Source organism: Ochlerotatus camptorhynchus, unplaced genomic scaffold (assembly GCF_037179485.1).
Source record: "Ochlerotatus camptorhynchus isolate MF236.1 unplaced genomic scaffold, CSIRO-AGI_Acam_v1.1 ptg000023l, whole genome shotgun sequence".
NCBI classification, from domain to species: Eukaryota; Metazoa; Arthropoda; class Insecta; order Diptera; family Culicidae; genus Ochlerotatus; species Ochlerotatus camptorhynchus.
The window spans coordinates 1-244,514 of record NW_027040515.1 but is presented as its reverse complement, the minus strand read 5'-3'; the positions used below and the strand labels follow the sequence as shown (position 1 = coordinate 244,514).

The following is a 244,514-nucleotide window of genomic DNA, read 5'->3' as shown; positions in this document are numbered from 1 at the left end:
AAGTAACTATGCAATCTATAATTAAATGGGATTCACTCGTACAAATAGACTAAAAAAATAACGTAAAGTTTAAATTAAATAACATATATCACACGCACTTTTAGTTCATTTCAACATACACCGATTCTCGATTCTCATTTCCCACGCGCTTTTTTGTTTTGTTTTATTTTCCTTACCTCCAATTACAACAACTGATTTAAACCGAATGTCCTAAAATTCCTTTTCCTTCAGAAGTGAACCTGTTTTGCTTGCACTGCGCATCCTTTCGCAGTTATGCGTATGAAGCGACACCATTTTGTGTTAATACTGATTTCGTTCTGAAATTTTCGTTTTTTTTTTTTCGTTTTCACTCGCTACAAATTTTACCCTACGACACTTCTTCCGTCTTCTCTCTAAAACTTAAAAACTAAATAAAACAATCTGAACCGTCGTTTAGTCGTTTCCGTACATTCTTCCAGGGCATAGACAAAAAAATATATATGCAGTTCTTCTCTCAATATGTTTAAGAGTGCGATATAAAGTGCGAAAATATCACTGGTACACCGGTAGTTGTAGTTGTATTAATATGTAATAGGTAGTAGTAGATGATCTTTTTTTTTTTTTCTTTTTCCTTTTGCTCTCGTAATAATATTAGCATTCGATTAGTCTTCAAATGCAAGTAGACTGATTGTTCATATTGCTGTAAAACATGGCACTACTTCTCGTCTTCGTCGCTGTGGAAGCATTTATTCTCATGGTGAGTATTTCCTTGCATATAGCAGGAGAGTAATATTTGTTTTATTTTCATTATTATACGGTTTGGGATCGATGGGTCACTGATTTAGATGTTTTTTATGAGCCTAATTTGTGTTAATCTAGCCAAATAGTCGGACATAAAATGCCTATCAAGCACCATCTGCCAATGTAGGGCTGAAATCATTCAAAAAAGATGCCAGCCCAAAGCAAGCACTGCTAATGGCAACTTTGGGCCATTGTACAACGTCAAATATGTTTGACTTATCCAAAAGGCAAAATAACTTAAGTATATTAGAAAATATCGTCAAATATTTCTAAATATCATCGAAAAGATTTGAGTAAAAAAAAAAATGAATATCAAAACATATTTTGATATATTCAGCCAGGCATTTATCAGGCATTTTTTGTCGGTGTGACTAGTAAAGAACGGTGGTATGACTGATCATTTGAGACAAAATGCTGTACTGGTGAAACGTCTGGTGAGCTTTGAAGAAAAGATGGCAGGTCGCTGAGTTTAAAAGGTTCGAAAAGTTCGATTTAAATTAGCCTACTTGTCGGGTACAAAACTAGTAAGAACTAGAGAGGGTCTAGTATAAGAGAGGAGCGGACTGGCTGGTTTTGAGCCAAACGATCTGTCAAATCCAGAGCCCATCGAGCAGCGCCTATTTTGATTGCATTGCAGGTGTTGCTAGAAATCACCTAGGCATATGTTGCCAAGGCAGTTTGTTTTGAATCCGCTCTTCTCTTATACTAGACCCTCTCTAGTAAGAACCACTTTGGTTAGACATCTTGAAGTCGTTAGTGACAACTGTCAAGCCGTTCCACTTCCGCTTTCACCCACATTGCGAGTGGGTCTTTACTGTTCAGACCGACTCAATTTCGGCAAAAGCGGATTCACTCAAAAGTGAGATAAATTTTCCGGGCAAAACCCGTGGAAAACCAGGAAAAACTTCTCAAATAAGAGGAAAAACCATGAAAATTTTACTCAGTTTACTAATAGACTGAGTGAAACCACTATCGATTTTCCTCATATTCGAGAAGTTTTTCCTGGAAAAGCCCGCAAAATTCAACTAACTTTTGAGTAAATCCCAAGGGGTAAGTCACTCAGTACATTGTGCCAAAATTAGATTCAGCACAACTTGGGCACATCCATCGGCACACCTTCGGCATAATCTCGTAGGCATTGTATTGTTGTAAATAAAATGCACTGCTGGAAAACTGGCATTGAAGTTGTTCACAACATTACGAGCTGTTTAACTGTACAGGGTGCGTGACGAATTTTTGCAGTAAATTTCAAATAGTAATTTCTCATGCTTGTGCATCATGATTTAGATATATTTGGCAGCACTGGATAGCCTATACTGTTAGGTGTAAGATTTAAACCAACAATGTTGAGTAAACGTAAAGATGTCGAAACAAGAGAGCAATCTGTCAGCCGTTGTCGCTTTGTTGCGCGCCGGAGTATGCATGAAAGAAATAATTCGGTCGGTAAATGTGTCTGAAAGAACAGTGTATAATATTAAAAAAGGCTTGGGAAAGTGATAAGACGCCTGCTCATACTGCTAACAAAACACAGAAATGGCTTACGGAAAATATTTCGTAAATTTGGGAGGAAGAGATTTGGCCCCCAAGCAGTCCCGATATCAATCCGTTGGATTATTTTGTATAGGGCGTCGTCCAACGGGATACCAATAGAACCCCTCACACCACACTTAAGTCGCTAAAAGCTAAAATCAAGGCAGTGATGACATCTATGGATCGAAACATTTTAAAACGTGCATACTGCAGTTTCCGGAAGCGTCTAACTACAGTCGTCGAAAGGGAAGGCATTTTTTTTTTGAATAAATTTACTTACAACTTCCATATGTTGCGAAAGAAAATAAATCGCACAAAATTCATTGCTAGAATAACTAACTGGTGTATTTTTTCTCAAATATGCCATTTACTGCAAAAATTCGTCACGCACCCTGTATATTCAGGAACATCCTCTTATTGAATATACCAGAGGAACTCAGACCAACAGTTCACTTATAGATCTAAATACGAAAGGTAGGTTCTAGAGTGGGCTCAAGAGAAAGATGCAGTTAATCAGACCCCATTATTATCTTTAATTCAAATAATTCTGCAACTCACACAAAACAAACAACAGAAGTCTATTCATCATCCTCTATAGTCGGTCTCCAACAATATTCCCCAACTCTTTCCGGCCGCTGATAGACCGTTGCTTTCATATCACGAAAGGCTAGGTTTCTGGTCTGCCTTTGAGGGCATTATAAAACCCTAAAACACAAGGCTTTTATTATCCTATGAACACAAAACACCAAAATTTCGCACACCCGCCACTTCCCACAATTCGATCTATCCTTGCGATTTCAAACCAAAACATTAAAGCTATCAGAAATACCGGGTTGCCGGGATTGGTATTTTACAAACAATCGCAGCTTGCTCTATGTCCGGCACAATCGACATACCTGCGGCACACTGACAAAAAAGATGACCCAAGATTGGTGTGCGGAGTGACCTACCCCTTGGTAAATCAACTTTTGCCTAAATTACGTCGCCTCTCCTCAATTTTGAACGGTCTGAACGACCGTGTGTTGAAGTAGATAACCGCAGTGCATAAATGCGCCAAACAACGCGAGCAATGTGAAGAAAACTCGTACAAATAGTCAAACCTTACGGCCAATGAGAGTAACTCAAAACGGAGTCGACTTGGTTTCAACCTTGCAAAAAGTGTAGTACTCAGTTAATGAGTCAAATTTTCCTCGATTTTCCAGCAAAAATGGAGGAAAATCGAGATATATCTCACTCAGTATATTAGTATGCTTCTAGACTGAGTAAAATTTCGGTTGATTTTCTTCATATTCGAGCAGTGTTTCCCGGAAAAGTGGGCAAACATTTCACTCACTCACTGTCTCTCATCGGCCGTGTTTCTTATCTGATTTTGTAAACAATTCAAGCTGAACATTGCATTAGGTCCTAAGTAACATTGATCGATTCTCTTCGTCGACTTTCTCATTCGTTAATAACTTGAGCACATAACCGTTTCTTGACGTGTTTGTCGTATTAAATGCTAGATAAAAGCTTCTTTTATCGATCTGTGCGCTGAAAATACCTGGGAATGTCTTTTCATGGCCGTGGGAATACAAAGAGAAAGTCGACGAAGAGAATCTGTCAATGTTACTTAGGACCAGTGTTGGGAAAATATCAAAATATCAAATCGCACCAATGCCCAAGATCGCGCCTGATTTTCGTAGACAAAAATCAACAAGCATACAGCTGCGGTTGATTTTGCAAGCTGTGATATCGCAGCTCGGAATTTCAAGCTAACAAAACTCACCAGCTGCAAATCTCAACAAACTGTAGTGAGATTGAGTTTAATGATTTTTGCTTTACACCCGAACGCAACCGAAGATTCCATAACGGCTGGCAGCAGTCACTTCGTGTCTGCCATCGGTGAACAGTAAAAAGAGATATCAAACTATACTTTCTCTTTCTAAGAAAACGATGTGCAACGGAATCATGTTTGTGTCAAGTCAACTCTCCGCTTGAGTTTTGCACGTTTTGAATAGTCTCGCAATATCAAAGGAGTTTGTTAAATCAATATCAAGCATGATATTTTGTTCCAATATCACGCGTGATATTGAGACCGTATGAGAGCGGAAAAATATAATTTGATTGATGATTTTGCCAACACTGCTTAGGACCTTAGGGGCTTCCATTAGCTCAGTCGGTAAAGGCGCAGCTACAAAGCAAGACCATGCTGGAGGCGGCTGGGTTCGATTCCCGGTCCGGTCTAGGAATTTTTCGGGTTGGAAAATTTCTCGACTTCCCTGGGCATAGAAGTATGATTGGACTTGCCACACAATCATATCAATGCAAAAATGGTACAGGCATCGAAAGCTCTCAATTAATAACTGTGGAAGTGCATCTAGAACACTAAGTTGAGAGCACGCAATAAGCTAATATGCGATATGCAATAAGCTTGAAATGCGAAGAAGAAGAAGAAGAAGAAGAAGAAGAAGAAGAAGCTTAGGACCTAATGCAATGTTCAGCTAAAATTATTTCAAATGAGGGGCTTAGAAGGAAAGGGGTGTAAGTGACTTCGATCGATTCTCTTCATCGACTTTCTCTTTTGATAGCCACAGCTTTATAAACAGATTTTGCGCTATTTCTGCCACATAGTTTGATAAATGAGGTTCTCATCTAGCATCTGCAGCTGAATTATTAGTGAATTAGAAAGTCGATGAAGAGAATCGATCAAAGTCACTTATACCCCTTTCCTTCTAACCCCCTCAAATGTAAATTTATCCCAGCTGGCGAGTTACAACGTTTTGACTATTTGCTCGAGAAAAACAAACAAGTGCCAGAGCAGTCGTATAAGACACAAATATAATAAGTTCAATTTCAATGGCTTTGGACAGGTTAACCACAAAGGGCTTACAAGGCCTGACACGTTTTACGAGTTTTGCGTTGAGATCGTATGAACCTGTTTCAGTGGCTTTATGGGTTGATTCTTGGATCTTAGATTCAGATATCATTTTAGGATAACATTGAGAGCTCCTATGGGTTATCTTCAAAGAGTTTCTAAGTCAATGTTGCAGGTCCTATGGGTTGATGTCAATAGCCTTAACAGTCAACGTCACATACTTTTTGGGACATAATTAAACGGCGTAGCATATTTCTGACCAATTGACCACTTTGTCAAGCAGTTTTGGCGTGACTTTCTACCCGCGATTTCACAAAACTGGACCAACTAATTTTTATTTTTTTATGAAACGCACAAATTTTGGCTACTTTTCTCGAGGTTCTAAAGAAAAAATCTCAAAAAAATGTTTTATTTCAAAGTTTGAGTGGTAGTAAACATCATTTTAAGCGCTCGCATGAAGTGGTTAATTTAAGAACTCCCCACTGACCAACTGTTGTAGACCCTCCATGGCCCTTATTGGTTCCTATAGAATTATTTGACGTTTGCCATATGACGTCATTGTGTCGAAGGAGCAGACCACATTCTTGCACATTTCATACACTCAAAATACCTCATGGTGTCCAAGAACCTTACTTACCAATCAGGCTAAGGCCTGGTTGTCCTCTGCTGTCCGAAGAAGTTGTCTTCACTCGACTCGATCCACGGCAACATTTCACCAGCCTCGCAGTCTGCGAAGGGGCCTCTTCTACTTGGTCGATCCACCTTGCCCACTGCGTGCCTCTTTTTCTTGTTCCTGTTGGGTCGCTTTCGAGAGCCATTTTCAGCTGCTCAGCCCACCGTAGTCGCCCAATTTTTGCAATGTGGACGATGGATGGCTCTCCCAGCAGCTGGTGCAATTCGTGGTTCATTCGCCTCCTCTTTCCGTCATCCATCTGCACTCCACAGTCGGTGGTACGCAACACTTTCCGTTCGAAAACACCAAGGGCGCATAGTCCACCGTGTGTAATCAGCGCACCACCGTTCTAATCAGCGTCTTGTAGATAGTCAGCTTCGTGCGGCGGCGAATTTTATTCGACCCGAGTGTCCTCCGGAGACCAAAGTAGGCATGTAGGTGTCCATAGAGTTTACCCCATTATCACGGACGAATCGACGTGATAGCTGATACAAGCAACATTCAAATTCTTTCCCAAGACGCCATATTTAAAAAACGTTAAACACTACCGCCATCTACTCATCCGATCGCGTCATATCATGAGCAGGGGTTGAAACAGTCGACGTGTTTTACTACACTCGCTTCGTTGTCGTGCGCGACAGTCTGTTTGTATTCGTACACTCATGCTCTACCGTCGTCTCTCTCACACAACACAACCGGTAGAATAACATTCAAGCGAAAAGAAAATTATCAAATAACTATCATATGACATGAGTAATTTCGTTCTAATTCCTCAATTTGGTGTGAATTAAACCATTTCTGATCAGAAATGTTATTCCTAGGACATAATTGCTTGCTATTTTCAGAATTCACACAAGCACAACATCAGCAGCTCTTATTATGAGAAAAACTAAAATACATACATTCGTGACGGTCTTCGGCGACAGTGTCATATGACAGAGCCTGTCGTATGACATTTGAGTTTGGTACTGTACTATGATAGCTTGTTTTCCAAGTGTCAGAGGCAAAAGCAGTCGATTATCACAGAAAATGTGTCGACTACCGTGACCGCTTACAAGACTGATCATGAGCAAGGACACGAACCCAGGTAAAAATTATGTTGCCATGATTTGCGTCTCACCTCGTTTGACCATCGGTACCATTATTGCACTCACACTTAAGCATTTTGCAAACGTCAGAAAAGTCTTTAGTATAAACCAAGATAGACTTTATGGATCTACATTAGAGACCTTATGAAGTAATATTTGAAATTCTTAAAGTTAACTTCTGGGATCTTAACTTCATCATCCAGACTACAGACTTCGAAGGGCTTACGCGATAGCTACAGAGACCTCGTGAATCAGCTTCGGGGGTCTTACAAATCTGCTTCAGAGGCTCACAAGTTGAGCGTTCAATACTAGTAAGTAGAAGGCATTACAGATAAACTTTATTGAGCGCATTAGAAAACTTCATTGGTCAATTCCAGATATCTCGTAGAGGGTTGATAGATCGGGCTCAGGCACCTTGAGGCAGGGAATCAAAATCAACGATCCCAGATAAAGATCCAGATTTATGATCAGTACAAATCCAAAAATCACAACAGTGTTCACTCGGCTGTCGACAAAAGCAGGCCACTCTCGATGTGTGCTACGCGATCGTCTGTTTTCTCGGCAGCAACCATTGTGTGGTTCTCCTCATTGTTCTTCATCAGCAGTTCTTTCGATCGATGCGTCGTCGACTTTGGAAAGCAACCGTTTCGTGATGAGTGTGTGAGTGCTGACCACGTTTTGCGTCCATTTTTGCAATGGACGCGCTCTGACCCTCGTTGGCGTACAACAATTTGCCATACAATGAAACTACTGGAACCGGCTCCAGTTCTGATGGAGGAGGCTTTTTGGATAGCGGAAGATTGGATGTTTATTGTGTTGTACCTTTTGACTATAGTTTTAAGATGTATTGTATAGTGACCAAGAATCCTCGGCTCTGTAAAGTTAATTCGGTTGAGCCTTATCAAATAAATTAAAAAAACAAAAATCACAAAGGACAATTCTAGAAACGATAATGCGATTATCATTTATGTTACAGATCATGATCATATGAAATAGCGATAATCTCCGATCAACTGTCGTCAATGTGAATTCCCAAGAAAAATAATATGGGTATTTTTAGAATGGGGGTGACGCATAGAGATCGAAAATCGGTGTCCACCGCCATTTTTAAATCCAAAATGGCAGCCCTCAATTTCAGAAAAAAATAAACTGTGAAATATTCTACAATATTGGTATTTTAGGAACTGGGATGACGTATAGATGTCGAAAATAGATGTCCACTACCGTTTTGGAATCCAAGATGGCGGTCATTGGTTTTATAAAAACTGTAACCGACAATGTAGGTATTTTTGGAACCGGGTTGACGTGTAGATGCACCGCCATTTTTCTAGTATATTTAAGTTTTTTTTTTCTAAAACCAATGGCCGCCATCTTGGATTCTCAAATGGCGACGGACATCGATTTTCGACATCTACACGTCATTCCAGCTCCTAAAATACCGATATTGTAGGTTATTTGACAGTTTTTATGAAACTACGGCCGCCATATTGGATTACAAAATGGCGGCGGACATCGATTTTCTTCCACTACATGTCATCCCGGTTCCAAATACATTCATATTGTATAAACAGAGAGAGAAGGATTAGTAATTTCCATTTAACTCCACTACCTTATTTGCTTATCCTTCACAGCTACGCGTATTTCGTCTACAATGTGCAGACGAAATACGCGTATCGGTCAAGGATAAGCAAATTATATGAAAATTACTAATCCTTCTCTCTATCTCTCACTCTCTTTATACAGGTATTTCACTTAGACGTCCACATTCATCAGGATCCATATTGTAGCCTATTTGACCTTCAGAACAACTATGCCGAAGACAGCAGGTTCCTAGATTTCGAGATACATTACACAGTGATTGTTATCATATTAGTGAACTATCGTTTTTGTTGCTGATGATGATGTGTAACGGGTCAACTGCAGATACCGTTAAGAGTCTAGATGGATCAGCTTATAGTTAAATTTCAGACCCCTTCCGCGACAAGCTTACGGAAAAGTTTACATAGCTTGTGGATTATTTTCCGAGGTGTTAGCCAGCTGTTGAGGTCCTATGGGTTAACTTTGTAAGTCCCTACTACAGGAATTTATTATATCAACATCGGATGTCTTTACGGAATAAGTCTGCAAATCTTATGAGTTCATTTGAATCATGAGCCTCAATATTTTGTATTAACTCCGAAGGCCTTGTAACCCAACTTTAGAGGTCTTGTGAGTCGCACTTCACCTCTGGCTTAGTAATACCATACCTTGACTGACTGGGTTAAGGTCTCAGCTATCCTAGTCAGGAAAACACGGTACTACCAAGCCAGAGGCGGCGCTTTTGATTCCTGTTCCGGTGTAGAACATGTTTCGGGTTGGAAAAGTTCCCGACTTCCCTGGGCATATTTATTATATTGACTGTGCTTGCCGCATAATACACAAATTCTTGCTTTGATTAACATAGTAAGCTTCTAATTAATAACTGTAGAAGTGCTTCAAACAATACTAAGTTAGTTGAAAGTAAGCGTAAGCTCTTATAAGAGCGTCAAAGCCAGGAAGAAGAATAACTAACTAGGCTATACAAGGCCCAAAAACTCTCTGGATACTTCGGAATCTGCAAGAAGTTCCAGGAACTTCCAAAACTCTGCGTGTCTTCTAAGTTATAAGCTCCAGAAGTTGCTTTTGTTTTGTAAATTATGTTCTGAGGTACTTAAAGTTTCCGGAGTTCCAGATATTTTCAAAGTTCCGTGAATTCTTGAAGGTTCTGAGTTTATTGGAATTTCGAGTGTTTTTTAATACCCCGGAATTCTAAATCCTCATGAAGTACTGACATATTTCTCTAAATTTCTGAAACGCTGAGAATTCTTAGAGCTCCGGGGTGTGTTTCCTACCCGGGACATCCCGGGACCAAATACCACGTTTCCCGATTCTCGGGAAACAATTTTAGAAGTATTTTTGCCTGAAAAATACACGATTTTTTCCAGAAGAGTCATAAGAAACATCTAAGAAGAAAGTTAACATAAACGTCCAGAGGAAGTCTAAAGATCTTCTAAAGGAAAATCGGAAGAATTCTCAAGGCAAAGTCAGATGAATTTTCTAAGGAAAGCCAGAAGAAATTTCTGGGGGAGTCCAGGGAAAATTTGCGAGGAAATCATAAGACATTTCATTAAAATGTCAATTTGTTACATGTGACCTATTTAAAATGAATTCTGGAAATGTAGACAAATTATTTTCTCGGTTCAAATACCTTTCATTCAATTCATTATGTAATTCAAATTTCAGCCAAAAACAGTTAAAAATAAAAATCTCAAAAGTAACACAACTGCTGAAATAAACAAGTTATTTCGATCTTTCAAATTATCAATCTCGATCCTAGCTCAAGAAATCAATGATCCATCGTCCATTTCGTACGATAACAATAAATAAAAACCCTACGCTGGATCCGAAAATCCTCGTTCCAGCACCCTCTCGACAGAATTCTTATTAAGTCTCATTCGTAAATATGTATGTATGTGTGTGTATGGGTTTGTGTGTTCTTGTTCATGTTTGAGAGTATGTCAGTGGTGGTACTGCCTTGTCATTCAATCACTTTTCAGAACCGATTCCAACGGATTGGGACCACGGAACTTCGAGGTAGACGAAGCGGACAGCGAAGGCTTCCAACCTCCTTCCGATAGCCCAACGCCGCCGCCATTACCAACTCCGCCAACACCACCGCCGCCACCACCTCCAGCAACACTGGAGGAAATCAGGGTGGAAGATTTGGCCGCTGATCCGCCTTCCACATAGGCCGTCCGTTGGGTTTGCAGACAGTTGAGCCACTCGGAGAGAGTGATCTTCCGGTCGTTATTTACGTCGCAGTACCGGGGCATCTTTTTGCCGCACTTGCGCAGTTGTCTTTTTGGGAAAGTGTACACATTGTAGCATACTGGTACCATTGAAGGTGAACTCGTCAAAAAGGACTATGAACCACTTACCTTGTTTCCGTGACAAGCTCCCGGAAGGTTTTCCACTCTTTCCTCTCCCAAACCTTGTTCTTGTTCTTATCCAGAAGCACAAAGCTGAGAGTCGCAATCTTTTCGTCTTCGCTTCCCCACTTCGTGTTGTCCGCTCTGGAATAATTGAAAAATTTACATTTCCAAACCAATCCAAATCATAACCGAGTCCTAAAAAAAAAACTTACGCCGTCACCGAATTACTCGCAATCTGTTGCTTCAAAAAGTCTTTCAAATCTCGCAAAAAATCCAACTTCTTATCATCCGGACAGCCACGCATCTGTCGACCTCCGACGCCCGGATAGACGTCACACTGCGGTCGTTTGTCCTTGGTTGACGTTCCGGGAATGTTCTTTCCCGTATCCTCGTGGACGCACCAGCAATAACCGGTGGAAAGATAGCACTGCACCCGTTGGTACCGACCATCTGCGGTACACTCCGGAACGTACAACGCGGTGGCTCCACTCTGGAAAGCGAAATCCATTCTCATTAAAACCGGCATCCAATAATGGGGCATCCGGACGGAACTCACCCTTTGCTCTTCCAAAGCGGCCGTCCGGTCACTCAAGCAGTCCGATTCGGCTTCGCTGTCCTTGAAGATGGGATCCTGGTCACCCTTCAGCTCCAGCGTTGTTTTGCCTTGTAGCACTGAGCTCAAGAGGGGGAAGAGAGGAAAAGAGATTAGCTCTAATGTGTGTTGGCATTGAAAGATTAGCATTTTTGAAGATCTGAAGCGTGTCCTAGATGTTGCCTAGCAGCAGCACATTTGAACGTAAAATTGGTGCGGTTTTGACGTAGGATTACGTCTTTCGGCAACATTTTGGGGTGCAATTTAAAAAAAAAACCGCGTTTAGTTCACCGATTTAGAAATCGAATTCCAACCGGTCTCGCCCAACGGTGCTTATTCAATCACCGTGTGTGGCGGTGTCCGGTCGTCATCATCAGCAGCAGCAGCAGTGCTTTCGGCGCGTGGCGTTGTACACTTTTCTCCAGTACACATCGAAAGCCTCCCCGCAAGCAGCCAGCTATCAAGGCTGCCCTCAAGAGCCCTCGATTTACCGAAGAAGGAGGAAGAAGCTGCACCGCTACTGATCGGATTCAGTTGCTCGTCGTGAGCCACTGTGGGCCAAGATTGATGAGGCCATGATTTAGACTTGCAGAATGCTTTAAAACCTTGATAAAACTTGCCATGTTACTTGGGTAACATGATATTTGGCAACCGCTCAAGAATTTTTGGAACAATGAACAAGGAAAAGACGCTTGAAATCACCTTCGTCTGCAACACGCGCACCCAAGTTTACGTTCAAATGATGTTGTTCGACCTAGAAGAATAAATAGATGACTCCATTCACCAAGAAGAGTAAAAAACAATCATCTAGTTTCTTCTTACTCAGTTGCTGTAACAGGAAACGGAAAATAAAATCAAAAACACTAGAAAAAGAAACAGAAAACAATCGAATGACAGATGTTAAGGATGAGAATACAGATAGAGTTTTTAATTTTGCCAAAAACCGAAAAATGAAAGGAGCTTTGAATATCTCGTTTGTTTTTTTTTTCTTTTTTGAAAATGAAGACAATTCGTCCAAAAGTGATTGATTTCACATTTAGTTCTTGATGTCTTAGCATCCGTCATCGGAGGGAAATATGCACTACACAAACAACCAAATTGGATCTACTACAATCTAATAATCGCTAGGCAGAGGGAAGGATCTCATCTACTGTACTGGATTGCTAGAAGAAGGACTTTCTGAGAACACGTAAACAATCACACAGAAGGAGACAGGGTTGTGTGGGTGTGCGTGTGTGAGTGTTGTGGGATTTGTGGATTTGGTATGGCGGGAGGAAGGGGGGTGGATCTCTGTAACAATCGACTCGAATTAGATACATACACAGATTGGGCTGCAGCCGCTTGCCGGCAAAGCTAAAGTGCAGTCCGTTTAGTAGCGTATTATCACTATCGGGCAATTCGTCCGAATCGTCGTCATTTTCTGAGTAATCATCTTCATCGTCAAAATCAGTGTAATCATTGGAGCTATTCTGCTGTGTCTCATCGTACCGGAGGAAGCTAGTGCTAGAGCTAGAGGAAGAATGTGAGGAGCCGACACCGACACCGATTAATGTGCCACCACCGTTTCCACCGCCGCCGCCGACGCCAACGCCACCCAGATGATGATGCTGGTGGTGCTGGTGGGGGTGTAGCTGTTGCTGATTCGCCTGTTGATGGTGGTGTTGATGCGCCGCAGCGACGGATGATGGTGATGATTGTGATGATTGTGGGTGGTGGTACCGGTGATCCATCTCGGCTGGATGGTCACGCGATTGAGAGTGGGGGGAGGGTTGTTTTGATTTGTTTGAAGTTTCGTTGTTGATTTGTTGTTGTAGGTGGTGGTGTTGATTTTATTTTTATTTTTTTGTTATTACAGTTACCAAATTGAAATTGAACAATAGAGAAGAGTGAGGAAGAAAATGAAGTCACAATTAATTACAAAACATTTAATCACATTTTGTACTTAATACTAAGACTAAGTGAGATGGAGGATGTGTGTTAGTCACCAAAGTTATTCGATTAAATTTTGATGGGTTGGAGTTCTACAAGTGTTGCAAACTGTACATTATTCGTCCTACGAGCTTCAATTTCGTCCTAACGCATTTAAACGGCAAAAATAGAATGGAAAAATGGGTTCGCTTGAAGTGCTAGAGAAATAAGGGTGTAAACTAAGCTTTCGAACTAAAGGATCGTACCAACAATGGCGCAGCCAGGAATTCGGTCTGAGCAATAACTTTTTTTTTGTTCTACGATTTTTGTCCATTTGTGTCCATGGTTTTGAACATGCCATGCATTTTTCATGAACTATTAAAAAAAAATATTTATATAAAGACCATTTCCAGGTCAAAACGCAAACCTGTTGCATCTTTCATTTAAATATGATTTTTCTCCAGAGTAACTTTGAAAAAGTTTTTTTCAAAAATATAATAACTTGATCATAATAACATTTGAGAAAATTTGTAGATAATTAAATGCTCTTTGAGAATAAAAATACACTGGCAGAAAAAAACTCAGTGAATTCAAAGTAAAAACATAAAACGTTGATTTTCTCAAAACATCCCCCTTCGATTTTTATTAATTTGTTTACTAAAGAAAGCTGAAGTAGTGCTCTAAAATTTGGTGAAGAATGTAAGCTGGTAATTTGCTTTAATTTTTTTTTTCAAAATATAACGAAATTGTATATTTCTTAGTCAAAAAATAATTTACTTGGAGTCTACGCATAATTTAAGTCTTTACATTTCCAGTCCAGAATTGGAAACATTTTATTATACCCTTTTCAACTGTTAGTCTCGATTTACAGCAACAAAATGTATTTTCCATGTTTGTATATTAAATAACACACAATTAATCCTCAGATATGGTAGCTGCCAGACTTACCCGCTTATATCTGGGGGCAGCGGAAGAAACAGGATAAGAAACAGTATTTTTTACCACTCATTAGTTGAATACATTAAATATTTTGGGTGAATCATTAGGATTAGAGAATATTTTTACTGCAATTTGTTTGAAACTGGAATATAACAATGATTTTTTCAAGTTCCACGAATTCGAAGGGGGTGTTTTGAGAAAATCAACGTTTTATGTTTGTTACTATGAGAACCTACTGAGTATTTTCTTTTAGTGTATTTTTTTTTCTCAAAAGCATTTAATTACCAACAACTTCTTCTCAAATGTCATTTTGATCAGATCAATCATTTTCATGTTATTATTTTTTGAAAAAATATAATATTTTTTTGAATACGCCCTTTTAAAAAGTTACTCTTGAGAAGAAAAAAAAAACATTTAGATGATAAATGAAGTCATTGGTAGCAGCAAAGATGTGAGCAATGTTTAATTCCATTCGGAAGGGGTCGAGACAAAAATTACATTTTTTAATGTTTTGGGCTGGAAATGCTCTATACTTTTTGAAATATTTCTGTTTCTATCACTTTTTTTTTTTTTTAATTTTTACTGAATATCATAAAAAATACCGTGTAGGTAATTTTTCTCTACAACTTTGTCGCAGACGTCATTTCGATCAGAACTGACGTTTACATGTTACAGTTTGTTGAAAAATGAACACGCCATTTTGTTAAAAATTAGCAAGATCCAAATCCGTCTGTTAAATTTCAAACTGTTCAATTGTTAACTTGTTAACTTTGAATTGTTCAGCTTTCAACAAATAAATATCAATCTGTTTGTTTCCCTACTGTCCAATTTCAAACTGTTCAATTTCCAGCTGTTCAATTTCTAAATGATCAATTTTCTATTGCCCAATTTTCAAATACCAATATTCAACTGCTAAATTTAAAACTAAGCAATTTTCAATTGTGCAACTTCATACTTTCCAATATCAAACCGTTCAATTTCTAAATAATCTAATTTCATTTTTCCAATTTCCAAATGCCCATTTTTCAATTGTTCAATATTCAACTACAAAATTTAAAACTGTTAAATTCCCAACTTTGAGATTTCCAACCGTTCAATTTCATACTGTTCAAATTCCAATTGATCTTCCAGCTGTTCAATTTCCAACTGTGCAAGTTCATACATTCCAATTTCTAAATGATCAATTTTAAATTGGTCAATTTCCAAATGACCATTTTCCAATTGTTCAATATTCAACTACTAAATTTAAAACTGTTGAATTCCCAATTTTACGATGTCGTACCGTTCAATTTCATACTGTTCAAATTGCAATTGACCAATTTCCAACTGTTCAATTTCCAAATGATCAATTTTTAATTGTTCAATTCCAACTGTTCAATTTCCAAATGATCAATTTTTAACTGTCCAATTTACAAATGCCCATTTTCCAACTGTTCAATATCCAAGTAATTAATTTAAAACTGTTGAATTCCCAACTTTACGATGTCCAACCGTTCAATTTAATACTGTTCAAATTCCAATTGATCAATTTCCAACTGTGCAATTTCAAACTTTCCAATCTCAAACTTTTCAATTTCTTAATGATCAATTTTCAATTGTCCAATTTACAAATGCCCATTTTCCAATTGTTCAATATCCAAGTACTAAATGTAAAACTGTTGAATTCCCAACTTTGCGATGTTCAACCGTTCAATTTCATACTGTTCAAATTCCAATTGATCAATTTCCAGCTGTTCAATTTCTAACTGTGCAATTTCATACTTTCCAATTTCAAACTTTTCTAATTTCTAAATGATCAATTTTCAAATGCCCATTTTCCAATTGTTCAATATCCAACTACTAAATTTAAAACTGTTGAATTCCCAACTTTGCGATGTCCAACCGTTCAATTTCCAATTGATCAATTTCCAACTGTTCAATTTCCAACTGTGCAAGTTCATACATTACAATTTCTAAATGATAAATTTTCAATTGTTCAATTTCCAAATGCCCATTTTCCAATTGTTCAATTTCCAACTACTTGTTCAATTTCCAACTGTTCAAATTCCAATTGACCAATTTCCAACTGTTCAATTTCCAACTGTTCAATTTCCAACTGTTCAATTTCCAAATGATCAATTTACAAATGCCCATTTTCCAATTGTTAAATATCCAACTACTAAATTTAAAATAGTTGAATTCCTAACTTTGCGATTTCCAACCGTTCAATTTCATACTGTTCAAATTCCAATTGATCAATTTTCAACTGTTCAATTTCCAGTTGTTCAATTTCCAACTGTGCCAAACTAAAGTGCGGTCTAATTGACCAATTTTCAACTGTGCAATTTCAAACTTTTCAATTTCTAAATGATCAATTTTCAATTGTCCAATTTTCAAATGCCCATTTTCCAATTGTTCAATATCCAACTACTAAATTTAAAACTGTTGGATTTCTAACTTTTCGATGTCCAACCGTTCAATTTAATACTGTTCAAATTCCAATTGACTAATTTCCAACTGTTCAATTTCCAACTGTGCAAGTTCATACTTTCCAATTTCGAACTGTTCAAATGATCAATTTTCAATTGTCCAATTTTGAAGTGCACATTTTCCAATTGTTCAATATCCAACTACTAAATTTGAAACTATTGAATTTCCAACTTTTCGATGTCCAACCGTTCAATTTCATACTGTTCAAATTCCAATTGATCAATTTCCAACTGTTCAATTTCCAACTGTGCAATTTCAAACTTTTCAATTTCTAAATGATCAATTTTCAATTGTCCAATTTTGAAGTGCACATTTTCCAATTGTTCAATATCCAACTACTAAATTTAAAACTGTTGGATTTCTAATTTTTCGATGTCCAACCGTTCAATTTAATACTGTTCAAATTCCAATTGACCAATTTCCAACTGTTCAATTTCCTATTGTGCAATTTCATACTTGCAAGTTTCAAACTGATCAATTTCCAAATGATCAATTTAAAATTGTTCAATTTCTCAATGCCCATTTTCAAATTGTTCAATATTAAACTACTAAATTTAAAACTGTTCAATTTACAACTTTGCGATGTCCAACCGTTCATTTTCATAATGTTCAAATTACAATTGATCAATTTTCAATTTTGCAATTTCATACTTGCCCATTTCAAACTGTTCAATTTCCAAATGATCAATTTTCAATTGTCCTATTTCCAAATACCCATTTTCAAATTGTTCAATAACCAACTACTAAATTTAAAGCTGTTGACGTTTCAGTACTTGGAATTAATTATATGATTTGAGTAGTAGCTATACTGAAGATCCGAGAGATGTCGCCCCTTCAGTGGTAGGAAAATCATGTTTGCAGTATGGAGAATATCAGAAAATCCACGATTTGTGACTAAACATGCTTTCACAGAGGGAAACAAATAAACGAGTGTTTACCTTATCACCATAGTAATGTACTCGTGCAATTTTTGTGCATCTAAAACTGCCCATAAAGACGATAATGAATAAAAACTGAAAATTTTCATGCATTTCCAAATGGTTTCCTACCATTCCCATACATTCGAAAGTGACTGGCCCTCTGGATGTGGATGATGTCAAAAACAACAAAACATGATTAATTGACCTTCTTTATGGGATATAAATTTGCACCGTATTTCGTAGAGTGCAAAAAGCTTTACGATCTTAAATTAAAACAAGCTCTGATGAAGATCCCAACCCCTGGACTCTGAACCCAAACGAAATAATTAATTCTTCGAGATCCTTCAGAGTATATAGACTTTTCAGATGTTTCCGGTGCATCTCTGAAGTTTTTGCTACTGTCTTATATACACACTTAGAAATAACTAATTTTACACGTGACGTAATCCATCTTTGACATAAAGGATGAGACGTAAACAAACATGTCATGTAAAATTAAGTGCTTCGAGACTGAAAAGTTCGTTACTCGACGAAAAGTACGTTTGATTGAGCTGAATTTCTCGTCTATTATGACTCAATTTTATGTCAAAATTGACGCTCGTATATGTCAGTCTCAGTGCACCTAAATTTACATGACTTTTTTAAGTGTGTAGATCTCTGAAATTCAGTAAAGTTCTCAAGAGTTTCCTAAATTTCTCAGAACTTTTTAAAAGTTCCCGCAATTTTCCTGACATTAGTTGATGTGCCCTGACATTATTTGATCTATTAGATGTTCCTGCATTGCAAACCTTTCCTTCCAAGGAAGGTTTTTCAATGTTTTGAGATGTAAATATGTGTTTTTTTTTTTCAAAAAAGTGCTAGAACAAAAGATGTTCCACACAACCTTAAATTATCGAATCTGTAACAACAAGTTTTTGTTTAAAATTAATAGTATTTTAATTGTTTTTTCAATAGTTACTTAATTGAATTCGTTCATAAAGGGTGATACGGTCAAAATTTGGTCAATATCAACTTGACGTATTTCTTTCAATTTTGCATTTAAAAAACCTGAACACCCCTCATTTTGAAGGTGTGTGTGTAGAATGTTGCTCCTATTTTGATTTTGGAATTCACTCTTCAGTTGTCAAAATGCCGTCCAAGCGAGAAGAGCAGCGTATCAAAATTTTGCTCGCGCATCGCGAAAATCCGAGCTACTCGCACGCAAAGTTGGCAAAATCGCTAAAAGTTGCCAAATCAACCGTTACAAATGTAATTAAAGTGTTTGGGGAACGTTTGTCGACAGCCAGGAAGTCTGGATCGGGGGGAAATCGAAAACCGGAAGCCGCTGAGACGACAAAGAGAGTTGCCGGTAGTTTCAAGCGAAACCCTAACCTCTCTCTCCGAGATGCCGCAAATAAGCTGGGTGTATCGTCTACAACCGTGCATCGAGCCAAAAAACGAGCCGGACTATCGACTTACAAGAAGGTAGTGACTCCAAATCGCGATGATAAACAAAATACGACGGCCAAAGTGCGATCCCGGAGGCTGTACACGACGATGCTGACGAAGTTTGACTGCGTGGTAATGGACGACGAAACCTACGTCAAAGCCGACTACAAGCAGCTTCCGGGACAGGAGTTTTATACGGCAAAAGGAAGGGGAAAGGTAGCAGATGTTTTCAAGCACATGAAACTGTCAAAGTTCGCAAAGAAATATCTGGTTTGGCAAGCCATCTGTACCTGTGGCTTGAAAAGCAGCATTTTCATAGCTTCCGGGACTGTCAACCAAGAAATTTACGTGAAAGAGTGTTTGAATAAACGTCTGCTGCCTTTCCTGAAGAAACACGGTTGTTCCGTACTGTTTTGGCCGGATTTGGCATCTTGCCATTACGGTAAAAAGGCCATGGAGTGGTACGCCGCCAACAACGTGCAGGTGGTTCCCAAGGACAAGAACCCTCCCAACACGCCAGAGCTCCGCCCAATTGAGAAATACTGGGCTATTGTCAAGCGGAACCTAAAGAAGACCAAAAAAACTGCTAAGGGCGAGCAGCAGTTCAAGGCAAACTGGCTTTCTGCGGCGAAGAAGGTGGACAAGGTGGCTGTACAAAATCTGATGGCAGGGGTCAAGCGTAAGGCCCGGCAATTCGGATTTGGAAAAGCGGAAGCCTAACTGAATATTTTTCCTGAATTTTATACTAATTGAACTTGAAAAAGAAATTTAATTTGATTTTTTAAATAAACGATTTCACCGATTTACACGCGTTTTCCTTTGACCAAATTTTGACCGTATCACCCTTTATGTATGAGAATAATGGACACACGGAGAAGTAATACTACATTTATACCAGACACGAACAAAAGATAACTCTGTCGTTCATGTCCGGTATTTGTTTATTTGTTTATTTGTATATTGAAAATTCAACAGTAAATATGTTTTTTTTTGTTTTTGTTCTTTATTAAGGAGATTTTTAGCCTATGGCTAGTTCATCTCCGAAGAAAGGAGAGGGCTCAGAGTGAGTAACCTCTAGATACATGGTATATTAACATTTAGTTAATAACTTTGGTTGCTGGCTCTTCAACTTATATGAAAAAATAACAATATATAAAATAATGAAACAGAAGAACAACAGAAAACAAAATGATTTAAGACAAGCTACAAACGATTAATCCAAACAAAACAGAGCTCAGCTGGCATGGGTCCAATAGGGGAAATCCATCCAGCTGAGATGTCCCGACGGCCGAAATAAATTCCTGCTATACCAAGTGGTAGATTTTGGCTTCTTTTAAGAAGGTTACTAGTGCTGCCGAGGCCGAAGTATCATTCCCGAGCAGATCGATGATGCTGGAAGTTAGGCAGAGTGACTCCCGAAGATTTTGGAACTCCGGGCAGTTGCACAGGATGTGTTCGACGGTGTAGGATACCTCACAGATGATGCAGCTTCTGCGGAACGGCAGGCCACTATAGTTATAGTAGAGTTTAGTGTGCCCGGTTCGAAGCCGCGAAATCACGCAACAGTAAATATGTAGTATTTATGCACTATTTCGAAAGAGTAATAGAACTTACGAAAAAAAACACGGTGAATGGAGTACCGAAGGTGACTGGCTACATGACAGTACGATACTATAGCATCATCATAAAATTTACGTGTTATTCAAATCATATTTGGCCTTAATTATCAACTTTCAAAAAACCGGAGACGAACCAGCCCAGGACTGAAAAGTCTCCTTAATAAAGATATAAAAAAAAAACTTTCAAAAATATCTGGATTTACGGACTACGTGTCTGGATTTCGGTGCATTACGGTATGTGTTCAAATATTTGGTACTTGGGAAGCTACAAGAGGTGAACGAAATGCGTATATCTGCAAAAGGGAAAGGACCTAACACGGTAGTCAACAAATCACTAGTACCACCCACCTCAAACTACATTAAGGTAAGTTTTAGGTCATCATGATCAAATTGAAAAAAAAAATTGCTACTCGATAGCACTATTTGCAACATTTGTTAGAACTTTCAAACACCATTCGGGGGATGGATTGGAATTTTCATGATGCATGAATTAGTATGATGCTTTCGAGTGATGGAAACTTACGACCTCAAACGGAATCAACCATCTTCAACTTACGTGTTAGATTGTCTTTGGAGAAACAGTTGGCCCACTCCAGTCGCGACAGTCGTTCATCCTGGTCGGCGTCACAGCTCTTCCCAAAAGACCTACCACAGCGTTTGGGTTTCACAACCTACCGTAGATTAAAACATTAAACTTCTTCCCACCAAACAAACGTCACTCAGAAACCTCACTTTCTTGATCAGTCGCTTCAGCTCCCGGTACTCGGTCTTGTCCAGCATGCCATTCCGGTTGCCATCGATCGAGGCAAACTTCCAATCCAGGACGGTTTTCTCGCTGACGCCACCGCTGCCACCGGAGGAAGCCGTTAATCCGCCTTTCACGTTCTGCTGCACCCGAATGTGCTCGTTCTCGAACAGTTTCAGCAAATTACGGTTGAACACGGCCCGGTCCATGCGGGAACAGCCTGTCGATGGAGAAAAGGCCGTGAGTCGTAAGAAGTTGACAAGTGTTGAGAGCTGAACCGGTTTCCCGCGTGGCTTATTTTTAATCCCTGTGAGTGTGCAGTATTCCCCCAACATGGCCAGAAGCCCGATTTTTGGTCAGATGGCAGAGCGCGATAAGAAAGTGTTAAAAAGCCACTCACTTAAGGCGAAAATTATCAAGCTCGTAAAAAACCAATCGAATCGAACCGCGAGCGCGTGCTAAACAAAAAATGCAGAGAGCGCCATAAATTATCGGATCGATAAATATTTTGAACCTGCGAACTGCCGGAATGCCGTCGTGTTATCAATCTGGTAGGATTAGGCCACGGGGTATAAACAAATGATACTTACTGCGTTTGTTTCTAACCGGATTTCTCGGCGAGGATCGCCGCTGGTTCGATTTGCCCTTCTTCACGCAAACCGGTTTCCCGTGCTGGACCGTCGTGTTGGGCAGTGGTTTGCCTTGGCTATTGACGCACCAGCAGCCGACGCTTTCCAAGCACTGGACCGGGGCGTAGGTTCCGTCCTCCCGGCAGCGGGGCACAAATTTCACCCCGTACGGAGAGTTGGACCGATGCTGGAGGGCGTACGTTCGGGATGCGAGGCAGACGTCTGGAATTATTAAAAAAAAATTGGGATTTTTAAAAAGTTAATCAAAAATGGCATTGCGACAACATCTGTACGATCCTTGTTGGATTGATTTTGCCCTCAATCGTTCACTGCCAAAATCCGCTTTTGCACGGGATAGATCTAAGGAGCGTTGTACAAACGATGTTAGAATAAATTGATAAAACAACCTGTGAAACGCGGGAAATTATCAAGCGGAAGTTGAAGAAGACTAGCAAGGTGACTCGGAATGCTGCAAAGATAGCCAGATCACAGACATAACACTCGTAAGTTGCTAATCGAACACGCATTTAAAGGTCAATTTGAATGTATCGTAGTTGGTAGTACCATTTGCCTTGCGTTTGTCGTTTATACACTATCGCCATCTGTTCAGCGTACTGCCCATCACAGTGTACTCAACAGATGGCGGTAGTGTTGTAGCGACGATGTTTTACAGTGAGAAATATTCAATGTGTTATGTCTGTTTGTCTGTGGCCAGATGATGGCTGTAGTTAATTTGTTTCGTACTTGATAGAAATCATTATTGAAATTCGATGAAATTACATAGCCCCGTTAATGTTTTACGTATGTGAATGCCAAATTGATATTTTTCAGCTCTCATACGCTCTCACTATCACGCGTGATATTGGAGCAAAATATCATGCTTGACATTGGTTTTACAAGCTCCTTTGATATTGCGAGACTATTCACAACGTGTAAAGTTGAAGCTGAGAGTAGACTCGACGAAAAAAAGATCCCGTTGCACCTCGTCGTCTTAGCAAGAGAAGGTATTATAATTAAAGCCCTCTAGTTAAAGTATGGACGACTGTCACCACAAAACTGAAAAAAGCTGTTCCAATCGAGCAAAGCGGTGCATTTTGACGGTTCGATTGGAGCTACTTTTGACAGATGTCCATATGCTTTCTCTGTTTTTCTCTTCACCGATGGCAGACACGAAGCGACTGTTGTCAGCCGTTATGGAAGCTTCGATTGCGTTCGGGTGTGAAGCAAAAATCATGAAACTCAATCTCACCACAGTTTGGTGAGACTTGCAGCCAGCGTTGCCAGTATTCCAGATTTATCTGGATTTTCCAGACTTTTAGTCGTCTTGCCAGATACACAGACAGACCACGTATATTTCCAGATTTTTTAAATATGTTCCAGATTTTCCCAGATTTTTTAAACATGTTGCATTAAAAATATCATTGCAATTGATTTTACCCTCTAATAAAAAAATAAAAAGCCAAACTTGCTACTTTAATTTTCAAAGGCGATCAATTGGGATTTTAAGGTAATTCTGAAAATAGTTCACAGTTAAGTGTGGGGTGAATTCTTTGTGAAATCAATGGAGAATTTCAAGCTCCATATTTTTGGGCTTCGTGGTCGTGCGACGTCACCCGTCGTTCAGGCGTATTGTGAGTTCCACGAAGTGAGGGTTCGATTCCCGCTCCAGCCGGTGCAAATTTTACCAACCAGAAAATTTCCCTACTGGTCTAATGGGTGTGGTGTGTTGTCCGTTGTCTAGTGTTAAATATTCAGTCTGTGCAACCTCTGCTTGAACACGGTGTCAATTGTCTTGTCAACACTGATGACAATTGCATGGAGATTTTGTCAATAAAGGAAATACAATCCGGAAGAGAAATCATAGAAAATTCTTATGATGAATCTTAAGGAGTATGCTGATACGAATCGTGAGAATAATTTCAATGGAATTCTGTCTGTGAGAATAATTTGAATGGAAATCCATGGAGATTAATTTTAATAGAATTTTAAACGCAATTTCTGGGAGACTTTCAACATCATTTTGGCAAAGTACTTGAGTACTTAGATAATACTGAAAAGGATTTCAAAACAATTCTGACCTTACCTACAAAGCATTTTAAAGGGAATTATCGGATAAGTCTGAGAAGAGTGTGACGGTCATTCTGAAAACATATTTTATGAATTTCATAGAGAAAAATGGACACAAAATTGAGCCACTTCTTGAGAATAATTACCAATTTGAGGGAGTTGTGGAAATGGAGAGTGATTTATAAGAGATTACAAGAGGTAATGCTAAGAACTCTTAGAATGTTATTGGAAAAGTTTAGATATTTTCAAGATTATTTTAGGGGAATATAGAAAAGAAATATGATGGAATTCTAGGATGATTTGAATTGAACTTCCAAGAACTTGAACTTAGAGAGTTCCAAGTAAATTCAGACTAACAAAAAAATTCATGATCTGGGACGCAGGAAAAATATAAATCCGGAATTTAGAATCATTGCAAGATCCTGAGACTTCAAAAATGAAGCTATCAGACTTTCATTTTAGTAATATAGTAACATTATTCTTTGGCATAATGGTCATGTGAATAGTGGAGTTACCCGTAGTTTAGGAAAATTGTGTGTGAGTTCCACGATGTTAGACTTTGATTCCCACTTCAGCCCGGTGAATTTTGCTTCAAAATAAAATTGCCTACTGGTCTGCTGGATGCTGTGTGTTGTACATTTAACACAATTTTTTAAATAGTGCGTAATGGATATTTGAACTTTTTGGGCATACCACTTCAATACTTTTCAACTTTTGGATGATTTTAGCAATGCTAACAAGTTATTTGCTTTATTTAATTTATTTAAACATGTAATGTATAACCATTCTAGCACTTTAAATGAATGCCAGATGATCATACTGACCTATTTTTACGGGAGATTGGCACATCACTTTGATTTCAATAGCATTATGTTAAAAATAGGATTTTTTGGAGCATTCCAGATTTTTCCAGATTTTATATTTTAGCTGGTCCAGATTTTTCTGAAAATGACCTGGCAACGCTGCTTGCAGCTGGTGAGTTTTGTTAGCTTGTTATTTCGAGCTGCGATATCACAGCTTGCAATATCAACCGCATTTGTTTGATATTCTTCGAGTTGTTCCGAGTTCCAGGCCGAAAATCTTCCGGTGCTGGTAAACTCGGTATTTGGCTGGGTACTGTAAGGAAAATCCACCGTTGCTACCATCATCTCATGGAAAGGTTTTAGAAAATCGAGGAGGACAGTTCACCTTCCACTAGGGTTACCATAACTTGAAAAGGAGGACATTTCATTTGAGGTTTGGAGACTAAAGAGGACAATGATTCCTTTTCTTAACATTAAATGAGGACAATGAGTTTTTATCAAGCGTTTTAATAATATGTGCGCTATCACAAAATTCTCGCCTAACATTTGAAAAGGGCCTATCCTCGTTAGTCAATTCTCTTTATCGACTTTTTCATTGGTTTATCAAGGCAACATAAACGAATTTCTCGCTAAGCTCGCAGCGCAGTTCGACAGAAGATGATGATAGCTTGCGCCTGAAACAACACACTGAATGGGAAATTCATTTGAAGTCGGGTTATTCTTGAAAGCGAAAATCTATGAAGAGAATCGATCAACAGTGATAGGCCCTTTTATTGTGTTGCGCGAGAATTCATGATTTGCAAAGGTTCAATTGAGATTATTCATAACTTGTAGTCGTTACCAATTCAATTCATCTTCTAGTTGTACTTCTGAAAAATGCATCAAGCTAGCCTTCATAATTCATTTTTGATACTTGGAAATGATCTAGTCTAGCTGATTTGCATGACAATTACTACTTTACAGCCTTAAAACCATCCCAACTTTTATCATTTACAAAAATCAGAATACATGTCATCGCTGATAGGAATCAACATGTAACATCTAAGCAACCTGGTAATTTTACCATTGATTCAGCATAGGACTCTAAGGCCGCTGCCATGGTGGGAGCGAAAAGGCGTGATTAGCGTTCTATACAAAAGAATTCTTATTATTGATATTATTGCTTACATTCGATTTCAGTATGCCTCTTCGGTCTCAGTATGGCAGCGGCCTAAACAAAATACCTAAAATCCCATACAACTAGAACGTCAAAATCGAACACATAGTGCCGTCAATCACATTCAATGTGTGTGGTGTGGTGGTGTTCCATTTGGTGAATTTTAACTTAAATTTGACAGATAGAAAATTTTCAAATAAACCTGCTATTGTACCAAATTTATTTCTGGCAAACCAAGAAGCAATTTTGACAAACACCTTTTCGAAAATCACACGATCAACAACAGAGAGATTTTCGAACATTATAATTTATTTTCGAAATATCAAATTTTAGTGAAATAAATTATAATGTTCGAAAATCCCTCTGTTGTTGTCTGATTTTCGAGAAATTGTTTGTCGAAATTGATTCCTGGTTTTTCTGAAATAAGTCTGGTAGAATAGCAGGTTTATTTGAGAATTTTCCATCTGTCAAATATAATTTAAAATTCGCCAAATGAATCCCAGCCTATAAATGTAGGGGATTGACAGCTGTAGTATACTCCTAGTACCACCATCGAATGGAATTTGCTAGATAATATGAGGTTGAGACATAATTAAACAAACAAGCTCTGCAAACAACGCTCTTTGAAAACAATTTTATGAATATGTTACTGGAAAAAAATGAAAAGATAAAAAGGATGACATTTTCGTGCAAAAGGAGGATGTAGAAAAATAATTGAAAAAGGAGGACATGTCCTCCTTTGGGATACCATATGGTAACCCTACCTTCCACCTACTCTGTTGAAGAGCAAGCCTACGAGCAGCATTTTTATCAAACCGTGTCGCGTACCCCGGAGGGCCGATACGTAGTTCACTTACCTTTCAAGGAAGCCGTCCTTGAGCAACTTACGGATAACCGTCGGACTGCTGTCCGTAGGTTTCATCTGCTACAAAGTCGTCTAGTCCGGAATCCTGATCCACGCCAGCAGTATAAGGCATTTATAGAAGAGTATATCGGCCTTGATCATGTGGAGCGGATACACGACTACGAAGAGCCAAACGTCAAACGCTTTTATCTTCCACATCATGCGGTGCTTCGCGAAGACAGCACAACCACGAGACTACGGATCGTCTTCTAGGCCTCGTGCAAGACTCCTACAGGGCATCATTGAACGATGCACTAATGGTTGGGCCAACCGTTCAAGTAGACATACGGTCAATCACAATGCGTTCGTGGAAGCACCAGGTCATGATAGTCGCAGACGTTAAAATTATGTATCGCCAAGCTCTTGTCGATCCTCGAGACACGTCAGTCCAGCTCATCGTCTGGAAGCCTTCTAAATACAGACCTAATTTCCCTTTAGCAGCTACAGTTCTGAAGAAAGATTTCTACGTGGACTATCCCTTTTCCGACGGCAAAACCGCAGCGGAAGTAATCGAGCCGCGAAACCAGCTAGAAGGACTCCTATCAAAGGGTGGTTTCCAGCTACGTAAGTGGGCCTCAAATGATGAAGCTGTTCTCGACGGAATTCCACCCGAAAACCGTGCCGTGCCGACCTTCACCGTGACCATGTAATCAATACACTCGACCTCTGCTAGGAGATATCAACTGACTGACCACGCTTCCAAATTGAATTGCCATCGGACTCTCTTCGAGATAGCAGATAGTGATTTTCTCGACTGAAAGTTTATATCCGCTACAAATCCGCGAAAATCACGAAATCCGCGCCTGTTGTAACAGCCCTGTATAATAATTTCCCCCGGGGGTGCTTACCCCAGAAGCCCGTAATAGAAAAAGAAGTGTAAAGGACATCAAACAAAACCACTCACCTTTACAAGTCCCCCGATGTTTCAGGCTAACCTGATGCCCACTGCACTGCGCCCGGATCAGATGGCACCTGGTCGGGTAGGTTTGATTGTCAGTACCGCACACCGGACGACCCTTGCTCTCATCACACTCGCCACCCTTGGCCGTACATTCCGAGATCTGCAAGTTAAGATTAGAACAATAAAATCCAAATTAACACTTGCCTGTCATCGGCGGCATTTGAATCGCTGCAACATTCTAACAACCGAGCGCAATCAATCGAAGATTGCATATAAAAATAAAATGGCTTCATTAGAGGCAAATAACGCATTCATTTAACTCGATCGATAACGATCGGTCGGTAAAAAAAAAGTCTCTTCCATCATCGCCGTCGTCGTCGCATTTGTCGTTCTCAGCTAGCGTCTCCAGACCGAAGGGGAACCTGCTATACAGGCAAACGATGATTTACCAATAAAGACAACTCGTCAAGCACCATCGCAGTTATTAATGGCCAGCAGCGGCGGAGGAAAGCCGATACGAGCGAAAACAAATCGTTAGAAGTAGGTATTGGAGGAATTAATCGTCCGCGATCGTCGTCCGGGAGAGGAATTATGAGCGAAACGATAATGATGGCGCCAATTTTCATTAGTGTTTGCAAATTGTTCGACCCCTTGCGTATCACCCCTTGCCCCATTCTGTGCGTTTGCTTCGAACCGTTTTCCTATACGGGATACGGGAATAGGAAAATCGTAAACAGTAAATACAGTCAACTCTGTACAACGCGATATTGAACGGACCATCGACTTGACGATTCATATCAAGTTAGCTAGTTACAACACAACTAATGGAGAATCACTAGATGGGACCCCGGAATTGGTCAGAAATAGTTCAGTTACTCGAAACCGATTTACGGAATATCGGATTGTGAAGAGTTGACTGTATTGTTTTTCTACTAAAATATAAGTCCACCTATGCTGAAAGGAATTCCAACGTGGCTCTTCTAGATGATCCGAGGGGTCATTCATCGTGGGAATAGTTGGAAAACAACTGAAGGAAAATCCTACTTCGAAGAGGTTTGAATTGGTGGAAGATCTTTGATCTTTTACTTGAAGTCGCCTGCATATCCACTTGAACTTCCCAAAAAATTGCGTTGCCAGTTAAAATTATGGAAAAGATTAAATTTATCAGGGATTTAAATTTTTCGAATTTCTAAGTGCCAATCAACTGTCACAATCGAGCTGTGCTAATTTCCGACTGCCATGCGCCCCGGCGATAAAATACACGCGCAGGATGCCACAGACAAACACACCTACCCACGTATGGCCACCAATGGGAATACGGGAAGACGATCGATGAGACGGGATCGTCATTTCGCGTGCACGTTTGAGAGCCTGTGTGTTTGTTTACCGTTTTTGTTATTACATTGTTTATTGATAATATTAAATAATAATCCCATTAAAGTAAGCTGCCACCGCCGTCATCGATGCATGAAGCGGCTTCACCCGGTTGGGTGCACGTCGGATTGCTGGCATGTGTCTAATAGTGGGACTGTGCAAATTTGACGAGCTAAGCAATCCGCGCGAGTTGTCAAACAAAGTTGACACACAATTCCAGTGGTGACGTCACTCGGTTCAATCACCGACAAATTGACACGACGCGGGCGTAATCACTTGTCAAAATAGGAGGGCGAACACGTGCCTACTTATCCATCAGCAAAGATCGCGGTCGATCGAACGACAAATGTCACACAAACGAAAGACGTCACCGGTAAACTAAAGACACATGGAAGGAATAAAAGTTCAACGGAACCCGGGCCTCGTGAGCTATCAAATTGAGTCTGATTGAGTGGAATTGTGGTTTATGTCTTTGCGGATGGTGTATAAACTTGTCCACGACCGAGGGCGCTCTAATCAGGCGCACGTATCATTTGGGATTAGTGCGAAATTCTAAACTACTTTCGTAGTAAACCCATCATTGATAAAAGCGAGGGCCAACGGTATTTTATTCTCGGAAGAGTTCGCTGATACCAAAGAGTGGTGACACATTGAGTTAATTTGATGTAAGGAGTTAAGTTTTTACGATGAATCATTTGCATGCACTGTTTGGACTGAGGAATGTTGACTACTTCCGAGTACATGACATGACATTTCTTTAAAAAAAAACACGTTTTCCATTATGTGATATCAGTAGAATAATTGAAAATACTCTTAGTCATTTCTCACTGCTAGTTCGATTCATTTTATAAAATGTTCTTCATGGAAACTTGCCAACACTGAGAAATTAAAAAAAAAAAAAACTGACAAAAACTTAAATTACTCAAAATATCCTTGTTCAATGTTTTTGAAATATTTTTATAATAAAGCTTTTGAAAAATGCATATTTTTGAAATGTTAAAATCTTTGGATACTTAAAAATCTACAAAAGTTGTAGAACAACAACTTTTGATAATACACTCAAAATAATCGACACATTATTGTTACGTGAAAAATCACGTGGAGTCTCTCTTTTCACTTGTATGTCAAATTGATGACACAAGTAGAGTCTACGTGATACCACATACGTATCAACAGGAAGTCCCTTTAAAGTCAATGGGGTTTTTAATGAAACGCACGTGATTTGCACATACACAAATTATATGTGCATTTCACGTAAACCCTAAGTGATTTTCACATATGAAAAAATAAATGAGTGCCTCACTCATAATGGTACACAATATGGTGGAATTGCAATGTGCATGTTTACACGCCAGTTAAAATCGTGGGGCCTATTTTCGTGAGACTATTTCGTGTTGTAAGTATAATGGCTGAACATTTTATCATAGGCAAATTTTATGGCGAGAATAATTTGTAATATGTTTCTTTATTTTAGTCTGACGACAAGGAGTACCATGGATTGAACTGCTAGTTAAATGGCTCTTTATCATATGTGTTCTATATCCTCCCCGAGTCCAGTTTCGCTCGAATTAATTTCTACTTCTGTGTGTAGGTATATTTGCCACAATAAAGATACAATGGTCAAGGAATACTGTAGGATCTTTTTTCATCTGAAATCAAGAATACATTTGATTTAAACCGGAATAAAAATCATTGAAAACCACCATGAATTCCATCGAAAAAATCACATAACATCTACGTGATCACCCCGTGACCATCTCGCTCACTGAAATGAGTGCTTTCATACGGTAATCACGTAACACTTACGTGAAAAGTGCGATGGAAAAAATCTATGTGTGTTTTCACGTAGCATGGACGTGAAAATTATTATGAGTGTATATTAGAACTGTTTTTATATAGGGTAAATTATGGCTTCGGCACCCATGGGCTGTTTTCGACAACTAAAATTTAAACGTTAATTTCGCCAAAACACCAAAACACTGAATGTATTTAACCGATTCTTTAGTCTTTCAGCTTCAGTCTGCTTACATTTTTACGAAGGATCAAACCTGTTAAGTCAGGTTTTCTTCAAATGAAACATACGCACTACAAAATACGACTGATTTCGATAATTGAACCGAAGAAAATGAGGCGACCGACAATAGTCACAATCACCTGAGAAGTTTGAAGCGTTGTTAAAAGGTTTTCGAACCGTTTTGAACAATTCTGTCGAATGGAATGTATAGAATAGCAACCAGTAGATAAATGTGAACAAACAAACACGTCATATGTGAGCGTGACGCTGAGAAATTGTTTTTGACTGAGTACCAATGCTACCGACGTCAGGGAAGTGGTAACTGCCCGAGCAAAGTTGGAGATCAAATTGAAATCAAAATTTGTTGTTATGATGTAACTTATTTTGAATACTCCAGTTGATCTCATTTTGGTTGACTTAACGGTTAACACAGCAGAAATGAGAGCAAAATTTTACATTGTTGAATCAAACGGAAAACTAATCTTGCTTTCAAAGAAATCACTTTGATTTCTGATTTTGCATTCATAATGTTTAACTGAATACGGACTTGGCGTAAATCGTTAGCATCCATGCTTCTCACGTTGAAAGGCTTAAGCTCAAATCTAACCACGGGCAAGTAAGGAATGTTCTAAAATATGTTAAACAAAACAAATAAACAATAATCGTTAGTTCAACGACAGATGAGCTTACATTAAATTTTAAACAAGACGTTAACAGCAGAACTTCAGTTGCTTTCATTTAAAAAGTCTTGACTGCATAATGGAAGCACAATATGATATCAGACTAATGTCGTGACAATTGAAATCAAAATAAGTTTTCATTGTGATAGGAACTGCAAACTATAATATCGATTTGCTTTCAGTTTGTTAACCGACTTTGGAACATCAGCTGCAGAGGTTTCAATCAAAATGAAAGAATTGCGCGGAGCGAATTGATGACAACGACAAGTATGTGCTCTGCAGCGGAACCTGCAACAGACTGCTTCACGTAAATTGTGCTGGTTACAAACGTTACAAACTTCAAGGCTTGGTCGTCAAACGATGGACTTCTTAGGTTCTGTGATGCATGTAGGGTTAATTTTAATCCAATAGTCATGGATCGTGAATCTCACAGACTAAACGCATTTCGTGGTCTCATGATCAGAGTGGACATGCAGGATCTTCGAATTGGACATCCACATGAGAAAGGAATCGAACGTGGATGCAAGACTACATCAGCTGTCGTCCAGAACATCAATGAATGCTCCTACAGACTCTATCCTCGGCATAGACCGGATGAATCTTGATAGTTCACTGCGTTATAACATTTTCGGTAATCATGATGAGCCAACGACCTCGGTAACCACTCCTGTTGCCAGTCGAGCTGCAGCCTTAACTACCACCACAACGGCCATCGCTAATGTTATTACAGCCAGTACCGCCAGTAGACCCAACGTTAGCACCACATCCGTTGCAATGGCATCAGGTGCATCATCCACCTGTTCCGTTGCCATGTCTACAGCTACGATCAACACCGCGTAGTGTTGGGAAAATATCAAAAAATCAAATCTCACCAACGCCCAAGATCACGATTGATTTTCGTAGACAAAAATCAACAAGCAAACTACTACGGTTGATTTTGCAAGCTGTGATATCACAGCTCAGAATATCAAGCTAACAAAACTCACCAACTGCAAATCTCACCAAACTGTGGTGAGATTGAGTTTAATGATTTTCGCTTTACACCCGAATGCAACCGAAACTTCCAAAACGGCTTGCAGCAGTCCTTTCGCGTCTGCCATCGGTGAAGATTAAAAAGAGATAGCAAACTATGCTTTCTCTTTCTAAGAAAACGATGTGCAATAGTATCATTTTTGTGTCGAGCCAACTCTCAGTTTGATTTTTGCACATTGTGAATAGTCTCGCGATATCAAAGGAGCTTGTAAAATCAATATCAAGCATGATATTTTGTTCCAATATCACGCGTGATATTGCGAGCGCATGAGAGCGGAAAAATATCAATTGATTTCTGGTTTGCCAACACTGCCACCACCAGTAACGACATCGCTACCATCGCGGCTGGAGCTGCGCAGGCGAGTGGCTCTGGAGCATCAGTCATCCCAACGACATCGCACATCGGGCCACCTAAGGGTCGTGAATAGAAACGAACGTTGCCATCAACAGAACAACACCGATCCTCCGGAAGAACTGTATTCGGTCTACATGACCCCTTTCCACGTTGAGCAAACCGAAGAAGATGTTCTGGAATACCTTCGTGACACCTTCAACGTACAAAACTCCATAGTTAAATGCGCCAAGCTGGTATCGAAGGGAAAACAACTCAGCGAGCTAACCTTTGTTGCCTTCAAAGTGTCAGTGTCACCGGACTTGGATTCAGTTGGAGGTGATTCACTCTACTAGCATGATGGAGTAAACGTTCGTAGATTCCAGCCAAAAAACGACGCATCTCCGATAAATCTTCGTCTTACAATATCATCGCAATAAGTCCTGTGGAACGAATCAACGCAACAGTTAGCTGCTCTGGGACGCTAGATGTTCGCACTATGCAAGGCACTGATTCTCTCACCACAGTCGTGCCATTCCTGTTTTCGTTCAACAGTCGTGCCGGCCCTGGAGAAGTGATCTTCCAGCCCGATGCTATAGGCAAGTACCATTCATTTCCGACAGGATCAACTCCTGATTCACTCCACGGTTTCAGATCTTTGGCGTTCAACTCACTTTTTCCGAGCATATCAACTCAGTGTACTTCAACTCTAAGACGCAACGATGTTGGCATCATGGAAGCCCCTAATCTCCCCACCACAGTCGAGCTTTTCCCGTCGCCGTGCATCAGTCGTCCTGGCCCTGTGTGTGGGGTGCGAGATCGATGCTTCCAACTCCTGATCAGTTTTCCGGTTCTAGCGCTGTATTCAATCACCAACAATAGCAACAACGGCACAGCTGAACCAGGACATCGTCTGCGGTCAATCTTCTACCAGAATTCGAGGGACCTTCGTACTAAGACCACTGCTTTGAACTTAAGTTTTTCAAGCTGTGATTATGATATTGTAGTTTTTACATAAACGTGGCTCCGATCCGATATAAGTAGCGCGGAACTGACCTCGGACTATTCTACATTCCGATGTGATCGTAGTAAAACTACTAGCAACAACACGAGAGGTGGTCGGGTCCTAGTAGCTGTGAATAATAGGCTGCAATGTACGTTCCTGTAGGTTTCGTTGGTCGATTGTAGGCAACTCGAACAAATTGCTGTTCGTGTGATATTTCCCGAACGATCGCTGAACATCTTTGGCATTTATCTTTGCCCGAATTCTGATGCAGGGTTGTACTTGGCTCACGCTTCAGCTGTCTAAAATGTGCCTGACTGCTAATCGGATAATGACGTCATTCTTCTTTTCGGTGACTACAACCTCTCTCAACTTCAGTGGTGTTTCGACGAAGAAGTAAATGGATATCTAATATCGAATACTTCTAGCTTAGTGCAAATGAATTCCTATGCAAACTCGAACGGTGGACTACTCGATCTAGCATTCACAAATGTTCCAGATGAAATTGAAACATCGCAACCACCGGTCCCGATCATGCCCATCGGTGATCATCATCCATCGTTTATATTGCACAGTCGCGCATCGTCATCCGGATGCTATCGACTTGGATTTCAGGTGCTGCAATTTTGCAGCACTTGGCGACGCTTTTTCATCTGTCGATTGGGAGTCATTCTTGAGCGAACACTCTGTTGATGCAAATGTTATCCTGTTCTATGACAAGCTTAACGAAATACGTCATGCAAATGTTCATCGTCGTCGTCACGTCTCAAACATTGTTAACAGGATACCTTGTTGGACAGCTGAGCTGCGTGCCCTGCGCAACAAACTGAGAAAAGCACGCTGGTTTTTCGCTGAAATATCCAACGAGCTCCGAGACTCGCATCGCATCATCGAATTAGCCTACAACAAGCAACTTACTTCACGCTACCAACTGTACCAAATCTGAAGCAAATCCCATCCATGTTCTGGCACGTTAATGGGGTGTTTACATCTGTGTGGATTTGCTAGCGCTAGTGTACTAGCCCACTAGCACACATTTCAGTTGCTCCTGAAATCTCATGCTGGTAGACGCTGAAGCCATGTTTACATTATGCTGGTGAGCTTTTTAGCTAGCAGCTGGCTCATTAGCGCTAGTGAAATAGCATAAGTGTAAACATCCCATAGGGCTGAAAGAACTAACAACCGTTTGCCAAACAACGTCTTCTACGGTGATTCTATGGCGAACACACCTGACGAGGTTGCTAATCTTTATTCGGATCCGATTAGCAAGTCGACTTTCTTCAGAGCGTGTTCTGTTCAACTTCACCTGAACCTCGCTCGGGATGCTTCCAAAAGGTGCCATCCTATGACATTCACCTACCACTCTTCAAAATTTCCTATGATGAAGTCCTTAATGCGCTGGTACAGAGTCAATGTTATAATAAGAGTCCCGCCAAGAGTGAAGCCAGAAGTAGGCCAATCGAACTGTTAAGCGGAGTACCAAACAAGCAAAGTAAATAAACATTATTATTCCCACAGATGACAATATTTAAGTAATTTTAGATGAAAAACGCATTATTTAGTACATTGTGGTAGGTATTTATAAGTTATACCAAGCACTTGCGTGAACATTTTTCAGGATCTATAATGGTTTTTGTCACCCAGAAGCTGCTCCGTTATCGACATGAAATTTTTCACTTCTGAATCAAAGTCATCCGATGCTAGCGCAAAAAATCTGCTTGCCGTTTGCTCCGACAAAAAATAAATCACAAACTTGTTCGTGACTTTTTCTCTTGGCGGGACTCTTATTATAACATCGACTCTGCACTGGTAAAGTTGGATTCTTCGAAAGAAGCAGGAATAGATGGTTTGTCGCCATTATTGGTAAAGAATTGCGTTGTGTCACTGGCTGTGCCTTTGACACTTTTGTTCAATCGTTCGCTGCAGGAGAAAACGTTTCCAAGTTGGTGGAAAACAGCGTCAATGGTGCACATTCACCAATCTGGCCATTCGAACAACGTAGAAAATTATTGTGGAATCTGAATTCTTTGCTGTCTGGGAAAAGTCCTGGAATAGCTTGTACATAGTGTCATACTGGATGCTGCAAGACCGATAATCCCCGATTATCAGCATGGATTCATACCTCGCCGGTCCACGACAACCAACTTGATGTGCTTCACCAACGTGCTGTTCCGGGAGATCTTGATGAACAAGTTACACTCAGCGCGCCTCATCGTCAACTACGGTATCCCACTCTCATCGTCATTCCCGGACACAGCAAAAGTTATGGGTTCAATAGTCCTTTAATTTCCTGCCTTAGAGCTTTTAGTTCTGTCTGTGAACAATTTGAATTTAATATCACTAAAGACTGTTTTAAAACGCATCTCATGCGCTTAACGAATACTTTTTCCTTGGTCTATCCAAAGCTAAGTTTGCAGTCATCTATCGGAAGCATAAGTCAACCATTTCCAAATGGATTTCCACGTTTCAGAACGCGACGTGACAAAATTTGGTGCAGGTAAACATAGCTGGTTGAATTGTATCGCTGCACACCGACTCTTTATCTATCGAAGCTAAGCGGTTGTTTGAAGACACGTTCCGGATCGCCATTTCTGCATCATCAATTTGTCGAATCCTTCGCCAGGAAGGGCTTAGGCTGGAAAGCACTCGAGGGACGAGCTATTCAAATACGTAGCGAAGACGTCGTCCGGTTTGCCTAAAAATGAGTGAAATCAAATGGGATTATCAAAATTTAATCTTCCTGGATGAAGTTAGTTTTGATAATAGGTCAATGCTTAGATCTAGAGGATAGAACCCTGCCTGAGTTGTTGTTATTCACATCGTCGTGATTGTGCGCTGCTAAATTTGTCGATTTTTTATCACACGGGCTATCGTTATTCGTTTTTTTCCGTTCAGTATACCTGTAATATTGTACTGGTTGTTAGTGGAAAGTGCAGTTCGTTGCGATAATCGTCTAATTAGAGCATATTTTGTGTTGTGAAAACAGTGAAAAAGTTATCCAATCAGACATATTGTAGTATATACTGTCTAGCATTGGGCGCTCTTGAGAATCCAATTCCTCCTTGCGTATTAGAGCATCTCCACCGCTGTTTCTAAATCACTTTTGGAAACTGAGTTAGCATGACTTCCGCCTGTGACCAATGCGCTAAACCAGTTAAAGGCGATGAAGAATCCGTCTCCTGCATGGCTTTTTTGCGACAGGATGATTCACCTAAAGTGCGGGTGCAGTTTCGAACGCCTTTGGATACGGTTGTGTTTTAAGTTTGTTCTCTGTTTTGTGCGTGCGTTCGCTCTCATAGTTTTCGGCTGCAATTGCAGCGCTCTGCCTCCCGGACGTTTATACGTGTGTGATTGGTAGTTTTCTCGCTTTCCGGGAATTTTAGAATAGAGAAAGAAAACGTGATTCAACAAGCATCAGAAGAGATGTCGCGATCTGCGTTGTTTGATTTTCTTCCGGACCAGAAATTAGTGGTATCGCGAGTGATAATTTTTAATTTTAGATTATTTGCGCGCTGCAAGGTGCGTGGCACAATCGGTGTTGATGTTGGCTCGCTTATAACTTTTTTTTGTTGTGTTTTCGAAAGAAATTGATCGAAATTGTACCAAAAGTGCTTCTGAACGTGTTTCGCAGTTGGGTGTGGTGAAATTCCTGAATTCGCGGTTTATGTTCAGTGAAAATTCCGTGTCACAAAATTGCTCACCGAGTTTCCTTTTTTTGCCGTTCGACGACACGGGTATGCGAGAGAAAAATAAGCATCGGGAATTTGCTCTGGGATGTATTGATTTGGTGAGTACGTTCCAGTTGAAGATTGTTCTTATACATATCTCGATTGCATTTTCGAGGGGACGTTCGGAGAGCTTTGAGATTTAGGCGTTGTTGCATTTGCGGGCAGATGAGTTGGTCGCCGGTAAGGGCCAGTAAGTGCTGCCAGCAGATGAATCAAGAGGTATTCGAAACAAAATTGATAAGAAATGTCCATTCAAATCGATTTAATACAGTTGAACAAATTTCAAAACTATATACGTGCCATATTTGGAAATAATATTTTTTGAATCTGGAAGTGTGTTTATGATACCATTATCCATTTGATGAAGGTAGAGTGAACATGCGGGGCTTATTGTAAGTAAAAGTGACCTCGGAGTGGTCGTGAATTACCAGGCATTCTGAAATGGAGCTGCAATAGAGCTAACACCTTCTAACTCCCGTACCAAACCTGCTTTAATTTAAGGGTAATCACACGCACACACACACACACACACACACACACACACACACACACACACACACACACACACACACACACACACACACACACACACACACACACACACACACACACACACACACACACACACACACACCGACACACACACACACACACACACACACACACACACACACACACACACTCACACACACACACTCACACTCACACACACACACACACACACACACACACACACACACACACACACACACACACACACACACACACACACACACACAGGAGTGCCAACCGGCACATTAGGATCGACGCCAGTAAGATCCTTATTATGGCATACTGGATACGGCATGGAACTATGGACACGACACGGTACAATGGATTGGATACCACGCTACAGGGCTGACAGTCGTGCTATTCTGCTCCCTAAGTAAAGAAGGGTGACACCTTCTTGAAATGGCGAGTGGGCTAATAGTGCGGCTGCCCCCGTCCCGGTAAAACCTTGGCAGGCCTCCGGATACGTTCAAAACTCGTCACCAATTGGTGATTGGTGAGTAGTAGACTCAGATGTAACATTCCTGACTTACGCCGATCTGGCTCTGAACACGGCCCCCATGAAGGACCGTGTCAACCCTAGCATGGCCTCCCTGCTTGCATAGATAACCATGGGATCACGATAGGCGACTACATACAACGAGTGGAGATAGCGGCCCGGAGGGGGGACCCAACAGAATGGAGAAAAACGGAGAAAAAAACAAAAAAGAAGAAAATGAGAAAACCCAAAAAAATATGAAGGACGACGGCAAGACGCCAGAAATTGAAAACGGAGGAGCGAACGTGTTCGCAAGGAGCGGGATATTGCAGAGATCACCAGTGTTGAACCTGGAGGCAACAGCGAGTTCCAACAGCAGCAGTAAGCCCCAAGGTGAGCAGCAAGGACACCAAGGAGAGCTAGGTCTTATGCTAAGCCAGGTGTTCACACCGAAATCCAGCAGTAGCACACCCCAAGAAGGATTGCAGCTTGGGAAGACCAAATTGATGGAGGTCAGGAGGAGGATCAATGAACTCCATGACTTCATCAAGGATAAGAGCAACGTCCACAAGGCAATAAAGGAAATGGTGACGGGCATCAAATCCGCCATTATTGCTGCCGAACGTGAACAGGATGCGCTGAGGACGAGGTCCGTAACTGCCGAAAGGGCACTGATCGAGGCCAAGGAGAAAGCAGCAGCTGAAATACAGGAGACGCCAAAGGGACCTCGAAATCCACGCTCGGAGAAGAGGAAAAGGGAAACTCCAGGAGAGGAAGAGGAGTTGAAAAAAGTCAAGAACGACAAAGAAGACAACAAGGAGGAAGGCTGGCGTACCGTCGAGAAGCCAAAGGAGAAGTGGAAAAAACGGAAGGAAAAAGACATGAAGAAGAAAGCTGAACAGAAGAAGGTGATACCCAGGACTCGTCGGGAGCGAAGTAAGGGCGATGCTCTGATCGTCGAAGCTAAGGACAAAACGTCGTATGCAGCACTCCTCCGGAAGGTACGAGAGGATCCGGAGTTGAAGCAACTAGGAGAGAACGTGGTGAAAACCAGGCGAACCCAGAAAGGCGAGATCCTCTTTGAGCTGAAGAAGGATCCTGCTATCAAGAGCTCAGCCTTCAAGGAGCTCGTCGAAAAGTCTCTTGGCGAAGGGGCGAGCGTAAGAGCTCTATCCCAGGAGACAGTGGTCGAGTGCAGGGACCTGGACGAGATCACCACAGAAGAGGAGCTAAGAAGTGCGTTGAGAGTGCACTGCGATCTGGGAGATGTCCCGATGTCAATCCGCATGAGGAAGGCGTACGGCGGCATGCAAACGGCGGTTATACGGCTTTCGACAGCTGCAGCGAATAAGCTGTTGGAGACGGGCAAGGTCAAGGTTGGCTGGTCATTGTGCTCGCTGAAAGCCACTCCTCGGGTTACCAAGCAATTGGAGCGATGCTTCAAGTGCATGGGATTCGGTCACCAGGCGAGGAACTGCAATGGCCCTGACAGATCTGATCTGTGCAGGAAATGCGGAGAGAAAGGCCATATTGCAAGAGGCTGCACGAAGCATCCGAGGTGTATGCTCTGCAAAAAAGAGGACGGTAACGATCATACGACGGGAGGCTTCAAATGCCTAGCATACAAAAAGGCGATGGCAGGCCAACAGTAATGGAGGTAACCCAAATAAACCTCAATCATTGCGACATTGCTCAGCAACTGTTGTGGCAGTCGACAACAGAAACAAAGTGCGACGTTGCAATCATTGCGGAACCGTATCGAGTCCCTCCCGATAACGGTAACTGGGTTGCGGATAGAGCTGGGATGGCAGCTATACAAGTTATGGGCAGATACCCCATTCAAGAAGTGGTTGCGAGCTCATACGAAGGCTTCGTCATCGCCAAAATCAACGGAATCTTCATGTGTAGTTGTTACGCACCCCCCAGATGGACGATTGAGAAGTTCTACGAGATGCTTGATGGACTTACCGAAGAGCTGGTCGGACGACGACCGGTAGTCATCGGAGGAGACTTCAATGCTTGGGCAGTGGAGTGGGGAAGCAGGTGTTCCAATGCAAGAGGGCACAGTCTGCTGGAAGCTCTGGCAAAACTGGAAGTTATGCTGGCCAATAAAGGCACCAGCAGCACTTTTCGCAGAGATGGCCGAGAATCCATTATCGACGTTACTTTCTGCAGTCCGTCGCTGATGGCAAACATGGATTGGAGAGTGTGCGAAGGATATACCCATAGCGACCATCAGGCGATACGATATGGCATCGGTCAACGGAATACTGTGGCAGTACGGAGGACGAGAACTTGTGACCGAAAGTGGAAGACGAAAGCTTTCGACAAGGATTTGTTCGTTGAGGCACTTCGTGTGGACGGGAGTCCCGTAGATCTAAATGCGGACGAGCTGACAGAAACGTTAGTGAGAGCATGTGACACGACCATGCCGAGGAAACTGGAGCCAAATAACAGACGGCGTCCAGTCTACTGGTGGAACGAGGCACTTAGTACTCTCCGCGCTAGTTGTCTCAGAGCCAGAAGACGTGTTCAGAGAGCAAGAACGGAAGCATACAGAGAGGAACGAAGAGAAGTGTTTCGAGCGGCCAGGGCCGCTTTTAAACGAGTGATTAAGCAGAGCAAGTCGAACTGTTTTAAGGAGCTGTGTCAAGACGCTGATGCCAACCCCTGGGGCGACGCATACCGAGTCGTGATGGCGAAGATCAGAGGTCCAACGATGCCCGCTGAAATGTGCCCAGAGAAGCTGAAAGTCATCGTGGAAGGACTTTTCCCGAAGCACGACCCAACAACCTGGCCACCTACACCGTACGGAGAAAGAGAGGGAGATAACGTCGAAATCACCAACGAGGAGCTCGTAGTAGTGGCGAAAGGATTGAAGGTGAAGAAAGCTCCCGGTCCGGATGGAATCCCCAACGTAGCGTTGAAAGCGGCGATCCAGTCATCCCCGGACATGTTCAGGATGGTGCTGCAGAAATGCCTGAACGAGGGTCACTTCCCTGACAGGTGGAAGATACAGAAGCTAGTGTTGCTGCCGAAACCAGGAAAACCGCCGGGGGATCCAGCATCGTACAGGCCTATATGCCTGCTGGATACACTCGGAAAACTCTTGGAGAGGATCATCCTAAACAGGCTGACGAAATACACGGAGAGTGAGCACGGATTGTCGGAGAGGCAGTTCGGATTCCGGAAAGGGAGATCGACGGTGGATGCAATTCGGACAGTGGTCGAGAGAGCTGAAAAGGCGTCCAAACAGAAGCGGAGAGGAGATCGATATTGCGCCGTCATAACGATCGACGTCAAGAATGCGTTCAACAGCGCCAGCTGGGAGGCCATCGCCGAAGCACTGCATAGAATGAGGGTCCCTGACTACCTGTGCAGGATCCTGAGGAGTTATTTCCAGAACCGGGTTCTGGTCTACGAGACAGACATGGGACAGAGATCGATTAGGATCACAGCGGGAGTTCCACAAGGCTCCATCCTTGGTCCAACGCTCTGGAACGGGATGTACAACGGCGTGCTAACGCTGAAACTGCCCAAAGGAGTTGAGATCGTTGGCTTTGCGGACGACGTCGTCTTGACGGTAACAGGCGAGACGCTGGAAGAGGTAGAAGTGTTGTCAACCGAGGCAATCGACATGATTGGTAACTGGATGAAAGGAGCGAAGCTGCAAATAGCCCACCACAAAACGGAAGTGTTATTGGTCAGTAACTGTAAAGCGGTACAGCGGGCGGAAATCACCGTCGGGGAGCACACCATAGCCTCGAAGCGTGTGTTAAAATACCTGGGAGTGATGATCGATGACCGGCTAAACTTCAACAGCCACGTCGAATATGCCTGTGAGAAGGCCTCGAAGGCCATCAACGCGATAGCTAGAATCATGCCGAACAACGCTGGTCCCAGCAGTAGCAAGAGGCGTCTTCTGGCCAGCGTGTCATCATCGATACTGAGATATGGAGGTCCAGCCTGGGTTCCAGCGCTGGAAACGAAGCAGAACCAAAGGAAACTGAGCAGTACGTTCCGGCTCATGGCCATGCGAGTCGTGAGTGCGTACAGAACCATCTCTTCGGAAGCAGTATGCGTTATCGCTGGTATGATCCCTATCGGCATCACCCTGGCGGAGGACAGTGAGTGCTACAGGCAGAGAGAAGCCGGAAGAGTACGGAAAGTTGTGAGAGTGGAGTCATTGGCTAAGTGGCAACAGGAGTGGAACACGACGGAGAACGGTAGATGGACACATAGACTAATACCGATTCTTTCGACCTGGGTGAACAGAAAACACGGAGAAGTCAATTTCCACCTAACGCAGTTCCTGTCTGGCCACGGCTGCTTCAGGAAATACCTGCATCGGTTCGGACACGCAGCGTCACCCCTCTGTCCGGAGTGTGGCAACGTCGATGAAACGCCGGAGCATGTGGTCTTTGACTGTCCAAGGTTCGAGGCAGTGCGAACGGAGATGCTCGTCCTTAACGTGGAGAATGTCGTTGATGAAATGTGTCGAGAGGAGGACTCTTGGAATGCCGTCAGCAGGGCAGTCACACAGATTATGTCAGAGCTGCAGCGTAAATGGAGAGAAGCGCAGCGATCTAGCAACGCCAGCTAGCGCTGAGAGTACGACAAGTGCATGAGCACAGCCACCCCCCGAAGTAGTCGCTTCACAGTGGTCCCGGGGGGATCCAGGCAGAGGAGAGAGTAAGGAATGGGTTTTAGTGGAGCTGCACTAGGCAACTAGTGGATACCACACCGTGCCACCTTCACTACAGGCCAGGCTTCTTGAAGCTTTCCTAAACCTTACTATAAAAAAAAAAAAAAAAAAAAAAAAACACACACACACACACACACACACACACACACACACACACACACACACACACACACACACACTGTAGAAAACTTTCTTTGGAATCCGGAACGGTTCAGTGTTAACCTTGGGTTATTCTTCCGTGTTAGGTATTCTGATCACTGCGACCAGTAGTTAGATCTATTGTGATATATCCCCGTTTTAATATTGCTTTATCAGCATGTCGTATCACCATTCTATGTAGCGACCGACATAGGCTGAATGAAAGTATATCGTTATACATTTCGAATGGATTGCACTACTTGGCTGGGAACTGAATTCCAAATATCAAAGGGTTCTGTCAGCCCCTTATCCAGAAATATCCACGTGTTATTGAAGATTGCTGTACAAGAGCATAGCAGGTGTTCAGAGTCTTCTTTTTCTATGCCATATAATCGACACATGTCCTCTTGAAGTTTTCCTGTTATTAAACCAGTGTACATACTGAGATCTTTCTTTGATAGTTAAAAGAATTTTGCTAGTCATTGAAATGCTCGGATTAATAAACCGTTTCGACTGCCTAGCAATGAGAGTGTTGTTAAAATTGGTCTCCACTTTCATTTTTTCCCATTTCTTGAACTCCATTCTAAGAGAGCAAGTAGAAACTCCACAGAATGGTTCTGGTCCTATAAATTGTTGAGATGATCTAAGCCTAGCTAGTGTGTCGGCTTTCTCATTCCCTTGAATACCGCAGTGACCAGGAACCCAAAATAGGTTCACTTGGTATTGCCAGGCCAATTTTTGGAGTGACATTGCACATTCCCATACAAGTTTAGAATTACATGTGGCTGATTTCAAAGCATTTAGTGCTGCTTGGCTATGAGATATAATGCAGATATTCGAGTGTCTATAATTTCTACGCAAGCAAATTTAAGAACATTCAAGAATTGCTTGAACTTCTGCTTGGAACACGGTAGACCAGTAGCCTATAGATATTGAGATAATTATTCCTGGACCTGTTACCCCTGCTCGTACACGATTATCCAATCTAGAGCGGTCTGTATAAAAGACAATTGATCCTGGACGAATGTTTGGTCCCCCATTGTCCCACAAATCGCGATCCGCATCTGTTACATTGTAAAGACGATCGAAGTGATATTTTTTCTTCATGCAATCTTCATTTTGTATTGCAAGAGAATCAATATTGAACATTTTAAGATGCTCATATGTCCTCTAAGATCACCTTCAAGGAAATTCTGTTACCGTCAGATCCTTAATGCACTCCTTTCGGCTTCTAATTGAATAAATTGATGCGACGGAAGCAGACAAAGTAGAGCATCTAGTGCCATACTTGGTGTACTGATCATTGCACCAATTATTGAGAGAGTGGCTAGTCTTTGCAGCCTCCCCAGCTTCTTCTGAGCTGATTATTCATTGGTTTTAGGCCACGAAACCAATGATGCATAGGTTATTCTGAGTCTTACAATCGTCAAATAAATCCAGTGGATAATTTTAGGTTTTAGTCCCCATTTCCTACCAAAAGTTTTATTTTTACTTATCCAAAGAGCATTCCTGGGTTCCATTCTGTTTGGATTCTTGATGGTGCTAGAATTCATTGCGACGCTGCGAATTTGCCTCAATCGCGGCAGCTCTTTGGCTGTGAAAAGCTTCACCAAGTGCGCTGGAGGTCTTTCGTTTACCAGGCTTTGGTGGAGACAAGGGTCTGAAGCAAAAATGACATTAGCCCACATCATCCATGCAACATCCACTACCAGCTCTATTCCGTTCCTCGGGTTCTAAAAGAGTGTCCTTCACCACCTTATGGACTGCCTTGTTATTTACGGAAAGAGAGTACACGTGCAAGAGAAGAGTTTTGCAAAATTGTTGCTGTGATTTTGTGAACGGTATGTGACCTGTGACAAGATTTATCGTTAAATAATGTGGAACGACTGAAATCTTCTTCATCCGGTTGCATTTGTGTGCACCATGACGGCTGGGCAACACCATTTCCATCGCAGACGAAGACAATCTCACGTTTGAGAAACTGTTGGGACAACAACCAACAGTTTTTCACAAACTCCGCGGGAGAGTCTCTCGAAACTCCCAATTTACCTGCATTTTTTCCTGAACTCCTATCCTTAAACTCACGAACCGATACCAGCAGCCAACAACCATACAAGCCACTCGGCGGCATAGATTGAGCGCAGCCACGATTTTCACTGGGTAAATTCAACTGATAATCTACAATCACGGCCGGGTCATCAATCAGAGATCAAGCGTTCTTCTCCTCCTTGGCCATCTTAGGGATATTCCATCTCGTCATCGGGGTTGGAAAGATGCGACAGATTTTCTGTTTCCGGATTTTCCGAAGCTTCCAAGCGACGGCTTTTCTCCATAGTCTTGCAATCTTTGCAATTGAGGAAATCGTTTGATTAATTATTCCACAACTGATATTTGAAAATACCCACCTATCGATGAATGTACACGGAATGAAGGCGATAGGAAAGCAGTGGAACAGAACAATTCGACAGTGAGCATGCATAAGGGCCTATACGCGATGATCGATTCTCTTCGTCGATTTTCTCTTTTGTTAATAACTCGCTAAATTTAACGTTTCTCGGTGCGTTTGCTATTGCTTTTGATAGCTAATACAACCTGTTACTACTCTGCATTGAAAAAATTCTTGAAAATTGTTTCGCTTAGCTGTAGCAATGCAAAGAGAAAATCGATGAAGAGAATCGATCATCGCGTATTCGCCCTTATGAATGCTCACTGTCGAATTGAATACAATCTGACAAGCGTGAAAGCAATCAAAACAAATCAAGAAAAACGATCAAAGCATGCACGCCTGTGGGTGAGGTGAGGGATCGTGACTGAGGAAATAATTTCAGCTCAGGAGTCTACGAAGGTGCAAAATGTGCAATAGATCAACTGCTTTCATCGTGAAATACGTCGACGTCGATTTTAACTGTTATCCAAATTATCTGTTTCAGATAAATTGACCGAAAATGCCCATTGCCGTCCAATATCAGTGGTACCAACGATCTTACCTCATAATCGGTAAAACTACAGATAGAACCGGCAGTGTCTATAGTTCCCAGAAGAATTCCAATCCGATGAATCATCACCCCGTAGGTCAATAATCCGGTTCGATTACGCAAAACTACCCAAATTTGCCATGCTAATCAAATTCATCCGAATCCGCAAGCCCCACGCCCAGGATGGCAAGCGGACGGCGACGAAAGAAGCCAGAAACCTTACTTCCCAATAAGTCATCGAAACCAGGCGCCACTTCACTATGTGTGTTTTGATGTGCATTGTTTACTTTTACCCTTCGCCCTCGATGTCCCCGCCTTTCCTCGAGCTAATTCACCCAACAGTGTTGCGTTTCGACTGCCAAAAATAAACCACCATGGACATCAGTCCATACCAAAATCCAAATATGCGGAATTGATAGTCGTTGTCGAATAGCTGACTGCGAGACTCCAGGAAACTGGTGGCCGGTCGTCGCCGTCCGTCGTCTCCGTCGCGCTAATGGGCGATGGCATTTCTCATGGTTAGGTTGGGCCGTCTGCGCGACTGACGGGCGGCGCTTATGCAAATTTCCTCTTAAATCAAAACAAATCGATGGAATTCGCTAATAAACCAACCAAAGGCGGCCAGGAGGCCACGGAGGAAGCGAGAGGGGGCGATTAGCTGAAATTTACATTTTACCAATTTTTTGTTTATCAATATGAAAAGACATCGGCACTAAGCTTTACACTTCTGGCAGTGACGCTACGAGCGGGAGTAAATCGTCATCGTAATCATAATAGGAAAAACATTACCGAGCTCAAATTAAATATTACAATCAGCGTTTCTGTTTTCTCTCATACTTTTTTTTTTTATTTGTTCTGTTCGCTGAACGACCGGCGCTAACTCGTTATAATACAGAGAAGTGGAATCGGACGCCAAAACCCCTCACACCCAACTTCCCTGTGCAACCACCTTCGCATTCGCCCGGTCTGGGGAGGAAAGATTGCTGAGAATGCGCCGCCGCCGCCACTGCTGCGAACGCAGATGCTGAATATAAAACAAGCAAATTGATTATTATTATTATTAATACCAGTAATTAAAACATTATCTGTATTTTGTAAAACAAACATATTCGCAGCTCTCAGTCCTCCTTTGGTCGGTCTGGCGCTAGAGTGCTAATTGAGAGACCCGTGCGCCGCTCGCATGGGGGAGATTATTTCGATGCCAGACCAGCCCCAGTCCAGCAGAGCAGCTGGGCAGCAGCCGTGTGTGTGAGAGAGGGAGAGTGAAATGTGATTTGCATTTGCTCCACCGAAGTCGGCCTCGTCGGCGACCGGGTACAAAGGGACTGATTGTTGCATTCGAACTGGTGCAATCATCATTGGGTGAACATGGTAATGATCGTAAAAAAGAGCATCGAAAGAAAGTAGCCGATTCCAGGAAAAGCGATCGACATCAGCGGTGAGAGGATTAAATGAACAATGCTAGACCAACAATTGAAATAGGCGGAACAACCAAACGTGAACAATGGCTTTAAACGTAAATTCCTCATCTGATAGAGCAAACTTGCTTTATCGAATGGCATTGTTAGTTTGCGTGGGAGTGTTTTGATTCTCGAGAATTTTGTGTTTAAAGCCAATGTTTACGTTTGGCTGTTCCGCCTATTTCAATTGTTGGTCTAGAATGTATACGACGTGAATCTTAACGGAAAATCTGCAAGTCGTGGGAGATGTCGTCTTTGTAGGGCACTGAACTGAGTTGAATCTTAAGCCAGGCTTACCGTATCGGGTTAAAACTGTTTTAAGGCTTAAAAGTGTAAGTGAATTTTAATGTGAATCTTAAAAAATTCTAAGGTCAGGGGCAGGTCAGAATGTCAGAATGCTGTTTAACATCCACCACAATTTTAGTTGCGTAGAAGTTTTTGTTTGAACGAAATGATTGGTTTTGAATATTTTTCGTTTTTAAATATGTGTCAATATCACTTATGTGACATTCATAAACTGTTAAAATCATTGAAACAAGATTATTGTTCTGATGGATTTTTAAAATTCCCGACTTTTTCCCGGTTTTCAAGGTTTTCACACTACACTGTACATAATATCGAAGAGGATGGGTCGTTCGATAGAACGCCATTTGACCGAAAATTTATGAAATTAAAAGTCGTCTGAGAGAATTTTAATCTAGAATTTAATTTGTTAAATGCAATCTTTATTGGCTGTACAACAGATACTTAGGCATATAATGTGTAATGCAACGAAGCAAGTAAGCAAGTTAATCTCCCTCTATCTCTACTCACAGATTTTACATAATTTATCGGTTGTTGGAAATCTCTTTCCCGACAATTAGTTGCATCGCTAACTGATGAATTTATTACGGCATGTCAATCAAGCAATGCATTTTAATCACTTCCATACAATCGAATCCATATCTAGCCGTTCCTGTGCTCGTCATCGTCGCGGCTGCTAATTGACAAATTAACAGCAAGACAGTCGAAGTAATTTAAAAGTCAAAGCAATTAATGGCTCACTTCAACCATATGTACTCGAACCTCGAACGCATACGACACCGACGGCCAATAAGATCACGCTCAACCAGTGTTGACAAATTGTTTGATGACGTGCTCGGTTTTGTCGTTTTCACCTGTCGTGAGCTTTCAAATCATTTGTCAAAGCACTCATGCCATTGATTCTAGACGATTTTGACGAAAAAGTTTTCCGATAGAATCGCATTAAATCATTCGTTGAAAACGACATTTGGCAACCCTGCTCTTAACTCGTTTCATACGAGTTACTGTCACGCCGCCACCACCGGTGACGAGAGGAGTGCCAAATCAATAATGTTCACCGCTGCGTCGGTAGAAATGTCATCGTCTCTCGTCTCTCGTTGATCAATGCATTGTTGATGCAGTAAATTAATTAACAATGCAAAACGGAGGTGTCATGCATGGTTGTAATGCTTGATGAAACCGGCTGGCGGCTAGCTTCGGGCGATAATCGATCATTTCGAAACACCGTGTCCAATCGGTAGCGGAGGTGTTGAACCGATGAAAACTGGCATGCTGAATAACACAGATGAAATGCACTGTTGGACGATTAATGAATTCTGGATGAACATTTCAAACGGACCTTTTTGATAACCACGGCCACGCAAACATATTTCCTGCTATTTTTGCCATATATGTAGTTTGATAAAGGAGGTTCTAGTCTACAAAGCTTCAATTTCAAAAGGAAATGTTTTTGCAACTGAGTTATTAAGGAAAGAGAAAGTTGATGATGAGTCAATGCTGATAAGACCTTTTGAAATGTTCATCTAAAATTGATAGTCATCAAGTTTTCCAGTCATGAATACATGAATAGCGCACGTGTTATATTCTAAAACTAAATCGCACAAAATCAGAACAGATACATTTGAATGGGAAAACCATCACTTATCGATTTTTATGTGAACAGGTGTCGTTTTGTGTCTTGGTTTATTCCAACTCAGTCAAAGTGGAATATTTTTTCCCAAAAGCAGGTGATACCTGCAGAACTGGAAGTTTAACAGTTGGTTCAACCCGCTCTCAAACGTACGAATTGCGAAGCTTCATGTGTTTGTGTGTGTGTGCCTATGATTACTTATTGGATGCTCCCCATTCGAAATCATCCCACCAGGGCAAAGGCACGATCCCCGGTGTTCGTTTTCTGGAAGTCGCGTTAATCCAGTTAAGTCATGCTTCCTAATTGAGTCCAAGCCGTTCGAAGTCTCGTTCACATGGCAGTGTCCGTGGGGGTAGAGAACAGGCAGAGTTAAAATCAATTAATTTTTATGCGCTTGTTAGAGGTCCGAAAATTATGGACCTTTGTTCACGCATGCCCCATCAAAACGAAACTCGCGGGCAGCTCGGATGGATGAACCATCGAGTCATCGTAATATGGGACTTGCGCATGTGTGTTTCGATCAGACACTTGTTTTGCGAGAACGGAGTAAGGTTTAGACCAGAACAAAAGTGCGATTGTTTGTGACTGACTGAATAACTTTGGAGAGTGCAGCGAATGGAAACAAACTCACGATCCGATAAATGGATCATTTCCTTTCGCCATAACAAAAAAAAAAAATAAACCAATCAGACGCGTATCAAATGGCGACAGCGTTTATGTTTGACGAACTGTTTTTTTTTTAAATGCTTGCGAATATTGTTCAATTCATCTCATGAAGTTCTTCAACACGACTGCTCAACTACATTACTTATTTTCCATGTTGTTATTACTTTAAATTTAGGGTTACTTTCAAATCATATGAGAATTAAAAATCATAATCATTGGCAGTTTTATTGAGTGCCTAAGACCATATTGGCTTCATCTCGTACCATATGACTTGAACACATCAAATTACATGAGAATTCAAATGTAAAATCATTGGCCACACCAGGACTTGTTTTTAATGCCCAGAGGAACTGGAGAGAATCTGAGCCAAATCTCATGATCATTGTAACCAGCAAATCCTGATTAGCTCTCGGAATTTCGGTAATTTTCCCCGCTGTCTAAGTAATAACCCATGTAACCGAGTGATCTTTTGGACTCAAATGCATTCAGTTATAAGCTTAATATAAATGAATATCGCACATCTGGAAAAATTACCAGAACTCCGGGAACAAAAAACGTTTGCTTCTGCCTTCGAAGTCGTAAAAAATTGTCTATTTTTTAACTGCCTCGAAAAAGTTTGCTCAGAACTATTTACAGGGTTTTTATGAAACGTTCTCAAATTTCATTTAGAATAATTTTCCTTCACAGAATTCTTTTCAGAGTTTCTCTGAAATAAATTTGAGCTTCTATCTGAGAGTCCTTTTAGCCTTTGAATTTTTCTTAGAATTTCCATGCAGTTCACCTCGAAATTGTCTTACAATTCTGTTCATAATAATCCTTTAAATTCTTCTGAATATTCGCTTTGATTTCTCTAGCAATTGCTCACCAAATGCCCTTGCAATAAATCTCGGAATTCTCATAAAAAAATATCTTAGAATGGCTTTGGAATGTGATCCTCTTGGTATTTATCGTTATATTTCCTTGTAACTCTCTTTAGCATTATCTTGAAATTATCTTCAAAGTGTTTTTTTGTAACTTCATACGTGAAGTTTACGATTTTCAGAGTTGGTTGGAAATGGTATAATGAAGCTTTAGTGTGATAATGTATTAACTAGAGAAAGGTTAGTCCAAAGGTTAGCAACTCTCTCAATAACGAGTGCAATGTGAAGTACACCATCGAAGGCATTGGATGCTTTTCTTTATATGCTACCACTGCATCAATTTGTACAATTAGAAACCGAAAAGTGTGCTCTAAGGATTACAAGGTCAGTTAAACCCTTTGAAGGAGACCTTAGAGGACATCTTAGGATTCTAAAAACTGATACAATTTCAATCGGCTTTTTCAAGCATTTGACCCTGGGCGTAATTCATGGCAATTTGGTGGTCCGATTCTTCGTCCAGGATCGATTGTTTGGGCAGATGGCCAACTGTGTTCCAAGCTGAAATCCAAGCAATTTTAGAGTGTTCTATTATATGTTTGCGTAGAGACTATAAGAGCTCAAATATATGCATAATGTCCGACAGTCAAGCTGCTCTAAATTTTTTTAAATCGGCGACATGCTCATCAAAATTTGTCTGGAAGTGTGTTGAATCACTTCAAAAATTATCTTGTCATAATCAAGTCAACCTGGTCATTGCGGGATTGACGGAAATGAAAAAGCTGATGCACTAGCAAGACTCGGATCTTCTCATAAGTTCATAGGGCCAGAACCCTTTTGTGGCTTAACGGCTGCATCTCTTAGAATGGAATTCTTCAAAAGTGGAGGGAAATTGGAAGAACACATTCATTGCTGGACAGTCGAAGCGATTCACTAATCCAAACATTTCTGTGGCCCACAAAATTCTGGAAATTTCTAAGAGAGATCTTAGCATATAGGACTAACTACCCCATTTCCGGCCTATTAAGCAAAACCCACATTTAGCTTTTCTTAATCTAGCGCAGTTTAGCACCAAACGGAATGTTATTATTACTGATGTTGAAAGCCACTACGTACCTTTTCGTACGTACCGTAAGATTTGATAAAGAAAAACCAATCGTTGAGATATTGTCAAAAGTCTAGCACTGCTTCTTGACGCCAAACTCGGCCTACGGATTCTAAACTCAGCCTAACGCATTGAAATGCCATAGAAACGCCAATGAATTCACTTCGGCCTATCGGATGAAGATGAAAATTGATTCGGTCGGAGCGCTTCTTTTGTTTTTGGGAATTTTGGATGCAAACGTTCTTATCACGCGTTCTCATTGACTTCGTTCGATAGCTTATTAACTAAAGATATCGTACCAAACGCATAATTGACTTGTTAACTCTTAAATCATGGATTTATTTTATGTTTTCTGCTCGATAGGCCCAAAATGGGCGATTAGGCCGAAGTAGTTCTCTACCATATACAGGTCATTGTCCGAGCCGTTATCACTTGAAGCCTGTTGGAAAACTTCAAGATGATGTATGTCGCTTCTGTGGCATAGAAAAGGAATGCTATGCTATGCCACTGTCCGGTAATTTTCGATAGAACCCTTTGACATTTTGGAGAACAACTCCCAGTACGGCAGTGCACTTTATTCGAAGTGTAATGCCTTGCTGGGATAATGCTATTAGTCAAACAATGGCGATCACTCCTAATAATAGTGATACGGTATCTTGATATAGATTTAAAAAGAATGGGGTATGTATCACAATAGATCAGAAAATGGTCGCAGTGATGAAAACACTCGAAAAGGATTAAAAAAAAACTAGAGAAAATTCTGAAGAGGATAGGTTTATAGTTCCGCTAGAGTACGGTGGTGTATAAGTTGAATAGAAGTTTAAATTGAGTGAAGGGTCATTAATGCGACAATACTAGTCAAACGCACACTCCTTTACCTAAGTCATACATAAACGGATGAGGGGACTTGAAGTGTTTCTTCACAGGCTGCTCAAACGTCAATAGAACTATTCCACAGCCGCAGACAGATTCTAAAGATTCTACTTTGAACTCACACTATTGACTTAGAGTTTCAAGACTTCTTTAGTGAGATGACATTTCGCATTGTCGTTGAAATACGATTTTCTGAAATAAATAAAGTGAGAATCAAGCAAAAACAAAGTTTTCTTGTCTTTCACCCTGCGCAAGTGTAAAGCAGCGGAGAAGAGAAGACAGACACACACCCAGAAATAATGAAAGCTCAATGTGTAGCCATCGCTCCGACGGGTCCGACGTAAAGAGCGCCACTCAGTGTAGGGTTGCAAATGGGAAACCCAGCAAACAGAAAAATTCTTCTTCGTTATGCTCTTCTTTTTGTTCTTCTGCACAGAATTCAAAGAAGACATTAGCGCTTGTTGTATTATATTCGCTCTATGCGCCGCACGGAGTGTACCGCTCATTGTGTGGATCGCTTTCTCCTAGATTAGTTGGAAAAGAGTGTGCGAAGCAAATGTGAGAACCACACACTCTTTGTCGAGTGTTGTGAGATTCATGCACAAAGTTGCTTTGCTAACGCTCTGAGGTGCTTTCCAACCCTGGTCGTGGATACAATTCAAACTAAGTGGAATTTAAATAGTAACCTGGGTCTGGCCGAGACATCGCAGTAACATTCAGACTGCTGCAATGGATTTGAAATTTATAAACAAAAAATAAATAAATGCGTGACTCTCTCGCAGCCAATGTACTTCTTGAGTTTGATTTTTTTTTGTTTTTCGATAGTAATTCTGTATTACTTCCTATCATAAAATCCGACAGATGTCGCCCCGCCAGTGCAAAGTTGTCCAGAATGCAGATTTAGCTGGAAGGATATGTTTTGAGCCTGGAATTTAAAGTTTAGACAAAAAGTGTATTCAACAAAGTTGCTCTTGGACAACGTTATAGCTGACCTAATTTCAGCATTGTATTGCTTTAGTTTTCTTATTTCAAATTTCTCATCAAAGGTGTCTTAAAATAACTTTTAGATCTTCAAAAGGCCCAAATTTTTGCTGCACAGAGCTTGTCGATATCTTTCGCCAATTAAGAGTTATTGTAGTTTTTTCTACTAAATATAGCGGTCAATTTAAAAGATACAACTTTTTTTTAACAATGTTGCTTGAAATTAGGTCCGCTATTTGCTTAAGAATGTATACCTTATTTTCTTCAAACAAAAAAGTAAGACTTTTGATTTCAATTATAATAAAAACCACCCTAGAATTAATTATCTTGAAAATGAGGGCCTAACTAAAGGGCGAACATCCCTTTTCTCTTTTGTCAGATGACGAGACTGACTCTGACTTGGCTGAGGAGGGAACTTCTTTCAGTTTTCCGGAAGGTTCTGCACGGAAACGAAAGCGCATCCGTTCGCGGATTGTTGCAAATAAAGAACCCTAAATCAGCTTGCCCAAATCAAGGAGTGGTGGAAAAAAGAAGACTTCTACTCCTCCTGGATTCCGCAGAACTGACTATACCCAGGATTTTCCACCTCTTCCGGGGACATCCAAAACCCCTGATGCCCCAATTTTAAGAACAGAAACCCCTTCTTCATCTGGGTTGTTCTCATTTGATGACATTGTGGACGGTATTCTCAAATACCTCAACATTTCTGATCCTCTGAAAAGCATTGTCCTCACATTGCTTCCCACTGTGAAATCCTTCTTGAAGCAATTGACTTCAAAATGGCCCCTTCTTGCAGCTATCATCTCCTTCGATGGATAATTTTCCAAACGAGGTCGGGGATTTGATCACTGTTCTACAGTGGAATTGTCGAAGTCTTATTCCGAAATTAGATTCGTTCAAGTATTTAGTCCATAACAATAATTGCGATGCATTTGCCCTCTGTGAAACATGGCTCTCTTCAGAAATTGATCTCCCTTTTTTTGATTTTAACATTATTCGATTGGATCGTGAGGATTCACGTGGAGGAGGGGTACTTTTGGGGATCAAAAAGTGCCATTCCTTCTATAGAGTGAATCTTCCCGAATTCCCCGGTATTGAAGTTGTCGCATGTCAGGCTACCATTAAAGGTAAGAGCCTTTGTATTGCTTCTGTATATATTGCTCCTAGAGTCTCTGTTAATCGCAAACAACTTTTCGACATATGTGCGGTACTTCCCGCTCCATGGTTGATCATGGGAGATTTTAACTCCCACGGTACAGGCTGGGGGGAGCTGTACGATGATAACCGTTCTACTTTGATTTATGATCTCTGCGACAACTTCAACATGACAATACTTAACAATGGAGAAGTAACACGTTTGGCTGGTCCATCCTCGAATGGTAGCAGATTAGACCTCACCTTTTGCTCCAATTCACTATCGTTGGATTGCACTTGGCATGTAATCCAGGATCCGCACGGTAGTGATCATCTGCCGATCAAAATTTCGATTGCCAGTGGGTTCAACTCGTCAGAATCCGTTAACGTCGCGTATGATCTAACCCGTAACATTGATTGGACTAAGTTCCAATCCGCGATAGACGATACAGTATCGTCAGTGGAAGAGCTTCCGCCGTTGGAGGAATATAATTTCCTCTCTAATCTCATCGTCGACAGCGCACTTCAAGCTCAAACACGACCGGTGCCGCGATCGTCTATTCGTAAGAAAACACCATCGCTCTGGTGGGATCAACAATGCACGGAGGTTTACCGTAAAAAGTTCGACGCGTTTAAACTTTTTCGGAAACGCGGAACACGCGAGCATTTCGACGCATACACATCTCTTGAACGCGAACTCTAGAGCCTCATCAAGGCCAAAAAACGGGGTTACTGGCGGCAGTTTGTAGACGGATTGTCGCGCGAAACGTCTATGAATACGCTTTGGAGTACGGCGCGAAGAATGCGTAACCGGTCTACTAACAACGAAAGCGAGGAATGCTCGGATCAATGGATTCTTAAATTCCCGCGAAAAGTGTGTCCGGATTCCGTGCCGTCGCAGTTGATTCCTCGCGAATCCGCGAATTCGGTAGACAAAATCAGTCAGCCTTTTTCAATGGTGGAACTTTCACTCGCTCTCCTTTCGTGTGGCAATTCTGCCCCGGGATCTGATAGAATCAAGTTCAACTTGCTGAAAAACCTCCCAGACGTCGCTAAGACGCGCATGTTGAACTTGTACAATCAGCTCTTGGAGCTCAATATTGTTCCCGACGATTGGAGACGAGTGAGGGTGATAGCCATTAAAAAGCCTGATAAACCCGCGTCGGATCACAATTCGTATCGGCCCATCGCGATGCTGTCGTGTATTCGGAAATTGAATCCTTTTTCGCCTCGACAAATGGGTTGAGACGAACCACCTTCTTTCAGATACTCAATTTGGTTTCCGTAGGGGTAAGGGAACGAACGACTGTCTCGCGTTGCTTTCCTCGGAAATTCAGTAAGCTTTTGCTAAGAAAGAGCAAATGGCTTCTGTGTTCTTGGATATCAAGGGGGCTTTTGATTCAGTATCCGTTGAAGTTCTTTCAGAGAAACTCCACGCTTGTGGATTGTCTCCATTAATGAATATTTTTTTGTACAATTTGCTGTCAGAAAAACATATGAGCTTTTCTCATGGAAACTCTACAGCTTTTCGATTTAGCTTCATGGGTCTCCCCCAAGGCTCATGTTTAAGCCCCCTGTTGTACAATTTCTACGTTAGAGAAATTGACAATTGTCTTAGTGACAATTGCACGTTGAGACAACTTGCAGATGACGGCGTAGTGTCTATCACAGGGCCAAAAGAGGTTGACCTGCAAGGACCCTTACAGGATACCTTGGACAATTTGTCTACTTGGGCTATTCAGCTGGGTATCGAATTCTCCACGGAGAAAACTGAGTTGGTCGTTTTTTCTAGGAAGCATAGCCCAGCACAACCGAAGCTTCAACTTTTGGGTAAGCCGATCACTCATTCCAAGTCTTTCAAATATCTTGGGGTCTGGTTCGATTCCAAATGCACCTGGAGATCCCACATTGAGTATCTGAGACGAAAATGCCAACAAAGGATCAATTTTCTCCGAACAATTACCGGAACGTGGTGGGGAGCTCATCCACAAGATCTTCTGACGTTGTACCGGACAACGATTTTATCGGTTCTAGAATATGGTAGTTTTTGTTTCCAGTCGGCAGCTAAAACCCACATCATCAAACTGGAACGGATCCAGTATCGTTGTCTTCGTATCGCGTTAGGATGCATGCACTCGACTCATACTATGAGTCTCGAAGTGCTGGCGGGCATGTTGCCACTATCCGTCCGTTTTTCAGAGTTATCTCTGAGGCTCCTCACCCGTTGCGAAGTAATGAACCCACTGGTGATCGAAAACTTTGAGAAGCTTCTGGAGCTAAATCCTCAAACATGTTTTCTGACTTTGTACTACCTTTATTTAACACAGGATGTCAGCCCTTCAAGAAATATTCCCAATCGTGTAGTCTTCTCCGATTTCGGCAATTCAGTGAATTTTGATTTATCTATGACGCAGGAAATCCGCGGAATTCCAGAGCATCATCGTCCTATGATTGCTCCGTCATTATACTCTGCAAAGTTTGGCCATGTTGATTCTGCAAGAACGTTTTTCACAGATGGATCTCTAATAGAGGAGTCCGCTGGTTTTGGTGTATTTAATGAATTTCATAGCGCCTCTCGAAAACTTGAAGCTCCTTGTTCTGTGTAGGTGGCTGAACTGGCAGCAATTCACTACACTTTGGAAACTATTGCTTCACTTCTTCCACACCACTACTTTATTTTTACGGATAGTCTCAGTTCTGTCGAGGCTATCCGTTCCATTAGGCCGGTAAAGCACTTCTCGTATTTTCTCTTGAAAATACGAGAACTGCTTAGTGCTTTATCCGTGCGCTCTTTCATCATCACCTTCGCGTGGGTCCCTTCGCATTGCTCAATTTTGGGCAATGAGAAGGCGGATTCACTTGCGAAGGTGGGCGCTATGGAAGGCGACATTTATGATCGACAGATCGCCTATAGTGAATTTTTTTCTATTTATCATCAGCAGTCGCTCGTTAGCTGGCAACATCAATGGAGTGAAGGGAGCTTGGGACGATGGCTACATTCAATTATCCCTAAGGTGTCGAAGTTTGCATGGTTCAAAGGGTTGGACTTGAGTCGAGACTTCATACGCGTGATGTCTCGTCTCATGTCCAATCACTATTGTCTAAACGCTCACTTGTTCCGTGTGGGGTTGGGAGACAGCAATCTCTGTGAATGTGGACAAGGTTACCAGGACGCTGATCACATCCTTTGGTCTTGTGCGGAGTATCGTGGAGTCAGATCACATTTTTATGATTCCCTTCGGGCTCGAGGTAGACAACCTAATGTTCCAGTTCGGGATATTTTGGCTAGACGCGATCTGGAGTTTATGAAACTCATATATGTTTACTTTAAGGATATTAACCTTAGATTGTAAGTTTGATTAACCTTGTGTTTAGTTTGTATTTTGTACGTGTGGGGTTTTTTTTTTCAATGTTTGTTTCCAAGATGAATAGAAATAATTTCATGCTTTAGGATTAATTAAATAGTTGTATCGTAAACCACATTTCAAACCTCCTTCTTCCCTTTTCCCATCCAAAAAATTGTAAATCTCCACTAACCTCGAGACAACCGCGAGTACTCGGTCCAGTTCCTTTAACTTTAAATTTAAGACAGTAATAATGTATAACGCAAAGGATAACTCGGCTCTGTAAAGTTTATTCGATTGAGCCTGTACAAATAAAGTAATTATAAAAAAAAAGGGCGAACACGAAATTATTGCGACACATTCAACAGGGCATAACTTTTTTACCATTGGGTAAAAATCAACCAAATTTTGCACACTTTCTCATTGATGTGTATTGTGTACATGCTGTCAAACTCGAAGTCGTGTTTTTCGATTCAACGAAAATGGAGGTGAACCAACGCGAGTTGAGAGAACAAATTCTTTCCAAACACCTGGAATTTCCTGACCTGTCGCACCGGCAGTTGGGAAAAATGTTGAACATTCACCATTCAACCGTCTCCAGAGTGTTGAAGCGGTTCCAGGAGTGGTTGACGTTGGACCACGGCAAAGGAGCTGGAAGAAAACCGGGACCGGAGAACAAAAAGACGGAAGGAAAGGTGAAGCGGATGATTAAAGCAAATCCCAACGTCTCAAGCCGTGATTTGGCTAAAAAGATCGGCATGTCGCAGAGCTACGTCCAGAATGCAAAGAAGAGAGCTGGACTACATACATACAAGGTACAGAACTTCCCAAACCGCGATGAGCGGCAACAATCGACGGCTAAAACTCGGGCACGGAAGCTCTACGAGAAGATGCTGACAAAATATGGCTGCTGTGTGATGGACGACGAAACGTATATAAAAGCCGATTTTAAGCAAATTCCGGGGTTGGAGTTTTTCACCGGCAAGAGCAAGTTCGATGTGGACGACAAATTTAAGAAGAAGAAAATGTCGAAGTTCGCCTCCAAATATCTCATTTGGCAGGCCATCTGCTCTTGCGGACTGAGGAGTGAGCCTTTCGTGACAAAGGGCACAGTAAATGGCGAGATCTACAAATCTGAGTGCCTCGAGAAGCGCCTTTTGCCGTTCTTGCAGCAGCACGACGAAGCTCCGCTATTTTGGCCAGATTTGGCATCATGCCACTATTCTAAAAGTGTCCTGGAGTGGTATGAGGCCAATTCTGTTCATTTTGTTCCAAAGGACATGAATCCGCCAAACTGTCCGGAGCTGCGCCCGTTGGAGCAGTACTGGGCAATAATGAAGCGGGAACTTCGGAAGAGCAAGAAGACAGTCAAAGACGAGAAGGACATGTTAAGAAAATGGAAAAAAACTGAGAAACTGGTACCGGATGACACTGTAAAGACTTTGATGGAGGGCATCAAGCGAAAATGCGTTCAATTTTACACTCAAGGCTCCATCGATTAACTTTTCTTTTGATTTTTGAAGTAAATATATGTATAAAACTACCCTAAAATTTTGGTTTGATTCTGAACATTATAAGAAAATTGGCATGACATTTTCGGTGTCGCAATAATTTCGTGTTCGCCCTTTATAAGGAACAACTTTGTAGAAGAGACTTTTAGTCTAAAGTTTCAATTTCAGGCTCAAAACATATCCTTCCAGCTAAATTTGCATTTTAAACCACTGTGCAGTGGTGGATAAACCAGTTTTGCGGTGTGGAGATTTTCGAAAAATTGTCGATTTCTATTCAAAAATTGCTTCTTGCGGTGAGAATTTTTTTACATTATGTTCATTTTAGTAATAGCGCCATTATATAAATAATATATCAAACTAAATGTCACCACTGGGGTAGAGCGCCACTTCGACGTAATCGCCCATTTACATTCTTTCGATTTCAATAATATTTATGATTTCACCGTTTCACCGTCAATACGTTTGTTTCGATGCAAAGCCTACACGAGTGCGTTGTATGAATATTTTAAATCTCAAAACAAAAGAAACGCTCCTAGCAAATCCATTTTTTCTGTCTTCATTCGTAGAACGAAGAAAAAACCTAGAAAAACCAATGGCATTTCAATGCGTTAGGACGGAATACAAACTCGTAGAACGAATTTGCAATCAAGAAGCAATGCTAGATTTCTTACAATATCTGAATAATTTGTGACTCTTTATTAAATAAATAGGAACGTAAATAAATCTGGAAGTTATCTGTAGTATAATCACTCTATTTTTGAGTTCATATCCGTTCGAAAAAGAGAGGTTAAGTGTGGGTTATGCTTTTTTTTTCCTCTGTTCGGGACATAACACTAAAGCGACTAGTAATTTGATCTATTGTAGTCAAGGAATCAAAAAAATATCTCTAAATGACAAAATGACAAGCGATCAACGAACCGAATGATATCGCTATGTCAGAAGTGGAATGCAATAATGATATAATATTCTTCCTTCTTTTTCATGACAAGCAGCCCGTGCGACATAGCTCACTCGGGCGGTAGAAGGAAACGAGCAAATTGTTTGCAAGCTGCTTCACGAAGTAAAGCCGAAGATGATACACGTGTGTTAAAGGGAATTTTTTTTGTTATGTCTTTTCTCGATTCAGATCAAGCTATGTCCTCGTCCATGCATATTGCAACAAAGCAGGCAAGCAATATATCATTATCCTTCTACCACTCCGATCGAGCTATACTACAGAGCGAGTTTGTCATGGTAGTCGTAGCAACCATTTTGTCTGTATCGTTGATTGCTTTACGTGTTTGGATTCGCTGATTGTAGTATATCCCGTGTCCTTAGTTTAGTGCATGTCGTATTACTCCATCACTATTGAGAAACGATGAAGTATTCGATTTTTACATTGTAGGATTCGAATCTAATTGAAAGGTCCCGCTATTTATACCATTTGGAGTTGGAACTCCCCCCAAATGGGCGCCCTTTTGTCAGTCAAAATTGGATTCCTTAGCAACAAAAAAAAGCAATGACACCGATAATGACCATGCATCAGAACCCTAGTCTTAACCACTTCAAATTAGGGAACAACGAATAGAAGATTAGGAATCACATAGGTGAAGACTAACTAGCTTGTTTCAAGATCATCCTCGGGCAACCCGAGGACTTATCACTATCAACAAGACATAAAAAGTAACAAGGACTAAGATGTGTTCCTTTGATTACTGACAAATCCTGTTCTCCTATTTTGAAGTAGTCAAGAAGAGGAATCGGTGGTAGATCTTACATTCCGTAACGTACCACGAAAAGGTGATCTACCCTGTAACGTGGGCATGTTTAGTATGCTTAGTAGGACGGAAATTAGATGCAATACCCTGTTCATATTATTAATTAAAACTGCATTTCGCCATATATTCTCAAAGCTATTTTCCACCAGCTCATACACGGCCGTTGAATCTGACTCATAGATGAGTTCCGTGCACTCAAACACTCATGGACTGAGTAAAATTTACCTCGATTTCCCAGGAAAAAACTATTCGAATATGAAGAAAATTGAGAAAGTTTTCACTTAGCCTATTAGTATACTCTAAGACTGATACAAATTTTCGTCAATTTTCTTCGTATTCGAGCAGTTTCTTGTGGAAAAACGAGGTAAAATTTGCTCAATCTATGAGTGACCAACGTTTTTGGGGAAAAACCACTCAACTTTGAGTCAATCTCATCAACCGTATTCGATCGAAGGCGGCTCGCCCTCTGGTGGTAAGTGCTATCAGAAGTACCGTAAAACGGGGTAACATTGATAGTTTTTAAAGTATATTCTAAATATTTTTTACAGCAACGAATGTTTTTCAAATTTTATATTTTTAAAACAAGTAGGGGAAATGACGGCTTCGGCATGACAGACTATTTTCGGCAACCCAAATTGAAACACTATTTTCACTGGATTTTCTTACGAAAACACTTCGCTGAATGCATGCAAACGATTCTGCTGCTTTCAGCTTCAATTGGACTATATTTTTACCACTGAGAAAAATCAATCTAGCAAGGTTTTCTTGAAATGCAACACACGCACTACAAATTGTAGCTGATTTCGAGTTGCTGGCAGCAAAAGATTGTAAACAAACCAATACTGCATATGTGTGCGTTTCTTAGAGAAAAAGGCTATAGAAAGAAGGTCGCTGCTTAGGTTGCCGAGAATACGTAAATTCCCCTACTGAGGATCCAAGAGTTAATTCGTTAGTAATATGATGAACGAAAATTAAAGCATTTGCATTATTTTTTTTGTTTTGTGGTCGAACTTCAGTATTTTGATTTGGGATTACTTTGATAACACTCGATGAATGTAGAAAAAAATGAGTGAAACTCAAACAATTTAGTTCTTTAAATATGAAACTTTGAATGAGTATATAATCAGAAAACTTCATAACCAATAAGATTACAACATTTAATTTGTGATGGCTGTATCGGAAACACATTTCATAAGTGATGGTTTGAGTGCTTTTTCAAAAAGCCGAAAAACACGAAAATGGTTTTTTAATATTTTTGTAAAATATGTAACACATACTATATAAAAACTATATACGATATCAACGGAAATACCCTAAGCTACAATATGGAACCAATGTTTCTTATTTGGAAAAAGCACAGTGAGTAAATTTATTCTTTATACTATACTATCAAAGTTACCCGCATTATCAAAGATACCCCGTTTTACGGTAGTACAAAACACCTAATTGGAAGGTGGAGCTGCGAGAAGATTGTGTACATAAATGCTCTACACGGTAACCGCAAAATACCCAATAATGACTACAAAGTAAGCATTTTCGAGGGAAACTGGGACTACCCACTAAATGAGTAAAATTTTACCCATTTATGAGTAATTACAACTACAAAAACAAGTAGTAAGTATTCATTTTTGAGTAACAAATACTCATAAATAGGTAATATATTTACTCATTGAATGGGTAGTCCCAGTCTCCCTCGAAAATGCTTAGTTTGTAGTCATTATTGGGTATTTTGCGATTACCGTGTACAGTCACTATAGACGAGTGCACGGATGGATTTGAGTTCACTCACTCGACAAAAAGTTACACAACAGCGGGGCTCTGTTTACTAAAAATGAACACGTAAGGGAAATCCTCCCCTTTCCTATAGTGGGCGTTTGCGTGGGCGTATTTCGGTTCTCGTGAAAAAGAACCTAGCAATTTGTTTACAAAAATTGACAGGCCCTTTTCAAATGTTACGTGAACATTATTCTTGTGTTAATTTTTAATAAACAGGGAACCGCTGTTGTGTCAATTTTCTTCAGTAGATGAACAAAAGTTCACCAGTGCAGTCGTCTATATTCATAGTCTGGCGGATACAATGACGGGAGTTAATTTGAACTGTTATTTGCCGGAGCCAAAATTAGCATGACATTTTCTTATTGGAACAATGTGGTGAAATTATTGTGATCGTGCGATAATTGAATCAAACGAAAATTAAATCAGTTTTGGTGGTAATTTATCAAATGCAAATGTCTAAGGTCCATACAAATTTTCAAAAAAAGGTATGGACGATTGTCTACGCGGGGAGAGGGGGGTCTAAGTCTCGAAAAATCTGTCTACGTACTTTATGAACAGCCCCTTTGATGTGATTTGTAAAACAATTAACGATTGGCTGTTCACTCAAAATTCAATACTTTTCATTTATTTCCGTCATGCAATAGTAATAGCAAAAGTAAAATTGATCGATTTTAACAGTTCAAATTGGTTGACAATTCAATACGTTCCCGCCAGACCCAGCTAGTTCAAGTAACGTTCAGGGTGGCCACTGGATTGGGGAAATTAAACTCTCGGAAATTAAATGTGGTAAAACAATCATGGCTAGGACAACATTTTACTATCCTTCTTCTTCTTCTTCTTCTTCGCATTTCAAGCTTAATGCTTATCGCATTTTTTAGCTTATTGCGTGCTTTCAACTTAGTGTTCTATAGATGCACTTCCACAGTTATTAATTGAGAGCGTTCGATGCCTGTACCATTTTTGCATTAGTACAATTGTGTGGCCAGTACAATCATACTCTATGCCCAGGGAAGTCGAGAAATTTTCCAACCCGAAAAATTCCTAGACCAGACTGGGAATCGAACCCAGCCACCTCCAGCATGGTCTTGCTTTGTAGCTGCGCCTTTACCGACTGAGCTAAGGGAGGCCCCCTATTCTGACACTTTGAAGAATTGTGTACAGAATTTTAAAGAAAATGCTAAATGAGTTGTGTGTAGAATTGCACAGGGATTTTTGCGATAATTATGAAAGAATTCTAAGGAGGATTCTAAAGAGATTCGACTAGAAGTTCCTGGGAATATTGAGAAGTATTTCAAGATTATTGTTACATACTAAATCGACTGTTTTCAAAATAGGTTATAGGGCAAAAGGTCGAAGGACAAAACCATAGAGGTAACTCTAAGATTAGAAGGTCCCGAAGAAACGTGCTCAACTTTTTGGCTCAGCTCTGGTACTATCTTCGGTTCCAAGCTAATCGATGCACCCCTCGAAACATAGGAAACCCCACAAACCCCTCGTTTTATCTGTCAAACTTTCATAGCGAATCGAAACAAACATAGTGTAGTACTAGAATTTTAACTAGAATGGGGTACGTTAATCGATTTGCTTGGGACCAATAGGCTAGTCAGGTAGTGAGCCAATTTAAAATCGTTAGTTTCTACTAGAAATACTCAGAGGGAGAGATGGGCGGAGAAAACAAAATACAATTCGGCAGCAGGGATTTGTATCTAAATTATCTTGCAAACCTTGCTAAAACTTAGCATTTCAAATGACTTTTACTTTTGATTCGATTTACGTGTAAATTAATAATTGATTGCATCGCAATATTTTGCTCATATTTTGGTGCCATTAATTAACCAACTAAGATCAATTAATCAATATAGCTAGAATATTGCTTTTGATTCCAAAAACTAGTTGAATTTGAGAAACATAAACAAACATAAAGGTGATTGAATTTCTGTTCGATTGTAATACACTGGAGTCGCTTTTTACGCGGTTTTTTTTTACACGGTTTTTTTTTACGCGGTTTTTTTTTACGCGGATTTCGGAATTTACGCGGTTTTTTTTTACGCGGATTCCGGAATTTACGCGGTTTTTTTTTACGCGGATTTTGGTTTTTTTTTACGCGGATTTCAGAATTTACGCGGTATATCGGTTTTTACGCGGTTTTTTCTTCCACGGTTTTTTTTTTACTCGGTTTTTTTTACGCGGATTTCGGAATTTACGCGGTTTTTTTTTACGCGGATTCCGGAATTTACGCGGTTTTTTTTTACGCGGTTTTTTTTTACGCGGGACGTATCACCCGCGTAAAAAGCGACTCCAGTGTACTCTCAAATTTAATCTAGTAAGAATAAGAAATCCTCAGAAAAAAATCTAATTAGAATGTTCGTTTGGCTCAGATTTTGACAGTTCATTTGGCTCAAAACATTCTCTCCGCTCATCTCTCCTTCTAGTATTTCTAGTTTCTACCGGTTGACAAAACGTTTAAAGGAGAAAGGGTCGAAGGAAAAAAAGGTCGAATGCACAAAAAGTCGAAATACTTAGACAAAAGGTCGAATGGACAAAATGTCAAAATAGACAAAAGGTTGAATGGAGAAAAGGAGCAGTTCCACAGCAAATAACAAATAGGATAAAACTCGACGTTCTCCGATTTGCATGAAACTTTGCATAATTGTTTTATGGGCAATCATTCACATTTGTACAAAAATCCGGCCATTTTGGATCTTATAATTAAAAAAAGGTGTCTTTGTAATTTTTTTTAGTAAATTGGAGTATGATTGTTTTAAGTAATTTTGAGTACAAATTCCAAAAACTCAAATATCTCAAAAAGCATACCTTAATTTTAAATTTTTTTTATTAAAACAGCTCACAAAAAATGCAAACTTTTGTCATGGACACTTGAAAATTGACAAAAATCGTAAAACAAGAGCTTTTGGTAAAATATTTGAACTTTTTGCTTGTCCCGCAAATTTTAATTCGACCCTTTGTTTATTCAACCTTTTTTCCATTCGACCTTTTGTCCTTCAAAGTTCAATTCGAACTTTTATCTTTCGACCATTTGTCCTCTTGTAACAGATTAAGGTATCTCGCATTAGACATAATAGGTCTCTTCCCGTACTTGCTTTTTTGCTTTTGCTATAGGTTGCTGCTGGGACGGGACTTGACAACAGGGTAGCGATTTTGAGCCAATTTTCTGTCAAATTCGAGCCAGTTTCTGATTGGTCGATTTGACAGTAGCAATCGTGGAATAAAAAGATGCCGGAATCAATGTTGACGTCAATGGCGTTGTTAATTGTTCATATTTGCGAAAGGAAAGTTGAAAAATTGAGTGCACTGCGTGTTTTAAGCGATGGATATTGTTGTTTGTTTATGGTTGTTTTCAACTTTCCGAAGGGCATTCCTCAAAAACATTAAGAAGAGTGAGAGGCTCGATTGACAAGCCCGGCCCGGGGTTGCTGCAGCTTTCTGTAAGTTGCTGTAAGAAAATAATATGGTACAGCAAGTACCGGAACATGCTTTAGCTTTTTGCTGTACATAATCTTACAGAAAAGCAAGTATGGGAACAGACCTAATGTTAGTTCAATTTATCTTCTTTGAATATTAACGTAGAAATAAAATATTTAACATTATTAATTATAAACCAAAAATAATATATTGTTTAATTTTTGACTGGAGATGGGGGTAATTGGAATTCAATAGTAAGGTTGGTAAAAGTTTGCTGATTAGTATTTAGATGTGAAGTAGATAAATGTGATGCATTAGGAGCTGGATAGTATGTTTGACAAAAACAGGTCTCAACTAGAATAAAAAATTGCTCCAGAATTATTTAGCCTGAGTTTCATGAAATTTATTTATTTCCCATAAAAATCCAAAAGTTTCAACATGTATGTTACGTATGAACAACTTTCATATGATATCCAGAAATTGAAAGCAACAGTTCATTTTATCACATTTGTAAGAATTGTCTCCCATTTACGTGTCCATTTAACCCCATCAGTCAGGATATTTTAAAAATGTTCGCGAATTCTTAAGTTTGACTTTATGAAAATAACATCAGAACGCATCCTCTAGGCGTGGCGTCGCATATTTTGCTTACTTTTGCATCACTTGATAGTATTAGAAAATCACTGAATGTTCCGATTGTTATGATACAAGGTATAACATAAGGGATGCATGATCAAAACAGTGATATCCAAAGTTTTCCCAATAAAACGAGTACCTGCCCGTTTTACTGGGGCAATGACCAGTGATCACCAAAGCACTGCATTCAAAGTGGTAAAGTACAAAAAGGAATATTTTCCAAAGATCTCTTTTTCAACTCAAAATGGCAATAAACCCGATTGAATGCCGTAAATGCATCTGAAAACAGTAACTCCAAGCGGACAGGGAACAAATTATAATGATTTACCACCGAACCACTTCTTCACTGCGCGTAGAGATCAGACAGACAGTTTGGAAGCAGAAGAAGCTCGGTCTTCAGCCGTGGAACAACCGACGAAGGGAATTTCTTTTATACAACACCTCCGCCACTCTTCGGTTCGTTTGGAAGGGATTCTTCCTCTTATTGTTCTGACCAACGTTTTAACTTTTTTTTGTTTTCTTCCCTCGAAATCCGAAAATAACGATCGATTCATACATCGCTTTTTATCGCTCTTTTAAGAGGGACGATGATGGTGAGAATCGATTCGGCAATGGGCCCTCGAAGTCTGCCAAGGTTTTTGTTCCCGGACCTGGACCTGGGACGCTGAGCTCGAGGCTTTGATTTATTTTGAAATCACCCGTTTTAAGGCGTTCAGATGGCCATTTGAACCGCTTGCTCTACCACTTCTTCTTCTTGATCCTCCTCCTGATCCGCTTCGCTCAATCAATTCAGAACCCGTAAATGTTTTCAGGTGTTTCTCATGTTTTATGTTTTATTCCGACTTGTGTCTTGTTTCATTTGATTGGCTGTTGTTGCTGCTGCTGCTGCTCTTTTGTAAATGGCACTGAACCTTGGATGGAACATAAAAAAAAGGTGTGAATAAGATTATCGCTGTTATTGACACAGTTACGCCGTTGTCGGTGTTGCCGATTTTGTTCCTCCTCACCTGTCGGAGCTCAATTGAGGCGGAAAGTTCCTAATCTGCTGGGTAAACGCTTTAACAAATGATTCCAGTCTCGATAAACACAAATTGCATACAAATTCACGGAATATTACTCTGTCAACAATTTGTCATCGTCCGTCCAGGTGGCATCCATTCAGGAAGTATGTTGGTGTTATAAACGAAATCGCACAACCAATGTTCGTTGGTCTAGCAGTGGAAGCAAATTTACTTAAACGTTTGTCACATATACGGTGTTCAAATATTTAGAACGATGATAATTTATGACACCCCCTGCCTCCCGGTTGTGTTTAAATTGAGATTAAGGTGCTACATCGTGGGGCTGACGCTGGAGGAAGAAAAAACGTCCTACACATTCGATGATAGGCGGCATATGAAGTTTCTTGCGTGGCACATTCTTCCTCTTTTTCCAGGTGCGCTAGTATAGAGGTGGAGTTTACGGTAGAAAAGTTTAAGAATTGTTCAACGAAATTGTGCTCCTCTAAGAATTTGCCAGGCGTCAGGAAATTATTACAATTTAAATGCTTTTTTTTCGCCATACTTGACGCGGTTCCTAGTGATGACGAATTCGTATATTTTTCATTATCATCCCTAGATCACGAAAACTAATATTTGCAGTTGTAACATTTAAAAAATATTAATGGAAAAGAGTCGAAAAGTTTTCAGTGCGTCGAGTTGGGAATCGCATCAAATATGGTGACTTCACCTACCGTTCCTAGCAGCTCAAAACGAAAATGTGGGAATGAGGGTTTCTTGCAAAAAGTTACGCTCCTAAGAAATCTCCTGAAAAGTTTAAAGTGTTAACAACCAAATTTATGGCTATATTACATTCGAATTTGTTGTTAAATTAAATGAATAGCATAATTTACTGATTCATTAAATTTTTCAAACAATTCGAGTATAAATATGTGTCCATAAATCCGGTTTTCAAAGTTGGTGCACAAGTAAAAAATTAGGTCACGCGATACCAATGGTGTTAACTTATGCATTTATTTCGTTTGAAAGCTGAATTAAAACTCTTCAATTTGAGGCGTCACACATCTATGTATCTAACGTCATTCATAATTTTGAAGTGTTTAAATGCGTCCAAGTTTCCCAGCTGAATATATACCACTGGTTTAGAGTAATGACAACTATAGTCGCTATATTCTGGATATATTTATAATCATCATCTTTGGCATTGAAGCCACACAGACTGAATTATCGGGACTAAAATTCGGTTCCAGAAAGTATAAGCACACCTTATTTTAACGGTCACTTTGTCGCTATCGATCAGTTTGTGCCTAAAAAACTACGGTGTAAACCTGCCAAACCCGCCTGGTCGAACTCTGATCTTAAGCATCTGAAAAAGGTGAAAAGGGCTGCACTGAGGAAACACAGTAAATATCACACAGATTCTACGAAGGCTAATTACGTCCGCGCCAACAACGAGTACAGAGATCTCAATGCAAGCTTGTACAACGCACATCAGTCTCACTTGCAGAGTCGTCTCAAAGCTAATCCTAAGGAATTCTGGCGATATGTGAACGAGCAACGGAAAGAAACGGGATTGCCGTCCAATATGACTGATGGCGTTACTGATGCCAACTCCGTCGAAGATATCGCCAATATGTTTCGCACACAATTCAGCAGCGTTTTTTCAGACGAAGTTCTTGCTGCTCAGGAAATTGCTGCTGCCACGAGTAATGTCCCCATCCACAGCGACATGGTGATTTCAGCCGGGAAACAGATGAAAACATCAACAGGATCTGGTCCAGATGGCATTCCCTCATTTGTACTGAAACGTTGCTTATACACTCTTTCAGAGCCCTTAGCTAAGATCTTCAACTTGTCAATGACCTCCGGAGTTTTTCCAGAATGTTGGAAGGATTCGTTTGTTTTCCCTGTTCACAAAAAAGGATGCAAGCAGACTGTCGCCAATTACCGCGGAATAGCTGCATTGAGTGCTATCTCCAAACTATTCGAGCTAATTGTCCTGGAAAAGTTGGTTCAAGACTGCTCGTACAGTATTTCTCAGGATCAACACGGCTTCATGCCTAAGCGCTCGACGACGACTAATCTAACTGTTTTTACATCGTTCATTATTCGTGAGATTGAACGTGGCCATCAAGTTGACGCCATATACACCGACCTCTCTGCAGCTTTCGATAGAGTGAAACATGAAATTACCATCTCTAAATATGACAAAATGGGTGTTCATGGGAGTCTACTTACCTGGCTTCGCTCCTATCTGACTGGCAGATCTATGTCTGTTAAGATCGGTGACTACGCTTCTCCACCCTTCATTGTTACATCTGGTGTTCCTCAAGGCAGCCACCTGGGGCCATTGCTTTTCCTGTTGTATATGAACGACGTGAACTTGATCCTCAAATGCCTTAAACTCTCGTACGCCGACGACATGAAGCTCTACTACGTAATAAAAGGGCCTCAAGACGCTCATTTCCTCCACCAAGAACTTGAAGTCTTTGATGATTGGTGCCGGATAAACAGGATGTCTTTAAATGTGTCCAAGTGCTCGGTCATCTCCTTTGGCCGTAAACGGGCATTTCCACGATTACACCTTAAGAGGAATAAGCCTGAAACGCGAATCGACTGTCAAGGACTTGGGAGTCATGCTCGATTGCAAATTAACGTTCAAGGATCACATTGCTTATGTTGTATCTAAAGCTTCATCGCAGCTAGGATTTTTATTCCGTTTCGCCAAAAGCTTCAAGGACGTGTATTGCCTGAAGGCTTTATACTGTTCCCTGGTTCGACCTATACTGGAATACTCTGCCGTTGTTTGGTCGCCATTCTATCAGAATGCCATCCATAGAATTGAAGCTGTTCAGCGAAAATGTATTCGCTTTGCGTTGCGACACCTTCGTTGGCGCGACCCGCGTAACTTGCCGAGCTATGAAAGTCGCTGTAACCTCATCGACCTGGAGCTCTTGGAAGGAAGGCGTAATGTGGCGAAGGCATGTTTCGTTGCGGATCTTCTGCAAGGGAACGTCGACTGCTCCACACTTCTCAGTCTTCTTGACATCAACACTCAACGACGGGACCTCCGGCTGCATGCGTTCTTCAACAACCGGCGTTCGAGGACCAACTATGGCGTACACGAACCAATGTTGAGTATGTGCCGCGTTTTCAATAGTTGTTATTATGTGTTCGATTTTAATGTGTCCCGCGAGAAAAATAAGCGTAGCTTTAAGAGATGTTTGCGTTAATTTTGTGTTTGAAGCAGTTTTGATGTTTAGATATAGAAAATTGTCATTAGGGTAACTATTTTATCTGTTGACAAGTAGAAATAAATAAATAAATAAATATAATGAAATATTTCAACATGTTTTGGCTGCGTCCTTTTGTTTGCTCATTTCTGAATGACATAGCATCAAAAAAGTGCTCAGTTTTGTGTTTCCTGTCAAAATGCGTGGTCTTACTCCGGAACAACGAAAAAGTATCGTGCACAAATGGTGCACTGTGAGCGGACTCTCCTTGGCGAAGGAAGAGGGTGTAAGCATCGGAGCGGTACGAACTGCGATTAAAAAATATAGAGAACAGTGTACGTTTGAAGATGCGCCGAAGAGTGGCCGGAAATCCGGTCCTGTAAGTCCGGATATCGATAAAAAGATCAGGGATGCCTACAAACGAAAACCAGCGACTTCCGTTCGGGATGTTGCGAAAAAACTAGGGACCTCGTCGAGTAACGTCATGCGTGCCTAAGAAAGACTTGGGCTAAAAACATACCGGAAGCAGAAAAAACGCACGGAGACGATAAACACTCAGAAATACGTTAAGGAATGTCTCCAGAAGCGATTGTTGCCGATGATCAGGCAGCACGAAGGTCAAGTAGTATTTTGGCCTGATTTGGCGTCATGTCATTACGCAAAGGACACTTTAGAATGGTACAAAAGTCAAAATGTATGTTTCGTGCCGAAAGACATGAATCCGCCGAACTGCCCGGAGGCACGGCCAATCGAGACTTTTTGGGCTTTAACCAAAGCAAAGCTTCGAAAATTAATAAAACCAGCGGATGACATCCAAAAATTCAAAAAAGATTGGCCAAAAGTGGTCAAAATGGTGGGAAGTACCACTGTGCAGAAGCTAATGGGTCATGTTCGAGGAAAAGTTAGGAGTCTTGGTTATGATTAAATATGTTGATTAAACGAGAGTAAAATATCATTTTACAAATACAAATATGATTTGCCAAATAAAATTATTAAAACTTTAAAAAATATGACTTTTTTTGTTATTTTGAAAGTGTGCTTATACTTTCTGGAACAGTCTATAGTTTACTAATATTAAAATCAAAAGCATCACACCCATCATTGAACAGTCTGCAACATTTGTCGAGTGGATTGGTATAGCCATAAGCAGTACGGTGTCCAGGAGTCCACAAGAGCGGAAGTTGATATCCCGGAGCACACTACTGCAGTCAAAAGTAAATAATCTCTGCAGGAAGATTCGGCGATTCGATAGTGTTTGCAGTCCAATAAGCGCACATCTGTGTTCGTATGGTGGTAGATCATCGGGATTGGTCCATGGAAGTTGTCGTTAGGCGAATCTGACAAACGTGCACAGCATGATATGGAGCCCAGATTTGTACTCCATATTCAAGAACGCTACGAACCAAGGAGCGGTACAATGTTCTTAAAGGAATCCAAGCAAGGAATTAGCCTTTGCAATTGACATAGATATGTGCTTGTGGAATCTAAGTTTGCTATCCAAGATATGTCCAAGATCTTTAATTGAATCAACTCGTTCGTAATGACTTTGCATTTGGCAGTGTTTGCTTGCATTCCGTTCATCTGACACCACGATATTAACTACTCAAGGTCAGTTTGTGGAGCACAACAATCTAGGATCGATTTGATCACACGGTAGACTTTCAAATCATCAGCATATAACAACTTACAGGAACTTACAGGAACAGGAATAAATAAAACGAGAAAAAAAAGGCCCTAAGTGGCTCTCTTGTGGAACTCCCTGGATGGTATATCAAACACATCGGATCTGACATCATGAACCTTAACGAAGGCCTTCCTGATTATGATTTTAACCAGCGAACGACCCACGGCGGAAGACCAAGGCGGCTCAGCTTTGCGATAGCGAGGTCATGAGGGACTTTGTCGAAAGCCTTAAAGGGTGTCCACGATGAAATTGCCACACACAAAATTGATTCGCAAAATTCGAGTTTTCATCCGATTGCCATCAAATTTTCAGGGATTGAGAAATAACTATTAAACTTCATTTTACCATTTTACTCGTATTTTATTTACAGTCCATACGCAAATGCCCGCACCTTGGCCTTAACCCCGGCCATAAGATTCTGCACAACCTGTGAATCAACCGTTTTTTGCATGTAAACCCATACTTTCTTCAGTTCCTCGACTGTCTTCACTACCTTAGGTCGTTTAAGAAGGTGCTGCTTCATAATCGCCCAGTACTTCTCGATGGGGTGGAGCTCCGGAGTGTTGGGAGGGTTGAACATTTTCGGCACGAAATTGACCTTATTGTCCGCATACCACTTCAGCACGTCCTTGGAGTAGTGGCATGAGGCCAAATCCGGCCAGAAGATTGTTGGGACGTTGTGGGCCTTCAGGAGAGGAAGCAGCCGCTTCTGGAGGCACTCTTTTATGTACACCTGTCCGTTCATCGTGTCCTGGGTCACGAAAGGTGCACTCCGCTTCCCGCACGTGCAGATGGCTTGCCAAACCAGGAATTTCTTCGCAAATTTGGACATCTTCTGAGTGCGGACATGCTCCGGAACGCTGAACTTATCCTTGGCCGTGAAAAACAGGTTGCCGGGGATCTGTTTGAAGTCGGCCTTCACATATGTTTCGTCGTCCATGATGCAGCATTCAACTTTCGTCAGCATGTTGAGGTACAACTTCCTGGCACGGGTTTTGGCGGACTTGTTCTGCTTCTCGTCGCGATTAGAGGCCTTTTGTACCTTGAACGTTCGAAGCCCAGCCTTAGTTTTGGCCTTCTGGACAAAACTTCGGCTTAGGTGCAGCTTCTTAGCCACATCCCTAACGGAGGCGTTCGGATTTCGGTTGAAGGCCCCAACTACGCGGTTGTGATTTTTGGTGTTGTACGGAATACTTTTTCCTTCACTTCTGGGCTTCCGATCGGTGGTCAACTGTTCCTCGAACCGCTTAATCACTCGCGACACCGTGGAATTCGCGATTCCCAACGTTTTAGCGATGGAACGATGCGAGAGATCCTTGTTCTCGTGATGAATGCGCAAGATTTTATCACGCACGAGCTGTTCTTTCGACTCCATTTCCGCGAGTTTTGATCACAGGACTTTAAAATATAATATAAAAATTTAAATAATGCACTATGAACTAAATCCACCCAAATTTTCATTAAATTCTACCCAACGGTTAAAAAGTTAGAGCAATTTCATAGTGTGGCAATTTCATCGTGGACACCCTTTAGAGAAGTCAATGTGAACGACATCTACTTGCTGACGCTTTTATTCTATGCTACCAATAACAGTGTTGGTGTAGGACATCAAGTTGGAGATTGTCGAGCGCTTTTTCATGAATCCATGCTGGAACTCCAAGATTATAGATTGCACAACTGGATACAACTTGTCAAGCAGAAGACTTTCGAGAACTTTGGCCAGGAATCCGGAAAAACGCCATCCAGAAGTGAACGATTGAAGATAGACATAACGGGTGTGGCCAACTATGCTGTACAATTCTTGATGAAAGACGGCGAAATACAATTCGGACCTGGGCCTTTCGATGCATCCACGGAGCAAAAGGCTTTGAAAATAGCGTCATGGCTGAAGTTAAGCTGCTGCAGACGAATGTTGTAGTTCTGTAACTGGTCGATGTATTGCTGCTACGGAGGAGTTTGATCGGGTTCGAAAACGCTTCGGAAGAAATCAGTGAAGAGGTTTGCAGAAGTGGCATCGGTGGAGGAGCTGCGATTACAGTAGCTGACGTCTGCCGGAATACCAGCTGATCTTTTGCGAGCGTTTACGAAAGACCAGAACGACGATGGGTTTTCTTTAAAGCCACTCTGGAGGTTATCGATGTACTCACGAAAGCGAGTACTTCATGCAAACTGTTGTACTCGGCTTCTGCACGCTGCAACGTTTATGGGTCTTACGCAGACGGTTACGCGGATTACGCAATTGTGGATTCCACTATGGTTGTTGGAAATGCATAGACGGTCTACGAGCCTTTACCGGAACAGTATCATGGATTACTTGTTAAATATTGTCATATAATACGGACACGGCGGCATCAATGGTAGGTAAGTTAAGTAATTGCACCCAATCCAACGCTGATATCCTCGCATTAATAGCATCGAAATCACACCGTACGAATTGTACTCACTGCGTACTGCTTATGATGGCGATAAACTTTCGAAACGGCAGATGGTGGTTCAAACAGCTCAATAGGATCTGAATCACTGACGAGCACCGGGTTGAGAAGTTTACCATTCACGTTGACCAGTTAGCTGATTTGCTTAAGTCCTGCAGACAGGAAGAACTCGACTACAGCAAGTTCCCGTTCAGATGAAGCATTGAGAGGTAAGAATCCTTGGACATCCTCTTTCTCATTCTCATCCTCAGTCCCAAGCTAGATTTGCCTAGTGACTATAGTGACAACTAGCTAGATCACACTAAAACATAACCTTGAACTTGTGCTGGCATATGAAAGGTAAAATCCTCTTTTGCAAACTCTCTTCCATGTAGATTAGGGTGGGCCATCATGATCATTTTTGCAGAACAGCCCTTTTTTGGCTTTCGTTCCATTTGGTTGTCGTTCCATTTGGGGTCCCAAAAAACTGTGCAAAATTTGACGATGATTGTTTGTAACCCGGCTTTCCGCATTGCGTTTGAAATTTGTATGGAAATTAGTATGGGAAAACCTACAATTGCACTTTCATTCCTAGGGACCACCATTTTCCATGAACCATGTAACTAATCATGTGAAAGTATAGTCCAGGAAGTGCCTAACAAGTTTGCCAAAAGAATGTACGGTGCTAGAATGTCTCTAAAAAAGATATAGGTGTTCAAAGTTCGATATTTCGAATGAAATGCCAAAAATCACATTTCCTGTCAACACTTCCGGTGTACCAAACTGAAATACTTTCGGAGTTTCTTGTCTTATCGATTTGGTATGTCCAAAATGGTGAGTTGACAACCTGGAAGGAGCGGGATACCTAACTCTAGTCTTCCCGTCCTTCAGTTCATACCTCACGCCTCTCCGAGTCATATAATAACAAAAGCTGAAACAGGGACACAGCTGGGTGACGTAGCCTGGGCAATAGACTGATGCAAAATTTGAAATGTTCGCTCCACAGTGTTCAAACGGTTTCAAATCGGGTCCTACTTAGCCTCCGAATGTTTAAACTCATTTGATAAGAAACTGATTTGGCACAAACCATTTGCAGTTTATATGGAAATCACTATGGGAAAACCAAATTTTTTGTTCATTGTCTTCTAGCCTTTTTCCATATTGTACTGTTAACAAGTTCTATTGCTATTCTCATGGGAATTTTTATCAGCTACTACTTTGCAGAAAATCGTTTTTCAGCCAAACGTTAAATTAAATAGTTATTAATTGTTTAAGAGATTGATAATTTTATGGCAAGATTAAGCAACTGCATTGTGGGCAACACTGTATTCTGCAGTGTGACATAGTAACCATGATGTTTTTTCTCTATTCTACGCACCATAAACACCAATGTTGCCTGCTGAACAGTTGATTGAGCATAATCATAAGACATCAGTGACTTGAATCGTTAATAATTTTTGTTCCTTACATTTGATCGAAAAGTGGTCTTCAACAAAGTTGTAGCTTTTCAACAAGCTCAGCTATCATTTTTTAAAGTAGAGTGAACTTTGGAATATTGACTTAGATATGAACCGAAATTATGGTTTCTTTATAGTAATTCCCATATAAACTTCAAATGGTTTGTGCAAAGTCAGTTTGTTATCAAATGAGTTTAAACATTCGGAGGCTAATTAGGACCCGATTTGAAACCGTTTGAACACTGTGGAGCGAAAATTTCAAATTTTGCATCAGTCTAGTGGACAATGTTGCCAGTCCGGCAATAGCAAAGTGAAGAGGTGCGGTTCAAAATGGCGTCTGTTCTCCTTGTTAGAAGCGGCTGATCACCGTCCTAGTACCAGCGTGGAACTCTAAACAGAGCTGTGCACGATGGTCTCTCGGCGAGACAGGGAGTTGGGGCAGGCCCAACAAGCCGCCCTGGAAAAAATATAAAATTGCAAATACCGAAGAAAGAAATACGGATAGGAACAATCGGCACAGACCTACGCGACGAAATAAGGACTACGATTGGAAGCTCTGGACATGGAACTGCAAATCGCTCGGCATCCCGGGGTGCGATAGGTTAATGCTACGAACCCTTCGCAGACTACGAGGCTGATGACGGTGGCCATTGATCGAGTGGAATGGAGATGACTTCTTTGGAGAGCAGAGGACATCAAGGCCTTAGCCTGATTGGTAAGGTGAGGTATGTCCAGATGAAATATTTCAAAACTGCTCAATCTCATCAGCGTAGTTAGACAAGGGGAGGGGGGTTTGCTATACTCCCTTCATGCGAAAATTTCAAAGCGAAACAACGAGTTGCTTCCTTGATGCTTGTCAACGATGTGGCTAAAACAAGGGGTGAAGCTAATCTCCGACTTCAACAAGAAACCCACGCGAGATCCTGATCACAGCAATACTTGCTTCAGGTGATTGAGCAGCATCGAAAAGAGTGCCCTAATTTATCAACTGAAATTCTATGACATTTGTGTTAAAACGTTTGACATTGCATATCACACCAAAAGAGTAGGGAAGGGGGACAAGGTACTTACTTTCAAACTGCTTCTATGAGATTTAGCAAATGTTTTTTAATAATACATCCGAACATACCAACTCGAGAAGATGGGATACTTCTGAATTATTTCAGTCTTTAACTTTACTTTCATTTATATTAGTGGGGGGGGGGGGGGGCTGGAGGTATAGTAAGTCTCTCTAACTACGCTTAAAAGATTGAACAATCAATTTTGAATAATTCATCCTAACATACCAATTCGGTAAGATGAGAATCTCAGAAATTATTTCAGTTTTAAGCTTTACTTCTATTGATATTAGTGAGGGGGCGGGGGTTGTAGTAAGCACCCCCTCTCTCTAACTACACATATGAAATAGAGCAATTTCTTTCGAATAATTCATCTGAACATACCAAATCGATATTTCATTTTCATTTTCATTTTGCAGCGTTTGGTGGGGCAATGGGAGCGCAAATCAATCCAAAGCCGAGGATAAAGGACGGGTCTATGCGGACCACTTGAACGCCATGAGAAAAGGAAGGGATTAAAGAGGTCAGTTATTGTGGGGTTTTGAGGAAATGACACATAGTGATGCTAAATGTAAAGAAACCGAAAATCCATCTCCCACTGATTCATCCTTTCACATATATACCAAATTGATATTTTAAAGCAATAATCAAAATAAACAGACAATACATGAAAAGGCTAGTTGCCAGTTGCTTTAAAGGCTAGTTGCCTCTTTAAGCGGACCCTCCGCATCCTAACTCTTCTGTTAATTCACTTAAAGCTACAAGGCTGTCTAAATTTTCTTATTTAAGTTCGTTTGATGATTACGATATCTCTAGTCTAATTTAATAAATAATTGAAATCTCTAATCTACCTACCATGCTTTATTAAGTACCTGCACTTGTGAATGTAATCTAAAATTTAACGTGTTTCAAGTTGTTTTTGACTTTGACCTATATTTAATATATATTAGTTCGTCCCAGGTGACACCTTCAATTGACTAAAATGCTTCACTTTGAAGTTAGTTTCCTAGCTGATTTTTAAATTACATAGGGTATATGCTTCAACTACGCTCACACGTTTCCACTATGTCGCACCACAAAAATACGTATGGTTATGTCACAATAGAAGCACGCCACAGTGGAAATCCCGAGCCATAGTTCAAACACTTATCCCAAATCAAAATGAAGCACAGATAAGATTAGTTGCAATACCATGTACAAAAATGGTGTTTAACATTGTTCCCTGAGTAATACCTCAATGAAAACAACAACGAAAACTTGTCACGCAAGTAGAAGGAGCACTGTTGGGCACTTTCTGAAATATTTTAATAGTATAATTCCCTTGCAAACCCAAATAAATCTATTGCGTAAAAATAAATAAAATAAGAGTGATTTGCGGAAAAACCCGCCAGTATCGCACCCAACGTCAGTGCCAATACGTAAGCGTACTACAACGCGGTTTTCAAATAAAGGAGTAACAAGTGTGATACTATCACTTCAGGCTAGAACTTTGTTTCTCTTAGGCAATGGTTCATCAAAGAGAGGAAGCTCAGTAATCCTCATCGCATGCTCATGACGCTATTCTGTCACGGCATGAGCCAATGATGCCGGACCTTAACCAACCGACTTCAACGCTCCACTATGAAGCATAAGATTAGGCCCGCCCACCAACGTCCAGGATAAAAAACTAGCCAAGGGGAGGGATCTGAACATACCAAATCGATATGATAAGAAACACCAAAATTATTTCAGTTTGGAATATGACTTCCATTGGTACACCGTCAGTGTTGGCAGAAAAAGTGATTTTTGACATTTCATTCAAACCATAAATATTTTAACAATTATAACTGTTTTGTTTTTTAACATTCTAGTACTATTTTTTATTTATTTTTTATTATTTTTTTAGTCTCTTTAACGCTCTTGGGTTCTTTGTAACTTGTCCGGGGGTGAGAGTTGAACTCGTGACTTTTGCGTGAGAGGTATGGATCTTAACTACTACGCCGGGGTCGCTCCCGTTCTAGTACTGTTTCGTTTTTGTTTGCTAATCTGGTTAGATGTTATACTTAAATATCTTAAAGATAAGTCGTCCAGCTCTAACCTTTCTAGTGGTAAGCAGTGGGACCATCATCAAAAATAAATAGGGTAGAGCAGTACTTCGGCCTAATCACCTATTTTGGGCCTATCGAGCAGAAAACATCAAATAAATCCATTGTTTCAGAGTTAACAGTTAGCAGGTCAATTATGCGTTTGGTACGATACTTTAGTTCAAAAGCTACCGACCGATTTCAATGTAAACGCTTCGACCTCCGACCGAATTAAAAAAAAAACATAACATATGGAAAACTTCACCACAATGCCAAGACTCAATTATTTAAACGATACTGACATTGTTTTGAAATTAAAATTAAGTGAAACAGCTCATATCAAGGGTCAAAGTTACACATTTTAACAATTGAACTTGACAAATGAAAGCATGATAAACAACAACAAAATCTCTTGAACGACACGAGTAAATGAAAATTAAAAATATGACTTTTGTTAGTTTTTTTTCAAATTGCGTAAATATACCGCAGCATTATATATTAAGAAATTACCTATTCTTTGGTACCGGATTTAATCGATGGAGCGATTCTAGTGCCGTAAATACAAACGGATCCATCGAGATCGATCTTTCCCTGAAGATCACCCAATCCTAATTTGAGCCTTCAAGAGCTATTTCCAGAAAAAATCTGCTTACCCCTCGGCTGTTGCTTCTGACCTGCCAGTCTGTCTGCCACGATCGGTTGGCGGCCGAGAAAAAGGTATTCTTCTCGATGATGATAATGACGATGATGATGATGATAAACTACAGCTTCCATCGCCCGACCAGGCGAGAAAAAAAAACCAACGAAGAACCCGTCGAAATTGAACCGCGGAAAAAAGGTTCAACGCGAGTGGTTTTATTGGCGAGAGACCCTTGAGAAAACTTCAATCGAAGTTCCGAAAGACCCGAGAGTAAAAGATGCTGCCCACTTCTTGTCGATCTTGCTATTCCGACACCAAAAGCGAAGAAGAATCATCCGTTTAAACCGAAAGCAAAGGAGCGAACGATCGAGCGTGTTGGGAAGGTTCTTATGCTATATGCTGAGCTCTACTTGCCGTGTTCTTATTTACATTTTCACGGCCCGATTTGACTTTATGCTTTGGCCTTTTGGCTTCCCTCCTCCGGCCGCGACCGGTGTGACTGTACATAAAACATACGCCGAGCACCTTTTCCACTCCGCCGTCCTCGCACCCTGTCCCACACCCGCTGGATATTCCTGAAGTGGAGTCGTTGTGGCTGCTGCTGCTGCTCTAAAACCCAACGATGATGATGATGATGACGGTTGATGCTGAGGTTCGAAAACCAAGCCAGACATACCGTCGCCACTCCCTGCCGATTGGCTGCTCTTCTTGTCCCAGCAGGTCGTCCCACCCCGGCGAGTCCCACCGTCCCGGGAATCCCTTATGTGCGAGCGAGATGTGATGACCGGCAGCATCATTAGACAACCACTTTGGGTTCGAAACCCATGATGCATGGCAGAAGATGATGAAGAAGAAGCAGCAGCAGCAGCAACAATAATGCATTGGAGAATCACTTGGTCGGTCAAAAAGCAACCATAAAATCGCCGAAGGAGATTCCGACCCGGCCAACAAAACAGTTGTAAGAGGGAAAATAAGCGTGAAAGAGTGAACCTCTTGAGAGGCTGTTGTTCATCGTTGGTATTATTCTTGGCTTTCGGGATCGTTTTGTTGTTCTTGTTGTTGTTGTTGTTCGTGGTGGTGGTGGTTTTATTGTTACAAAATCCATCACCTTCCTCTCGGGTGCTGCGGCAGCGCTGATCGAGGAAGGTACAAAATGTTCTTTTTTCGAAAATGATCTTCGGTGCGGTGGGCAACTGTGCTGATTTATACGCATTTGTGCTTGATAGTTAATAGGGATTTTACCAGCGGATTACTGTTCGAAATTTAATGATCAAGGTGCAAAAGTGAATCATAAATGTTTGTATGCTTTAATATGAAGAATACCAGCTCCTGAGCTATTTTATACAAAATATTCGGTATCTCAATATCAAAAATCATAGCAAACAGAGTCGTCTATAGATATTAAAACATTATTCGGAACACCTCAAACCATTTATACGATGGCCATACGATTTTATCTTTTTAATGTACTAATTACTCTAGTTCAAAGCATATTTAAACTTTGTTGGTGGTCATTCCCCATGTACTTTGGATGGGGAGAGTGAAGATGTCAACTCCCTATTGCTAACATTTCGTGAATAAAGGGCGCGCTTTTCTCTCCATTTATTGGGGCATCTTCTTGTTGGATGGTAAGTTTCCTGACCAATTGGTTGATCAAGTTGTTGGAAGAAGATTCTTAACTGTCACAAGGAAATGAATAGGCGAATTAACTATCAATCCATCAATTCGTTTTTGGCCTTTTATACAGTGATTTGCTGACTGATGACAATCAGAGGTTATTGAGCTTGATCAAGTTCAACTGTTTGGAGAGCCCACAGCTATCGGACTAGTTTCCGTGGTACAATGATTGGTAGACCACACATCATCATATCAGCAGTGAAAAGTTCAATTGAAATTAATTTGATTTTCAACGAAGAACGATATTCAATTACTGATGGTTAAATGTATGATTTTATATTCAAAAACCTACTTCAGGGTGTAATTAAAACTTGCAAAATATTTGTAGCTGTCATTGGTCATATCTCGTCGAGTTAATATGATTTGATATGTCATGGTTATGGTAAATTATGAATTTAATCATATCAAACCATAAACTGTACAATCCGGAACCATTTCTAAGGTGGACATATGACTAAAGAATTTTATGATTGCCATTGGTCATATTTAGATGTATACATAGATGTGATTTGATGTGTCGATAAAGAATTTGGCCAAATGAGACTATTATCTGGAACATCAGTTCTACGATGCACATGAAATTCATTGATTATTGTTTTGAAAGCCATTGGTCATATTTCGACATGAAGATCCGAATTGGGGCCCCCTCAGTTTAGTCGGTAAAGACGCAGCTATAAAGCAAGATCATGATGGAGGCGGCTGGGGTTCGATTCCCGATCAGGACTAGGAATTTTCCGGGAAGACATGCTAAGTATAAATTCATAAAAATACAATAATTGCCTCCCAGCGGGAAAACATTTCAGAGAAATTTTTTCCGGTGGAAGTCGGAAGAAACTTTCGGGGGATATTGTGAGTGGAGATCGTTAAACGAAATCGTTTAATTTTGAAAGGAACTTTTAAGGAAAGTTGAAATACAATTTCGGGTTGGTCAGAAAAAAAACTGTTCAAGGAAGACAGAAGATAATTCTAGCAGAAAGCATGCTTTTGGTATTATTTTCAGAATTTTCATTGAATTTTTTTCAGAATTCCCTTCTTAACTTGGAGTTCTACATACAAGTACCTTAGAGTTATTAGAATTAATTTAACGTTCTCCTTACAAACCCTTTCGAGAAGTCTTTTTTAAATTACTTTACAGTTCTAGTCAGCACTCTCTTTGAAATTGCCTTGAAATGCTCAACAGAATTCTCTTGTAAATTTACTTTGAATCCCACTCAGCAATCCCTTGGAATTCTACTCTGAACTACCTATGAATTTTTCTTACGTTTCGCCTTGAGTCTGGAGTTCCTCAGAACTAATTTGAAAGGAATCCTCATATTTAACTTTCCTAAAAATTTATCATCTGATATTTTCCTCTGAATCCCCCTCGAAATTTTTCCTAGAAACCCTGGTTATTCTCATCAAATTAATTCATTTAAGTTCATAAGCTTTGAAACTTTTGCATTGATATTTTGCAGGAAGTCGGAAGATATTTTCAGGAAAAGTTTAAAGAAAATTTAGAAGAAAGAATGGAAATAGTCGGAAGAAACTTCCAAAAGAAGCCACAAATACTTTTTGGGGGATTTGAAGGACAGTTCCAGGAGAAATTGTAAAAATCTTCCGAGGGAAGCGGAAAGCGCCACAACTTGTCGGGAAGTCGGTAGACAGCCACAGAAAGCCAGAAGAAGCTCGGAAGAAACTTCCCGTATAAGTTGGGGGTGAACCTTCGAGCAAGTTTAGAGAAATTTGCAGATGGAGTCGAAAACAACAACTCAAAGGAAATTTCAGTGGAAACTATAGAAGTTTCCTGGAGAAAAGGAGGCTAGAAAAAAATCTGTAGGAATTCTTCCAGAAATCTTCCAGCGTAAGCTAGAAAGGTTTTGGGACAGTTAGAAGAAACTTGTAGGAGAAGCCAGAAGAATCTTCCGCGAGAACGTCAGAAGATCCGACACTTCCTGGCGATACCTAAATATAATCTTGGATATGCTGGAAGAAGCTTCAGGGAGAAATCTTTCAGTAAAATAGGTTGAAAATTCGGAGGGAAGTTTAAGGGAAGAAAGACGAACAATATTTCCAGAGGCTTCTATTTTCCTCTAGAAATATTTTTTTTTTAATTTAAAACATTTTTCAGGGGAAAACTCATAAGTGTAGAGTTGACAACTACTTGATAGTGACTTGGATACATCCCTGTTTACTATACTATGAGTGTCCTATGATTGCGGATGAAGAATGGAACAGTGGTGATGGGAGTTCAGTTGAGATATAAACGTGTGACAGGGCGGACTGTTTCCATGGTGGATAGGATTCTAAACTAAGAAGAAGAAACTCTCAAGCGATGTCAAAACAAAAATCAATTTCCGGAAAAAAAAACTTCCTGGCAGTCGGAAGAAGATTACAAGGGAAGTCAGTATAACTAGAACCAAAGCTAGAGCAATATTAGTGGAATTTAAAAATCTCCCATGATAATTCACCAAAATATCCTCAAAAAATTAAACTGTTTTGCGCGAGCCCTAATTTTCTTCAATCATTACCATTTATTGCAGAAGCTCAAATTTTGGGATTATTAATCTGAACTTTTTTTCTTCTCCAAAATGAAAAACTGGCTGACTCACTGACATCTATGCCCCAGAATTTTTATAGATATCGGCAGGCATGGAAAATCATTTACATTCATTTCATGCATTCATTTACATTCATTTGCCTCTAACTTTTTTCATCAACAGCATTCCGCAAAATGATGTATGGAGCTTTTGTAGGTTTTATTAATAGCTACAACTTTTGCCCATAAAACAAATCTGTATCTCTTATGCATCACGAACTAGAGTGTGCAGAACTTGTTACTGTTTTTCAGTGAATGTAAAATACATTCACTTAAAAACAGTAGTGGCTTCTGTTGGCTCTGGTTCGTCATGCATAAGAGATACGGATTTGAGTTTTTAACAAAAGTTGTAGCTAATAACAAAACCTCTATACATCATTTTGCGGAATTCTGTTGATGAAAAAAGTTAGAAGCAAATGAATGTAAATGAATGCATGAAATGAATGTAAATGATTTTCCACGCCTGGATATCGGCATCTGATGACACCACCGATAGAGCTCAGCATTCGAAATCCAGTTGCGAGGTCACCAAGCACAAATTATACACTAATATAAAGTACCTAAAAATTACCAACATTTTAACTAAGCACCCTTGATGTGTTACAAAATTTACTATTCTTAATACTATACTAAGAGGCGTTCAAAGGATTGATTTTTTTTTGGACACAGCTGGACCTAGAAAAAGCACCAATCTACTCGAACATTAAATTTTGACACAGTTAGGTGTAACATCTATTAAGAGAGCCCCTTCCCTTTTTGGTGGTTAAATTTTGCAACAACTAGCAAAGTCTAGCTCTACGGAAACAGATTTTAATCAACCCTCAGGATTTCAGTTCAACTCAGGATCATCGAAATATTCTTTTATTTGAGTGATTTTTGCTCAACTTGCCGGAATGAATCATAAGATTAATCCTGAAATCCTGAAAGTTACTCTGAAGACATTTTGGAATGATCCTAAGGAACCCCTAATAAGAAAATATAGAAGAAATAGTTTAGTTAACCCAGAAAATAGTTTGGTTAGTCGAAAATTTTCCAATATTCTGGTCTAAGAAAACGGTGGGACTAGAAATTTCTAAAAAGAGTAGCAGTGAGGTGAGGGAAATCTCAAACTTGTGAATTCAGAATTGCAACCATGGAGGAATTTGGTAGATTCTATGACATCAAAAGTTTTCAAGGTTCTAACATTAACAAACATATCCAAAACGGACATCATAAAATTTTAACAAAATATCACGTGTCTGAAGCATGGAATCAAAAATATCTCCAAATGACCAAATTACAAGCCATCAAAGCGATAACGCTATGTCCGAAATGGAAAGCAATAATGATATAATCTTCGTCCCTTTTCATCATGAAAAACTCTCTTTGCAATAGGAGCTCACTCGGGCCGGTTGAAGGAAACGACTAAATTGTTGGCAAGCTGCTTCACGAAGTAACGCCGAAGATGATACACGTGTGTTAATGGAATTTTTTTTTTTGTAATGTCTTTTCTCGATTCCGATCAAGCTAGGTGTGTCAACCGTGTTTATTGCAACAAAGCAGGTAAGCAATATATCATTATCCTTCTACAACTCCGACCAAACTATATTACAGAGAAAGAGAGTTTATCGTGGTAGTAGTAGCAAGCGTTTTGTCATTATCGTTGGTTGCTTTATGTGTTTGAATTCGCTGGTCTGAAGCTTAGAAATTGTTTGGAATTCTCACTGGTAGGGTAGAGAACTAGTTCGGCCTAACCGCCCATTTTGGGCCTAATGAGCAGAAAACTTCAAATAAATCCATAATTTCAGAGCTAACAAGTCAATTATGCGTTTGGTAGGATACGTTTCAATGGCATTTCAATACATTAGGCCGAGTTTAGAATCCGTAGGCCGAGTTTGGCGTCAAGAAGCAGTGTTAGACTTTTGATAATATATCAACGATTGGTTTCTCTTTATCAAATTTTACGGAAAGGTAAATAAATTTAAAAAGCCATCAGTAATAATAACATTCCGTTTGGTGCTAAACTGCGCTAGCTTAAGAAAGACTAAGTGCGGGTTGTGCTTAATAGGCCGGAAAACCCTATCATTTTGGATAAATGACATGATCTTGAATTTAACTAACTTTGTAAATCCTGATAAATTGCTGATATTTTGAGACCTCTCACTTCATTTTCAGTACAAAAAAAAAAGATTTTCAACCTGGAAGAAATATTCAGAATTCAAAATGCAATATTGGAGCTATCGGACTTATCATTTTTATTAATAGAATTTAAATATAGGTTATCAAAATAGATATTAAAATTGTGATTCCATGCCATTCTCGGTTATTTCCCGGTTGTTTACCCTGAATTCAAGAAAATCAACATTTAATTTTTTAACATGGATTTCAAGTGACTTTTTCTCTCAGCGTTTTTTTTTTCTCCTTAAAGTTCGTTTAAGCACCTTCTTCTTATTTTTTTTAACTATTCGTTTATTTGTTAGGTTCAAATGTCGTTAAACTTTACGGAGCCGAGGTCTATCAAAATACAATAATTCCTAGTTAAATTACATAATGTTTCTTTTTCTTATTTTCAATTTGCTCTAAATAGATGGCATCAATCCTCTTCTTGCTTTCCTCGATCAATGCACACCGTTTTTCAGGATCGTCAATATGCGAAAGATCTGGGATCGTATATGGACGCTGTGTATATCGACAAATATCACCACTCACAGAGATCAGGCTGCTATCACTTTCGCTTGAGTCATTTGCGTTCAATTTTTTGGTTGCATTGTTTGTGGTGTCCGAGTCGATTGATCGCTGGCGTTTCGTTTCGGTTTTGTTGTTTTGCTGTTGGTCTGCATTTGGTATCGATTTCGGGAGCGAGGGCCACTGCTTACTGTTGGCTGCGTTTGATGGAAGTTTGTGTGAGTTGTTGTTGTTCTTGTTCTTGCTGTTAACGTAGTTGTTGTTGGTGCTGCTACTGAGAGTATTGTCTTCGTTTGCTACTGCTGTTGCTACTGCTGTTACTGCTGCTGCTGCTGCTGCCACATCGGAGCAGCGTTGCTTTGGGTGAGATTTGCGCTCACAATTGCGACATGTTTTTACTTGGTTTGGGTATGATACCAGTGTAATTTCGCCATCCACGGTGATGAATGACGGGATGGGAAGAATAAGTCTCATTTTTAAAACACGCACTCCATTGCTGAAGCCTGGAAAATAACTCTTCCAAACCTCACCGCGAATTGCTATCACCTCTCCATACTGGCGCATATATTCGATGATAACCACATTTTCCATGTCATCTGGGAGATCATGCAAACGTACGTCGACAACGCTGCTTTCGGCATAAATTGGAATCGAGATCTGTTTTTCTCTCATACTCCATAAAATGCTTCAGGTGATGAGCTGAAGCGATTCTTCTTGCTACTTCTTTACTTTGCATACCCAGGTATACAACGTTTTTCACATTGAGTGGCTGGATGCATTTCACTTGTGACATATCAAGTTGCAGTTCACTTTCTAAAAATCGTTTGATTTCCGAAATACACGGCCGCTTAGGCAGAATGGATGAATCCAAAACGACACAGTTTTCTCGCAAAGCCCGCATGGCTATGGGCAACAAAACTCACGCGCGTCACACAAAAGAAGTTCGAAAATGGTATCATACGTCTGATCGGTTAAGGAGATGGATAGCAACTGACCTTCTTCTTAGACATTGTTAATTTAATGCAAAATAAGTGACCATATTTTAATGTAAAAGATCTAAATTTCCGAAGAAAATTCCGCTTAGTTCAGATTTTTAAAGCTAACTGATATTACCAATTAAGAGAGTCAGCTGCAATGTTAATTTTTTTCTTTGAATTGACAATAATTTCGGACGATAACAATCAACCGTCAAGACACCAAAGACGAGTGTCAATCTGTCAATTCTGCTAAAAGGGCGTTGATACATGACAATATTAAAAAATAAAACAAGCCCCATTTGCTTCAGAATATTAAGATCCATGTATTAGGTACCGTAAAACCGGGTATCTTTGATAATGCGGGTAACTTTGATAGTATAATATAAAGATTAAATTTATTCGCTGCGCTTTTTCTAAATTAGAAATATTAGTTCCATATTGTAGCTTAGGGTATTTCTGTTGATATCGTATGTACTTTTTATATAGAATGTGTTACATATTTTACAAACATATTAAAAAACCATTTTCGTATTTTTCGCCGGTTTGAAAAAGCACTCAAACAATCATTTATGAAATCTATTTCCGATATAGCCATACCAAATTCAATGTTGTATTTTTATTGCCTATCCTGTTTTCTGATTATATACTCATTCAAAGTTCCATATTTAAAGATCTGAAAAACTTGAGTTTCAAGATTTTTTTTCTAGATTCATCGAGCATTATCAAAGTAACCCCAAATCAAAATACTGATGTTCGGTCACACAACTTAAAAAAATAGTGCAAATGCTTTAATTTCCGTTAAACAAATAACTAGGGAATTAACTCCTGGATCCTCAGTACTTGTTTTAAAAATATAAAATTTAAAAAATATTCATTGCTGCAAAAAACATTTAGAATATACTTTAAAAAATTATCAATTGTACCCCGTTTTTCGGTATTTCAAAATACGCTACGAGTGGGGGAGGGGGAATCTCTTAGGGTCTCATCAATTTACTTTGATGCATTTTCGAAAATTCAAATGCAGTTTTCTTCGACGCATCATTTCAGATTGCAAAAAGCTCGCGTCATTTTATTCTTTTTGCTATTTTACACAAAATGACGCGAGCTTTTTGCAATCTAAAATGATGCGTCGAAGAAAACTGCATTTGAATTTTTCGAAAATGCATCAAAGTAAATTGAACCTTGAGGAAAAACATTTAAAAATTGGGCAGGAACTGATCTGCGCTTGTTTGATGACTTAACACTCCGAACACGATGCCTCCGGTAAAATTTGTAATGGAGAATTAGCAAGGTTTGAAGAATCATTGCTCAGCAGTTTATCGATCGATTTTAGTTCTATTGACATTTCGCTATGCTTTTTCAAACATTGCAAGTTTGGCGTTAAACATTTTACCGGAGGCATCGTATTAAGAAGATTAATAATTATCTTCACAACCAGCCAAAGTTACTTTTACTTTAATTTAGTTATGAGTATCCCATCAAATTGACGCTGGAACGTCGAGGGTCTACCAGTATAAGGAAGTATTGTTCTCCAATCCGAACTCGAACACGGACCGACGGTGATCATTGAAGGTGAACATAATTACAATGATGCATATGCCTGGCTTTCTCTCTATCTCTCAGCCTCCATCCCGCTCTCATAAAGACGACGATATTTATAATTTCCACCCTCCAGGCAAGCGGTTTGATTTATTTGGACAATAATTCCCATGTTCCCCGTGCCCAGTCCAAACAATCCGGAACGATGGACCGCCCGCAGGCGGAAAATTGCAGATTTTATAAACAGTTTACGGTTTGGAACTGAGCTGGGAGATGGGATCGGATGCTATCGAATATTGACTAACCACACAGGAATGCGTGCACTGTAGCTGCTACACGGCAACAAACTGAGAGAAATGTGTGTGTTTGGAAAACAACGCATCGCGCGTTCTATAACAAACATCCGGACTCATCATGTCAACCAGGATGCCCGGACCCGGACGAACAGTTTTGGGACGATGCTGGAGTAATTGTTGTACTTTATTATTGGAACCGAATACGCGAACGGATCGGAGCTCCATCTCTTGTTGTTCGACAGCCGCCTGCCTGTTGGCATCTGACAAATAGACTTCAATTAGAATTGTTAATTAGACCCATCCCCGGCTCGACAGCGGTGAACTTTGCGAGATTTAGCGGATTCGAGGTGTGGCAAATGTGTGCATATATTTAACCAAATCTATTCCGAAGAAACCTTCCCCTGAATGACGCGAGTGTGATACGACACAACGGTTGATGTTTGCTGGATCGGGCTAACGGTTACTCAATTAGATTGATAAATTCAAATGGCGAGAGAAATATTGGGCTTCCTAAAAAAAAACTTATGGTCCTTAAAATTTGAGTATCAGTACAAGACACTGAAGTAGTCTGCACATTGTAGACGAAATACACGTATCATCAAAAGCTATTGAAATCCCTGTGTACTCCGGATACCTGGTTCTGTGGATATTCTAATACATTGTTAACCTTCCATTTGGATATTCAGCCTGACCCTGATCGTATTTAACTATCATATCTCCGTTCGAATTTCACATATTCATGCCAAATAATATATTGTTGACCAGCTCAAGAACGAACAGCTGGATGATAGAATTGTCAAAAAATATAAAATAAACCATTCACTCACCGTCGGTTCCGACTTGGGTGGAATCGCCAGGGCACACCGCACCGCCAGCGTTATCAGGCAGGCTACGGCTAGCTTCATCCTCACTGCTCTACTACTTGCTGCTGCTGCTGCTACTACTACTACTGGTTGGAGTGAGATTTATGTCCAATTGCCAATTTGCCGGCAACCTACAAAACACTCAGCGGGCGGCTTCTCAGTTCTTCTTTCGCACTCTCCAAGAGCCGATGCGGCGTGGTTCGAAAATCCAATTCCTGCTGACAGTTTCGGTTTGATTTATTGCACTCCTATCATCTGATCGGATGGTAGCAGTAGCCTCAGTAGTATAATTTCTGTTTACACTCGCGCGCGCTCCAAGCTCTGCTGAACCGGTTCACTGCAGGCTCTCTCTCTCTCTCTCTGTATTATCACTGTTTTATATAGTAAACTGTAATGCACGGATCTCCGCCAACACCAGACGGCTTCTTCTTCTATTTCGATCAGATCAGCTGCAGTTGCACACTGCACTCTATGTGTGTAGTAATATGATATTCACAATGATGATTATTGCCACTGCTTATTAGTGCCGAAGCGATTTCACCCTTGAATTGATGATGATGCGTTCTTTACTTATATGCAAACAAGAGTTACTTTTCACACATCTTCGTCACTACTGATACAGCATCGCCATTCGCGTAGACCCACTCTATGTTCTACGACAACGAAGACGAGCAGTCGCACTCTCACTCAACGCAATATTTCATCTTAATACAAATTGACCTGATTTGATAATAAATTTATTTATTTGATTTTCGACTTCACCACTTCACATCCCTTCTTGCTGTCTGACTTGTGCGATACCACTGACTGGCGCGGTGCAACGCAAGTTCAACTGCTGTATTGACTGGTCAAGTACCGCGGTTTGATGACTTCATCGAAGTTCTGCTCGATAATTCAATCGCCGCATGAGGCAAAGACTTTCCTGAAGATTTACTGCGGCAAATCTGCGAAAAAAAAAACAAAAGGACAAAATCGGTAAGAATTAGAACACGCAAATGCAAATCACATTAGGGCGGGCTCGTGTGTAGATTCTTATTGTCATTGTTTCAATATGGGCACGTTGAAGAACGGACGGAGCTCGGTCCGAGGCGAAGAAGAGGCGAGAATAAACTCACACAATTGTTTCAATTATTAAACCCCATAAATTAACCGCCTATTTGTCCACGCGCGAAGTGCTGCCACAAGTGCATCTCTGGAGGATCGCATGCGGCGATGTCAAACTGGCGTGGGTTGCATTCCGCACAGATGCGTCTTACAGTGTTTTGATGACTTTTCAGAACATTGAATTTGAGCTCAGAGTCAAGTGAGGCGACGCAACGCGGCCTGTGGAAAGGCATGGATCCGGTCACGCGCGATCATCGCAGAAACAAAATAGTTATTCTCGGTCACTGAAAGATCAATCAATGCAAACTCTTCCAATCAGTGTGACGTAGAATAATGTCATAGTGAACACCGCGACCGAATGCGGATCAATAAAGACAATGTGTTGACACGTGTGACTTCTACGAGAAATCAAAGGACTGTTGGATAATAGAGTTTGCTGCAAGGATCGTTTTGGTAAATGGTAAATACGCTGAATTGAAGAGATGTGTTCCAGTAAAGATATGAAGCGGAGTGCCACCAATAACTCTATAATATAAAAGGGGTTGAACCCACGATCATGTGCTTAGTAAACAAAAACGGTCACCACTATGGCACCAAACCCCTCATATAGGGTGACCAGCAGGGTTACTTCCACTCACTTCGCTATAAAAAATGTTTTTCGGAATTATGGAATCATTGGATGCTATTATGAAAGTTTTTTCTTGTCAGAAACAAGAAGAGGTTGGAAGGTATGTATTTGACACATAAAACCTGTCAGTTTCGCTTTCAGTGCGTCACAATCAGCGAATTTATGACTCGTGAGCGTTCACTCAGAGTAAGTCACCTTATCTTGTGACTTACAACTACTAACTATTATTATAATATCTAATGATTTCATAATTGCGAAAAACAATTTTTATAGCAAGTGAGTGGAAGCAAGCCTGGTGACCAGTGAATTTTAATTTTGAAATTCCCGGTTTTCCCGGTGTGATTTAACAACAAATTCGAATACGAATCGGGTTCATCATCTCCTTTACCTTTTGTGGAGATGATCAACCCGATTCGTACCTTGCTCAAATTTGACTTTTGCAGGCTTTCTACATTCCGCAGCACGTGAAATTGACCTCTTCCGATTTTTTTTATTGGGTATCAAGCAGGAGCTGCGTGACAGCTTAATTTTCAAGACTTGACCCATTTGAATAAATTTTGCTTCTATCTTTGACAATACAGCAGAAGGACTAGCCTATGTTGGCCGCTTGAACACTGGATTCCATATGTATTGTTTCAAGATAGTTATAGAAAAAATGCTGTGACGTGTGCGCGTAGATACATCCGCGTAGTAAACCGATTGAGTAAGTAAATCCGTTTCGAACGAAATAGAAAAAAGGCTTATTATCATTTAAAGAGTGCCACCAAAATAAATGTGAGAGCCTATGTTGGCAAGTTGATTAATTTTGGTTTCCTCCCTAAATATTCTACTTATTTTACTGTTGAGCTTTGTTTCAATTTAGTTATTTTACCGCACGTATCAATCATTTCAAGATTTCGCGACCGTACCGAACTAATTCTATAATACAGAAGCTCAAAAAAAAAAAAACTTTTGGTGAGCTCTACTGCATTGCGAATCACTTCTGCGTAAGCTCCGTAGAAGTAGGCGCGTTGATTCCGACAGCCGCGAAAAGTTAAACATGCATCAATACCACATAAGGAAAGATCGATTTTACGTATGGTTTAGTTCATAGATTAACATTGACTGCTGTTTACTAATGTAAGAACTTGAACACTAATAAATAAGTTGACTCAAATGCTTTAACCGCATATATAAGAGATTTCGCGTATTGAGAGAATACTATAGTAATCGAGTACAACAAACTCAGGGGAATACAATACCTCCAAAAGTTTAAAAGCTATTAATTGTCACATACCTGTACTTTTGCTTATTTCCTAAACTATTCCTCTACTTGTTAATCTGCTAAATGCTATTGGTCTGCCTGCGTTTTCTTTTTAAAGTTCAAGACTAAATAAGAAGATTTATTCTACAACTTTAAAGGTTAGTTGCCTTCCTAAGCGGACCCCCCGCATCCTAATTCTTTTGTTAATCTACTTAATGTCATTAGACTTTCTGAAGTTTCTTATTTAAGTTCATTTGATGATTATGATCTCTCATTAGTCTAATTTAATAAATTATTAAAAGCTTTAATTCACCTAATCAAGCATAACCCATGCTTTATTAAGCACCTGCACTAATCTAAAATTAAACGTGGTTCAAGTACTTTTGATTTTGACCTATACCTATTTATTATATCTTGTTTCGACCAAGGTAACACCTTCATGTGACTAAAATGCTTCATTTTGAAGTTAGTTTCCTAGCTGATTTTTAAATTATATAGGGTGTATGCTCCAATTACGCTCTCACGTTTCCACTATGTCGTACCACAAAAATACATATGGGTATGTCACAATAGAAGCACACCACAGTGGAAATCTCGAGCCATAGTTCAAACACTTATCCCAAATCAAAATGAAGCACATATAAGATTAGTTACAATACCATGTACAAAAATGATGTTTAACATTGTTTCCTGAGTAATACTTAAACGAAAACAACAATGAAAGCTTGTTACGTAAATAGAAGGAGCACCGTTGGGCACTTTTTGAAATATTTCAATAGTATAATTCTCTTGCAAACCCAAATAAATCTATCTGCGTAAAAATAAATAAAATAAGAGTGATTTGCGGCAAAACCCGCCAGTATCACACCCAACGTCAGTGCCTATACGTAAGCGTACTACGACGCGGCTCTCAATTAAAGGAGTAACAAGTGTGATACTATCACTGCTAGACTAGATCTTTGGTTCTCTCATGCAGTGGTTTATCAGAGAGGGGAAGCTTAGTAATCCCCATTGCCTGCCCATGACACCATTCTATCGCGGCATGAGCCAGTAACGCCGGCCATAAACCTACCGTCTCCAACACTCCACTATAAAGCATGAAATTAAGACCGCCCACCAACAGCAAGGTGCAAAAACTAACCAAGGGGAGGGGTGAAATTGACCTCTTTCGATTTGGACCAACATTGGAGGAGATGTTTATTTTGGTTTAACTTTTATGAATCCAAATTTTAGTGTCGAATCGAAGCACCTGTCGGTCCAAGGGAGTATTTTTTAATAAAAAAAAAGAAAATCTAAATATGAATGTATTATTTTAGTACAGTGTTGGCAAATATTTAAATATTTCATATTAATTAAAACGGAATTTTCTCCAAATAAATACATTTAGATCTCCATTCTGATAGCACCATCGTGTTCCCCATACTTTTTTACCTAAGAAACACTTATCGACAAAAAGTCATTTTAATAAATATTTCCTGAGATACAGCATTTTGAAGTAAAGAATCCTAAAAATTATGAGAAAAAACATTTTTATCAATTTTATTTTCGCCCACTCTTCTAAGTAAAGGAACTCATTTTGCTCGCATACTACTTTTTTTTTGTAACTTCGCATCATAATACGGGTTTTTTCGTCATGCAGTTAAGTAACATAACGGCCAACTTTTCCTAGCTAAAATAATCGTGCGCAAAAGTAACTTATGCGAACTGTTTTGAATGTTGCCTTGCTTCTCATCTACCAACCGAGAGCTTGAAAAATTGTGACAGTAATATTTAATAGCCTACTGGATCAGAAAGTTTTGATCATACGTATGGACGTCCATATGTAGTTAATCTTGAAACAGCGTTCTATACAGATAGAAATAATTAAAACTCAAACGATATTTTCCATATTTCCAAAAAAATGTTAATGTTTTCAGAAGATAACTGCCCAATGAATTTTTAAATGGAGATTTTGTTCCCAAATGTATTTAATGTGTTTTTTGTTTGTTTCAAAATGTAGTTAATTTTATTTATATTGACGTAGCACTACGTCTGTGATTTCTATATGAGGGTACACTTTGTGAAAATCGAAAATGTAAAATGTAACAAAATTATGAAAGATTTTGAACGATAATAACTCAGCTGCCCCTGAACCAATTTCAATAATTTTATCACCAATCCATCAGAATAATTCCTACGCATTTGTTAAAATTAAGACTTTATCATTTTTCAAAATGTCACAATTGTTGCTATGCTAATTAAAATTATCACTAATTGCCTGCGAAAAGCGATTTCCCTAACATAGATTTCAAAGTTGAATTCTCACCAAATGGTGTTTATTCAATCACCGTGTGGTGAGTGGTGGTGTTCTCCAGTACACAACGAATGGCTCCCCGCAAGCAGCTAGCTATCAAAGCTGGCCTCAACCGTTGATCGGATTCAATTCCAATCACGGTGTGTGGTGGTGTCCGGTCGTCGGCATCAGCAGCAGCAGTGCTTTCGGCACGTGGCTTTGAACATTGTTCTCCAGTACACAACAAAAGACTGCCTGCAAGCAGCGAGCGGGAGCCCACATGAGCATCCATAGAAAGAGGAAGAAACCGCACCGCTATTGATCGGAATCAGTAGCTCTTCGTGAGTCGCTGTGAGTCATCTATACCAAGCGCGTCACCCGCATTCCAAACAACATACCGTATGCGTGATAATGTTTGTACCATCGTACAAATAAGGTTCCCGTTTCACCTGTGCTTACAATGCCTTGATTTTCTTTGCATGCACGTAACCTATAGCTCATATCGTAGTAGGCTGTGAAAATGATTTACTGTGTATTCGTGATTTGTCCCACGCGCAAATGTTGCAAAAAGACATTTCAATCGCCGTGGGAGTGTCCCGGTGGATCGTCAAAAGGGTTTTAGACCGAGAAAAGAAAGGACAACTATCCGCGAAGGTGGCCACAGGTCGTCCGAAGTCAGCTCGGGTTCCGAGGGTTATCGCTGCTATCAAAAGGAAGATTCGGGTGAATCCAGTGCGTTCAATAAGGAAAATGGCAAAGGAACACGGGATCAGTGACTTTACGGCACGGAAGATCGTAAAGGAAGATTGCGGGGCGAAGTCGAGGGCACGAAAAAAAAACTCACATGATTACCAACCGCATCCGGGAGCTACGAGTCGAACGATGCAAAAAAATCCGGTAATCCTGTTCACCGTCGATCCCGTATCAAATTCCAGAACCGACCGGTATATTAGTTCTCTTCCGGTAAAAGACGTGACCGACGAGCACAAGAACGTGTATCTGACCAAGCATCCTGCTAGCGTTATGGTGTATGGATTGGTGGCTTCCGATGGAGGTCTACATCGGGATTTTAAGTAAGTATGTTCTTCCGTGGATCAAAGAACAGTACGGTCCGAAGCCAAATGTTGTATTTCAACAAGATGGGGCTCCGTGCCACACCTCGAACCGCACTCAGAAGTGGTTGCCGGAACATCTTCCGTTCTGGGCGAAGGATATGTGGCCGCCATCCAGCCCCGATCTAAATCCGCTGGATTACTCAATATGGCACGTCATGAAGGCCAAGGCCTGTTCTAAACGCCACCCGAGTACAGCAGACAAACATTGACCCGTATCTGGAGTGAAATTGATCCAGACTACATTATTAGAACCTGCCGTGCATTCCGGAAGCGTGTGGAGGCCGTAATTGCAGCAAGTGGAAACTCGATTGATGATTAATATAGTTTAAGACTCTGAAAAACATCCCCCCTTTGAATAAATAAAAAAAAACTCGAAAACGAAATTTTTGAGAATTTTTTTTAATTTTGACATTGCTTAATGGTGCAAACATTATCACGCATACGGTACAGCTCACCAGCCTCATCTGTGTTTAACACCCTAATAGCTCAGCATTACTCAACCACCATAAATTTGTAAAAGAGTATTTTTTGGGCATTTGTCAAGGTCATCGATCTAGTTTAAACATTCAAGTTTATGAAACTTTTATCCATTTTGTTCTCGCGAACCGCTTCACGCCGGGGTTGCTATCACTTAGACGACTGCAGCGCCACCTCGCTGCACATTTCAAAAATCAAAATTTGGGAAAATGTTATTAAAATATTTTCAATAAAATGTGTTTCTGTTCACCAAAAAAAAATGCGAAATTGATTCTTTTTTTCAGCTTCTACACTGGCCAACCCCTTAATCTATCTTATATGGTAAAAAAATCTGTGGAACGCGATGGTGCTATCAAATCAAATATTTAAATCAAATACTTATACCCACAAAATACTGCATTGATTGTGAAGTAATGAAATTGGGTTGTTAGCGGAATGCTGAATAAAACAGCAAAAAAGGTTATCTTCCATTTAATTCCACTTAATTTTGGTATCCATGACAGATACGTATTTCGAGTACAATGTGCAGTCTTCATCAGTGTCATTCCCACTAAAGAACTTATCAAAATCTAACCCCCTTAAGTACTCATCCCCTAGGTAAAAAAGTCAAGATCATAGGTATAAAAATGAAACTACAATGTGTTAAATCGGAACCTACCTAACTAATAAAAACCAAAGATTTAAGTAAGCTAAAGGAGAAAAATCTATACAACTCTCTAATAAGGAAAATTCCCAAAGGCTTGGTAGCCATCATAATGAAGTAATGAAATTGGGTTGTTAGCGGAATGCTAAATAAAACAGCAAAAAAAGGTTATCTTCCATTTAATTCCACTTAATAATTGATTATTTTAGATGTGAAATCAATCTTAGGCAACACTGTCAACAATTTATCACAGAAAAACAGACATAACACATTGAATATGTTTCACTATAAAACGTCGCAGCTAAAACACTACCGCTATCTGTTGAGTATACTGCGATGGGCATCACGCTGAACAGATGGCGGTAGTGTGTAAGCGTCAAATGCACACCACAAGTGGTGGTACTACCAACTAAAAACATTTAAATTGACCGTTAAATGCGTGTTTGATGAACAGCTTACGAGTGCTATGTCTGTTTGTACAAACAGTAGGCGAGAAAAATGAGCTCATTTACTTAGAATAGCGGGCGAAAAAGTAATTGAAAATAATATTGTTTCGCATAATTTATGACATTCTTTGCTTCAAAATGCTGTATCGCAAGCAGGGGTTGAAACTGTTGACGTTTTTTACGACACTCGCTTCGTTCTCATGCGCGACAGTCTGATTTCAACATTCGTGCATAAAGAAATAATTCAAATAACTATCATACGACATGTGTGATTTTGTTCAAATTCCTCAGTTTGCTGTAAATTGAACGATTTCTGGTCAGAAATGTTATTACCAGGACATCGTGGCTTGCTATTTTCAGAATTCACACAAGCACAACATCAGCAGTTCTTATTATGAGAAAAACTAAAATACATACGTTCGTGACGGTCGTCGACAACAGTGTCGTATGACAGAGCCTGTAATATGACATTTTAGTTTGGTACTGTAATTTGATAGCTTGTATGGCAAGTGTCGAAACCAAAGGCAGTCGATTATCACAGAAAATATGTCGACTAAGGTGACCACTTACAAGACTGATCTCAAGAAATACCCAAATTACTTTTTGCTGATAAATGTATAGACCGGCAATCGGGCCAAACAGCCTGCATGCCGTATCGAACGACAACGGCCAACGATGCGTGAACTTTGCAGCCTCCCGGGGTATGGTAGTTCGAAGTACCTTTTTCCCCCGCAAGGATATCCACAAAGCCACCTGGAGATCACCTGACCAACACACAGAAAACCAAATCGATCACGTTCTAATCGACGGGAAATTCTTCTCCGACATTATCAACGTCCGCACGTACCGCAGTGCGAACATAGATTCGGACCACTACCTAGTTGCAGTATGCATGCGCTCAAAACTCTCGACGGTGCATAACACACGTCGAAGTCGAACGCCACGACCCAACATTGAGCAACTACGGGACACCGGAGTTGCCCAGGACTACGCGCAGCAGCTGGAAGTTGCACTACCCACGGAAGAGCAGCTTGGCGCAGCTTCTCTTGAAGATGGCTGGAGGGACATCCGTTCAGCCATAGGTAGTACTGCTGTAGCGGCACTAGGTACTGCAATCCCGGACCGAAGAAATGACTGGTTTGACGGCGAATGCAAACTGTTAGTAGAGGAGAAGAATGCAGCACGGGCGAGAATGCTGCAACACCGCACGAGATTGAATGTGGAGCGATACAGACAAGCGCGGAACAGACAAAACTCGGTTTTCCGAACGAAGAAGCGTCAGCAGGAAGATCGAGATCGCGAGGCGATGGAAAATCTGTACCGCGTAAACGACACACGGAAGTTCTACGAGAAGCTAAATAGTTCGCGCAAAGGCTACGTGCCGCAAGCCGATATGTGCAAGGACTTGGACGGTAACCTTCTCACGAACGAGTGTGAGGTGATTGAGAGGTGGAAGCAGTACTATGACGAGCACCTCAACGGTGAAGCAGCAGAAAACGAAGGTGGCACGGCAACAGACCTTGGAGCACGCGCAGAAGACGACAGGCTACCGGCCCCTGATCTTCAAGAAGTTGAGGAGGAGATCGGTCGGCTGAAGAACAACAAAGCAACTGGTGTAGATCAACTACCAAGTGAGCTATTGAAATACGGTGGTGAAGCACTGGCTAGAGCGCTGCACTGGGTAATTGCCAAGATTTGGGAGGAGGAGATATTACCGGAGGAGTGGATGGAAGGTGTCGTATGCCCAATCTACAAAAAGGGCGACAAGTTGGATTGCTGCAACTACCGCGCGATCACACTGCTGAGCGCCGCCTACAAGGTACTCTCCCAAATTCTATGCCGCCGTCTGTCACCATATGCAAGAGAGTTCGTGGGGCAATACCAGGCGGGATTCATGGGTGCCCGCGCTACCACGGACCAAATTTTCGCGATTCGGCAGGTTCTGCAGAAATGCCGCGAATACAACGTGCCCACACATCATTTGTTCATCGATTTCAAATCCGCATACGACACAATCGATCGAGATCAGCTATGGCAGATTATGCACGAGTACGGATTTCCGGATAAACTGACGCGATTGGTCAAGGCGACGATGGATCGAGTGACGTGCGTTGTTCGAGTATCGGGGACACTCTCGAGTCCCTTTGAATCTCGAAGGGGGTTACGGCAGGGTGATGGACTTTCGTGTCTGCTGTTCAACATCGCGTTAGAAGGTGTGATCAGAAGAGCTGGGATAGACACGAGTGGCACGATATTCACGAAGTCCATCCAGCTCCTTGGTTTCGCCGATGACATTGACATTATGGCACGGAACCTTGAGATGATGGCGGAAACGTACATCAGACTGAAGGCTGAAGCTAGACGGATTGGACTTGCCATCAACGCATCAAAGACAAAATATATGAAAGCAAGAGGTTCTAGGGAAGACAATGTTAGCCTCCCACCCCGAGTTCAGATTGACGGTGACGAAATCGAGGTGGTCGATGAGTTCGTGTATTTGGGCTCACTGGTGACCGCCGAAAATGATACCAGCAGAGAAATTCAAAGACGCATTATGGCAGGGAATCGTGCCTACTTTGGACTCTGGAGGACGCTCCGGTCGAATAAAATTCGCCGCCGCACGAAGTTGACTGTCTACAAGACGCTGATTAGACCGGTGGTCCTTTACGGCCACGAGACCTGGACTATGCTCGTGGAGGACCAACGCGCCCTTGGTGTTTTCGAACGGAAGGTGTTGCGTACCATCTACGGTGGAGTGCAGATGGATGACGGAACGTGGAGGAGGCGAATGAACCACGAATTGCACCAGCTGCTGGGAGAACCATCCATCGTCCACATTGCAAAAATTGGGCGACTACGGTGGGCTGGGCACGTCGTAAGAATGCCGCACGACGACCCAGTGAAAATGGTTCTAGAAAGCGACCCAACAGGAACAAGAAGAAGAGGCGCGCAGCGGGCAAGGTGGATCGACCAAGTAGAAGGTGACCTGCGGACCCTTCGCAGACTACGAGGCTGGCGAACTGTGGCCATGGATCGAGTAGAGTGGAGACGACTTCTTCGGACAGCAGAGGACAACAAGGCCTTAGCCTGATTGGTAAGGTAAGTGATAAATGTTTAATTATGTAAAAAAGGATGAGGAACCCGATAGTGCTGTCAAATTGGAAATATAAATACACCCATTCTGAGAAATTTGCTTTTTAATTTTTTAAACGCAAATATAAAATATTTGGCAACACTGTACAAACCTAATAAATTCATAATTCATAAAAAAGATTCCTTGCCTAATTTTCTCAAAAAAATATTTTAAGTTAGTATTTGACCGCTTCTTTTTAATTACTGTAGCGCCTCTAGTTGTCGTAGCAAGAAACTGACCCGCGTTTTGATCCGGAAGGATTGTTTATTTAGTAGTGAAATTTTTTATCAGGATACTTGTTCAAAAGTTATCGAAGATGGAACGTGACAGACGTGAAAAAATTCTGCACACTTACGTGTAAAATCCAACGTGGTCAGGAGGAATGATTGCAAAGGCTCTCAAATTTTTAAAATCGACTGTAAATACCGTGCTTAAACGTTACCGGGAAACACTAACATTTGATCGTGCAAAACAAAACAAACGTAGAAGTGGAACATGTGACCGAAAACTACGAGCGAAGGTCATAAGCACACAGTACAGTTCGGCGAATCTGTATGCGAGAAGGTTTCCGGTCGTACCATGCTAGCAAATATCCCAATAGGATGCTGAAACAAAAACCGTGCAAGGAAGCTGTACGAGCAAGTTCCGACGGATGTATTTTTAAGGACGATGAAACTTACGTAAAAATGGACTTTGGACAAATCCCGGGCCAAAAAATTTACTTTGCTCAACGTAAGGGGGATGCTCCGGACTCCGGATAAATTCAAATTTGTCTTTGCAGATAAATTCGCTCGCAAGTTGATGATTTGGCAAGGCATCTGCAGTTGCGGAAAGAAAACAAAGGTTTTCATCACTGGAGCGTTTATGAATGGACAACAATACAAGGAGGAGTGTCTCCAGAACATAATTTTGCTGTTCATTCAATCACACGAAGGTCCCGTAAAGTTCTTGCCTGACTTAGCCAGCTGCCATTACAGCCGCCTTATAAGCAGAATAATGTCGATTGTATTGAGAAAAGTATCAATCTACCAAATTGTCCAGATTTTCGTCCTATTGAAAATTGAAGAAATGTGGCAAAACAATCAAAACACCATCAGATTTGGATGAGTGGTGGAAAAGGATGGTAGATGAGGTTGACAGTACTACTGTGCATTGTGCAAGACATGATGAGAGGTATTCCGCGAAAAGTTCGAACTTTTACTTTAGGGCTTTTATTTAGCTTTAAGAGAAACATACAACACAAAATATTCGTCAGCTTTTCGGATGAATTCATCCGAAAAGCTGACGAATATTTTTTCTTGCATGTTTCCCTTAAAACTAAATAAAAGTCCTACAAAATGATACCTTTAGCGTTTTTGTACTTTATTTCCCCTTGGAGAAATGACCTATTTTGTGCGGCCAAAATCTAAATGGAACAGACTTTACAATGTTAATTTGATTTTCATGATTTCAATTTTGCCGGACAGAAGGGGGTCTTACAAACATTTTTTTTTTTTTTTTTTTTTTTCTATGGTTTGTTTTTTCCGTCGATCTTGTTTTCCGTGCTGAGCACCAATGCTACCGACGTGCCAGGAAGGCAGCTCCCACACCTGGACCCTACCTATCGACCCATCAACTCATGAACCGGGGACCAACGGCTTTACTTCCCATCCGAAGGAAGGCGTGATCAGAGATGTTATGCCTCAGAACATCCCGGCGGCGCCGACTGGGATTGTACCTAGGCCTGCTGGGGTGAGAGGTAATCACGCTTGCCACTACACCACCGGCGCCGTTTTACAAACATTGTAATTTAATGTTAATTTAATGTTAATTATAGCTTTATTTGTTTCGAAGATATTGATGAAAGAAGCTAGTGCTTTCTTGAAAATCACGAAATATAGAAAATGCAATACTTAAAAGGTGAGGTTTAGAAAAAAAAACAGGATTCCAGATTTAGCCCTGAAAAAATGTAAAAGATTTAGAAGATTTTTTATGGTTATAAAACTTTTAAGATGTTTGTTATTAACTACTGTCTAGAATACTTATTGAATTTTGGGAAGAATTTAAAATAAATTCTTAAGGACAGTCCAGAAGAGAATTCCAATGGATTTCTAAGGAGAATTCCGAAATATTTCTGATGAGAGTTGATTGATTTTCCCCGGTTCTCCCATCATTTTCCCGAGTTTTTCCCGGATTTCCATGTTACTTTTCAAATGTCCGCTTTTCCCGGATCGGTGGCCACCCTACCAAAATGTAATCGGTTCAACGGAGGTGCAGAGGATACATGAGTGAGAGAGATCTTTGATTTAATTTCACCTCTGCATGATCATCTTCTTCTGTTTATAACTAGTTCCAAATTGGCACGACAGTTTTCTAAACTTTAGGTACACATTTACTGTCATTCATCTGAGCGGAATATGTCATCAACAGCTTAGTTCTAAGAAGCTCCCATCCAAACACGATCCGGGTCTGGGGGTCAGCTGGTCATGGCAGACAAGACATGACGCCTCAAAAATTCTTTCTCCTCACTGAAGCGTGCAGCATCAATAGTATAGTTTAACGAGACGAGTGTCTTCAGTCTTCCGTCGCCGTCGTCGTCACCGGCACGCTGTTGTTTCAAGTGACTTAATTTGTTATTTCCTTATAAAAACGTGTGTGTTTGTGTGTATATGACTTTCTCCTTTTTGACACACTCCGTCCAATATAATCGCGGGTGGACGGACGGCTGGATTCCGTTCCAGTCGCGTTCCAGTTGAGTTCGCATCACGGCGACCCGACTTAAGATCGCGACGGTGTGTGTGTGTATGTGTATGTGTGCGCCTTTGAACTTCAACACCTTCGGTGATCTAATTGCAATTGCTGCAAGTACCTAAATATGACTTTCAATTACGGCTGGTCTGTAAAAGGGATCAATAAGTAGACAGGCTATGCCGAGTGACTTACTCTCGAGAGCTAAATCCATCTGACTAGTCAATGTCGTAATGATGAATGTACCCTGCGCTCGCAAACACTGACTGTCCATTTATTGTGGAGTCTTTGAGCGTAATGTGTAATGTATGAACAAAAACCGTTTAAGACACCCGACAGCTACTATACCATAGCACTGACAGCTGGGAATCCTAATGCTGAAAAATGTGTATTTTGCATCAACCGGTGTAAGGAACGGCAAGTGCGGTGCACATTGATGGAGCACATGGGAGATTGGGAGAAATAAGGGCATAAATCACCCATTCCATTCACTTTAGTACACATGCGCGATTCCACTGGAGGAGCTTTATGCGTTTATGTGAGAAGAAGCGGAGCCGGGGTTGTCATTACAGGGGAAGGTGGCTGTGTCAGCCGATGACGTGCTGTGATGATGGAGGTATTTTGCTCCATTTGCGCACCGCAAGTCACGTAAATGTGCACGCGTGTCACTTGTTGTGTTCCATTGACCTGCAGCAGCTTAGTCGATCATTTTATTCTAAGCGCTGAAAGCCTCGGCGATCTGCTGGTTGCGATCATCCGATTGGCGGAGGTTCATTTATGGATTATGGGTTGGGGAGTTTGCAATTCAATTCTTTAGCACGAAGTACAGTCAAGATTCTCACTTGCGACCTTTGAGGCTATTGGTAAATTTTAGTTCACACGACACTTGTTATTCAACTCCATAGGATTTAGACATACTGCTAACTGATGGTCAATTGAACTTGTGAAACGACTTTACAGTATGTGTAGTGGAAGCAACTCGAAGGACTTGTTGGGCAACTCAGCACAGGATTGGTGAGGTAGCTCCATTGGTCTTGCTGTATCACCGAACTTTAAGTGCCACTTCATGAGAACTCTCTTAGTCTAGTTACTATAGCCGAAGTTTTAAAGTAAGACTACATTGGAGACGTAGGACTAGGATCTGATCTAGGTACTTTTCCAATAGAAAATGTTCTCAACTTCCCTAGGCATAGAGCATCAATAGCGTAGTGTTTACCACACTTTATAGGGTAAAGCGAAACTTCGTCTGCTACGGTAATTTTCGTCACATGTGTGTAAAATAACAAAAATATTCGCTGTTATGTATTTACAATCCAACTCCCACTGTCTGGCAGTGGTAATATGGATAAAATCTACCTGGAATTATGTATTATCACTGCAAGAAGCTTGAATCCGGGAGTAGGTGATAGCTCTACCGCAGATCCAATAGTCCATTTCAAGAACGCAAGCATTCCGAAGCACGATAAGCCCCGCGATACTTAATAAACCACTGATAATGTGTTGAAACTTGATTGACGCGTATTTAATGAACATCAGTAAATTGATTTTTTTTTAAATATAATTTGGCTGTGTGTCAGCGCCAGCGGGAACAAACTGCTGTTTTCCGGAATTTCGTATCACAGTACTAATTGTTTCAAATTAGAATTTAATTTTTCACGAAAAAATCACGCAGCCTACTTAGATATCTGCGGATGGAGTTTAAGCCGGTATTCTATTTTTTTTTCTGGATTCCTTAATACCTGTTTTTTAGTAATAAAAATAACATTTCCGGTCAGTATTCTTACTGCCAAAGATCACGCACCTAGGAATTGGGAAAAAGGAATACCGGCTAAAACTCCATCCGCAAATAACGGCACTTCTCTGTATATTGTTATCCAATACTTCCGTCAAAAGCTGCAATACTAAGCATTAGACAGGGTCAAGTTTGTATGGTGGATCATTTTCACTCATTCGTTCACTCACTCGATCATACAATCGGTGATTGTGACTCTCTGAAAGTGAAATTAACAGGTTTTAGGTGTCAACACATAATTTACAACCTGTTCATTTAACTTACAAGTACAAAATAGGGTTATGGGATGTATAAGGGCATCAGGTGATTAGAGATCTTCATTAATTGCTCAGGATGTTTGTTCATGACTTCAGGCTAAATAGGTACTATTCTGAAGGTATCCAACAATTCAAATTGCGTCTTATACCAAAGACCTTCCGGTGAACAGATCTGATCAGATCAGCTCTCCAAAAATATCTTCTGGATGATCAACTATTATTCAGAAGATCTTTAACTGTCCAACATTCAAATAACGCCTCTCAGAGATTCTCTCATGATACTAGGTGTCTCAGAAATTATTCCAAAGACATTCGGGTGCTCATAGGTTTTTAAAAACTTCTCAGAATATTTTTTCAATACTTCAGGATGATCAAGTACGATTCTGAAGATCTTCACTTGTCCAACAATTCAAATAACGTCTCTCAGAGATTCTCACGTGATATCTGTCTCAGAAATTATTGTAAACACCCTCAGGTGCTCATCACATCTCTGGATATTTTTCCAAGACATCCTGGTACAGTGACCACCCTGCATGTTCCGGGACCTTTTATCGTGGTTCGAACTCGTTACCTGACACTGGATAACGTTGTTGTAATCATCTTGTTACAGGAAACATCCTTGAATCAGAATCACCTTCTCCGTTCGTACTAAAATCACCGAAGCAAACAAAATTTGCACACGCACACATATGAAGGGATCAATACCAAACACCTTTTAAAACTGTGCGTTGCAGTTTCATTTTTGACAGTTTCAAATTTTATAATTGTCGAGTATTTTGAAACAATTTTGAAACTCAGCCTTGCGAACGGCCTTAGAAAAAATGTGTTTACACATAAATTTTCTCAAGAAAAACGTTCATAAACTACGTCGACCGTTTTTGAGAAGTTTTAGACCTAGCCCCTACCCCCGCGGAAATTTGTATGGACCGTAGAAATTTGCCAAACTTCCTTCTAAAATGTCTACGTTGTTTATGAACAGGCCCTAAATAGATTAAGTCCAAAAATTTCCTAAATGCACCAAACTATGGCTTCAAAAACCAATTCTAAAAACGACAAACTCACCTTAATTAAGTCGACTAAACAAGCAAAAATTAGATTGAAAAAAGGCTAGATTGGCATTAAAATAAACCAAATTGTTTTAAACTCCGAAATAAACTCAAAAGCTCCAAGTTGAGTATTAAAATGCGAAAATCGTATTTATGCTGTAAAGTGGACTTAAACGCCAACATAGTCTAAGGAAGTTAACATTCCTGGTAAACGCCTAAATGGCAAAAAAGGTATAAATTGTACGAACAAAATACGAAAATGTGTAAAATAAAGAAATCCCTAAAAGTCAGCTATTGTCACGTTATGGAAAAACGATTTTTTTATTTGCAAGGCTCAATCGCGTTAGCTTTACGGAGCCGATATATATTTTTTCTTCAATTTATTAATAAAAAGTAAGAGGTTGTATCCAAGAGTGACTGGCGTGCACAGGGTGGGGCAAGGTGGGGCAATTTCCCCTTCTTTTATAAAGAAGATGTTTGCTTCCACATTTCAAAATTACGATATAAAATAACTTGTTTTCTTGATAACTTGATTTGAAGGTAAAATAACTTCATTTCATACTATAAGGGCACTGAAAACCTTTTATTGCGTCAATTCCTTTGAGATGGTGTCTGAAAATTGCACCACAAAGGTGCATGAAGGGACAAACTTCATTGAAATTTTTTGGTCGAAAAATTTCACCACAGTGGTGCATACAAAAAAATTCTGTTGTAATTTTTTTTTTTCAAGGTGGTTCATGGAGGGATAAACGAAGAGGGTTAATTTAAGGTAGAAAAAATTCACCTTCGTGGTGGTAAATCGAAGAGAAAGCTTTTTTTTTATTTATTTAACGTCGGTTTCTGTTTCGCAATCTAGTGCCAATCACCGACGGTCATCGATTACCATCCATTGACAGCAATCGAATGTGCAGGAAGGCAGCTTCCACACCTGCGTAGGATATCGCACCCATTCAAACACACATGGGCCGGGACAACGGCTTTACTTCCCTTCCGAAGGAAGACGCGACCAGAGATTTTTATGCCTCAGAAAAATCCCACCGACCTCGGCTGGGATTGAACCCAGACCCATTGGGGTGAGAAAGCCCACTACACCACCGGCGCCGGCTGGAAAAGCTTTTTATTGAATATCTGGTGTAAAAATATCGTCAATCATGGAGGGACTAATCAAAATGAATAACACTGGTGGAAAAATTGAATCACGCTTAAAATTTGGAGGTGCACATTTAACTGAATATTTCTGGTGAAACGTTCGCAATACTGTGGTGAATGTAGAAGCAATGTTTATTAATTTTTCTGGTGCATAATTTGCATCGTTCTGATGAATGCAAGCTTCATTGGCTTCATTGAAAATTTATGGTGAAAAATTTGCACCATTCTGGTGCCTGAGAATTGCACCACAAAGGTGCATGGTAAAACAAACTTCACTGACAATTGTTGGTGCGCCATTCTGGTGAATGGAGGAGAATGCTTTATTGAAAATTAATTTCTGGTGCAAAATTTGTATCGCTCTAATAAATGAAATTAACAGAAAATTTCTGGTGGAAAACTTTCACTGGTCTGGTAAATAAAGGCACAAGCTTTATTTAAATTAAGCTATATTGAAAACTTCTGGAGGAAAATCTGCACCGTTCTGGTGAATGGATGGGCAAGCTTTTCGGCAAATGTTTGGTCTCAAATTTGCATCCTTTTGCTCAATAGAGGAACAAACTTAAATTATAATTTCTGGTGTAAAATTTGCACCATTCTTATGATTGGAGGGAAGCTGCTTTACTGAAAATTTATGCTGAAAAATCTGAAAAGGGCCTGTTTATATACTACGTAGACAGTTTTTTTGGGATTCTTGACCCCCCCCCCCTGCGTAGACAATTGTCCATACAAAAAAAAATTAAAATTGGTATGGGCCGTGGATAATTGTGACCCCCCCCCCCTAAACTGTCTACATAGTTTATGGACAGCCCCAAATAGGGGCAAGTTTTATTTGGTGGAAAACCTGCAACATTCTGATGATAGGAGAAGCAAGCTATATTGAAAATGTCTGGTGGAAAATGGAAAAAGGAAATCTGCACCAATCAGAAGATTGGAGAACAATTTTATTGAACATTAACGGTGAATCATTTGCATCGTTCTGGTCAATTGAAATTTCCTGGTGTAAAATTTTCTGGTGTACATGTTTCTGGCGTTAAATTTTCTGGGGGCAAGTTTGTATTGAACATTTCTGGTGTAAGATTTAATCTGCTGCATGAAGGGGGTAGCTGAATTGATAATTCCTGATGTCAAAATTGTACAGTTCTGGTAAATGGAGGGGCAAGCCTTATTGAACATTTCTGGTAAAAAACTGCAATGTTTTGGTGAATGGACGGACAACTTAAACTTGACTTCCGAGAAGAACCTCAAGGGTATTGAATTCTGAAGAGAAGTTCCAAAAGAAAAGATTTCTGGGGATGATTCCATGCAAATTATGCGAATAATTTCTAGTGAAGCCTGCAGATAGTTGTAAGATAATTTTGAAAATAATATCTAGAGAATCAAATTTTGAATGAAATTCCAAAGGGATGTTGGGCAAAATTTCAAGGAAATTCCGAGGATAATTTCAAGATCATTTCGGGAAGAATTTCTGGAGAATACAGAGGAAATTCTTCTGTAACATTAGGGGAATTTCAGGATGTTTTGAGAAAAAAAAAGTTCTAGAATATTCCGAGAAGTACCTCAAGGATATTGAATTCTTAGGACAGTTCCAAAATATTTCTGGAGAGAATTCAAAGAAAATTCTGCGGATAATTTCTAGTGCATCTTGCAGATAGTTCCAAGATAATTTCGAAAAGAATACCGAGAAAATCAAATTTTGAGTGAACTTCCAAAGGGATTTTAGGCAAAATTTCAAGCGAATTCCGAGGATAATTTCTAGCTCATTCCGGGAATAATTTCTGAAACTCTAAAGGAATTTCAGTTCCAAGGTGTTCAGAGAAAAAAATCATGAATAGTTGTAAATATAATTCCAGTGGACTTCTAACACGAATTTCAAAAGAGCTCATCGGAGAGTATTAAAAAATCCGAGAAGATCCTCAAGGATATTGAATTCTGAGGACTATTCCAAAATATTTCTGGGGAGTATTCCAAGAAATCTCTGCGAATAATTTCTAGTGAATCCTGCAGATAGTTTCAAGATAATTCCGAAAAGAATACCGAGAAAATTAAATTTGCGATCAATCATATAAATTCGAGATTTTTTTACTTTTTTCTAGCGTTTCTACTTGCCTTAATTCGAACTGTTTCTGGTTAATTGACAAGGTCATGTGGTATTCGGTCATTGTGAGAATTTCTATGTACCACTTCAATACTGTTACGCATTTGACCACTAACATTTGGTTACTGGGTACATTATCAAAGAGCTTTGGGGGTGATGTGGCTGGCAGCAAGGCGAGTGAACGTTCAATGAAAATTATCTCTTTAACAACAATAATTTATGGTGGTCCTGAAAAGGACCGTTTTGTCCTGATGGTTGAGTAATGCTGAGCTATAAGGGTGTTCAATACAGAAGAGGCTGGTGAGCTGTATGTTGTTTGGAACGAGGGTGACGCGCTTGGCATAGATAGCCCACAGCGACTCACGAAGAGCTACTGAATCCGATCAGTAGCGGTGCGGCTTCTTCCACTTTCTTCGGTGAATCGAGGGCTCTTTCGGGCAGCCTTTCATTGTGTAGCGGAGAACAATGTTCAATGCCACGCGACGACCGACCGGACACCACCACACACGGTGATTGAATAAGCACCATTCGGCGAGACCAGATGGAATTCGATTTTGAAATCTGTGTTAGGTAAAGCGCTTTTTTCAGGATAGATTTTCGAGTTTCAGCTGCTAAATATTAACCAACCACCATCCCCCCTCCCCTCCTCCGATGATTTATCATGCTTTTAAACGTAACATTTAACAGAATTTCCTAAACTAAATGTAGATCTTCTTTTATTAGAATTAATACATAAATCGCAGTGGTTTTTGATAAGCACACTACTGACATCTGGCTCCGTGTTCACGGGATATATTTAGCTAAGCCATGAACCCGCATGCAACAGTTATGAATTGGTTCGTGTCTGATCTATTATCGACAAATTATTTTTATCTAGATAAAAAAAATGCTAAGGTTTTGACAGTTTGGATCACTGCACATGTAAATCTGCTGTTTACGATTTTCGGGCATAAGTCAGAATTAAGTCAAGTGTCATGTCGGTTTGTCGGTGTTGTTACCACCTGAATCGATTAAGAAAATTTAGAAATAAAGTAACTTTTCACAAAATTCCGTATAAAGGTGACAATGTTCTAGCAAAGGGGCGAATTCTAGAGCAGAAGCACCTACCCTATATGAAAATGTATGCGAAACCATGCCTCAAAACATTATCACGACACGCTGGAATGGATTAATTATATTCTCAGGATCTAATAAAGATCAATGGCGATTCCTGAAACCCTTCGCACCACCAAAAATGTAATTTAGATGGGAAGAAGTCTCCAGTTTACTGAACAGTTATTATTCTCTACCCTTTGTTCGGGTCATAATCACATAGGGTAAGTTGCCAATTGTTGCACACTTCACAGTATTTACTGTGCAGCACTTATCCATCGACAGGACGTTTACCAATCATGGTGACATGTTGCAGAATGATAAAAATTCTTCGTTTTAGAAATATTGTGATTAAACTTGTTTTATATAGGGGAATTTACGTATTCTCGTCAATCTAAGCAGCGTCCGCACTGCTATTAGCATTTTCTCAGCGTCACGCTCATATATGACGTGTCTGTTTATTTACATTCATCTGCTGCTTGCTTCTCTATCCATTCCAATCGATAGAATTTTTCAAAACGGTTTTAAAGCGTTTTTACAACGCTCCAAACTTCTCAGGTGAGTGTGACTATTGTTGGCAGACTCTTTTTCTTCGGCAACCTTCCCATTAGAACTGCGTGTTAACCAGCTGTTCTATTATCGGCAACTCGAAATCAACCCCATTTTGTAGTGCGTATGCTTCATTTGAAGAAAAATCTGGCATTACAGGATTGATCGGTCATACAAATATAATCAGATTGAAGCTGAAAGACTAAAGAATCGTTTGAATACATTCAGGGAAGTGTGTTGATGGGAAAACATAGTGAAATTAACGTTTACATTTTGGTTGCCGAAAACAGTCAATGGGTGCCGAAGCCAACATTTACCCTATTGCTGAAATTGTACATATGATTTCAGGTGAAATCTCAATTTTTCAGGTAATAATCTTCTGTTATAACTAGCTTAAAATTCAATTAACTTAAGTAATCTTTACAGAGAAATGTTCATTATTCTTTTATCCACCTATCTATTGCAAAATAGATCCATCAACCATGTCAAATTTAAAGGAAAAGCATTGATGCTCAATCATTGGATCGTATTTAGACGCTTGGTCCCAGTTTACGGGGATAACGCCTAAAGGCCCAAGCGCAATGACGGCGGAAGAGGAATGGCAACGGCAGCGGAAAAGCCCGATCTGTGTAAGCCTACTTGTCGGATTGAAAACTAGTTAGATCCAAATCGACTTCGGTTAGGCATCTTGATGTCATTAGTGACAACTGTCAAACTTTCCGTTTCCGTTCCGCTTCCGCCCACATTGCGTTTGGGCCTTAAAGGTATGCGACGCTGCAGCTGCTGCGTATATTTTTCTTCCATGATTTACCGGATTAATTTTTTTTTTTATTAATTACTTTATTTGTACAGGCTCAATCGAATAAACTTTACAGAGCCGAATTATCATTTTTGTTATACATTATTGATTTCTTATATTTAAAGTTAAAGAAGCTGGACCGGATACTCGCGGTTGTCTCGAGGTTAGTGGGGGGGGGGGGGATTCACAATTTTTTTGGATGGGAAAAGGGAGAGGGAGGTTTGAAATGTGGTTTACGATACAAATATTTAATTAATCCTAAAACATGAACTAATTTCTATTCATCTTGAAAACAAACATAAAAAAAAACCCACACGTACAAAATACAAACTAAACACAAGGTTAATAAAACTTACAATCTAATGTTAATATTCTTAAAGTAAACATATATGAGTTTCATAAACTCCAGATCGCGTCTAGCCAAAATATCCCGAACTGGAACATTAGGTTGTCTACCTCGAGCCCGAAGGGAATCGTACAGTTCAGATCTGACTCCGCGATGCTCAGCACAAGACCAAATAATGTGATCTGCGTCCTGGTAACCTTGTCCACATTCACAGAGATTGCTGTCCTTTAGCCCAACACGGAACAAGTGAGCGTTTAACGAATAGTGATTGGACATGAGGCGAGACATCATACGAATGAAGTCTCGACCCACATCCAACCCCTTGAACCAAGAACTCTTCGACACCTTAGGGATGATCGAGAATAGCCATCGTCCCAAACTCCCTTCACTCCACTTATTCTGCCAGCTGACGAGTGACTGTTGACGATAAATGAAGAAAAATTCATCGTAGGCGATTTGTCGATCGTAAACATCGCCTTCCATAGCGCCCACCTTAGCAAGTGAGTCAGCCATCTCATTGCCCGGAATCGAGCAATGAGATGGGACCCATGCAAAGGTGATGACAAAAGATCTTAAAGATAAAGCACTTAAAAGCTCTCGTATTTTCATGAGAAAATACGAGGAGTGCTTTACCGGCCTCATAGAGCGAATAGCCTCGACAGAACTGAGACTATCCGTAAAAATAAAATAATGATCTGGTGCAAGTGAGGCGATCGTTTCTAGCGTATAATGTATTGCCGCCAGCTCAGCAACATATACGGAACAAGGAGCTTCAAGCATTCGAGAGGCGCTATGAAATTCGTTAAAAATACCAAAACCAGCGGACGACTCTATTAGTGATCCATCTGTGAAGAACGATCTTGCGGAATCAACTTGGCCAAACTTTGCAGCGAAAATTGACGGAGCAATCATGGAACGATGATGCTCTGGGATTCCGCGAATCTCTTGCGTCATTGATAAATCAAAATGAACAGAACTGTCGAAGTCGGAGAAGCAAACACGATAGGGATTATGCTGCGAAGGGCTGACATCCTGTGTTATGTACACGTAGTACAATGACATAAAACGAGTTTGAGGGTTCAGCTCAAGAAGCTTTTCAAAGTTTTCGATTACCAGTGGGTTCATAACTTCGCAACGGGTGAGGAGCCTGAGGGACAATTCCGAGAACCGATCCGATAGTGGCAACATGCCCGCCAACACTTCTAGACTCATCGTATGAGTCGAGTGCATGCATCCTAACGCGATACGAAGACAACGATACTGGATACGTTCCAGTTTGATGATGTGAGTTTTTGCCGCCGACTGGAAACAAAAACTACCGTATTCTAAAACCGATAAAATCGTTGTCCGGTACAACGTTAGAAGATCTTGCGGATGGGCTCCCCACCACGTTCCGGTAATTGTTCGGAGAAAATTGATCCTTTGTTGGCATTTTCGTCTCAGATACTCAATGTGGGATCTCCAGGTGCATTTTGAATCGAACCAGACCCCAAGATATTTGAAGGACATAGAATGAGTGATCGGTTTACCCAAAAGTTGAAGCTTTGGTTGTGCTGGGCTATGCTTCCTAGAAAAAACGACCAACTCAGTTTTCTCCGTGGAGAATTCGATACCTAGCTGAATAGCCCAAGTAGACAAATTGTCCAAGGTATCCTGTAAGGGTCCTTGCAGGTCGACCCCTTTGGGCCCTGTCATAGACACTACGCCGTCATCTGCAAGTTGTCTCAACGTGCAATTGTCACTTAGACAATTGTCAACTCCTCTGACGTAGAAATTATACAAAAGGGGGCTTAAACATGAGCCCTGGGGGAGACCCATGTAACTAAATCGAGAAGCTGTAGAGTTTCCATGAGAAAAGCTCATATGTTTCTCTGACAGCAAATTGTACAAAAAGTTATTTATTAATGGAGAAAGGCCACAAGCGTGGAGTTTGTCTGAAAGGACTTCAACGGATACTGAATCAAAAGCCCCCTTGATATCCAAGAATACGGAAGCCATTTGCTCTTTTTTAGCAAAAGCCAACTGAATTTCTGTGGAAAGCAACGCGAGACAGTCGTTCGTTCCCTTGCCCCTACGGAATCCAAATTGAGTATCTGAGAGTAGGTGGTTCGTCTCAACCCATTTGTCGAGGCGAAAAAGGATCATTTTCTCCAACAATTTTCGAATGCACGATAACATCGCGATGGGACGATACGAGTTATGATCTGAAGCGGGTTTTCCAGGCTTTTTAATGGCTATAACTCTCACTTGCCTCCAATCATTCGGAACAATATTGAGCTCCAGGAACTGACAAAACAAGTTCAACATGCGCCTCTTAGCGACGTCTGGGAGGTTCTTCAACAAGTTGAACTTGATTCTATCAGCCCCCGGAGCCGAATTGCCACACGAAAGGAGCGCGAGTGAGAGTTCCAGCATTGAAAAAGGCTGGCTGATCTCGTCTACAGAATTCGTCGTTTCGCGAGGAATCATCTGTGGCGGCACGGAATCAGGACATACTTTTCGCGCGAACTTGAGAATCCAACGATCTGAGTACTCCTCGCTCTCGTTGTTCGAAGACCGGTTACGCATCCTTCGCGCCGCGTTCCAAAGCGTATTCATCGACGTTTCGCGCGATAATCCGTCCACGAATTGCCGCCAGTATCCGCGTTTCTTGGCTTTGATGAGGCTCTTGAGTTCGCGTTCAAGAGCCGAGTACGCTTCGAAATACACGGGTGTTCCACGTTTCCGGAAAAGCTTAAACGCGTCGGACTTTTTACGATAAACCTCAGTGCATTGGTGGTCCCACCAAGGGGAAGGAGGTTTCCTACGCAAAGACGTTCCTGGAACCGGCCGAGTTTGAGCTCGAAGCGCGCTGTCCAAGATCAGATTGGAGAGGAAGTTATATTCCTCCAACGGTGGAAGCCCTTCTACCGACGACACGGCTTCCTCTATCGCGGTCTTGAACGTTGTCCAATCGATATTACGAGTGAGGTCGTACGCGACGTATACCGGATTAATAAAATAAATAAAATAACTGATACCGTGAGCACAATATACCTGGGAGTTACGGTTTATCAGAATGACAGAAGGACTATTCTTGATGAAAAATTATCAATATTTTATGGGTGAGCAATAATTAGAAACAAAGTGTGCAATAATAGAATTTAAAAGGAAATGGTGCGTGCAACAATTGGGCTCTGAGACACATTAAAAAGATTGATTATAAGGCAAGCTTTAACGAATATTTCTTGGGCAATTCCTACTTAGAAAACGTTTTCAACCTCGTAAATTCTTTAAATATCAAAAAGCGTGAGCTTAGCTGTGCACTAGGAGCATCCCAGTCTATACTATACAGAATACAGTGTTGCCCACAATACAGTTGCTTAATCTTGCCATAAGATTATCAATCTCTTAATCAATTAATAACTATTTAATTTGACGTTTGGCTCAAAAACGATTTTCTGCAAAGTTGTAGCTGATAAAAATTCCCATAAGAATAGCAATAGAATTTGTTAACAGTACAATATGTAAAAAGGCTAGAAGACAATGAACAAAAAGTTTTGTTTTCCCATTGTAATTCCCATATAAACTTCAAATGGTTTGTGCCAAGTCAGTTTCTCACTAAATGAGTTCAAGTTTTGGGAGGCTAATCAGGGCCCAATTTGGAACCGTTTGAGCACTGTGGAGCAAAAATTTCAAATTTTGCATCAGTCTAATGCTCATACTGATAGGATAAAATAACTACTTTGATGCTTTCAATATAATTTAATTGACTATTGCTGTTACTCATCTTCCCTGGGCATAGAAGTATGATTGGACTTGCCACACAATTATACCAATGCAAAAATGGTAAAGGCATCGAAAGCTCTCAATTAATAACTGTGGAAGTGCATCAAGAACACTAAGTTGAGAGCACGCAATAAGCTAATATGCGATATGCAATAAGCTTGAAATGCGAAGAAGAAGAAGAAGAATGTTACTCATCAAATATTCAATATTCTATTTGCAGTCATCGTTCAAGGGGACTTTGGTGAGGTTTCTGTACAGATGCAAGAGATGCTGTACGTACTGGCATATTCAGGTAGCCTAACCATAGTGCTTTTGAAGCTACCTCAAAATTAGAAGAGGACATGAGGACGATGGCAGAGTAAATTAGGAAATGGCACGACGTTAACTATGCAGTCTTGTATGGGGACTTCAGTGAAACACCGAGAACTTCCACCTGTTTACCCAAATGTTACCCCTAACTTAAAGCATGCCTTGAGTAATCGGCCCTCGTTCCGCCAACATTAGTTTTAAGAAAACTTTGTCAAAAATTGAACTTCGGCTTTGTGAAGATAATGGAAATGAGCCTTGATAAATAAACGAATTACATATTATAAATAAAAGACATGCTTTACATTTGGCCCGCTGTCCTTTCCACATGTTTTTCTAGTACTGAATTTGATTATTGAATTCAAATTAATCCCTTCTATATTTCTATCTATCTATGTATTATCTATCCACCGTTTCGATCAGAATGAAAAAGATTTTCAGTAAAAAAAATGACAAATCCGTTTAGGTCCAAATAGGGAATAGGAGTGAATGTCTAATAAAACTTGTTCAGGAAAAGTGTGTTTGCTCAAATACTATCTCAAGTATAGCTACTTAAATAAAAGCAACGGGTACTTCAAGTTGAGAATCGGTGCAGCTGGATGATTTTTTTTTTAATTTTCGTATGTCAGAAGAAACGACACATTCTCTTAAACTTAAATTATAACTGTCCTTTCCTCTGAAGTTGAAAATCTCTAATATGATTTAGTCACAAAATACTTCAACGCTCGCAATACACAAAATCCAACCTAACACATAAAAACATGTAGGGCTGCTACAAGATTTTATAACTTTGATCCGCGAAATCCGCGATTTCTCAAAAGAAATCCGCGACTTCAAATACTAACCCGCGACAAAAAAAAACTGTTTTCATTACTTAAAAATACCATTTGTATACTAGGTAGGTACTACATGGCATTTCAAGCTTATTGTTATATGTATAGCATATTAGATTTATACCTGTTCTCAACTTAGTGTTCTTTGAAGTAATTTCACATTTTAATTGAGAGCTTTCTATGCCTGTACCATCCTATGCCCAAGGAAGCAGAGAAATGTTCCAACCCGAAAAATTAATAGACCGGACGGGAAACGAACTCAGTCGCCTCCAGCATGGACTTGCTTTGTAGCTGCGCCTTTACCGACTGAGCTAAAGGAGTATCGTTTGTAGCCTTTGAAAAAATAACAATGTATCATCTTCAGTTATTTATGCACAGCATAAATTCTGAATAATTAGTAAACATTATAAAACACCCTTACATTATGAGATTCTATTGAATAATACCGGCCTAGATTTGATGAAACATTATTTAATAAAAAAAAAGCATTTTCATTTGAAATGAAAATTTTCTTGAAAATTAAGTTTTGCGTCTCTGACGTATTTTGCTGTCCTAAATGTTGTTAGTTAATTTGGCTCTATTTTTCTCAATGTTTTACCTATTCAAACCAAACACACTGCACATAATGGAGAAATTACCAGAGTTTCATAAGTCACACTTGTTGGTCACGTCGCGGTTCTGTATTTACACGGATATTCCTTGGGGTCTGTGTCCAATGGTGAGACATTTTCATGAAATTTTTTTTATTCTAATATGAACCTAGCACTTTTTCGTTGTCAAATCATAACCGAATCGGATATCTGTGAAATCGTCCAGAACATCAGTTGATTTGTTTTACTAGATCAACCAAGACTGCAATAATGCTATTTCCAAGTAATCCAGATGTTCAAGGTTCTTCAAATCGTCCTGGAGTTCAGATAATTTGATCTACTAAATCAACCGAGATTGGGACAATGTCTTTAGTATCGAAATATTTCCAGACAGTGTCTATGTGGATCATGCATGAACTATTGCCATGTATACCAGATATTTTAGGTTCTCCAAATCGTTCTGGAGCTCATTATTCTACTAGTTCAACCATAACTGGGATAAAGTTTGTAGTATCGAAATATATCCAAACAGATTCATAGTGTCTATATGGATAATGTTTAATTATTTCCACGTATACCAGACGATCTATGTTCTCCAAATCGTCCTGCAGTTCAGATGATTTGTTTTACTAGATCTGATTTGTTTTACTAAAGACTGATATAATATTGGTAGTATCGAAATATCGATTTGGAAATTCTAGAACATTTGACATACCCGGAAATAGGTTGACATGATCCACATAGACACTGCAAATTTGTTTGGGCATATTTCGGTACTACAGGTATTGAATTAGTCTTGGGTGATCTAGTAGAAAAATAATCTGATCTCCAGAATGATTTCAGAACCAATACGTAGCAATAGGTCGGACACGATCCACATACGTACTTTGAATCTGTTTGGACATATTTCGATACTACATACATCATTGCAGTCCCGGTTGATATAGTAGAACAAATCAACTGAGCTCCAGGACGATTTAGAGAACCTAGAATATCCGGTATACATGGCAATTACTCGCATGTATACATTTCGTTTATGATTTGATAACGAAAAATGTTATGTTCATATTGGAAATAAACAACCATGAAAATGTCTCACATTGGACAGACCCCAGGGAATTCCCGTGTAAATCCGGTGTAACTTGTAGAATTGAGATCATTTCTCGATTATTTGCAGGGTGTTTGGTTTGAACCGGTTAAAAATTGAGAGCCAAATGAACAACAAAATTGATGACAGCAAAATAATCCGGAAAGGTTACCAAAATTTTTGTGACAGCACATCAGTCCTTTCGCGATTTTCGTGACATCATTTAATGTTTTCGCGATTTTCGCGACTGAACGTTCAAATTCACGACAAATCCACGAAAATCGCGAAATCCGCGCCTGTTGTAACAGCCCTGAACATGGAATAAACAAACAACAGACATTTGTCTACACGCAAACAAAAAATCTATTACAATGAATGTTAGTTCCGTTTCCTATCATCCTCTGTTCATGAACATCGCAACGAATGTTAGGAATTGACCATGCAGGCGATGTAATGGTTTTTTGTCTTTTTTTATTTCGTGTTCCATCTACGCTTTCGACTATACCAGTAAGCTTGTAGAACGACGCACATTGTAGAACATTGTAGAACGACGCACACACTTGTCCCGAATCTCTCCAGCAGAAAAAGCATACGAAGTCGAGCATGCGAGAAAATGAACGCTTCATGCTTGCTTTTAGGCTAACCATATTCAGAAGCATGGAGAGAGCAGTGGAGAAATCACAGGTCTGATAGTTGCAACGTCCGTGGTTCGAGTCCAGTTGGCAACCTTTTTTCTATTTTTTTCGACATAATTAATTTCACTCACTAATACACTCCACATTTTTCGGTCTCCAATTTTCTTACATCGGACCGCAGCTAGGTATATCGCATCCTCGGTTCATGCGGTCTCCACTAACATCCTCTGATGATGAATCCCAAATAATTGTAAGCGAATCTTACATCCACCGGTTGGGTGTAGCAACCAGGGAAGCAATCGTGTACTAGGTATTTCTTAAGTATTATTGAGTATTTATAAATATCCAAGATATCTGTTAGAACTTTATAAGTACATCGCGAGATATACAAAGTTTAGAGTGGGATGCCCCTAGGCTGTACAACAATTGGCAAACTACCTTATCATTGATTTGTTGTTATAATATAATATAACATTTGATAACGGCACAATTAAGCATTTGTAAACAAACTTGCTAAGGCCCTTTACACGCGAAGTACGTAGTACGTAGTACGCCCACGCAAACCAACAATATCATCGGATAGGGGCAACCAACACCTTTCCGAAAGTGGTATTGGTTTGCCTGAGCGTACTTTGGTTCGCGTGTAAAGGGCCTTAGAAAGTTTGTGCCGTTATCAAATGTTATGCCTGATATGGCCTTAGTTTAGTCCATGTCGTAGTAGCTCGTTCGTTACTATTGAAAAGCAATCAGTTAGTCGTTTTTGTTTACGTTTTTGACAATTATCATACATACCTGCTCTTCTCACAAAGAAACCTCATTCAATTGAGATGTTGCGTATTATCTGATGAAATCTGGGAGTGACAAAAACAAGCGATGGTACTGATATTTGACCATGCATAAGAACCCTGGTCCGAACCTCTTCTAGTTTCCAATCTCAGTTCATCGGAGACTCTCAAAACCGAGGCTCATAACCGTCAACTAGAAGAGCTTAGGGCTAAATTTCAGTGCGATAGATCTTACACCAGTAACGCACCGCGAAATGGTGATCTACTCGCGTTACGGGACAACTGAGCAGTTTTCTTCATATTTAAATGGTGAAGTCTATAATAGAGATGGACTACATGGTCTGAACTGGTGCAATCAGTCGTCCAATTGACTTGATAATTTATTTTGAGTTCACTTTCAATGGTTATGCAACTATATCCTTCTGAGACCGCAAAACAAATTCGACTGGATTGGAAGACAACCGAACTGCTTTGTAAATTTTTAACACTGATAATGGATCAATTTCCTTTTTTTTCGATTATAATTGCGCGAAAGTAATAACACTATTTATAACTGATTCGAAAATCTACCTGGTGATTTGATTACCATACTAAATTCATGATTGAAAGTTAAATGTCGTCTCTTCATATGCTCATTTGTTGCAGCAGATTTTTCAAATCATCTACGAATATCCAGCGAAGCGACCTGCTGAGTCACATTACCGCAGCACCACCACAGCCGAAAAATGTCCACCACGGGTAATCAGTTATCACCAATTAGTCCGCCGAAGAACAGCACCGAAAAATGCCAAAACTTGCATTCCATCCACGCCGCATAACAACACCGACGACGACACCACAAACCAACGACTGTCTTTTCCACGGAGGCTGCGAAATTCCACTCGCGAGACTTTTCGGGATACCTTGCCTCTTTTGTAGGTATACTTACGACGAAAACCGAACCGGTCACGTTGAATTCCAGCATCGAACTGAGCCGACTGAACCTTCACATCTCTCAATTCCGCGGGCGGACGAGACTGGATGGCTAGCACGTCGGACCGGTATCACGGGCTTGCTTTCGGCTTCACACACCCGCTGCTGCTACTCGTTTGATGAAGAATTTCGAAAAATTAAAATATACATATACCTACAACGTTTTGAGATGATTCAAAGTCTACCGGGAGGCGAGGAAGGAGGTACCCCCAATCGCAGCCCAAAATCTCATCTGCTATCATCTCAAACAACAGGTTTAAATCTCCTGCCAGCCAGCGAGCCACAGCAGCTAAGGTGAAAACACCCAAAAGCACATGCTATTCGTTATCGTGTTCTCTGTTCCCTTCTCGTGTGGGTTCATCGCTTCGGACAGCATCTTCCCTCGCTATATTTATGACGGAGTTTAGAGGAGAAAGATTCTCAACCCCACCTGTCAGGTCCTGTGGCCAAACCCGGCCAGCCGAAAGCACTCAGGCACATTTTTTGACACTAAAGACAGAGGACACGCTCGATAAGCAATAATACTCGAAACGAGCAGAACGACGAGATGACCAAACTAAAAAATCGCATGCTTTCAAGTGGACGCGCGAGATATGTATAAATTATAATGACACTGCCTAGCTATGGCAGGCGGTCGATCATTGTGAAGGCATGCATTCCATGCATGCAACGAGCCGACCAGCAAGCAAGCCGAATCGAGACAAAAAAAAATGCATTTTCGTCCATCCATGAGAGTGCAACCACACGTTTTCGTCGGGGATGAGAGAGGGGAGCAAGCCCAGAGGTGGTGGGGAAAAGTTCAAAAAGATTATTCTCCTTACGCACCTTCGCTTTCCGATGGCGAATAGTGGGCCGCGCGATCTCGATCCACCCTCCACTCTGTCACTGCCGCCACCACCGCCGTTCGCACTGTCGCCGAGGTTGTTGTATTAATGGTTTTCGCCAATGGTGATGGTGTCGTGGAAGAAAGCTTAAGAAGAGACAGGGAGGGCAAAAAACGCGAATCAGTTATGCATATAATGCCCAAAAAGGTACCCCACATGTTGTGAGCCAATAGCCAACACGAACGGCCCTACGAGGACGGTCGTAAGTACAGGGGGGGGATTCGAATGAATTACGGTACGAATGTGTGCCTAAAGGTAGATTTTGTGTGATAAGGAAAAGTTCAGCTCAATGATTTTATAATCCGTTAAAAGCAGGCACTTTTTGCACGGAAATGCGTAACGAGTCAGTGGTTGCATTGAGATGGAATTCTTCTTATATATGCAACACTTTTCAGAACAAAAACTTATTGACTTTCAAAGACATCCTGTAAAGAATTTCAAAGAAACGCAGATCAATTCTCAAAATACCACCCAGGATATTTGAAAGGTTAATTTTACAGCCATATTGATAACTTAGATCTCCAAAATTTCAGGTTAGATGTCTGTGAACTTTGCAGTTTATTATCCTTGAAAACTGGCAAACTGATCAATCATTCTTCTTTGAGATAGCCAAGTTATAATTTAAGAGATCTGCAAGGCCTACTGTGCAGCATTTAAGGGGCAAGATGATTCAGAAAAAATCGAAGATTTAAACACGATGCTTCAGAATCCAATAAATGGATGAAACGTGGACATCTCGTACCGTACGTTCCGATTTTGGTAATTATATGATTGGTTGGTCGTTGGAAGCATCCAAGCTAGAAAGGTTAAGTGATGCTCCATTCTGACGGCTGGGACATGAGCACTAACTCTTGTCCTAGCCTTTTATGGCTTATGGCTATAACGCCATTACTTTCTGAAGAGAGAAAGGAAAAGGAGAAAGACAAAGGGAAAAGGATTATGTGAAATCTATGAACATAAACAATATTTTGTTTTGAAATATACAATATAGAAATGCATAACGGCGCGGTGGTCACTACCCGAGTCTTGTCACTATTATCAAGTCATAAAAAGTAACAAGGACTAAAATGTGATCCTTTTATTACTGGAAAATCCCGATTCCCTAGTTTGAAGTTGTCAAGACTAGGATTCGGTGGTAGATCTTATACCAGTAACGCACCACAAAAAGGTGATCTCCCAACGTTACTGGTTTGAAAAGATAAAAATTTACAAAATGGAACGAACTCACCAAGTTTAGCCAATTGAACCTGAAGGCTACCTGCGATGTGTTGATGTAGAAGTCCAAATTGTAGACGAAGCTTGACGAAGATCAAAATGAACTAGTCCGGTTTATGGTGGTTGCGCGGAATGTCTCAGCATCGTTCTAAAAGCTAAAAAATTCGTTGCGTTGCGTTTGCAACTTTAACGTTCTTATTCTAATTTCTTAAAGAAAACTATTTGGGAGTGAATAGCTTTCCATTCAGAATTCAGAACAGGAAAAGCATGACAATAGCCATTGACGGCCAGCCCCATTTTCTCCGTTACGGGAAAGCAAGGATATTGTTGGTGTACCATCTACTTAACGAGAGCACTATGGGGCATTTTCATACAACCAGGCGGTCAAAAATATTTCTATCATTTTTTCACAATTTATGCTATTATTCTTGCTTTGTTTCATCAATATAAGGTGTGCGTTATCACTTTTCAACATTTTCACGACCAATTTTTGAAAAGAGCCTAACTTTTTATTAATTAAAATTTATTTTTTACGATTTTATAACGGTTACAGTTTCAAGCTTGTTTTCATAGAATAAAATCTATTGAACAAAGACAACCTACCATGGTTTTATTGGGGGGAACACCGTAAAAAATAAAAAAATAAACATTTTTTTTGGAAATATGTTTATTTTTTTCAACAAATCTTCTGTAAAAAAAATACAAAAAGCCATGATACAATAATCAAAATCAAATATGTTTCAACGAATTTCTTTTTATTCCTCTGTTACAATATCATCATGAACAAATTCTTCTTCAATTTCATCGACTGCTTTCATAAGTTCCTCCAAGGCATTGAAGTTATTAGCACAGACAAACAGACATAACACATTGAATATTTCTCACTGTAAAACATCGTCACTAAAACATTACCGCCATCTGTTGAGTACACTGTGGTGGGTAGTACGCTGAACAGATGGCGGTAGTGTGTAAACGTCAAACGCAAGGGAATTGACTATGCGCGCCACTGGTGGCGGTACTACCAACTACGATACTTTTAAATTGACCGTTAAATGCTTGTTCGATGAACAACTTGCGAGTGTTATGTCTGTTTGTCTGTGTTATTAGTATCGACTACTAAATCACTTACAGAATTTTCAAATTTCATGAAACTTTTCACGATGTCGGGATAATCCAGGGATACTTTTTTCTGTCGTCTTTTTTCCATCCAAATGGAACTGATCAGTGGGTCCAATTCATTAATGGCACGAATAAAGACATCATGTAAATTTTCTACTCTTGATCGTTTTCTTGCATGATGGGTTCGAAATATTTTTCAATTGTTTATGTTGACTTTCTGCTGCCTCTTCCGCTAATGAACCAAGTGGTGCTGGTGAATGTATGATTATTTCTCCGGCATGAGCGAGAACTTTATGCACGGTTGCAGGAATTTTGTACCAATCATACAATTTAAGATAGAGCCTATATGTTTCCTTGCAATATGCATCAATTTTTCCGGGTTTATTGGCTCTTGGCAGTTAATAGCAATTAATATATTCCGGAATCTGAAAATTAACTCTTCATCAATGTTCAGCACGGAGCTTAAAAGCTTGGGATTTCCAAATGCTCTTCGACAAACGTTTCCTGTAGTACTGGTACCTGCTCCACCCGATCGTGGTTGATCTACTCTTACTCCAAATTTTTCGTAAAGCTGTGTCGTCACATGTTTTTTTCTTTGTTCATATAGTTCTTTGAACGGTTTCGTTACATTCCATTTTTTGATATCAATTCTGTATGCAATATGCAAAAGGCATTCGAAAAATCTTATCCAAGCATGAAGTGGAGATATGCCGTAATGCAAGGCTTCTTCGTTTGATATAAATCCTTCCTCGAATTTCTCTGCATCATTCATTACATTTGGTGTTGCCCCACATATTGGACAATTCTGCATCGATGAATTTCCAGTGATATAAGTTAAGACTTTTCCGTCTATCATACTGAGGACAAAATCAAAATCAACAAGTATAAACTTGTCGTTTGAGAGTTTTCAATTTTCACTGGCGTTAGTTCACTCATTTCTTTTTCTACATCCTGTTTTGTAGCCAGAATAACTTCTTTACTCTTTTTAATGAATTCAAGGATGAATGGCCTACAAAATCGAATACTTTGAGGCATGGGATTAAACCACATAATTTCCTTTCGATCATTGTACATGAACAACTGAATTGGTGTTAAAGTGGACGAAAATACAACTGAATCGTCCTGACATCCTTCTGGTAGCACTTGATGATATTGCGAATATCCAGTTGATCCGTCCATCCCCAGCTACATAGAAGAACCAGTTCCGTAGAAACTAGATCGTTGCTAACGGCGCCGGTGGTGTAGTGGTAAGCGTGATTACCTCTCACCCCAGCAGGTCTGGATTCAATCCCAGTCGGCGCCACCGGGGTGTTCTGAGGCATAATATCTCTGATCACGCCTTCCTTCGGATGGGAAGTAAAGCCGTTGGTCCCCGGTTCATGAGTTGATGGGTCGATAGGTAGGGTCCAGGTGTGGGAGCTGCCTTCCTGGCACGTCGGTAGCATTGGTGCTCAGCACGGAAAACAAGATCGACGGAAAAAACAAAACCAAAGGAAAAAAAAAAAATAGATCGTTGCTATCCATATACTCGTTGAGCTCTGCATCAATTATTTGGACGATTCGTTTCACTGTATTTTACATCAGCGCCTGGAGTTTCACTCTTATTTTCAATGCACTTTCTTCGATGAATTCACTAGGAGGGGCGCATATTTTTTTCACTGCTCCGATCACATAGTAAGGTGGAAATCTTGAAGGTGATTCACTATGCATTACTTCGTATTGAAATCTACACAATCCAGCCTCGATAAGTACACTAAAAGCCTCTTCTGGTGACATCATTCCTCGTTGATCAGTTAGTTGAGCCAGCATGGTTTTAGAGCTTTTTTGGTTTTTTTTTTTTTAATATGCCCAATAACTTTAACTAAATTAAAATCCTTTCGATAATAAGCGGTCTATCTTGCAAATAACAAAGCTTTCTCGATGGTATCGAATTTCGGATCAACTGCTTCTTTATCGATGACGCGACGTTTTTCTCTTTCACTCAAATCCAAGAAAGGTTTTGAAGGTCGTCCACGTTTTGTTCCCGAGGCCGAGGTTGAGGCAACACTTTGCTCCTGTTCGATGAATTCCTCGATGCCAAATTCTCCATCAAGCCAATTGCGAAAATACGACTCAAATCGCTCTTTCGTGCGATTAGCTTCATGCCATTTGTTGATGTATTTAGTAACGATTTTATGGATCTTTTCATCGAGACGTTTACGTTTTTCCACCGAAATGTTATAATTTTCACAAATGAATTCAATGGCTCTGTGAACATTGTCACTATGGCTTAATTTTGCGTCTAATAGATTAATAATGGTTCTATTATCCATGCTCACACTTGGTCTCAACCGTAAATTTGAATTACACTGTAGTAGTTTAAATAAAAGCTACACAAAATACAATATGGCTTCAAATTGACACTACAGTAGGTTAAGTACAGACTTAGGTATAAATTAAACTCATCCGCGCATATGCGTAGGTACATACTTACGCATATGCTTCTATAATCGTCATAACCCAGGTACTTACTTTAGAATAAAGCATAAACGAATGTAGTTTTACGTTCATCCAACAGTGAACTTTATGATAATGATGACTTCTTTTTGTACAAAAGCTTAAGCCCTTTTTAAAAGTTGGTCATGAAATATTAGAAAATGTTCTTTAACAATATATTTCGACTGTACCAACCGAATATAACTCCAAAAGTTGCAAAATAATTGTTGAAAAAGTTTGTTTCCAAGCCGGCTTTTGTACAATTTGAAATCTCCCATAATAACCGAAAATTTTCAAATCGCTTATATTTCCAATGGGGCAGGTTGGGGCAGGCAAACTCTTCAGTACTTGTTAGAGTACACTCAAAACTTCATCCAGAGCTGAGAATTAGCCTGGGAATGTGCGTGACCCGAATGTTTGTGGTCAATAAAGTTAAATTTTCATTGATTTTCAATTATTTTTTTTTCTATCTTTATTTTTAAATTTTTTGTCTCCATCAAATTTCCAAATGGATTTTATTTTCGGAAAGCTTATTAAATTACCTTTCTAACGATGTATAATGATGTGGTAGTTATATGATAAATAGTGGATGAAATTTTATTTGAGTGGTAGCGTATTTTTGCGGCAAAATTTGTACTTTTCTTACTCTTTTTTGACTTCGACATCCGATATCTCAGAAACTAAAACTGCTAGAACTTGAAACTTTCAGATTCTCTTAGTTGAAATGTTTACTATCGACCAAAAATAACGAAATAAGGATTAGTGAAAGTCGATTTTTTGATTTTTGACCGCCTGATATCTGATAGTGCATATATGTTACGGAGTTGGGTCAAGATTCGCTTAAGCAGGCGATGCGACCTTAGGAATTGTTTTATTTTGGAGGAGCTTGAGAGTAAACCCACGATCTTGCTACTCAGTAAGCAAAAGCGGCAACCACCAAGCTAGCCGAGCTCCTCAATTTAACATAATTTGGTAAAGTGTTTATGAATACTAATAAATAAAAAGGAAGGATCTCACCCGAATGATCTGTAATTAGCCCGCCTCTTCGTGATTCTTAAGATCAATTGTCCTCGCAAATGGAGCTCCATCTCCTTTTTTTTTTTTTTTTTTTTTTTTTTTTTGTGGGATTTGAACCACTGCGACCATTAAGCTGATCTATTGTGGTATACCCCTGTTTAGTATCGCATCTGTTCAGGACGACGAGTTACCATTTAGGGTAACTGCCGTTGTTGCCTGATAATGCAGAGTTCCCCAATCTGGTATCATTCTTAGAATGAATTCAACCACCATTTTGGGATCTCAGAAGGACTTAGTATGCTTTTGTTGAAATGTTGTCTTCTGCGCACGAATAGTGCCGAACATTCGCAGAGTAAATGTTGAGAGGTCTCTGTCTCACAGTCACAAAACCTACAGATATCTGTTTGACTTCGATTTATCTTTTTCAAATGATATCTAACGGGACAGTGTCCCGTAAGTAGCCCAATAAGTATGTTTAGTGATTTTTTATTTAAATTTAGTATTTTTTCCGTAATTCCTTTGTTTGGAGTAATAAACAATTTGGATTGCCTTGAAGTATTCGTAGCAGCCCAATTTGACTGTATCATATTGTCTTCCCATTTTTTCATTTCCATTTGTATTACACATTTAGATACCCCACAGAAAGGTTCTGGTCCTATAAATTGGACACTTGAGCCTTGTCTAGCGAGTAAATCGGCTTTTTCGTTTCCTTCGATTCCGCAATGGCCTGGTACCCAGTACAGATAAACCTGGTTTTTGACTGCCAGTTGCTTCAGAAGTATTATGCATTCCCACACCAGTTTTGATTGGCATGTGAAAGATTGTAGTGCATTCAATGCTGCCTGGCTATCTGAAAGTATGCAGATTCGCGTGTGTCGATAATTCCTTTTTTGACAAATATATGCACACTCTAAGATAGCGTAAATTTCTGCAAGAAAAACAGTTGTCCATCTTCCCATTGGTATTGAAACGTTAAGCCCCGGGCCTGTGATCCCAGCTCCAGTGCTATCATTCATTTTTGAACCATCTGTGTAGAAAATTATTGATCCTGGTGGAATTATTGGCCCTTCTGATTCCCATATTTCGCGGTTAGATTTAACTACTTTATACGGTATACCTAGGTTTAACCTTTTTTCCATCCAGTCTTCGTTCATTACTACTAATGGATTAATGAGAAAATCTTTCAGTATACTAAGGTGCCCTGAAAGATTGCCTTCAAGATAGACGTTTGTTCTGCGTAGCCTTAGTGCACTCTTTCCAGCTTCCATTTGCACGTATTGATGCAGTGGCAACATATTGAGAGCTGCCTCCATGGCCTTTGATGGCGTGCTGTGCATTGCTCCTGTTATGGCCATGCAGGCCAAACGTTGAAATTTTTCTAGCTTTTTCTGGGTCACGCTTTGCTTTGTTTTAGGCCACCAAACCAATGAAGCGTATACTATTCTAGGTCTTACAATAACCGTGTAGATCCAATGTATCATTTTAGGATTAAGTCCCCATTTTTTTCCAAATGTTTTTTTACTAACCCAGAGAGCATTCGTGGCTTTTCTTATTACCTGCTCTAAGTGTAAGTTCCAATTAAGTTTATCATCTAGAATGACTCCCAGATACTTTACGTTTGACGAGTATTTTATAATAGATCCATCAATTGACAAACTTTTGAGTGTTACTTGTCTTCTGCGAGTGAACGGGACCAAAACTGTTTTGGATGGGTTTATATTTAACCCTTCATTTTGGCACCACTGAAATGTGCAGTTCAATGCAGATTGCATTCTATCTGTGATGATGTGATCAAATTTTCCACGAACTATTATGACCACGTCATCAGCAAACCCGATAACTTCGAAGCCTTCTTCCACTAGTTTATTGAGAAGATCATCAACAACAAGTGACCATAATAAGGGTGACAATACACCTCCTTGAGGACACCCCCTAGTGGTCTTTATTGTTATTGATGATTCTCCCAAGTCAGCCGATACTTCTCTATTATTCAGCATTTTCATAATCCAAATTATAATGCAAGGATCGACGTTCCTTTTTTCCATTGAGTTTTTTATAGATTTGTAAGATGTATTATCAAAAGCGCCCTCTACATCGAGAAATGCTACGAGAACAATTTCTTTTTTGTCAAGAGTATTTTCTACTTTTGTAACTAGTTTATGTAAAGCTGTGACTGTAGATTTGTTTGATTGATAAGCAAATTGAGATCTGTTAAGAGGGCTCGTTTGCAAACATTTTGATTTTATATACTCGTCTATTATCTTTTCCATGATTTTAAGCATGGTAGATGTTAGACTTATTGGTCTGAACGATTTTGGATTTGTTTTGTCTCTTTTGCCTGCTTTAGGAATAAAGACAACACGAACGTGGGTCCATATTTTTGGTATATGACCAAGCACTAATATAGCTTTAAAAATATTAGTTAAGGAATCAAGTAGTACTTCTCCACCTTTCTGAAGAAATGCAGGAAAGATACCATCTTTTCCAGGAGATTTGAATAATTCGAAGGAGTTCACTGCCCACTCAACCTTAGTTCGTGTGAAGATGGTATTAAGTACGGCTGAATTTACGGTCGTAGTCCCGGATGGCCTACAATTCTCTTCTGTACCTACTACATTATCACTCGACACCAAATTTGATCCTGGGAAATGAGTTTTCATCATTATTTCAAGGGTTTCTTTTGTATCAATAGTAAAATTACCATTTGTTTTCTTTAAATTTCCAAGACCATTTGAATGGTCCTTAGAAAGTACTTTTTGTAGTTTGGCTACATCTGGAGTTTTCTCAATGTTTTCACAGTGAGACTTCCAGGTTCTTCTGCGTGATTTCCTTAATTCTTTATTGTATGCGGTAAGGGCCTTTTTATATTGGTCCCACTGTCCAGAAACTTTTACTCGATTGAAAAGTTTCCGAGTTGTTTTCCTTAGCTTATTCAAAGTTCTATTCCACCAAGGAACATCTCTGTTTGAGAGTTCTTCCTTGACTGGACAGCTCGCTTCATACGCCTGTATGATTTTTCCAGTGATATTTTCTGCTGCTTTGTCCAGTTGTCTGATTGATTCTATTTTATCGTCCAATTTTATATCTACAGATCGCATTTTCAACTCGTAACTTTCCCAGTTGGTAATCCTAGGATTTCTGTAGGCTACTTTGAATAATTCACCAGCATTGTACCCAAACACTATATGTTTGTGGTCAGATAAAGATTGTTCATCTGAGACATGCCAGTTTCTAATATTTGTCGAAAGCATAGGACTACAAATTGTCAAGTCCAATACTTCTTGTCTTCTTTTTGTTGTAAATGTAGGTTGATCTCCTTTGTTACATATATCGATGTTATTCGAAGATATGTATTCAACTCCATCTCCTTGATCCTGATAATAACAAAATCAGTTTCCCCTTGCTCTGGCCTCGGGAAGAAGTGCATCGGAATAAACACACCGTCATTGCAGCATTGTTGAACTTCCAGATGTTGGCTCACGATCCCCGTTCCGATCAGCTCTAACTGTTCCACTCTCAGATTCAAACATTCCAATAAAGGGCGAACACGAAATTATTGCGACAACGAAAATGTCATGCCAATTTTCTTATAATGTTTAGAATCAAACCAAAATTTTAGGGTAGTTTTATACATATATTTACTTCAAAAATCAAAAGAAAAGTTAATCGATGGAGCCTTGAGTGTAAAATTGAACGCATTTTCGCTTGATGCCCTCCATCAAAGTCTTTACAGTGTCATCCGGTAACAGTTTCTCAGTTTTTTTTCCATTTTCTTAACATGTCCTTCTCGTCTTTGACTGTCTTCTTGCTCTTCCGAAGTTCCCGCTTCATTATTGCTCAGTACTGCTCCACCGGGCGCAGCTCCGGACAGTTTGGCGGATTCATGTCCTTTGGAACAAAATGGACAGAATTGGCCTCATACCACTCCAGGACACTTTTAGAATAGTGGCATGATGCCAAATCTGGCCAAAATAGCGGAGCTTCGTCGTGCTGCAAGAACGGCAAAAGGCGCTTCTCGAGGCACTCAGATTTGTAGATCTCGCCATTTACTGTGCCCTTTGTCACGAAAGGCTCACTCCTCAGTCCGCAAGAGCAGATGGCCTGCCAAATGAGATATTTGGAGGCGAACTTCGACATTTTCTTCTTCTTAAATTTGTCGTCCGCATCGAACTTGCTCTTGCCGGTGAAAAACTCCAACCCCGGAATTTGCTTAAAATCGGCTTTTATATACGTTTCGTCGTCCATCACACAGCAACCATATTTTGTCAGCATCTTCTCGTAGAGCTTCCGTGCCCGAGTTTTAGCCGTCGATTGTTGACGCTCATCGCGGTTTGGGAAGTTCTGTACCTTGTATGTATGTAGTCCAGCTCTCTTCTTTGCATTCTGGACGTAGCTCTGCGACATGCCGATCTTTTTAGCCAAATCACGGCTTGAGACGTTGGGATTTGCTTTAATCATCCGCTTCACCTTTCCCTCCGTCTTTTTGTTCTCCGGTCCCGGTTTCCTTCCAGCTCCTTTGCCGTGGTCCAACGTCAACCGCTCCTGGAACCGCTTCAACACTCTGGAGACGGTTGAATGGTGAATGTTCAACATTTTTCCCAACTACCGGTGCGACAGGTCAGGAAATTCCAGGTGTTTGGAAAGAATTTGTTCTCTCAACTCGCGTTGGTTCACCTCCATTTTCGTTTAATCGAAAAACACGACTTCGAGTTTGACAGCATGTACACAATACACATCAATGAGAAAGTGTGCAAAATTTGGTTGATTTTTACCCAATGGTAAAAAAGTTATGCCCTGTTGAATGTGTCGCAATAATTTCGTGTTCGCCCTTTACGCAAAAACACATGTTCGCAAGACCCTTCACAATTTGTTAAACACGGGAGCAAAATTCAAACACGTAACTTCTTCAGCGTGACCTACTTCGATCTCACGGGTCTAATATTTTGCGATAAGGAACAAAACTACCAATCATTACGAAATGCTGAAAACTACTATATCGGCTGACCTTTTAAAAGACTTTTAGAGAATGCAAATTGGACGTAAAATGGCAGAGGTATGAACAATAAACATTGGCATGTTTTTCCTTTAGGCTGACCCCAAACTTATGATCGGCAGTGTGATTTACATTTTAACTAAAAATAAATAGACCACACCATTTCTGGGCATTTGGCTTTATGTTTTCCGAAGAAAGTTGAAACTTCTTGGGGGAAAAAGCAAAAATAACCAATGAAAGTTGGGGGAAAGTTCCTGGAAAAGGCGAAAAAACATCCAACGGCGGTTTGAAAAACAATTCCAAAGAAAGACTCTTCTGGAGAAGGAAAAGAAATCCGAGAGAAGTCTTGAAACATTTCTGGCACAGTTTGAAAGAAACTTCCGGGAAAATAAAAAGACACTTCCAGATGAAATCACAAGAACTTCTGTGCGAGTTCGGAAAAAGTTTCTGGAGAAGTCGGGAAAATCTTCCGAGAGAAGTTAGAATCAACTTCCGGAAGAGGTTGGAGAAAATCCACAATAATTCGAAAAAAATGTGTGGAAGTTTGAAGAAACTTCCTAGGGTCGTTTGGAAGAAACTTCTGAAGAAAGTCAGAAAAATCTCAGAAATAAAGTTAAAATAAATCTGGAAGACACTTCTGGGAGCAACCAGAAGAATTTCTTGGAGCTGATGAAACCTCTCTGGCGTCGGTAGCATTGGTGCTCAGCACGGAAAACAAGATCGACGGAAAACAAATCAAGGAAAAAAAAAAACAAAGTTGTAATTGGCAAAATTTCCTACAAGCGCTGTTGTCATTTTCTATAGCAGAGCGATATGGTGAATTGTTGGATGTATTTGAACAAAAAAGTTGAATTCCCCATAGTAATGTCCATTAGACTGATGGAAAATTTGTAATTTTCGCTCCACAGTGTTCAAACGGTTTCAAATCGGGTCCTGATTAGCCTCCGAAAGTTTTAACTCATTTGATAAGAAACTGACTTGGCACAAACCATTTGAAGTTTATATTGAAATGACTATGGGAAAACCAAACTTTTTGTTCTTTGTCTTCTAGCCTTTTTCCATATTGTACTGTTAACAAGTTCTATTGCTATTCTTATCGGAATTTTTATCAGCTACAACTTTACAGAAACTCGTTTTTCAGGTCTTCAACAAAGTTGTAGCTGAGAAAATTTTCAACAAGGTCAGCTATCATTTTATAAAGTAGAGTGAACTGGTGAATTTTATATATAAATATATATATAAACTTCAAATGGTTTGTGCCAAGTCAGGTTCTTACTAAAGGATTTTGAGTGGACAATCAGAATCCAATTTGGAATCGTTTGAGCACTGTGGAGCGAAAATTTCAAATTTTGCATCAGTTTAATGTCCATATATACTTTAAATGGTTTGTGCCAAGTCAGTTTCTTGCTAAATAAGTTAAAATTTTGGGAGGCTAATCGATTTGGAACCGTCTGAGCACTGTGGAGCAAAAATTTAAAATTTTGCATCAGTCTACTAGGCCATCTTTGTCGTCATCAGAATCAGATTCTCAAATTACCCATCTTTACGAATATTTGGCTGAACGCAATTTATCCGCAATTAATTTGAACAATAAATTGATGAGGCAGAGTTTTGGAAAATGAAAGTTTGAATTACGAAATTGTTTAAAAATGACTAGAGATATTGAGACTTCAATGAAAATATAAGTAAGAATTTCAAGGTAAATTGATAAGATCTAGCATTTATAAAAACAAATCCTGCAGTACGACAGATATTCGGGATTGGGGACAAAATTCAAGAATATCATTTTTTATAATCATTCTAATCGTTAGCGTTAGAGTTGTTATGATATACTTCGTAGAATGGAAACTAGTGACACTCACGACTCTTTCGAAATTCGCAGTCAAACTACTTTCAGAAATAATGCTTCAATCTAAACAAGAATTCCAGAAACATGACTGTCGCTATTCCCCATCTTTACCATAACTAGGGATAGGGAAGGAGATGTTGATGTAGTTAGAGCAATTCTCTACAGATTGACGATCTTTTTAATTTTTTTTTAATTTATCGGCTCCGATTTTGATGAGAATTTGCACAGTTGTTCTTTTTTAGTAAAGATGCCAATTTGTGTTATCAGTTCTTCAAATTGAATCACGACTACTTTTCTAACAGGGCCTGTGTAAAAATAGTACTAATGAGTTAAAAAATATATATTGCTGAAACGGTTTGTTGGATTGATTTGGTATCTTGAGCAAAGTTGTAGATATTATTTTGGCAATAATGTTAAAAATATACACTGTAAAAAATTTCGTTTGTATCAATGAAAAAAATTATATTTGTACTTCAAGTTGGCGATGCAACCAAAAGTATATATTGTTTATGTGTTTCTCATTTAATCTCTCGATAGCCGACTATCGAAAGAAAATATTCATTTTGTTTTGTGATCATGCATTTTAAGAGTCATGACGGAGAGCTTGGGTTAAACCAAATATATCATATTAACAATATGATCCAGTCATGCCTTTTCCAAATATTCCCTTCCAGGGAAAGCTGAGAGACCAAATATTAAACTTTTCTGTAGAAGAAAAAAAAATCAAGTGAAGTCTTGAAGCATTTCTGGCACATTTTAAAAGAAACTTCCGGGAAAAATTTCAGCAGAAGACGGAAGAATCTTCTGAGAGAATTTAAAACCAACTTCCGGAAGAGGTCGGAAAAAACTTCCTAGTAAGTCGGAAGCCGTTTCCGCGGGAAGTCAGCAGGATCTCGAAAAAAAAATTCCAGAACAATTCGAAAACCAAAAAAATAGGATAGAAGTGTCAAGTAACTTCCTGTAAAATCTGGTAGAAACTTCCTGGTGTTGTTCGGAAGAAACTTCTGAAGAAAGTCGGACGAATCGCAGAGAGAATGCCAAAAGAAAGCTGGAAGACACTTCTGGGAGCAACCAGAAGGATTTCTTGGAACTGATTAATTAAATTTCCGGCAAAACTGGAAGAATTTTTCCGAGAACGCTGAAAAACAGAAAGCAATTCCAAAGAAAGATATAAGCTTTTCTGAATAAGAAGAAAAAACCCGAAACATTCTGGCACATTTTGAAAGAAACTTCCGGAAAAATCTTCAGGAGAAGTTGAAAGAATCTTCTTGGAGAAGTTAGAAGAAACATCCGGAAGAGGTCGGAAAAAACTTCCTATTAAGTCGGAAGCCGTTTCCGCGGGAAGTCAGCAGGATCTCGAAAAAAAAATTCCAGAACAATTCGAAAACCAGAAAATTAGGATAGAAGTGTCAAGAAATTTCCTGTAAAATCTGGTAGAAACTTCCTGGGGTCGTTCGGAAGAAACTTCTGAAGAAAGTCGGACGAATCGCAGAAAGAAAGTCAAAAGAAAGCTGGAAGACACTTCTGGGAGCAACCAGAAGAATTTCTTGATAAATTAAATTTTCGGCAAAATTGACAAAGCGTTTCTGGCTAAAAAGAAAAAAGATCGAAAGAAGTATTGAAACATTTCTGGCACATTTTGAAAGAAACTTCGGGGAAAAGCTTCAGGAGAAGTTGGAAGAATCTTCTTGGAGAAGTTAGAAGAAACATCCTGAAGAGACCGGAATAAACTTCCTAGACAGTCGGAAGCCATTTCCGGGGGGAGCCAGAAGGATATCGAAATGAAATTCCAGAATAATTCGAAAAAGTTGGGGTTCCTGGGGGAGTTCTAACAAAACTTCCTGGGGAAGTTCGACAGAAACTTCTGAAGAAAGTCGGAAGAATCTCAGAAAGAAAGTTAAAAGAAAGCTGGAAGACACTTCTCGGACTTTATCTGACTTCCCCCAGAAGCTTCGTGGTTTTTCCAGAAAATTTCATAATTTTCTGATTTCTCCCGGAAATTTGGAGAGAATTATTTCTGGTTGAAGTTTTTTCCTGTCTTTTCCAAGAAGTTTATGCCGACTTCCCTGAAGTGTCTTCCAACTTTCTTTTAACTTTCTTTCAGAGATTCTTCCGACTTTTTTCTGAAGATTCATCCGAACTGCCCCAGGAAGTTTCTTACGAACTACACCAGGAAGCAATCCGAAAAAAAATCATGAACTCCAGAGAAAGCTGGAAGAAACCTCCGAGAGAAGACGGTAGAACCATCCAGGCATAAACTTCTTGGGAAAGATGGGAAGACACTTAAGGGAGAAGACTGATGAATCTTCCGAGCGAAGTCAGAATCTGGGGGAAGTCGACATTTTGGACAGAAGCCAGAAATAATTCTCTTAAAAAAACGGTACTTGTTGAAAATTTCCAGGAAAAATGTGAGGCTTCTGGAGGAAGTCAGGAAAAGTCCGGGAAGATCTAAAAACAACTTTTGGGAGAAGTTGGAAGAAACATTCGAGTAAGGTTAGACAAAACATCCTTGGATGTCGGAGGGCAATTCCAGACGAAGTTGATAGTTGAAAAAAAAACTTCTGGCTTGTAGAAAGACTTCTACCAGAAGGGAAAATCGGGAGAAATCAGATGAATCATTCGGGCGAAGTCGAAATTCCGAAATTAATCGGAGGAATCTTCCGGGGAAGTCAACATGTTTTAATATTTAAAAACGTACACACTTGGTCAATGTATCAATTTATTTCCCAAATCTCCGGTAGCCAAAAAATCCCAGGAAATGTAACAACTAATAACAGTATTGGCGGCCAAATAGAATTATCAACTTTTTAATAACCAAAAACAAAAACATTTCATAAAAAAATTGTCCCTTAAAACGCTAAAATTGCCTAGAAGACTTTGAAAATGCCACGAAATAAGCTGTAAACATGTTAGACTGACCAAAAAAGCCTAAACATACATTTCAAATGACCCATAAAGATCGAAAATCGGTCATACAATGGCAGAGATATGAGCAAAACACATTTACATGTTTTTTTAAAGGGTGACCCCAAACTTATGATCGGGAGTGTAAAATGATCTAAAAAACACCACAATTCTAGACAAACATTTCAAAAGGTCCTATCTGCATTGATCGATTCTCTTCATCGACTTTCTCTTTCATCAATAACTCAGCTGCAAAACCTTTCCCTGTTGTATTTGACGTTTTGAACGCTAGATAAGAACCTCCTTTATCAAAATATGTGGTAGAATTAGTGCGAAATCTGTTTGCATAGCAGTGGTTATGAAAAGAGGAAGAAGAATCGATGAAGATAATCGATCAAAACAGATAGGACCATTTGAATTGTTCATCGAGAATTGTTGTTGGCGACAAAGGATAACATTTCTAAAAATAATCAAACCAGAATACCTTATTAGCCAAAACCGCGAACAATTGAAAGGCTTATACAATCCAAATAAAAAACAATAAACAGTTCGAACCGCGAACATCGCCGCAGTATTCCTTCCGCTAAAGATCGAGGTTTCCCTGCGAGATCCGAAACCCACGAGTTCTACGAACATTCCGTCGCGTGTAGTCAGTTTTAAGGGGTAAGTCACTCAGCACATTGTTCCGAAATTAGATTCGGCACACCTTCGGCACAATCTCGTAGGCATTGGATTGTTGTAAATAGAATGGTAACACTTCTAGACAACTGTCATTGAAGATGTTAACGACATTACGTGCTGTTTGACTGTATATTCAGGAACATCCTCTAATTGTCTTATTGAATATACCAGAGGAACTCAGACTAGCAATTTACTTCTCGGTTCACTTATAGATTTAAATCCGAAATGTAGGTTCTAACGTGGGCTCGAGAGAAAGAGACAGTTAATCAGACCCCATTAGTACCCTTAATTCAAATAATGCTGCAACTAATACAAAACAAACTACAGAAGTTAAATTCATCATCCTCTATATTCGGTCTCCAACAATGTTCCCCACCGGTTCCATTCTTTTCGACCGTTGTTTTTCACATCACGGTTCACATAGGTTTCTGGTCTGCCTTTGAGTACTTTTATTATCCTACGAACACAAGAAAAATTCCGGCGTCATCCTCAATCGGCTTGCGAACGAATACTCTGAATTTGAGCATGTAGACCGGCACAATCGGCACACCTGCAGCACACAGATAAAAAAAGATGATCCAAGATTGCTGTGCGGAGTGACCTGTCCCTTGATCCGCTAAGTATTATTATTATTATTATTATTTAGCTTTATTAAGGAGGCTTTCAGCCTTGATCCGCTAAGTGTTTTTCCCACGAAACCCGCAGAAACGTCTAAAACGGCACATTTCAGTGCGATTCCCCGCCATTATGTCCCCTCTCTGGCTCGCCGCTGGCCCAGGTTGGCTGAAGAAACACCTTCGAGATACCGGCATAATTAAAATTATTGGTCCGACACAATCAATTGTCTAAATACTAAAACCAACATCCATAGACTACTAAAAGATTTGAAATAGTCCTAAAAACGTCAACAATATCTTAAAATACCAAAATAAGATAAACAGCATCAAAATGCTAATGGCTATAAAACGTCAAAATCACCAAAAAGACTTTAACAAAGTAAATACGTATTACCTTCAGGACAAGATTGTCAGAATCCTCCCACGTCGCATTTTCAGAAGTCGTGCAGATCTGAAACTTAAACTCGCTGCTTACTTCTCTTATATGAAAAGCGATTCAGTCAGCCGTGTCCTTAAAACTTCATCACCCTTAAATACTTTAAAAACCGTTCTAGAACTTCTGAAAAAATTGCCATAAAAATACGGAAAATAATAAAACAGCAAAAAGGTTATCTTCCATTTAATTCCACTTAATACATTTAATTCCACGGAAAATAAATTAAATTAACCAACATCGCATAAAACACGAATAAAAGACGGTTTAGAAAAATCGAAAAAAATGGGCTTCAAATCAGCAAAATGGCAAAAAACACCTTAAACGTCTGGAAAAAAACTGCATGTTTAGACAAAACGTAGCCGTCTTTCAAAAATTTAATGTAAATTTTGTTTACGCAATAAATTCGCAATTTATTTGCAACGTATTTTTTCACAATTAAAAAAACTTTTTTTTCCATAACTAACTCTCGCTTTAGAGCGGTCCCAGCAGCCGTTCGTTCAACGAAAATTCTCCCCCAACATAAACAAGAATCCCTCTAGTTCCAATTAGCATAACTCACCTGAATCCAGCAAAAAAGCGGCAGCAGAAAACCAATTTCCTACACCGGCTAATGATTTAACCGGCAACCCGAAACCACTCTTCCTTCACTGCAACACTGCGACGAGCCACAACACATGCTCTTCAGTCCTGTAATCACGCCGATAGAACAATATCACACAACCCTCACGCGATTGATTGGCGCGGCACAGTCCACGTCGTCGTCCCTATCGTTTAAAAGTACCAGCTTCCAGAGCGGATCTATCAGTTCTTGCAATATTCAATAGCACACCCGGGAATGATTGATGGCTTAACCACTTAGCACAGCAGCCAGTTCTCCGGCGGAACGTCGCGTTACACGCAATCACCACACACTTTCAACGTATCTCCGAGGAGGCCTGCACAATAAGTAAGAAACGTCCACTCGATCCGACTGCAGCTTCCACACTGACTGACCATGTACGATCACAACCCATCGATCGATCTCTCGGGCAGGAGCATCCTCTTAGAACACTTTCCCCAGCACCACACCAACGAACGACCACTCTCACTTCCCGTTTTTCATGTATAGGATCGACCGGCACGGTATGGGATGTTCTACAGAGCTGTGGGTGATTTTGCTTGACTGTGGTGGCAATCTCGCCGAAATACGCGTCCACTACTAAGCGAGTTCCAAACTCGACTGATGATGGGCGACTAGCTGGATCGAGAAGTGTGATGCGCTTCTTGCGGTTTAGAACTCAGAAACCTGCTGGGCTGGCGCTGGACTGGAAAAGCGAGAAAAAAGAAACATACAAGAGAGTAAGCGAGCTTGTTAGTTGTTAATTCTCACGCTCTCGCTCTCGATTTGTAGTTGTTTGTAGAGATAAACATGAGAGATTTCATGGCGTGGGCCATGGGGTGGATTAGGTGGAAAAACAATCTGAAGTCATGATCGCTTGGAAAATTATGAAAGGAAAGGCCATTCCCTGAGGCAATATGCAATCTGAAGATGTTCCCGTTTGAACATCGGGTAGCTTAAGGGATTTGAACATATCGGTTCCATAAGTGAAACTTGCATGTATCGTGACGACACAGAAGTTAGTTGAGTCGTTTTTAAATTGATTTCGAAATGTTTTTCCACGAGAAACGAGTTGTTTTGATTGGAAAACGTCGAAATTTGAAGTTGAGGGAAATAAGAACTCTTTAAGCTTGAAGTTGACTTGTCCTATGGTGAAATCCACAGCAGTTAGTAGAATAGAATAATAATGTCGTGATCAATCACGGGAAAAATCATTCCCACGCTCCTCGATTTCCAAACGGATGATGAACGAAGCGTGCACATTGATTCGGAACTCAACTGAAGCCAGTAAAACGAAACAGGCGAGAAACTGAAAGAATGTGAAAAAAAACATTCCCTACTTATGTGCGATTGTTCTAGTGTAGCTTTTGGGCTAAAGTAGAGTGGGCAAGAGAGGATCCAGTATACTACACGGTAAGAAAAAAGTACCCAACGGCCAGTTCACTTTTACCTACTTTTGACTAGTTTGTCTTCTTTTCTCCTTCTAATGTTGTCAAAAACGGAGAAGCAAAACTATCCAACAGGGGTAGTAAAGTGTGGGAACCCAACGTTGAGTATAAGCATATTTACCTACTGTTGGGTACAACTAACTTACTTTTGAGTAGAAAGCTAGTGGAAAATTCCATACGAATTGCACACAAGTAAATGAAAACTACTTTGGCCCGCTTCCAGGCGAGTAAGAGAGGTGCCACAGTCGGAAGAAGTGTTAGTTTGTTTACTTAAATGAACCATGCCCATTTTGTTATGGCATGTTTGCTATAAGAAATGCTCCTCGTGTTTATTAGCGAATTTCACATCAAAGATTGATTAATTGAGTAGGAAATCAGTTTGGCACGGCATTTGTGACCAGCATACACCTTCCGGTAGTATGAAACAGGTCAAAAACTGTCCAAATCCGCAGATAAAATTTTTTTTTTCGTGAACATTAACGGCAAAGAACTCACCAACACTGGGAGACTGTGAGTTCCTGCTCACCTGTCATTTCCTATCTCGGGCCCGCTTTACCTACTTTTGGGTTCCTGCACTATAGTGCTGAGATAAGTGAAAAGAACTTATTTTTGGGTACTTTTTTCTAACCGTGTAGACCCTCTCTAGGCTAAAGTTTCGGAACAATTCAAGCTGAACAATGCATTAGGTCCTAAGAAACAATGACAGATTCTCTTCATCGACTTTCTGCATTATTCATATGACTTATTGTATTATTGATTTTATACTTTGACATACAAACGACGAAAATCAGCACAGCAGATAAAAAAGCATGCACATGACATCCACGCCAAATAAATATCCCTGCAAATGAAAAGCAACGAATCCAGATGAATAATTTCTTGATATTTTTTAACACTCCGAATACGATGCCTCCGAAAAACGTGTAACGGCAAGTTTGAAATGGCACAACTTAGCCATTTCTTAATGAATTTCAAAAATTGTGGTGATTTTGATTGCAAAAAACTTGAAAATAGAGTCGTCTACTTTTTTAAAAAGCTAAAAGAGTTGTTACACGTTTTTTTGAAAGGTGTGTTTGTAGGGGTTTGCAAGTGGCGCAAGATCTGTAATTTAGATTAATGGGCACAAATGTTCACAATTAGCCAGAATACAGTCATGGTTCCTATATATGGATCCTGGAGACAACGGAACGGTCCTCGACAAATCCGGAACATCCGTAAAACTGGTCAATCCAAGATCCTGATCCTAGAGCTCTGCGGTTTTTTTTTGAAAACATTAGGAACTGTGATATAAACAAATATTTGGGGTCGCGACATAAACATGTACATGGATGGCCATAGGACCGTCCTCCGGAAGATCCGGAACATCCGTAAAAGTGGACAATCCATGAATCGGATCCTAGAGCTCCGTGTTTTTTTTAACATTATGATCTGTGATATAAGAATGAATTTGGGTCATGGACCCAGATGGCCATGGGACCGTCCTCCGGAAGATCCGGAACATCCGTAAAAGTAGCAAATCCACGATCCTGATCCTAGAGCTCTGCGTTTTTTTTTTTATAAAAACGCGTAGCTCTAGGATCAGTTTCATGGATTGATCACTTTTACGGATGTTCCTGATCTTCCGGAGGACGGTCCTATGGCCAGGTTCATGTTTATGTCACAAGCCCAAATTCTTTCTATCATCACAGTTCCTAATGTTTATAAAAAAAACGCGGAACTCTAGGATCAGGATCGTGGATTTACTACTTTTACGGATGTTCCGGATCTTCCGAAGGACGGTCCCATGGCCATCTGGGTCCATGACCCAAATTCATTCTTATATCACAGATCCTAATGAAAAAAAACACGGAGCTCTAGGATCAGTTTCATTGATTGTTCACTTTTACGGATGTTCCGGATCTTCCGGAGGACGGTCCTATGGCCATCCATGTACATGTTTATGTCACGACCCCAAATATTTGTTTATATCACAGTTCCTAATGTTTAAAAAAAAAACCGCAGAGCTCTAGGATCAGGATCATGGATTGACCAGTTTTACGGCTGTTCCGGATTTTTCGAGGACCGTTCCGTTGTCTCCAGGATCCATATATAGGAACCATGACTGTATTCTGGCTAATTGTGAACATTTGTGCCCATTAATCTAAATTACAGATCTTGCGCCACTTGCAAACCCCTACAAACACACCTTTCAAAAAAACGTGTAACAACTCTTTTAGCTTTTTAAAAAGTAGACGACTCTATTTTCAATTTTTTTTTGCAATCAAAATCATCTAAAAACCCTAGGAATTCTAAAGGTACCACAATTTTTGAAATTCATTAAGAAATGGCTAAGTTGTGCCATTGCAAACTTGCCGTTACACGTTTTTCGGAGACTTCGTAGTCGGCGTAAAGTTTTTTACCCACCGTATTCGGAGTGTTAAAGGGCAAGGAGTGAATGATATTTGATATAATGTGCGTTACACATTGAAAACATTGGACATAACTCCTCTGAATATCCTAATAACAATTTCACAATTTTTAAACATGCTCTTAACAAGCAAAGTTTTACTATGGTATCCATAAAAAAAATAAACTTACTATTTAAACATTTTTATTATAATATTTAGCGTGGAATACGATTCCTTAGACCTTAAGGTGAATGTGGATCGGTTCAGAATGACTCACTTCATCATTTTTTTACATAATACCGCAACGCCAGTTGATAAAACTCTTCCGTGCAAAATTAAAGAACTATCTCCAGCAATGTTTACAAGATTGATTTAATATTCAAATTTTCTGAAAACCATTTTCAGAGTTCAATTTTAGGACCACAATCAAGTGGATACTAATTTTGCTTATCAATTACACAAGTATTTAGTATGAAAGGTCATATTTGACATCCGTAGATCGTTTTAAAATATTGTTAGGAACATTTCCTCGGAAGACAATATACCTGTAAAATGCATTATTTCAATACAAATCTTCTTTTCTTTTTTTTTTGGTAACGCAACCGCAGGCATTAGATTTCGTTTTCCTTTTGCATGTATCTGTGCGTAATCAGTCTCCAGGTGGAAGAACAATGTGATTTAGGCTGTGAACCATTTGCCGAGTTAAATTTAACTCGTGGTTAAAAATGACATTTCGAAAGTTATTTTCTATGTTCGAAAATCCCTGTGCTGCCGATCGACCGGTTTTCGAGAAGAACTTAGCCAAGGTTGTCAAAATTTAACTTCTTGTCTGTCAGAAGTAACCACGCTCGGATAGCAGGATTAATCAATAACTTTCCATCTGTCAAATTTTAACCAAAAGTTAAAATAATCCACCAAATGGTTCAGAGCCTTAGAATGCTCGCACAAAACAGAGAAGCGAAAAAGGCAACACGACGGGGAGATCCATGAATGAATGAGCAAGCAAAACCATCAGCACCGAGAGCATGATCAAGCTCGCGCGTGACGTTTTTCGTTCGCAATAATTGATGAATATTGTAAGATATCTTTTGGTATTCCAATTCGAATTATTCTGCGAAAATTACCGATAATTGGAAACGGATGAAATAATTATTCGGCAATGTCATCTATGCATCTATGCAAGAACTCCTAGATGAAAGTGCTTGAAAATAAATATAAAAATAGTACTAAATTGAGAGTATTCCTAAATCATGTTGGATACGCTTGTATTTGTGAAATAATAAAACCAATTCAAGTGTGTATATGCGTAAACTTATTGCCAAAAAAAGCGTTGATTTAGAAGTCAAGCTACAGTGAATGTGCATAGTTCGAAAATGGGTTTCAAGAAGCGAAAACAATAAATTTAAAAACGGACCCCACACCTGAATCTTCTGTAAGTGAAAATGGTGGTTCATCACCGGAAGTTGCGAAGGCTCCTGAAAGGGAAACAGTGTGCTTGGCGCTCGCCGCCCGAAGACAAACCAGCCAACAGGTGAAAGTTTGGAAACTGAAGAGTAGCAGCAAAACAGCTCCTTTGGATCGTTCCTAACGATTTCGGATGATGGCGGAAGGTAAGTCCAAACAATTGATTTTCAATTATTATTATTGCTATCATTATTTTTAGAGACAATTAAATAAATTGAACTATTTTGGAAATTCTAAATATTTTTAAAGATTATTAGATAAAGATATAGTCAACTATTTTAGAAATCATCCACATTTGCCCTTGATAGCTAAAATATTTTTTAAGCCAAATTGATCCTCAATTTTCACAAGTTTTTTCACACGTATTTGATGATATTCTGTGAAAATTTCAGCCTTTTTCATGAAGGCATTCTGATATATCTTGGTATTTTTAAAGATAATTAGATAAATTGAACTATATCTTCAACTATTGTAGAAATTATCCACATTTGCCATTGATAAATAAAATATTGTTTAAACCAACTTAATCCCCAATTTCTACAAGTTGTTTCACAAGTATTCGAGGATACAATATAATACAACAGTATAATATTTAGAAAGATCGAACATTGTATCAAAGACTTATTGTTTTAAACCCACCATTTTGAAAATAGTTGGCCATCTTGGATTCATCATTGTGAAAATAAAGCAAAATCCAATAATTGAAATGGCATGAGTTCCCTGAACTTCATCAGGACTTCCCTGATTTCCAAGAATTTAAATGGCAGGACTTCTCTGAACTTCGACAGGACTTCCCTGAACTTCAGCAGGACTTTCCTGAAGTTCGGTAGAACTTTCCTGAACTTCGGCAGAACTTCTCTGAACTTCGGCAGGATTTCCCTGACCTTCAGCAGGACTTTCCTGAACTTCGGAAATATTTCCCTGAACTTCGGCAGGACTTCCCTGAACTTCGGAAGGTCTTGCCTGAACCAGGGATCGACTAAAAACTCAGAGTTGTGCGATAAACACTGGTGCTACTCTAAAATAACGGAGCGCGTCCCTTATATTTGGAAGGAGAAAGAGACTAAGGAGAGAGAGATTTCATATTTAGGAGAGAGTAGTTGGACAGCTCAGGTGCTACTTCCGTATAGCACAATCGAGTAGTGCACGGTGTTATGACGGGAGTAGCACTTTTCAATCGGGAAAGACGTGGCTTAGAGATTTACAAGAATGGCTGCATATTTTAGGCAGGGTGCATAATATTTGGACATTCATATAATATATGTTGCAGTGACTGTATGGTATTCAAAAACGTAGGAAAATGTAAATTTTGATGCTTTTCCTAAAGAGATTTTTTTAAGATCGATGTGTAATTTTCTTCACTCTGGTCGACATTGCGGCGTAAAATCTAATCCAACCCGACACCAACCTGACTTCTATCAAACCCCAACCTGATGTTGACCCGACATTGACCCGACATAAACCCAAAATTGACCACATAACAACACGACAATGTGTCAACATCGACCTTAAATTAGCCTCACATTGATCGGATTGACTTGTCTGTTCGGGACCATTTTGCTGGGTTTCTTCCACGCTCCACTGTCGTATATCAAATGATAGTGAGTGACTCAATTTACAGTGACAATGAGCTTCGAATGAGAAAGGGGCTTTTCAAATGATGGGCACCAGAGAATTTTTTTTCACAGAATCGATTTAATAGTTGTATTGGTTCATCTTCAATAGAATGATATGAAAATTAACAGCACTGATGCTAGCTATCCTACAACGCTACAGTTATAGAGAAAGTACACTGTCGGGGAAACGAAGAGAAAGAGAAAGAGACTTAACACCGTTGGAGTGGCAGCTCTCCAACACAAGAAGAATGAAATGTGCTGCACGATTTAAAATGCTCTTTCACGTCTCTTTGGAAATGAAAGTGCAGTCTCGCAACAGCGTGTGTTTTACTCGCAAAAAAATTGAGTAGCACCCGATCCCTGGCCTGAACTTCGTCAGGACTTCCTTGAAGTTCGACAGGCCTTCCCTGAACTACGCCAAGACTTCCTTGAACTTCAGTAGGACATCCCGGTCGTTCGGCAGGCCTTCCCTGAACTTGGAATCTTGGAATTGAAGTTGTCATTTCAGTAGTAGAATGATTATAATTGTAAAACTAAAATATCTCAAAATCAACTTGTCCGATTTTTTTAATTAATAAAAAATGCAAACTTTGGAATGTTTAAAACCATGGACACTTGAAAACTGGCAAAAATGGTAAACATGAACTATTGGTCCACAGATTAAATTTTTTGTTAGTTCCCTTTTTTGTGTATTTTTTCATAGAAAATAATTTGTCTCAAATATTGTAAAAAAATCTTTTCACAGAAAGTGCAAAAAATTTAACATTTACATTCCAACAGTTTGAATTTATCGTGAACATTTTGTGAAAATAAAATTTTTACTTGATATTTCTTAAAACATTTTCAGTGTATATTTTTCCGAGAAAGACATTATTTTTCTCTACACACTTAGATTACTTTACCGAAATATGTGAAATTTTATCGAAATCTCAATAGCTGAACGTTCGGTAAACAGTTCGGTGATTTTTCACAGATTTCCTGTAATTTTTCACAGATATTCGGTTCAGCTGTTGAGAGTTCGGTGAAATTTCACAGATTTCGGTGAAATAATTTTAGTGTGTACAGCTTAATCTCAGATCGATCAGAAGTGCCATTTCAATAATTTTTTGACAAATTTCAAAGACGCCATTTTGAACATTTTAGAAAGTTCAAAACGACTGATTTTTTAGCAAAAATGTAAATCTTTCCCCATAACAAAGAATTATGCTAAGTCTCAAGCAAATTGGAGAAAGTCGAGTTTTTTTTCGATTCGTCATTTAGCTATAAACTACTCTACTGTACCCGTTCGTTTTTGACACCGTGCCAGAATCAAACGAATTTTAAAAATAATGTGTAAAAGATTAATTATTGATAACGTCTATGGCTTAAAAATGACACACGGTGGTCTAAAATCAACGAAATCACACATTACATTTTAAAATAAAAACATTCGATTATGGCCCAGTTAAATTTGGCAACACTAAATTTTCGGTATTGTTGCCAAAATCGAACAGGTACTATGAATAAGTAAGTGAGTAGGTACGTAATTATGTAAGTATGTAAGTAAATAAGTAAGTAAGTAAGTAAGTAAGTAAGTAAGTAAGTAAGTAAGTAAGTAAGTAAGTAAGTAAGTAAGTAAGTAAGTAAGTAAGTAAGTAAGTAAGTAAGTAAGTAAGTAAGTAAGTAAGTAAGTAAGTAAGTAAGTAAGTAAGTAAGTAAGTAAGTAAGTAAAGAAGTAAGTAAATAAGTAATTAAGTAAGTAAATAAGTAAGTAAGTAAGTAAGTAAGTAAGTAAGTAAGTAAGTAAATAAATGTTTATACACAGATGCACATAGGTTTAGCAATGAAGAAGGAAGGTGATAACTCTACTGTACATCCAACGACCCGTTTCAAGAATGCCTGTTCATACACGTATATTCTTAGGTCGCCTTCATATACAATAAGCCACGCATAAACACAGCTTTAGGACTTTCGACCATTTGTCCTTATCAACCTTTTTTCGTTCAACCTGTTGTCTCTAAGCCCCTGATCAATATGTTCGAATATGTTTTTTTTTATAAATAAGCTTATGAAAAATGCACCCTTTTAATATATTTAAAGGTGTCCACGATGAAATTGCCACACACCAAATTGATTCGCAAAATTCGAGTTTTCATCCGATTGCCATCAAATTTTCAGGGATTGAGAAATAACTATTAAACTTCATTTTACCATTTTACTCGTATTTTATTTACAGTCCATACGCAAATGCCCGCACCTTGGCCTTAACCCCGGCCATAAGATTCTGCACAACCTGTGAATCAACCGTTTTTTGCATGTAAACCCATACTTTCTTCAGTTCCTCGACTGTCTTCACTACCTTAGGTCGTTTACGAAGGTGCTGCTTCATAATCGCCCAGTACTTCTCGATGGGGCCAAGCTCCGGAGTGTTGAACATTTTCGGCACGAAATTGACCTTATTGTCCGCATACCACTTCAGCACGTCCTTGGAGTAGTGGCATGAGGCCAAATCCGGCCAGAAGATTGTTGGGACGTTGTGGGCCTTCAGGAGAGGAAGCAGCCGCTTCTGGAGGCACTCTTTTATGTACACCTGTCCGTTCATCGTGTCCTGGGTCACGAAAGGTGCACTCCGCTTCTCGCACGTGCAGATGGCTTGCCAAACCAGGAATTTCTTCTTGGACATCTTCTGAGTGCGGACATGCTCCGGAACGCTGAACTTATCCTTGGCCGTGAAAAACAGGTTGCCGGGGATCTGTTTGAAATCGGCCTTCACATATGTTTCGTCGTCCATGATGCAGCATTCAACTTTCGTCAGCATGTTGAGGTACAACTTCCTGGCACGGGTTTTGGCGGACTTGTTCTGCTTCTCGTCGCGATTAGGGGCCTTTTGTACCTTGAACGTTCGAAGCCCAGCCTTAGTTTTGGCCTTCTGGACAAAACTTCGGCTTAGGTGCAGCTTCTTAGCCACATCCCTAACGGAGGCGTTCGGATTTCGGTTGAAGGCCCCAACTACGCGGTTGTGATTTTTGGTGTTGTACGGAATACTTTTTCCTTCACTTCTGGGCTTCCGATCGGTGGTCAACCGTTCCTCGAACCGCTTAATCACTCGCGACACCGTGGAATTCGCGATTCCCAACGTTTTAGCGATGGAACGATGCGAGAGATCCTTGTTCTCGTGATGAATGCGCAAGATTTTATCACGCACGAGCTGTTCTTTCGACTCCATTTCCGCGAGTTTTGATCACAGGACTTTAAAACTTGCAGGATGTAAATAATGCACTATGAACTAAATCCACCCAAATTTTCATTAAATTCTACCAACCGGTTAAAAAGTTAGAGCAATTTCATAGTGTGGCAATTTCATCGTGAACACCCTTTATATGTGGTTGACAGGGATAGAGTCCCCCTGGTTCTGATACTTCAAAAGAAATATTCATATTCCTCAAGATCTTGAGACAATTCACACTCTGAGACATAGATTTTTTTTCAGCAGAAAAATTCTGAAAAAAACAAACAATTGTGAAACTATATTATAACCTGATTTAGATGCATAGACTGATTCTGTTTGTGTTAAAGAATTATGTTTTATTTTATATGCCAGTAGGGTAAACGCTCCTATAGTTGCGGTACGTTAGAAGCGTTAGGTTCCTATAGTTGCGTATTGAGTCTCGATGAACAACTATAGGAACCTAACGCTTCTAACGTACCGCAACTATAGGAGCGTTTCCCCATACACAAAACGCTTCTGGGCTAGATGGGTCGAATTTTTTAAAACTGAGAGAATGTGGTGATCAGGGAATAGCTTGAATATTATATTAGAAATCAAGGCCAACAATTGAAATGGCCTTAACTCCATTTTGTAAACAAACCTTGTAAGGCCATTTTCTCGCGAACCGAAACCTACATTTGCAAACCTAAACCACAATCGGGTAGAGGAGAATTTCTCCTACCTGTTCATGATGTTGGTTTGCCTTTGCGGACTTCGGTTCGCGAGAAAATAGCCTTACAAGGTTTGTTTACAAAATTGAGTTAAGGCCATTTCAATTGTTGGTCTTGAAATCTTGAGTTAAGAAAACTTGTGATGCAAATTCCGATGATTGTTCCAAAGTATTTTTGAGTAGAATTTAAAGGGAATGCTAAGGATAAAATTCCAAGGGAGTTTTAGGAAAATAATAATCTAAAACGCTGTCCAGACTGGAGAGTTATAACATGTTATAACGGTTGTCAAATAATTGCAACACAGAATCCACCATCAAGATAGCTCTATAACATGTTATAACTCTGTAGTCTGAACGTACTATAAGTAAGGCTGAGCAGATATACATGAAAATTTTCACTAGGATTCTTAGGGTAATTCCATGATAAGTTTTAAGCTGCAATCAAAGCGTTCTAAATTCTTACCGACATTAAATAAATTAAATCATTCAAGGGAATTTTAATAATAATTATGAAAACAATAAAGTAAATTCCAAAAAAAAAATCTGGTAGGGGGTTCTTGAAATGTTCCAACAGAGTTATGAAACTCTGTAGGAATTTTGGGTTAATTCTAAGGAATCTATTGAAAAAAATCCAAGTATGTCCCGAGAAGAATTCCAAAGGAATTATTAAAGCAAGATCCCGGACACAGGAAAAACAATGGACCACTTTGTTTAGCAGTTTTGGTGATTTCACAGAGCAATTTTTGATAGGCAGGCAATAAGTGCCAATTTAGCACCTAACTGAGTACGGTAATATGTTTCCTAGAGACAATTCAGGCATAACATTTGATAACGGCACAAAAGCATTTGTAAACAAACTTTCTAAGACCCTTTAAACGCGAAAGTATGTGAACGCAAACAAACAACATCATCAGATAGGGGCAACTATCACCTTTCCGAAAGTGGTATTGGTTCGCGTGAGCGTACTTTGGTTCGCGTGTGAAGGGCATTAGAAAGTTTTTTTACAAATGCTTTTGTGCCGTTATCAAATGTTACGCCTGAATTTATTTTAATTTAAACTATGTCCAGACTGGAGAGTTATAACATGTTATAACGGTTGTCAAATAATTGCAACACAGAAACCACCCTCAAGATAGCGCTATAACATGTTATAACTCTGTAGTCTGAACGTACTATTAGTTTGAATAGCAGTTTTTAGTTTAACAAACTACACGAAACGAAAATCAATTATTTAATTCATGTGTTTCACTTAAACATTTTTGCCAAAGCATCAGCCTTATACATTCCATAAGACAAACCACATAGGTCCTATTAGAATGCATAAAAGGTATGTGTGACCGCTTATACATTTCATTTGACACATGATCTTTATTAACTTTTTGCAAGGCGTCTGCTTATTAGTAGACTTATACATTTTATAAATAATCAGCAATGGAAATTTGCCAAAAGGTATAGGGAGATTTCTATCCGTGTACATTGCAACTGCATCTAAATTTTCAATATAAATCCATACCTCGACGCACCGCTCAATGACTTCCCATTGGTGATTTTGCGACCACTCCTTACGCTCCCACCAACTGACGGAACGAACCGATGGAAGTTCTCTCGCGATGACAAAAACTGCATTCTCACTGCTCACCGCGTTCCGATCAGCAATTCAAAACATTCGCTCCATCTCGTTCCGACCGCACCACTTCGCCGAATTATTCCATTTCGCTCTAGCTAACAACATCTCCCAACGAGCATAGCATTAGCTATATACGACAGAAGCCACCTACCTGCACGTCAGTCAGTCTTGAGAAAGCAATCCCACATCCAATAATCGTGTGCATCTCCATCTCCTGGCTGCTGTTGTGTGTTGCTGCAACATAATAAGAATCTACAAATTAGCTCCGTAATTGGAAGATTGCTCCGGTCCTTGAAGGCAAATAAATCTGCCCGCTGTGGTGACCCCATGGATCAGTAGATCTCCGGAACAGGCCAGGTGATGATGAAACTCTATACGATAGTACTTCTGGGGGTGGTGTTGGGTGGTGGCTGTCTGGTCCAGCTGGTGGCAGCGTCTCGGCTTCCAAGTCTGTACGAGCAGCATCTGTTCAAGCGCCAAGCCGACACCAGCAATAACGAGAATGTCGGACTGTACGACGAGAACGATTCCGTAGTATCGCTGACCGCAGCGAACCTGAAGGAGAAAATCTTCCAGCAACCGTACGCATCGCTGGTCGAGTTCTACAACTCGTACTGTGGCTTCTGCCGGCGATACGCTCCAGTCTGGAAGCAGCTGGCGTCGGATGTCCTTGCGTGGCAGAATACGGCCAAGGTGATGGCGTTGGACTGCTCGCGGGATGAAAACAACCCCGTCTGTCGGCAGTTCGACGTTATGGCCTATCCGACCATCCGGTTCATCCCTCCGTACTATGAAGATGGACCGCAAAATATCGGTGAGTCTATTAGCATATTTCGTCTACTGTTTTCGGGTTGTTATAAGTTACACGTACTCAGTTTTTTGTTACGGATGGATTGGGTGAGCTGATAAGAAACAATGCTTACAAGTGCAAACATTATCGATAGGTCAACGGAATCGTGATGCTTTTCGTACGTGGCTTGTATGGAAGCGTCTTGAGGCCCGTAACATGATGATAATAGGAACATCCGTGAAGCGCAAGAGAAGGGACTTTTATCAGTTAGTATATCGAGTCAAAACAGACTTAACATGCGGTTTCTCTAAACGAGTAGTTCCGGTTTCATTCAAGTGTACATTCTGTTTAATATTCAGTGGCAAACCGTTTTCAAATATTTTGACCTGCACAGCCCCTTTGCACTACCAAAGCCGTGCATGTGTTAGTAGCAATGGGATTTATTTTGTTTGAAAAGTAATCAAAACTTGATTTTAACGGCTTTGAATTATGAAGCAAACACAGTGCAATAAACCGGCGCCAATGTGCTACAGTTACAGTTTGGAAGAGAGCAACAAAAAATCGACTGATGGCTGCTTAGTCATCATTGATTAATGCAGTGGTTTTTCTTTTTTTTTTAGTAAACCTATGAACGTTGAATACCGTAAACCCTCGCTAATCTGGACGACCAGTCCATTCAAATTTAATTTGAACTTCTGGTAATTCCAAAAAAATTAACTTAGAACAACAACGTATGTATTTACAATCCAACACCCACCGTCTGGCAGTTGGACTTTTCCTATGACTTTGACAGACAATCGATTGTTCCAATTTTGACATGTCGCCTCTTTATAAATTTAGGCTCTTTAGACTCCAAGAAGCTTGAATTCGGGAGTTCGAATGTGACAGCGCTACCGCAGATCCAATAGCCTATTTAAAGAGCTCAAGCGTTCTGAAGCTATTTTAACACACGATAAGCCCCGCCGCAATATGTTATATTTATTTATTTGTCGTCTCAGTTACAGAGTGTCAGAAAAGCATCACAACTTGAGAGATTGCAGTATGACGCTTCCGGAGCGGTTCGGGATTGGAACGTGGTGGCTTTTGTAGACGGCTTCAATTGTTGTACGGTTTCTTCGAACTATTTATAGATCATCCACGTGAAGTACCAGGTAGATTCCATAATCTTTACATGAAGAGACATGGAGGCAGTAATCATGTCTGGATCGATGAAATCCCAGTTTTATCAGCGTTGAGTTGAAACGTTCGTTCCAGCTTGTTTCAAACCGTACTGGTACCTCCATATAGAGATCATCTTTTAGTTCTCCGTGTAGGAAAGTTGTTTTGACGTCCACCTGGTGGACCGAAAACCCCAATGGAGAGTAACAGCGAGCACCACGCGAACTGTGGATAGTCTTGCCTTTGGTACGAATGTATCTTCAAAGTCCATTCCAGGGCGTTGAAGGAAGCCCTTCACTACCAGTCGCGCCTTACGACGAACTTATCGTCCAATCTCGTCCTCCTTGAGCCGAAAACCCACTTCTTTCTGAGTGGCTTCACACCTACAGGGCACGTCATCAGCTGTATGGAACATTGCCATGGAGTTGAGAAAAAAACAGCCGTCAACACGGTTTCACACCACAACGACTTAGGCGCTTTGGATCCTTCAACATTTAACGTACCTTCTCTATCAGATTCTGTTAAGTCTCTCTGCAACCCCGTTTTCTGCGGCGCTTCTGTTGGTTCGATCTGGATCCCCTTGGTCTTGTAGTGCTTCTTATGATTGCCCGAGCAATATTCACGCCTTTCATCTACGGTGAGCTTCGAAATCTTCATGCCACAGACCGCCGTAGACATTACTTCAAATTCTTGAAATTTTTCCAACACCTCCGATTTCTTCTTTAACAGGTACACCACCGCAAAATGGGACTAATCGTCGATGAATGAAGCGAAATAGCAATGTCCATCCCAAGATGCTGGTTAAATCGGTCCACATACATCAGAGTGTGTACGCTCCAACAATCAAGTTGCCCGGTGTGTTGTTCCATTGCATGGACTTCAGCTATGTTTTCCCTTTACACACACGATGCATAACTGCATCTCCAAGGCGTAGAGGTTTTCAAGCAAATGTCCAGTTGAAAATGTTTCGCCGTTTTTCTTCAAAGTAGGTAGCAACCTTGTCGCTGAACTGAACTTCTACGCCAGCGTTCGTCTGCTTCTTTACCGACATAAGATTGTCTCTGAGAGCCGGAACGTACAAGACATTTTTCGCATGTATCATAACGCCACGGTTACTGATTCCAGTGATTGTATCTGCTTCCTACATTCTCTGTTCTTCGCTACGTTGATGTATACTGGTTGCCTTAAGGCTTGTATGATAGCTCCAGAATCTAGCAGAAATTCAACCTCACTGCAACTTGTTCTTCTTGCTCCGCTGTCCACCATGAACACGACAGATCATGATTCGGTGGCAACATTTGCGTTGATCTTCTTCCGGCAATCTTTCTTCATGCCCGATCTGAGTAAGCTGAAAACTAGTTAGAGCCAAAACGACTTCGGTAATTGATCTTGACGTCATTTGTTTTATTTTTTTTTTTTTTTCCTTTGGTTTGTTTTTTTCCGTCGATCTTGTTTTCCGTGCTGAGCACCAATGCTACCGACGTGCCAGGAAGGCAGCTCCCACACCTGGGCCCTACCTATCGACCCATCAACTCATGAACCGGGGACCAACGGCTTTACTTCCCATCCGAAGGAAGGCGTGATCAGAGATGTTAAGCCTTAGAACATCCCGGCGGCGCCGACTGGGATTGAACCCAGGCCTGCTGGGGTGAGAGGTAATCACGCTTACCACTACACCACCGGCGCCGTTTAGTGTTTGACGTCATTTGTGACAAGTGTCAAACTTTCCATTTCCGTTCCGCCCACATTGCGTTTGGGTCTTTAGAAATATGAAGCATGCTGATCTTAGTGTTCTTTGAAGCACCTCTACAATTAAGAGCCACGCCCAATGCATCCGAACAATAAACACAGTACAATAACAGCCAACTACTAACTGTACTCTTTTTCTCTTCCCTAAACAATTAACCTATAGGAATCCCCATAACGGCCCACGCGGAAGCCGAGGTCATCAACGCGCTGATCGAGAACATGCAAAACGTTACCAGCAAACCACCCAACTGGCCTGACTTCACCGCACTGGAACCCAACTCTCCGCATGCCGATCTGTTCACCAGCAACGAAGCCAGAGCCAAGTATGCCTTCATCGTCAATGAAAACGAAACCAATGGAACAACCGTCGGCAGTCAGGTGATACTGGACTTCCTGGACACTCCGGCCGTAGTGGTGAAGCGAACCAAAGATGCGAGCGAACCCAGTGGACTAAAGGTCATAACTGCGGAAACGATGAGCGAAATCAAGCTCCCGGTGGATGAGTTTACCCGCGAGAAGGTAGCGGCTGCCATTCGAAGGCACCTAAACGAGCACCATATCAGCGTGACGGAGGTTTCGACCAAGGCTACCAGTAAGGAATCGTCTACGGAGCCGGACATTTCGGAGATCATGGAAAAGAAACAGGAAGACGCGTTGCGGGCTAAGATAATGGAACTTGGTCCCGGGGTGGTTTACCAGGCGGACTTGGAGGAAACTGTGAAATTCGCGTTGTTCCACGAAGTGACGCGATACAAGACCATCGACGGTGAGCGACTGCTGGCGTTGCAGCGATTCCTGAACGTTCTGGTACGGTACTTCCCCTTCAACGAAAACGGAATGAAGTTCTTGAAGGAAGTCAGGCAGTACGTGCTGAACGCGGAAAAGGAGATCATTACCGAAGACTATGCGAGTCAGATTAAGAAACTAGAGCAGAATCGTTCTCCGGTGTTTTCCTCCAACCGGTGGATTGGATGTTCCAGCATTAAAGACGGCCTTCGGAGGTACCCTTGCGGTCTGTGGACACTGTTCCACTATTTGACCGTCCAGGCGGCCGAATCGGAGATTTCGATTGATCCGTTGGAGATTCTACAGGCCATGCATGGCTACATCAAGTACTTCTTCGGGTGTTCGGATTGTTCGAACCATTTCCAGCAGATGGCAGCACGTAACAAGATTTGGAACGTGACCAGCAAAGACGATGCCGTAGTGTGGCTCTGGTCTAGCCACAACGAAGTCAACAAACGACTGTCTGGTGATGCTACGGAAGATTCAGCCCACCCGAAGATCCAATTCCCATCCGTGGATATGTGCCCGGGGTGTCGAAAGCCAATTCTTACCAATCACCACAACCACCAGCAGTACACTCTGCAGGATGGGAACGAGTGGAACGTGCTGGAGGTGCTTAAATTCGTGAAGAGCATGTACAGCTCCAACAACAGGAATCCACTGGGATTGCAGCAGGCAAGTCTCGTACCGCAAAAGCTGGCCTACAGCGGGGTAGGAGACAACTTCCAATCCAATCGAATCTTTGGGAATGTGCTGAACGAAATGGACATCCGAATGGGTGCCCTCCTGTATGTGGCCTGCATCATAATGCTGGTCATCGCCGTCAAGATGGTGGTGAAACGGGGCTACCGCAAGAAGATGTACACCCATGACCTTCTGGGCAAGGTGTAAGACTGACGGAGGTTAGGAACTCAATTGAATGACTGCTCATCGATTCGTTTCGGAATTTTTATTCTCAGTCTTAGTGGATAGGTTCTAAGAGAAAAATAACTACAAGCGTGCATTCCTTAAATAATACTGACATAAAAGTGTGAAATAGTCAAAGCGAACCTAACGAATTCAATAGCCCCTAGTCCAAGAGAGCCACGAGAAGAAGCTAATCGGAACGATAATTTTCGCCAATTCAATATCCCTGCACCTTTTTAGGGTGGGACATGTGTAACTTCTTTCAGTCTACTTCTGATAGTAAAAGCGATGCAAATCTGTGGAACATTTTTATGATTTTTAATAGAAAATAAATAAATCTGGTTTATTGCGCAGTCTACATTCCTTACAGCAGTATCGGAAGTCTAAACTAAATTACGATCGTTTGAATAATTCCCTATCAGCCCGTGTCCTTGGTTGGTTATTTGTTTGTCCGCGCGAATGGTTTGGAATGGAAGCTGGAAAACAAACGTGACGGAATGTGTTAGTGATCGAGTGGAAGAGAAGTATGTCCTTTATAAAGCAGAAGTGTTTTTGTATGAGTTGCAAGTTGCTTGGGTAGATGGTAATCAATAAATCTCCGCCGTAGATGAGGACAATATTAATTTTGAAAAATGAATCGAATTTAATTTGAAGTTGAGGTTTGATAATCATTATTTAAAAACAAATACAATTTTAAAGATTTTGAAAACCTTGGAAAATAATATGGTCAAAAATAGTCGGACATTTATCGATTCTCTCTAGCGAAAAAACTTAAAAGCTTCAGATGTTCAAAAGAAGGAAAACCCATTCGAGTTGGCAAACCGATTGGGACACTGGAAATCTTGGACGGTGGTTACATTGACTTATTCCTAATGTTTTCGAGTGCGTGGTTAAAAGGCTTGGGCTTAAGTTGTGACTTCATTCGCGTGATGAGTAGACTTATGTGCAACCACTACTCGCTAGATGCTCATCTCAATAGAATAAACCTCGTGGACAGCAACATCTGTCGGTGTGGAAACGGTTACGACGACATCGATCACGCAGTTTGGCAATGTACGGATAACGACGCCACCAGAGAGCGACTTTTGAATATCCTCGAGGCCCAATGAAGACAACCCTATGTTCCTATCAGAGACGTGCAACCCGCGTTTAATTTTGTTTCAACCAATGAACAATGAATTATCGGCTCCGTAAAGATAACGCGATTGAGCCTTACAAATAAACGAACTAAATAAAAAAAAAGAATGAAAACAAAAATCATCTAGAATCGAGATATTTTCTGCCTAACATTTCAAAAGGTCCCGTTTGCATTAATCAGATCTTTTCATCGAGTTTTACTTTCGGTAAAATTGTGGTTGCAAGAGCAGAAAGTACGGGAACAGGACTCTGCTATGATTTCGAGCCCGGATAAAGCATGCGGAATGATTATAGGAATTGTCCATAACCCTATAGGGGAGCCCTTGAAATTTCACTAAGGATTTTTCAAAAGCTATGTTAAGATTGTCCAGGATCTCAGCTGGACCTTTAAAGCATACTTCTATGTCATGAAACCACACAAAAGTCCAGGAGTCCATAGTTTACTAATTTGGAAGAGCACTGTAGCTCAACGTTACATTTACTACCACTTGAATATCGAAATAAACTGATATGTCTATATGAGGCAAGTAGCCAATTTTTTTGACATTCAAAACAAAATTAAATGTGTGTACCTATGCCTATTTTTGTTGAATCACTAGTGGCAGAAAGTCATGCCTCAAACTGCTTGACAAAGTGGTCCATTGATTTAAAACAAGCAAATTAAATCCCATAGTTTCGACTTGCAATTGAAAACTACCCAAACACACCCATTCGCCACACTTTGTTATTGTAAATACCAAAGTAATGACACAATTTGAATGCAAACCATACTAAAGCCCCAAACCCATATGTATATTTGCAGCAGTTAATGTTGTTACCTCTTCCTTCCACCGAAGCGAATGCATATCCGCACCGAAGGCCAAGCTGCAGCTACCATGCGCCGTGCAGCTGTTCCGCTTCCTCCACCGCCGACCGCTTCTTCACAGCACATAGGGAAACACGGCACGTCTCTCGGGCGGATAGTCAGCGAAATTCTCCCGATACCACTGGTGCGTCAGCCATGCATTCATCGTTTGGTTCGACAGTACCCACGCGAACACGTACACCGCGGACGTGTTCCTCGCAATGATGGCATACAGTGCGGCATACATCACTATCTCGAATAACATATGCGGTGACGACACCAGCTCGAAATAGCCACCCCGCGGAATGGAATGCTTCTGGTTCGTCACCTTCCCGGTGCGATCCTTCCGAAGGTTGGCCAGAATCAAATTCGATTGGAACTGATAGCGCCAGGCATAGATAAATACACCGATCCAAAGGGCAAGCCGGGGTGTCAGTTCGAAACGATAAGGTAGCGGAAGGGCTTCGGATCGAATGAACCCTTCCGCTTGCGAAAGAATCACTACCACCGTACCGAAGTAGTGGATGTACCCGACCAGGTAAGCCGATAGGTGAATTTTCAGCTTGCTGGAAAACACCTGAACACACCAGGTTTCGTAGAACCGACGCCAGCACTGCAACGTTATCAAGAACAGGGCGACCATTGTTTCGGTGGGAGTAGCTAAAACAAAATTAAAATATGTATGTCAATTTTCACATTTAAAAAATCCTAAGCACATTAGTCTTACTTCTAGCGGTCCGCTTCGTAGTGCCCATGACATCAAGGAAATCAATCACATAACTGGGAGCGGGTTGTCCAGCGAGGTAATTATTCACCATGAAATAGAACCCGGCTGCCGACCACAGGGCAGCAAATACGTAGAAGTGCTTGAACCATGACTTTGGCACTTCCAGCAGCGATACGAACCGATCCTGAGGCCCCTTGTGGGCATGCTTCCCATAGCGAAACGTTTGACTGATCAACGTTGGAAGGTACTTCTCGATGGTTGCAATCAATCCGCCCAGCAGCACGATAATCACTATCAATTGCGCGAATAGAAAGTTGATCAGGTTGACCGAGCGCAGATCCAGCAAGGAGTCGATCATGTTGGCCTATCTATTCCAAACCGGTATCAGCTATGCCACATCACTTCTCCAGTCAGCTCTGAAGGGGTTTATGGTAAAATTTTATTCTGAAAGACGATGAAGACTGAGATACGGGAACACTACTTACAAACGGTGACCTATTTGGATATGAATGAAAATCTCTCACCTGTCCACCGCACACAGCCGGTGATGGATCTTGTTCGGTCGGTATTCATGAAGATCTAACTTTTCACCTGAGGAATGCTCTCGTGAGCAGCGATTTTTGCTTTAAAACTCCGTTCGACTCAGCAGCACCAACACTATCACTCACTACCGAAACAGTTATATCGACCACCAACATGTGATTATTTGTTTACATTGAGTTCAACATATGTGTGTGCGAAATGAACGCGGTGTGTCGATAAAAGTTTATGAATGGAAAAAAAGTGAAAAATGATTTTGAGAAATCCAATAGCGAATTTGTTTTTGATTATGTTCCAACCTGGATCGGGTATCAAGATTGGGTCTGCTGGTTGACGGTCAAACGTCAGTGTGAACGTTTGATTTTGTAACCTGGTTCCAACCTGGATAATAAACAAATTCGCTATATAAGTGAAATTGAGCACCAAATCAAAAACCTATGAAACTGAGCGCAGCCTTCAACGTATCGATACATTATAGTTAGAGATCTTGAAAGTAGTTATTCAAAGTATAAAAATTATAAAAAATTGGATTCTTATGCCACGAATACACTTGGATGACAAACTATAAGCATGAGCATTATTTGTATAATCTAAATAGAGCTGGAGTTAGGGCGTAGTAGCCTTTGGCTTCTCTCGTTGATTTCTATGAATTCGAGGCACGCCGAAACACACCAACATGTCCATCGATTAGGGGCAGTGATGGAAAAGTTCACGAAAACTCACTATGACTCACGAACTTTTCCCTTGGTGAACTTCATGAAATATCGCGAACTTTTCCAACACTGATTAGGGGAAGTATACCCCTACTCGATGGTGATATCGATTTTCCAGGAAGCAAGAAAGAGCTATGACTGTCAAGAAAATTTAAAATGTAATCATCGAGAGAAGTCATTGTTTACAAAAGCTGTGTCATACAAGTGTATCCGCTATAAGTTTTTGGATTGGATCGTACTTTGAAACATTTCCAAGATCCTGAATGATCTGCAAAAATATAAATCAATATTCTGACCCCTAGAAACCCGCATAAATGCGAACTAAAACTCGACCTTATCGAAAATGGTTAAAAATAGTTTATAATCCCTGCTAAACTTTAACTGAAATGGTTATGGGACTTTTTTGAGCACCGATAATTCCCATAAGACACTGTCAGTCTTCGCAAGAAGAGACGATTTTTCCACGGTGCCGTCAACGTCAATTATATGGAACAAATAGATTGTAGATCATAACAATCGAAAAACTACATTTGAAGGTGCACCGAAGGGTGGAAAAGCTGTCTACGGAGTTCCACGAGCCTACGAACGGTCCTTCTGATGGAAGCTCAGCCAATTAATCATGTTTTGTTGTTTTTATCATCATCCACATCTCTTTCGAATGTATGGGAATGGTAGGAAACCATTTGGAAATGCATGAAAATTTTCAGTTTTTATTCATTATCGTCTTTATGGGCAGTTTTAGATGCACAAAAATTGCACGAGTACATTACTATGGTGATAAGGTAAGCACTCGTTTATTTGTTTCCTTCTGGGAAAGCACGTTTAGTCACAAATCGTGGATTTTCTGAAATTCTCCATACTGCAGAAATGATTTTCCTACCACTGAAGGGGCGACATCTCTCGGATCTTCAGTATAGCTACTACTCAAATCATATAATTAATTCCGGCACCTCGTATCCCATATCAAGATTACGCTGACCCGGAAAACTTTGTTTGAAGACTCCTACCACCAAATCAGGCGACTACGAGCTTACGAACTACGGCGAAGGCTGTACATCATCTTCCGAGGGGAAGAACATCTGGATTATGGTGGATTTTTGCGAGAATGGTTCTTCTTGCTATCGCACGAGGTGCTCAATTCAATATACTGTCTGATACATACAACAGATACAAACAGATACAGTTTACAAATCAATCCTGCCAGCTGCGGTATCTTCTTGCATTATTTTAAATGTATTGGCGAGCGTGACGTAGTTTTCGATATCCTGTCATTTTTCAGGGCTCAAGTTGACTGCACTGGTAGCTTCAATGGAGTAAAAATTACGCATAGTCATAAACCCCTTTTCTGCACAACTGATGGACAGTTCAAAATATTTCTTAAGTATAATGAATACTATTTACTATTTGTAGAATATAGTATAGTATAGTATTAAATACCTGATTAAATGTGATTACTGATTTTACGAAATGTTCGGAACTGCTTTCAAAATATTTATTAATAATACAAAATCTACTTACGGATTATAAAAATATGCCGAAATCTTGAGTCGAAGTCTGTCAAGCTCATCGGTAGCGGACTTGTGTATGAACTCTCCTCGTGAATTCTTCCCGATTTTCCTCACCGGACGGATAAACGTCTTGACCCCATGAGTGTTTATGATGATGGCTAAGTCCATTAGACATAAAACCTTATCTGTGGTGACAGCCTGCATGCCAAGGTGTTTTGCGTGTGTTTTTGTGGGTAGGTGGTAGAATCAACAATCAATTCGAAACTATCGATTTTAAATTGGCTCACTACTTGACTAACCTATTGGTACCAAGCAAACGATTATCGTACCCCATTCTAGTCGAAATTCTAGTACTACACTATGTTTGTTTTAATTTGCTATGAAAGTTTGACAGATAAAATGAGGGGTTCATGTATTTTCTTATGTTTCGAGGGGTGCATCGATTAGCTTGGGACCGAAGATAGTTCCAGAGCGGAGTCAAAAAGTTGAGCACGTATCTTCGGGACCTGGATTTAATTTGCTCAATCAAGCCTAAGCCTTCTAAAAAAAATCATTGTTCACTTTCCTACATGATTGGTGATATCATTCACCGACGAACTGACTCATAAAAGCTACATTCAAATTACATTCTTGCCCAAGATGCCATATATTAAATACCATAAGTGGGCGTGACAATGGCCAAAAAATCGAAAAATTTCGTTTCCTACATTCCAACAATCACATTTTTAACAAGAAACACAATTTTAAGCATGCAATGATATATTTACGGCTGTCATGGAAGTGGTTGATTGAAATTGATATCTCATTCTACTAAAATTAATTAAAAAATAGACCAAACCTTGGGCCAAAATATAAATTTGGTTAAAATATCTTAAAATGTGTAAATGTAACGTAGCACACTTGGTTATGATCACAATGTACTTCGCATGTATGGCCTCCCTAGAATGTGTATGGTTATTTTCCTTAACGACGTGTTCGGGGTGTCATCCAAATCATTTGTCGAATGGTTCTATAATTTTGGTTATCGTTCGTTAATGGTATTTTTATTAGGGCTATGATCGCGTGTAATCCTTATCTATCCGCATAAAAGTGTGTTCAAACCTAGGGGCATCCCACTCTAAACTTTATATTTCTCGCGTTATACTCAGAAAGTTTTTACAAATACCTAAGATACCTGAAAATACTTAAAAATACTTAACCTATATTTTGCATTAGGTTGTTACCACCGTTGCTAAACACATTTTAGTTGTTTATTTATCGGATGTCGTCAAGGATTTTGTGTGAATATTTGAAAACTGACGCATTAATATTTTAAGCTTTAACAGCTATTTTAAATGTTTCTTTTGTTTTGTAGGCATCAAGATATGGTCTTGGAATAAGAGAAGATCATTGCAAAAATGATTCACCTATAAATTAATGTCATCAACGGTGGAAAAAACAGCCGCTGATTATTTCTCCAATGTAGAAACCGATTCCATCATTTTCGCATTATACTGCACTATTAAATATGTCACACGTTGATGCGCATTTAGGATGATTCGTTCGACATGTTACAGGAAGAAGTCAGATTGACAATCATGGAACCTTTCCCTTCGTTGTTTGTTTGGTTTTATCGATGGTTGCGTTATAAGATTAAGTACTTTTCGACCGTTATGATTAGGCCATGTAACACTAACTTAAGACTCTTAGGGCTATCGAATCTGAACAAGAAATTGTGAAGGTTTTCCAAACCATTCGCATTGTACTTGTTGCCGAGCTTCTGGCATCTGTTTCATCTTGTAGCTTCCCACCGAACGTGTTTATTCTGCCGTAAAGAGCCTGTTTTGAAAATTTCAAAAATAATTTGAAATTGTATATAATTTGAATTGAATTGAACACGATGGTAGGTATTAGCCGCTTGTGCATGGTAAAAATATAAAATAAGATAAAACTGTAAAACACTACAACATTTTGGCGAAATGCGCAGAATTATGGCGCACATAGTAAACATGTTGTAAATATGAACTACATTTTCTCGGATTTGGAACCGTCAATTCTCATCTGTTAAACCATTATTAGAGCTGGACATGATTGATAAGCCATATCTACTATGTGTTGAAGTAGAATTCATTTTTTCATTGATTCTATTAACTAACAGCAACGATTGTAAAACTTAAATTTAATCAATTTATTTCAACACATGACATGTGAATAAATAAGTATCGATTATTCAAACTTTTGAATAAAAACAACAAACCAATCAACTTCTTTAACATGTCACGTTCAGGAAAGATCGAACAGTATAAGTTATAAATTGGTGGCGCAAGTGGGTAATTGTTGTCTACCCACTAAAATTTATTAAACTGCTTTCATTTTTTTTTTAATATCCTTTGTTCCGTAATGGGTTGGGCATTTACCCACTTGTCCCACCACTTTTCATTTACCCCAATGTACCTTTCATTTTTAACTACCGCTTCGATTCAACCGGGATAATCTATTTGCCACTACGGATCAGAATGATAGCGATGCTAGGGTTTTTTTTATAAATCCTCAATCACCAGCACCTTGTCGTTGGTGGTTCCAATTACTTAAACTGGGAAATTTATGTTCAAATGAAAACATCGACTGCAAAATGTCAATTAAACTACTTCACCAGTCTAAAGTAACACTGTTTTCTAACCCGAAAAGCGTAATGCAATCAGCACAATTTCCTACTGTAAAAGGTTCGTTTCATCGTCGTAGTTCGACAGGAAATGCGCAGCGTAACCCTGATATCGTTGACTTGTATAGGTATAGCCAAGATTTTTTTTCTTCTCCATACCTTATTCCTTGTTCCTTATTTTCTTAGGAATATGGAACAGCTCTGTAAAGGAGTCCAAATTCATGATAGCGCACTGGAAAGTCTGCTCGAAACTAGAGAGGTTCTAGAACCTCTCTACTCTAAAGCATCAGTAATTTGAACAACACGATTGTTTTACACTATTAGATAAGCCTACACTGATAGGCAAAATAAAGTGCCCACCCCATCATTTTTTGAATTTCTCTCATTTATTTGGTTCAAATTAAAGTAAATACACTGTAGTATTTTTTATATCTTATTCTTTATATTCTTTTTAAGTTTCACTTATAGAATACCAGATAAAAAGAAGAGACTGACTCGAAGAAAAAAAAATCAAAATGGGTGTAAAAAAGAACAGTGACAAAAAAAAGTGCCCACTGCATTTTAACTCCAGAAAACATAAAATAAAGTAAAAGAATACCAGCCTAATAGTTAATGTGTCCTCCTTTGGCCTTCAGGACCAGCTGCAGGCGCTTCGGCATGCTCTCCACTAGATTCTTCAGGTGCTGTGGATCTAGTTCTTCCCAGGCGCGCTCCAGGGCTTCAAAATAGTTATTTTTATTGGTAACACCAGTTTTGTCAACCCTGGCATCGAGAATCGCCCACAAATTCTCGATGGGGTTGAGGTCCGGGCTTTGTGGAGGCCATTCCAGTGGTTTAATTCGACATGACCGGAAGAAAGACTTAGTCTTCTTGGCAGTATGCTTCGGATCGTTGTCCTGCTGGAATACGAATTTCTCCTCAAGGCCCGTCTGGATCAGCGAAACTTCCAGATTTTCCCGCAGGATGTCGATGTAGGAATCTGCCGTCATTATCCCGTCGATTTTCACCAGGCTTCCCACTCCACCCCACGAAAAGCACCCCCAGACCATCACATTTCCTCCTCCATGCTTCACCGTGCCTTGTATGTGGCGCTCCTGAAGCTCCTCACCCGATCTACACCACACACGAACCCGTCGCTTCCGGTTGAACAGTTCGAATTTTGATTCGTCCGTCCAGAGAACCGTTTTCCAGAACTCTAGGGGCTTATCAGCATGCTCCTTAGCAAACTTAAGCCGTTTGACTTTGTTTGCCTTGCTGATAAATGGGCGCTTCCGAGCAACTTTGCTGTTCAACCCCTGTGCTACGAGACGGCGACGAACAGTTCGACTGGAAACTGTTAGCTGAAGAGCCTCCTGGATCTCGCGGACAGTTGCCTTCGGGTTCTTCTTCACTTCACGCATGATCTTGGTGTCCGTTCTCGCATCCGTTTTGCGCATCCTGCCTCTGCCAGGGCGATCCACCACTGATCCGAACGATTTCATTTTCTGCAGAATTTTCCCGACCGCTGTTTTGCTGATATTGTACTTCCTAGCGACAGACCGGTGCGATTCACCGTTTTGCACATCACGAACAACCAATTTTCGGATACACACGGGAATTGCTTTCGAAATCACTACGTCCTCCATTTTTTTCAACTGATTCAAATGCGATCACGTGTACAAATGCACCAGTTCCACCCGTTTGCTTCAATACATGTCAAACTTTCAAAACAAAAACAATCGAGGGGTTTTCCGATGGAAACTTATCGAAAACATACCGATTTTTGAAGTGGGCACTTTTTTTTGTCACTGTTTTCTTTTTCAATCCAAATTGATTTTCTTTTACTTCAAGTAAAACTTTATATTTTCAGTATTCCATAGGTGTAACTTTAAAAGAATAATAAAGGTAAGACATCGAAACAGACTACGGTGTGTTTATTTGAATTTGAACCAAATAAATGAGAGAAATTTCAAAAATGATGGGGTGGGCACTTTATTTTGCCTATCAGTGTAATTGAAATACATTTACCAATTATCATGATTTTATTGCAATTAAAATAGATTAAAACAGGAATTAATTTCATTTCATAAGTGACGAAAACTATAAAATTGACGGGGCTTACAACAACAACCAACGACACTAGCAACCGGTAACTACGATGGAAATTATGCAAGTTTAAAATACTTAAAAATACTTTAGAATACCTATGAGAGATTTAAACGTATTTAATGTATACTAGTACTAAAGTTTAGAGTGGGATACCCCTAGGTTCAAACTATTGTTTGCATGAGGCAATTTAAAAAAAAACGTATTTTTGTTACTATTTATGACACTTAACTTTACTATTTAAATAAAACAACAGGTAAATGTTATCTACACTTTACCACAGGTGTTCAAGGAACACACTCTAGCCATATTTTTTGTATATTCAAGATATTTGCATAACGGCGCCGGTGGTGTAGTGGTAAGCGTGATTACCTCTCACCGCAGCAGGCCTGGGTTTAATCCCAGTCGGCGCCGCCGGGATGTTCTGAGGCATAACATCTCTGATCACGCCTTCCTTCGGATGGGAAGTAAAGTCGTTGGTCCCCGGTTCATGAGTTGATGGGTCGATAGGTAGGGTCCAGGTGTGGGAGCTGCCTTCCTGGCACGTCGGTAGCATTGGTGCTCAGCACGGAAAACAAGATCGACAGAAAAAACAAACCAAAGGAAAAAAAAGAAGATATTTGCACCGATAAACTTTTAATTTTGGCCAAATGTTACCCCCCAGACCCAATCTCAATCCGCCTTACGGTACGTTAAACACTCCTGCCATCTACTCATCCGATCGCGTCATATCATGAGCAAGGACAAGAACACACGTAAAATTAATATTGACTTGGTGTACGTCTCGCCTCGTTTGACAGATCTAGTCACCTGTTTGCCAAATCGAATTGCGGACAAACGAAAGTGACATGTCGGATCGTCGGTTATTATGGTTTGTAATGCAGTTATGAATAAAGATTAAGAAATATTTCCAAGTAATTAAATTAAATTCCCCGAGATTCCCTGAATTTCCAAATTTCCGACACACTGAGTTAATATTGCCCTCGCACCACTAATCCGAAGTTACAAGTGGGCTATCCAAAATTAGAGCATTTTAATATCAAACGTTAAATAATTTATATTTATTGATATTTATAAAACTTCAATAAACACCGTCATTCGCTCTCGCACCCATTCGGCACTCGAGGCCCAAACCCCCTCTCCTTTGCGAGCTGACAACTCACCACTTTTGCGGACGTTTCTAGCTGTCAAAACAGAACATCAGCAGCTCGCTCCGCCGCGTTCGCACAGTCAACAAAAAATTATACACTCGGAAAAGCACCGTGATTTTCGCTGCCTTCGATTTCCCGACACAGCACGAGCAGGAAACGTAAATAAAAATGGTATTCTCCAAGTCGTGGGAAGATTTCGAGATTGCCGCCGAGAACATGTACATTGCCAACCCGTGCCAGTGTCGGTTTACGATGAAATACACCCACAAGAAGGCGGCCGTCGTGCTGAAGCTGACCGACAACGTGAAGTGCGTGCAGTTCAAAACGGAGGTCCTGTCGGATCTGAAGAGAATAGAAAAGTTCACCGGCAATCTGATGTGGCTGATGGCATCGAAAGAGTAAGAAGGCAGTTACATGGGGTCAAAGGGAAGGGTGTTGCTTCTTATAATATGATAAGTGTATTTTTGCTCTAGGATAAGAGAAATAAAAATTGATTTTATGCGAGAATTGGATTTCGTATCTACGCGGCGAATGAGGACGACCCAAATTTGAGTTAAGTTTAATCATAAATCACAAGTTGCAGGAAGCGACGAGTAAATTTGCCTCAGGTTTGTCCAGGGAAAAAACCCCGAATATGAGAAAAGTAAAGATTGGATTCACTCAGTCTCTTGGTACTACTCCTAGACTGAGTAAAATTTTTCTCGTTTTCCGGCAGATTTTTGACGTTGTTTGAGGCAAATTTACACATCGCTGCACTTTTGGCAATTGTGAACTAAACTTAAATTTGGGTCGTTCTCATTGGCCGTGCAGTGCGAAGAACGCTTGTGTTTTCATTTAACCCCTTCGAAACCTGATGGATTGACTTGAACTTGAATTATATTCAAAACGAGAATTTAGAGATTTACATCGATAAAAGTATCACGTGGTATTACCACAGACAAACAGACGTAACTCTTAATTGTGTATCTTCGTTCACGCAACGGTTGATTAGAAATTTATCGGCATCGGATCACTTTGACGTTTCTATACATTCTATAGAACTTTTATGCGATATTTTTTGCGAGTTAGCGAGCAAACTTGTGTTCCGCGAGAAGCCCGAGAGATGTCGTTACTTCCTATGGTTTGAGGTACTCCTTCTAGATCCTATGTTTTGAGATACTTAGGTCTATTCTGCGCGGCGTGTGAGGTGAGATGACAGTGAAGTAATGGTGAAGTGACAATTGTAACCTCGGGTGAGGTGAGTCTCCGTGCAAATTAAATGGAGAGTTACCTCACGCGAGGTGACAATTGTCACTTCAGAAGTGACAGCGTGTCACCTCACCTCACACGCCGCGCAGAATAGGCCTAACTATGTTTTCAAGAAAAACTTTTTCAAAGAGTTACATCTGTTTGTCTGTGGTATTACCAAGGTTGAGAGTTTCATGTACATCATCAATTTTCAATTTAAAATAAAAACATTATTAAGAAATGAAATTGGGTTGTTAGCGGAATGCTTAAATAGAACATCAAAAAAGGTTATCTTCCATTTAAGTTAATTATGATATGCATGAAAGATACGTATTTCGACTACAATGTGTAAAGTTAGAAAGTTTTTCGGTAAATTATTATGGCACAGTGCAAGGACGTTAAGAACATAAAGTTCACTTTCCCATATAAATTTCAAAGGGCCAGTGCAGTATCGTTCGCATCCAAATAAACTAAAATTTTAGGAGAATGATCAAGATCATGATGTTCGGAGACCTACTTTTTATTTCTGGACACTTGGTTGATGTTTACTTACCTTACCTTACCAATCAGGCTAAGGCCTTGTTGTCCTCTGCTGTCCGAAGAAGTCGTCTCCACTCTACTCGATCCATGGCCACACTTCGCCAGCTTCGTAGTCTGCGAAGGGTCCGCAGGTCGCCTTCTACTTGGTCGATCCACCTTGCCCGCTGCGCGCCTCTTCTTCTTGTTCCTGTTGGGTCGCTTTCTAGAACCATTTTCACTGGGTCGTCGTGCGGCAATTTGCTTCGGCATTGGTTGATGTTTAATGGTCTTTGAATAGTTCATGGAATTACATACAAGTTGAGGAAACTTCGTAGAAAATCAACGAGAAACGTAGAAGTGCAGAAAATTTTGCAGGAACTTAGCGAATTTCGTAGAAATTGAGGTGCAGAGAATTTCTTAGAAGAGCAAACAAAAATCGAATAGTTCAGCAAGGTTCTAACTTCAGGGATCTTACTACATAAAACCTCAAGCCTGGAAGCTTTTTGAACCTTGTTAAATATCAGGGAGCTTCCATATGTTCAGGATATTCGTAGAAAGGGATGTGGGTTTTTCTGGAAGTTCGGTGAAGTTCATAGATTTTCTGAGATCGTGGTAGAAATAGGTGAGGTTGGAACAAAAATATGAAACTTCAAAGTTGTAAAGATTTCCGAATGAAAAAACCACGACGCGTACTCAACGGTTAAAAATTTTATTCCGCACGCTTTACCTTCTTTTACACGACTGAAATCAAAACGGATCTAGATGAACCCATAAAGGTGGTTTCAATTTTTTTAGAACGGAAATACACTGTCAAAACATAGAACACAATCTGGACAGAAAATACACACTCAAACATAAAACACAATATCTGGCTTAAAACTAGAAAATGGATTACACACTAATCATAACAGGCACATAATTATACTACAACTCGGCCATGCCTGACTATTGATCGGCTCGATCATGAGAACACAGATACACATAAAACACAGAAATTGAACACACATATACACAAACAGAATGTATTGCCTTCTCAATCTTATTGTCACATTCAATGATGCACAGTATCAGAATCACTATCATTTGAATCCCACCAATCAGCCCACCGCTTCATGCGTGACGATTCGATTATGCCTTCATAAGGTAATTGTGATATTTGTCCATTTTCAATGTCTCTGACAACATATCTATCATTCGGAAGAACTTTATGTATGCTGAGAGAGAGAAGGATTAGTATTTTCCATTTAATTCCACTACTTTATTTGCTTATCCTTGACAAGGATAAGCAAATAAAGTAGTGGAATTAAATGGAAAATACTAATCCTTCTCTCTCTCATTATACAGGTATTCCACTAAGACGCCTACATTCATCAGGATTTATGTATGCGATAGGGGCCTTTGAACTTAGGAACAAATTTTTTGTTGGTTCCAATAGTAGTATCAATATTTCGAATCACAACGTAATCACCTTCGGAAAATACACTGGGAGGCCTATGTTTCTTATCATGCAATTCAGAATTGCGATTCTGAGAATGTTCTATACATTCTGCAGCGGAACGTCGTAGGGATTCTAAATCTCGCACGGAATCTGAATTCAGCTTATCATCAAGATACTCGGAAAGGACATCCACATCGAAACCACGCTGTTGAACTCCATACAAAAGTATGCTGGGGGTCTTACCAGTACTCGAGTGAACGGAATTGTTTATAGCATATTCAACTTTCCTCAACATCGTACACCAATTCGAATGTTGAGCAGGTTCTGTAAGCTTAGCTAACATCGACTTGATAATTCGATTGACTCGTTCGACTTGGCCATTTGCCTGAGCGGAAGCAGTAGCTACTTTCACATGTTCGATACTATTTTCTAAGAGATATGAACTGAATTCCAAAGAAGTGAAGCAAGTCCCGTGATCACTAACAATCCTCCTTGGTCGACTATAACTGTCAAAGTACTTATCGAGACATACACAAACTTCTTTCGTACTGGTCGAGTTCACTGGGTACAATTTGACAAACTTCGTGAACGCGTCAACTACTACCAGAATGTGCTTTCTCTTGGATACAACTGAAGGTAGTGGGCCAAAATGATCAATATGTATGGTATCGAAAGGAACAGGTTTCTTCGGAATACTATACAAAGCACGACTATCGGAATTAGGATCCGAATGAACAATACAACGTACACAATTCTTAACATATTTCTCCACTTCAGCTTTCATGTTCGGAAACCAATAATGCATCTGAATCTGTGTGTGGGTCTTTGTAATTCCCATATGGCATAACTTCTCATGCACACTGCGTATAACATGTGTCTTCATTTCTTTTGGTACATAAAACTGAAGTTTTCCAATTCTACTACTGCGATACACCAATCCATCCTCAAGAGTGAAATGCTTAACGGGTCCATTCTCTAATTTTTCCCTTAGCTCGATAATATCTTTATCACGGCCCTGCGTTACTTGAAGTTGAAAATCGAGATCATCTGAGTTGACTGCAGAAATCACTTGGTCAGAGTTATCATAAGTTACAATGCTGGCAGAAGGAAGCCGACTCAAAGCATCCACATGGTTCATAAGCTTACCATTGCGATGCTGAATGGTGTAATGATAGTTTTCCAACTCCATAGCCCATCTTCCAATTCTAGCATTAACACTCTTCTTGTTCAAAGTCATCGTGAGCGAGTTACAATCTGTTATGATGCGGAATGGAATGCCTTCCAAATAAATGCAGAATTTTCTTAGCGAGTAGATGATTGCTAAGGTCTCGAGCTCAAAGCTGTGATAACGTGATTCAGCAGCAGTTGTTCGCTTGGAGAAATAACCGATTGGATGGAACTTCGCATCGTCCTGCTTTTGCATCAATATTCCCCCGAAACCTGCACTACTCGCATCACAATGTAGCTCTGTTTCTCGCTTTGGATTATAAAGCGCTAGTACAGGAGAAGTAATCAGCTTGCTGCGTAAGGTTTCAAAAGCATCTTTACATTTCTCATCGAACTTAAACTTCACCCCAGGGTTCGTCAAAGCACGTAGTGGCATAGCAATCGTTGAAAATGATGGGACAAACCTTCGGAAATAGGAAAATAGTCCTAAGCATTTACTTAATTGTTTTGCGTCACATGGTAGAGGCAGCTTTTCAATTGCAGTCAAGTGAACATTGTTTGACCTGATGCCGCGTTCACTCACAGTGAATCCCAATAACTCGATCTCCGTAAAACAGAATTGGCACTTCTGAAACTTGATCTCTAGTCTAAACCCTGCCAATGTTCTGAGGACTTGTTGCAAAACATCAACATGCTCTTGAATCGTAGTTGTTGCAATTGTGATATCGTCCAGATAGACTGTGATAGTTCCTTCTTTGATGAATGGTGCCAAGACGAAATTGATAAATCGCTGAAACACTGCCGGAGCGTTACGTAATCCAAACGGCATTTTCAAATATTCATACTGCCCATTTGGCGTCACGAAAGCCGTATACGGAATGGTGTCTTTAGCCACATTAACCTGATGAAAACCATTTTTGAGATCCAGCACGGTAAAATACTTCTTTCCCTCAACACGCTCTAGACAGTCATCTATCAAAGGCATTGGGTAGCTGTCGCGTACAGTCAACTTGTTCAACGCACGGTAGTCCACACACATCCGCTTTTCGCCAGACTTCTTCGTTCTTAAAACAATCGGAAACGCGTAGGGCGAGTCACTAGGCCGTATAATGTTTTCACTCAATAACTCCTCGACTATACGATCCACTGCAAGTTTGTCGGAATATGAAAGTCTCCGTGGAGCAAAATTAATTGGGATATCGGAAGTAAGCTTCAACTTCATTTCGTAACTATGTTCCTGAATTGGGATATTCTGAAGGTCAAGATAGTCTTCCTGGATGATTTTCAAAATCTTACTCCGATTATCAACACTCAATTCTGGATTTATCGCATAATCACAATCACTATCATTCAGGTCAATACAAAATACATCAGGTACGGGATAACAATGGGACATTGGAACAGGTATTCTTCCTTCGAGCGGAACAGGATTTGACAGAACGGAATTATTTAGCACATTAACATTGGAAATATCGGAATGAACGGAACTGAGCTGAACGGAATCAATCGAATCCAGCTGCTTTGACATTGTCGGAACAAGCGGAACAACAACCTGAGGTACCAAATTAGGCATATTAGAGATCACTGAAGCCGGTGAACTGTCACACTGATTACATGTTATAATAAGTTCTGAATGCGCATCATTTGAATAATCAAACACACAATGTAGCACTTTTCCAGAAATTTTTATTCGATTTGGGTCGGATCCAATTTCAAGTTCAATGTTGGATTTCATGTCAATTAAATCAATAAATCTTGTGTCGTACAGGGTAATGCCGACTTCTTTCAAAAAATTCCGACCCAGAAGTAAAGGAACACAAAGGTAGTTATCTGGTACTACATGTACCTTTAAGCAAATTTTACGATCACGGAAGGAGATAGATGCTCTGATTATTCCGTAGGTGCATAGTGGGTAGTTACCTATGCTTTTGTATCCTGACTCCACCTTTTCTCTCGGACCCATCGATTGTGGGACCACTGATCTCCGCACAAAACTAATTGGACTACCCGTGTCGAACATAGAAAGTACAGTGCTACATAAGTGTGTGTTACTGTCAATTGAGAAAGCAATACTTACAATATTCAGCTCCGAAAGAGCAGCTCCCAGCTCGCCAGCGTCAGCGGATGAACGATCACCATTGGCATTCTGACGAAATTCATCCGCCAAGGCCACCTGGCTGTTGTTACGTGGGGACGGCTTAGGGCACTCCTTAAGCTGGTGTTGAGTCGAGCCGCAACGTAAGCAGGAGCCCTTTGCTCGACGTGGCTCCTTACAGGCCGCAGACAAATGACCGATGCCTGAACAATTGTAACAACGCAGCAAGTCCGGTTTGGATGCAGCAGGCTTCATCTTCTGCCTCGCTGGCAGGGACAGGGTCGTTGTTGGGTACATTTCTCGCAACTGAACGTACCGGCGTGAAAGCTGCTTCAGATGGGCCAGATCCTTGGCCGGATAAAGCACTGCGATATTAGCTGAACGGTCCTGGAAACCATCGATGATAAACTGCACGGTTTGATTCTCATCGATGTTCGCTCTGGAGGCAATTTCTTGCACCCTAAGTATATAAGCAGCAACTGACATCTGGAGAGCGTCGTAGGTCGTCTTTCGCAGCTTATCCACAATCTCAGCCACTGTGTAGGTATGGCCAAAGTTGTCCAGGAAGCTAGTACGAAACTCGGTGTAGTTCTTTGATTTGTCAACCCGGAAAAACCATTCCGCCTCGGTTCCTGGTTCCATCAGACGCCGAATACATTTGAATTTGAAGTCATCATTACCACCCAGAGATCCGCACGCAGACTCGAAATCACTAAGCCATCTATTTGCATCGCATGTATCACCTCCAGAAAACCGCGCAACGGAATTCATGACGTCCTGAATCGTAGGTGGTTTTCCTTGAGTTTGTTCGATGTCCTCCAGCTCACGACGCAAATTGGCGATCATTCTACGTTTCTGCAACATTCTCAACTCCAAATCCAGCGGATCCTCGTGTCCTGAAGATGAACCATCACCATCGCCGTCGTCTTCATTGTCGTTCGGCGTTCCGCCCTGGGCTCCAATATGGCTTTTGTACAACGATCGCAGAAGCCGCACAGTTGCTGAAGGTGGGAAATCAATTTGGTTTTCCCGCAGCCACTCCATCAAATCTGCCTTATTCATACGGCTCATAATTGCAAACTTTCAGCTGCTTCCTGGATGAACTATCCCACTTCTGATTTACTGTAAAGATTTCCGAATGAAAAAACCACGACGCGTACTCAACGGTTAAAAATTTTATTCCGCACGCTTTACTTGCTTTTACACGACTGAAATCAAAACGGATCTAGATGAACCCATAAAGGTGGTTTCAATTTTTTTAGAACGGAAATACACTGTCAAAACATAGAACACAATCTGGACAGAAAATACACACTCAAACATAAAACACAATATCTGGCTTAAAACTAGAAAATGGATTACACACTAATCATAACAGGCACATAATTATACTACAAAGTAGTTGAGGGAACTTCGTGAAAGTTGAGGATTTTTTTTTTCTTGAGCTTACGGGAATTTTGTTTATTAATAGGATATTCTCTCAAATATTTTCCCTAGACGACAGGTTTTTCAGGAAGTTATTTAAAAGATCCCTAGGTAGACGAATATTTCAGTAAAGTCATCAGGATATTTTTTCAAAAGAGTGATCAAGTAGTATTCTGAAGATCTCCAATTGTTCATAAATTCAGACAGCTGGTTGATTAGGAAGTATTCAAAGGATCTCCAACTGAACGAAAATTTCCTTAAAGTCCGCTGGATAATTATTCTGAAAATGAAGAGTCCACAAATGGCCGTCATGATGGCTGATATGCCCTACCACTTCAGATGTTCTCGGAGCACAAAGCTCGGACACTGTTGCGATATCGCTCATGAAATTAGAGCTCCATGCTTGCTGCACTAAAGTCTGGAACGCACGAAAATTGGTCAACGTCAAATTGGTGTATTTCTGTTAAAAATGTATTAAAAATATCCTGAAATGCTGCAGTTGGAAGTTGAGTGTATATACAATGGTTGCTATGATAAGTTTTCACCGTTTGCTCTCCAGTTTTCAAAATGACGTCCAAGCAAGAGAAGTAGCGTGTCAAAATTTTGAATCGACGTTCTCACACGCCAAGTTGGCAAAATTGCTGGATGTGGCGACAAACGTGACGTGACAAACGTTTCAAAGGTGTTCGGGGAGCGTCTGTGGACCGCCAGGAAGCCTGGGGCCACATTGCGCATCTCGAAACGAAACACTTTTTGTACGAATGCTTGTATGAAAAACTGTTTCGTTTCGAAATGTGGCCCCTGGAAGCGGCGGCAATCGTAATCCAGCCGTGGCAGCGACGACGAAGAAGGTGCCGGTGAAATATGAGTGGAATCCTAAACTCTCCATCCGGGACGTCGCTGGCAAGCTCAATGTCTCCCATACTACAGTGCAGCCGGCCAAGAAACGAGCCGGGTTGTCGACGTTTAAAAAGGCGAAGGTAGCGAACCGAGATTACAAACAAAACACGTCGGCAAAGTAGCGGTGGTCCTTAAAGCTGTATACGAATCTGCTCACAAAGTTCGACTGTGTCGTCATGGACGACGAATTTTATGTGAAGGTGGATTTCAAGCAGCTTCCGGGACAGGAGTTTAATACCGCATCAGGAAAAGGAAAGGTGGCTGAAATTTTCAAAACCATCAAACTATCGAAGTTCCCGAAAAAAATATCTCGTCTGGCAGGCCATATGCACGTGTGGTCTAAAAAGCGGCATTTTCATTACTACGGGAACCATCAATCAAGAGATGTACGTCCAGGAGTGCCTGGAAAAGCGGCTGTTTTACCATTCCTAAAGCAACATAATCAGGGCTGGTAGTGAGGATGTGATTTAATAGTAGTGACTTTAGTGACTAAAATAACGAAAATAGTGACCAAATAGTGACTTTTAAACAATAAAAAAGAGACCAATAGAGACATTTATTGGTCAGCAATATATGGTTTCAATCTTCCATTGATTTCGATTGCCACTTCGAGAAATTTTTTTAACTCACGAACCCGCATTTTTCATGTTTCTAAAAAATAAAACAAACGGTTTATGGATCCCATTATCCTCAAAAAATAAATATAAATTGAATAAGCATTTTTTTAAACAAACTATTTACTAAGTTGATATTAGCATCGAAAGCACACATTGATGATTAGATCGCAAAATTGAGGCACAGAGAAAAATGTTCAAATTCAAAGATTTAGACAAATTTTGACAATTTTATTAAGACAGTCAAATTTAAATATCTAAGATATTGATGAAGCGATGCGATAAGCGATTAGTATTTTAATTAGAAAAATCGTTCTCCTATTTGCAGTCGCTATAACGCACTGGTCGTCTCCATTTCTTCCAAGAAGAGAATCTTCTGTAACACAAGGAAACAAATTCATAACTGTGGGACATAGACAACTTTTCTAGATCGCAGTTTCCAAAAACCTCTCGTTACTGTGGATCGAAGAAAATTAGCCTAGATGGAAAGATCACGGACATAAAACAAAATTTGAATGCGTCTAGGGCTAAAAATCTCGATCGTGAAAAATTAGGGATCTAGGGATGCATTTTAGAGTTTTGGACAAAGGGGTAAGTCTCAGCACATTGTGCCGAAACTAGATTCGGCACAGCTTGAGCACATCCATTGGCTCATCTTCAGCACCATTTCGTAGGCATTGGATCATTTTAAATAAAATGGGAGCACTGCTAGACAACTGTCATTGAAGTTGTTCACAACATTATTTGCTGTTTAACTGTATATTCAGTAACATCCTCTAATTGAATATACCAGAGGAACTCAGACCTGCAGTTAAAATATAGATATAAATACGAAATGTAGGTTCTAGAGTGGGCTCAAGAGACAGAAGCAGTTAATTAGACCTCATTAATACCCTTAATTCAAATAATGCTGCAACTCACACCAAACAAACTACAGAAGTCTATTCATCATCCTCTATAGTCGATCTTGAACCATGTTCCCCACCGGTTCCAACTCTTTCCGGCCGCTAATAGACCGTTGCTTTTCACATCACGAAATAGGTTTCTGTTCTACCTTTGAGGGCATTATAAAACCCTAAAACACAGAACTTTTATTATCCTATGAACACAAAACACCAAAATTTCGCACACCCGCCACTTTCCGCGTCATCCTCAATCCGATTTATCCCTGCGATTTCAAACAAAACATTCAAGGTGTCAGGAATACCGGGTTGCCGGGATGGGTATTTTACAAACAATCGCAGCTTGCTCTATGACCGGCACAATCGGCACACCTGTGGCACACTGACAAAAAAGATGACCCAGGATTGGTGTGCGGAGTGACCTACCCCTTGGTTTTGGACCATTTTTTTTTTGAGCCTGAAAATTCGAGATCTCTAACACAACCAAATTGAGAAAATAGCAACCTGCGAAACCTCTTACAATTTGTGATAGGTCTATAACGAATTCGAGATCAAACAAATAAAAATATTAGTGATTTCATCAACATCAATTTTACAGCTAACATTTCCGTCTGTTCGCAACTTTTCTTGTCCGTCAGAATTTACACGCATTTTTAATGAATCTTTCTAACACACATTTTTTACTAAATCAATCTGTGATTTGATGTGAGTTTTTGAAGTAATTTTTTTTTACTCTCAACGTCGGTAGTAAAAAAGTGACTTCAGTAACTAAATTTTAAGGAATAGTGACTTTGAAAAAAGAGACTTTTTAGTGACTGACTTGAAAATAGTGACCAAGTCACTAAAAAGTGACCTGCTACCAGCCCTGCATAATAGACCTGTGCTGTTCTGGCCGGACTTGGAGAGCTGCCACTATGGGAAAAAGGCAATCGAGTGGTACGATGCGAACAACCCAACAGCCCAGAACTATGCCCTATCGAACGGTATTGGACCTTGGTCAAACGGAATCTAAAGAAAACTAATAAATCCATGGAAAACGAGCAGAAGTTTAAATTTAACTGGCGTTCGGCGGCGAATAAGGTCGATGAGACCACTGTGCAAAATTTAATGGAAGAGCTTAAGCGAAAGGCACGGCAGTTCGGATTTGGCAAACCAAAAGAATAAATGAACATTTTTTCCTTTAAATATATGAATTGAACTACTAAAAGAAAAATAAGAAGATTTTTGTGATATGAATTTTGACTGAAAGAAACGATTTTTTGTCGACCAATTTTTGCGCGTTCCAGTCTTTACTGTGCAGCCTGCACATGTTCATCATTGACAATTGAAATAATTTCCCTTGAAGATGATCTTTAGCTCAAGTGAGTGTCGAAAGCTGTTTTTCCAACATCGCCGTGTATCGTTTCGTAGTTGAATGAAAGTCAGAAATCTGTAACAACAGCAAACGTAAAGTTCGTTTGTTGTATGTTTTGAAGGAGTTGATTTTTGTAAAATTTCGAGGTTATAGTAAGATTATTCAGAAATAAGGTTTCCACAGCGATTCACTTGGAGGCCTCATAGCCTAGTCAGTAAAGGCACGGTATTACCAAGCCGGAGGCGGCGGGTTCGATTCCCGGTCCGGTCGAGGGAATCTTTCGGGTTGGAAATTTTCTCGACTTCCCTGGGCATAGAGTATCATTGTGCTTGCCACACAATACATATACAAATTCATGCATTGGTATTGGCATCGAAAGCTCTCAATTAATAACTGTGGAAGTGCATTTAGAACACTAAGTTGAGAGCACGCAATAAGCTAATATGCGCTAAGCAATAAGCTTGAAATGCGAATAAGAAGAAGAAGAAGAAGAACAGCGATTCACCTTAAATTATAAATCCTAATGACGACTCTCAGATATTCTCCCAAAATGGTAGTTTTGCAAGGAAGTATTCAAAGGATCTCCAGCTTATTGAAGATTTTAGTGAATTCCTCTAAATATTTTTTCAAGAAAGTATTTAAATTATTCATAACAATCATAATCTTCACCTACAAAGAAATTCAAAAAGTCTTTGCAAGTCTTCTTCTGTTTCAACATGTCTTTAACAATCTTCACAAAATATGACATCGCAATTTGAGCTGATCAAAAGCTGAATAAGCATTTTTTTTAGCTGAAGAAGCAATTTTTTTTGCCTGAGTAAGCTCCTATTCAGCTTTCAATGTTTGTTGGGATATTTTCAAAATGCCTGCGATAAAAAATGCCTGCACCGAATTTTAAATGTCTTCAAATTGAAGACATATTTTCAAATCTGGCCTCCCTGCTCGAACCCCCGCTTGCAGCCAGTCTCCCAAGGAAATTCTTTCAAATCCTATCGAAAACCATCGACACATCTCCGTTTAATGTTTCCCGAAGAGATTCTGAATTTTTTTGCTGTATTTAATATAGAGACGAAAAAGAAGACGCATTCCATGCCTCTGTTTTTTTTGGATTCTGGTTTCATACGAGCAAACATCTACCCACCCAACAATACGGCGTTGTGTTTTCCTGTATGTTTGTTTGTATGGTAAGTTTGTTTGTTAATTTTATGCTTATAACATGTATAAAGTTGTTTAATCTTTCGTTAATATATACGCATTTTTTTTACTATTCGTAGTATGTGTTTGAGAAAGAATAACTTTCCGAATGACTCTCTGTGTCTGTAAGAAATTGTTCTCTTAGGCAATCTTGTTTTGTTTGCGTCTGTATGCGAAAGGGATTGTAAGAAATGAGTGTGGTTGTTTGGAAAAAGTTAGTGCTCGGTTTGTAGGAGAGAGTGAGAGTTGTATGAGTGCGAAAAAGAAGTTGGTAGAAAGGGAAAGGTGATACAAGTTTAGTATAGTTTGGTCAAGAAAAATGGCGCTTGAAAAGAGGTCGAAATCGATTTCGAAAGTGAAATGTTATGCGGTTCTTTATTTGAACGTTTCGTATCCGATGATGAAACAAACACAAAGAGCTTATACTCGCATTCTCTAGAATTGCCGTTTTTGCTAAACATAATAATTATGTATGCACTGGTTTTCCGCTATGTTTAGCTTGGAAAAAATTAAATGCTCTTCATGCAATTTGCTTTCTTATACATTTGTTTCTGGTATTTTTGTGTTCTTTTACACTGTAATCCATCGTTCGAGAAATTTCAATACAAAATATATGTTTTTTTTTTCTGTTTTCCTTTGCGTTTATCGATAAATATTCTTTTGCAAGTTTTGCTTCTCTTTCCTTTGCTCTCTATATATAACGAGCGCGCTACGTTTAGCTAGTGTAATTGCAGTAGTTGTTTTCAGGTTTTCGAATTTTTTTAATTTTTGCTTGCAGCACTTGGCGTTGCTATTAGTTATATACCGAAACGAATGAATCCCAATAAGGTCACGACATTACGAAAAAGGTTTTTTTTTTTGTTTGTTATGTTTTCACTACACCTACCGAGAAAATGGGTTATCATTGTTACACTAGTTTGTGTTCCTTCATCATGTGTTATTTAACGTTGTTCGAAAGCAGTTACGGGCAACCGTTATGCAACTGTTGCAAGTTGCACAATAGATGCACAGTAGCTAGTTTCGTAGTAGATTTTTATTAAATATATTTGGTTTAATATCATGTGTTGTTTTTGGTTAGAGGAGTAGATTTCAAATAATCATTTATAATAGGCCAAACGAATGGATGAACACGAGTTCGAGTTATATTAACGCTGAAGAGGAAATTAGCTGCCAGGAGAGATTAAATTCTTCGTTCGATTTGGTTAACGTGAAATTCTACTTCGAGAGTTTGGACTTTCGATTTTGATTCCATCTACGACTTTTCCTACGGATGTTTTCCCTCCCTTAGAAAGAACCCTGCCGTAAACAATTCGGGACTGAGAGTATTGTGGTATAAGTGGTAACGTTTCGATTGATTTTCCGATTCATCTCCAGGGTCGAGTCAGCTTCAAACGCACTCACACTCGAATTAGAAAAAGTGCATCTTTTGCAGTTATGTGCTGAATATTTGCCGAGTTGTGCTTCTTTAGTGGTAGAAAATTGGAATTATTGATGCAGTGGCAGTGATGTAATACGATTAGAGGAAATTGGGATCATCTCGTTGTTTGTATATCAAAGCTTTTAAAATTTGTTTCGATATTTCGACGCTGACTCGGCTGGATCAGAAGTTGAACTTAATGTTTGATAAAGTATAAAACTAAGAATAATGTTTAGAAATAATATATGGCCAATGCTTCTGCCGGAAGCTTATAAAAATATCAATAAACCATCCCAAAATATACAAGTAAGTAAACACTAAACATATACAAAAAAACATAACAAACGGAGGAAAACAAAACTTACCGAGAAAGTAACAAAATCCGTAAAGCTTAAGGGGGGAAACGACGGCATTCGTGGACTGAAATGCCGTCACGTTGTTGCTCGTTTACGTTCTCTGTGAAACTTACTTCGCTTGTCGATCGTCGCCGACGTCGCTGCCGCCGCCGCCGAAATAGTAGTGCTCGATGGTTCGAAGCTCGGACGACTTGGTAGACAGCCGACATGCGATCGCCAACCTATCTGGGGCTCTAACCAGCGTGCACCGACTGGAGGAGTTCGGTGACGATTTTGAGGTAAAGAGACAGAGAGCAGAGAGCGTAGCCGGACGCGTACATGAAACGAAAGAAAGGAAACAAAAATTAGGACACTGGATATGGCATGAGAGATGAATGAGAATGATCATCGAGTGGAACGTGTTTGTGATTCAATTAGGACAAGACGACTGTCAAAGCGAATAGAGCGACTTGATCCACAGTAGCTTAAAAGGTATCTGAAGAAGACCATTGTTCAATAACCTCAAAAGGACATTTTTCATTTCAAAGGGGACGTGTGTCATGCCAATAAATGAACCCTTAGTTCTTAAAAGGGGATCGTCATTATTCTCAATTAGAATCTCCAGTATCCCAAAGAAAGTTAACATATCTGAAATGTAATCTCGAGTACTCCAGAAGGAATAAATGTCCTTCCAAGTGTGTATTCATTACCATTACTCTTTATTTGTTCCAAATTCAAAATAAATTACATTTCCTTTTAACCTAGGTGCTCCAGTTACTGCAGTAACGTACCAGCCTTAATTGTTATGATATATATCTAAGTGTTTTTACATTGTTCATGTCTTGGCAATTCAGTATTTTAAACAGGTTTTTTAACCTGCATGTCAGTATAACAATTGATCTCACGACCCATCAATATTGTTATAAATCGATGGTTCTAGAATCGCCAAAATTACTTTTAAAACGCCAAAAATTACCAATAATCAATAAGTTAGTCCTAAAACTTTAAAAGATTATGAATGCCAAAAAGAAATCGATCCACCATAATGACTCTAAAAACGCCAAGAATGTCTTGAAAAAGCTAAAAATAGCATTGAATCGCCCTAGAAAGCCTCAATAATCATCGTCTGACAGTGTTGGGGTTGTGAGTAGTCGCGGGTAGTCGACGGCTAACTTAGCACCAGACAAAAAAAATCAAACGAATTTGGATTACGAGAAATGAAGTCAAATTTTACTTGGAAAATTGCAATCAAATTTTACTTGGAAAACCGCAAATGAAATTGGATTTCGAGAACCGAAGTCAAATTTTACTTGGAAAAGCGCAAATGGATTTGGATTTCGAGAAGCGAAGGAAATTGCAATCAATTTGACTTGACAAAACGGAAACAACTTTGGATTACGAGAAGTGAAGTAAAATTTTACTTCGAAAATTGCAATCGAATTTGAATTACGAGAAGCGAAGTCAAATTTGTTTTGGAAAAGCGTAAATGGATTTGGATTTTGAGAAGCGAAGTCACATTTTACTTGGAATATTGCAATCAATTTTTACTTGGAAAACGCAAATGGATTTGGATTTTGAGAAACGAAGTCAAATTTGTCTTGGAAAAGCGCAAATGGATTTGGATTTCGAGAAGCGAAGTCACATTTTACTTGGGAAATTGCAATCAAATTTGACTTGACAAAACGGAAACAAATTTGGATTACGAGAAGCGAAGTCAAATTTTACTTGGAAAAGCGCAAATGGATTTGGATTTCGAGGAGCGAAGTCACAATTTATTTGGGAAATTGCAATCAAATTTGAATTACGAGAAGCTGAGTCAAATTTTACTTGGAAAAGCGCAAATGGATTTGGATTTCGAGAAGCGAAGTCACAATTTACTTGGGAAATTGCAATCAAATTTGACTTGACAAAACGGAAACAAATTTGGATTACGAGAAGCGAAGTCAAATTTGTCTTGGAAAAGCGTAAATGGATTTGGATTTCGAGAAGCGAAGTCACATTTTACTTGGGAAAGCGCAAATGGATTTGGATTTCGAGAAGCGAAATCACATTTTACTTGGGAAATTGCAATCAAATTTGACTTGACAAAACGGAAACAAATTTGGATTACGAGAAGCGAAGTCAAATTTGGCTTGGAAAAGCGCAAATGGATTTGGATTTCGAGAAGCGAAGTCATATTTTACTTGGGAAAGCGCAAATGGATTTGGATTTCGAGAAGCGAAATCACATTTTACTTGGGAAATTGCAATCAAATTTGACTTGACAAAACGGAAACAAATTTGGATTACGAGAAGCGAAGTCAAATTTGTCTTGGAAAAGCGTAAATGGATTTGGATTTCGAGAAGCGAAGTCACATTTTACTTGGGAAAGCGCAAATGGATTTGGATTTCGAGAAGCGAAGTCAAATTTTACTTGGGGAATTGCAATCTAATTTGACTTGACAAAACGGAAACAAATTTGGATTTCGAGAAGCGAAGTCACATTTTACTTGGGAAAGCGCAAATGGATTTGGATTTCGAGAAGCGAAGTCACATTTTACTTGAGAAATTGCAATCAAATTTGACTTGACAAAACGGAAACAAATTTGGATTACGATAAGCGAAGTCAAATTTGTCTGGGAAAAGCGTAAATGGATTTGGATTTCGAGAAGCGAAGTCAAATTTTACTTGGAAAAGCGCAAATGGATTTGGATTTCGTAAAGCGAAGTCACAATTTACTTGGGAAATTGCAATCAAATTTGACTTGACAAAACGGAAACAAATTTGGATTACGAAAAGCGAAGTCAAATTTGTCTAGGAAAAGCGTAAATGGATTTGGATTTCAAGAAGCGAAGTCAAATTTGTCTTGGAAAAGCGCAAATGGATTTGGATGTCGAGAAGCGAAGTCACATTTTACTTCGGAAATTGCAATCGAATTCGGATTAGGAGAAGCGAAGGCAAATTTTACTATGAAAATTGCAATCGAATTTGATTTACGAGAAACGAAGTTAAATTTTACTTAGAAAAGCGCAAATGGATTTGGATTTCGAGAAGCGAACTGACGTTTTACTTGGAAAAGTGCAATCAAATTTGAATTACGAGAAGCGAAGTCAAATTTTACTTGGAAAAGCGCAAATGGATTTGGATTTCGAGAAACGAAGTCACATTTTACTTGGAATATTGCAATTAATTTTTACTTGGAAAACGCAAATGGATTTGGATTTCGAGAAGCGAAGTCAAATTTTACTTGGAAAAGCGCAAATGGATTTGGATTTCGAGAAGCGAAGTCACATTTTACTTGGGAAATTGCAATCAAATTTGACTTGACAAAACGGAAACAAATTTGGATTACGAGAAGCGAAGTCAAATTTGTCTTGGAAAAGCGTAAATGGATTTGGATTTCGAGGAGCGAAGTCACAATTTATTTGGGAAATTGCAATCAAATTTGAATTACGAGAAGCTGAGTCAAATTTTACTTGGAAAAGCGCAAATGGATTTGGATTTCGAGAAGCGAAGTCACAATTTACTTGGGAAATTGCAATCAAATTTGACTTGACAAAACGGAAACAAATTTGGATTACGAGAAGCGAAGTCAAATTTGTCTTGGAAAAGCGTAAATGGATTTGGATTTCGAGAAGCGAAGTCACATTTTACTTGGGAAAGCGCAAATGGATTTGGATTTCGAGAAGCGAAATCACATTTTACTTGGGAAATTGCAATCAAATTTGACTTGACAAAACGGAAACAAATTTGGATTACGAGAAGTGAAGTCAAATTTGTCTTAGAAAAGCGTAAATGGATTTGGATTTCGAGAAGCGAAGTCACATTTTACTTGGGAAATTGCAATCGAATTCGGATTAGGAGAAGCGAAGTCAAATTTTACTATGACTTTAAATCGAATTTGATTTACGAGAAACGAAGTTAAATTTTACTTAGAAAAGCGCAAATGGATTTGGATTTCGAGAAACGAAGTCACATTTTACTTGGAATGTTGCAATCAATTTTTACTTGAAAACAGGCAAACAAATTTGGATTACGAGAAGCGAAGTCAAATTTTACTTGGAAAAGCGCAAATGGATTTGGATTTCGAGAAGCGAAGTCACATTTTACTTGGAATATTGCAATCAATTTTTACTTGGAAAACGCAAATGGATTTGGATTTTGAGAAGCGAAGTCAAATTTTACTTGGAAAAGCGCAAATGGATTTGGATTTCGAGAAGCGAATTCACATTTTACTTGGAAAATTGCAATCAAATTTGACTTGACAAAACGGAAACAAATTTGGATTACGAGAAGTGAAGTCAAATTTTACTTCGAAAATTGCAATCGAATTTGAATTACGAGAAGCGAAGTCAAATATGTCTTGGAAAAGCGCAAATGGATTTGGATTTCGAGAAGCGAAGTCAAATTTAACTTGGAAAATGGTTAAGTTAAGTTTTACTTAGAAAAGCGCAAATGGATTTGGATTCCGAGATGCGAACTGACATTTTACTTGGAAAATTGCAATCAAATTTGAATTACGAGAAGCGAAGTCAAATTTGTCTTGGAAAAGCGCAAATGGATTTGGATTTAAAGAAGCGAAGTCAAATTTTACTTGGAAAATTTCAATCAAATTATTAATTCTAAATTTAAGCATTTACACATAGGGGTAAATTTCAACTCAGGTTTGATTCCATATAATTTAAAAAATTAAATTCCTGCGACCCACTTATGGGCAGCTCACGACCCACCAGTGGGTCGCAACCCATAGATTGAGAAACACTGCCTGGGAACTCGGAAAAAAGATTACAATGAAAGTTGGACGAAACTCTGCGGTATGTTGGATGAAAGTTCCGGGAAAAACATCCGAGAAAAGTCTGAAAAACTTCCGGCGGAAGTCAGAAAAAATCTTCTGGAACAATTTGATGGAAAAAGAATAGTCAAAGGAACTCCCAGAGCAAGCCGGACAGCCGTAAGAAAGTTTCAGCAGAAGTCGGAAAAATCAGCTGAAAGAAGCCAAGGTGCGGTAGAGGTTAGAAAATGTTTCATTCAAATTCGGAAGACATTTCCAGGAGAAGTCAGAAAGATCTCAAATAAAACTTCCAGCAAAAGCCGAAAAAAATCTCCGCAGGGAATCAGGAGAAACTTCCAGAAGAAATGGTAGAAAATTTCGGAGGAATTTATAAGAATCTTTCTTGCAAATTTGGTAGTTCGGAAGAAACTTCTAGAAAAAGTTAGAATTTTACGCAAGGAATTCATATGAAAGTCGGATGAAGCTTCTGAAGGAAATAGTAAAGTATTACAGGGAAAGTTGGAAGCAATTTCTGGGAGGAGGCGAAATAATCTTCCGAGTGAATTCAGAAAAACCATCCAGAGAAAGTCGACAAAATTTTCCAAACAAAGACAGAAAGATTTCTCGAAGTTTGTGGGAATGAAATGGGAGTGTGAGTATCCAACAAATAATTCGAGCTGATTAAAAGCTGTATAAACATTTTTTAGCAGAAGAAACATAATTTCCTGAATAAAGGTTGAACACGAAAAGAGCTAAGGCATTTTTTTAATTTAACTGAATCAAGATAAGACTGTATAGAATCACAGTAGGCATTGGTTGTCAGGATAAGTTCAATTATTTACATCATGGCTTCTCCGGAGCAACCACGTCGCGATTCGATCCTGCACGCTCGAAACGAAAATCCCGGTCTATATGCTCCTGGCAGTTCCTGGGGGGGCAGGAATTGTATACCTCGGTTGACCGGAAGAGTGCCCCAGAAGCATGTAAAATCAAAAAGAATTCGAAGCTCCCCGAAGCCTGGCAAGCAATCTGCAGTTGTGGGTTGAAATTCTCAGGATACTTAAGTGTAAGTAATTCCAAATTAGCGCAAAGAATGTCTAAAAAATCGCTTGCTAACTTTCGAACAACGCACAGAGGTCTCTTTCAGTGAAAATTCAGGAAAATAACTTCTATAAATTGAAAGTACCAGGAGAATTTAATAAATTTAAAGGAAAATTCCAAAGTCCACATATCAAGAAGACTGGCGACTGATACAGTAGCGCTGCGCTCGTCCAAAAGTGGAAGCAACGCATAGATAAAAAAATACACAAACCTTTCTTCTGAGGATGAAACCTCTGCTTTACCTTTGACCGGCAGATGACGCGTTTATGGGAAACTCTTCTTGATATGTTGTCTTCGGAAATTCAGAAGATTTTATAGAGCGTGTTCGAAAAGCTTTCTATTAAAGTCGATGATCTTCTACTTAGGTCTCCAGGACTCCAGGAAAAGTTTATAGGAAACCATAAGTCTTTAAACTATTTTTGAACGTTCAGAGGATCTAAGAGAACTAAACTCTTCTAACTAAGGGAAATTCAGAGACTTTCCAGGGAAAGTCTAACCAATTCTATATGACACCTATTACTACGAACTTCTACGAAATGAGAAACCAAATGAATCCAAGCTAAAACAAATCTTCAACGTCATGTGCTACGATCTACCTTCACGTTCTGCTCCGAGTCGTCCCCTCCTCTTCAATGAAGTCTGTAAGCTAAATCTGTAACTCTCGCTGCGCTGTGTTGTCTTGTGACGAGTTGTGTTGTATTAAGAATGTCAGGGTAACATCATGGTCCCATGTTATCGATGGCGTTTTTAGTTGTATAAAACGATAATTAAAAAGGCAGTAGCGGGTTGTTGTCGTTCATAAGTCGCGGGAAGAAAATGGACGGGAAGAATGGGATATCGTTGGTTGTTGGGATCGTCTATTCTATGCACATCCTCCGCGCTTGTTAAACAATCACCTCAGGATGTCATTCTATAAATTCATCCGAAGGAACTTCGTAGATGGCCTGGCGATGGAATGTGAAGGGAATGATACGGAAACAAGAGAGAAGGAAAGAATACAAGTTTCATAGTTAGCAGAACGAAAAGAGGAAGGATTTCTATACACTAACACTACTGATATCAGAGATCAGAGTTTGCTAACGGTTGAACCGACTAGGTTTGGTGATGCCTCATCTATTCTACACAGCTATTGATTTGATCTTGCTTGATTATCTGCTCCACTATCCATAATGTCTTTTCTACTGATATTCCGGTGGTGAGATTTTAATTAGTCTAGATGAAAGTGAAAATGTTGTGCCTAAATGTGCTGATGTATGTGTGATTTCGTATGTGTGTGTGTGCGTGTTTAGATGTACTTGTGATTTTGATTTACCCTTGAAATGTCCACGCCAGTGATCGATTTGACCAGATCCGGAATCTTGTTGACGATCTGCAGCACTTCGCCGGTCAGCTTTGCCGCACCGACATCGGCACTTCCGCTAGATACCATCGTAATCTTCTTGGTCTGAGACAGTGGGGCTGCAACCTCGGCGACCACCTGTAGATAAATTCAAACATATATTAGATGAAATTATAACCCGATTTGCATAGAAACTAGGCACGTACCTTTGGCAAAGTTTCCAAGAGCATGTCGACCATAGCAGCTTCGCGATACTCTCGCCAAGCTTCCGCCTTCTTAGCCATCTGCTCGGCTTCGGCTTTCGATTTGGCAGCGATGGCAAATGCTTCGGCTTCTCCGCGGACTTGTATCTGTTGGGAAACACAACCCTATCTGTCACAGCCCTTTCCGTTTCCAAGTAGGTTCTACTCACCGCTTCCGCTTCGGCTTCCGCCTCCAGGATGACCCTGTTCCGGTTGGCTTCGGCCAGCTTTTCCAGTTTGAACTTCTCCGCCTCAGCCGGGCGCCGGATGGTGGCTTCCAGTTCGCGTTCGCGACGAGCCATTTCCTGCACCTGAACGGCAATTTCCTGGGTACGTTCAATGACCTTAATTTGCATCTGTTCCTCCTTGATGCGCTGTTTGGTTTTCGCGGCCTGCAGCTCGTATGCCATCTCGGCTTCGGCCTTCTTCGTCTGCACCTCGACGTCGTACACTGCCTTCTTCAGCTCAAAGTCACGCTGTGCCTTGGCAATTTCCGTGTCGTTCAGGAAACGGGAAGCCATCCGTTGTTCCTCGGCGATGGCCTCCTTGATCGTGGCGTCACAGCGGGCTTCCGCCTCACCAATACGGGCGTCCCGTTTGACTTCGGCCGTACGAGCCATACCCAAACTTTTGAGATAGCCCTGCGGGAAAAGAAGATGGAAAACACGAAAAATGCACAAAAACGTGACCGGATTTATGGCTCGGCTGTTCGCGGAACCTATAATCAAAGTTCTAGTCGTGGAAACTCGAAAAATCTCGGTGAGGATCACTCTCAAAACGCACTTCAAGTGTTTCAAACTTACGGTTCTGAATGGTTTCAAAAAATTCAAGTCAGTGGTCTGTCATTATTTTTTCTGGTTCATTCATAAATTATTCTAGTTCATTTTTCCAACAGTCTGTTCAGTCATTTTCCTCCACATGTATTAGCCTCTTGTTGGATTTATTTTTTTTTTACTGTTCGGGACTTAAATTTCTCCGATCAGTAATTTTATCTATTGCACTATACTGCCCTTTTCAGCATAGGGCCTTATTACGGGTGTCACTACACGGTGATAAGGAAGTGATACTCAGAATGAGAACCGTGATTGCCGTACAAATCAAATGGGAATCACTTCACCGTGACGACAAGTGACAAGTTTTCACCGTGAAGTGACATCCGTAATAGGCCCCATAGTGTTGTCCCATTAGTGAAAACAGCAAGCTGAGAAAAACGCTGTTGAAGATTTTTTTCTCTATGGACTCATATGGACGGGAAAACATAGTTTTGGTATTTTTCGCGACATTTTCTGTCCAAATTAAGAAACTTTCCTTGTTCATTGTGAAGTTTGACAGTCGATTCCAATGTATAACTTATGTTCGCCTAATGCCAAATGCTAATAAGACTGTTATGCCACACACTGTTATCCCATGTTGTTAGTTTAGTGCATGCTGTATTACTACCAGGGCCCAACAATCGAAAATCGTCAAGCGACGACGAAGCTGTCAACCATAACTTTCAATTGAAAGTCATTCTATCTTCTCATCGAGCAGATCCTCTTCAACATCAATAGAACCACTTTCAATCACTTTTCATGCGGTTTGTTTTGGCTTAACTCGTGTTCATTTCGTCTTTCATAGAGTTCTCTACCACCGTTAGTATTAGTGAGAAGTCTCACTAATACATGCATTTTACTGGTTGAAAATAAAAAAACAAACCGCTGTCAAGTCGAACACTTTGACAGCTGATTTCGTGGTTGAAAATAATAAACAAAGCGAAAGTATAAGTGAGATGTTGCGTCGAGAAGTCTATTGACCACTTTGTCAAGCAATTTTGGCGTGACTTTCTACCAGCGATTTCACAAAACTGGACCAACTAATTTCTATTTTTTAGTGAAACGCGCAAATGTTGGCTATTTTTTTCGAGGTTCTAGAAGAAAAAATCTCAAAAGGGTTAGTTTGGTAAAGAGAGATGAAAAAACCGATTTGTACCTTCCTTAAAAGTTGTCCTAGCTCGCTATTCTAATATCTATATGCAATCTTCACACTGCCGTACTCTAACGGAACTATCAACTCTATGCTTTCATCTACTCCATCTATCGTATAAAAATTACCACTACAGTCTGTTATTTGAAATTAGCATCTTCAACTACTCAAAATAATGTTTCATTTCAAAGTTCGAGTGGTAGTAAACGTCATTTTATCTGCTCGAATGAAGTGGTTAATTGTCAAATGGACTTACTTTCGCATTGAAGCGAAGCTGTTCGATCCAAATTCGCGCAGTTTTTCTGACTTTCATCATTGTCGGGTGGTGGTTTGGGTATTTTTTGAATTGGGGTGACGTTTAGGGGCCGGAAATCGATGACCGACGCCACTTTGAAATCCAAGATGGCAGCTTCCGATTTCATAAAAAGTGGGAAATACTGATGCCAACCCATCAATATGGGTATTTTTGGAATCGGGGTGACGTCTAGAGATTGTAAATATATTTGCGACGCCATTTTGAAATCCAAGATGGTGGCTTCCGGTTTAAAAAAATGTGAGAAATACTCTCAAATAATCATCAATATGGGTATTTCTGGAATCGGGATGACATCTAGAGGCTTAAAATCGATATCCAACGCCATTCTGAAACCCAAGATGGCGGCTTCCGATTCAAGAAAATGTGAAGAAATACTATCAAATACTTCTACTGGTATTTTTTGGAATCGGTATGTCATCTAGAGGCCGGAAATCGATGTCAGACGGCATTTTGAAATCCATGATGGCTTCCGATTTAAGAAAAAGTAGGAAATACTGTCAAATACCCATCAATATAAGTTTTTTTTTGGAATCGGGATGACGTTTAGAGATCGGAAATCGATGTCCGACGCCATTTTGAAATCCAAGATGGCAGCTTTCGATTCCAGAAAAAAAAGTGGGAAATACTGTAAAATACCCATCATATGGGTATTTTTTGGAATCGAGTTGACTAGAGATTGGAAAGATATGCAACGCCATTTTGAAATCTAAGATGGTGGCTTCCAGTTTAGGAAAAAGTGGAAAATACTGCCAAACACCCATCAATATGGGTATTTTTGGAATCGGGATGACGTTTAGAGAATGAAATTCGATATTCGACGCCAATTTTGAAAAAAGTGGGAAATTCTACCATCTAATTTTTTTTAGAATCTGGGTATTGTCTAGAAGCCGGGAATCGATATCCTACGCCATTGTGACATCAAAGGGCCAGTTGTGCAGGAAGATTTGAGGGCATTTATCCTACGCAGTCAGACGAAGCAGAAGTGTTGGAAAAGTTTGCGATATTTCTCGATGAACATTTCAAATGGTCCTATCTGCTTTGATCGATTCTCTTCATCGACATCGAAAGGTTTTGCAGCTGAGTTATTAACGAAAGAGAAAGTCGATGAAGAGAATCGATCAAAGCAGATAGGACCATTTGAAATGTTCATCGAGATTTCACGAAGTTCACCAAGAGAAAATTTCGCGAGTCATAGTGAGTTTTCGTGAACTTTTCCATCACTACGAAGCAGATTCTCCTCGTATTGGACGTCGAGAAGATGTTCCGACAAATCCTTATGTAGCTCAAGGATCAACCACTCCGCTCCGTATGATTTCGCTTTTCTCGGGAAGTTGCCGTGTACGAACTGTAAATCGTTACGTATGGAGCCACACCCGCACCATTCCTGGCAACACGAACTCCCCGACAGTTGGCTGCTGACGAAGAAGACCGATTGCCGCTCGCGGCAAGAGCAATTCGTGAGGACGTCTATATGGTACGGACGAGGTGGATGCAGTATCAGAAACCAGTTGACCGAGATGATGCAGTTCAATAGAAATTTCACGAAAAACTCCCATTGTTGAACGAAATTCGAGTCGATCGCTGGGTTATCATTCCCAAGGCAGTACTAGTGGAAATACATTGCTTTTCAGACGCTTCGAATAAGGCGTATGGTGGTTGCGTCTACATACGAAGTCCAGGATTCCAGCGGAACAATTAAGTTGTTTTTTCCGACCTTTATTAGAACTTTCTTCAAACATGCTCCAGAAGAGTTTCTTTAATCTTTTCTGCAAGTTCTGATGGCTTCCTTCAGAAGTTAATTCAAATTGACCTATTGAAAATTGATAAAGTGTTCATTTAAGTAGATTCGTAGAACAATTTCCAATCGATTGACTTGTTTAGAATTAAAATCAATCCGCTATTGGCAGAGTTATAAGTGGTCAAAGCCTGACCACTTTTCGTGACGCGGTCGATTTGAGATTTTTGAAATTGCACCCCCAATATGTACCCGAAAGACGTAATCCTACGTCAAAAATAAAATCTCACCAATGCCCAAGATTACGCTTGATTTTCCTACACAAAAATCAACAAGCAAGCAACAGCGGATAATATTATAAGCGGTGATAATGTAGCTACGAATATCGAGCTAACAAAACTCAACAGCTACAATTTCATCCAAACCGTGGTGAGGAGTTTCATGATTTTTACTTTACATCCGAACGCGACCCGAAGCTACGGTCACTGCTGGCAGTAGTAGCATCGTGTCTGCCATCGCCAGAAGTATAAAGAGAGATAGCCAACTATACTTACTCTTTCTAAGAAAACGATATGCAACGGAATCGTTTTTGTGTCGAGTCAACTCTCAGCTTCATGTTTACATGTTGTGAATAGTCTCGCAATATAGACGAGTGCAAGGGTGAACTTTTGTTCATCTACTGAAAAAAAAATTGAAATTAATGAACACATGAATTATGCTCGCGTAACATTTGAAAAGGGCCTATCAACTATTGTAAACAACTTCCTAGGTCCTTTCACGAGAACCGAAGTACGCCCACGCAAACCAAGAGCACTATTGTGAAAGGGAGAATTTCCCCTACCCGATGGTTTTGTTAGTTTGTGTGGGCGTATTTGGTTCGCGCGAAAAGGGCTTAACAAGTTTTGTGTACACAAATTGATAGGCCTGTTTCAAATGTTACGCGAGTATTATTCATGTGTTCATTTTTAGTAAACAGGGCCTCTCTGTTGTGTCACTTTGTCGAGTGAGTGAACTCAAATCCATCCGTGCACTCGTCTATCAAAGGAGCTTGCAAAATTAATATCAAGCATGATATTTTGTTCCAGAGTGGAAAAATATCAATTGATTGATGATTTTACCAACACTGATTTTGAATATAATTCTTAAGTTTAATAGTACGTTCAGACTACAGAGTTAAAACATGTTATCGCGCTATCTTGATGGTGGTTTCTGTGTTGCAATTAGTTGACAACCGTTATAACATGTTATAACTCTCCAGTCTGGACAGCCCTGCGATCAGCTACAATGACTACAGCACCTCCAAGAACAATCGTTTCCTTTCGTTGACACAGGCCAGCAAAAATCGCATTCTCCACTTCTTCAATACCCCACCCGTATGCCGTCCGAGGATCTGCTGCTGACTGCATTCAACACCAAGGACTGCCACCCGTCGCAAGTGCGAATGTTCCCTCTGAAATCAGAAAGTTCCTCTTCCGGATTGGTAGAGTTCCCGAGCGTAGCCCTGGCGGTGAACGCCATCATGAACTGCAACCACAGCGCGATCGATCACAAAGGCACAAAAATCCCGTGCATTATGAAGCTGTGCTTCTCCTCCTCCAAGACGATGAACACTGTGCGTGGAGCAACGAGTATTGGAGGTTAACCTGAAAAGACTGGAATCGGAGGCTCAGTGAAGAAGTACGCAAACACATTTGTTAAGTTGCTCGGTACAAGAAAGAATGATTTTTTATTCAGTTGATCGTTACAGCGGAAGTAGTTCTGTCAAATAAGAAAGAGTTGCCAGATTGGCAGATAGAAATGAAGCGTTGCTGTATGAACCGAGGGGTTCAACACTCCTTCTCAACGTTGAATGGCCGGATGCCAATCGCCTCTCTCAGCTGTCGTAGTTTGGTTGCTTGCAGCGGCTTCGTCAGCAGGTCAGCCTGCATATGCTCTGTCGGACAATACTGAAGACGCACAATACCTTCACGAACCATATCCTTGATGTAATTGTACTTCGTATCGATGTGTTTAGCTTTCTTCTCCGTACGGTCACCCAGAGTCAAAGCAATGCAGCTCTGATTATCTTCTTGAACTACAATCGGAAAATCCAGCTTCTCACCAATGTCCAACATCAGCTTCCTGATCCATTGCACCTGCTGTAGGCACTCTGCTAACGCGATATATTCGGCCTCGGTGCTCGAAAGGGCCACACACTTCTGTTTATGGCATCCCCATCCAATAATGCCACCGCCGAACTTGAAAAAATAACCCGAACTGGACTTCCGGTCGCTGACGTCACCGGCCCAATCGGCGTCTACGAAGCATTCCAGCGTCCGGTCATCGTGTCCCAGACATAGCTCCATATCGATCGTGCCCTTAAGGTAACGTAGCACCCGTTTAGCTTCGTTCCAGTCTGCTTCCGTTGGTGCCGTAACACGCCGACCGAGAATCGAGGTTGCGATCGATATATCCGGCCTTGAGATTACGGCTGCGTATAACAAAGCTCCTACGAGACTTTGATAATGCTCTGCAGTTTTGAGTCGGTTGGTATTCTCCTCCGTTTGTTTGAGGAAGCCGGGATCCATAGGAATTTTCGAAATTTTCGCATCCTGCATTCTGAACCGTTCTAGAACACGATTCAGGTAGGCCTTTTGGTTAATGCGATACTGTCCGTTCTCCAGTCGAATTTGGATACCGAGAAAGAAGGTCAAGTTGCCCATAACGGTAATCTTGAATTCACTGGCCAGGCTCTGAACCACCCCTTCGAACTCATCCTCCGTAGCGCAAATAACAATGACGTCATCGACGTAAATCAACAAAAATATGTACTTGCCTGATCGCTCCCGAACGTAAAGGCAAGGGTCAGCCTTCGACTGATGAAAGCCCATCAGCTTAAGTACCTCGTCGATCCGTTTATTCCAGACATGGGCGGCCTGTTTGAGCCCATACAAGCTGCGCTTCAACCGGCAAACCAGCTTTCGATCCTCGCTTTCATAGCCCGGCGGTTGCCGCATATACAGCTCCTCCTGAAGCTGCCCGTAGAGGTATGCGGTTTTGATGTCGATCTGCTTGGCCAACATCTTCCTCCGACTCGCGATGGTCAGCATCGTCCGGAACGTGATCTGCTGGACAACTGGTGCGAAGACTTGGTCGTAGTCGGTCCCGAATTTTTGGCAAAACCCTTGCGCTACAAGTCGCGCCTTATACCGCACAAGGTTGCCGTTTTGATCACTTTTGCACTTATACACCCATTTGCATCCGATCGGTTTACGGTGTGGGGGCAACTCCACTAGTTCCCATGTGCAATTCTCCTGGTGCGATCGCATTTCGTCGTCCATGGCCGATTTCCACTCGGCGCTCTGGGGACTAGAAACAGCTTCACGGTACGTTTTTGGCTCTGCTGCACTGTGCTGCACCAAGTTTGCTCCTTCTGCATATCTGACCGGCGGCACACCAGCGGTCACTCTCTGCGAACGTCGAACCGGAGGTGGTGCCACTTCTTCTTCTGCTACAGGATCCATTTGGTCATCATCATCACAAGCATCGCGACTCTCGTAACGCCTGAACCGAAAAACTTGCAGCCAAGCAGCATCGTCGTTCTCCCAGCCGAAGAACTCATCGTCCGAATCGCTTAACTCCGAATCGCCAGACTCCGAATCGCTAGACTCCAATGCATCCGGTGCCACTGTCGCTTTCGGAATTTCGCTCACTGTCCACTCCACTTCTTCACATTCAGCGGGCGGCGTCTTGTCTTCCGTTTTCTTCCGATGTTTGTCTTCAACCTTCGATCCATTTTCGATCTCCAAGAACCGAACGTCACTGCTTATCTGGATTTGGCCGGTTGCAAGGTTGAGCATCCTGTAGGCTTTATGTTCTCCTGAATAGCCAACAAACGTCATTTTGATGGCCTTTTCGTCCAGTTTCTTGCGCTTTACTGCTGGAACCATGACGTAAGCAGTGCACCCGAACAGCCGAAGGTGATTCAAATCGGGTTTCCTCCCGAACCAGATCTCGAATGGGGTACATTCAACTGCTGCTGACGGTAAACGATTTTGCAGGTAACATGCAGTGTTGATCGCTTCCGCCCAAAATCGTTTTGGCATGCCTGCATCCAGTAACATGCATCGCCCCATCTCGCTCAGGGATCGATTTTTCCGCTCTGAAACTCCATTCTGCTGCGGAGAATATGCTGCCGTATACTCCGCCTTGATACCTTCTTCGGCATAGAACCGACGAAGTGTTTTACTGGAGTACTCTCCACCTTGGTCAGAGCGGATAATCCGCGGCTTGCGGCCGAACTGGTTCTCCGCCATTCTGACGTACTCCCGGATGCGCTGCTCGACTTCAGACTTTTCTTTGAGAAAATAGATGAACGCGTACCGACTGTGGTCGTCAATCATGGACATGTAATACCGACAGCCCCCTGGAGTCGTCTCCTCCATGGGCCCGCAAACGTCAGTGTGTACAATGTCCAGAACAGCCGTAGAAGTCTTCTCAGCCGTTGCCGGAAATGAAGGACGAGCCATTTTGCCCTGAATGCAACACTCGCAGGTCCAGCGAATGCCACAATCCACCACTTTCATGCCTGTGGCCAAATCTTTCCGCTTTATCTCGTTTAGCACTTCCGGATCTCTGTGTCCCAGGCGACGGTGCCAAGTGTGTTGGCAGTTCTTCGAATGCTCTCGCGTCTTCACCTGCAACGAACGGTCACTCGCGAATCGCAGAAAGTACATGTCACTTTTCCTGTCGCCTACTGCGACCACCGTTTTCCCGTAAACCAGTTTGCAGCCGGACCCGTCGAATTCAGCCCGCACACCTTTCGACGCCAGCTTACTGACCGAAATCATGTTCCCGTCCAGAGAGGGGACGTAAAGCACACCCGTCAGCGTTAGCTTAATCGCTTCGCCGCTGTCATTAACGCACTCGATTAAACAATCTCCGACGCCCGCGACACGATTCTCGTTTCCGTCCGCGACAATAACACTCATTCGCGAACCTTGTTCCATCCGGAGGAAAGCATCTCTGTCATTACACATATGCGACGTCGCGCCCGAGTCGATTAGCCACGAACGAGACCGATTCGTGTCCGGGTTCTGTCGCACCATGAACGTGAACGACATCGAGTCGTTTTCGCGCACTTGTTTCACTTTTTGTTCTTGCTTCGGCTTGTTCTTCTTCTTCTCGCCACTTTCACCGCCGCTCTTCTGCGCCAGAAACTCCTTGCAGCTGCGCTTTTTGTGTCCTGGTTTTCCGCAAAAGAAGCAAGCAGCAGCACCGGCCGGCTTCGTACCGTTTCCCGCCTTCAACAAGCGCTCTTCCGAACAGTTTCCGCCGTACAGTTTCTCGTTCTCGTCGATGAGCTTCGCTTTGACCAGATCCATTTTCAGCTCCGCATCCGACCGGCTCTCCAACGCGGTGGTCAGAGCGTCGAACGCCTTCGGAAGACTCCGCAGGATCATTGCTACCTGCATGTATTCCGAGAGCTTTTCACCTGAATTTTCCAAACGGGAGTAGAGCTCCTCCATCCCGTAAATAAATTCTTCCATGTTCTGGCCTTCCCGAAAATTCGCGCTGCAGATCTCCTTCAGCAACGAGACTTTTCCCGTGAGTGTCGCTTTGTGGTGGTGCGTTTTCAGCGCCTCCCACGTACTTTTCGCCGTCGTTTTCGCCATGATGAGACTGTGCTGGCCGTCTTCCACCAGCAACGCGATGGTTGCTCTCGCCTTCTCGTCACCTTCGGTCCAATCGGAGGTGACCGTAGTAGGGGGAGTACCTGGATAAACGTACTTCCACGTTCCTTCCCTCATCATGAGCATTTGGACTTTGAATGCCCACGACCGGTAGTTCCGATTATTCAATCGGACGACGCCTACTTTCGAAAAGTCCATTTTTTTTTTTTTTTTTTCGCCTCCACAAAGGGCTCCCGAAATTCACCACTTCGTCGCAGAAAAAAAACTTTACGAACCGCGTCGCGCACTTCACAACTTTCTAGCTTTCACTGCGCCCCAACGCTGGGCCCATAACCTATTGGAGGTTAACCTGAAAAGACTGGAATCGGAGGCTCAGTGAAGAAGTACGCAAACACATTTGTTAAGTTGCTCGGTACAAGAAAGAATGATTTTTTATTCAGTTGATCGTTACAGCGGAAGTAGTTCTGTCAAATAAGAAAGAGTTGCCAGATTGGCAGATAGAAATGAAGCGTTGCTGTATGAACCGAGGGGTTCAACAACGAGAACATCAAAAACACGTAAGCTTGAAAAGAGCGGAAGCTGCTGTTCCTTCTGCTGATCCGTCTCCTTTAAAATTCGTTGAAAAAGACGGACCAGCAGCAGCAGCAGCATCGCTAGTTCGTGTAGTCATGGCCGGAAACCTCGGTCAGGTCAAGATACCGCTGTCAGCTGTTCTTCGTCTGGGAGGAAATGTGGTCACGACTGCCGTCACGGGTGTAACGATTTTGAGAATACATGGCGAGACTTGGTGGAGATTCATGGTTGTGTTTTGAAAATAATTTAATTATATTGTGGCAACATCAATAACAAATTTTGACACATGCACACTGCGCAGGCGCAGAAAAATTTCAGTGTTGCCAGTAACTTTAAAGATCAGAAAAATTGTAACCATGGGTGCCAAACAGTGCCAATGACTGTGCCCAAACTTGTTTTTGGTACACTGTGTGGAGTGACCATCCCGTTGGTTTGAACATGTTGTTCAACTCACCTTGTTTTTTGTAGTCCTATATAGGTAGATAGACATGTCAAACTTTATAAAATCCATTTCGTTACGCGTTTTTAGCCGAGGGTGGCGTCTTCTTTCATTTCTCGCATCTACTTGCATAGTGCATCATCATTTTGCAGCAAATCTTCAGAATCGTCATCAATCTTCTTTCTATCTACCCAGCGTGCGCCCAGACAGAGTCGTCTCCCTCGGTTTTAGCCAATATCCAATAGCGATATTTAACCGTTGTTTTCTCAGTCCAGTGTCAATTTCTTTGATTACTTGTTTTCATATTTCATTTTTTTTTCCTACGAAAGTTCAATATAGGGGAAATGTCTCTAATGTTGGCCTATGGATCTAAGATTGGGCCCATCGCTAAAAACCTGCTATTTATCAATTTTATCTAGATGAACGCTTTATTGTGACGTTACTAATGGATATTTTTGGTTGCTATTGAAAATTTAGTCGATTGCTGAATTTATGTATGGGCCCAAATTAGGGACACTTAGGCCGACATTACCTGCATTTCCCCTATGTACCATTTAATTTTCTCGTTTTTCAAATACACACACGATGTAAACAAAAAGTATTGACAACGTTTCTCAGAAAAGGAAACCTTACAATCTAACTTAAAGTAAGTATAGGTAGTACTTCTATCAGAGCGCAAAAGCTAAAAAGCTGCCGAAAATAGGAAACCGAATACAACAACTAATCAACACAAAGTGGAAAACGATAATACAACAGAAACGAAATCTAAATAAACCGAATTTGCAGTTTTTTTTTCCGTGGCGACATTGCCTCAAAAGCCCCAACGGTGGAGAGACCCCGTCGAAACCTCTGAGGCAGTGTTGTCAATTTAGTGTATCTGTGTGTCTAATGTTTTTTTTTTTCTCTCGAATGTTGGCGTAAGCGCGCTGGCTGGTCAGTGTGTGTTTATTTGGTGCAATCCTGTGTGTACAAAAATCGGAAAACTAAAATCCTTAAGAAGCACATCACATCCATGTGCTAGTGAAATCAATCCAAAATGGTGCGAGTGTGTGGGTGTGTGTGTTTGTGTGTTTTCATTGTGTACTGTTTTGTTGGTGTGTGTGTTACCGCTGTTGGTGTAGTTCATGAATCGCGGATCATCGTATGTATATAAATGGCGAACTTGGTAGCTTATACAGAGCGAACATTGAACAGAACAAGACAGATCAACCAAGGGCGTTGAAAGGTGAGATCATTTAGTTTATATGTGGTAGTGGTGTTGGTAGTTAATAGTTAGTAGTAGTAGTAGTAGTATTAGCGCAAGAAACAATTTTTGGCCATTTGTCCCTAAGGGTTAATCAACATACCTTAGCACCCTTTTACATTTGTTTTTCAAAATATTGTAATTGTAGCGGAAAAATATACGAAGAAAAAGAAAGAAAGAAAAAATACACATTGGAGAAAAAAACTATGTGTTTCTTTTTTTCTTGGAGAGGTGATGAGGGGAAAAATTAGTGTTTAAAGATTAGTACTGTTATTGAGGATATAAAAGGAAATTGATAGAGAGCGAAAAAGACTAAAAACTACTGAGTGAGATGGTTCTACCGCGGAGGAAAAGAAAAAGAAACATGACGGATGTTTCGCCGAGGCGATGCCACTACAGTTTAAGCGAGGTCCTTGAATGCGCCCCATGTTTATTTCTACACTGAACGAAAACATCCGCAATACTTCGACTGATTATTGTATTGCTCGAGCCCTTGAACAATATGCTGTCGAATTTCGGATGATTTCCTTATGGTTGAAATCTTCATTAACTGATGAGCATCCATATGACTGTCCTCCAAATAAAGGATGATATTTATTTGAAGATTGGCTGTAAAACAGACAGGGCTCAGAGGACAACCATTTAAGGATAAGATGACTTACAATTACAAATGCTTTGGAATAGATTATTAATTCGATTGTTTACATTTCCATATTGAACTTCCTCCACCACGAAATAGATACGCTACGGTTTGCTTTACCAATATTCGTACCACCTCTGATAGCGATGGTTATACTTCCACCTCGTTTGTCTGCACAGAGCAGCAAATGACGTTCAATAGAATTATTTACATCATCGTTGTGAATGATTTGCGTTAAGGGGCTGAACCAATACCATATGCATTTCAATTTAAGATGACTATCATTCTGAAGAGAGCATTACGCATTCCAACTGATAGCCATATCCCTTCTCATAACAATGTTCATCCTGTATTCGAGGGGAGCATCATCTGATTTCAAAACAACCGTCATCCGGTTGCAGCTATCATTCGGAAAGGCGATTTCGAAGTTTCGATTCGAACAGAGGACGGTGGTTTGTTACAGTGTAGTTCAATGCAGCATCCATCCCAGACAAGCGGAACATATGATTATCAAAACTGTTTGTACGTACAAAAGTGGAGGCTGTAGACTTCTCTGAATGTCCAAGTATTAGTGCAGAATTTTGGCTAATTTCTAAGTATAAGTGAGGTACAGACGTCTTCTTCTTCTTGTTCGCATTTCAAGCTTATTGCTTAGCGCATATTAGCTTATTGCGTGCTCTCAACGTAGTGTTCTAAATGCACTTCCACAGTTATTAATTGAGAGCTTTCGATGCCAATACCAATGCATGAATTTGTATATTGTGTGGCAAGCACAATGATACTCTATACCCAGGGAAGTCGAGAAAATTTCCAACCCGAAAGATTCCCTCGACCGGACCGGGAATCGAACCCGCCGCCTCCGGCTTGATAATACCGTGCCTTTACTGACTAGGCTATGAGGCCCCGAGAGGTACAGACGTACACTGAACGAAAACATCACCCTCTGTTCTAATGAAACCTCAGACTATTCAAATCGAAATATCGAAACCGCTTTGATAGCTGCAACCGGATGACGCTTGTTTTGTAATCAGGTGATTTTCTTCTTCTTCTTCGCATTTCAAGCTTATTGCATATCACATATTAGCTTATTGCATGCTCTCAACTTAGTGTTCTAGATGCACTTTCACAGTTATTAATTGAGAGCTTTCGATGCCTCTGTACCATTTTTGCATTGGTATAATTGTGTGGCTACAAATGGTGAGTCGACAAACTGGAAGGAGTGTTGTCCCAACAGCTCTGGTCCTCACAAGTTCCTACCTCACGCTTAAACGGGTCAGCCGATGACAAAGACCGCCAGCAAAAGATGCTGGTAGCGTAGCCTGGGCAATGTCACCACGATAAAAACATGGATCCGGATCGTGGTGATAGCAAAGTGAGGGGGTGCGACCCTCGAGCGTCTGTTCACCATGGAGGTGCGGCTCAAACAGCGTCTGTCTCGGAGCGAGCGGCTGAATAAGAAATGCTGTATCACGTCAGCTACACCTAAGGTGGCAGCCCCACCAACATGATGTAGGTATCGCGACCCCGGTAAGGTAGCATACTGAAACCCCCAACATTACTCAGAAAAACGAAGAAAGAGAAAACAACGAACGGAATTTTCGGCAACCGACCCGGCAACGAAATAAGGACAATGAATGGAAACTCGGTACTTGGAATGTCAGAACCTTAAATGAACCTGGACGAGCGGGCCTTTTGGCTCGTGAACTGCAAAAAGTGAATGTGAGCGTAGCTGCTATTCAGGAAGTACGGTGGCCTAGATCCGGAGAACGTGAATTCCGGGCGGTGGATCCCATCGCCAACACTTCCTTCAAGTATCATATCTATCACAGCGGTGGCGATAGGGCAGAACATGGAGTAGGGTTCATAGTGATCGGGAAGCAGATGAAGCGTGTTATGCGGTGGAGACCGGTAAGCGACCGCATCTGTGTATTAAGGATTCGGGGCAAATTCTTCAACTACAGCCTGATCAACATCTATGCGCCAACCAACGATAAATCCGATGACGTGAAGGACGCGTTTTATGACAGTCTCGATAAAACTTATGATGAGTGCCCAAAACACGACGTGAAGATTGTAATCGGAGATGCAAATGCGCAGGTCGGGAGGGAAGATTTCTTTCGTCCAATCATTGGTACAGAGAGCCTACATACAGTAACCAATGATAACGGCCTGAAACTGATAAACTTCGCCGCTGCTAGAGGTATGGCCATCAGTAGCACCTACTTTGCACGCAAGAATATCCGAAAGCACACCTGGAGACACCCAAATGGCGAAACTTGCACCCAGATCGATCACATGTTGGTGGGTGGCCGGCACTTCTCAGATGTCATTGATGTAAGGACTTTTAGGGGGCCTAACATTGACTCAGATCATTATCTTGTTGTCTGCAAAATTCGGGCGCGTCTATCGACCGTTACGAATTCAACGAACCGGAGATCGATGCGTTTCAATATCCATCGCTTGTCAGTAGAAGGTGTTGCTGCAGAGTACCGCCAGAAGCTTGATGAGCGGATTAGCGAAATCAACGTGAACGAGGACCTCAACAATCTGTGGAACACAATCCACGGAGCGGTGAACACAACAGCACAAGAAGTGATAGGTACAGCTCAAAGACGACCACGTAATGGCTGGTTTGATGAGGAGTGCCAGCGGTTGACGGATGAGAAGAACGTTGCCAGAAGCCGGATGTTAGTGTCTGGTACCCGGCTGAACAGAGAGCGGTACAAGGTAGCAAGGGCAGCTGAGAAACGAACCCACCGCAGAAAGAAAAGGCAATACGAAGAACGCGTGATTGCTGAGGCGCAAGAAAGTATGGAACAGAACGATATGCGAAGGTTCTACGCGACTGTCAATGGTGTGCGGAGTAAAACAGCGCCATCTCCCGCCATGTGCAATGACCTTGAGGGGAATTTGCTGACAGATAAAACAATGGTGGCTGCCAGGTGGAAAGAACATTTTGAGACATTGTTGAATGGAGAGAGTGAGGGAGTATCGAGGAACAGAGTAAACATCGCAGACGACGATCAAGCTGTGGAGCCTCCAACGCTAGACGAGGTTAAAAAGGCAATACGTGAGCTGAAAAACAATAAGGCTGCTGGGAAGGACGAGCTCCCGGCTGAACTTTTCAAACACGGAAGTGAGCAGCTGCATCAAGCAATCCACCGTATTCTAACGAAGATATGGGAGGACGAAGAACTGCCTGCTAGCTGGTTGGATGGCCTCATTTGCCCATTATTCAAAAAAGGGCACAGACTCGAGTGCGCCAATTATCGAGGAATAACTCTTCTGAATTCGGCGTACAAAATACTGTCACGCGTTCGGTTTAACAGATTGAGACCGCTTGAGGAGTCCTTCGTCGGTGAATACCAGGCTGGTTTTCGTGAGGGCCGATCAACGACGGATCAAATGTTTACCCTGCGTCAAATCCTTGATAAATTCCGGGAGTACAACTTGCAGACTCACCATCTGTTTATTGATTTCAAAGCAGTATACGATTCAGTGAAGAGAAATGAGCTTTGGCAGATTATGCTAGAACATGGTTTTCCGGCGAAACTAATTAGACTGATTCGCGCAACGCTAGATGGATCGAAATCAAGTGTAAGGGTTGCAGATGAGATTTCGACCTCGTTCGTGACCTTAGATGGATTGAAGCAGGGTGATGCACTTTCAAACTTACTGTTCAACATTGCTCTTGAAGGAGCGATTAGGAGAGATGGTGTGCAGAGGAACGGTACCATCATCACACGATCGTACATGCTCCTTGCCTTTGCGGACGACATCGATATCATCGGAATTGACCGTAGAGCAGTGGAAGAGGCGTTTGTGCCTTTTAAGAGGGAGACGGCGAGGATTGGGCTCACGATAAGTTCTACCAAAACGAAGTACATGGTAGCCGGTAGACAGCGTGGGAGCAATAGTGGTGTTGGTAGTGTAGTGTTGTTAGATGGTGAACAATTTGAGGTAGTGGAAGAATTTGTGTATCTTGGAACACTAGTGACATGCGATAATGATGTTACCCGCGAGGTGAAGAGACGTATTGCAGCTGCAAACAGGACCTTTTACGGATTACGTAGCCAGCTGAAGTCCCGTAGCCTGCAAACGAAAACGAAATTCGCTCTGTATAAGACGCTGATACTTCCGGTAGCCCTCTACGGCCACGAATCGTGGACGTTAAAAGAGTCTGACCGGAGAGCATTTGGTGTCTTCGAGCGTAAGGTGCTGCGAACAATACTCGGCGGTAAACAGGAGAATGGCATCTGGCGGCGTCGCATGAATCACGAGTTGTACCAAGTGTATAACGGTACGGATATAGTGAAGCTTATAAAACACGGCAGACTACGGTGGGCTGGGCATGTAGTGCGGATGCCGGAAGAACGACAAGCAAATATTATATTCAGCAGAGAACCCGGTAGAGGTCGTCGACTCCGGGGTAGACCTCGGACACGTTGGCTATTTGCAGTTGAGGAGGACATCAGGTCGCTAAACGTTCATGGCGACTGGAAGCGATTGGCTCAGGACCGAGTCCAATGGAGAAGAGTACTTCGTTCGGCGTTGAATCAACCTGGCGATTCGTAGCCCATCAAGTATCAAGTATAATTGTGTGGCAAGTCCAATCATACTTCTATGCCCAGGGAAGTCGAGAAATTTTCAAACCCGAAAAATTCCTAGACCGGACCGGGAATTGAACCCAGCCACCTCCAGCATGGTCTTGCTTTGTATCTGCGCCTTTACCGACTGAGCTTAGGGAGGCCCCGAATCAGATAATGCTCCTCTCGAATACAGGATGAACAACAATACGAGAAGCCTCAGTTGGAATACGTAATGCTCTCTTAGAATGATTGTCATCTCAAATTGATATGCATATCCGGAGTGATTTGAGATTTGGGCGTATCGCCGATTTCTCTTTAAAAAAAAAGCTCAATCTCATCAACAACATATAACAAATAATAGAGGAATCATTCCTCTACCCAAGGGGTAAGTCACTCAGCACATTGTGCCAGAATTATATTCTATACAGCTTGGGCACATCCATCGGCATATTTTCGGCGTATCTTCGGCGTATGTATGGGCCCAAATTAGGGGCATTTAGGCCGACTTTACATCCATTTCCCCTACTAGGGGAGCTCAGACTAGCAGTTTACTTATAGATCTAAATACGAAATGTAGGTTCTAGAGTGGACTCAATAGGAAGAGGCAGTTAATCAGACCTCATTAGTACCCTTAATTCAAATAATGCTGCAACTCACACAAAACAACCTAAAGAAGTCTATTCATTACCCTCTATAGTCGGTCTCCAACAATGCTCCCCACCGGTTCCAACTCTTTCCGGCCGAAAGGCTAGGCTTCTGGTCTACCTTTGCGGGCATTATAAAACACTGAAACACAGGACTATTATTACCCTATGGATCACAAAACACCAAAATTTCGCACACCCGCCACTTCCCGCGTCATCCTCAATCCGATTTATCCTTGTGATTTCAAACCAAAACATTCAAGGTGTCAGAAATACTGGGTTGCCGGGATGGGGAATTTAAAAACAATCGCAGCTTTCTCTATGACCGGCACAATCGGCATACTTGCGGAACACTGACAAAAAAGATGACCCAAAATTGGTGTGCGGAGTGACCTACCCCTTGTACCGAACTCGGTTTAATTTTCTACCGAATCTCTTCGGCTACCAATGAGAAACCGAATAAATGGTGTTAAAAAAATATTCAGGCGTATTTATCGAATCAGACCCGAATTATAAATTTGACAGATAGAAATGAAGGCTGAACCGAAAAAAGTACGGTAAAGTATCGACATTTCCGAATCCGGTTCGTGAAAACCGAGAAACTCGATAAACTAAACCGAATATTTGCTAAAACATGTTAAACGTCAAACGCTCAAACGTCAAACGTTCCACTTGCGCTCAACTTCGCGACGGAAATTTTAACCGAAAACTCGGTTCTCTAAGCTGAGTCTAAAACTAGTCAGTCATTTTCGGACGTGTGCAAAAATTAGGGGAAATAGGAAAAGTTCTGTAGCAACTGCAACAGGAGGATGCGTTATAGAGTGGATAAATGTAAGATTATTAGATTATTGTTTATTGGATCAATTACTACGATGTATTTTAAATATCACGCACTTATATCTGAAATGGCGTGCCCCTCGGTTCGGTAATTCTTGAGTAAACCGATGTTCGGTTATTTCTGCTTGAATATATCTTTCGTCAACCGAGATTTTCGGTAACTTTGACAGATTGCAGGTGAAAGAAGAACAAACGACAGCTCGGTTATTCCTCTTTGAACCGAACTGACTACCGAGCGTTCAGCAGATAAAAACTCGGTTGAAATCAAACCGAGTTCGGTATTATTTTCTAAGTGTGTAGGCTTTCAAAAATTGGACTAAAATCATCAAATATTAAGATGACAAGCATCCGAATTGGTTTGCTATGAATCGACTGACGATCATCTCAATAATATTGATATTATCATTAGATAAGTGGTATAAGGCTTGGGTAAGCGAATAATCATTCAAACCAAGGATGACGTTTAGGCAGAGTTGCGACCTATCACAATCACGTCAAACAGCTGATGGTAGTAACGCTTTGTACATTCCTATCCATGTGATCGTCGAAGCTCTCGCCATGACCATCCATCAAGTTGGCGAAAGAAGTAAAAAGCAACTGGTGAATGTCGTCTTCGGTTGTGATCCATCACCGATCTGGACAATCACGACATGCATCTGTGCTCGTTTTGAAGCAGTTGCTGCTTTGCTTTGGGCTTTGGGCTACAAAATGGTGAGTGACAATCTGGAAGGAGCGATATACCTAGCTCCGGTCCTCACAAGTTCCTACCTCACGCCTCCACGAGTCATATGATCACAAAAGACTGCCAGCTGAAACATGGACACAGCTGGTTGGCGTAGCCTGAGCAATGTTGTCAATCCGACAATAGCAGAGTGAGGAGGTGCGACGCGAACACTGGCGCGGTAACCATAGCACGGTGATAGAGGAAATGCTTCGCCAACCCGAGCGTCTGTTCACCATGGAGGTGCGGCTCAAACAGCGTCTGACTGGCATCCAGCGGCTGAATAAGAAATGCTCTTCCCCGGAAGCTACACCTAAGATGGCAGCCCCATCACGGTGGATAGGAGACCTTAGGCCAACCACCTACTGTCTCTGAAACCTTTACAATTGTTACAGAAACCAACAGAGAAAGACATCGAACTGATTTAACGGCAATGACTTTTAACGCAAAACAACGGACACGAATTGGATCATGGAATGTATTGACGTTAGCCCAGCAGGGTAAACTGGCACAACTCGCCAACGAGGCGCGACGCATGAAGCTAGAAATCCTGGGACTGAGTGAAGTTCGTTGGCCAAACTTTGGAGAACACAAACTGCCGTCGGGACAGGTACTACTATACTCTGGTATTCGAGGTGAAAACGCTCCCCGCCATCGTGGAGTTGGTCTCCTACTTAGGGTCCAGGCAAGTGCTGCGCTCATCAAGTGGGAGCCTGTTAATGAGAGGATAATCGTTGCCAGATTTAGAACACGGGTTCGTAACCTTACCATAATCCAATGTTATGCGCCAACCGATGCTGCCGAGCTACAGGACAAGGAGAATTTTTACAGTCAACTGAATGCCGTCGTGGATAAAATTTCAAAGGGTGACATCAAGATCTACACTGGCGACTTCAATGCGAAGATCGGCTCCGACAACACGGACTATGAGCGTGTCATGGGACGCCATGGTCTCGGCGAAATGAGCGAGAACGGTGAGCTGTTTGCAGAATTTTGTGGCAATAACGACATGGTGATCGGGGGCTCGCTCTTCCCCCATCGGCCAGTGCACAAAGTCACGTGGGTTTCCCGTGATGGACATACCGAGAATCAGATCGACCACATCTGCATCAGCCGAAAATGGAGACGGAGCCTTCTTGATGTCCGGAATAAACGCAGCGCCGACATCGCGTCTGACCATCACCTTCTAATCGGTGAAATCCGATCCAGCGACGGGAGGAGAGACTCGGGCGGCGGTTCAACACACGCCGACTTGAAGATCCAGCGGTAAAAAGGTCTTTTGTTCATGAACTTGAGACTCGAGCTGCGGACGTTGCAGAAGGTGGCAGCGTAGAAGAACAATGGACGGCCATCAAGAATGCCTTTATAGAAACAAGCGAGAACAACTTGGGTGAGCTGCGCACCCAGAGGAAAGAGTGGATCACAGATGAAACCTGGCGGAAGATTGAGGAGCGTAGAGAAGCAAAAGCCGCAATAGAGCGGGCGAGAACCAGAGGAGCCAAGAACGAAGCCCGTCAACGGTACTCGGCTCTAGAGAAGGAAGTCAAGCGCTCTTGCAGACGGGACAAGCGAGCGTGGGTGAACTCCCTGGCCGACGAAGGGGAGAAAGCCGCAAACACTGGATCGCATATCAGCAGAGATGCTCAAAGCTGACCCCATGCTATCCGCACAAATGTTGCATCAACTATTCTGTAATATCTGGGACACCGCGACTTTTCCGGCCGACTGGATGCAGGGCATCTTAGTGAAGGTCCCAAAGAAGGGGGATCTGACTGTGTGCGACAATTGGCGAGGCATCATGTTACTGTGTATTGTTCTCAAAGTTCTGTGCAAAGTTATCCTGAATCGGATATAGGAGAAGATCGACGCGACTCTCCGACGGCAGCAGGCAGGATTCCGTGCCAGAAGATCTTGTGTGGACCATATTGTCACGCTCCGCATAATCCTCTAGCAGGTCAATGAATTCCAAGAGTCCCTTTATTTGGTATTCATTGACTACGAAAAAGCTTTCGACCGTCTCAATCACGAGAATCTGTGGGGCACCCTGAGACGCAAGGGAGTCCCGGATAAAATCGTCAACCTCATCGAAGCGCAGTATGAGGCTTTCACGTGCAGAGTTCTGCATAACGGAGCCTTGTCCGACCCTATCCGGGTAGTCGCTGGTGTGAGACAAGGATGTATACTATCACCGCTACTGTTTCTCATCGTAATCGACGAGATCATGGTAGGTGCAATGGACCGTGTACCGAACCGTGGGCTGCTTTGGCAGCCTATCACCATGGAGCATCTCAACGACTTCGATTTGGCTGATGATGTTGCTCTACTAGCACAACGGCGCTCTGATATGCAGAGTAAGCTCAATGACCTAGCCGAACGCTCCTCTGCGGCGGGTCTCACCATCAACGTCAACAAGACCAAATCGTTGGATATCAACACGGGCAACCCTTCCAACTTTATGGTAGCGGGGCAAGCAGTGGAGAAGGTCGAAAGTTTCCAATATCTTGGCAGCCAAATAGAGTCGGACGACGGGACCAAGAGCGACATAGGTGCACGAATCAAGAAGGCTAGGGCTGCCTTTGCGAGTTTACGAAACGTATGGAGATCCAACCAGATAAGTCAACGCACCAAAATCCGAATTTTCAACTCGAACGTGAAATCTGTGTTGTTATACGCCAGCGAGACGTGGTGTGTATCAGCGGAGAACACTCAAAAGCTGCAGGTCTTCATCAACCGATGCCTGCGGTATATAATTCGTGCCTGGTGGCCTCACAACTGGATCTCGAATGCCGAGCTCCATCGTCGATGGCATCAGAAGCCGATAGCAACAGAAATTCGAGAGCGAAAGTGGAGGTGGGTCGGCCACACACTTCGACGGGGCGGAAACGAAATCTGCAAGCAAGTGCTGGATTGGAATCCAGCAGGACATCGCAGCAGAGGCAGACCCAGGGGCTCATGGCGGCGGAGCCTCAATAAGGAAATTAAGCAAGTCGATAGAAATCTGACCTGGGTCAAGGCAAAAGCGAGCAGCCGCCCAGGATGGAAGTCTTTCACGTTGGCCCTTTGCACCGCTGGTGGTGCACAGGACCCTTAAGTAAGTTAAGTAAGCTGCTTTGCTTGCTTATGTGAGTGTATTGGTGAGTGAGCCCAACAGCTTCCGTTTAATGTGGCCTGCTTTGTTTGTAACTCACACTGTCGCGCCTGCCGAGACGAACTTGGAATGCGTAGGCATATTGTTTTCATTTTCTTCTGTCGTTTCGCTTTTTCTCATGATCGTACTGCAGAAGTCTTCACTGCAGCGAGTGTAACGTTTTGCTTGTGAGCAGCGACCATTACTGGTGATTGTTGTTTGCCATGGCTCTATACCTCTCACTGCGTGACAAAACGTTCTGTCAGCGATAGTCGGTTGATGCGAAGACGAAAGTCACGTGAGTGTCATGATATTTTGCATCACAGCGTTTAAGTTCAGTGAAACAAACGATTTTTATATCCATAATGGTTCATTGCTGTTCAATATGGAAATGTAAACAATCGAATTATAAATCTTTAAATCATTTGCAAGTCATCGTGTTCTTAAATTGTTGTCGTCTGAGCGCTGTAAGTGTTACAGCCAATTATCAAATAAATATCATCCTTTATTTGGATGTCAGTCATATGGATGCTCATTAGCTGAGGACGAATTCAACCATATATGGTTATAAGGTTATAAGGTAATCGAGCAATGCAATAACCATTCGAAGTATTGCGGATGTTTTCGTTCAGCGACCATAATCTAGACTTTGTTCAATCCATATTTGATGTAAGATGCAAATCGAGTGTCGTAGGCCATTCTAGTGCTTTTTAACGCATTTCGGAATTTCAACACGTTTTTGGTACCATTTGACTTTGATCAATTATGGAAATCTTTAAGCATAAGCCTGCCCAAACAAGAGACAATATTAGTGACAATTCAAGGACCTCCGGTAATGGCACAATATCAGCGCGAAATACTCAATGGAAAGGATCGAAATGGAACAAAATTAGTGCATTCAATTGCCTAAATTGTAATGTAGCTTTTAGCCGCTTGATATAAGAAGGAAGACGAGCCATTACTGAGCTATGCTGATAAGAAACGAGCTAAACGCGGCTAACAAACTGCTAGCAGTGATACGAACAATATTTCGGTTATCGTTTTTTTTTTTTTGACAATGAAATTGATAAAAAATATGTGCATAACGAGATAGGGGAGAAACAAAACAGGAAACCTGCGAAAAGAATGTGCCAATTCGCGATTAAACTTTCTATACTAAGTGAGAAGGATGAAGTAAGAAATCAGATATTCATGGGGGAAGTAGAGACTAAGACGAAGTAAAGATGAGAGAAAGAGAGCGGTAGAAAGAGAGAGAGAGACGGACAGAGGTTGGGGACTCGAGTGGAACTGCCGCGCGAACTTACCTCCTCGTCGCGGATGTCCTTCAGCGTGTACGAGACCACCGTGATGCCCATGTTGACCAAATCGGACGAGGCGACCTCGAACACCTGCTTGGAGAACTTCTTCCGGTCCTTGTAGATCTCCTCGACCGTCATCGAACCCATGATGGCACGCTGGTGGCCTTCCAAGGTAACCAGAGCAATATGTTGAATTTCCGTTTCGGACTTGCCGAGGAACTGCTCGCACGCCGTCAGCAGCATGTCCTCATTTTGGCCCTGGATTTTGACCTGGGCAATGCCGGTCACGGAAATTGGCACACCCTGGCTGGTGTACACGGTTGGACTTTCCACCTGCAGTGTCATCGTGTTGAGGGAGATTCTAAAAATATCGCAATCATTATTACAATTATCGCCTGTACCTGGGCTTGGGCTTGGGGAGGATGGAGTGATACCGTACCTTTGAACTCTTTGCACTGAGGGCCATACAAATGCCCGCCCACCGGGGACCAGCAGCGGTTTCATGTGGCAGCATCCTGCGGGATGGAAAAGAGTAACAACATCAGTAGGAAATTCAATTTTACCAATTAGCCAATTAGATGGCTAATTGACTGTGTGGGTGTACGCATGCAAAATTGATTGAAAAATACACAGTTCCAGTGAGGAATGACCCGATTATATGGTATGTCACACTTAGGGCGATTTATCATCAGTTAGCCTGGTCAACAATTTATTTAATTTTACCTCCTGGGAAAGCGTGAATTATTCATTGCATCAAAGGCAGCTATGTACGGCTAGATAGTTGATGGACAACCGCCTACCGCTCGATTTACCTCCCTCTTAACAAAATATTAATAGATTGAACCCTCGTATACTGTCCATAATCGCATATCAGTCCCATATGGATAGGAAATCAAGCAAAGATGGGACTGATATGCGATTGTGGGTAGTATACGAGTCGACATCGAAGGGACTAAAGGGTGTCCACGATGAAATTGCCACACTATGAAATTGCTCTAACTTTTTAACCGTTGGGTAGAATTTAATGAAAATTTGGGTGGATTTAGTTCATAGTGCATTATTTACATCCTGCAAGTTTTAAAGTCCTGTGATCAAAACTCGCGGAAATGGAGTCGAAAGAACAGCTCGTGCGTGATAAAATCTTGCGCATTCATCACGAGAACAAGGATCTCTCGCATCGTTCCATCGCTAAAACGTTGGGAATCGCGAATTCCACGGTGTCGCGAGTGATTAAGCGGTTCGAGGAACGGTTGACCACCGATCGGAAGCCCAGAAGTGAAGGAAAAAATATTCCGTACAACACCAAAAATCACAACCGCGTAGTTGGGGCCTTCAACCGAAATCCGAACGCCTCCGTTAGGGATGTGGCTAAGAAGCTGCACCTAAGCCGAAGTTTTGTCCAGAAGGCCAAAACTAAGGCTGGGCTTCGAACGTTCAAGGTACAAAAGGCCCCTAATCGCGACGAGAAGCAGAACAAGTCCGCCAAAACCCGTGCCAGGAAGTTGTACCTCAACATGCTGACGAAAGTTGAATGCTGCATCATGGACGACGAAACATATGTGAAGGCCGACTTCAAACAGATCCCCGGCAACCTGTTTTTCACGGCCAAGGATAAGTTCAGCGTTCCGGAGCATGTCCGCACTCAGAAGATGTCCAAATTTGCGAAGAAATTCCTGGTTTGGCAAGCCATCTGCACGTGCGGGAAGCGGAGTGCACCTTTCGTGACCCAGGACACGATGAACGGACAGGTGTACATAAAAGAGTGCCTCCAGAAGCTGCTGCTTCCTCTCCTGAAGGCCCACAACGTCCCAACAATCTTCTGTCCGGATTTGGCCTCATGCCACTACTCCAAGGACGTGCTGAAGTGGTATGCGGACAATAAGGTCAATTTCGTGCCGAAAATGTTCAACCCTCCCAACACTCCGGAGCTCCGCCCCATCGAGAAGTACTGGGCGATTATGAAGCAGCACCTTCTTAAACGACCTAAGGTAGTGAAGACAGTCGAGGAACTGAAGAAAGTATGGGTTTACATGCAAAAAACGGTTGATTCACAGGTTGTGCAGAATTTTATGGCCGGGGTTAAGGCCAAGGTGCGGGCATTTGCGTATGGACTGTAAATAAAATACGAGTAAAATGGTAAAATGAAGTTTAATAGTTATTTCTCAATCCCTGAAAATTTGATGGCAATCGGATGAAAACTCGAATTTTGCGAATCAATTTTGTGTGTGGCAATTTCATCGTGGACACCCTTTACCCGAGGAAAGTCGGATATCAAAATGATATTTCAAATGCTACGCGATAATTATGAGTTATATTAGAACCACAAAATTCGGTTTCGTTCCTACAGAACATGGGCATTCGACCCATAAATTTACGCTAATTTTTATAGGCAACCATGATGAACTACTTGAGAAGCTTTCTAGATGTAATCTTGTCACAGTGGTCAGTATATTGGAGGACCACTTATCTCCCTGCCAGAACATGGGCATTGACGAGTGCACGGATGAATTTGAGTTCACTCACTCGACAAAAAGTGACACAACAGCGGGGCCCTGTTTACTAAAAATGAACATATATGTGTTCATTTTTAGTAAACAGGGCCCCGCTGTAGACGAGTGCACGGATGGATTTGAGTTCACTCACTCGACAAAAAGTGACACAACAGCGGGGCCCTGTTTACTAAAAATGAACATATATGTGTTCATTTTTAGTAAACAGGGCCCCGCTGTTGTGTCACTTTTTGTCGAGTGAGTGAACTCAAATCCATCCGTGCACTCGTCTGTTGTGTCACTTTTTGTCGAGTGAGTGAACTCAAATCCATCCGTGCACTCGTCAATGCGACACATAAATTAAGGCTAGTGTGATGGAGATTCATGCTGGACATAATGTGACCACGGTGGTCAGTATCCAAATCTTCCAAAATCCAGTTCAAAGGCCCACTTTTCACCCCCCTAAAACATAGCAATGTGACATATCATTTCACACTAAGGCGAGTACCATGAAGAAACAGAGATCCATCTCCAACATGCAATTTTGGCCACGGTGGTCAGTATCCGGATCTTCCGGGCGTTCTGAAGTCCACTTTTCGCTCTAATGGATGGATCAGGATGGCCATTGGATTTAAGAAATAAAATTCCCGGTTTTTTCCCGGTCGCCCATCACAGTTTTCCCGCTTTCATATAAATAACAACGGTAAACTGAAATACTCCAAAAGGCTCCAAAATTGCATTGCCAATTGTTACTTGTCAAATTATGTTGCACAATTTAAATAAATTTGTTTAAATAAATCCAAAATTATAAAAGTTCTTAAGAGTCCCGGAATGTCCAAATTTATTTTGAATTTTGTAATTTTTTCGAAGGCCGAATGGGTCTTTGAACCGAATGATATACATAGCAAACTTGGACATTTATTTAGAAAACAAAGAGATCCACGGAATAATATTTGAATCTCCGACTTATTATGATTTGTAGGATCAGGTATCTGCATCTGCAAATTCGAACAACGGTCGCTTGAATTGTAGCATGTATCAAGACCTTCATACCTTACCAATAATGAACAACGCGATTCAGGGCTTGCAAAGTATGGTAGGTGGCTATTACTGGACTATCCCAGGTTCCCTCAGCTATCCTTCAATTATACTTGAGCTGCTGAACGCCAACTAACGCCTCGAACACGCATTTCTTTGAGGAACGGAACAAGGACAAACTTAAAGAACAATCCTTGGGCCATTATCCTATCTATACAACCTGTTCTACTGTTCAAACTCAAACTTGTCTTTGAAACATCTTTGATTGGTCTAGAGTACCAATAATTGTTGTTGCTATTCCCTACAACAATGAAATGCAATGTTCGCAAAACTATCTCTGGACAGACTCCAGGCATGTTTAAAAATAGAAGCAAATTACCTTCAGGAAATGATTCACACACAGCCTCGCTCACCAAAGTAACACTTATTTCACTGCCATCTAAAAAATCATTGGAACGGACGACGCCGCATTGTCCCCATCTGTCCGTGACTATCGTCACACGTAAACAGAGGCAAACACCGTGCTGCTTCACCCTGCACAGCAGACAAAAATCGATATTGATGTGACACTTTCAGGACAAACGAAACACTCAATGGGCCTTTTTCTCTCCTTTCTCTCCCTGTATAGTAACATCCTGCTGCTTTGGTGCTTTAGGACATAATAATTCAAACAACCTTTCTAGGGTGATGCATTCATATGATGCATTGCTATGCTGCAACTCGGGCAATGGATTGTGTTACATCCGCTTTAAAGCAGAGAATCTTTAGGAATGCACATGAGGCAATGTAAGCAGGATAAGTACACAACAGACTTCCTGTCGTTTCCGGAGAAGATTGATGGCGCCAAAGTGATGTGGATCGATATAGTATCTACTTTCATACCCAAGGCAGTAGAATAGAAGAGCTTTTAACTAAATCGCATTCTCAAGTCTTTTAATAAAAAAAATCAAGATCAAAAGACATCCAAATATCAAACGTAATTTCGAAAAATAAGCCCAATCTAGTCTTAATTACTAATGCTATATTTACATTCATATGAGCTAAAGCAAGTGATTCCTATCAACCGAAATGTTGATGTTTTCTTTCAAGCTCATCCTGGCCTTGGTGTATTCGTATACAAGCCAGCATAAAACATACACATTCACTGCTTTCTCTCCAACACATACAAATCCACACAAAAAATTCCCTCATTCTCCTCCTTCCAAGAAAACAAACATCAACCTACATCGCAAAGAAGCTTGTCGGTGTCAACACTGACGTCGTTTGGGTTGTTGTTGTTGTTGTTGTTGGCGCATACATATGTATGTCACCCCAAACCTTCCAACCGACCACCACCCATCGTAGCTCATCAACCCCTCTCTGATGACGATGATGATGACACCCCTTGGGTCCCTCTTCATCCACACACAACACCAAAAATTTTCACCAGCTTCTTGCGGCTGGCTGTCACCCGTGAGGAAAAATCCTTCTACACACCTGAAACTACCAGTGCCTCGTTCGGACCGCACGTCACAAAGCCCCACACCATCTCGGGGATCAAATTCGGCAGACGTTAGCACGAGAAAACGATTGCAATGAAGATTTTTCCGCGGTTAAACTTTTGCACTCTTCACTTTTCACAGAGGGAGCTTGGGATGAATAATAATCTTGCTTTGCACCGCACAATCACAAAACACGTCCAGCCAACTCACGACCCGAACACATTCTGATTGGAAAAGGGGCGATTTTCCTTGGATTCACGATGCGGTGTTTACGATTGCAGATTGTGCTTGTGTTGGTGTGTGAGATGAACCGCTTTCGTTCAGTTCTCGAGTGCCCAAGCGGCCAAACAACGCTCACGAACACCGCGGATGCGTAGTGGTCTGTTCGAATATTACGTAATACTACTGATCAGACTGCACTAAAAAATTACACACATTTTTATTGACGAATTTCCATGTGAAATCCACATGATTTTCATGTTACCGTGGCCACACATAAACTGAACCCACCAGCCCAGTGGCAGGCGCGTAGGCAACATGTTATATTATGACAGCGGGCCCAGCACAGCAAAATAAACGATTTGAGCCCAGGACATGCTGTCTACTGTCAAACGCTGCTGTTGGTATACACAGAAAAAAAAAGTTGTTGAATATTACATCCAAACTGCTGCAACCAGGTCAATCCATAGAGGTAACTCTAAGACCACTGGGTCCCGAAGAAAATCATTATTATTTTTGGCTCACTCAGTACCAGAACAACGGTCCCAAGCAGTCCCAAGCTATTTCACTCACCCCTGCATGTTCTGCATGAATCCACACACCCCTGATGTTATCTGTCAAACTTTCATAGCGAATCAAAACAAACATAGTGTAGTAATAGAATTTCAACTAGAATAGGGTACGTTAATCGTTTGCTTGGGACCAATAGGCTATTAAAGTGGTGAGCCAATTTAAAATCGTTAGTTTCGTATTGATTGTTGGTCAATCCATCGGTTGTGTAATATAACGTTGTACGATGTACATCGATTTTGCTATTACATCACTAATTCATACATCAACTTGAATTACGTTGATCGATATTACATTTTTTTTTTTTACTGTGTAGACCTTGTCAGTGGCCTGGAACTCACTCAATAGTACACATGAAATTGTTGTGTCAAATGGATAGTAGGTGTGGTCACACATGGCTTTTATGTGTACCCTGGTACGGGGCGAAGTTTACCAGTTGTGAGCTTTCATTCGCGAGTAGTCGACGTTGTGGTAGATATAGTTGGTATAGAATAATAATCATGGTAAATAATGGTAACTAATTATTTGAACACAAAAAATAAGAAAGTTGAGTCGTATAGCACCACACTCAAGTTGAGTAAATTTGTGTCAGCGTGTAGTCGTACAATAATGTCACGAACGATTGGATCATAGTTGAGTCAGGGTGTAGCGTTGATTTGATAATCAATGAAACGCACACATACATGCAATGTGGGAACAAACCGAAGCTTCACTGCTTCGTCTTTGTACATGATTGAATCTTGAATCAGTCATTTAACCAAACTTGTAGCGCACGGTTGTGCGTCTTGTTCTCGGTAGGTCTTTGTTGCGACACATGACCGAGGCTGGAAACCTCGGTCAGGTTACGACAATGGCGCAGCCGGTAGCTTTTGTAAAAGTTTTAATTTAGTGTAGAAAGTGGTATAGGTAGTAAGTGTAGTGAAAAAATACTCTCCGACGAAAGGGCGGAGGAGTAACAAACGTTCACGGTAGGCTCTATAACGGAGTAGGCCGGTTAAAAAAAAACATTCCGCGATGGATAAATTGTAAAAAAAAAAAAGCACGAAATAATTTCCCCGTCAGATGGTGGGAAAAGTAATGCTCCCGGTAGGCTCACTGACGCAAGGGCAGTGGAGTAGGCCGGGAGATGAAAAAAAAAGAGAAAGGCGGTGAAGGATTGAGATGATGTCTCCGGTAGGCTCCCTGACGGAAGGGCAGAGGAGTAGGCCGGGAGATAAAAAAAAAAAAACAATTCCCGGCGGAAGGGTGGAAAAAATCTCCGGTAGGCTCCCTGACGGAAGGGCAGAGGAGTAGGCCGGGAGATGAAAAAAAAATGCAATTCCCGGCGGAAGGGTGGAAAAAATCTCCGGTAGGCTCCCTGACGGAAGGGCAGTGGAGTAGGCCAGGAAAAAAAAAATCAACACAAGGGTGGAAAAAATGTCTACGCTAGGCTCCTTGCAAAAGGGCAAAGGAGAAGCCAGCAGACGGGAAAGTTAATCGCAAAGTTGAATGCTAATAAAATTGGTGTTAATTTGAAATGGTAGCGATGGTTAACAGTGATGTCAATGTTTAATTTGTTTTGTTTAAGCGGATGGTAATGTTAAAGTTGAGGTTGTGTCAATGATGAAATTGATGATATTATTGAAATTTATAATGTTGAGTTTGATGGCGGTTTGATGGTTGTGTAAAATTTGCGGTCATGTTGAGGTTAAGGCGAGAATAAATTGTATCTCTGCTGGAGTTCGTGATAGTGTGAAAGTTGAAGTGAATGTTTAGTTAATGTTAAGGTCGACGGCGTCGTTGAAGTTGATTTCAATGTTGACAATAATGGTTTGGATGGTGTTGAGAAAAGTGGTGGTATTGAGGTTGATGGTAATGTGAAATTGAGTTTAATAGTTGAGTTAAGCTAATGTAATGGACGCTAATGGAAATTTTCGTTTTGCAGTGCTGAGCTGCGTGTACGCTGAGTATATAAAAAGAAGATTCAAGATGATTTTGAAGATTTCCTGCAAAAAGATAAAGCGCGATTAAGCATTGAAAGCGAAAAAAAAAACGAAAGTAGATTTTGCACATCGGCGTAACATTGATGGCAAAATTGATCTTGGAGATGTTGTTGAAGTTGATGGCGAGGATGAGGTAGATATCAATATAAAAGTTAATGGTTATATTGATGATGATGGTTATCTTGAAGTTGGTGTCAGTGTTGAAATTGATGATAAAGTTGATGGTAATTTATAGGGTGGTTGAAGTGTAAGGTCATATTCAGGTTTTTGGCTATGTTAATACTGGTGGTAATGGCATTATAGATATAACATGGTGTCCAATGTTTATGCATTGATTTGTTCGATCATCGTAACATCGAAAACAAATGGGTAAACCAACCAGAAAGTGAGTACCAAAATGTAAAGTACCAAAATCAATGTGAGGTAGATGCGTTATATATTGGATTTACAGCCACAGCATACCATTGGTAAAGGATGATGACATTAGAGGGGCGCCAGCACTAAACTGAAGTGCTTTAGTCGGACTAGTGACTCTGGACGTCATTAGTGATATTATCGGTATAGTTATATTAGCCGGAATAAGAGGTTGATGGTTGTTGTTATATTTAAGAGGCTTAACACTTTTGTGCATTCACCAAGTTGGTGATTAGGCAAGATGGACATGGTCTTAGCCGTCATTGAAAACAGCAAAGAAAAAAAAGTTTGATGGTTTTGACGACGAATGTTTTGCAATTAATGATACGGTTGAACTTAACGAAGATTTACATTGTTATGCTGTTGAAGGCGGTATTCAAGTTGATGGCTGTGTTGATATTATCGGTGATGACGAGATTGATAGCTGGGTTAAGGTTTGTGCGAGTGTCGAGTCTGATGATAGTGTTGAGGTTCACGGTGGTATTGAAGTTTATACCAATATTGATGTTGAAGGTAGTGTTGAGGCTGAAATGGTTTTAAAGTCAATGTAGATGTTTGGATTTCTTTATTTTTTTCAAATACTTTATTAAAGTTTAATGATGATGGTGATGTCATGATTGAGTTACTAGGTTGTTGAAGCTGTTGGCGATTTTTGGTCTGTTTTTAGGGATTTTAGTGATGAGGTTGATAACATTATATAAGTTGATGATGTTGTTGAGGTTGATAGGGGTGGTAAAATTTGTATCTGTGTTGAAATGTTGATGTCTATGGAAATGTTGAAGTTGAAGATGATATTGTTAAAGTTGATGAGAATGTAAAGTTGATGGCAAAGTTGAAGTGTATGGCAATCTTGAAGCCGAGGTCGAAGCTTATGGTAATCATGTTGGAAGTAAGTTGAAGATGATGGCGAAGATAAACTTTTTGTTCAAGTTGATGGTAATGTTAATGGCTAAGTTGAAGTTGTTGTCAATAATGAAATGTATGAAAGTAAATGTAATGTAAATGTTTAAAAATATGTTTTAGTTAACGAAAATGTTGATGTTGTTCGGGCCGTTAAGGTTCATGGTGATGTTAAAGTTTATGCTCGAGTTTATGCTAATGTAAGGTTGATGGTTATGTGAGTGCTAATGGTAATGTGAAACTAATGGCAAAGTTAAAGTTGATGCGAATGTGATGCTGATGGTAATGGTATGATATTGGTTTATTGCAATTTTGCATTTGTTAAATGTTGATGTTGATAATATTATTGAAGTTGATGGTATTGTTGAAGTTGATGTTAATGCTGAAGTTTATGAAGGTATTGAGGTTGACGGTAATCTTGAAGTTGATGACAATAGTGTTGTTATGTTGAAGTTTATGGCAAAATTTAAGTTGATGATGACGTGAAGTTTAAACAATATTAGAAACTTTTGCTTGAAACCTATTAGTCTTATGGATGTAAGTACATAAAACAAATGTTGAATCAGTGTGGTGTTGTATCTGTGTTGTTGAATTGTATCTGTATTCCAAAGAGTAGAGAAGGGGAAGAATGTGGTAGATATAGTTGGTATAGAATAATAATCATGGTAAATAATGGTAACTAATTATTTGAACACAAAAAATAAGAAAGTTGAGTCGTATAGCACCACACTCAAGTTGAGTAAATTTGTGTCAGCGTGTAGTCGTACAATAATGTCACGAACGATTGGATCATAGTTGAGTCAGGGTGTAGCGTTGATTTGATAATCAATGAAACGCACACATACATGCAATGTGGGAACAAACCGAAGCTTCACTGCTTCGTCTTTGTACATGATTGAATCTTGAATCAGTCATTTAACCAAACTTGTAGCGCACGGTTGTGCGTCTTGTTCTCGGTAGGTCTTTGTTGCGACACATGACCGAGGCTGGAAACCTCGGTCAGGTTACGACAGACGTCTAAAGCCATTGTTTACAAAAGCAATTCGGCCCTTTTGAAATGTTCACACCGCATTACTCAATTACGAATTTCCGTCATTGCTAAATTTAATGCGGCATGAAATCGCCAATTCAAACTCATCCATCTTCACAAAATAGTTGTTCTCAAGGGAAGCATTGAACCAACTTCCTCCAACCAGTAGGATCCACTTTTTATTCCACTCACGGATTTTCTTTCTCAACGAATCACGAAGAATGTTCACATGGGCGAGTCTGGCGGCGTTATGTTGATGATATCTTCGCACCAGTGAAGGAACGCTACCTATAGCAGACACTGAACATGCTGAACTCCCGCCACAGCTCAATTAAGTTCACAGTAGAAAGAGAAGTGGATGGAAAATTGCCCTTTCTAGATTTGATGGTCACCAGAAAGGAGGACGACACGTTGAAATTCGGTATTTACCGAAAACCGACATCCACTGATCGATACATCACCTCGGACTCCAATCACTTCGGCGCTCAAAAGCAAGCCGCCTTCCACTCTATGGCACACCGTCTCTATAATGTACCTATGGAGGAAGAAGAATTCGCTGAAGAAAAGGAACGTATCTACAAGGCGGCGGAAGTAAATGGATACGAAAAGGAGTTCACCAGCAAAATTTTACAAAAACACAAACGCAAGAAACGCCTACAGAACATAACCACACTACAGCCGGAGAGGGATGAAGCTAAGAGGATTAGCCTACCATTTTATCCAAAAGTCACAAACCCAATCAAAAACACACTCAAACGTCAAGGACTACACATAGTACACAAAAGCGACAACACTCTACGCGACCTGTTGTGTAACCTTAAGGACAAGATTCCGGCGGATGAGCAGTCTGGAATTTACCGAATTCCCTGCCAGGATTGTCCCTCGGTGTACATCGGACAAACTCGTCGCAAAGTAAAAGTTCGCCTTAAAGAACACAAAAATGCTGTCGACAACAATAAATCAAACGATTCAGCTGTGGCGGCACACACGACGGCCTCCAATCATCAAACTGATTGGAAAAGTGCGAAGCTCATCAAAACAGTACGAAAACCCTCACACCTCAATGCATGGGAATCAATGCATATCAACAACACACAGGAACCACTGATGAATGAAGATGATCCTCCCATCACATCATCTTTGTTCAACTTGACAAAGCTGAAAATACAGTAACAACTCTCTTCTCTGGACGTCTACACAACAGCGTAGCAATCCTATTGTAACCAGTCGGACATTGTCCCGTAGATGGGCAGCATCGCGCCCGAAACCGGTCGACAGAAAGGTAATTTTTAATCCGTTTTAAATGTTGTAAGAACGATAAGTGTTGTGTCTTGTCTCGCGTCGCGTGTTATGTGTGTCGTGGAGTTCTTACGTTAGCACAAAAACAACATAAAAAGTCACATGGTTTCTTACGGATCTTCATCATTTTTACTCCCTAAAAAAGAGTGGAATTAACAGTACATGAACGGCGGCTCCTGGTTTACTGATAGTAAGTATCCGATCGGCGGAAAGAGAACAGCTTCCTGTAGCGCTTGTGGTGGTATCTTTGCACCAGCGGGAAGCGGATCTTCGAGTCGTGGAACTGCTTGATGTGAGCACGACGGGTCTTGGAGGCCTCAACTGATTCGACCTTGATGATCTCCCAACAAACAATTCGAGTTGATCAACAGCTGAATAAGCCAATTTTTAGCTGATGAAGCTTATTTCTGTCTGAATAAGCTATTATTCAACATTCAATGTTTGTTGGGCTGTTGGGAAAACATTCGCATCAGTGATTCTTTCCGGGTCAATACTACCAAAAAGCAACTCACCTGAATGGAGTGGGCACGGCCTGATCAACCCCATATTTTTCAGCAATGAAATTGCTGATTTTCCAGCAACCTTCTGTCAAAAAATATTTGCTGGAAAGCCAGCAAAATTTACTTTGCTGGAAGGATTGCTGGTTATACAGCTCAGCAAAATCCAGCAAAATTTTGCTGGTTTCCAGCAATAAAAAATGAGTGTGTAACTTTAAAAAAACTGTCGCATTAATGGCCCTTCGCCTAGGGGAAGTACAACTTGATATGCAGTAATATTTGATGTAAAAATTGCTCATATTGGTAGCTATTATAGTTTTTAGTATAAATATTAATGATATTAACTGTCAAGTGGAAAGCTACAAAGTAAAAAAAAAAATAACAGTGTAGCTTTAACGCATACACTCAATGACGTTTCACCGTTGTTGTTTATGTTCCTGCAGCTTTCTGTTTCATCATTTTTGCCTAGATTTTTGTTTTCGATAGCTCTGATCGTTTTTGGCTTCGGGTTTTTTGATGATAAAAACGGCACTGGACTAGGCAAGTTCCCCCAGCAGCAAATCTCTCCAAATTGCAGGCTCATGGCGAATGTATTACGACCACGGAACCATCACTATGGGACTCCGTTTACAGGGGCACCGTAGTCAGTCGATTCCCGTTCCATCGGAGGACAGAACATTGGATTGCAGACGATGAAGAATTCGTGGAAATTAATGACTATTTTCTGGGAACGGAAGTGCGCCAGATTATGTGCACTGAGATCAGCTACCAAAGAATGCCCAATTTATGAGAACAAGGAGCTAATTTTGGTGGCCCTGACCAGCAAGATCATCAAGGAATGACTTGCCTCTCGTGTGAAATCCATTTTTGATTAAACGAATGTCAAATGTACACTTTAAACCAAAAATAGTCAAACACAAAAAAAAACAACTGTCAGACTAAGTGTAAGATTCGCAAATATCACACATATTAAAATATTTAATATTTCCACCATCGGTATTGATACTCATACTTGGAGCAGTCCTTCCCCTAGCCTTACTTACCTTAAGTGTCCTGAGCGCCAAAGGGCGCAAAGGGCCAACGTGAAAGATCTCCATCCTGGGCGATTGTTTGCTTTCGCCTTGACCTGGGCCCAGGTCAAATTCCGGTCGACTTGCTTAATCTCCTTGTTTAGGCTTCGCCGCCATGAGCCCCTGGGTCTGCCTCTGCTGCGATGTCCGGCTGGATTCCAATCCAGCGCTTGTTTGCAGATTTCATTTCCGCTCTTCCGTAGAGTGTGGCCAACCCACCTCCACTTACGTTCCCGAATTTCTGTCGATATCGGCTTCTGGTGACACCGTCGATGGAGCTCGGCATTCGAAATCCAGTTGTGAGGCCACCAAGCACGAATTATATACCGCAGGCATCGGTTGATGAACACCTGCAGCTTCTGTGTGATCTCCGCTGATACGCACCATGTTTCGCTAGCGTACAGCAGTACAGATTTCACGTTAGAGTTGAAAATTCGGATCTTCGTGCGGAGACTAATCTGATTTGACTTCCAGATGTTTCGTAAACTCGCAAAAGCAGCCCTTGCCTTCTTGATCCGTGCACCTATGTCACTCTTGGTTCCGCCGTCCGACGCTATCTGGCTGCCAAGATATTGGAAACTTTCAACCTTCTCCACTTCCTGACCAGCTACCGTAAAATTGGATGGATTTCCCGTGTTGATATCCAACGATTTAGTCTTGCTGACGTTGATGTTGAGACCTGCCGCTGAGGAGCGTTCGGCGAGATCGTCGAGCTTACTCTGCATGTCAGAACGCCGTTGTGATACTAAAGCAACGTCATCCGCCAAATCTAGGTCGTTTAGATGCTCTATTGTAATAGGCTGCCAGAGCAACCCACGGTTCGGCACACGGTCGATCGCACCAACCATTATCTCGTCGATTACGATGAGGAACAGTAGCGGTGATAGAATACATCCTTGCCTCACTCCAGCGACTACCCGAATAGGGTCAGATAGGGCTCCGTTGTGCAGCACCCTGCACGTGAAAGCCTCATACTGAGCTTCGATGAGGTTGACGATTTTATCCGGAACTCCCTTGCGCCTTAGGGCGCCCCACAGGTTTTCGTGGTTGAGTCGGTCGAAAGCTTTTTCGTAGTCAATGAAAACCAAGTAAAGGGACTCTTGGAATTCGTTGACCTGCTCCAAGATTATGCGGAGCGAGACAATATGGTCCACACAGGATCTTCCAGCACGGAATCCCGCCTGCTGCCGTCGGAGAGTCGCGTCGATCTTCTCCTGTATCCGGTTGAGGATAACTTTGCATAGAACTTTGAGAACACAACACAGTAACATAATGCCACGCCAGTTATCGCATACAGTTGGGTCCCCCTTCTTTGGGACCTTCACTAAGACGCCCTGCATCCAGTCAGCCGGAAAAGTCGCGGTGTCCCAGATATTGCAGAATAGTTGATGCAACATTTGTGCAGATAGCATGGGGTCAGCTTTGAGCATCTCTGCTGATATGCGATAGACCCCGGGAGCCTTGTTGGATTTCATGGTTCGGATAGCAGCTTCGATCTCCGGTAGGGATGGCGCCTCAGAATTGACGCGAGTGATGCGTCGCACTCTTGGCGGTTCATGCCGAGATGTTGATGGCTGGTTGACCGACGAAACTTGTAGAAGCTGTTCGAAGTGTTCAAACCAGCGTTTCAGCTGATCAGTGGGGTCGGTGAGCAACTGACCAGTCGCGTCCTTCACTGGCATCCTAGGATTCATCCTTGCTCCACTCAGGCGTCGTGAGATATCGTAGAGGAGACGGATATCGCCTGTTGCTGCGGCTTTCTCACCTTCATCGGCTAGGGAGTCCACCCACGCTCGCTTATCCCGCCTACACGAGCGCTTCACTTCCTTCTCGAGAGCCGAATACAGTTGGCGGGCCTGGTTCTTCGCTCCTCTGGTTCTCGCCCGCTCTATCGCGGCTTTTGCATTTCTCCGCTCCTCTATCTTCCTCCAGGTGTCATCCGTGATCCACTCCTTTCTCTGAGCGCGCAGCTCGCCCAGGTTGTTTTCACTCGTTTCAGTAAAGGCATCCTTGATCGCCGTCCATTGCTCTTCTACGCTGCCACCATCAGGAATATCCGCAGCTCTGGTCTCTAGTTACTCGACGAATGACCTTTTTACTGCTGGATCTTCCAATCGGCGTGTGTTGAATCGCCGTCCGAGCCGCTCCTCCCGCCGCTGGACCCGCGCGATACGAAGGCGGATCTCTCCAACGAGGAGATGGTGGTCAGACGCGATGTCGGCACTGCGTTTGTTCCGAACGTCAAGAAGGCTCCTTCTCCATTTTCGGCTGATGCAGATGTGGTCGATTTGATTTTCGGTATGTCCATCACGGGAAACCCACGTGACTTTGTGCACTGGTCGATGGGGGAAGAGCGAACCCCCGATCACCATGTCGTTATTGCCACAAAACTCTGCCAACAGCTCACCGTTTTCGCTCATTTCGCCAAGACCATGGCGCCCCATGACACGCTCATAATCCGTGTTGTCGGAGCCGATCTTCGCATTGAAGTCGCCGATGTAGATCTTGATGTCACCTCTCGGAATTTTATCCACGACTGCATTCAGTTGACTGTAAAAGTTCTCTTTGTCCTGTAACTCGGCAGCATCGGTTGGCGCATAACATTGGATTATGGTTAGGTTACGAACCCGCGTTCTGAATCTGGCAACGATTATCCTCTCATTGATAGGTTCCCACTTGATGAGCGCCGCATTTGCTTGGGCGCTAAGCAGGAAACCAACTCCACGGTGGCGGGGAGCGTTTTCACCTCGAATACCAGAATAGAGTAGTACCTGTCCCGACGGCAGCTTGTGTTCTCCAAAGTTTGGCCAACGGACTTCGCTTAGTCCCAGGATTTCGAGCTTCATGCGTCGAGCCTCGCTGGCGAGTTGTGCCAGCTTCCCCTGTTGGGCTAGCGTTAGTACATTCCATGTTCCAATTCTTGTCCGTTGTTTTGCGCTAAAAGTCGTTGCCGTAATATCAGTCCGTGATCTTTCTCTATTGGTTTCTGTAACAGTTGTAAAGTTTCGGGGACAGTAGGTAGTTAGCCTAAGGTCTCCTATCCGCCGTGATGGGGCTGCCATCTTGGGTATAGCTTTCGGGGATAAGCATTTCTTGTTTCAGCCGCTGGATGCCAGGCAGACGCTGTTTGAGCCGCACCTCCATGGTGGACAGACGCTCAGTTATTGTGTAGATGGGGCTGCCATCTTAGATTTAGCTGACACAATACAGCATTTCTTATTCAGCCGCTGGATGCCAGTCAGACGCTGTTTGAGCCGCACCTCCATGGTGAACAGACGCTCAGGCCGTGTAGGCCGAACCCGCTAGGGGCCCCCTTCCCTGTCAGCATATGACCAAAGCTCCCACCGGGGTTGGTTACCCGATCTTCGCTAAGGTTGCTCATATCCCAGGAGACACCACGAGGAGGTAGGGATAGGAGTTACTGGGTAAGAGGCTAATGGACCACTAATGGGGTCTATTTTATCCTTCAAGTACTCGCGGTACTGGTGGTACGCATTACCCAGTCGTTTGCCCCGCTGGCCAATGGCCAGCGGTGATGAAAAGAATATGATACTTTTACATCATCCCCTAGCCCTTCGCTCATTTTCAACTTCTATTCAATTTTCATACTGCCGTACTCTAACGGAACTATCCACCTACTCTCTTCTAAAGATCATTCTCTAGCTAATAAATTATCACACTAAAGCTTCATGTTAGCATTTCCAACCAACTCAACATTTTTGGCTGGAGCAAAAGTGAGGATAACAAACTTCGCACTTGAAAATGGAATTACACAAGTGTGCGTGTTATAAACGTCAGAGAGCTCAATTGGAGACAAATTTGCAAATGCTTTTATTTTCCAAATAAACAATTTATTATATATTTGGTAGAGTCGGTGTATAATGAGTCACTAGAGTGATACGATTTCAAATTGAATCCTGACTAATCTCTCAAAATTTTAACCCATTTGGTGAGAAACTGAGATGGCACAAACCATTTGAAGTTTGTATGGGAATAACTATGGTAAAACCAAGATTTTTGTTCATGTCTATCTAATAATTCACCATATAGGTCTGCTTCCTGGTCTGCTTCAAAAGCTATCAACTGTACTTGTAGGAAATATTCTGAGCTACAACTTTGCTGAACCACTTTTCGATCAAATATACACACCAAATTCTGTTTTCATCTTCCAGCAAAACGGTTTGCTGAAAATGATCCAGCAAAACGATTTTAGCTGAAATAACAGCTAACAACTTTTTAATTACTGAAAATCCAGTAATCCGTTGTTTTTGCCGAAAACCAGCAAAGAATGAACTGTCAAAAAGACTTGTGGTTCTAGTTAATTAGTTGGAAGACCGCTTATAAAAAGCGTTGCGTTGTAAAATTTTAACTGGATTATAATTGTTTGGCTATTATACCTATTTTGCATAATAATAACGGTAAGACAGGGGAATATTTTGAAGGAAATATTATCTAGTAACAGATTGCCTTTTATTCTAGATAAATTCGGTAGAAACATGGAGAAGATGCTTACGTGCGAATTGAGAAGAACTTAAAGATAATCAATCTAGTAATCAATAGTTTTGTGTAGTGTTATTTCAATAACGGCACACTAATCGAGTCAGTGACGGTTTTACCAACAATCAATACGAAACTAACGATTTTAAATTGGCTCACCACTTTAGTAGCCTATTGGTCCCAAGCAAACGATTAACGTACCCTATTCTAGTTGAAATTCTATTACTACACTATGTTTGTTTTGATTCGCTATGAAAGTTTGACTGATAACATCAGGGGTGTGTGGATTCATGCAGAACATGCAGGGGTGAGTGAAAAAGCTTGGGACCCTGCTTGGGACTGCTTGGGACCGTTGTTCTGGTACTGAGTGAGCCAAAAATAATAATGATTTTCTTCGGGACCCAGTGGTCTTAGAGTTACCTCTATGGTTTTACCGAGTTTTTGAATTACGGAACTGTTCGGTAAAAGTTTAAAAATCTATGGAAAATTTATTAATGAGAAAATTTGTTCTGAACTTGTACATACATAGTTTTGTTAACCCCATATAATGATAGAAAATAAAATTGGTCGATTTCATTGATTTCTTACGGATAACGGTAATTTGAATTTTTACCGACTTTTTCAGCAATTCAAAAACCCAGTAAAAAATACTGACTCCTGTAAAAAAAATCTTAGTGTGGACTGAATAAAAGAGGGGTTTAAGAGATTTCTCTTGATGCATTGATTTCCTGTTTTTCTTATTAAAACGAGAAAAGCTTCTCGTAATTGCGTAATTGCTGAAATTCCAGCAAAATCAACCTCATTTTTTTCAACAAAGAAATTGCTGATTTTCCAGTAACCTTCTGTAAAAAAATATTTTCTGGAAAGCCAGCAAAATTGACTTTGCTGGAAGGATTGCTGGTTATACAGCTCGGTAAAATCCAGCAAAATTTTGCTGGTTTCCAGCAATAAAAAATGAGTGTGTAAGGATCGAAAGTTATCAATGGTTCAATGAGCTGATGTTTTATGATCATGCTCAATCAACTGCTCAGCAGGCAACATTGGTGTTTCTGAGGCGTTGAATAGGACACAACATCATGGCTACTATGTCACACTTCACAATACAGTGTTGCCTACAGAGCAGTTGCTTGATCATGTCATAAGTTTACCAATCTCTTAAATCTATATATGTATATATATATATATAAATGAATTTCTGTCTGTCTGTCTGTCTGTCTGACCCTTATAGACTCGGAAACTACTAAACCGATTGGCGTGAAAATTTGTGTACAGGGGTTTTTGGGGCCGTGGAAGGTTCTTATGATGGTTCGAGACCCCTCCCCCTTCTGTAAGGGGGGGCTCCCATACAAATGAAACAGAAATTTCTGCATAACTCGGGAACTAATCAAGCAAATGGAACCAAATTAGGCATGTGGGGGCGAGTGTAGGGGTATAAGGAGATAATCATAGGGGGTAGCCCCTTAGATAATAGGGGGAGGGGGGCTACGTACAATATAGCATGTTTTTTTTTTTAAATCGGCGCATAAACTCAAGCTAATATTGAATCCCGAGCAAGACCGGGCACACTCAGCTAGTATATAATAACTTTTTCCTGTCTCGTTTTACATAGAAACGATCTTCAGCAAAGTTGTAGCTGAGAAAAATTTTCTATTATGGCTATCGAACTGTTTCGCAGCTCAATATGGAAAAAGACTAGAAGGCAATGAACAAAAAGTTGAGATTTCCCATAGTAATTTACATGTAAACTTCAAATGGCTTGCTGTTTCTAACCAAATGAGTTGTAACTTTGGGTGGCTAATCAGGACCCGATTTGAAACCATTTAAGCACTGTGGAGCGAGAAAGTCAAATTTTGCATCAGTCTAATGAGTCACGCCAAGAGTGAAGCCAAGTCTACCTATTGAACTGTCAAACCGGCTACCTATCGTGCAAAGTAAACAAATCCTTACGATGCTAGGAAAGGTCCACGAAAGGTATTGCAATAAAATATAAAATATAATCGAAGAAATGATCATAAACACGCAGTGAGCACTTATTTGTCATACGGGGCGGGGGGTAAGTCACTATGCCAGCTTGTGCTAACACCCACAAAAACATACTTCAACACACTTCAATCAACTGTTTTTCTCCAGACGTTTCCACGTTTCAAGTTTCGCCCTAATTACAATCTACTCCGGAAATATTTATTTTGAAAAACGGCCACAACTCGGTGACATCAAAGCTAGGTCGATGAGGCATGATGCTTGCCGGGAAGGTTGGTAACGAGAATGAACTTAACGAAACGAAAATATTCATTCCTTGACTTGAGTTCATTCGTCACCAATCAAAAAATTCCAAACGGCCATCAAACACGCAGCAGCAGCAGTTGGAAATTTTCGGTGTAAAAGTTTGGAAACAAGATTTTCTGGCAAAGAAAGCCCCTAAGATAAGTCATAATTTCGTCTATCAACAGAAGGTTTTTGTCCCCTTCCGCGGGAGCTAGAAGAGCTAGTGATTTGCAGACGTGTGGGTCCGGAAAAGCGACTAGCAAAAGAAGCATCAGTAACATGGATGCCAGCGGCGGAAACAATACGAGCAACGGAAAACCGCTCAAATGTAACCAGAATGTTCAGGTCTACCTAAGGGTCAGGTGAGTCCGGAATTCGTTAGGGTTGGGGGATGTTTCTGATGTATGGGAATGGGATTATTTTGCAGACCAACAAACACCCGGGAGAAGTTGATTCGCTCCCAGGAGGTCGTCGAAGTGGTATCGAATCGGGACGTGCTATTGAAACCGACGTTTGTGGACACCAGAAGTTCCAAGAGGTTCACCTTCGATCGGGCTTTCGACATACAGTCGAAGCAGCATGAAGTCTACAATGCCGTGGTGGCCCCGTACATCGAGGAGGTGCTGGCGGGTTTCAACTGTACCGTGTTTGCGTATGGCCAAACAGGCACCGGCAAAACGTACACGATGGTGGGCGAGGAACAGCCGGAACTGAGCTCCGGGTGGGACGATGACACCCAGACGGGAGTCATCCCGCGGGCACTGAACCACCTGTTCGACGAGCTACGCATGACGGAGTTGGAATTTTCGATGCGTATCTCCTATCTGGAGCTGTACAACGAGGAACTGTGTGATTTGTTGTCCACGGATGATACGGTCAAAATTCGTATCTACGACGATGTCAACAAGAAGGGATCGGTTATCGTGCAAGGTAGGTGTAGTATAAAATATATTTGTAATTTACACTTTATAAGATTTGAAAGCTGCTGGGGGTTCCTGAAGATAAAGCGTGCAGGTCAGTATATTCCGGAAGTTTCTCCGTGTTCGTCGCTCGGTGTTTTCAGTAGACTGATCCGCGGAGTTAGCAGCGATTCGACATTTATTTCCACCTTCTGCCAGCGTTTCCAGCAGTCACGATCCCGACTTAAATGGCCCAGTCTCTCCAGAAAAGTTTCGTAGCTGTAATCCTCCGGAGTGAAGGCGTATATTCCCATTTCACCTTCCTCCCTAAAGGCGTCCAAATCTTCCAGCCAAGTGCGATCTGCAAGCTTTTGTATTGCTACGCGGTTTGCTCTGCGACTACTGAGGCGATGATCGGACATCTCTGCAAAGGATTTGCTGAAAATAATGAATAATTGTTTTGAATCATTTGCAGCTATTACGTTCGGTTTAGATTACCTGGAAAAAGCGTAATTCAAAGCCTGCGCCACCAGGTACTTGGTAGTTTCGTGCCTCAAAATATCATGGATCCGCTCGTCCGCATCGAAGCTGTTCAACTGGGCTAGCAAGCTCGGACGAATCAGGGTAAACCGGACCAAATTCATAACTTCGCTGACATGTTCTTGTCGGTTTTCCCAATCCTCGAGCAGCCAGATGCATGCCGCATAGAAGACGTCCGCCTCGGAGAACACTCCAATGTAACTCGATTTGAGCAGGATGTTCAGATCTTCCAGTGGCAATTGCATGAATTCTCTTGAAGCGACCAACGGTAGAAAGAACTTGCAGATCCTCTTCAGAAGCATATTCTGAAGAATGGTTTGCTGGAACCGTGCCGCTTCGATGTACAACAGAAAGGCACGGTCCTCCACAAGTGCCTCGATGCTATCCATACAGATCCAGCACTGGTTGATCAGATGCTTTATCCGTAGATATTCCGCTGCAACGAAGACCTCAACGAAGTGCTCCCTCTTGATGTCCGCCTTGGGTGCCAGCATCCAGGCATATATGATCTGGAATGCTTCTGGTGTTACCTTTTCCTGCGGCAGAATCACCGCCCGTTCGTTTTCCAGCTCGTCGAACGCCTCCGAATAGCACTGGAGCAACAGCGAGTGGCAGTCGAAATGGGTGTCCCCGATACGAACCTGCATATCCGGTTTCCGGAAGCTTTTAAGCCGTTGATCAATCAGGCTGAGGTGATCCAGTTTATCGTCAAACTCGATGGCCTCCCAGTGTTCCGTGTGGAGCGGATCGTAGCCTTGGTCGATGAGGGACTTGATTTCCGTTCGGCCGGACATTTTCTTACGCTTGAAGCTTGCCTCTGATGGAGGAACTTCTGGTTTGATCAACTTGATTGTGAAACGTCAGGAATGGAATGGAAAAAAATCGTTTCTTGGCCATCGCCTACTGGAGTTTTTAGGTCGGCTCGATATGGTTCCAGGTAGAGAGGGTCTAGTAAGGTGGATTCCGTCCTGAGCGATATTTCACGCGCGGGGCGAGATTTTACGAAGGTACGAGAGGGAGAAAAGTACTAGTCTCTCTCAACGCAAAGTTTGCTCCACTCCGCTAATGCACGCTCAGATGTGAAAATAACATCAAACTATGAATTAATCCTAAATTTAAAAAAGAAGATATCCGGCTTAGCTCGGGAAGTGTTTATGAGTTATTAATTGAATACGTCTAAAGCATCAAACTTCTTCACTTAAGTCACTTTTTTTTTACAACTATAAGTCACTATTTGGTCACTTATTGCTTTCAACATGGTCACTAAAATCACAATTGTTGACAGCATTGATCACTACCAGCCTTGTAAATGTCCAATTTTTAACCCTTAAGTTCATTAAATTCTTCTAGACACGGACTTGAAGACCCGTGGACCTTTTTCCCGTTTTCAGTTTCCATTTCCATTATTTAATCAACCCCGTGATTTTCCCGTTTGCATTCATTCCAGGGTTGGAGGAAATTCCGGTCCACAGCAAGGACGATGTCTACAAACTGCTGGCCAAGGGTCAGGAACGTCGCCGGACGGCTTCCACCCTGATGAACGCCCAGTCTTCCCGTTCGCACACCATCTTCTCCATCATCGTGCACATCAAGGAGAACGGCATGGACGGCGAGGAACTGCTCAAAATCGGTAAGCTCAACCTGGTCGATTTGGCCGGAAGCGAGAACATTACCAAGGCCGGCAACGAGAAGGGAATCCGAACGCGCGAATCGGTTAACATCAACCAGTCGCTGTTGACTTTGGGTCGCGTGATTACGGCATTGGTCGAACGGACGCCGCACGTGCCCTATCGGGAGTCCAAGTTGACCCGTTTGCTGCAGGAATCGCTCGGCGGAAGGACCAAGACATCGATCATTGCGACCGTGTCTCCAGGGCATAAGGACTTTGAGGAAACGATGAGCACACTGGAGTACGCTCATCGGGCGAAGAACATACAGAATAAACCGGAAGCGAATCAAAAGCTGTCGAAGAAGACGGTCATCAAGGAATATACGGAAGAAATTGATCGACTCAAGCGGGAACTGTTGGCTACCAGAGATAAGAATGGAATCTATTTGCCGGAGGAGACATACAACGAGATGCTGTACAAGTCGGAAGCGACCACGAAGGAACTGAACGACAAAGTAATTCTGATCAAGGTGCTGAAGGAGGATTTGGCCAAGAAGGAGTCGATTTTCAAGGAGGTCAGTTTGAATCTGATCGAAAAGGAGGATATGCTGCGCCGCACGGAGGACCATCTGTGCCACACGAAGCACGAGCTGACCACGACGAAGCGCTTTCTTAACAAAACGAAGCGACGCTATGCGGAGAAAAAGGTAGTTCTCGACAGACACATAAAGACCGAGGAAGCATTGACCAATCAAGCCAAGGAGCTGATTGAGGTGGTGGAATCAGTTCAGCAAGATACCAATGGGTTGCATGTAAGTCGAAGGGTTGACATGATTGACAGGGTACCATGGTGAGATGTCTGTTTTGCCTTTCAGGACACGATCGATAGAAGAAAAGAAACGGATCATAAGAATCAAAGTGTTTGTGAACAGTTTGTGGAACAGCTGAAGACTCGAATGCAGGCAATGGAAGGAAATGTCGCCAATCTCACGCAAAATTGCCACCAAATATCGTCTTCGATTGTGAGTGATTGGGGTAAGTTAATGCTCGGAATTCGCTCAATTCAGGACTTATAATCCAAGATTCGTTTCAGATAACTACCTCTCAAATCAGGAAACTTTACAGCGGGACGTCCAATCAAAAATCACATCCCTCGAGTCCCTATCCGGGAGTATGTCGTCGAAGGGATCCTCACTGCTGACCACCTTTCGAGCCGATCATTGCAACTGGAGCTCAGAACAACTGAAAGTGGCACAAACGTTCTCGGAAACGATTGAACGGGCAGTTGAATCCCTGCAACTGACGATCACAGCTAACGTCCAGTCTCTCAAAAAAACAATTGCCGAACAGGATGAGCAGCATAAAGCACTTCTGCACGCCACCTGGCAAGCATGCCGGGAAAGTGCAGAGCAAAATTTACAGCTCTGTGCTTCCCAGAAAGCGCTCCTCCTCGACATGGATCAACTGGTCGATCGGTTCGGCGAAAGCCAAACTCGAATCGAAGAGTTCGTTGAAACGTCGAAGCAAGCTTACGACAGACGAATGACCCAGTTGATGGCCATGTGCGAGGAAGTCAAAGCGGAACGAGCTGGTCTGGATCGTCTGCGGGAGGTTGGTCAGAATGTAGCGCAAACAAAAGCTTCTGTTAAGGAACTGATCGCGAACAATGGATCCGCTGTTGACAAAAACGTCGGAAACCAGACCGAATGCATCGGTGTTTTAGAACGGAATTCTCGGCAGCTGGAAGAGACACGACAGGAACATAAAGCAATCGTCGAAGGCCGTCTGCAAAATAATATTCTCTGTCCTGTGGAATCATTAGGCACTCAGCTGAAAGAAACCGTCACCCAACAGAACAGTTTGCTCGGAAGCTTCGAGGAAGCTTCTCGCGAGAGTTGGGAAAAGTTTTCTTCCGAGTTCGAACAGCACCAGGCGGAATGTTCGACTAGCCATACGTCGCAAATGCAAGCGTTAAGTGACAAATTGAACTCCGAATCTGCAGCACAGTCCCAGTTCCGCCACACAACGATTGCCCTGAACAAGCAGCTCCAGCGGAATATCACCTCCTATCAGAATCAAACCAGCGCCAATTTGGCCGAACTGAGCGAACAGGTGGATCGCTTCCATCGGGACGAGCTGACGTCGTATCAACCGACGGGGCAGACACCGGTGCGGAAGACTGTCAACTATCCGAGAGACGTGCCAATGACGTCGCCGCACGATCGCATCATCCGTCGGTTCTGGCGCGAGCGTGGAAGGGCCGATCTGGATCTGTCCACGACCATTAGTGAGGTGAGTGTTTTCCAGTTATCAGTTTTTTTTTTCTCTGAACAAAGCGTAAAATTCCTAAATTAGCCTTGAATTACAATCTTCAATGGGCATGGGTTTCAGAGTCCAGATCTTTTGCTGTAGTTTTCTGCAGGAGATCTGCTGGAAATATAATGAAGTTTATCATGTTTCCTCTGAAAATTTCCCGAATTTATTCTGTATTGAAGGATTTAAAATCTTCCTGCGAAAGGTCTTTGAACGTACCCGGGCCGGGATATTCTCCAAACATATACTGAAAAAGTTAGTTGGAATCGCAGTAGGCCGCGCTTGAAAGCTGACGTGTTTATCTTTTGCTGTGTATTTTTGGTCCGCGAATTAAATATTTATTGCTTTAAATTTGTTAATTTGTTTGCTGAAATTTAGTTTCAGGTGTCCATAAAGTTATCATTTAGTGATATATCGTGTTTTGACTGTGATTGCCTTGAGTGACTCGGTTGACCTAAAATCTAACCTTCAAAATCTACGACGCAGCTTCAGTTTCATTGTTCGGTGTCGTATATTGCCTCCCGAGAGCCCGTTTCTCCGAGTTCGGATGTCACATTTTCGACGTATAATTATGTTCTATTGAGAGATTCGTCACCGTGGGCGAGTTTGAACCCGGTCCGGTTGGTGAATTAGCCAGGGAACATGCTGATAATGTGTCCGTCGCGAGTTTTGGTGGTGATTCGGTGGCCGATATTGCCGTGAATCAGCAAGTTTTCCGCTATCGGTGTCGGAGATTGTGAGCAATATTAAAAATGCCTCGCTGGATACGCCCAAGACTGGAAGTATTACGACCAAGGTGAATCACGAAATGAGATGCAAAGCGTAGAGAAAAACAAAACTACGGAACCCATGGATTGGAGGATCAAATCAACATGGTGAGACCAGTCCAAATACTTTGTTATAATTTTAAAACATAAACTAAATAGGGGAAATGTCGCTAATGTTGGCCTATGGATCTAATATTGGGCCCATCGCTAAAAATCTGCTATTTATCAATTTTATCTAGATGAACGCGTTATTGGGACGTTACTTATGGATATTTTTGGTTGCTATTGAAAATTTAGTCCATTGCTGAATTTATGTATGAGCCCAAATTAGGGACACTTAGGCCGACATTACCTGCATTTCCCCTACGTGCCAGGATTCAAAAGAACATTTTAAAAC

At 41.0% G+C, this 244,514-nt stretch overlaps 7 protein-coding genes and 1 long non-coding RNA gene across 8 annotated transcripts; 3 read left to right on the top strand and 5 right to left on the bottom strand.

Moving 5' to 3' along the window:
* Positions 1–10,022: 10,022 nt before the first annotated feature.
* Positions 10,023–143,819, bottom strand: LOC135706916 (uncharacterized). Its single transcript, XM_065228602.1, has 11 exons — positions 143,192–143,819; positions 92,518–93,497; positions 27,959–28,115; positions 22,086–22,346; positions 21,483–21,715; positions 21,307–21,421; positions 12,789–13,202; positions 11,432–11,547; positions 11,088–11,365; positions 10,882–11,016; positions 10,023–10,801 (listed from the first exon to the last, which is right to left on the bottom strand). Exons 2-11 carry the CDS (start codon positions 92,593–92,595, stop codon positions 10,486–10,488), a joined length of 2,103 nt encoding a protein of 700 aa, XP_065084674.1. The 5' UTR covers positions 92,596–93,497; positions 143,192–143,819; the 3' UTR covers positions 10,023–10,485.
* Positions 143,820–155,861: 12,042 nt separating this feature from the next.
* On the top strand, positions 155,862–161,471 carry LOC135706590 (sulfhydryl oxidase 1-like). The gene is made up of 2 exons (XM_065228245.1): positions 155,862–156,503; positions 159,550–161,471. The coding sequence occupies exons 1-2, from the start codon at positions 156,050–156,052 to the stop codon at positions 161,061–161,063; spliced, it is 1,968 nt and encodes a 655-aa protein (XP_065084317.1). The 5' UTR covers positions 155,862–156,049; the 3' UTR covers positions 161,064–161,471.
* LOC135706601 (polyprenol reductase-like) lies at positions 161,468–164,476 on the bottom strand. Its single transcript, XM_065228253.1, has 4 exons — positions 164,311–164,476; positions 163,787–164,230; positions 163,034–163,719; positions 161,468–161,554 (listed from the first exon to the last, which is right to left on the bottom strand). The coding sequence occupies exons 2-3, from the start codon at positions 164,142–164,144 to the stop codon at positions 163,136–163,138; spliced, it is 942 nt and encodes a 313-aa protein (XP_065084325.1). The 5' UTR covers positions 164,145–164,230; positions 164,311–164,476; the 3' UTR covers positions 161,468–161,554; positions 163,034–163,135.
* Positions 164,477–172,511: 8,035 nt separating this feature from the next.
* LOC135706250 (signal recognition particle 9 kDa protein-like) lies at positions 172,512–172,873 on the top strand. The gene has a single exon (XM_065227826.1). The coding sequence runs from the start codon at positions 172,593–172,595 to the stop codon at positions 172,824–172,826; it is 234 nt and encodes a 77-aa protein (XP_065083898.1). The 5' UTR covers positions 172,512–172,592; the 3' UTR covers positions 172,827–172,873.
* A 12,744-nt stretch (positions 172,874–185,617) lies between these two features.
* LOC135706991 (flotillin-1) lies at positions 185,618–223,458 on the bottom strand. The gene is made up of 7 exons (XM_065228712.1): positions 223,242–223,458; positions 218,678–218,753; positions 218,245–218,599; positions 194,613–195,083; positions 194,407–194,550; positions 194,174–194,338; positions 185,618–187,283 (listed from the first exon to the last, which is right to left on the bottom strand). Exons 1-7 carry the CDS (start codon positions 223,291–223,293, stop codon positions 187,266–187,268), a joined length of 1,281 nt encoding a protein of 426 aa, XP_065084784.1. The 5' UTR covers positions 223,294–223,458; the 3' UTR covers positions 185,618–187,265.
* An 872-nt stretch (positions 223,459–224,330) lies between these two features.
* On the bottom strand, positions 224,331–230,201 carry LOC135707080 (uncharacterized). Its single transcript, XR_010518207.1, has 3 exons — positions 230,173–230,201; positions 229,763–230,000; positions 224,331–224,353 (listed from the first exon to the last, which is right to left on the bottom strand). It is a non-coding gene; the product is annotated as an uncharacterized LOC135707080 (long non-coding RNA).
* A 7,872-nt stretch (positions 230,202–238,073) lies between these two features.
* On the top strand, positions 238,074–243,329 carry LOC135706510 (kinesin-like protein Klp61F; the record flags this gene model as incomplete). Its single annotated transcript, XM_065228126.1, has 5 exons — positions 238,074–238,351; positions 238,417–238,919; positions 240,876–241,849; positions 241,913–242,072; positions 242,131–243,329. Coding segments are annotated over exons 1-5 (2,919 nt in total), but the record flags the coding sequence as incomplete, so codon positions are not given.
* Positions 239,005–240,222, bottom strand: LOC135706244 (actin-binding protein IPP-like). Its single transcript, XM_065227814.1, has 2 exons — positions 239,387–240,222; positions 239,005–239,326 (listed from the first exon to the last, which is right to left on the bottom strand). Exons 1-2 carry the CDS (start codon positions 240,220–240,222, stop codon positions 239,005–239,007), a joined length of 1,158 nt encoding a protein of 385 aa, XP_065083886.1.
* Positions 243,330–244,514: the final 1,185 nt, after the last annotated feature.

Bases quoted from the DNA above. Each gene is read 5' to 3' on its own strand.
- LOC135706244 (XM_065227814.1), bottom strand. From the start codon at position 240,222: ATGTCCGGCCGAACGGAAATCAAGTCCCTCATCGACCAAGGCTACGAT. The intron at 239,327-239,386 runs GTAATCTAAACC...CATTATTTTCAG, and splicing joins TTGAATTACGCTTTTTCCAG to CAAATCCTTTGCAGAGATGT.
- LOC135706250 (XM_065227826.1), top strand. From the start codon at position 172,593: ATGGTATTCTCCAAGTCGTGGGAAGATTTCGAGATTGCCGCCGAGAAC.
- LOC135706916 (XM_065228602.1), bottom strand. From the start codon at position 92,595: ATGAAGCTAGCCGTAGCCTGCCTGATAACGCTGGCGGTGCGGTGTGCC. The intron at 11,548-12,788 runs GTATGTATCTAA...TCTTGAGCTCAG, and splicing joins GCGGCTGCAGCCCAATCTGT to TGCTACAAGGCAAAACAACG. The intron at 10,802-10,881 runs GTAAGTGGTTCA...TTTCCCAAAAAG, and splicing joins GAGCTTGTCACGGAAACAAG to ACAACTGCGCAAGTGCGGCA.
- LOC135706991 (XM_065228712.1), bottom strand. From the start codon at position 223,293: ATGGTGTGGGGCTTTGTGACGTGCGGTCCGAACGAGGCACTGGTAGTT. The intron at 218,754-223,241 runs GTGTGTAGAAGG...TCCATCCCGCAG, and splicing joins CGAGGCACTGGTAGTTTCAG to GATGCTGCCACATGAAACCG. The intron at 194,339-194,406 runs GTACGTGCCTAG...ATTTATCTACAG, and splicing joins TCTTGGAAACTTTGCCAAAG to GTGGTCGCCGAGGTTGCAGC.
- LOC135706601 (XM_065228253.1), bottom strand. From the start codon at position 164,144: ATGATCGACTCCTTGCTGGATCTGCGCTCGGTCAACCTGATCAACTTT. The intron at 163,720-163,786 runs GTAAGACTAATG...ATTTTGTTTTAG, and splicing joins TACGAAGCGGACCGCTAGAA to CTACTCCCACCGAAACAATG.
- LOC135706590 (XM_065228245.1), top strand. From the start codon at position 156,050: ATGATGAAACTCTATACGATAGTACTTCTGGGGGTGGTGTTGGGTGGT. The intron at 156,504-159,549 runs GTGAGTCTATTA...ATTAACCTATAG, and splicing joins AGATGGACCGCAAAATATCG to GAATCCCCATAACGGCCCAC.